Here is a 288,358-nt window from a genome sequence, read left to right on the forward strand (position 1 = left end):
CTCTTCTTCAAACATATTCTTTAATGTTATTTTTTCATTATCCCGATCATAGCATTAACTCTACTAGAAGTATGCATACTACTAAATCTATTAGATACATCTCAATTCCAATTCTATAACATTGTCTTTCAAATGTAAGTAATTATGTAGTTTAATAGTTTATCTTCACATTTTTTGAAGAGATATAAAGCACTTATGTAAGATCTAATTCATCAAAATCATTCCCCTCTAAATTTACCTAACAAATGACTATTCTCATACCCAATTTCAGCTTCTACTTTGGAAGTTACAAATCTATATAACCCTTTCTCCTCATGGATATTTCGTTAAGACCTTAACCTATAAACTACATTTTCCCCAAATTTCCATGCAATTCAACTACACATTTTGTGAATTACAGAAATTGTGGCTTTGCATGCTTTAATAAGAATTTAATTTTGAAATTTGATCCATGATTCAAACAATTTCCCTTTATTAACTCTAAGATTTTCTTCCAAACACTTTTCAAAGCACATTGAATTTTCTTCATATACAAGAAGCTAAGCAAATAATAACCTACATAGATCCATTTTTATGACCAATACCAATAATACCATATTGTAATGTACCCAATACCCTTATGCTTTATTAAAAATATGGCTTGTATACTTTCAAATACCAAAATTCATATTTCCTTTTACCTTTATCCCATATCTCATTGTTTTATCATTAAATAATTACACTAGGTAATAATGATGATACAAATATATGAAACATCACTAAATTATTCAATTATCAATAAGGTCATAATTTATAAGTGAAAGATAATTCATTAAATAATAACTAAACAAATTAGAAATTAGTTTGATACATGACATAAGTTATAATAATTTGTTATTAATGCAAAAGTAATTCATAGAAACATTCATGAACATTTAGTTGTCTTCTCACTAACTTGTTGTAGAAAAGGGACATTCCATTTAACCAACTACTCATTGATGCACAAATTTGTTGTACAATAAGACCACCCCTAGTTGAAGCTATGAATTCACAAGGGAAATTTCATTCTATCACTGACTCTAATTATCTTCTCATATTGCAGTTTCCATATTCATAATTGATATTCATTCTTACGAATAAAAACTCCATTCCACAATCTATTTTTGCGATAAGACTACACAACCTAATGAATGAAATCCCCTTCTCCAAACAATAATCTCTCACATTATTATTGTTCCCTCCAAGACTTGAAACAGAAATGAGTTATGGAAAATTTTTAATAGAATTTTGGTAGTTATCAAATATAGTAAATTGCTACAATGAAAATAATTATCGTTATGCACATTCTCAACTAATTCATAATTTATGAGTGTAACTTGACATAATTAACCAACCTAGATCCATCTTAACTCTGGATCTATTGAGCCCCGAGAGGGATGAAATATCTCGACGTGAAAACCTCTTTTTTGAGTGAAAAACTTGAGGAAATATTTGCACCTAGAGAGATTTGATCCCTCTTGGTGCTTGATAGATCTAGAGTCAAGATGGATCTAGGCCAGTTTCAGTCGTGCATGGCCAAGGAAGATCTATCAAAGATATGATTAATTTTATGAATAATATTTAGATACATCTAATATTAATATAATCATTTTAAATATGCTAAATATGTCTAAGATTAATGTGGTCATTTTAATTTAAAATTTTCTTAGTTACCTCAGTTTGTTGAGATGATAAATAATGTTAATAACTTTAATGATGAAAAATTATGAAGTAAAAATTTTGAATGCAAAGTTACAATGTGATAGTTTATAATGATAGAAAATGTGAATAATAATAATTTAGCCAATTATAAATAGTCTTCATTGTGATCAATCTCAAACGATTTTCTTCTACTATTCTTATTGTCATTCTTGTTAGTTTTGTCATCTTTTCATATCAATTATATGAAAAACACAGTTGCAATCATAAAACATTTAAATATTTACCTTCAGCTATTGTAGTAAACATCATACCTTGTCTCTCTTGCTCTCCAATATTAATAAGTTGAATTACTATAACACAAAAATCAATGTACATTACCAATATTTTTTTGTGCTTACACTGAAATGAAGGACATTGTTAATCCAATCACTATAAAATTAATGTACCATCATAAATCCAGTTACATCAAATCAAAAATCAACATCTACACTCAAATCAATGCATATTGTGCAAGTAAGAAAATAGGATTAGAAACCAACATCTACACTTAAATCAATGCATTTAGTGCAAGCAATCAAATAGGATTAGAAATCACCATTTACACTAAAATAAATGTATTTAGTGCAAGCAATCAAATAGGATTAGAAATCACCATCTACACTGAAATCAGTGCATTTAGTGCAAGCAATCAAATAGGATTAAAAATAATTTACATTGAAATCTATGCATCTAATGCATGCAATCAAATAGGACTAGAAATTATCATCTACACTTAAATCAATGCATCTAGTGCAAGCAATCAAATAGGATTAGAAATCGCCATCTACATTGAAATCAATGCATATAGTGCAAGAAATTTTCTTCCCTCTCTCCCACCTCCATATTTATCTATATCTCCCTCCATTTCTCCTTCTTTATCTCTCTATCTCACGGCCCCAAACACGCACAGTTTCTCACTCCATATTTATCAATCTCTTTGTCCCTCCCTTCCTCTCTCCATCTCTATCTTCATCCCTCTCTTCACCTTCCATCAATATCTCTATCTCCCTTTGTCTCTTTATATCAATCCCAAATTATAAACTATATTTTTATAATCTATCTATCTATCCCTCCCTCTCTCCCTCTCTCTTCCCCTTCTCTCCCTCCCCCTCCTACTTCTCTCTGTTTCCTCTTGATATCCTCTCTCCCTCTCTCGATCTTACTTTTCACTCCCTCTCTCTCTCTCTCTCTCCAGCTTTATCTCTTTATGTCTTTCTTCTTACCTTCCTCTCTCTCCCCATCCAACTTCATCGCTCTTTCCCTCCCTCTCTCCACCTTTCTCTCCCATCTCTCTCTATCTCTCTCTTCACCCTCCAACTCTATTACTATATCCCTCCCTATATTCTTCTCTCTCCTCCTCTCCCCCATTCTCTCCACCTCTCCTTCGTTGTCTCTTTATCTCACCCTTAGACATACACACTCTCTCTCCACCTCTCCCATTTTACTCCCTCCCTCTCTTCACTGCTCACTCTCTATGTCTTTTTTCTTCCCTTCCTCTCCCCCTACAACTCCATCTCTCTATCCATCCCTCTCCCCTCCTATATCTCTCCCTCTCTTCTCCTCTCTATCAATTCCTCTCTCTTTCCTCATGTTGTCCTATCTCCCTCTCTCTCCATTTTCCTTATCACTCCCTCTTTCTCTATCCACCTTTCGCTCTCTATGTCTTTCTTATTACATTTGTCTCTCTTCCCCTCCAATTTCTTCTCTCTTTCCCTCCCTCTCTCCATTGTCTCATCTTGTTTCTCTTCCTTCCTCTCTCTCCCTTTCTCTCCCATATCTCTCTCTTCACCCTCCAACTCTGTTACTATATCCATCCCTCTCCCCTTCTCTCTCCTTCTCTCCTCCCTTCTCTCCATCACTCCTTCTTTGTCTCTTTATCTCATCCCCAAACATACACACTCTCTCTCCATCTCTCACTTGTCACTCCCTCTATCTCTCCACTTCTCACTCTCTATGTCTTTCTTCTTCCTTCCCTAGCTCCCCCTACAACTCCATATCCCTATTCCTCCCTCTCCCCTCCTCTATCACTCCCTCTCTCCTCTCTCTCAAGTCCTCTCTCTCGTCCTTCCTCTCTCTTCCTTTCTCTCCTACATCCCTCTCTCTTCCCCATCACTCTCCTCCTCTCTCTCATGTGCTCTCTCTCATCCTTCTTCTCTCTCCCTTTCTCTCCTACCTCCCTCTCTCTTCCCCCATCTCTCTCTCTCTCTCTCTCTCTCTCTCTCTCTCTCTCTATGTTACTATATCCCTCCCTCTCTCGTTTTCTCTCATTCCCTCCCCCTTCTCTCCATCTCTCCTTCTTTGTCTCTTTATCTCACCCATAAACATACACACTCTCTCTCCACTTCTTACTCTCTATGTATTTCTTCTTCCCTACCTCTCTCCCTCTCCAACTCGATCTCTCCCTCTCTCTTTATTCATTCCTCCTCTCCTCTCTCCTTTAGTTTATCTCCATGTCTCCCTTGTCACTCCTCATATCTCTCCACCTCTATCACTCTATGTCTTTGTTCTTCCCTCCCATATATATCTAGAGTTAATATATATCATGATATATTATTATATATTATAATATAACAAATTTATTATTGTATTAATTCAAAGTTATTAAATTTAATAATATTATCATTCAAATATTTAAATATGAATATTAGATTTAATAATATTATTAATATTAATCTTTAATATTAATATTAGGGTTAATAATGTTTTTTCTACATGATATTAATAATAATTTGGCCCACCATATTTAGTCCATGGTATTAAGATGGTATTGGTAGCTTCACTTAAATAAAATGTATTTTTTTGAGTTTAGTAAATAAAACCTCTTTTTTGAATTTTACTAAATATAAAGAGGTTTATGGAGTAAATATAAAAATAGGTTTTATTTATTTTCAATACCTTTAGTTTATTTATATTTTTATTTATTTACCATACCTCTGGAGTAAGTAGGTTTTATTTATTTACCATACCTCAAGTTTATTTATATTTTTATCTATTTACCATACAAATTTTGGGCCTCTCTCTCCAATTATGTTACTATATCCCTCTCTCTCTCCTTCCCTCCTAAATCCTTTGTCATAAATATTATTTCACACTTCACTTGCAGAAATGCTTGCTCACAAATAGAATTTCTAGACTTTATTTTTGGGGCTAAATTTATATAGATATAGAAAAACTATGTTACTATATCCCTCTCTCTCTCCTTATCTCTTAAATCCTTCCTCATAAATATTATTTCACACTTCTCTTGCCGTAATGCTTGCTCACAAATAGAATTTCCAAACTTTATTTTTGGGGTTAAATTTATATAGATATAGAGAGACATGATTTTTTATTAGGGCCTACATTATTTTAAATTAAATTATTTTTTAGTAAATGTTAAATATTAAACATTAAATGTTTACATTTACGTTTACATTTACATTTTTACATGACATATACCCCATAAACAATAGTTTAGTTTATGCTTACATTACATTTACATTTACATCTACCCTCATACATGTTTATGTTAAACATTTTTACTTAAAATATACCCATACATATTTACATTTAAGTTTAAGTTTAAGATTTTACTTCATATCTACCCATAATGACCTATAGAGCACCTTCAAGAAAATTACGTAATATCATGCTAATTTAATATGACTTAACCAAATGTTAGTTAGTTAAAAGAAACTCACCTAATTTTCCTAACCAAGGGATACTTCTCCAACCCAATGATCATTTGTTAAAAAGAAAAACTCACCGCATTTTCCCAACCAAATGATACTTCCCATGATTGTTCAAACTCTTGGCAATTCAATCTCTAGATTAATTCAAATGGCACCCAAATACATTTCGATTTCTTTGGGAATTCAATGCATGGCTGAAAGGTATAGCATAGATTTTCGTGGCATCAAGGGGCGAAGTATCCTTCACCGAGATACCCATTTTATGCACGAACCCCCGTTGCTTAGTAAAATAGAAATAAATTAAAAACAAAGCGCAATTAAAGTGTTAACGACTTTGTGTTAATTTATTTCCCTTTAACCTAATTAAATCCCCCAATCTTTTTGCTCTTACGAACTCATAACCCTACATTCTTTCTTGCTTTCTTTTATAGGTTATAATATGTTTTTATTATCCTTCAATAAACAATTATACATACTGTATCATTAAATTTTATTAAGCCCCGGTTCTTTTATTAGGCCAGCTTTTGTGTTCGACCAGCCCCGTAGCTAGCTTGATTTCTTTGTCAAGATACTTCCCATGATTGTTCAAGCAATTCAATCTCTAGATTAATTCAAATGGCCCCCAAATACATTTCGATTCCTTTCGGAATTCAGTGCATGGCTAAAAGGTATAGCATAGATTTTCGTGGTATCAAGGGGCCAAGTATCCTTCACGGTACCGAGATACCTATTTTATGCACGAACCCCCATTGCTTACTAAAATAGAAATAAATTAAAAACAAAAGCGCAATTAAAGTGTTAACGACTTTGGCTTAAGTTTATTTCGCTTTAACCTAATTAAATCCCCTAATCTTTTTCCTGTTACGAACTCATAACCCTACATTCTTTGTTGCTTTCTTTTATAGCTTACAATATGTTTTTATTATCCTTCAATAAACAATTATACATACTATATCATTATATTTTTAAGTCTACACAATATTGATCACCAAATCAAAGACCAGAACGTTACATTATACTGCCGATTATTGTTCTGCTTATACGATTCTTCAATGTAATTCCATGTTAAGTCACATAAACAAAATTCACATATAACTTTAAAGAAAAATGAAACAAAGCAAAGCATATATTTGGATGGTAACCAAGTCGGTCTCTACATAATCACAAATGTAATCGTAACCAAGGTAGCCTATAATGTTATTGTTATGGTTATGCACAAACAAATTTCGATTTTTTAAATTACTTCTAAAATGAAAATGGAGCATCTCAATACCGCACATTTCATTTATTCATTCTTGGAAAGGAAGAATTTAAAATACGAATATGTGATCATCGAAAAGTAGCAAAACTGTTCTTGGGACATTGGTGCCTTAGCTTCGCGATCTATTGTGTTCATCCTTTTTAAGATAGTCCAAGAAGAAGTTTGGTTTAGGAGATCTTCTTTGTTGTATAATCCAATATAGGGAGATGGCGCATAGAGAAAAAATTGTAATTTATATAATTTGTGTTAATTTTTTTATTAAAATAATAAAATACTCCACTGACCCAAAATACTATTATTGAATTCAAAAAAAATATAGTTTAAATTTTTAATTGAACAAATAGATACATACAATAATATTATTGAATTCAAAAGAAATTTCAGTTTAAATTTTAAAGTGAACACATAGATACATACATAGATTATGAGTGATTATGTTTTAGAATTGTTTTTTGAGCTGAAATTTATGTTCCTTATAAGATAATGGCTTAAGATACATTGGCAAATGATAGGAGTGAAAATTTACCCTTTTAAAGACTACTAACTAGTAATTTGAGATAGTCTGATTTTCTTAGAATAATAATGATGAATTAACTTGCATTTACTTAGTAGCCAGTAATAATTGTCCTACTATTTGACAACTAAATTATAATAAAAAAAATTAATTTAATAGAAAAAAATAATTTGAGTTATTTCTCATCGTATAGTTTAATTCATCCTATAGTTTAATTGAAGAACCCAATCATCGTTGTTGGGTACGGTTGGACCCAATATCAATATTTAGTCAATTCATTAATTTGTTTCTTTACTTTTTCCCGACCACTATATGCTTCGAAATGGGAGTTTCATCACATCATCGATCCTGGATGACTTCACCATGTTACCACAGTCAAACCTTAGAAAAATAGATAGCCGCATTGTGCTCGTCCTTTAAATCATGTATTCAGTCTTAAGCTTCATGATGGTAATTCAACACACAACCATAAATTTAATATTTAATATAAAATAATGGAATTGTTTTTAGTATATTTTTGGACTTTTCTGTAAGATTGAAAATTTTGAATTGAAATTTTGTTTTTTGTAAAAAAAATTGGGTTTTTATCGCATATATAGATTTAGCATTTTAATTAACTTTTAAAGTCTTTTGATTGTGTAGAGTTATCTATTAAATTTGTGATTTCAATAAATTCTTGCACAAATTATTCTTGAAAAAACCACAAAAAACTTCCAAAAAATCTCACTAAAAACAACTAATAAAATAATAATTTACCTACATTAAAAATAAATAAATACCAATATTCACTATTCATATATTCACAAAAATCGAAGAGTGTGCATGTAGTATTAAAGTATTTAATATTCTATACCTTGAGATATGTACCGCGGAACTTCAGAAGTTGAATCCTTTAAATCGAAAAATATTTCAAACCCATCGGTACACAGACGCAGAGCATTACACATGCACAGAAAAAAACACTCACTACTGATTAGGTCGTGGACCGTGGGCCTCGTTAAAGCATGGATTCGATCTAAGCTTCTAGATGTTAATTTAATCAAATAACTATTCCATGATTGGTCCGCTATTATATAAATTATCAAAGTGCACACATCAAAAAAAAAGAGTACTTAAAGCATGGGTTCGATCTAAGCGTCTAGATGGTAATTTAGTCAAATAACTATTCCGTGATTGGTTTACTATATTCCATAAATTATCAAGGTGGACACCTTGAAAAAAAATAATGATTCTTCCTTAAAGTGATGTGTGTCCACCGCTTAACTTTTTGTAGCCAACCCTTTCCGTAAATAAAAATACAAAAGCTCGGTAAAGGTCTTATGTAGGCATAAAGATCAGCAATCGGAACTGTGTCTGCTATCAAACAAAGCACTCCGAGGACCGGCTGGACAGTGCCAACGTCATAGACGTGACCTGAGAGCGAAGGACATTTTGCAGTGCACTTCGTCAGAACAAGTATAATCAGAAATGACGCTTACAATACAACTACTATAAACGATAATGATCTATTTATTTAATTTATAAATACTTTATTCGGAAATGGTTGTTAATATAATTTTTGTTGTTGTATTGTTTTTTCAAATAATTGGAAGACTTATTATAATTGAGTGGTTAAATTAGAACAGCCATATGTGACTGTGATTCGAGAATGTAAGGTGGCAAGCTAATTCATCAACATTATTCAAGAAAAATCATGCGGCCTAAAATGATCTATTAGTAATCCATAAAAATTGGTTGTTCATAAAAGAGCAGGCTTGCCCTCCTCCCCTCCTCCAATAAATGCCTCACTATCTTGCACTATTAATATATTTCCTTAGTGTTAATTATTGTTTTTTTAAGAAACTGTATTCATTATTGGAAAAATTACTTATTATTTAAAATTATTTATTAATAATTTATAAAATAATAATTTTCTTTTTTTAATTATAAATAATACCAAGAACCAAAACTTTTTTAAATAACATTTAAAAATAAAAAACTATTTTCAACACAAACAGTAAGAGGTAAAAACAATTTGCTTCATAATTCTTATGGATTTACTACCATTAATAGTATATCTTTTCAATAACATTCAACTTAAATTTATATTTATATTTATAAATAAACATCCTCATAATTCTTATGAATTTACTATCATTAATATACATCCTTCTCTATAACATCCAATTTAATCATTGATAAATTAAATACCAATCTTACATAAAACTCAGTTTTATGTAAGTTTAAATTTGCATACATACAACAAAATACCAATGCTGATTACAATTAAAACATTTACATTAGAAATAACGTAAAAGGATAAAGGAAGTTTTGTTAGTTGCAAACTTTCTCCCACTTCTTGCAAGTAAATCTTAGCGGTTTTGTCGTCTACGGGCCCCCTCCCAACAGCTATTTCCATGAACAGCCTTAATGAAGTGGGTGATGCTCCCTTATACAGTCGGATATTGTGATATCCCTTTGTTTTTGCAATAATTAGTATTGTCTATTTTTAAAACAATTAGTATTGATTATTATTATTTTTCCAAATTAAATTATGATTGGTTTGACTTTGATTCCATCACTTATGTAAATGAACAAGATACAAGTCATTATGGAAATAAATATTTCACTTATATATGTTGAGAAGAGAATTAGTTGAAATGAGGCATTTGAGTATTATTTGAAATGATGCACTTGAGTAGGGAGATAATTGTTGAAATGAGGCATTTGAGTATTATTTGAAATGATGCACTTGAGTAGGGAGATAATTGCCAATCTCAATTGTAGATAAAATTGATATAAATATTTTGTGGGAAACAAATGTTTCAAAAAATACAAAATCTAATGGATGGGAGATATAGATTCATTAGATCTATTAGTTGGAGAAAAATGCTAGTATATGGAAGGATAAAGCACTACTGAATAGAAAAGTAGGCTTTAATAGCAAAAAGCCTTCCACAAAAAAGAGACGCTACTAATGGAAAAAAGATTATGGAAGAAAAGGTAGTAAATACATAGACAAGAGATGAAAGAGTTGATGAGCTATGAGGGATATCATTGGAAATTAGTATCAGTTGAGGGGAACTAGTGGTCAGTTCAGGGTCGGGTAGACATTGTACTCATTCAGTGATTTTTCTGCTTCTCTAGTTAGAAATTTTGTGTTATTAATTCTGTTGGAAAATAAGTTTTTGTATATTGTATATTGAAAGAAAGGATTGAATTAGAATGATAGATTTTGTATGATTAAATTAAACTAGAATATTTTATGTGGTATCATAATTTACTATTGTACATAGTAAAGGTAGGGTATAAATTTCTCTATGGTAAATGAACATATTATTGTACCAATGGTGTAGACAAAGTATTGACATGGATAATGAATTGTAGTATATGAGCTAATAAATTCTGTGTAGGAGTAAGGGTAATAAGTTTTATCATTACTCTATAGGACGAACAAGTTTGAAGGGTTAGTCTCAATGTCATTGATAACTATCGTTGATATGAAGGTAGGAATTTCTGATAATAATATGTTTATTTCCTAGGTTGTTAAGCTCGTTATGTTTTCACTCAGTTCAATTATTCCTATTTCATATAGTCTAATGCTTATTATGTCCATGCTATGGTAAAAGATGTATCCAAGGAATAAGAAATAATGATTGAAGTATGGGTGATGTAGTGCACTTAGAGAACTCTGGTCATATGCGAAAACGTAACATATATGAAATCAAATAAGCACAATAGTATGTGAAGAGAACTCATGACATAAATTCGTGATTAAATCAACTGAACTTATGAATTTGGATATAATAAGGAAGTGATGGAAATATTATGAAATAGAAGAGGTTAATTATTTTCCAATAATATTAGTATGTTCAAACCCAATAGCAAATAATAGACATTAAACTGGCATCTAATTTTCTACCATATAAAAATGATGAAACTAGACTCATTTGTGATAACAGTATGAACTAGGCTAAATCATAGTGGATTCTCAAAACTAACTTTTAATATAGAGACAATATGAAATAAACAGAGAATATAGATCCACTGTAAAAAAAATATATTAATATGACAATAAGCATTTATAAATTGAGGAAATACCTTATGAAGTAGCAAGAAAACATATCTGTAAAAGCTATCATGAAATCATAAAGCAAAACAAAATTATATAGCATGTGTAAACAATCCATAACAAACAAGCTATCATGAAATCATAAAACAAAACAAAATTATATAGCATGTGTAAACAATCCATAACAAGCATTGAAGGGAAAAGAGAGTAAACAAAATTATATAGCATGTGTAAACAATCCATAACAAACATTGAAGGGAAAAGAGAGTAATTGTCCACGCCAGGTCAATCTTATTCAAATTACAGTAATACATAGTCTTTAATTCTAAGCGTGAGAGTTCGGCTGGTGAGCCATGGACCACAACCATTAAGGAAATGACATCTATTAAGTCACAAATGGATTGTGCCTAATTTTCAGAAGAGGAATTATGAAGAGGTTCGAGCTATAAATCCTAAATTAATCAATGGAAAAAAAAAAAAAAAAAAATCTATCAGCCCAGATTTCAGAACTACTAAACAAAGGAGAACAAATCCTAGTCAAAGCAATGAAAATTTCCTGCAAACTGAGTACTTGAACAACTCATGTGATGGAAGGTGCAACATGAAAGGAGGAAATAGATTCACCTACCTGGTAGCCTGGTGAAAGGTCAGTTGTAGGTGACTCCATAACCACCACAAATTGAAAATAGAGTAAGTGAGAAGCGTGTATACCTGCAAGACAATGTCGAGAGTCAATAATTGAGAGTGAGGTGGAAATAATACATCATGCGTACCAGTATATAAACAATTAAATCTTAGAATTCATTACCTATGTATGTGCCCTTGGAGCTGGTTTACTCCATCATGTAATTGGAAATGAAAATGTAAAATTAGCGCCAAGGGAGAAAAATTATACCAAAAGGGAATCAGAAATGGAAAAAATGCATAAATATTTATATACAAGAGGACTAACCACCATCATACCTGGAAAAGTAATTTAGGTAAGAGGTTGACCCATCTGTGTGGTGTTTGCGCTAGTTGGTCACCGAGACCCCTTGTAGTCACAGATAAAATAACTATGAGGGCAGTGACCGAGTTCCACGGAACTTTCCCTAGGTATAGACCAAATGTTGAGACCTGTAGAGGTGGGAGGTAGTGGAAAGAAATTTATGAAGCAGGGTAGCCGTAATCCTTTCACTAATAATACACAAATGAAAGAAAGAGGGAAGAGACATTTCAGTCACCTACAATAGCCATGGCGCCGAGAGATGCAGTGACGAACTCCATGATACCTTGTGACTCTTCGTAATTGTAATATCATGCTAAGAAGAAACGTTGGTCAATCGAAGGAAGTATTTCAGAAGGAGAATAACATTCTAAGTAAGAAATGACCAGCCGGACGACAAAGACCATGAGACTACATAGTGAAAGTACTCAACGAAACCGTAAACATACATAATAACGAAAAATAGAGCTATAAATAAGCACAATGTTAAGAAAGGTAGCTAGACTCCATAGGTAGTACATAGTCTCTAGAGATTAGCATAGAGGAAACCTCAGTGGAATTGGGACTGGTAACAACTGTCGAGCAAGGGGAAGTCTTACCAGAGTGACGACATTCCTAACCACACCAGGCGAAAATTCTGAATTTCACAGAGAAGATGTATATGCAAGGTTACGGTTTTCAGTGGAAATATCAACACTGTCTGATGGGCACAACAAATCACCACCTTTCACCTTGCAAATTGTACCTCACCCTGTGGATTTCATGTGAAATCTCAGTGTTTCACCATTGTATTTGTTAAAAGGGCGATGGACACATGGGGCGTACTAGAGGTAACCCATGGGTTAGGTGGTAGGTCACAATTACGCCATTTATGCGATTAAAAATTATGTACAAGAGCCACTAAATTAACATAACACCTTGGAGAATGGACAAAGACATATAGAGATCGCATAGTTAGGTTAATGCAAGGTTAATGCACCATGTGGAGAGGTTGCCTTAGTTACCAATTATAAGTTAAATGAAAATCAATCTTACAATACAAGTGCCATTATGTCACCAAGATAAAAGGAAAAGTGATCCAAAATGAATGTTATGAAAAGGCCATAAGGATCATAGAAGTAATAAACTACTCCAAAAATGTTTGCAGATATTAGTTGAACTAATAAGGAAATAAAAAATAAATAAATAAAATTGTTGTGCTATAAGACGAATAGGTGTCACAAATGTTATCAGAGCCCCAAGGTTCAAAAACTGGGCTTAATGGAACCAATACAATAATAATTAAGTAGAGAATATAGTTATACTGTGTGAAATGAGTAATGTGTAGTTAGTCTAATTTGTAGTTGTAATATGTTGTATATTGTATCACGTAAGGCTAGTAACAATAAATAGTAGAGGACCCTCCTCCAGCTATAATGAAAAGAGAGAGATTATATGTTGAGTTAGGAAATGGAAAAGAACCACAAAACTCCCAGATGTTGGATATTATCAAGAATTTACAACAATAACTGGGTTATCTTAGGTCTAGCAACGAACATTTGTTAAAGGCCAGTGAAGAGCAAGAGAGAATGATTAGAGGATTGACATAAAAGTGTAGTCAGAAAATGGTGGAACCTATTACGGAAAAAGAATGCAAAAAGTGTAAAGAATCAGAAAAATATGAGAGTGGAGAGGAGTCTGATAGAACATTTCCTCAAAGACAGAAGATAAAGAAACAAACTGAGTTACAAGGGGAATTTTGGAAAATCAAGCCCCTTACTTTTGATGGGGAAAAGGAGGAGGATGCAGAGGCTTGGTTACTTAATATGACTAAATACTTTTAGGTATATAATTATGAGAGAAAATTAAAGGCTAGATTGGCTATTTACTAGCTGCAAGGTAAGGCTACCCTCTGGTGGGAAGAGGCCAATAGTGTGCATTTTCTTAAAGAAAAGATAGTATCTTGGGAAGAGTTCCAGAAGCAGTTCAAAAATTGATATTTGAGTGAATGCTATTATGATGATCATGCCAAGGATTTCGATGAACTATGGTTGCGACAACTCTCGATGGATGAGTTTGTGGCAAATTTTGCCAATTTTTTGTGGTATGTACCTTACATCAAGGAAGAAAAATATAAGGTACAACGATTTGTGAATTGTTTTCCTATGGTGTATAAGGAGTGGATTGAGTTTGAAAATATGACGATGATGGATGAAGCGATAAGGAAGGCTAGGTTGTGTTATAAAGATTTGAATAATAAGGGTGAAGGCTCTAAATTTTGGCCATAAAAGGATAGAACGAAATCTACAGTGGGAGTTAAGCGATAGAAAACTTGATATCTTAAGAAATTTGGCAAGGATCACCAAAGGTAAATGGTCAATAAGTTAAATGTAAATCAACTGGCACGCTTTCAAGTAGGTTAAAAACCTACGCACCCGAATGTTAAAAGGAGTAATGGGGACAAAGATAAATAAACATTGAAATGTTGGGGATGTGGTGAATCCCATTTCCTAAGGGATTATCAACATAATCCCATATATATGTACAACATATACAAGCTTTCCATGAAGCTACTATAGTGAATGATCTCGCTAGGAATATTCCCAGAATAAGCACATCCTTGGAAGATAGACAAGCGGAGCATCAATAAAAAATGATTGAAATAGAAGGTATTATTTTCAAACAACCTGTTTATGTTTTAATAGATCTCGGGGCTAGTTTAAGTTATATTGGACCACAAATAGTGGAAAAGTGTAAACTTAAAACTGAAAAATATAAAACTGCCTGGTTGTTACATCTAGCAATTGGTACCAAGAGAAGAGTAGTCAGTCAAGTAAAAAAACCTAGTCAAGGTGAGACCATATGCATTTGGACATCCTTGGATATGCCTTTTGATTAATAGAAAATTCTTGACTTACAAAAAATTATTAATATGTTAAGGGATAATTAATATTAAAAAAACCATTTCAATTCCTGCAAGCACAACTGGTTGAGAAAAGGCCTCGTTTGCAATGCAACCCTGAATCAAACCTCACTAGGGGTGGTTGTGCTTTGTGCTAGGGGCAAGAAACATGCTAAAAAATCTAGTCAGCTTAGGGTTGGTGTGGCCTAGACTAGGTGCGATCCTCAAGTGACTTTGATGGATTAGATGCCCCTTGGTTGTGACTCCTCAAACCATAGGTCACGTGTGGAGGATAACATACAACTTGAAAAACAAACAAAAAATTATTAAAAAAACCATTAATATTTAACCTAACCTTATTAATTTTAATTTTAATATTGATTTTTAATATTAATATTAATGTTATTGTCTATTAATATTAATTAAACATAAATACTAAACTTTCTATAAAGTTAGCACCAATAAATTAAAAATAATGAATTGAATCCAAAAAATAATTAAAATATATAATTTATACAGCTTAACACAAAATATAATTAATACCATCTATCTATTGAATTTATCAAAATTAAATATATTTATAAATCTATTGCATAAAAATCTATTTAAGTCTATTTATATAAATATATTGCATTAAAATCTATGAAGCACATAAAAAACTAAAATAAAAGAAATATTTGCGAACTAACTAAAATAAAGTTTATTGAATAAAATTATACAATGCTTACAGTATAATAAATATAATACATTCAGTACATTGAATCTAATAAATCTATTGAATTAAAGTGAAACAATACAAATTAAATCCAAATTAACTAAGTTTTAGTGTATAAATCTTTTATATTAAATTAAAATGAACCAAATGTATTACATAAATCTATTACATAAAATAGATTTTATATTTAATATATTACATTCCATAGATTAGAAATGAACCAAAATAAACCAATAGAAATAAAATCTAAATGAATCAAAACATATTATATAAATTTATTAGTAGATTCTACATAATCAGTAAATTCAATTCAATACATATCTATTAAAAAATCATTCTATATACAATTTATTCAAGTTCATTATTTAACCATAGGTTTTATTCAAGTTCATTATTCAATATAAATATATGTTTGGTGTGCATTTATTCTTGTAGGTTTATTGAATAAATTCAACACATTTTCTTCAATTTATTTAAGTTATACAATTTAATACATACAATAGATCTTATATGGAATACAATAAATTCAATTAACAAGAAATTTTAGCATATTTTATTATCAACATTTTTTTACATGGATACTCAATATTTGTATTTAAATATAACTTAACTAAATTTTAGTATATAAATATTTTATATAAACTCAAAATGAATCAAATGTATTATATAAATTTATTACATAAAATACAATTTATATCGAATAACAAAATAAACTAAAATGAACCAAAATAAAAATAAAATTTAAATAAATCAAAATATACTATACAAATTTATTAATATATTATACACAATCAATAAATTCATTTCAATACATGTCTATTAAAAATAGATTATATATACCATTTATTCAATTTCATTATTAAGATCCAAGTGGATTATTTATTATTCAATTTGAATATATGTTTTGTGCGCATATATTCTTAAAGTTTCATGGAATGTTCAATACGTTTAATTCAATCTATACACTTTAAACAATTTCATACATTCAATGAATTTTCGATTGAATACAATTGATGCCAGCCTAAACCGACAATACCCACATCATGCAAATAAAATTGCATGTCACTGGTCCCAAGCCTTAATCACCTGATCCATGGTGAAAACCTTCTTAAACCAAGGTTTAATGTTCTTAATTAAGTTTTATGTAGAAACATTACTTTTGACCATCCAAGTATGACCCTCAATTAACCTTTGAGTGGTACTTTACTCAACCTTCAATAAACTTTAGTTAATCTATACCCTGCACATATTAACCAAACCTGCCTCTTTAACTTTGGTTATATTCAACTTAACCCATAAAACCTTTATCCGCTTTATTTCTATTATAATTCTTATATAATAGAAATACTCCACAAATCACACGTAAACCTTATCTTTCTGCCAATCCATGACCTTGGCACATTTTCCGACGCTCACCTTTATCGGTTCAATCCTCCACCATTGATTTCACTCCGCCAAATCAACGGGTGTCGCTTGATCTCCACTCATCCTCTGGAACTCAAATAAATTTAACTCACGTCCATAAACTTCTCAGGTCTTCTCTTTCCCAAGCCTTATCATCTTCAATCTTCATCGTAGATCTTACCATTCAATCCAACGGTTGTTGTGTTCCCCGATCCACAAAACTAATCGGTTATCCTGCACTATTGATCAAAGCACAGTTGATCCAATGGTTAACAACGATATCGGGTGAGCCACTTAGACGAGGATTACCCGCCTGATAAAGCAGTTTCCTCTTTCCTCCGATGTGCTACGTGTTGACTGCTAAATGGAATCAGGTGACCACCCCGAATTACCACTGACCACTTTTTCTCCACCCGATAACGTGCTTTCGCTTATAAAACTGCCTTTCTTCCTTGACTACTACCCAAGCTTATTGGTGCCTGATGACCATAGATCTTTGTCCATCAGATGGCTGTGGCGGCTCCTCCGAATTCCTCTTCCACTAACATTTAAGCTAATATCTGTCATTCATTTCTTTTACTCCATTATACGCGACTTAATCCTGGTCACTTACTGCAAACAATCTCATCTATTGATCTTATAGATTAAACAACTCCTATGCATCGAAACATCACTTCTTTATTCTTCCCTTTACTTTGTTTTTATGTCATTTCTTCAATTTTCTTTTGTGGTTTCGGGTTCCTCCAAGGTTCTGGGCTTTAGTTGTTCTGCATCACAACTTCCTCCTGAGCTTAACTCCACTCGCGCCCCTATGCTTCCTTCACCTTCACTGTAACATTAAAGGCTTCCTCTTGTACTGTCGGTGCGTATAAAGCCATAACACCTCTCTGTTACTCGTCTTTGTATTTTGCCTTTGATTCTACACCTGCAACCTATGTTACGCAGAATAACTCAAGATCATACACAATCTATATCTCAATTACTCAACACACACACATGAACTCAAAATCGAGTTGTTTGTATTAATAAACATATATTTACATAGGAACTCTCTCCTTGGCCTAATATTCTATATCAGTGGCCTCTATTTTCCTACCTTCCCATAGGCTTACAATCAAACCTATCTAACTCTCAACTCTAACTACTAACCAACGAACTATCTAACTTGACTATGCCTTTTAGGCTTACATTTATACAAAAGGATTATACAACCAATTCCTAGTTTAGATCCATAACCTTCTCAACAAAATCCTAAAATCTCTTCCTTATCTTTAAGGATCCTCTCTAATCCACAAAATCATGAACTAACTCCTAATCTAAGATTTACAACTGATTCTCAATTCTCTCAATTTCTCAACTATCATAAATCTCTCATGTTATTTTACATTCAAGAACATTTACAAATATGCCTCATAATACTTAATTAAATCCCTATTCTATCTTCTCTCATTAAAATCACTCAAAACCTTAATAATTACATTAATTCAACACTTAGGAAACCAACTTCCTTAAAACACAAGACCCCCGTATGTCTACTAAAATACAATGATTCTTCTGAGCTGAATGCTCCTGCATCAGACTCCCAAAGTAGAAAACATTCATTATCTCTTGATCATGTCTCTTCATATGTTGATAGAAAACCTCCAAGGTCCCAAACTTTAGTTTGTAGTTATCTGAATGCTCCGCACCTTTGTTGTTGTTGTATGTCTATTGTCTTCTATTTCATCTTCCTCTCCTTGTCAATCAGGTTCAAGTTCTGATTGATCATCCTTCCTACTGTCATTTTCCTCATTCTGGACTGTTTCATCATCAACTACCATAATTCTTCAATTTCCATCTCCAGCACATCCTTGGGTTGGTACATATTCTACCACTTACTGTTACCACTTTCTCTTTGTTTCAGGTTGTTGTTGTTTTTCACTAACTCTTCAAACTGTTGTTCTTCTCTTTGAAGTTGTCAAATCCTTATTCTTTCTTTTTCTTTCATGATTATCTATTTCTGCATTGAATCCTAACTTTCCAGCATTCTCTCTAGCAATTGAACATATTTGTTCCATGGATTAAATTCTTCCACAAAATCCTCTTCTACTGTATTTACTTGGCTGCTCATCTGTGCCAAATTTCCTCCAGCATCTACAACTAAACCTGCACTCACAAAACAATTATTAAAATAGAAAACATAAGGCCTCAATGCCTCTTATTCTTTTGGCAACACTTCAGTATGCTGCTCTGATTTCTCCTCTTCTATCAGCACGTCAATTTGATGATTCAACCTCTGTAAAGAATTCTCTAAAGAACTCTCAAGACTATCAGTTAGTCTCCCCTCCACATCATCTTCTCTAATGATGTCTTTCTGCTCTTGTCCACTGTAGTGAACTCCTTCCTCTACAATCACACTGTCATACTCTGAATTTTCTAGCAAATACTCCAACAATTCAATTTCTCTATGACACTTCATAAGTACTTCATCATTACTTATGATTCCTGCATTTATACACAAATTATCAATTTGAAAATTACAAGGTTCAACAGTCTCAACTATTGCTTCACATATCAGTTCTTCAGACTGAATTTCATCTCCTTTCACAAGAAATTTTTCCTGTGTTGTCACAGCTTCAAACATCAATGTATTACTAAATTCTTTCTACTGCAATAATTCACTGCTTTTCTCATTCAAGAGACATTCTCCATCATTCTTTACTTCAGAGTTTTTATCTTATGAAAGATACTCTTCCATACTTTTGACAGCTTCAAAAGATTTCTCATCCTCTGCAAAACCTGACATCATATCAAAATTATTATTTTCAACAATATAAGGTTTTACATTCTCCTATTGGTCTGCAATTGTCCAACAGTTCACGAAATCATCAATAATTCCTTCTTCTTCACTGAGAACTTCACCTTACTTTGGTTCACAAATAGAAACTTCCATTTCCAACTCAGATTCTCTGATTTTTTCCAACAACCACTTTACTTGCCTCTGCTGTAGCCTTCTCTGTAACTTAGACCACTTCATTGGTTTCTTCTTTAACACCCAACCTAGTCTTTGTTTTCCTCAAGTATCATCATTAATACATTGAGTTGTTCTTTCATCTTAGCAATCTCTTTTTCAATTTCCTCTTGACTCATTCTCTTCCCATTTGCCTTGGCATCCTCCTTCTTCACTTTTCTTCTACTGTGGTTTTCCTCAAAACCTCTACTATGACTATTATTAGTCATCTTCTCGTTCTCTATCTTCATGATCTCCTTAATCACTTACTATGAGATGCATTGAAGCCTCTGCAACAACAAATCCTCCATGCTACCTCTTACTTCACCAAGCTTTCGTCTGTACTTAGTCTTTTGGCAAGCACTTGGTTCTCTATCTCTGGAACCTCTTTTGAGAACTTCTATCTGCTCCTTCTAGGCTTCAACTCATCTGCATCTTCTAAGAACACAACTGTCCTCTTTTATTTCAATCACTAATGAAATACTAGGTTCTGACCACCTCTTCTTTCACTTAGAAACTCTTACAAGCTTCCTTCATTACTTATCAATTCTCCCCACATCCTCTGTGGAATTTCCTTTGTGAGCTACAACAGAACCCCTGCAGTAACAAATCTCCTTCTTGCTACATATGCCTCATTAAGATTCTCTCCTCTGAGCTTAGTCTGTTATCATTTCTATGGTTCTTTCCTCTAGAACCAATTGAGCACTCCTTACTCTAGGTTGCTACAATCTTATCACCTTCTTATGATGCTACCTGTGTATTAATATAAATACCACAAATTCTCCAATCTTCAAATAAAATTAAAACAAAACATATCATCTCAACTTCAAGACCTCTGCATGATCTTTTTCTACCATTCACCTGCACTTTGAATGGATTTTCCTATGTTCCCTTGCATCTACAAGTTCTGCTACACATTATCTCTATGTGCCTACTACTTGTTAGATTAGAATCTGATCTCCTCTTGCTTGCATACACATATTAAAACATAACTCTTTTCTAAATTTCTCAAAGACCTTTAACACAGAATTTCTTTGTGCTCCTTTGATACCAAATGTTTCAACTACAATTTTGCTCTGATACCAAAATGATGCCAGCCTAAGCCGACAATACCCACATTATGCAAATAAAATTGCATGTCACTGGTCCCAAGCCTTAATCACCTGATCCATGGTGAAAACCTTCTTAAACCAAGGTTTCATGTTCTTCATTAAGTTTTATGCGGAAATGTTACTTTCGAAAATCCAACTCTGACCCTCAACTAACCTTTGAGTGGTACTTTACTCAACCGTCAATAAACTTTAATTAATCTATACCCCGCACATATTAACCAAACCCCACTCTTTAACTTTGGTTATATTCAACTTAACCCATAAAACCTTTATCCGCTTTATTTCTATTATAATTCTTATATAATAGAAATACTCCACAAAGCACACATAAACCTTACCTTTCCACCAATCCATGACCTTGGCACATTTTCCGATGCTCACCTTTATCTGTTCAATCCTCCACCGTTGATTTCACTCCACCAGATCAATGGCTGTCGCCTGATCTCCACTCATCCTCTCGAACTCAAATAACTTTAACTCACATCCATAAACTTCTGGGGTCCACTCATTCCCAAGCCTTATCGGCTTCAATCTGCGTCGTCGATTTTACCATTCAATCCAATGGTTGTTGTCTCCCCCGATCAATAAAACTAATCAGTTATCCTGCACCATTGATCAAAGCGCACTTGATCCAACCGTTAACAACGATATCGGGTGAGCCACTTGCACAATGATTACCCGCCCGATAAATCAGTTTCCTCTCTCCTCCAACATGCTACGTGTCGACTGCTAAATGGAATCGAGTGACCACCCCGAATTATCACTTACAACTTTTTCTCCACCCAATAACCCGCTTTCACTTATAAACCCACCTTTCTTCCTTGACTAACACTCGAGCTTATTGGCGTCCAATGACTGGAGCTCTTCGTCCATCAGACGGTTGCAAAGGATCCTTCGGGTTCTTCTTCTGCTAACACTTAAGTTAATCTTCGCCATTCATTTCTTTTACTCCACTCTATGCGACTTAATCCTGGCCACTTATCGCAAACAATCTCGTTCGTTGATCTTATAGATCCAACGGCTCCTATGCATCGACACCCCACTTCTTCATTCTTCCCTTTACTTCGTTTTTATGCTATTTCTTAAGTGTTCTTCTGTGGTTTCGGGTTCCTCCAAGGTTCTGGTATTTAGTTGTTCTGCATCACAACTTCCTCCTGAGCTTAACTTCGCTCGCACCTTTATGCTTCCTTCACCGTCACTGTAACATTAAAGGCTTCCTCCTGTACTATCGATGTGTGTGAATCCATAACGCCTCTCTGTTACTCTTCTCTATATTTGACCTTTGATTTTGCATCTGCAACCGATGTTATGCAGAATAACTCAAGATCATACACAATCTATATCTCAATTATTCAACACACACACATGAACTCAAAATCGAGTTGTTTGTATTAATAAATAGATATTTACATAGGAACTCTCTCCTTGGCCTAATCTTTTGTATTAGTGGCCTCTGTTTTCCTACCTGCCCATAGGCTTACAATCAAACCTATTTAACTCTCAACTCTAACTACTAACTAGCTAAAAATCTAACTTGACAATGCCTTTTAGGCTTACATTTAAAGGATTCTACAGCCAATTCTTGGTTTAGATCCATAACCTTCCAACAAAATCCTAAAATCTCTTTCTTATCTCTAAGGATCCTCTCTAATCCACAAAATCATGAACTAACTCCTAATCTAAGATTTACAATTGATTCTCAATTCTCTCAATCTCTCAACTATCATAAATCTCTCATGTTCTTCTACATTCGAGAACATTTACAAATATGCCTCACAATACTTAATTAAATCCCTATTCTAGCTTCTCTAACTAAAATCACTCAAAACCTTAATAATTACATTAATTCAACACTTAGGAAACCAACTTCCTTAAAACACAAGACCCCACTATGTCTACTAAAAGAAAATGATTCTTCTTAGCTGAATACTCCTCCATCAACAATAAATTTAATTAATAATAAATTTCATAATGTTTTATTATTAACAAATTTTTACCTAGATTTTTAATATTTATATTTAAATTTAAATGAACTAAATTTTAGTGTATAAATATTTTATATCAAATCAAAATTAACCAAATAAATGTATTATATAAATTTATTAAATCAAATAGATTTTATGTTGAACACATACAATTCAATCAATAAGAAATTTTAGAATGTTTTATTATTAAGACAATTTTTACATCTTTTCTAATATTTGTATTTAAATCTAAATAAATTAAATTATAGTATATAAATATTTTATATTAAATCAAAATGACTTAAATGTATTAGATAAATTTATTATGTAAAATAGATTTTATATTGAATACATTAATACATGTATAAAAAAGATATTCTAAACATAATTTATTGAAGTTCATTATTCATTATTCAATCTCAAAATGTGTTTTGTTTACATATATTGTTCAAGCTCATTCAATAATTTCAATATATTTTATTCAATCTATTTAATTTAGACAATTTAATATACTCACCAGATTTTATATTGAATACAATAAAGTCAATTAATAAAATATTTTAGAATATTTTATTATTAACAAAAAATTTTTTACATGAATTCTTGATATTTGTTTTTAAATATAAATAAACTAAATTTAATAAATAGAACTTTTATATCAAATCAAAATGAACCAAATATACTATATAAATCTATTACATAAAATAAAGTTTATATTAAACACACTAAATTCGACATTAAAAATTAACCCGAATAAACCAAAAAAATAAAATCAAAATAAATTAAAATATATTATATAAATTTATTAATATATTTTAACGAATAAATTTAATTCAGTATACATCTATTAAAAAAAAACTATATAAAATCTATTCAAGTTCAATATTGACATTCGGGTTCTGTTCAAGTTCAAAATTAAAATTAAATATATTTACAAATTATTATAAATCCGTTATTAATATATTTATGTAATTATAAATTCAGGTTCATAGTTCATTATTCATTGTTCAATTTTAATATATGCTTTGTGCGCATATATTTGTGAAGGTTCCTTGAATAAGTTTTATATATTTTATTTACAATTTAATATATTCAATAGATTTCAATAAATAACAAATTTTAGAATATTTTATTATTAGTAAATTTATGCGTTGATTTTCCATATTTAATTTAAATTTAAATGAACTAAATTTTAATATATAAATATTTCATTTTAAATCAAAATGGAAAAAATATATTATCTAAATTTATTATATAAAATAAATTTTATAATATATATATATATATATAACATTCTAAATGCAATCTATTCAAATTCATGTTAATTTCATGTTTCATTAAAACAAGTAATAGAAAAAATGAACAACCAGTAAAAAATTCCCATCTATAAATAGAATCGACATAAAAAAAAAAATAATGAAGTTCATTAAGAGAAGTATTAGAAAAAATGAACAACCAAAAAGTATTTCCAATCTATAAATAGAATCGACGTAAAAAAAAAATAGATAGTTTATAATAGATAAATTCACGCTTTATTAATGAAGTTCATTAAAATGAGTAATAGAAAAAAATGAATGAAGATCATTAAAATGAGTAATAGAAAAAAATGAACAGCCAGTAAGGATTTCACATCTATAAATAGAATCCACATAAAAAATAATTGGTTATGTTTATAATATTTTTACAATATATATGGTAGATACCATTTTGGGATTTAACTACTTTAAGTCATTCACGTATGACCATTTCCATGAGAGGTAGTCGTAATTGACTAATTTCTCATGATTTTTGAATACTTAAATAATAATAGTATCAATATTGTCTTAAAGGACCACTGAATTGGTAATCAAAGTTGTGAAATATGTGAAAAGTGACAGATCCAAGGATCAAATCCCTGATACACACAATATGATACACACAATGTGTAGACCCCGTGATACAAAAAATAAAAAATAAACAATAGTATCAATATTATTATTAGTAATATCAACAACATTTATGTATTCTTAATATTAATATTAATATGATTATTATTATTTGTTCACTTGGGGTAGCTCAATTGGCAACAGCTGTGGAAATGAGTCTCACTAAATCTGAAGACTTGTGTTAAAATCTTGTGCTATCCCATTGGGGTGAGAAACTAAACATGATGAAGATATAGTCCTACAAAGCTTACAAAAAAAATATGATTATTATTATTATTTATATATTACTTTTAAGTTTAACGTTTTCATTCAACCCACCATTCCATCTATTATAACTATTTGTACTTACATTTTTTTGTGCTTCTTATTTTTTTCAGCTATTATACTTAAAAAAAAAGACTCTTTTAAATTCTAAATAATTTTTTTTTAACAAGAACGGTTAATGTATTTATTGCCAAAAGTGGAGCAAGCTCCTATTACAATCGACAGTAACTTTTAAAAACTGAGCAATGAGAATGAGCTAATGGTAGTCCCTTCTCCTAAGCTTAAATTCAAAAGTTCTGTGAGTTCTTTGGCTATTCTTGTTTTCTGTCTTACATTTTATCTCTGGGAGAGCAAATTCTGCGGCCTTTTCCTTATGTTTTTCTTTTTGATGTTCCTTGAGTTTGTCATTCCTTCTGCTATTGTTCGTTTTGCTTGTTGTTCCTTTGGCCTGTTGTTCCTTCGTTTGTTGTTCCTTCGGCCTGCTGTTCCTTCAGATGTTGTTCCTTCGACCTGTTGTTCCTTCGAACGTTGTTCTTTCTATCTATTGTTCCTTCGGCATGCTGTTCCTTCGGCCTGCTGTTCCTTTGAATGTTGTTCCTTCTGCTTGTTGTTTCTTCAGGTGCTGTTCGTTCTCCTGCTATTTCTTCTGCTTGCTATTCCTTCTGATGTTGAACCTTCTACTGTTATTCCTTCTGATTATTGTTCTTTCTGCTACCGCTCCTTGATCTGTTTGTTGTTCCTTCTGCTTCTGCTGTTCCTTTGGCCTGTTGCTCCTTCAGATGTTGTTCCTTCTTCTGCTTTTCCTTTTGCTTGTTGTTCCTTCTGGTGCTGTTCCTTACTCTGTTGTTCATTCTGGTTGTTTTTCCTTCTGCGACTATTCCTTCTACCATCAGCTACTGTACATTCTGGTATTGTTTCTTCTGGTTGATAGTCCTTATGCTTGTTATTCCATCTGCTTGTTGCTTAATGATCCTGAATGTGACTTTCAAGGTGCCAAATACCACTCTCCCTCTGAGAAGCAGTTCTACCTTCTGAAGATTGTCTAAGGCAAAGGATGAATCGAGCAGGGTCCTTCATTGAGGCTGAGATTACCTTGCGACAACAGGCAGCCTTTATTTGCCAGCGAGTCTGCTTGTTTGTTTAAATCCCGTAGAGTCGACAGTGTCAAAGTCTTTCAAAATGTTTCGAATTCTCTACAAGGTTTTGTTTAAAGCTGGGTTACTAAAATCATCTTCGAAGTTTAAGAGCTTTATCAGGAGCTCCGAGTCTCTGAATATTTGGATTGTTTTGTAATCTAACTCCTTCGCAATCCGGCAAGCTTTTAGGAGGCTGTAACTTTTTGCTTGATTGTTCGAGCTTATGCCTAAGCCCTAGCTGAAACTGGTTTTTTTCAATCTGTCTGGGGAAAGAATTAATCCCCCTGTGCCTGCAGTGCCTGGGTTCCCCTTAGACGCTCCATAAAAGAAATTCTAAAGGGCCCATGGAAGCCTCTTTTATTCAGATTCTCTCCTATTAGTGCCTTTTTATGCATTAGTAACCAAGTGAAGAAATTCACCTTTGGAAGGCAAAAGGGAGACCAAACGGATTTCCAGAGCTTCGGTGTTAGCAAAGATGCGTGTGTGGCTTGTAATGAGGAGAAACCTTGAGCTGCTGTATAATTTCTGGTTCTTCCCCACCCCCATTTATCTTTGGATGTACGGTGGACAGGGGCAAGGCCAGAAAGTGCTACACAGAGCAAGTTTTTTTGTGTTTCCAGAGGGTCAGGAACCCCTGGAAAAGTCCATCCTGCCCAATTCCCTTTGTTGTCCCAAGACCATATGTCTGCCAGCCGGAGTAGCCCTTTGTTCACTAGACAGATCTTTAAATCGTTACAGGAATTGAGGGTGGCCAATAGGGCATTCCCTTGTATGGTGTCCTCCTAGAGTAATGTTCTCTACCCATTTCTCGGTATCCTGTATAATTGCTACTATATATGGTTGATGCTTCTTCTGAGTAAATTCCAAATTGTTGTTCCTGTCGGCATAGAAGCAGTAGTGAGGTTTCTCAGGGAGCCTCCCTTTAGGTATCTCTTCCAGAAGATTTTGCTGACAGGATGATTTTTGTCTGCATACATTTGCCATATGATTTTTCCACCAAGAGCCAAATTTGCTAAGCCTGGATCTCGTATCTGTAACTCACCTTGCTGGAGTGGTCTATTAAGTATATCCCATCTTACCAATGTAACTTGCTCTGATTGCCCTTGCCCCCATTCCATAAGAAGTCCCAAAGGAGTTTGGAGATCTATTATGTGATAGACATACGAGCTAGTAGAAGGGAAGACTAGAAGATGGGAAGGGTGGAGAGGGCTGCCTTTATCAAAATCAACTTCCTAGCCTTTGTTAACCATTGGCCTCCCCAATATGCTATTTTTGCTTTTATCTTGCTTATTATTTCAGTCCATAGGGAGGGAGGACTTGGTCCCAAGGTTAAGGGAAGGCCTAGATATTTTATCTTTTCCCACTTGTCATACCTAGGGAATCCCAATATGCAGGCAATTCGAAGGATAGTTGGGTGTTCTACATTCCAACCATACACATCACTTTTTCTTTTATTAACCAAGGCTCCTGTGATTAAACATAAGTGTTGGAGAATTTCTTTGAAAGCCTTTCATATCTTAATCGAGGCCCCTCCCAAAAGGAGAAAGTCATCTGCAAAGAGGGCGTCATTTATAGGGTCCACCCCCCTTGCTGCCTTGATACCTTGAATAGTGCCTATTTCCATTTCCGTTGTCAGCTTTCTGCTTAGGGATTTTGCCATCAAGATATAAAGAAAGGGGGACAAAGGGCATCCTTGGCAGAGCACTCTAGAAGCTTAGAAGAAGTTAGAAGGTCTGCCATTGACTAGGGGAGCTATCCAAGGTCTGTGTGTGCAGGCATTTGTAAAGTTGACAAAATCAGCACTAAAACCGAAGGAGAGGAGGATTTTATAGAGAAATGGGAGTCTAACTCGGTCAAAAGCATTTGACATATTCAACTTGATGAGCATACCTTTTTCCTTCTGAGAGTGGCTAGCGTGGAGGGCTTCTTGCACTTGGATCACATTGTCTATGAGGTGCCTTCCTTTGACGAAAGAACCCTGTAGAGGGGAGATCAGGTACCCTAACAGAGGCTTGAGTCTATTGGCTAAGAGTTTGGCAAGGATCTTGTAGGAGGCATTGCATAGAGAGATTGGCCGGAATCTGTCGAAAGACTCAGGGATAACTTCTTTCAGAATAAGGGCAAGGAAGGTGGAGTTGGTGCACCCTCCCACTTTGGCTTTCTTTTGAAAGGATTTTACCATTATGAGAAGATCGAGTTTTATTACATTCCAGCAAGCTCTGTAGAAATGTATTGTGAAGCCATCCGACTCAGGTGCTTTATCTGGTTGCATTGACCAAATGACATCAACTATCTCTTTTTCAGAAAAAGGCTTTATTAACCTAGCATTTACATCTGCAGTGACAAGAGAGGGGATGCTTGACAGAAAGTCGGTAGCCAAGTCATTATCGAGTGAATCATCCTCTTGGAACAGAACCTGAAAGTGTATTGTGGCTCCCTGATTTATGAGATACTTTCCTTTGATAACTTCCCCCTCCCTATTGGATATTTTGAAAATGTGATTCTGAGAGAGTCGGGCTCTACATTGTTTGTGAAAAAAAGCTGTGTTTCTGTCCCCAGCTTGGAGCCAGAGGTTGCGAGACTTAAGGCACCAGTATTCCTCTTCTCGACGAAAGGAAAGAAAGGAGTTGAACTAGGAATTTTGTTCTGTGAGCAGCTGATCTTTGGTGATTTCAGATCCTTCCATGCCTAGTTGAATCTCAGCTAGAGCCTGTACTGTCTTTTGTCTATGACTCGTAGGAGTGAAAAAGGGTTTTCTTTTTTGCCCAGGTTTTTAATGCAGACTTAGTGTGTTTGAGTTTATGTTCCCACATGAAACTGGGGGACCCTTCAACTAGTTGCACCCAAACGTCGGCCACTATGTCCATAAAGCCCTCTCTCGATACCCAAAGAGGATTGAATCTAAAGGGAATAGGGCCGAGGTCCTCCTCTTTCTTTATTAGCAGCGAGATGGGGTTATGATCAGATGTTATTTGGGCAAAATTTTTGAAGAGATTAAATGCTTCCCTTCGAGAAGAGTACTTTGGACAAGAAACCGGTTTAAATGGGTAGCAATCTTGGCTTTACCAACTCTATTGTTGGTCCAGGTATAATGACCTTTCTTAGGTTTATGGTCCAGAAGGTCCCATTCGAGAATCAGAGACTCCACAGAGGCATGGACGGGATCTTTACCCCTTACTCCACCTTTTTTCTCCCGTGGGTCTAAAGTGATGTTGAAATCCCCTGCCAGAATGATGTTTTTGTGGGAATAGATTTCTAGGAAGTCTGAGAGAGAATTCCAATGGTCCTTCTTTTCCAAAAAATTAACAGGAACATAAAGATTGAAGAGAGGTAGAGAAATCTTACTTGGGAGGTGAAGAAGATCTGTATATATCCAGTGTTGGGTTGCAAAAGAGCTTTCAAGCTGGAACATATCCTCCGACCATAGGGTTTCTGGGCCCCCTGAAGTACCTCTGGTGCTGACCGCTTTCCCTAAGTTCTTTTTCCATTTGGTTCGACTTAGAGATAAAAGAGCTTCTTCTTCTATCTTTGTCTCTTGGAGCAGGAGAATGTCTGAGGTTTCCATTTTTAATAGGTCTTTTATTGCTTCAGCTTTTAGAGGGTTTCCTAGACCCCTGCAATTCCAAGAGACAATTTGCATTATTTACTAGAGGGGGGTGGTGCAGACCCACCCCTTGGGGGTCTGGTCCTTGTGTTCCTGCCTAGTGACATTTCGATTGTGGACTGGATGCCCTTCATCTTTAATCGCTCTGCCTCTTCTTCTCTACTCTCCTTGCGAGACTTCCTTCCTGCGTTTTTGTTGCATTGCTCAAGAGGTTCATATTCGGAAGAACCAGGACTTTCTATCAGTTTTTTCTTTTTGGTCATTTCTGCATAAGAGGGTGGGGAAGTGGCGCCTACTAGAGGGCCTTGATTTTCTTATTGGATTGCATTGATACAAGGAGTTTCTTAAATGGCTTCTACAGTCTGTTCCTGAGATCCTGAGTTTAGTTCTGCGTCTGATGTCTGTTCCATATTCTGTTGCACCTCTCCCTCTTCAAGTTCTAGTTGGTCTTCTGGAGGGTTTAGAGCAGCAAAAGGGTTTGTTGATATGGTGGAATTTGCAGTGGCTTGATCTTCAGTTAAACTCTTCCCAGTTGAGGGTTTTCCGGTCTCTAAATTCCCTCCTTTCCTTTTCGCTCTGATGGTCTGTTTAGTAGTGGTGATTTTTAGACTTTTTTAGATTGGTTGTACTCATTTTTTTAGACTTTGATATCACAATGACTCCACGAATCACATTAATATCGATATCAATATATAATTTATTGGTAAACCTAGTATCTAGGCCCCCAAGTATATCTACATACTCATGCAACACTCAAAAGTTCTTGAGGTATGGGCTTATCCACTTTCCTATATTTTCCACGCTAGTTGCAAATAAACTACCACACTGCCTAAACAAAATGTCTAGTTATAAGGATAAAATCTCCCATATATAAATGGGTCTGTGAACGACTTTCACTATCCTTTACTTTGTGAATGACTTTCATTATCCTTTACTTTCCTTTTTTAATGGGACAAGTCAAATATTATTCTCATAATCTCAAAAAACATGATGCACATCCAACGAGTCCATTCCAATAAGAAGAACATTATTATGTGTTTACAATAATGTTGACACGATCTATATCTAATGGAAAACCTTTGTTGATCTCATCAATTTTACTATTATTTCCAATAGAACTAGTTGAACCAACCGTCACTTCTCATGCTTTCTTATTTTTGAATGTAATATTTTAGTGAAGTTTGGTGTGCTATAACTATCACTCATTCCTAAATCATTTAAATTTAAAATGATTAATGGTCTATTTGTGAAATTTTAAAGAAAACATATATCCTTCGGATGTTCTTGCTCACTTTTTTGGTTGTACTTACCTTTTATATATATTGTATATATCCATGGAATTACATTTCAAAATATGTTTACAAATGAATTCCTTCAAATTCCCAAAAATTAATTTGTTGATAGTTCTTTTCTCCTATTTTTTTTTATAATATTATATCTTCTTCATGCTAGTTACCCTCGTTGATAATAATTATGACTATTTTTAAAGAAAAGGGGCTAAAATCCCATCTTCCTTTACTTTTTCTCATCTCTCTAAGACCTTAAAAGTCTCCCTTTACTCTATTATAGTCATAAAAGAATAATTTCTTTCATAATGTTCTCTTTCAAACAATTAGGTTCATCCAACTGAATTTTATCTTCCAAAATGTACAAAACCCACTTGAAAACCTTTGTATATTTTCCTCCTCATCTCTAATATAGTTATATACCTTAAGAAGTCAAAAAGCATCTTCTCATATATAGCTATCATACCTTACGAAGTCAAAAAAACATCTTCTCATATTAAGATGAGTTCAAAAAAATCTTACATATTATTTTCATAGTAATGCTCTAGAAAAGACTAATACTTCAAATATTTTGTTAAAATAGTAATGATCTACAAAAGAATAATACTTTAATATTTTTTTTGAAATTATTTTAGAGAATCCTTATCTCTCTCATTTGATTACCTTGGATAAAAAAGTTGCACAAAATATAAAACTTCCCTATGGGTTGTATGTGGCAATTTTGGCTTTTAGGTTTCATAAATAATTATATAACAAGGAATGCTTCCTTACCCCAATAAGAAAGTTTGAACATTTTCCATCCAAACATTTTTTAATATAAAAGGTGTGTGGCTTGATCTTCGTAATCTCTCCTTACTACTAGTTTTTCTGAAACATTATCTTTTGATTTTTGAATGGAGAAAATTCTTAGCTAGTTTATGATTTCTCATATGTGTATAATATCCCTATTGAATGTGCTATAATGTAAGGATGTTAACATGATTTTAATGACTAGATTTCCCATGCATTTCTCACCTTGAAATGACTCTACCTCCTTCCTCATGCCTTGATCCTAATTCATTCTCAATCTTCCCTTGCAATTGATTTAGGGTCATTAGTAGTTGAGTGTGTGGTTTCTTTTTCTCTTCTTGAACTTTCAATGACCTCTCATTTTCAAATATATTTCTCTCCATATCCATAGTCAAACTCCTTATTGCTCCTAGAGGTGCTCTACAACCTAGCACAAGGGAGATGTGTAGGTGTGATATAAGGAAGTATGTAAACAATTTTACATGTTGGCCCAGTATGTTGAATTCATATCAATATGTTGAATTCATAATATGTAAAATATTTGTAAACATTTACATGTGGGTTCCATTCAATAATAATAAAATGATAAAATTAATATAGAGCCAACTATGGGGGAGATGCTATAGAGTTTGAAAAAAATTTAAAAGTAATAAAAAATATAAAATTCAATTTGTTATATTGTAATTTTGTTTTTATTAATAAAATTATTAAAAACTTTTTGGATAAGAGAAAATCATAATATACATATCACATTAAAATATATAACGTATAAATAGTATTTGTAAGTTAATATCCATATATATTATGAACTTGTAAATAGAATTTGTTGCAATATGAGGGGTCCATATCTTGGTTCATCAATAACACATGCTCAAAAATCCAAAAATAGTCTCTCATTTCACAATCAAAATCTATTTTATATATATATATATATATATATATATATATATATATATATATATATATATATATATATATATTAAAGTTTAATTCTATTACATTTTCGTAGCACTCTCCTTCCTAGTCTTGAAAATATTTTGCAATTTTCTATTTTTTTTTTTAAGTGTGGTTCACGGGCACCGGAGTGGCCGCTACGTACACATAGAGAAGCGGGGCAGCTCCACCCGAAGGGATCTGCCGGTCGACCATATCAGGCCTAACCCCGAGGGCGTCGAGGAGATTTGACCCCGTGACCTCCCAAACCGGGAGAGTACTTCCAACGGGAACTCGACCATTTGAGCTATCCCTCGGGGCTTGCAATGTCCTATTATGTTACATTACCTAAACATTTTTAATTGCTAAAATTACATTAAAATAAATAAATAAATAAATTATTAATTACAATTATTATTTAAAATATTATGACTTAATGAAATTAGATAAAAATAAAAATTAAATTAAAAAAATTAAAATTATTAAGTATCAACAATGAACCTATCCTATATCCATCTTAACTTTGGATGTATGATGGATCAAGTAGCTCGAGCTGCAAACTTTTTCTCAAGTTTTGCACTTAAAAAAGAGGTTCTAGTAATTTATGCCAAATATAATGATTATATTCTCTACTCTTGTTAGACTCTTATAGCTATTATTTTAATATGTGGGCATGTGTGAGGTATTTATTCATATTCCATGTCTCTTCTTCAATCATATTCTTTAATATTATTTTTTAATTATCCCCATCATAGCATTAACTCTACTAGAAGTATGCATACCACTAAATCTATTAGATACATCTCAATTCCAATTCTATAATATTGTCTTTCAAATGTAAGTGATTATGCACTTTAATAATTTATGTTCACATTTTTTGAAGAGATATAAAGCACTTATGTAAGATCTAATTCATCAAAATCATTCCCCTCTAAATTGACCTAAAAAATGACTATTCTCATACCCAATTTCAGCTTCTACTTTGGAAGTTACAACTCTATATAACCCTTTCTCCTCATAGATATTTCGTTAAGACCTTAATCTATAAACTACATTTTCCCCAAATTTCCATGCAATTCAACTACACATTTTGTGAATTACAGAAATTGTGGCTTTGCATGCTTTAATAAGAATTTAATTTTGAAATTTGATCCATGATTCAAACAATTTCTCTCTACAAGGATACTTGCCTAATTATTAGCTCTAAGATATTCTTCGAAACACTTTTCAAAGCACATTGAGTTTTCTTCATATACAAGCAGTTAAGCAAATAATAACCTATATAGGTCCATTTTTATGACCAGTACCATTAATACCGTATTGTAATGTACCCAATACCCTTTATGCTTTATTAAAAATATGGCTTATATACTTTCAAATACCAAAATTCATATTTCCTTTTACCTTTATCCCATATCTCATTGTTTTATCATTAAATAATTACAATATGTATGAATGATGATACAAATATATGAAACATCATTAAATTATTCAATTATCCATAAGGTCATAATTTATAAGTGAAAGATAATACATTAAATAATAACAAAACAAATTAGAAATTAGTTCAATACATGAAATAAGTTATAATAATTTAGTATTAATGCAAAAATAATTCATAGAAACATTTATGAACATTTAGTTGTCTTCTCACTAATTTGTTGTAGAAAAGGGACATTCCATTTAACCAACTACTCATTGATGCACAAATATGTTGTACAATAAGACCACCCCTAGTTGAAGCTATGAATTCACAAGGGAAATTTCTTCCTATCATTGACTCTAATTATCTTCTCATATCGCAAATTTCCATATTCATAATTAATATTCATTCTTACGAATAAAAACTCCATTCAACAATTTATTTTTGTGATAAGACTACACAACCTAATGAATGAAATCCCCTTCTCCAAACAATAATCTCACATTATTATTGTTCCCTCCAAGGCTTGAAACATAAATGAGTTATGGAAAATCGTTACTAGAATTTTGGTAGTTATCATATATAGTAAATTACTACAATGAAAACAATTATCGTTACGCACATTCACAATTAATTCATAATTTATGAGTGTAACTTGACATAATTAACCAACGTAGATCCATCTTAACTCTGGATCTATCAAGCGCCGAGAGGGATGAAATATATCAATGTGCAAACCTCTTTTTTGAGTGCAAAACTTGAGGAAATATTTGCACCTCGAGAGATTTGATCCCTCTTGTTGCTTGATAGATCGAGAGTCAATATGGATCTAGGCTGGTTTCAGTCATGTGCAGCGAAGGAGATCTATCAAAGATATGATTAATTATATGAATAATATTTAAATACATCTAATATTAATATAATCATTTTAAATATGCTAAATGTCTAAGATTAATCTGGTCATTTTTATTTAAAATTTTCTTAGTTACCTTAGTTTGTTGAGATGATAAATAACGTTAATAACTTTAATGATGAAAAACTATGAAATAATATTTTTGAATGCAAAATCACATTGTGATAGTTTTTAGTGCTAGAAAATGTGAATAATAATAATTTAGCCAATTATAAATAGTCTTCATTGTGATCAATCTCAAACAATTTTCTTCTACTATTGTTATTGTCACCCTTGTTAGTTTTTTCATCTTTTCATATCAATTATATGAAAAACACAATTGCAATTGTAAAACATTTAAATATTTAGCTTGAGCTATTGTAGTAAACATCATACCTTGTCTCTCTTGCTCTCCAATATTAATAAGTTGAATTACTATAACACAAAAATCAATGTACATTACCAATAATTTTTTGTGCTTACACTGAATTGAAGCACATTGTTAATCCAATCACTTTAAAATTAATGTACCATCATAAATTCAATTACATTAAATAAAAAAATCAACATCTACACTCAAATCAATGCATCTTGTGCAAGCAAGAAAATAGGATTAGAAACCAACATCTACACTTAAATCAATGCATTTAGTGCAAGCAATCAAATAGGATTAGAAATCACCATTTAGACTGAAATAAATGTATTTAGTGCAAGCAATAAAATAGGATTAGAAATCACCATCTACACTGAAATCAATGCATTTAGTGAAAGTAATCAAATAGGATTAGAAATTATCATCTGCACTTAAATCAATGCATCTAGTGCAAGCAATCAAATAGGATTAGAAATCACCATCTACATTGAAATCAATGCATATAGTGCAAGAAATTTTCTTCCCTCTCTCCCATATATATATATATATATATATATATATATATATATCCCTCCATTTCTCCTTATTTATCTCTCTATCTCACGGCCCCAAACACGGACACTTTCTCACTCCATATTTATCAATTTCTTTGTCCCTCCCTCCCTCTCTTCACCTTCCATCAATATATCTATCTCCCTTTGTCTCTTTATATCAATCCTAAATTATACACTCTATTTTTATAATCTATCTATCTATCCCTCCCTCCTCCTCTCCCTCCCTCTCTCTCTCTCTCTCTTCCCCTTCTCTCCCTCCCCCCCCCCCACTTCAGAGACCCCCACTTCTCTCTGTTTCCTCTTGATATCCTCTCTCCCTCTCTCGATCTTACTTGTCACTCCCTCTCTCTCTCTCTCTCTCTCCACCTTTATCTCGTTATGTCTTTCTTCTTACCTTCCTCTCTCTCCCCCCCCAACTTCATCGCTCTTTCGCTCCCTCTCTCCCCCTTTCTCTCCCATCTCTCTCTATCTCTCTCTTCACCCTCCAACTCTATTACTATATCCCTCCCTATATTCTTCTCTCTCCTTCTCTCTCCCATTCTCTCCATCTTTCCTTCGTTGTCTCTTTATCTCACCCTTAGACATACACACTCTCTCTCCATCTCTCCCATTTTACTCCCTCCCTCTCTTCACTGCTCACTCTCTATGTCTTTTTTCTTCCCTTCCTCTCCCCCCTACAACTCCATCTCTCTATCCATCCCTCTCCCCTCCTATATCTCTCCCTCCCTTCTGCTCTCTATCAATTCCTCTCTCTTATCTCATGTTGTCCTCTCTCCCTCTCTCTCCATTTTCCTTATCACTCCCTCTTTCTCTATCCACCTTTCTCTCCCTATGTCTTTCTTATTACCTCTGTCTCTCTTCCCCTGCAATTTCTTCTCTCTTTCCCTCCCTCTCTCCATTGTCTCATCTCATTTCTCTTCCTTCCTCTCTCTCCCTTTCTCTCCCATCTCTCTCTCTTCACCCTCTAACTCTGTTACTATATCCATCCCTCTCCCCTTCTCTCTCCTTCTCTCCTCCCTTCTCTCCATCACTCCTTCTTTGTCTCTTTATCTCACCCCCAAACATACACTCTCTCTCTCCATCTCTCACTTGTCACTCCCAATATCTCTCAACTTCTCACTCACTATGTCTTTCTTCTTCCCTCCCTATCTCCCCCTACAACTCCATATCTCTATTCCTCCCTCTCCCCTCCTCTATCGTTCCCTCTCTCCTCGCTCTCAAGTCATATCTCTCGTCCTTCCTCCCTCTCTCTTCCCTCATCACTCTCCTCCTCTCTCTCATGTGCTCTCTCTCATCCTTCTTCTCTCTCCCTTTCTCTCCTACCTCCCTCTCTCTTCCCCCATCTCTCTCTCTCTCTCTCTCTCTCTCTCTCTCTCTCTCTCTCTCTCCAACTATGCTACTATATCCCTCCCTCTCTCGTTTTCTCTCATTCCCTCCCCCCTTCTCTCCATCTCTCCTTTTTTGTCTCTTTTTCTCACCCCTAAACATACACACTCTCTCTCCACTTCTTACTCTCTATGTATTTGTTCTTCCCTACCTCTTTCCTCCTCCAACTCGATCTCTCCCTCTCTCTCTACCCTCCAATCATCTCACTATCTCCCTCCCTCTCTCCTTCTCTCTCTTCCCTATCCATCTTTGTGTCTCCTTTTCCCTCTCTTACCCTTCTATACCTCTCTCACTCCTCTCCCTCTCTCTTTATTCATTCCTCCTCTCCCCTCTCCTTTAGTTTATCTCCATGTCTCCCTTGTCACTCCCCATATCTGTCCACCTCTATCACTCTATGTCTTTGTTCTTCCCTCCCATATATATCTAGAGTTCATAAATATCATGATATATAAATATATATTATAATATAACAAATTTATTATTGTATTAATTCAAAGTTATTAAATTTAATAATAATAATATTTTAATATATTAATATGAATGTTAGATTTAATAATATTATTAATATTAATCTTTTAATATTAATATTAGGGTTAATAATGTTTTTTTGCATGGTATTAATAATAATTTGGCCCACTATGTTTAGCCCATGGTATTAAAATGGTATTGGCTGCTTCACTTAAATAAAACATCTTTTTTAAGTTTAGTAAATAAAACCTCTTTTTGAGTTTTAGTAAATATAAAGAGGTTTATGGAGTAAATATAAAAATAGGTTTTAATTATTTTCAATACCTTTAGTTTATTTATATTTTTATTTATTTACCATACCTCTCGAGTAAGTAGGTTTTATTTATTTACCATACGTCAAGTTTATTTATATTTTTATCTATTTACCATACAAATTTTGTGCCTCTCTCCAATTATGTTACTATATCCCTCTCTCTCCTTCCCTCCTAAATGCTTGCTCACAAATAGAATTTCACACTTCACTTGCCTAAATGCTTGCTCACAAATAGAATTTCCACACTTTATTTTTCGGGTTAAATTTATATAGATATAGAGAGACATGTTTTTCATTAAGACCTACATTAGTTTAGATTAAATTAATTTTTTAGTAAATGTTAAATATTTTAAATATTAAACATTAAATGTTTACATTTACATATTTACATTTTTACGTGACATCTACTAAAATGATTAAATGATACTATCCCGTGATTCTTCAAACTCTTCGCGATTCAATCTCCAGATTAATTCAAATGGCACCCAAATACATTTTGATTCCTTTCGGAATTCTAGATTTTCGTGGCATGAAGGGGCCAAGTATCCTTCACGGTACCGAGATACCTATTTTATGGACGAACCCCCATTGCTTAGTAAAATAGAAATACATTAAAAACAAAAGCGCAATTAAAGTGTTAACGACTTTGTGTTAAGTTTATCTCGCTTTAACCTAATTAAATCCCCTAATCTTTTTGCTCTTACGAACTCATAACCCGACATTCTTTCTTGCTTTCTTTTATAGATTATAATATCTTTTTATTATCCTTCAATAAACAATTGTACATACTATATCATTAAATTTTATTAAGCCCCGGTTCTTTTATTAGGCCAGCTTTTGTGTTCGACCAGCCCCCCTAGCTAGCTTGATTTCTTTGCCAACATACTTACCATGATGGTTCAAACACTAGGCAATTCAATCTCTAGATTAATTCAAATGGCGCCCAAATACATTTCGATTCCTTTCGGAATTCAGTGCATGGCTAAAAGGTATAGCATAGATTTTCGTGGCATGAAGGGGCCAAGTATCCTTCACGGTACCGAGATACCTATTTTATGCACGAACCCCCATTGCTTACTAAAATAGAAATAAATTAAAAACAAAAGCGCAATTAAAGTGTTAAGGACTTTGTGTTAAGTTTATTTCGCTTTAACCTAATTAAATCCCCTAATCTTTTTGCTGTTACGAACTCATAACCCTACATTCTTTGTTGCTTTCTTTCATAGCTTACAATATGTTTTTATTATCCTTCAATAAACAATTATACATACTATATCATTAAATTTTTAACTCTACCCAATATTGATCACCAAATCAAAGACCAGAACGTTACATTATACTGTCGATTATTGTTCTGCTTATACGATTCTTCAATGTAATTCCATGTTCAGTCACATAAACAAAATTCACATATAACTTTAAAGAAAAATGAAACAAAACAAAGCATATATTTGGATGGTAACCAAGTATGAAACAAAACAAAGCATATATTTGGATGGTAACCAAGTCGGTCTCTACATAATTACAAATGTCGATGACTCAATCGTAACCAACATAATTACAAATGTCGATGACTCAATCGTAACCAACGTAGCCTATAATGTTATTGTCATGGTTATGCACAAACAAATTTTGATTTTTTAAATTACTTCTAAAATGAAAGTGGAGCATCTCAATACCGCACATTTCACTTATTCATTCTTTGAAAGGAAGAATTTAAAATACGAATATGTGATCACCGAAAGTAACAAAACTGTTACTGCAGGTCGATGGAAATCCATTTTATTATAATCCAATATATAAGGGAGATGGGCTCCCTCAATATACTCATTTGAACTAATGAAATTTAAGAAGAGTAAGTTTCACGCATTTTGAAAAAATTGTAATTTATATAATTTGTGTTAAATTTTTTATTAAAATAATAGAATTCAACAATGACCCAGAATAATATTATTGAATTAAAAATTATATAGTTTAAATTTTTAATTGAACAAATAGATACATACAATAATATTATTGAATTCAAAACATACAATATAATATTATTGAATTTAAAAGAAATTTCAGTTTAAATTTTTAATTGAACAAATAGATACATAGATTATGAGTGATTATCTTTTAGAATTGTTTTTTGGATTGAAATTTATTTAAGGAAATAAGTTAATGGTTTAAGATATATTGGCATATGACAAGAGTGAAAATTTGCTCTTTTAAAGACTATTAATTAATAATTTCAGATAGCCTAATTTTTTTAGAATAATAATAATGAATTAACTTACATTTACTTAGCAGCTAATAATAATTGTCCCATTATTTATTTGATAACTAAATTATAATAAATTTTATACATTAATTTTTTTTAATAAAAAAAAATGATTTAAGTTGTTTCTCATCCTCTAATTTTTAAATACCATTAGTTTTTAAATACCATTGAAGAACCCAATCATCGTTGTAGGGTATAGTTGGACCCAATATCAATATTTATTCCATTAATTAATTTGTTGCTTTACTTTTTCCCGGCCACTATACGCTTGGAATGGGAGTTTCATCACATCATTGATCCTGGATGGCTTCACCATGTTACCACAATCGAAACCTTAGAAAAATAGATAGCCGCATTGTGCTCGTCCTTTAAATCATGTATTCAGTCTTAAAATTCAGGAGGGTAATTCACCACATAACCATAAATTTAATATTTAATATGATATAATGGAAGGTAATTCACCACATAACCATAAATTTAATATTTAATATGAAATAATGGAATTGTTTTTATTATAATTTTTTAGATTTTTTGATAAGATAGAAAATTTTGAATTGAAATTTTGATTTTTGTGATTTAAATTGGTTTTTCACTGTATATATAGATTTAGCAATTTAATTAATTTTTAAAGTTTTTGTGCAAAATTATCTATTAAATTTGTGATTTCAATAATTTTTTTGCAGAAATTAACCCTGAAAAAGCCAAAAAAAACTTCCAAAAAATCTCACTAAAAACAACTAATAAAATAAAAATTTACCTACGTTAAAAATAAATAAATAAATACCAATATTCACATTACCCGTATTCATATATTCACAAAAATCGAAGAGTGTGATTGTACTATTAAAGTATTTAATATTCTATACCTTGAGATGTATACCGCGGAACTTCAAAAGTTGAATCCTTTAAATCGAAAAATATTTCAAACCCATCGGTACACAGACGCAAAGCATTACACATGCACAGAAATAAACACTCACTACTGATTAGGTCGTGGACCGTGGGTCTCGTTAAAGCATGGATTCGATCTAAGCTTCTAGATGTTAATTTAATCAAATAACTATTCCATGATTTGGTCCGCTATTATATAAATTATCAACGTGCACACATTAAAAAACAAGAGTCCATGGATTCGACCTAAGCGTCTAGACGGTAATTTAGTCAAATAACTATTCCGTGATTGGTTTACCATATTCCATAAATTTGAAAAAAAATAATGATTCTCTTTAAAGTGCTGTGAATCCACCGCTTAACACCCTGTCCGTAAATAAAAATACAAAAGCTCGCTAAAGGTCATATGTAGGCATAAAGATCGCAATCGGAACTGTCTGCCATCAAACAAAGCGCTCCGAGGGCCGGCTGGACAGTGCCAACGTCATAGACGTGACCTGAGAGGGAAGGACATTTTGCAGTACCCTTCGCCAGAACAATTATAATCAGAAATTACGCTTACAATACAACTACAATAAACGATAATGATCTATTTATTTTAATTTATAAATACTTTATTCTGAAATGGTTGTTAATATAAATTTTGTTGTTATATTGTTTTTTCAAATAATTAGAAAATCTATTATAATTCAGTTGTTAAGTTAATTGTGAGGACAGTATGTGATTGTGATTCGAGAATGTAAGGTGACAAGCTGATTTATCAGTATTATTTAAGAGAAACCATGCCACCTGAAATGACCCTAAGTAGTCCATAAAAATTAGTTGTTTGTAAAAAAGCAAGCTTGCCCTCCTCCCCTCTTCCAAGAAGTGCCTCTCTGAGTCTTACACTATTAATATATTTCCTTAATATTAATTATTGTTTTTTAAAAAAGTGCATTTATTATTGGAAAAATTACTTATTATTTAAAATGATTTATTAATAATTTATAAAATAATAAATTTTAAATTTTACCTCTTCTTTTAATTATAAATAATACCAAGAATCAAAACTTTTTTAAATAACATTTAAAAATAAAAAACTATTTTCAACACAAACAATAAGAGGTAAAAACAATTTCCTTCATAATTCTTATGAATTTACGACCATCAATGTTATACCTTTTCAATAACATCCAACTTAAATTTATATTTATAGATAAACATCCTTATAATTCTTAGGAATTTACTATAATTAATACACATCCTTCTCTATAACATCTAATTTAATCATTCATAAATTAAATACCAATCTTAAGTAAAATCTAAACTTTATGTAAGTTTAAATTTGCATACATACAACAAAATACCAACGCTGATTACAATTAAACCATTTGCATTAGAAATAACGTAAAAGTACGAAGGAAGTTTTGTTAGTTGCAAACTTTCTCCCACTTCTTGCAACTAAATATTAGCGGTTTTGTCCTCTATGGCCCCCTCCCAACAACTCTTTCCATGAATAGCATTAACGAAGTGAGTGATGGTCTCTTATACAGTCGGATATTGTGATATCCCTTTGTTTTTCCAATAATTAGTATTGTCTATTTTTAAAACAATTAGTATTGATTATTATTTTTTCCCTACAAGTGACTATGAAAATAAATATTTCACTTATATATATTGGAGAAGAGAATTAGTTGAAATGATGCACTTGAGTAGGGAGATAATTGCCAATCTTAATTGTAGATAAAATTAAGATAAATTTTTTATGGGAAACAAATGTTTCCAAAAATATAAATTCTAACGGATGGGAGATGCAGATTCATTAGATCTATTAGTTGGACAAAAATGCTCGTATATGGAAGGATAAAGCACTACTGAAGAGAAAAGTAGGCTTTAATAGCAAAACGCCCCCCATAAAAACGAGACGCTGCCAATGGAAAAAAATTATGAAAGAAAAGGTAGTAAATACATAGACAGAAGATGAAAGAGTTGATGGGCTATGAGGGATATCATTGGAAATTAGTACCGGTTGGGGGTAACTAGTGGTCAATTCATGGTTGGGTAGACATTGTACTCATTTAGTGATTTTTCTGCTTCTCTAGTTAGAAATTTTGTGTTATTAATTCTGTTGGAAAATATTTTTTTGTATACTGTATATTGAAAGAAAGGATTGAATTAGAAACATAGATTTTGTATGATTAAATTAAACTAGAATATGTTATGTGGTATCATAGTTTACTATGTACATAGTAAATATAGGGTATAAATTTCTCTATGGTAACCGAATATATTACTGTACCAATGATGCAGAAAAAGTACTGACATGGACAATGAATTGTATTATATGAGCTAAAAAATTATGTGTAGGAGTAAGGGTAATAATTGTTATCATTACTCTATAGGATGAACAAGTTTGAAGGGTTAGTCTCAATGTCATTGATAACTGTCGTTGATGTGAAGGTAGGAATTTCTGATAATGCTATGTTTATTTCCTAGGTTGTTAACCTTGTTATGTTTTCACTCAGTTCAATTATCCCTATTTCATATAGTGTAATCCTTATTATGTCCATGCTATGGTAAAATATGTATCCAAGGAATAGGAAATACTGATTGAAGTATGGGTGAAGTAGTGCACTTAGAGAACTCTGGTCATATGAAAAAACGTGGCGTATATGAAATCAAATAACCACAGTAGTACGTGAAGAGAAATCATGACAGAAATTCCTAATTAAATCAACCGAACTTATGAATTTGGCTATAATAAGGAAGTGATGGAAATATTATGAAATAGAAGAGGTTAATGATTTTCCAATAATTTCAGTATGTTCAAACCCAATAGAAAATAATAGACATTAAACTGTCATCTAATTTTATACCATTTAAAAATGATGAAACTAGACTCATTCGTGATAACAGTATGAACTAGGCTAAATCATAGTGGATTCTCAAAACTGAATTTTAATTTAGAGACAATATGAAATAAATAGAGAATATAGATCCACTGTATAAAAATATGAATGTGACAATACGCATTTATAAATTGAGGAAATACCTTATGAAGTAGCAAGAATGCATATCTGTAAAAGCTATCATGAAATCATAAAACAAAACAAAATTATATAGCATGTGTAAACAATCCATAGCAAACATTGAAGGGAAAAGAGAGTAATTGTGCAGGTCAGGTCAATATTATTCAAAATACAGTAATACATAGTCTTTTTAACTCTAAGCGTGAGAGTTCAGTTGGTGAGCCATGGACCACAACCCTTAAGGAAATGACATCTATTAAGTCACAAATGGATTGTGCCTAATTTTCAGAACAAGAATTATGAAGAGGTTTGAGCTATAAATCCTCAATTAACCAATGAAAAAAAAAACTATCGGCCCAGATTTCAGAACTACTGAACAAAGGAGAACAAATCCTATTCAAAGAAATGGAAATTTCCTCCAAACTGAATACTTGAACAACTCGTGTGATGGAAGGTGCAACATGAAAGGAGGAAATAGATTCACCAACCTGGTAGCCTGGTGAAAGGTCAGTTGTAGGTGAGTCCATAACCACCACGATTTGAAAATAGAGTAAGTGAGAAGTGTGTATACCTGCAAGACAATGTCCAGAGTCAATACTCGAGAGCGAGGTGGAAATAATACACCATGCACACTAGTATATAAAGAATTAAATCTTATAATTCATTACCTATGTATGTGCCCTTGGAGCTGGGTTAATCCATCATGTAACTGGAAAAGAAAATGTAAAATTAGCGCCAAGGGAGAAAAATTATACCAAAAAGGAATCAGAAATGGAAAACATGCATAAACATTTATATACAGGAGGACGAACCACCATCGTACCTAGAAAAGTAAATTAGATAAGAGCTTGACCCCTCTGTGTGGCGTTTGGGCTAGTTGGTCACTGAGACCCCTTGTAGTCGTAGCTAAAATAACTATCAGGGTGGTGACCGAGTTCCATGGAACTTTCCCTAAGTATTGACCAAACCTTGAGACCTGTAGAGGTGGGAGGTAGTGGAAAGAAAATTATGAAGCAGGGTAGCCATAATCCTTTCACTAATAATACACAAATGAAAGAAAGAGGGAAAATACATTTTAGTCACCTGCAGTAGCCATGGTGCCGAGAGATGCAGTGATGAACTCCATGACACCTTGTGACTCTTCATAACTATATTATCATGCCAAGAAGAAATGCTAGTCAATCGAAGGAATTATTTCAGAAGGAGAATAAGATTCTAAGTAAGAAATGACAACCCAGACGATAAAGACCATGAGACTACATAGTGAAAGTACTCAACGAAACCATAAACATACATAATAACGAAAAATAGAGCTATAAATAAACACAATGTTAAGAAGGGTAGCTAGACTCCATAGGTAGTACATAGTCTCTAACGATTATCATACAGGAAATCTCGGTGGAATTGGGACTGGTAATAACTGTCGAGCAAGGGGAAGTCTTACCAGAGTGACGATGTTCCTAACCACAACACACAAAATTTCTGAATTTCACATAGAATATGCGTATACAAGTTTAGGGTTTTTAGTGGTAATATTAACACTGTCTGATGGGCACAACAAATCACCACCTTTCGCCCTGCATATTGTACCTCACCCTGTGGATTTCATGTGAAATCTCAGTGTTTTCACAATTGTATTCGTTAAAAGGGCGATGGACACATGGGGCGTACTAGAGGTAACACATGGGCTAGGTGGCATGCCATAATTATCACATTTATGTGATTAAACATTATGTGCAAGAGCCACTAAATTAACATAACACCTTGGAGAATGGACAAAGACATATAGAGATCGCATAGTTAGGTTAATGCACCATGTGGAGAGGCTGCCTTAGCTACCAATTAAAAGTTAAATGAAAATCAATCTTACAATACGAGTCCCATTATGTCACCAAGATGTAAGGACAAGTGATCCAAAATGAATGTTATGAAAAGGCCATAAGGATCATAGAAACAATAAACTACTCCAAAAATCTTTGTAGATATTAGTTGAACTAATAAGGAAATAAAAAATAAACAAACAAAATTGTTGTGCTATAAGACGAAGAGGTGTCACAAATGGTATCAAAGCCCTGATGTTTAAAAACTAGGCTTAATGGAACTGATACAGTAATAATTAAGTAGAGAAGATAGTTATACTATGTGAAATGAGTAATGGTTAGTTAATCTAATTTGTATTTGTAATATATTGTATATCGTAGCACGTAAGGCTAGTAACAATAAATAACAGATGACCCTCCTCCAGCTATAACAAAATGCGAGAGATTATATGTTGAGTTAGGAAATGGAAAAGAACCACAAAACTCCCAGTTGTTGGATATTATCAAGAGTTTACAACAATAACTAGGTTATCTTAGGTCTAACAACGAACATTTGTTAAAGGCTAGTGAAAAACAAGAGAGAATGATTAGAGGATTGACATAAAAGTGTAATCAGAAAATGGTGGAACCTATTATGGAAAAAGAAGGCAAAAAGAGTAAAGAATCGGAAAAATATGAGAGTGGAGAGGAGTCTGATAGAACATTTCCTCGAAGACAGAAGATAAAGAAGCAAACTAAGTTACAAGGGGAGTTCTGGAAAATCAAGCCCCTTACTTTTGATGGGGAAAACGAGGAGGATGTAGAGGCTTGGTTACTTAATATGACTAAATACTTTTAGGTATATGATTATGAGAGAAAATTAAAGACTAGATTAGTTATTTACTAGCTATAAGGTAAAGCTGCCCTATAGTGGGAAGAGGCTAAGAGTGTGCATTTTCTTAAAGAAAAGAAAATATCTTGGGTGGAGTTCTAGAAGCGGTTCAAAAAATTGATATTTGAGTGAACGTTATTATGATGATCATGCCAAGGATTTCCATGAACTATGGTTGGGACAACTCTCGATGGATGAGTTTGTGGCAAATTTTACCAATTTTCTATGGTATGTACCTTCCATCATGGAAGAAGAATATAAGGTACAACAATTTGTGAACTGTTTTCCTATGGTGTATAAGGAGTGGATTGAGTTCGAAAATCTAACAATGATGGATGAAGCAATAAGGAAGGCCAGGTTGTGTTATAAACAGTTGAAAAATAAGGGTGAAGGCTCTAAATTTTGGCCAGAAAAGGATAGAACGAAATCTACAGTGGGATTTAAGTGATAGAAAACTGGATATCTTAAGAAATTTGGCAAGGATCACCAAAGGAAAAAGTTTAGTAAGTTGAATGTAAATCAACTGGCACACTCTCAAGTAGGTTCAAAACCTATGCACCCAAATGTTAAAAGGAGTAATGGGGACAAAGATAAAGAAATGTTGAAATGTTGGGGATGTGGTGAATCCCATTTTCTAAGGGATTGTCAACATAATCCTAGATATGTACAATATATACAAGATTTCCATGAAGCTACTATAGTGAATGATCTTGCTACAAATATTCCCAAAATAAGCACATCGTTGGAAGATAGACAAGTGGAGCATCAATAAAAAGTGATTGAAATAGAGGGTATTATTTTCAAACAACCTGTTTATGTTTTAATATATCTCGAGGCTAGTTTACGTTATATTGGACCACAGATAGTGGAAAAGTGTAAACTTAAAACTGAAAAATATAAAACTGCCTGGTTGTTACAACTAGCAACTGGTACCAAGAGAAGAGTAGTCAGTCAAGTAAAGCAGTGTCATCTTGATTTAAATGTTTACTTGACAACAATGAAATTGAATGTACTTCCATTAGGATCATATGATGTACTAATAAGTATGGACTGGCTGGAAAAATAGGAAGCCATTATAAACAGTTTAACAAAAACAATGACTTGTGTGAATCAGGAAGGGCAGACTCAAGCAATTCAGGGCGTGCCAAAACCCATATGAGTTAGACAAATCTCAAATGTACAAATGAAAAAGAGTGCTAAAAAAGGGTGCCAATTATTTATGGTTGAGGTATAAGTGGCGAACAACAAGGTGAGAAATCAAATTTACTACCCTACCAATTATTAAGGAATACCGACATGTTTTTCCAAAAGAGATTCCTAGATTACCACCTCACAAATATATAGAATTTTCCATTGATTTAGTACCTGGTTCAGGTCTAGTGTCTAGAGCACCATACTAGATGAGTCCACGTGAATTATTTGAACTGAAGATGCAGATACAAGAGTTGGTGGCAAAGGTTATATTAGGCCTAGTGTTTCACCATGGGGGGCACCAATGTTATTTGTTAAAAAGAAAGATGGAACATTCAGCATGTGCATTGATTATCGAAATCTAAATATGTTAACCATCAAGAATAACTATCAATTTCCCTGCATTGGTGACTTGTTTGATGAAGTACGGGGGGAAACCATATTTTCAAAAATTCACTTAAGAACATGATATCATCAATTAAGGATCAAAAGTGATGGTATTCATAAAAAAGCCTTTAGTACCCGATATGGGCACTCCGAGTTCATAGTATTACCATTCAACCGTACTAATGCTCCAAAAACCTTCATTTGCTTGATGAACAACATACTCAACAGATATTTAGACAAAATTGTGCTGGTATTTATTGACGATATCCTGGCATATTCCAAAAATGAAGAAGAACATAAAGAACACTTAAAATTGGTGTTGCGAGCTTTAAGGCAAAATCACTTGTATGCAAAATTCAACAAATATGAATTTTACAAAACTAGAATATAATACTTGGGTCACTTCATTTTTAAGGAAGGATTAGCGGCTGATCCTAAAAAGGTTAAAGCCATGATTAATTGGCCCATACCAAAGGATGTGTCTGTTGTTTGATCATTTATGGGAGTAGGAGGGTATTACCATGGGTTTATAGAGGGATTTTCCAGAATAGCATATCCTATCATGTCATTATAGAAAAAAAAGGAGAAAATTTGAATGGATTCCTGAATGTCAAAATAGTTTTGAAAAGCTAAAAAAAATTACTCATAATGGCTCCCATTTTAAAACATGTAGATCCTAACAAGGAGTTCACAGTTTGCACTGATGCTTGTATGGAGGCATTTGGGGGACTTTTATTGCAAGAAAATTCTGTTATAGCTTATGAGTCCATAAAGTTGAAAATCCATGAAAGAAACTATGGTGTATATGATTTAGAGTTAGTTGCTTTCATACATGCCTTGAAAATGTGGAGGCATTATTTGTTAGGAAAAAAAATCTTTTTATTAACTCACCATATCAGCTGAAAATATCTCTTTAGTCAACCATATATCAACTCAAGACAAACTAGATGGATGGAATTCCTTAGTGAATTTGAATTCGACATAAAACATATAAAGGGAAAAGAAAACAAGATAGTAGATGCTTTGAGAAGACATACTTACAATCTCGTGGAAGTGGAAGTTAGCATTACTGCGACAGATTTCATAGAGAAAATTCGAAACTCTATATTTAATGGCCTAAAATATCTAGAAATACAACAGAAATTACAACAAATTCACATCCCTGATTATATAGAAAGCTCTGAAAATTTGTTGTTATACAGGAAGAGATTGTATGTCCCCAATATATCTTCTTTGAAACATATGATACTTGATGAGGATCATAAGAAACCGTACGCAAGACATCCTGGGTACTAGAATATGATCATGAGATTAAGGAAAATCTTCTTTTGGCCTGGTATGAAGAAAGAAGTGGTAGCATACCTGTCAAAATGTTTAGAGTGTCAACAGGTAAAAGTAGAACATCAACACCCTGCTGGGTTGTTGAATCCACTACCTATTCTAGAATGGAAGTGGGAGATAATCTCCCTAGATTTTATCACTGGATTACCAAGAACTAAAAGACAACACAAATCCGTTATGGTAGTGGTATATACATTAAGAAAGGAAAATCATTTCATAGTAGTGCAAAGTACTTAGGGTACATTAGAGGTTGCCAATATTTTTATGAAGGAAATTTTCCGGTTGCACGGGGTACCTAAAATGATAGTGTCAGATAGAGATTCCAAATTCACCTCAAATTTTTGGAAGTCATTTTTTGGGGGCATGGGTACTAAATTAAATTTTAGTACAACATACCATCCTCAAACAGATGGAAAAACTGAAAGAACCAATCAAATTTTAGAAGACATGCTCTGAATGTATGTTATGGACAAGCCTACAAAATGGGAAGATTTTCTATATTTAGCTGAATTCTCTTACAATGATAGTTACCAAACATATATAAAAATGGTCCCTTTCAAATCCTTGTATGGAATAAAATAACATACACCCCTTAGTTGGATTCAACTAGAGGATAGATAGATTTTAGGGTCGTATGCATTGCAAGAAACTGAGCAAAGAGTGTGAAAAATTCAAAAGAATATTAAAACATCACAAGATCAACAAAGGAGTTATGAAGAAAAGAAAAGAACATAAAGAGAATTCAAAGTTGGGGATCATATGTATTTGAGGGTAAAACCAAGGAAAAGTACACTGAGGACGGGAACCTGTCCAAAATTAGCACCACAACATTGTGGACCATTTGAATATTTGGATCGTGTTGGACCAATAACTTATCAATTAGAATTACCCAGTGCCATTAAAGTTCATAATGTATTTCATTTTTCTTTACTTAAGAAATATATACATGATAGTTCTCACATTATTGATTGGAAAATGCTATAAGTGGAACCCGAAGACGACTTCTTGGTAGAACCTCTATGTATTCTAGATAGGAAAGAGATCTGGCTCTCGAATCGAACCGTTGTTTGGGTTAAAGTGCAATGGAATCACTTTACTCCCGAAGTGGCTACATGAGAGTGAGAAGACGAGATGCAAAAGAACTATCTAGCATTGTTCCATAAAGAAGAAAGTGGGAATTAGACACCGAGGATGGTGTAGGTAAAAGGGGGGGATGATGTGATATCCCTTTGGCTTTTGCAATAATTAGTATTATCTTTTTTTTTTAAATTAGTACTCATCATTATTTTTTTTCCAAATTAAACTGTTATTGGTTGAATGGTGATTCCATCACTTATGTATATGAAAAAGATATAAGTGGCTATGAAAATAGATATTTTAGTTATATATATATATTGGAACAAAGAATTACTTGAAATGAGACACTTGAGTAAAGAGATAATTTCCAATCTCAATTGTAGATAAAATTGAGATAAATCTTTCATGGGAAACACATGTTTCAAAAAATATAAAATCTAATGGGTGGGAGATAAGGATCCATTAGATCTACTAGCTAAAGAAAAATGCTAGAATACAGAAGGATAAAGCATTGCCGAAGAGAAAAGCAGGCTTTAATAGCAAAAAGTATTCCACAAAAGTGGGATGCCGCAAATGGAAAAATTATATGGAAGGAAAGGTAGTAGATACCTAGACAGAATATGAAAGAGCTTATGAGAGCTAAGGGATCTGACTGGAAATTAGTCTTGGATTTGGGTGGAAATAATGGTAAGTTCATGGTTGGGTGGACAATGTACTCATTCAATGATTCTTCTACTTCTCTGGTTAGAGATCATGTTTTATTATTTCTATTGGAAAATAAGTTTTTGTATACTGTATATTGAAATAAAGGATTGAATTATAATCATAGATTGCTATTGTATCAGAATTTACTATTGTACATAGTAAAGGTAGGGTAGAAATTTTTGTATGGTAACCGAATATATTATTGTACCAATGACGCAGACAAAATAATCGCATGGATAATGAATTGTAGTATCTGAGCTAACAAATTTTGTGTAGGAGTAGGGGTAATAATTTTTATGATTACTCTATACGATGAATATGAGTTAAGGGTTAGTCTTAATGTCATTAATAACTATCGTTGATATGAAGATAGGACTTTTCTATAATACTATGTTTATTTCCTAGGCTGTTAACCTTGTTGTGTTTTCACTCAGTTCAGTTATTCATGTTTCGTATAGTGTAATCCTTATTATGTCCATGCTGCGGTAAAATATGTATCCAAGAAATAGGAAATAATTACTGAAGTATGGGTAAAGTAGTGCACTTAGAGCACTCTGGTCATATGTGAATACATATTTTATATGAAATTGAATAAGAACAGTAGTGCGTGCAGGGTACTCATGACATAAATTCGTAACTAAATCAGTCGAAGATTAATCTGGCTGTAATAAGGAAGTGATGGAAATATTATGAAATAGAAAATGTTAATTATTTTCCAAGAATATCCATATGTTCAAACCCAACAACAAACAATTGACATTAAACTGACAACTAATTTTCTACCATATAAAAACGATGAACCTAGACTCATTTTTGGTAAGTGTATGAGCTAGGGTAAATCATAGTGGATTCTCAAAATTTAACTTTAGTATAGAGAGAGTATGAAATAAACAGATAATATAGATCCATTGTACAAAACATATGAAAATCACAATCTGGATTTCTAAATTGAGGAAATACCCTATTAAGTAGCAAGAATATGTATCTGTAAAAACTACCATGAAACCAAAAAAAAAACAAACTTATATAACATGTGTAAATACTCCAAACCAGGAAAAAAAAACTTATATAGCATGTTTAAATAGTCCATAGCAAACACTGAAGGGAAAAGAGAGTAATTATGCAGGCCACATCAATATTATTCAAATTGCAGTAATTTATATTCTTTTTAATTCTGAATGCGAGAGTCTAGCTGGTGAGACATGGACCACAAGCCTGAAGGAATCTATTAAGTCACAAATGGACTGTGTCTAGTTTTCATAATAGGTCTTCTTAAGAGGTTCGATATATAAATCCTAAATTAACCAATGCCAAAAAAAAAGCTATCGGCCTAGATTTCAGAACTACTGAACAAAGGAGAAAAAATATCAGTCAAAGCCATACAGATTAACTCCAAAATGAGTACTTGAACAACTCATGTGCTGGAAGGTGCAACTCAAAAGGAGGAAATATATTCGTCGACCTAGAAACCAGGCAAAATTTCAGCTGTAGGTGAGTTTATAAACTTGACAATTTAAAAATAGAGTAAGTGAGAAGCGTATATACTTGCAAGACAATGTTGAGAGTCAATAACTGAGAGCGAGGTGGAAAGAGGACATCATTCATACTAGTATATAAAAAATTAAATCTTAGAATTCATTACTTGTGTATGTTCCCCTGCAGCTGGGGTACTCCAATATATAACTGGAAATGAAAATGTAAAATTAGCACTAAAGGAGAAAAATTATATCAAAAAGCAATATGGAATGGAAAACAGGCATACAAATTTATATACAGGAGGATGAGCCACCATTGTACCTGGAAAATTAAATTAGATAATAAATTGATGCCTCTGTGTGGTGTTTGGGCTCGTTGGTCACTGAGACCCCCTGTATTCACAAATAAAATAGCTATCATGGTGGTGACCGAGTTCCATGGAACATTCCCTAGGCACAGAGAAAATTGTGGCACCTGTAGGGGTGGGAGGTAGCTGAAAGAAAATTCTGAAGAAGGGTAGTCATAATCCTTCCACAAATAATACAAAAATAAAATAAAGAGGGAAAATGTGTTTTGGTCACTTGTAGTAGCCATGGTGTCGAGAGATGCATCGACGAACTCCATGATACCCTGTGACTCTTCATAATTGTAATCTTGTTTCAAGAAGAAAGATTGTTCAATTGAAGGAAGTATTTCAAAAGGAGAATAATATTCTAAGTAAGGAGTCACCAGCATAATGACAAAGACCATGAGTCTACATAGTGAAAGTACTCAACGAAACTGTAAACATACATAATAACGAAAAGCAAATCTATAAATAAACACAGTGTTAAATAGTGTACCTAGAGTCCATATGTCATGCATAGTCTCTAGCGATTAGCACAGAGGAATCCTCAATGGAATTTGGAATGGTAACAGATTCCGAGGAAGGGGAAGTCTTACCAGAGAAATGACATTCCTAACCACACTAGGCAAAAATACTGAAGTTTGCGGAGAAAAAGCATATACAGGGTTGGGGTTTTCGGTGGAAATATCATCACTGTCCGATGGGCACAAAAAATCACCACCATTAACGTTGCATATTGTACCTCACCCTGTGGATTCCAAGCAAAAACTCTATGTTGTCGCCATTGTATTAGGTGAGAGGGTGATGGACGCTTGGGCATACTAGATGTAACATATGGGACAAGTTGCGGGTCATAATTACAAGATTTATACAATTAAACATTATGTACTGGAGCCATTAAATGAACATAACACCTTTGATAATGGGCAATGACATATAGAGAACGATAGTTAGGTTAACGTAAGGTTGATGCACCATGTGGAGAAGATGCCTTCGTTACCAAATATAAGTTAAATGAAAACCAATCTTACAATACAAGTCCCGTTATGTCACCAAGGTACAAGGAGAAGTTATTAAGAATGAATGTTATGAAAAGGTCATAAGAATCATAGAAACAATAAACTACTCCACAAAATCTATGCAAATATTAGTTGAACTAATAAGGAAATAAAAAAAAAATTGATAAGTAAAAATTTTGGTGAGCTATAAGAAGAAGAGGTGTGACAGATACATTCACATTGAGCAACTTTTTTCCTCCAACCCCAATCTTTTTGTCCAACACCCCAACTTGAGTCATCAACATGGTCTACTGGATCATACTTTTTAAAGAAAATATACACTAGGAAATTGCCTCCAAAAGAGCAACAATGGATCCCAATTCAAACTTCAGTCTAGCCACATTGAAGAATACATTCAATATATGGGAGATCATGTTGTGATGGTTAAATTTTTGGGCATTTTTCCCTCGGATAAGGAACTCTCTGATTGGATCCAATGAAAATGAAAACCTAAAGGGAAAATAAAATCGAACAGGAAGCTAAATTATTCTTTACCATAATATTTTCCAGTATTGAAATAGAACTTAAGAATTTGAAAATGGACCATACTTCAACATATCCAAGACATACCTTTTCTTCTGGGTTGAAATATTGGTCCTTGATAAGGAATACTTCATAGCTACACCAATTTGGATTTGAATCTACTCATTCCCACGAGAGTTCTGGGATGAGCAGACCTTCAATAACATTTGTAATGTCGTCATACACTTTGTAAAAACTTTGGAAGAAACTAAATAAGTTGGGTATATCTACTATTCCCTCATCTTTGTTTACATGAATATTTTATAATTACTCCCAAATTCCATCATATTTACTATCGTGATGAGCTCTAGAAGTAAACCTTATATCATAACCACGTCCCCTTCCAATGTAGAAGGTGCCATGAGCATGACCACCTCTACAGAAATTTTCCTAATTTTCTAGCTAACAACAGCCCTAACTTTATTCCTTCCCCTTATTCGGATGTCTTTTAAAATCTAGTAGGCAAGCACAAGGGTCCCAAAAATAACTCCCCTGTAGGCAACTCTTTTAGGGAAGTAGTCACCTACCAATAACCATTTCGATCCTCTCTCCGCTTCAGATAGCCTAAACACCTCCTCAACCAATCTAAGCTAGAAATTTGATATGCCCAATTGCAATCCTCGACCAAACCCATTAACCAATATATTCTCCTCCTTTCTATCATCGAACGTCTCTCCCTAGATTAGCTTGACCTATATTTTCGCCCTGATCGCTCCATAGATACCAATGATTACATTAACCTAGACATACCTAATTTCTGAGAAATAACAATTGAATGGAAAGGAAAGGACTCAAACTCTGTTTCAAGAACACCAAGTTAAGCTCCTAGGTGGATAATTCTCATGTCCTGCTAGAAAGCTTCCAAATTCTCACGTAATCATCCCTTTATGGGACCAATGGGAGTCCAATCCTAGCTAATGAAGGAGTTTTCACAACCCCATAGGGGTGAAAATAAAAAGGGTAGAAAAAGAAATCAATAAATCATGGAAAACGTATGAGGTATCATGGTCAAGTTGAGTGAATAAAACTGATATTGGAGGTCTACCCCACCACCAAAACACCCCAAACATGAATATCATCTCTTGTAATATCAAAGGAATACAAAGTAAAATAGAGGCTTCTCAAGAAAAAAATGGTATTTTGAACAACCTACCTTTGTGATGATTTAAGACATAAAATATTCAGGTGATGTAATTAGTGAAATAACTAGTAAATGGGGTAAAGATTGTAAATCAAAAATAGTTGATGCCTAGGGACAATATTTTAGCTAAGACATCATACAAAATGGACAAGAAGTTCTTAATATAAATATTTTTGATACTTTCAAAAATTTCACTATTTAATTCCAGCTTATTGGCTTAACTGGAACATGTTACCTTTCAAACGTCTATGAACCTCCCTTGGCCAAAGAGAAACCTCTTTTTTCTCCATTATGATACCCTTACTAGAAATTTTCCCTCTGCATCCCCCAAAATTATACATGGTGACTTTAATGTAATTAAATCCTGAGATGGGAAAAAAAGGAGGTATAAGAAGACTTGAAACTGACTCTATATAGTTTTAGGAAATAATGTCAACGTCTAACCTGGTTGTCCTAGCTACCATAAATGGCACTTTTGGCTTAAACAATCAATATGACGACTGCCAACAAGTGGCTTCTACGCTAGATAGATTGCTTTATCTAAAAAAAAATTGAAACTGATATATCTATCTAGAAGCATTTATCCTCCCTAACCATGGCTCAAACACTACAACAAAACCAGCGATTAGCGTCCCTTTTTACTTCTTTTTTTGCATCTAGAGCCCATTTTTGGTGCTATTTGCATCCATTTATCAAATATGGTGCAAAACTTGACACAAAATTTGCATCAAGTTTTGCACCAAATCTTACACCAAGTTTAGCACCAGGTATTGCAATAGATTTTGCACCACGTTTTGCACCTACACTTGCATCAACTTTTGCATCCTTTTTTAAATCATTTTTTGCATCCTTTTTTAAATCATTTTTTGCATCCATTTTTTCATCCATTTGTGCATCACTTTTGCGCCACGTTTTACATCGAGTTTTGTGTCTAGTTTGCATATAATTTTGCATCTACTTTTGTTGCATCCACTTTTCCATCTTGTTTGGAATCCATATTTACATCCTCTTTTGCATCTATTATTGTACCCACTATTGCATCTAATATTTTTGTGCCACAATTGGCGCCTAGTTTGGCACCTCCTTTTGCACCCACTTTTGATTATAGTTTTGCATCCACGTTTGCATCCTCATTTGCATCTAGGTTTTCATCAACTACTACATCTATTTTTGCATCCCTTTTTGTATCCAATTTTGGACCAGGATTTGCATCGGGTTTTGTGTCTCGTTTTGCATCTACTTTTGCATCGACTTCTATTGCATCCACTTTTGCATACAATTTTGCATCCACTGTTACACCCATTTTAAATTTCACTTTTTGCATCCCTTTTTACATCTTCATTTGCATCATACCTTGATTCTTTTTTTTCATCTATCATTACATCCACTTTTGTTATGCCATAATTTGCACCATGTTTTGCACTCACTATTGTATCCACGTTTGCTTCCAATTTTGCATCCATGTTCACATCCTCTTTTGCATCAAATATTGCATCTATTTTTGCATCCACTTTTGTGTCAAGTTTATGCATTGGGTTTTGCATCTCGTTTTGTATCTACTTTTGCATCTACTTCCATTGTATCCATTTTTTTCATCCAATTTTGTTTTGCCTGTTGCATCAATGTTTGCTTCCACTTTTACAACCATTTTTGCATCTTATTTTGCATATTTTTTGTCTATTGTTACATCCACTTTTGTTGCACCATATCTTGCGCCTACCATTGCAACCACATTTGCTTCCATGTTTGCATCCACATTTGCATCCTCTTTTGTTTTCAAGTTTGCATCAGATATTGTGTATGTTTTTGCATCCCCTATTGTATCCACTTTTGTTTCATCCATTTTTGCATCTACTTTTTTGTCCGTTGTTGCATCCACATTTGTTTCACCACAGTTTGTGCCAAGTTTTACACCTACCATTGGACCCATGTTTGCTTCCACTTTTGCCTTCATGTTGCATCCAAGTTTGCATTGACAACTGCATCTACTTTTGCATCCACTTTTGTGTTAGGTTTTTCATGTTGTTGTGCATCTACTTATGTTGTATCCACTTTTCATCCAATTTTACTTCTATTGTTGCCCCCATTTCTATGTTCGCTTTTGCATCCCTTTTCCAACACTCATCATATTTTCTGCATTGATGATATTCCTTATGGCATTGAAAATTATGAACAATTGATGACAATGTCAATAATATTGACAATGATGAAAATGAAGATGATGGCGATGACATGAACTGTGATTATGATGATAAAGATGATAGTGGTTACAATGACATTAATGATGATGATGGCAATGATTATGATGACGACGACGCTAATGACCTTGGCGAATCTTCCCAATTTTAGATGTTGTCATTGTCATAATCATAAGCATTATCTTTAGTGTCATCATCATCATTTTCATCTAGGTCATCATCAAAAACAATAATGGGATGAATGATGATGATGATTACAACAATGTTGATAGAAATTACATTAATGATGATGATGGGGATGATAAAAATGACAATGACGATGATAATGGTGGTGATGATGATGATCATCGATCATCTCTCAAAAATAGAGTTGTTATTTCTCTTACGTATATCAATGTGTCCTAAACAACCCTTTTCTAGCACTGATCACATTTTTTGGGTTGATGATATTTCTTACAACGTCTATAATTATAAACAATTGCAAAAAATGTCCATAATGATGATGATGATGGAGCTGATGATGATGGCATGAATGGTGATTATGATGATAATGTAATGATGGCAATAACGATGACAAGGATGATGGTGATGATGATGACAATGATTATGATAATGAGAATGAACAATTACTAGTTTCACTACCATCTTTTGGATACATATTACTATCATACTTTTTAAATTTTCTGTCTCTCTTGAGGTATCTTACTATAATGGTGTTGTCAACACTAGAAAGATATCTTGTTGTAATGGTGGTTCTAATGTTAGCACTAGCAAAGTTTTTGTTAAATTTTGGTTAAAAAAAATCGATTTATGCAATTATTTTGACGATCTATGTAAAAAAGTAAATAACATCCAATTATTTTGACTGTAGTCCCATTGATTATCATGAATTCACCAGTCTGAAGACCATCTTCTACATACATATTATTATTAAAATTTTTGCATTATATCCCTCTTATATCTTGTTGTAATGACAGTATTAGCACTAAAGAAATATCTTGTTGTAATGGTGATGTTAGTATTAGCACTAAATTTTGGTAAAAAAAAGTTTATCATTTATTTATTTTTAATTTGGGAAATTTTTGTTTTTATTTTTTTGGTTTTTAATTCTATTTTTATGCAGTAATATTTTTTTTGGTTGAATTTTGGTAGTAACTAGTTTTTGGTCGAATCATATGTATTAACCATGTTCTTTATGCTACAAGTCTAATTGTTGGGACAAAATTGCTCTTTCAAATAAGTTGCAAAAGCTATTTTACATCCATTGTTGCACCCATGTTTACACCCACTTTTACATCCCTTTTTGCATCCTATTTTTCATCTTCATTTGCTTCTTTTTTTGCATCTATCATTACATCTACTTTTGTTGTGACAAAATTTGTTCCATGTTTTGCACATACTGTTGTACCCACGTTTGCTTCCAATTTTGCATCCATATTCACATCCTCTTTTGCATAAAATATTTCATCTATTTTTGCATGCACTTTTGTGTTGGTTTTTGCATCTCATTTTGTATCTTCTTTTGCATGTACTTCCATTTCATCCATATTTTGCATCCAATTTTGTTTCTCATGTTGCACCCGTGTTTGCATCCACTTTTACATCCCTTATAGCATCTTGTCTTGCATCTAAGTTTGCATATTTTTTTGTGTCTATTATTACATCCACCTTTTTTGTGCTATTATTTGTGCCATATCTTATGCCTATCATTGCAACCCACATTTTCTTCCACTATTGCATCCATATTTGCATCCTCTTTTGTGTCCAAGTTTGCATCAAGTATTGTTTATGTTTTTTGCATCCCATTTCGAATTTACTTTTACATCCACTTTTGATTCGTCTAGTTTTGCAACTAATTTTATGTTCACTATTGCACCCATGCTTGGCCCATGTTTACATCCCTTTTTTCATCCAAGTTTTCCTCCTTTTTGCATTCAAGTTTTTGTCCCTTTTTTTTTACATTCATTGGAGTATCCACATTTGTTTCACCACAATTCATGCTAAGTTTTATGCCTACTATTGTGCCCATGTTTTCTTGCACTTTTTCATCCATGTTTGAGTCCTATTTTGTGTTCAAGTTTGTATGAACTATTGCATCTAATTTTCATCCACTTTTGTTCAATTTTTCTGTCTTGTTCTGCATCTGCTTATGTTGTGTCCACTCTTCATCCAAATTTACGTCTATTTTTACCCCCATTTTTTTGTTTACTTTTGCATCCATTTTCCAACACACATCATATCTTTTGCATTGATTATATTTCTTATGACATTGAAAATTATGAACAACTGATGACAATGTCAATAATTATAACGATGATGATAATGAAGATGATGACGATGACATGAATTGCGATTGTTATGATAATGACAATGATGATAAAGACGATGGGAGTTACAATGACAATGATGATGATGCTAATGACCTTGGCCATTCCTCCCAATTTTTGAATGTTACCATGGTAAAAATCATAATAATTATCTTTGGCGTCATCTTCCAAGTCATCATCATCTGATCATCATTATCATTATTTTCATCTTGGTCATAATCAAGAACAATAATGGCATGAATGATGATTATGATGTTCATGATGAAGATGACAAAAATTATGATAAAACTTATATTAAGTTAGAGAAAGATTTCGGCGAAAATCACATGGAATGTCATTTGTCGACGCGTTTCGAACCAACCAGTGTGGTTCATCGTCAGGACAAGTTGTCCTGACGATGAACCACACTGGTTGGTTCGAAACGCGTCGACAAATGACATTCCATGTGATTTTCGCCGAAATCTTTCTCTAACTTGATATGGATCACAGAAGCCTAAACTCTAAAACTTATATTAGTTATGATGATGGGGATGATGACAATTATAATGACGATGATAATGGTAATGATGTTGATGATCATCAATCATTTCTAAAAAATAAAGTGGTTATTTTTCTTTCATATATCATGTGTCCTAAGGTTGGTGATATTTCTTATGATACCTATAATTATGAACAATTGACAACAATATACAAAATCATGATGATGATCATGATCATGAAGAAGACATGAATGGTGATTATGATGATAATGAAATGATGACAATAATGATCACATTGATGGTGGTGATGATGGCAATAATGAAGATGATGACCCTCCCTCTAAACTAGCGAGGTACTCATAATGAGACAAAAAAGTACTCTCAAGCTGAAATATTCATATAAGAAGGGATCTAGATTGATAAGCATCAATGATGATTTACATCATCATAGCCAAAATTTTCAAAATAGTAAGGCCTTGACTAACAAGTTTATCTCTCCATTAGATCAGAGCAAAATGTTGGGAGGCATAAATTTGGACACCACTGCCTTTCAAGGCACTTACCCCACCAAGATGTTTACCAGGTATGTCCTCAAATGATCATTTCCTAATCCACTATCATAATATTTGACACCAGAAAATGTCAATCCTCATGACTATTCTTATCTTGGATTAATGTACTTGACTTATGGCGATTAGTCCTAGTCAATGTTCAAATTCTCAAAGAATATTGGTCCCAGATGTTTATCCAATCCACCATTATCCCTACTAGTGCCTTTACTAGGCTTACGATTGTTAATCCTAGCCATAGTACATGACACATGGATAACATGGTGTCTACCCTCACTCCCTCTCAACCAGGGAGGAAACATCCACAAGCATAAGATTTTCTCAAGAATACCCATCATTTTCGTAGAGAATAACATCATTAATTTGTTTTCATCACATGATGACTTTATGATCAAGCATTCATAGATTTGTGGCAAAATATTTCCCCTTTTTTATTTGTGATGAAATACAATAAAAAAGTGAAAGCCAAAATCATTAAACATACACTATATTGATTTATCTAAGTCTAAACTCTAAGGTTGAAGTGAAAATTCATGTAAATCTTATATCTATGAGTTGTGCCAAACTTATGAAAACCTTATTCCCTAAGTCCTATATATAAGAAAATGAAAAAGAAAGAAAAATAAGGGCCAATAAATGGTAACTCATGTATTCACTCCCTCTTTGGAAAATATATGAATATATACACTCCTAGTCACACTTGATCACATGTATGTGATGGTTAAATCATGAATTCTTCTTTTCTCCTTGCATTTTCACTTCATCATTTAAGCACCTAATTGAGGATCTAAGGAATGTTTGTTTCCTAAGGCTTTCATGTCTACTCTTGGTTTACTTATGTCACACTACTATCAATTTATGTGACAGAGTGAAATACATAAGTTTGTGGAGTTATTATAGAGGTGTATTGAGTTCGTAACCACACACACATGTATTACATCTCATTGATCCACATGTGTGGGTTGGAGACTCATTTCTTGACAAATTTAATGGAGGCTACTTTGTGGCTTTAATGGTATAGCTTACAAAATATATTGTTAAACATTTCGATTCATTCTTTCTTTTCCTCGAGACACTTATAATATTGAAGTCACTCCCAACAATCCATGGAGATGGGGAGTATAAATTACTTGTGCTAGAAATAGAACTGAGAAATAGAGGTTTTCCATTCGCGATATTGGAGTCATAGACATTGGATACATGGTAGTAGTCCTCAATGTCAATTAACTAAAATTGTATTGTCATAATGCGAAAAGAGGTAAACATATTGGTAACCTTGATGTCTTAATCATTTCAAATAATAACCATTCCACCCAAGAATCTCTAAGCATCAATCACTACTACTTGGAAATTCCTCCCCCATTTTCTAATTATATGAGGTTGAACCTCACTTAATATTTTTGCTTCTTATATCAACATTGTTTATGGGTGCTTTGCATACCATTTTTCTTTTACGAGTTTGTTTTCCCTTACTATTGACGCCCCTCATGTTCCAAGACTATTTTCATCAAAAATTTACATAGAAAGAAAGTATAAAGTGACTAAAAAGAAACATGTCTCAAGATTTAAGTGCTTGGACAATTCCACTTCATGACTCCTATATTTCCTTAACCTGGGACCAAATGGTGAACTTGATGGCCTTAAGGGAAATTGATCAATGAAAATCTAAAAAAGAGGTGATTTTTGACTTTATCACATACAATTTAATATACTAAAAAAGATATCCATAACAATTTCATCAATCAATGAATCATTAAAAGAAATATCCAAAACAATTTCATCAAGCAAAGAATCATTGCATTATAAAATACAATCTATAAACATTTTGGGAAAGTTTTGCTAAAACATGCTTAAAAATCAGCATATTTAATATTAATATTTAACAATAATATGGACAATAACACATTTTAATAAATTAAATAACATATTATCAAGCCTAAAAAATGTCACTAACTGAAAACTACAAAGCATGCAACTAATGGAAGTGACCACTCAAGGCCACCACAAGACAATTAATCTATTAAGACCAAGATTAATGGGGACAAAGATCTATAAAGGACAAAGGAAAACCTATTTTAACTTTATTGTTTTATTAGCCTGGTTCAAGATGAACATTTCAAGATATCATGAAGAACATAATTAGTTTTATTGCATTAAGAAAACCTAAGCACATTCTATAACTTAGCAAGAAAGAGATGTATAACACCCATCTCAGCAACACGACACATGACATTAAGTTACTTTACTATATATAATTTAAACTCCTATCATAAAATCACAAATTTAGCATGAATGGAATGTTTAAAATCCATTTTTAAAAAAACAAAATATAATTTTTCTTATAGAAAAATATACCAAAAACTAAATATATTTTTCTAGAAAAAAAAAAAAATACTAAAACTAAATATATATTTAAAAAAAAACTAAAACATAAGCAAACTAGAATTTGAATTTGACATTCTTGGTCACTTTCGGAAACATATGGTGGAATGTAATCTCTTTATCCTCATCTTTAGCTTTTTCCTAAAAAATAAAAGCATACAAAAGCGGGAAAGAACCATAAAGCATGGGGAAGCTTTTTCCTAAGCACAAAAGCATCTAAAAAGTGGAAAATTCCTTTTTTATATGCGGAAACATTATTCACCCAAAAGATTTTTCCCAAATTGAACCAATGAGGAATTTTGGAAATCTTCATAGCCTCCACTTTCCTATATATTAGAGGCTTGGCCATTGAAAAAATGATGGGAATTTTGTATTGTCACGCTCTTGAGATCTGTCTTGAGAGGGAGAGTTTTGGAGCTATGAGTTGGGGGAGGTGATGTTGCAACTATATCTGATTGTTGTAACTTTCCTCCAACTCCTTTATTCATATAGATCAGTTGTTCTTCCTTCCATATGTTTCTATTCATTCTTTACTTCTTCTATTTAACTAATGTATGCATGGGTTTTTGGTTTATATTTATTTATTCAATAATATTTATATGTTTTTTATAGTTTTGATTATTGAGATATTATGTTGTGAAGGTTGCTTTATTCTCTCTCTTATGTGTAGGACCAAGATTTGGAGCTAGATAGGAGCGCTTCTTGGCTATACGAAAAACTCCAAGAAGACCTGCATGCGAGGACTCACAAGAATTCATTCTCTTTTTCTTAATCTATACTCTACATCTTGATCTACTAAGAATCCTAAGCCTTAGAACAACCTTTTTCTTAATTGGTTTGTCCTAGGTTTCTGAGATAAACTGAGAGGGTTTTGTTTTCATCTAACCATGCATTAAATCCTACAGCAAAATGATATTTAGAAAATTTAATATATTTCACTATGTAAATGAACTTAGTAAAATGAACCCATAGAGGTGGTCATAAATGGAAATAAAAGTAAAACTCTAAACAAGAAGCCAAAATTGGATTTAACCATGGATGAAAAATTGGGAGTAGAATTGGATGTTAAACTAGCCATCAAAACAATATGCAAACAATGACACAAAAAGGTTTTTAAAGTAAAATTTAAAAAGGGTGCAACACTAGACACAAAGAAGGGAACAAAATAGGGCATATGAAAGGATACTGAATTGGGTGCAAACAAGGATGCAAAAATGGACACCAAAATGAGGATGCAAAGAATGGTGTAAAATTAGGATGCAAAAAGGATGTAAGAAAAGACACAAAACAAGATGCAAAATGGGACTAAAAAATGGTGAAACCAAGGATGTCAAAGATGATGCATAACTAGATGAAAATTCCAACTAAAATCTAGGTGCAAAATGAGATGCAAATGTGGACACAAAATGTGGCAGAAAAAAGGATGCAAATTTGGAAGCCAAAAAGGATGAAAAACTAGATACCAAAAAGGATGCAAATTTGGACATAAAAAATGGTGCAAAATTGGACACAAAAGAAGAAAAAATGGTGCAAAAATGGGCATAAAAATGGCTCAATTTTGGATGCAAATTGAGATGCAACATTGGATGTAAAATGATGCAACAAATCATTCAAAACATGGTGCAAAAACAAATGCAAAAGTAGACGAAAAAATGGCTCAAAAGTGAACGTAACAATAGACACAAAATGGGATGCAAAGGTGGATGCAATATATGGTTCAACATAGGATGCAAATTTAGATGCTCAAAAGGATGAAAAATTGGATGCAAGAAATGGTGTTAAAAATGATGCTAAATTGGATGCAACAAATGATGCAAAATTAAATGCAAAATATGGTGCAAAATAGGATGCAAAAAAGGGAGATAAATAAAATGCAAAAAATGGTGCAAAAATGCATGTAAAATTTGGCACTAAATCAGATTCAACATGTGGTGCAAAATTGGATGGAAAAGATGGTGTAAAAAAAGGCAGAAAAATTGGCACAAAAATAGATGTAAAAATAAGTACAAAATTAGAAGCAAAAGATGGCATAAGACCAGATGCAAAAATTGGCACAAATTGGATGTAAAAAAAGGCGCTAAATAAGATGTCAAAGATGGTGTAAAAATCGTTGCAAATTATGACACAAAAATAGAAGCAAAGAATTCCACAAAAGAGGAAGCAAAAAATGATGCAAAAATAGATGCAAAAAAAGGCACAAAACTAGAAGCAAAACTTGTTGTAAAACCAAACGAAAATCTTGGTGCAAAATATGATGCAGAAAATGATGGAAAATTTGGCGTAAAAAAGATGCAAAATTTGGTGCAAAAAAGGACGCTTTAAAAATTTTACAATAGAGCCAGATTTAGCGCCAAGTTGCTCATCCCAATTGAGAAAAAAATGCACTAGAATCTGGTGCTAAATCTGGCGCAAATTGCCTGTTTTGTTGTAGTGAAATAACTAGCCTATATGTCAAAACATCGATATTAAAGGTTGTCCCAAGGATAGACCTTTCTATCTAGAAAAAGATTGGTTCCAGCAACCCAAATTCCTTTCCATCATAAGTGTAATATGCCTCCTATATATATATATCTATATATATATATATATATATATAAATTCCATTCTTCCATGACAACAATAAAAGAACATATTTGTTTATTTACAACCAAGGAGATATCAAAAAATTATACTCAATTTTTGTCTGAAGAAAATTCCATGGAATACTAAACATTTTTATCCATTATCCATTAGAATTGCAATCGGAATATGGCTACACATTTAGTTTTATTCCCACTATTTCTATGAATTTCAAGTCATACTCTTGCTCATGGAATTTATTATTTAAGTACATTGGCATTTATAGCATATTATGTTTTATTTTTTCTTTTGAATATATATATATATATATACACTTGGAAAAGGTGATGGTTTAACATTTGGCTATAATATTTCTACGAGGAGATTACTATAAAAACCCTTCTTCCCAATAACACACACACACACATATATATACATGATGATCACTCATCACATACCACTGTCCATAACTTAGAGTATAAGGTTTATTCAATGCCCCAAAGGAATTTATCTTCTAATTATAAGTTTCTCCATCACACTAATCCAGGAAATCATAAAAGAATACATATTCATAACCTTTTCCTTGCAAGGAAATTATATAGTATCAAGGTATCACACCATCGCATAGTTAGAGTTTGATATATACATATATAACACATTGAAGCTTACCTTCACAACACATTTGGTAGCTTAACTATTTATTATCCAAAGTTTCTAGACCTCATAGCTATAATGCATTGTGGTTTTCCAAACATGGCATCAAACTGGAATGATTTTCATTATATGTTGTGTTGGTGACTTGTCAAAATCTCAACGGTACACAGTAGTAGATCTTTGATCGATGCCTATGAGTGTCTAGGGTTATTTTTGGTTTAACTACCCTCACCCTCACCATCACACAAGTCTCATTTTGTCCATTCCTCGATAGGTTAGGAGCTCTTCAACATCAATGCATTTGACACCTTCTTGAACTTGTTTTTCACTTACGACTTTCATTTCTTTTCTTTTCCTTGAGTTTTCTAGGCTCCCAAGACTTCTATTGTAAGCATCAAATGGTGATCGCGCTAGTAAAAAATCTCTAGGCAGGGTTTTATTCCCTGTCTCCACTATAATCTACATAGTGTCTACATAATAGCAACTTTTTGTGTTTAGAATGTCGTCCCTTCAAACGATTACTATGTGTATGATTTTTTTTTTGGGAATATTGTTTTTCCATATGTTCCTCTCCTAGTTTATTGCACTAGTCAACATATACTTCATAGTGTTGGTTTCCTTGTTTCAAAGTTGTGCAAGAATTAATTTTCGCCATATAAATTCCAGTTAATGATTCCCAATGTTGACCCTATGCTAACTCTTCTTCTGGATTCTAAAGTTTTAACATATCTTGTTAATTTTCTTAACTTACTATGGTCCCAAGAGCACAAGGGGAAGGTTCATTTCTACTAGAACTAAATAGAACAAGATAAATCAATTGGATCAATTGATCATAAAGTTGGGGGAAGACCCTATGAATCAGGGTTATCTTAAATGGTTGGGAAGAATCGCTATTATCCTCTCCCCCTAAATTCAAATCCTTAATAGTGACATTATGAGGTATAATGTATTAATAAATATATTTGTAATGGATTTGTGCCTATGAAAATTTTGTATTAGGATTGATCCTTGTAACACTTAAGTGGTCATATTTCTGGATTGTCCTCATAACAACAACCTCACTCTAGTCTTCAAGCTTAGAGGGAGGGTTTTTTCATTCCTTGGGAAGAAGTTTGGGGAAGAACCAAAAGAGACAACCTCAATATAAGCATTGATTAAATGAATAATACATATATCCAATTATTGAGAAACATATTGAAAATTCCCAACATAAAGCATTTGAAAATACTTGAATGGGAGGTTATGCAGAAAGAAGAAGAACAAATATTGGCAGTAACTAATGAGCCAAAGAAGAATGTAAAAGGTCATGAGAATCAAATTGAAATATTATCAAAATAAATAAGTGAACATATTTTTCCATCATCCTGTTGAGCACCATCAGCCCATATAGAACCATTTGAAAAATTAGTTGCAATAATGGCTTCCTTGAGCTTGGAAGATGTAGAGATTGAAAGTATTAGAAGAATAATTAGAGTAAAAAATGAGGCAATCAATATTTATGAAGAACAAAAAGTTGACATGAATGGAACTATAAATATTTGACAATATTTAAAAGCAACACTCTAGTAAGAGAAGCAAAAATTTCATAATCAATTAGTAGGTATAAGATCCTTCTTTGAAAAAGGGTAATTATATGAGATAAAATTGCTACTAAAAATTAGAGCATGTGGAATTATTTTAGACTAATGGGAGATGAATCAAATTTTATTTATACTACAAATAAATATATCTAGTAGTCCAATAATTAATTTGGAAACAAACAACAAAGAGCTAACTGGATTGTTAAATTCCTCAATTCTACGACATGGGAATAGCTACCTACTCTAGGAGTTCAAGATAGAACTTCAATTGTAATGGAAAATAACGAAGTATTGACTAAAATGAAGCTTATTCAACATGTACAAGATGAAGGAAAATTATTAAAAAATAATGTATATGCATTTACAAGTCAATTTAATGTTCTGGTGGAAATAGGATTTTCTATCCTGCTAGGACATGAATGACAGTTTGATATCATTAGATCCATAAAGAGAAATGTTTTTGAGGGAAATGAATAAAGTGAATAAATTTTCACACGTCATAGGAACACTGAAAGGGAAAATTATTGTGGACAACATGGTTGATGATTTTTACGTCTTCTATCAAGTGAAAAATATTTTTCGATTTGTTCCCAATTACCATAAATCTATTAGGTTGGATGTCGCCTATAGGAAGTTTTCATCATCTATTTGGATGAGAGTGGGATAGGTTTTCCAAGTTTTCTCCATGAATCTTCCAAGATTACATCAACATAATATAGTTGAATTGAGGCCTTGGTTTCACGTAATTACTTTAAGTTCTTGAAACTATTTTCTCATTTCATAGAGTAGTTCCTAAAAGGTTGCATCTGTAATAGATATCTATTGTAATAATTTTCTATAAATGTAACAAAAAGATTATTAACAAATATTAGATTTTGGAGAGACAAAATAGTATTATATTTATCTATAGGAATTTTTTTATTATCAATCATAATATATTTCACTTTCAGCTATTTGTGGTTTGTATTTTTGTTCCATATTAATATATTTTTTATTAATCATATTATTTAAATATCTAATATATTTAAAATTTATATGAGTTACTCTTTGAGAGGTTAATATGGAGTATCAAGTCTCCCTCAAGGCAATTGCAACATCTCAATATGTACATAGATTTATGTTATATTCAACTTGTCTCTATCATACATCTCTTAGCGAAATTATATGTTGGTTATTTCATGTAATTATTGCATATTATAGTGTATTATTATTGGAATATTATTATAGTGGATCTCTTTTGTTGAAATTTTTAAACATTAGTTTAACATTTTTTGTCACCACTACAACACCCTCCAAAATTTTGCTATGTTCTAATTTTGGACCCTACATTCTAGCATGTGAAGTGTCGCTCTTGGTTTTATAGTGTCATTTTATGTTTCTACACATGTTATAAGTGTCCATGTTCCTTTCTAATTTCATCAGATCATCAAGAATAGATATGGCACACTTTGCAGCCACAATACACTTTCTAGCCACAAAATGACACTTAGATATCGCAATTCCACATACTTTTTTTGTCACACTCGAAGAATGTTTGTGAACTAGAATTTTGATGCATATGTCATACTATTGGGTTCTGTCCAAGATCTATTCAATAGTCGAGACGTTTTATGCTCGATTACACCCCTAACTCGTTGTGCTTTTCCATGTCATCCTTCCATACTTAGACATTTTTCTAACTTTGTGAGCCTAGCCTCTATACTAGGAATTGCACACTATGAACTTCTAAGACCTAGTGGAGACCATCCTTGTAAGTTATAACTATTCCCTCTGCCACATTGATCTCTACTTCTCTATCCTTCACACTATACAATTCTAGTCAACAGAACTTCCTTCTTTATGTTTGTAATCCCTCACTGCACCAACCTTGCTTCTACTTCCTAGTGTCAAACACTATGCACTTCTAGTGTGAAATGATACCTTCCCCTATGCCTTGAAATCTCTGTGGCCCTAACCTTCCTTCCTAGTGCATGGTGCAATTTTAGTATACAGTGTTGTTTCCTTGCCTCTTGCAACTGCACCTTGCACCCACCATGCCTCCTCCTCCTTTGGATCTATACATGGTGCAGTCTTAGTGAGTAGAAAAGTCCTCCTCTATCTCCTACAAGTGCACCTTGTGCTGAGAAGGTATCTCTCTTCCCCCAGTGCATGTTTGATTTTCAGTTAGTAAATTTTCATGAAGCATCATAGAATATGAGATTTCTGGCCTAATGTTTGATTGCAATGAGTGATCTATACCTGCAGGTGTTGAATAAAGCATGGAAAAGATGTGTGAGGAGATATGTCAAGAAAGGCTACCAAATGAATCATTTTGAAGACAAAACGAGCAAAGGTACCATGTTGCAATAGTTGAAAGAACAATGGATTCTAATGATTAAAGTGATCCATGAAGACTCCATAATCTCAAGAGACCCTTTGAAAATTAGAATGAAATCACAATGCAAGGTGTGTTACAAGTATTGATGACATAGTGGTAGTGGCATCACTTCTCAAAAAATCTCTATGTACAAGTCACCATGGGTCCAGGTCATCAATGTAAATGACTTGTCATGTTGTCGTGACATGATGATGTAATTTTGGGGATTATTGTAAATGTAAATATGTGGGAGTTCAAGAGTCACGTATGGACAAAAGAGTCACATGGAAAAGTCAAAAAGTCTTATATGATTCCAAAGTTCATATTAGAAGTCGAAGAGTCATGAGGGTAGTTGAAGAGTGATGGGGATGTGAAAGGTCATCCCTCTTTCTATAAAAGAAGCCTCATTACTCAAAGAAGGTACTTTTCACCTTAGCTTCTCCAACTAGGCATTATAGAGGAAGATAGTTCTTTTGGAGAGAGGGTAATGGCTTAAAATTCTAATATTGGAGCTAGTGTCGTTTCATTGTATCAATGTATCTTGGAACTTTCACTTAATATTTGAAGCTCATTGAGCCAATGCACTTTTAGGTGTATATAGTAAATGTTGTAAGACTATTATTTGGATGTTTTTGGTATATGTTTGTGTTCTCGTGTCCTAAAGAAACTGATCTATTTCATTGTATTTGGTATTCATCTTATTGGATTTGTTTTGTAATTGTTTTAATGATCATTACTTATATGTGAACTGCTTTTCTAGTTGGTTAAAAATTATTTCATATGTATGTGTCTGTGTCTTTATTAGAATAGTAATATTACTTTTTTCCTAAAGACTCAGTTTTGCTTCTTTCCGATGAAAGAAACTTGACACATTTTTCAATTACACATTTCACAAGGCATACTTACCTACTCATTCAAAAGTACATGTGTCTTGGTCTCTTATGTTAATCACTTTAGCCAAGGAAAATATTTAAGTACATGGCATCCACGCTAGATTTCCAGATGGGGCTCCTATATCAAACAATGTGAAATCTAATTGGGAATCCATATTGGGAAGACCCCCTATATTTTGGTAGGATCCAACACCATCAACATTATGGCGCTAGAAGGAGGGAAACCTTTATATGGTTGAAAATTCACCACATCCAAATAAAGAAACTTCCATGCAAGGTAGTAACAATATGATTTCAACTTCAACTCATATTCGTGAGATAGGAGAGTCCTCTCTTTCAAGTTTGAAACAAGATTTCAAAGTCACTTAAAATCAATTCGAGACAATATCACCTATTACTCGTCAATTTTAAAGGGTTATTGGTTTGCTTCTTGTCACTGTTATTCTTCCTCATAAGCCGATAAAGAAAGAAACAAATCATCATGGTGTATTTTTTTCTTCGGTGGAAGATTCGGTGATTACAATCCTTGAAGAGTTAGTTGATCCTACTAAAAGAACACATCAACAAGGGGACCTTCCACCTATTGAGGAGGAATTGGAAGGATACGAGGAGGATTTTCAATTGTCTAATAAAGAACAAGTGATACAAGAAGAAGAGCCCGATTATAAGGAAGACTTGAACGATGAAGGAGAATACTCTTCATAATTAGAGGGTGAAGAGGAGGAGGAATAAGTCTTGGCCAATGAACAATTGTATTTGATGCACCAAGGGTTACCTACTCTTCTGGATAATGTTCACCATATGCCTAAGCATTCATAAAAGATGATTTCAAAGTTTTATCCAGATAAGAAGACAAAAGTTGCAAACCATATTGATGACTTCTACATGAAGTTGTGAATTCTTGTTGTATGTTTTGATGATGTTTCTTGTAGAATTTTTTCATACACTCTATAATGTAGAGAATCAGTTTGATACCACAATTTTCTGCCTAATTAAATCTACAATTTGAGGGAGTTCAAGAATTTATTTTTAGATAATTTTTCTAATGAAAAAGCTATCACCATGTTGCTGAAATAAATCAGGAATCTTAATATGGGGGAAAAGGAAAAAGTAAAGGATTTTAATCAAAGATTTACCATTTTATTGAATAAGTTCCCCACAAAGTTTCAACCACATGATTCTATCACCAAGGGTTATTACACAAATTCCTTTTCTACTAATATCTCTGTGTTTGTTAAAAGAGATGCAAAGGATACACTGGAATTGAACTTTGTAGAAGCAATTGTTGTTGATAAAGACTCAATTTCTATTTGGGCCATTGATGATCATGAAGACTCTAAAGACACTAGTAAGAAAACTCAATCCTCTTCTACTAAAGCCAAAGATAAATATTCATTTGATACGGAAAGCTTGGCCAAATGTCTGAAGATGCTTACTAATAAAGTATTTGACTTAAAGGAAGGTCAAGTGAGGCAACCACCAGCGGTAAGTATTTCACGCTACATTTATTTAAGAATAATAACAATAATGAACTGGAATGTTCTCCTCAGAGTTCCAAAGGTGTGTTTATTATTCAAAATTGGTGGTGTTGTAACCCTGAAGACAACCCCTGGCTGTAGGAGGTCAGTTCTGAGGACATCCACAAAACTAATAAATATTAAATATTTGCCTGAAGACCAAACACCTTTGAATTTAATGTTAGCTTGAACGCAGAGTCAAAAATAATTGACCAGGGTGGTCTTTACTTTAATGATTGCATATTTCAAATTCATAAATGAAAGAATAAATAGTTGGAAATAAAGTTTCCCGTATTGGGACAAAAGGAATTCGATGCTTACACCTCGAGAAGAAAATGATGAGTGAAACATCGCAAGCAAAGGAAATGGGATTTTTGAGGCCATGGAGCGCCCTTTAAGGCTTTCTCCAAATAAACCCAGATATTGTCTACTATAAACTATAACATAAGTAAATCATTGAATGCTCAAGAAAGACCAACTACATCATACATCAACCTCACATGAAGCAAAAGAAAATGTACAAGTAATACATAATAAGTAAACATGAAATACTACAATGCATTAAGTAGTTGGAATCACGTTGATCCTTTCATTAATATGCCAGGAAATTTCGCATTACAATTTTCTAGAATTACTTTATCTCCAAACCCCTTACAATCACTGATTTCTCCCTTTTATTTTCTTCTCAGGCCTAACTAACTAATTGTCAAGACAAAATCAATTTTGGAAATGAGTCGTCGTCTTAGTAAACACACTTTCTTAAACAATTATAAAAAACTTTTTCTTTTTAAATTTTTTTAAATAAAATTTACAAATTATAAAACAGTACACATATGATATTTCATAAAGGCCCTTTGATAAATTATATAACCTTCGACCTAATTTTGATTCTCGAAACTCATTGAAAATATGCATGTCGATGTGGGTCCATTTGTTGTCACATACTCGTCAGTAAAACATTGTTTGGTTTCTTAAAACCAAAAAATGCCTCCAGGATCACCCTTAGAAGTTTTTGGAAGAGAGAGGAGGTGATGCTGGAATGATTTATAGTCATCGATCATTTGATGAATGGTTTTGAAAAATATACTTTAGAGATCACTTTCTTCATTAAAATTCATGCATATTTTGGCATCGGGACTCCGTTGGATCTCGACATAACTTCTATGGGCCATCTATTGAAAATGAGAAACTTGTAATCATTTAACTACCTCTAAAGATCGTACTATTGTAGAAAATGTTGACTAGAAAGAAATCATTGAGCCTTTTTCATGAACAAAACCATTTTAGGATGAAGAAATTCATCAAATCATCATTCAAAGAATCTTTATCATTAACGCTTGGTGATTTTTGTCAATGTTAAAGTTGTCTCCACTATGAGAATCAGACAGTGCGACACTTGGAATATACTTTTAGAAATCATCGATTCTTGCACATTTGTGGCCGATAAAGCTGAATCAACATTTATTTCTTGAAAATGTCACCAAGATGAGGCATGCCATCATATTAGTTACAATATTTTATAAAAGTTATATTTTTTCATATTTATTAGCATTTTCTACTAGTGCCAACTTCTCTCTTTCCAACCTTGACGTGTGTTTCACAAGAGCACTCCCTAAATCAAAATTAAAAGAAACAACATTTTCTGCCTCTAAGCATGAAACAGGTTTAACTAGTATATCTTCAAGACTATTACCATTGATGTTGGAATTTCCCTCCACATTATGTTTTTTGAGTAGAGAACTCAAGTCACGGGTAGAAACTATTTGTCTGGAATGTAAGTTCCTTGGTACTTAGGAATTTCATCCTCTCCAATATTAACTGGATGATATCATCAAAAACATCCCGAGGTGATGGAAGCTCTTTCGATATATTTTTTTTTAATTTTGTTTGCGAGTTTCCATAGATTCTTTTACTGTTACTTTTTCCATCATCATCATTTTAATCATTTCCCTATCAGAGAAACCATGGACCAAAATATAAGCTTCTAGCAGATTTAACCATTTATATATGACATCCTAATCTATCTGACCTTATAATATAAGGATATTGAAGATAACTTGTAAAATGAAGGGGATGAGACCTTCGAAGTGACTACTAGATGAATATGTGTCACCTCTTGGAATCTTCCAAAGAATTTGGGCAAAGTTTCCATCATCTAGTTCGTTTATCGCTCGAGAGCTTCTTCGAGAAATAATTTGGTAGGATCTCCTACTCCGTCTTCTTTCTTTTCTTCCACCATGGGAGGTCTTCAGTGTCTAAGCGGATGGTCTTGCAAGAGCTCAGCTAGTTCAAGTCCCAACTCCTTATACCTCAACCTCGTTGGGGAAATGCACAAAAAAATAGAGAAAGGGAATACTCCTCTGATACCCTTAATCTATATTTATGAAGGAATGAAATTAAATACAAATTTAAACAGAACACAAAGATACAACAAAATAATAGAACTTCAATTAATTAATAGCAGGTACTAAATTTTCTTTGCATGCAAAATGGAACAAACCTGCGCAGGATATAGTACCTTATCTTTGAGAATAGATGTCACGGCTAGATGCCTTCTAGGCTATGTTACAATGAGTCTCAAAGTTATCTCAATTAAAAAACAAGTGTGAAACCCCAACCCTAGGTGCTGAAGTGGAAACGGTTTTAAGCTCCATTGGGGTAAGTTGGATTGCCAACTTTTGAGGTCTGTAACTTTAGCATACTATCATTGTTTTTCTATCATAATACCTTATTTCGAATATCTCCATGAGAAGGAAAAAAGAGAATACGTGAAATAAAATTCAGCATTTTTTCAATCTATTTGTTTTCCAAAAAAAGGTCTTTTAGGACCTCGGAATGACTCCAAACCTTTAGGTTCCAAAAAATTGAAAATAATAGAAGGTTTTGCTGCAATAAAATGAATTGAAAGGAAACAATGTTGGGAGTATAAGTGGAATAGGCAGTTGGTCACCAAGATTCACCTAGATTAGGCCTCCCCCCTTAGGAAGCAATGGTCCCTAATATGTTGTGTACCTCCATGAGGTCGCGAAACTTTTATTGAACTTGGTCCCTAGTGAGACACTTTCCCTTTTATAGGAGTTGGTGGGTTTTGATAACCCAACACAGTTGAATCCTCTATCAGTGAGTGTGTTAATTAGTGTGTCCATGATTTGGTAAGTCATGGCTTGTTCGATGCATTTTGGGTTGACCTCTATTGGTGTTAACTACTGAGAAATGTTTGATGTGTCCAGCAATGGTGGAAAGTATGTCCAAATGTTTTACGCATTGAACACAAGGTGTAGGCCAAGGAATGGGAAAATGTTGAGCACAAAAGCATTGTCACCCATAGCCTTGGTGATGGTTTAAGGCCCATATCAGTTTGAGTGAAGCTTTCAATGGGCTCTAGTAACGAATTCATTCTACAAATGTAACCAAACTTTGTTTCCCACGTAAAACTTATGTGGTACTCGATGTTGATCATGATGTTGGTTTTAATTTTCTTTGGATTTACTAGGATATCATGGATCTATTAGTTTATGGGCTGGATCTATTTAATAAATCTAGTGGCTTTATAAGCTTCATACTGAACATGTGCATGTTATCTCTGTGTAGTCACAAGAGGAATTGTGACATCAATGGGACACAATGGTTGAAATCCCATGCCCACTTGAAGGTGGTTGTGTACATTAGAGTTATCAAGAACTCTATTATAGCCATGTTGCATAGAGGGGAGACTCTCATCCCATGTTCATGGATGCACAAATTCGTACATGTGTATTATGTGCAATATCATCCTATTGAAAACCTCAGTATGTACATCAGTTTATGGATCGACTGTAGTCAAATTTGTGAGATTGGTGTCCAATAATGACCAGAGGTTCGACCATAATTTTCTCAAGAACCCACTATCCAGATCTAATATAATGGTTTTTTGGATACGAAAATGAACCTACACTCATTCGAAGAAGATTTTTTTAGTGTCTTATGTTCCTATGATCTTCTTATATGGAATCAATATAGCCATCTTTGAAAATATATCGATGAGCACAAATACATAGTCATTACAATGCTTGGTAGAAGGGAGAACAAAAATATAGTCCATGTTGGTGGATTCCAAACGTTGGCTAGGGGTAGGAAAAGAAGTGTAAAAACCTAACTTCTTAATGGTTAGCTTGGTGATGGAATATATAGTGTAAGATCTGATTTATTTTCCAACATCTTGCCAGAGTTTTGGCCAATAAAAATATTTCTGCATTATTGCCTCTATCTTCTCGACACTAAAGTGTCCCACAACCCTACTATAATGTGCCTCCCAAACTATCTTGAAACGCTCGCTTGAAGGAATAAAAATATTTCCCAGATAGCGCAACAATCTATCCTTGAGGTGGAAGTCAGGAATGGGATTTCCACCCATAATCATCTTGTAGGTGAGAACAAACTTGAGGTCACTTTAATATAAATATGGCCATCCATAGGTCTCGTGCCTACAGGAGTTGAGAACTATACTTAGTGCCACAATCGGGGGTCGACTAACGTAGCCTGCAACATGACTGGTGCTTCCCTTCTTATAGTTTATGTTCATATGGAATTGTTGCAGGTATGTTGATGATTTCTACTGGAAATTATTCTACAACATCCCCTGAGTCTATGTAAATTGAAGAGGTTGGTGATTTGTGTAAATGAGCATCTCCTTCACTAGAATATAATGCTTTTATTGTCAACAATCCTACACAATAGAGTACATCTCCTTATCATAGGTGTGGTACCTATAAATAGTATGAGAGCGTGTCTCACTGGGATAGGCCACTATGTTCCCTTGTTGAGTGAGGATTGCACCAATAGCATAATTTAAGACATCTGTCTCAATCTCAAATTGTTGTTGTTGGTTGGGTAAGCTAAGGTCTATTGCAGAAAAAATGTTTTGTTTCAGTTCAATGAATTCCTTCTTTTGTGAATCAGACCAAAACAAACTTCACTTCTACTCAACAATTGGTAACATGACTCAAGGGCCAAGTAATATAAGAGAACCCCAACACAAAACTCTGGCAGAAATTAGAAAGTTCCAGGAAACTGTGAATCTATATAATAGTCCTCAGGGTTGGGAAATCCTGAATGACTTGGATATTTTCCAGATCCACATGCACACCTTACTCATAGATTATGTAGCCTAGATATTAGACCTAGTCCATTGAAAAGGAGAACTTATCCAAGTTATAAAATAACTTGTGCTGCCACAACATTTGAATGACTTGACGAATATGTTGCAAGTTCTCTACCCAATTAATGTTGAAGATGAGGATCTCATCCATATATACAACCACAAATGAGTTGGTGAATGTCCATCGTATATCATCCATCAACCTCATAAAATTTGTAGGGTCATTTGTCCAATCAATGGGCATAACCAACCACTCTAAAAGGCCCTCCTTAGATTTGAAGGTGATCATCCATACATCTATGTGCTCTATTAGAACTTGGTGATATCCAGACTTTAAATCAATCTTGTTGAGTAATTGGTCCCCCTTGATCTACTCAAGAAGATAATTAATATGTGGTGTTAAGTACCTATTCCTAAAAGTTATTTTATTCTATGTCCTATAATCAATGTAGAGTCTCCGTGTCCCATCCTTCTTCTATATGAGTACAATTTGAATCACAAAAGGTGGGGAGATTAGTTGTATGTTCCCTTTTTATCAGAGCTCCTATATGTGCCACCTGATTTCCTCATGTTCCATAAGACAATGGAGGTATATTGGCCAATTGGTTAGACGAGCTCTGGAAGTCAAATTGATCGAATGCTTCACATGACAGTGCAAGGGTACTCTTCTGGTTGTGGAGAAGATGTCCATGTATTTTTCCATGGACTTATTAAATTGCTACTACTTCGTTGAGGGACAGTTTCCAGGGGCCATTGTTATAGCAAAAATATTCCACTTACTTTGAGAAGGAATAAGAAAAAAAAACAAATTTCTTGGAATGGGAGATGATCTTATTGCAATACTCAATAGAGACCAAAGAGATGGCAGTTGGTGGGGGTAACTCCAGTATCCTTTATAGTTCCTACCAAAATTAATAATAATAATGTAAGGCCTCGAGTCATACATATCATGACACTTCCCAAAATATGGTTGGCCTAATAGAACATCAAAAACATCAAGAGGAGAAATATCACATAGAAACTCATCCATGAAGGGCTTAATGTTGTAGGGAAGGCGAAACTACTAAATGACACAAAGATCTCATCCTTTGTGGAGTCACCAAATGTTATATGGTTGTGGGTGTGGTGTGGTCGGTGGTCCCAACTCCTTAATGGCCTCTGCCAAGATGAGGTTCTTTTGGCTCCCATTATCGATAATGAACTGCGGTGGAGAACCCTTCACCCACATCTGTGACTGGAAGAGACACTCCCATTCCTTTGGACCTTTGAGCTAAGTCTTCTATATCTTATTGGTGGAAATGGTGGCAATTGTGGCACTTGGTTTTGTATCAATAATCTGCTTCCCTTAGTCGTTCCCCTTGTTGGATTTTGGCTTAAACTCAAAACATGCATCAAACTCTTAAGCTTTTAGCTCAACCGCTAATAATTATTTGGCACGACACTCATTTTTGTTGTGGGTGCCGCTCCTATGGAACTCACACCACTTTTATGTATCCTTATTCATATTTGTGGTTCCATTCTTTGTTTATGGATCTGATGGGTTGACCTGGGTCATTCCACCTTGGCTCTATCCTTTTTTTTGTGGTTTGCAGGTGTTCTTGGCCTGCATTAGATTCACAAATTGAAAGTGTAACTTATTTTATTTAAATTTGTATTCAATATTGTTAGCATACTAGTATGTTGCACCAAGCAAGGATATATCTGGGAACTCCATTTATTCAAAAATGTATTTGTGCAGAAAATAAGGGTACTTGAGCACCAAATTTTGCATAAAGTCCTTGATACACAACTTTTTGCATAAAGTATGAAAATTGTTTATGATCTCATGCATATCATGGTGTTTTTGTTGTCGTAGTGTGATCCATAGTATGCACTTTCCTTCATAGCTCATAGCAGGGTAATATTGTTCCTTAATAGCGTCTCGAAAAGAGTTCCAATACGATGTCACTAGAAATAGAGAGGCTTCCTTAACCCTTTTCTCATTGTAAATTTCCCACTAGTCCTTGACATCGAGGGCATCCTTAAGCAGTGAAAAAGTAATCTTTTCCCCATATGAGAAAATTTGGACCAAAAAATAACCTTCTAGTAGACTTAACCATTTATCTACAACATATGCATCTCTCTGACCTTCAGATAAATGGATATCGAAGTTTACTTGTATCTTGAAGGGAGTGACACCTTTGAAGTGACTGATAGATTAACATCCGTCACCTCTTGGCATCCACCAAAGGATATAGGAAATCTTTTCCATCATCTCATTCCTTTTCCACTTTAGGGCTTCTTTGAGCAATAATTTGATAAGATCTCCTACTCCCTCATATTTATTTTCTTCCACCATGGAAGGTCGTTGATGTTAGCAAGGAAGATATTGCAAGGGCTCAACCTGTTCAATTCCCAACTCCTTATACCCTGACCTCGTTGAGGTAATGCATAGAAAAACATAGAAACAACATATTGCTTTGATATCACTGATCTAAATTTATGAATGAACAAAATAAAATGCAAATTTAAAGAGAACAGCTAGAAACATCAAAAGATAACTTAGATTAGTTAATAGCACGTACTAAAAATTATTTACGTGAAAAATGGAACAAACTAGGTTAAGAGATGGTAGCTTATCCTTAACAAGAAATGTGACAGCTACATGCCTTCTAAATTGTGTTATAATGATGCTCAAAGACATTTTTATCATAAATAAGAATTGTGAAACCCAAACCCTAGGAGATGATGCACCGACAATTTTGGGACATGTTAGGGTAAATTGGACCACCAACCTCTTGGGGTCATAACATTGGCATATGATCTCCATTTGGATATCATGTTACCTCGTTTCGAATATCTCCATGACAAGGAAAAAAATAATGGGTGAGACAAATTTTGGAACTTTTCTAGTCTCTTTGTTTTCCCAGAAAGTCTCTTTTAGGACCTTAAAATAGCTTCGAATGTTAGGGACCCAAAAAACTTCTAAAAATATAAAATTCTTCTATAATTAAGGAAATTGAAAGGAAACAGTGTTGAGGACCAAGTAAAATAGGCGTATGGCCACTTATATCCACCTGGATCTATCCTCACCCCTTAGGAAGCAATGGTCCCCATTAAAATTGGTGCTTCCATGAGATGGGGGAACTTCTGCTAAACTTGGTCCCTGGCATGCCACTTTCCTGAGTGAAAGAGTTGGCCAGATTTGACAACCTAAGAGAGTTAAATCCTTTGTTGGTGAGTGTGTTTAATTTGTGTTTCCATCATCTAGCAAATCATGTTCTATTCAATGCAATTTGGGTTGAGCTATATTGGTGGCAACTGCTCTTCAATGTCTGATGTGTCCAACAATAGTGGAAAATATGGCCAAATTTCGTCCACATTGGACACTAGGTGCAGGCCAAGGAATAGGGGAATATTGAGCTCAAAATCATTGTCACCCACAGCCTTGGTGATGGTGTAAGGCCTATATTGGAGTGGTCAAAGCTTCTGATGTTCTCTAGTCAGGCATTTCTTATACAAATGTAATCAAACTTTGTGGCCCACTTGAAAAATATGTGGCACCAAACCTGATCATGAAGTTGTTTATACATGGCATTGGCTTTATCCATGATATCAGGGACTTGCTGATGGATTTATTGTATGCATTAGATAAATATGGTGGCTTTATAAACTTCAGACGAAACATGTGCATATTCTACATGTGCAGTTAAAGCAGGCATTGTGACATCAATGGGACACAATGTTTGAAATCCCATGCCCACTTAAAAGGGGTTGCAGCCAATCAAGCTATGGAGAGCTCTATTATAGTTGTGTTGCATATAGGAAGACTCTCATCCCATGTTCATGGATGCTTGGAGTTGTACATGTGTAGTATGTGCACTATCATCCTATCGACAACCTTTTTTTGGCCATGAGTCTGCAGATGGAATGCAGTCAACTTGGTGAGATTAGTGTGCAATAACAACTAGAGGCTCAACAAAAATGTGCTTTGGAACCTATTATCCCAATCTGATATAATGGCCCGTGGGATCTAAAATTGAACCCACACTCGTTTGAAGAAGAGTTTGGCAGCTTCTACTTCTGTGATGCTCTTCTTGTAGACCATTAATATAGTCATCTTAGAAAATATATTGATGACCACAAATACATAGTCATTCCCATGCTTGGTAGAAGGGAGACCAAACATACAGTCCATGGAGATGGATTCCTAAGATCGGATAGGAGTAGGCATATTATTACATAGGCCTTGCTTCTTAATGGTTGGCTTGGCGATCACACATGTAGTGCAAGATCCTATATATTTTGTAACATCATGTCGGAGTTTTCGCCAATATTTTTTTATGTAGTACTGACATTGTCTTCTCGACACTAAAGTGTCTTGTCACCCTACTGTAATGCGTCTCCCAAATCAACATGGCACACTTGGCCTGAACAAACAAAACTATTTCATACATATCACAAAAGTCCATCCTGAAGGTGGGAGTTAGAAATTGGCTTTCCATCCATCAACATCTTGTACGTTGCAGAAAAATCTAAGTCCCATTCAAAGAATTTTGGCGATCCATAGGTCTCGCACCCAGAAGAGTAGAGAGATCTACTCAGTGCCACAATCAAGGGTCAATTGAGGTAGTCTATGACTAGATTTGTGCTTCCATTCTTGTACTTTATGTTCAGACATAATTTTTATAGGTATGAACAAAGCAAACTATCAAGCGAGAACTATAAACTCAAAATGATAACTCTAGCAAAAAATCCCCAAAAAACATGAAAAACAACGCGAAAATGAGAAGTGTTGATGTTTAAATAACATTTTTTTTGGGTTAAATTTTCAACATTTTTAAAAAATGTCAGTAAAATACAATAAAAGCCAATTTTTTATGCAAAAAACACCCTGAAAATGAAGAGTGTTCATGTTGGAGAAATGACTTTTTTTTACGGGGTAAAATTTCAACATTTTTTAGAAATGGTGTTAGGGATAAAATATCATGACTCTGAAAAACCTTAAAATTCCAATTATTTTCAGACATGACATTAAAGATAAAATATAACGTCTTTGAAAATCCTTAAAATTCCAACAATTTTCATCCACGGTGTTAAAGATAAAGTACTTATAATCATCTTCAATCATAACATTAAGTATAAAATATCATGGCTTAGAAAAACCTTAAAATTTTGACATTTTTCAACCATGGAATTAAAACTGAGGATCATGACTATAAAAATTCTTATGTTTTCGATATATTTCAACCATGACATTATGGAAAAATTATATGGCTAAAAAAACTTTAAAAATGAACACTTGAATGAAAGAGTCATTAAACCAAGAGTAATTTCTTTTTTTGAATGCTAAATGTAATGCTATTTTAAAATCTTAGACTAAGACAACTTGACTCATTGCAAAAAAAAATATAAAAGTAAACCATCAAAGTGACACGCAATGTAGGTAAACTCAACCCATTATAATGAAAACTTAAAAATCAACCATTAAATTGACACATTCTGGGGGCAAACATGATCTATTATAACGAAAACTTTAGAATCAACTATCAAATTGACACAAAATGGGGTTCGGTTGCTACTCAAGGATGGACATGGACTTTGCAGGAAAAAAAAAAAAAAACAAAAACAAAATAACAAATAAATAAATAAAAATTAAAAATACAAAACAAAACAAAAAATTAAAACATTCAAAAAAATTAAAACTAAAAAGAAGACAAAAAAATAAAAAGTTAAAAAAATAATAACGAGTGAATAAAAAAATTATTAAAACAAAAAAAACAAAATAAAATAAATCCCCAAAGAAAAAATTAGATATTAAAATATATATAAAAAAATACAAAAAAAAATAAAAAAATCAAACACAAAAATGTAAAAGCAAAAAACAAAATTAACTCATAAAAGACAAAAATAAATAAATAAAAAAAGGAAGAAGAAAAAGTAAGAAATATAAAAACTAAATGAAAAAACAAAAAGATATACTTCAAAAATTAACATCCAGAACACAAAACAATTAAACAAATTGGATAACTAAACCCAAAAAAAAAAAACACATTATTTTTTTTTAAACATTAAAGTAAATAATTAAAATTAAGATAAAATAAATAATAATGACAATAAATAAACAAAACAGCGGTAAAATAAAGAACAATAAAAAAAAATAAAAATAAAAAAGAAATTAAAATAATTAAGAAAATGAAATTAAAGGATCAATAAAAATGAAATAAAAAATAGTAAGAATTAAAGATAATAAAAAATAAAAAGATTACAAGTATATATATATATATATATATATATATATATATATATATATATATATATATATATATATATATATATATATATATATATATATATATAAAACATTTCAAATAAAATAAAATTCAAAATATAAAAATAAATAAAACTAAATACGCAGGCCCTGCCCATGGGGGCTCGATGAGTCACGGCCCAGGACGGGCGAGCTTGCACAGGGCTACATGTAAGTCGGGCCGCCCTATGTCGCGAGCCCTCGAACCCTCTCAGTGGGCTTGGACGATTCCCGAAATTGGCCAAGCGTGCCCCTGGTTCACAACCCCACGAGCCACATGGGTAGACTTGGATGATTCCGGAATTGGCCAAGCCCATCCAAGAGGCCCGAGGCATGGTAACCAATGGCATGGTGGCCTATGTCTTTATTTTCTTTTTCTTTTTTAATTTCTTTTTTAACAATTTTTTTATTTTTATTTTTTTTAATTTCATTTTAATTATTTTTTTTAAAAACATTATAATGATTTTTTTAAAATCTTTTTAAGGTTTTTTAATTCTTTTTCAATTTTTTTAATGGTTTTTTTTTCGATTTATCTTAATATTTAATATTTTTATGTTTTTCATTTTTATTTTTAAGGATTTTGTTTTTCTTTGTTTTTTATAATTTTATTCTTTTTTTTTTAATTGTATGTTTTATATTTTTAACAATTTTTTTTATTATTTTTACTTAAAATTTTATTTGAATTATATTTTTCGAGAAAAAGGCATCAAATGTCATCATCTTTAAGTACAAATTCATAAAAATTTCATAAAATTTGTTGTTTTTTAAACTCTTTTTATTCAATTTTTTTCTTAAAAATATTTTATTTAACATGTCATTTTTAACGAAAAGTTCCTCAAATACAAATTTTTTTAATTATACCGAAATGCAAACGTGTATTTTTTGTCGAGTCCTTAAAATTATTATTTTAGTGATAATATTTTTTTTTGCGTTGAAGTATTAATTGATGATATATAAATATATAAAAAATCCTAACCTAAAAATATTAGTTTTATTATTTTTGTAAACTTTGCAAAAAAAGAATTAAAAATTTTATTATAAAAAAAATATTGTGAAGAAAAACAAAAAACACAAGTTTGGAAAACTCTTAAAAAACAAGCATCTTAGGATAAAAAACAAGAAGAGGAATAAGACAACCAAAAAAATGGTTAAATAATCAACATATAAAATAAATTGTGCATACTTAGGATATAAGAAAATTTAAAGTGTAAAAAATATGCCTTAAGAAAAGCAAAATGTTGATGCTTTTAAAAATCTGCATGAAAATCACCAACATTTAAAAAAATTATCCACACATCATACATTAGAAATATTTAAAGTGTCGCAAATAAGCTCTAAAAAGAAGGGGTTGATGTTACATTAACATTTTTGAAAATCATCATGAAAATCTCACTAACATTTAAAAAAAAATGTTCATAGTTGATACATAAGAAAATTTGAAGTGTTAAAAAAATGTCTTAAAAAAATGTTGATGCTTTTCAAAATATGCATGAAAATCACCATCATTTAAAAAAAATTATCCACACTTTATACATTAAAAACATAAAGTGTTAAAAATAATCCCTCTAAAAAAAAGATTGATTTTGCATCAACACTTTTCAAATCAACGTGAAAATCACTAACATTTTTAAAAAAATGTTCAAACCTTATACATAAGAAAATTTAAAGTATCAAAAATATCCTCCAAAATAAAAAGGTTTATTCTCAATCAAGACTTTTTAGAATCAGATCATTTTTTTCTACCTCAAAAAAATGAGTACTCGGTACAATTCATGTTTGATAGTTTACATTGTTTATGTGGACCATTTCTTATGGTGATCGTTCTACAACTTCCATTGTGTCTGCATAAATTACAGAGCTTGGTGATCTGTGTGGATGATTGTCTCCTTCCCCATAGTATAATACTTTCATTACCAGAAGGCCTACATGATAAAGTGCATTTGCTTATCATAGGTAGGGTACCTATGAGCAATATTAGAGAGTCTCCAACTATGATATGTAATAGGGTGCCCTTGCTAAGTGAGGACTGCACCAATAGAATAATCTGAGGCATCTATCTCAATATCAAATGGTTGTTGTAAGTCTTGCAAGCCAAGGAATAGTGAAGAGCAAAGGCAGTGTTTCGGTTCAGCAAATTCCTTCTACTGTTTCTACAACCAAAAAAAAAAAACACTCTTACTCCACCTTGGTAACTTGATTCAAGGGCCAAGTAATATGAGAGAACCCAAAAACGAATATCTACTATAAATTAGCAAGACCCAAGAAGCTGTGAATCTTTGTCATAGTCATTGAGGCTCGGAAATTCCAAATGAATTGGATCTTATTCGGATCCACATAAATTACTTGCCCATAAATTATGTAGGCCAAATATTGGACTTGGTCCATGCAAAAGGAGAAATTTGACACGTTGGAACATAGCTTATGCTACCACAGGGTTTGAAAGACCTATCGAATATGTTGCAACTGCTCTACCAAACTCTTGTTGAAGATGAGGATGTCATCTAGATATACAACCACAAATGAGTTGGTGAAAGGTCGCAATATGTCATCCATTAGCCTCATAAAAGTGACATGGGAATTTGTCAACCTGAAGGGCATGGCCAACCACTCAAAAAGGCGCTCTTCGGTTTGAAGGTGACCTTCCATAAATCTGTGGGCTCTATTGGAACGTTTTGGTATCCAAAATTGAAATCAATCTTGCTAAAGTACCTGACCCACATTAAGCCAGTCAAGAAGGTCATCACTCTGTGGGATTACGTACCTATTCTTGACAATTCCTTTATGCAGTTCCCAATAATCAATAAAAAGAATCTATGTCCCATCCTTCTTATGTACAAGTACAATTGGGCTCCCACAAGGTGAGGAGCTTGGTCCGAGGTGCCCTTCTTGTAGTATATCATGGATGTGCTAGTTGATTTCCTCATTTTATAAAAGAGATGGGAGGTATATTTTCCAATTAGCTAGAGGAGCTCCATGAGTTAGATCGATTGAGTGCTTGACTTGACAGTGCCAAGGTAATCTAGTTAGTGAGGAGAATATTTCCCTATAGTATTCCATGACCTTATGAACTTGCTTGTGCAGCGCAGAGGGACCCTTTCTAGGGGCCATGGATGTGGCCAAAATCTTCCCCCAACTTTCATAAAAAATCATAAATAAAACAAATTTCTCGATCTGGGAGATGATCTTACTGCATTTCTTAGAAGATATTAAAGGGATGGTAGTAGATAGGGCTACCTATGATATCCTATTAGCCTCCTTCCCAAAGTAATAATAATAGTGCAAGTCTTGGACTCATACAAAATGTGACACTTCCCCAAATATTGTTGTCCTAATAAAACGTCACAAACTTCAAGATGAGAAACATCACATAGTACCTCGTCCATGAAATGTCTGATGTTATAGGGAAGGAAACACTGTTGGTTGACACGAAGATCTTGTCCTTGGTCGAGGCACTTAAAGGTCTATAGTTGTGGGTGTGGTGTGCTCAGCAGGCTCAACCTCTTAATGACCTCTGTTGAGTTGAGGATCTTTTGGCTCCCATTGTCGACAATGAACTATAGCAGAGAACTGTTCACCCACATTTGTGAGAGGAAGAGACACTCCCTCTCCTTTATATATTTTAGCTCATTCTTCTAGACCTTGGTGGTGGACATAGTAGAACTAGGTTCCGTATCTATGATATTATTCCCCTTTTCATATTCCGGCTCAAAATCAGAACACGCATCAAATTCTGAAGCTTTTAGCTGAGGCACTAATCACTGTTTGGCACTCATTTATGTTGTGGGCGGGGCTGTTGTGGAACTCACACAAATTGATTTTGTCCATTATCATCTTTGTGGTTCCATTATTTTCTTACGTCTTCAATGCGTTGTCTCGGGTTGTTCCACCTTAGCTTTGTCATTTGTTTTTTGGTTTGGGGGTGCTTTTTCCTTGCTTCAAATTCACATATCCAAATTCTCACTTGTCATGCTTAAATTTTTTTTCAATATTGGCATCATATCAATGTCTTGCACCAAGAGAGGAGATGTCCAGGAAATCCATTTCATCTGGAATATATTTTTGTTACCATCCATAGTACTTGAGCACTACATGTCGCTTAGAGTCTTTGATATCCACCTTTGTGCATAGACTATGAAAACTATTTGTGATCTCATGCATATCTTGGTCTCTTTGTTGTTGTAGTGTGGTCCATGGTATGTACTTGTATTCATAGATCCAAAAATAGTAATATCGTTCCTTGAAATATCTCAAAAAAAGTTCCAAGAGGGTGTGACTATAAACAGAGAGGGTTCGTTAACACTTTTCCCATAGTAAGTTTCCCACTAGTCCTTAACATTGGAGGCAACATTAAGTAGTACAAAAGTAGTATTTTCCCTATCAGAGAAACTATGAACTGATAAATAACCTTCCAATAAGCTTAACCATTTATCTACAAAATTTTCATCTATCTAACCTTTGAATATATGGATATTGAGATTAACTTATACCTTGAAGGGGGTGATGCCTCCATAGTGACTGCCGAATGAAGATGCATCACCTATTGGAATTGCCCGAAGGATCTAGGCAAAGTAGTCCATCATTTCATTCCTTTTTTGCTCGAGGAATTATTCAAGTAATAATTTGACAGGATATCCTACTCCCTCATCTTTCTTTTCTTCTATAATGGGAGGTCGTCAGTGTCGATGGGGATAGTCTTGCAAGGGGTCAACAAGTTCAAGTATCAACTCCTTATACTCTGACCTCATTGGGTAAATGGACAAAAAAATAGAGAAAGAGAAGACCGATCTAATACCACTGATCCATATTCATGAAGGAACGAAATAAAATAAAGATTTAAACAAAACACAAAGGTACAACAAAAAAACAAAACCTCAATTAATTAATAGCAACGCATTGAAATTCTTTTACATGTAGACTGGAGCAAAATAGCTAGAAATGATGGTATCTTATCTCTGAGAGGATATTTTATAGCTACATGCATTCTAAATTGTGCTAAAATGAGTCTTAGAGGCCTTTTTATCATAAAGAAGAAGCATGAAACCCTAACGTTAGGAGATGAAGCTTCAACGGTTTTGGGCGCCATTAGGGTTGGCTTGATCGGAAACTTCACAAGGTCGTAGCTTTGGGAAATAATCTTCATTTTTTATCATAATACCCCATTTTGAATATCTGCATGAGATGGCAAAAAAAATTGTGTGAAGAAAATTTTAGCATGTTTCTCGTCTCCCTGTTTTCTGAGAAAATGTCTTTTGGGACCTCAAAATGACTCCAGAAGTTTAGGAAATGGAAAACTACCAAATATAGAAAGTTGTGCTGGAATTAAGGAAAGTAAAAGGAAGCAATGTTGGGGTTCTAAGTGGAATATGTGGGTGGTAACAAACACCCACATGGATCATCCCTACTAACGACTATCTTTCATTTTCTTGTAGTAAAATCCATATAATCCTTCGAGATTTCACTATGTCCCACAAATAATCCCTTCATGCTAGAAGGATCCAACTTCATCCTCTTCTCATTAAGTACATGTATGTATCCTAGATATCCAAATATACAATAATGGATCACATCTTGTAACACTCCATCGAATTCCTCCACTTGTTGCGTATCTCCCTAAACCCCATCAGAAGTCATGTTCTAAATTTAGATCATCTTATTTAATTCCTCTACCCTAAGAAACGTGATAACGTTATGATCATGAATCATAGCCTTAACATTCTGTATGATAAAATTATTGTTCCTAATTGTAACCTTGTTCTTCTATGGATTATATAATACTATGATCTGCTTCTTTGTCCCTGCACTCTTGAAGAAGTCCTTGAATTGATTGGGGTGAAATATACCCCACTATCTTTTTTGATGACCATGATATTATTTATTTTCTAATTCTCCACAAGCGCTTTAAACTCTTGTAACTCAGTAAGAACTTCATTCATGGCCTTCATGAAATATATCCATCGTTTATAAGAGAAATATTCAATAAAATATACATGATGCATAGCTCCCTATATCGATAGTAATACCATCAACCCACATACATCTAAATGGATCATGTCCAAAATCTCATTTGATATATGCTCACATTTTAGGAAAGTATCTTTTCCATACAATCCAAGCACACACCCTTTGGACATGGCCTACTACTCAATTCTAAAATATGGAACAAAAATCACTATCTCCCTCATAATTAGCAATGCCCAGTAATCGAAGTGTCACACCCTCCTATGAGAGAACTCACACGAGCTATCACTACTGGGAACCAAGTGTTGAGTAGGATCACTGCATAACCTATACACGTTTCCTTATATAAACTCAATCACCTAAGATATATCTATGCTAGATCCCTATAGCTTCACATATACTTCCCCTTTATTCAACTTAATGAAGATACATTCTTCTTAAACCTTGAAACAAACAACATGTCCTTCAAGTCTAAAGATATCCCTGACTGAAGATAAACTGAGTTGGAACCAACTCTACTTACTGAGTACTTTACATCATGACCAATATCCACATCTGCTATTTAGTCCTGTCATGTTAGACATCTCAAAATTTGTAATACTACTTTTATATGACGAGATGCCCTATTATATGACAATTCAACGACTGATGTGAAAAACATGAAATTGAAAAATAATTCCACATCAACATGATTCAAGCAATCACATAACACCATCCTCATAGAAGATTGATTGCAATCTCCTATTCATATCACTAGAAGATAATTGAATGGGCATATTGTAACAAAATAATTATTGGTTACTTTCAGACCATCAGGAATAGAAACATCACCTCTCCTGCAATGATTCAATAAGACTAAATCCACTTAGTGCAGACAACCCTTAATCATCTTAAATACCTTATATGGCCAGTCACCCTAGCTATATGATGTACCATACATTATTACTTAAATATTACAGGAAAATATCATTGGTCATTCATAAAACAAGTATTTACAAAGAAATGATTACTTATTTGATTTATATAAAGATGTTGGCAACTAGAGGAGGGACTTCAACTCTACCCCAAACTGTAGGTTAATTTTCACTACAATATTTCTTGCAGATAACCACCCCCGATGAAGATTCAGAGCCCAAGTAATGAAGTGTTGAAGGGAATATGATCCATCCTGTCAAAAAAACATACAAGAGCCCAAGCATCCCATAGTCATTCCACCTACAACCCCAAAAAGACTTTTCCAACCACCATGGTTCCTTCTCCTCAATAACAACTCATTATTCCTTTCGATTTCAAATCATGCCTTCAACCAATGCCTTCGTCTATGTGTTCTTCTCCTCAATAAATTTTCTTGCTCTCCTTAGTGAAAAATCATTTCCCCTATGCCATATCTTATCTCATTCTCTATCTTCCTTTGTCTATATGTCTCTCTTATGATGTTTGCATGTGCATTTATTTTCTAGTTTCCCCCTACATTTGTTTCCTGTTCTCTCTTGTCCCATATGCCTCCCTTTGCTTGTTGACCATGCCAATGTGTTCCACTCAAGCTTTGAATATGTGTCCTCTCGTTAGCGAGTATTTGTATTAAATTTCCACATTATTTGCATGGATTTACAACCCATAATAATTTCTACTAGAGGGGTGATGAAAGGGTTTGTCACAATATCATTATGTGACTATGTAAGTGTCACACCTAATTTTCTATGTGTCTTCCTTCTAGCGTTCCATTCTTGTATAGTTTAGATTTGATGAAAAAGTCTCCAAAAATTTCATCTTTTGTTGAGATCAGATGTTAAGACTAAACAATAATAAACAATGGTGATTATATCTAAATCACTATCATAATTAAATTATACTTTGTTAGAATTTAACTAACTTAATTAAAGTTAATTACAACAATAAAAATAATTCAAATTACTTTTATCATGTATACATAAAACCTATGGAGAAGTACATGTCTAAGTCTAGGTTACAATTTCAACAACCTACATTAATAAACACTTAAATCTATGTAGAAATTGTCCACTAACTTGTTTCCAAAAAAGGATATTCCACCCAACCAAAATCTAGTGGTTGCATCAATTTTCTCTACAATTAGGTCACTCCATGATCCAAATGGATCCAAAAAAAAACCCTCTAAGTCTTCAAAGTCTTCTAAATATTCAACACTATCACAAAAGAAGAGCCTTTTAAAAAGTCAGATTACACTATCAGGAGGCAAAAACATAGAAAAAATATTGAAAAACAGAGTATCGGAGGCTTAAAACAACTTTGCATGAGAATCGTCGGATCTGGCCGATCAATGGTCCAGATTTGATCAGCATATCGCGATCGGCGGAGGCTATCGGAGGCTACCATAGTCTTATTGTGATAGCAATTAGCGCAGACAATGAGGACCGTCGATCAAGCGTGCAGATCGACGGCCCAAGTTGAATCACGATATCGCAGTTGGCGATTACAAAGGAGCACTCACAAATGGCCCGGGGGTATGTGCAATATGCGATTGCGATCAATCACATCGCAACATCACATTAGAACATTACAATGGAGTGGGGCCGATATAAACATGATTCGCAATAGCCGGACCCGATGGAAATATAGATGGTATTATATATATTTTGACATCTGAAAAACAGGGTTTTCTTTTGTAATTCACATTTTCGTTAAATAAACAAAAAACAAAAGAAAATGCGCCAATGCGATGAATCCAGACCCGAAAGGCTTTATGGATGCAAATATATAATATTTCAAGTCCATATAAAGCCATTTTACAGGGTTTTTCAGTGTTTAATGTACTTTTTAATACAAAGAAAACAAGCGGGATTTTGGGAGGATTGAAGGCGGAAAGAGGTTTTGGCCGAGCTCCGCCAGAGCCGATACATTGGATGCCATGTGTCCAGGCCCTAGAGAGAGAAAACCACTCATTTCAGGCAGTTAAATCCCGTACATATGGGCCGCTCGAAATGAACCACAGTCGTCAGATCTAAATCTTCCAGATCAAAGGTGGAGATGCGATAAGCGATATAAAGGCAAACCCGATAGGAGTTATAAGGTGAAATCTATAGTGTTTCAAATCCGATAAACGGAAGATTGGCGAATTTTCACAGTTTTTAGTGTATTTCTCTATGTAAATAGCGAACGCTAATTTTGGGAATTTCAAAGGCTCGATGGTCCATTCTGTTACAAAACAGCTGGCCACCATACATGAAAGCATTTAGCAATGATTGATAACGCTCAGAGGGGGATTTGAGCGGACAGAGGCCGAGAAGCCAGAGATCCAAAGAAGGAGAAATGAGCAGACAACGCTGATTGGCTTTAAAGCCACAGATTGATAGAGACAAAGGTAGGTAGTGCTGAGACAGAGAGCAAAGAGAGACCGAGAGTCAGTGAGGAGAATCTGTATACTCAAAAAGACTTGGGAGATCCAAGTAAAGCCTTACTGTTTTGTATCTGTTGTGTGAGACTCAAATTGAGCTCACTTTTGTAAAAACTCTACTTCTGAAGACATAACAGAGAGGTCACCACTGAAGGCTGGACTAGGAGACGTAGCCCAAGAGTGTTGGGCGAACTCCTTATTAAACTTGTTGTGTTTATGCGTGTTTGTCTATTATGTTCTTTAACTGCTTCATTGTCTATGTATTTCACAATATTATCGATCCATTGAACCAAGTAACATAGGAAAATCCATGCACATGAGTCTGTAATACCTTAATAATTGTCTAAGATATCATTATCATATCAAGTGGTATCAGAGCTTTAGGTTTGCTAAGGTTAGACAAGCTTATGCTAGAATGTTGAATGCTAACTAGGTCAAAGCTCAAATTAGGAGAAGGAGAGCTGGTTGAAGCTAATCTAGAAATTGGAAGAGTCTATCCCAGGAGGAAAATGGCAGAAGAAATTTCCTTGGAATCAGACTCTCAGTTCATGGACAATTTCATGACCATGAGAGCCATGGTAGAAGAGATGTATCGAGAATTTAAGAAAGGTCGAGGTGAAAGTCCTTCAACCTCCAAACAAGACAAAGGAACATAGGAACCTCTTCTAGATGGCCATTCATAAGGCAAAGGGAAAGGTGAAAGGCCTCCTCCATCAACACCTCCTTCAAGCCCTTTGATTAAATTAGATGTAAAATTTAATTTGCCAACATATGATGGAGAATTAAATGCAAAAAAGCTACATAACTCGATTAGACAGATTGATGTATATTACAGGGTGCAGAACATCAATTCAGAAAGGAGAAAGATTCATCTGGCCAGCCTTGGCCTTGGAGGAACTACCCTAGTGTGGTGGGAAGGCCGGACACAAGCTGATTTGAAGAAGAATGGTAAAATTCTTTCTACCTGGAGTGAATTTGTTTCTGCCATTAAAAAACAATTCTATCCACTAGCTTATATGTAGCAAGAAATGATGAGTTGGCAAACTCTTCGCCAATTAAAGGGGAAAAGTGTACAAAGCTATACCCAAGAATTTAGAAAAAGAGATTTAATCCTAGGCATTACTCTAGACTCACCTGAAACTTTATTGAAGTATATAGGTGGTCTATATAGCTATTTGAGTCACACCATTCTCATGTTTAACCCTACTAGCATACATGAGGTATCAATGCAGGCTACACATCTGGAGGCTAGAGGCAAGAATGCGAACCTAGAGATCGGGGGATCAACAAAACCCACTGCAAACAAGAACAAGGAAAAGAGGAAGTAGAAATGGAAAGAGAGGAAGGCAAATGTTGTACAGAAAGACAAACCTTCATGCACTAATTGCAAGAATGATGGACATGATGATGAACACTGCTGGTCTTTGCATCCGGAGCTGAAACCCAAGAAGTTCGATGGCAAGAAGAAGAAAATTGTTGCTGCTATTCAGAAAGACTTGGGGTCAGACTCAGGTGATGAAACAACAATCACAGCCACAGGTATAAAAGGTAAACATTTTGAAGCATCTACTAGTAATTCTGCACAATCTATTGATAATGAAGAAAATGAGAGGAAAAGACATGCTCTTTTTCATATTAGAGTTATTTCCAAGCATCAAAAGATTGATACTTTATTTGATAGTGGATCACAAGTAAACTTGATTTCTAAAGCAATTGTAAGGAAGTTGGGACTACTAACAACACCTCACAAGAAGCCATATCCATTAGTTTGGGTATGTGATAAAGAAAAGCTACAAGTGACTAGACAATGTAAACTTAGGTTTGCTTTTGGGTCAACTTTTGTAGATGAGGTTGAGTTAGATATATTTCCCTTGGATATATGTGGTATTGTTTTAGGAAGTCCTTACTTGTATGATATAAAAACAATTTTCTATAGAGCTGAAAATAAGTATCAACTCACAAAATATGGAATAGAATATATTGTAAGAGCCCATTAGCTCAAAAATAACTACACTCTCATAAACTCAGGGCAGATGAAAAGAATTGTAAATTCATGCAAGGAATTTTCACTAATGGTTGTAAAGGAAAATGCCCCTGAAAAACTAATGTATTTGAAGGCTCTCATGCTAAACAGAAAGCTGATTTAGAAAAAGTCCTTTCGGAATATGATATCCTATTTCAAGAACCTAAATGTCTGCCACTCAAAAGGGAAATAGTACATGATATTCACTTGTAGCAAGATGATCCATTGCCTAACATCGGAATGTACAGGTTATCCTCTTTAGACAATGCAGAGATCAAGAAGAAGGTATAGGATCTTCTTGATAAAGGGTTCATAAGGCCAAGCACATCACCATGTGGATCTCCAATTGTATTGGTGAGAAAGAAAGATGGTTCGTGGAGGATGTGCATTGATTATAGAGCACTGAATAAAATAACGATCAAGAATCGTTATCCTCTTCCTCGCATTGATGATCTATTAGATCAGCTGAAAGAAGTTGTTTACTTTTCCAAGTTGGACTTGCGTAGTGGCTATCATCAAGTCAGAGTAGCAGAACAAGATGCATGGAGGACTGCTTTCAAGACAAAGTAAGGGCTTTATGAATGGCTAGTTATGACTTTTGGCTTAACTAATGCTCCTGCCACATTCATGAGAGTTATCAATGATGTACTTCGACCTTTTATTGAAGATTTTGTAATTGTATATTTAGATGACATTCTTGTTTTCAGCAAAACATGGGAAGAACATTTGAAGCATGTAAAGCAGACTCTAGATGTTTTGAAAAAAGAAAATCTCTATGTGAAGTTATCAAAATGTGAATTTGGAAAAACATCTTTAAATTATTTGGTTCATATTGTAGGGGGTGGTGAATTGAAGATAGACCCCTCTAAGGTTGAAGTCATTGTGAACTGGCCAAAACCCAAATCTGCTACAGAAGTTAGGAGCTTCCTAGGAGCAGCACAATATTGGAGAAAGTTTATTGCTAACTTTTCCTTGATTGCAACTCCCTTACATGCTTTAACATGATTGAACAAGGTGTTTCAGTGGGGAGACAAACAACAGAAAGCCTTCGACACCTTGAAAGAAAAAAGTAGTACAACACCAGTACTAGCATTGCCAAATCTTCAAAGACCATTCGATATTGAAACAGATGCCAGTGACTATGCCATGGTAGCAGTGTTGATGCAACATGGTAAACCCATATGTTATCACTCTGAGACATTTAATTCTGTAGTAGTTAGTTATCCCACATATGATAAAGAATTGTATGCATTAGTTTAGAGTGTGAAAAAGTGGAAACATTACCTATTGGGCAAAGAAACAATTATACATACAGATCATCAACCACTTCAATATTTGCACTCACAAACTAAAGGTGGATGGGGTTTTTACAACAGTTTCATCTTTTCATCAGATATAAGAATGGCATACACGATAAGGCTGTAGATATGTTATCTAGAAAAATCATAAATGCATCTACTATACTTAAGCATAATTCAGTATTGCATGAAAGCTACATTGAACAATATGCTCAAGATGTAGATTTTAAATATGTATATGCAACTTTACGTCATGGCAAACAAGTAGAAGAATTGGATTATCATGTTAAGGACCAACTCTTGTATGATTTGGGAAATTTATGCATTCCTCAAACTGAAAGAGTTAACATAATCCGAGAAGCACATACTTCTCTATTATCGGGTAATTTTGGTGTAAGTAAAACAGTTGCACATCTACAAAGATTCTGTTATTCACCAAGAATGCATGAAACAATTTCTAGATATATGAAAGGGTGTACCATGTGTGCTAAAAGCAAGCGTAGTAATAGAAAACTAGGCTTGTACACTCCACTTCCAATTCCTTCTCATCCTTGGGAAATTGTTTCCATGGACTTTGTTGGGGGATTGCCAAAATCTAGAAATGGTCATGATTATTTATATGTTATTGTGGACAGGTGCAACAAAATGTGTATTTTAATACCTTGTAACAAGCGGATCACAGCTGAACAAACAACAAAGTTGTTCTTTCAGTATGTATGGGTTCATTTTGGATTACCCACTTCCATTGTATCTGATCGAGATTCCCGATTTGTTGGGAAGTTTTGGTCAAGTCTATGGGAGTTACTGGACACCAGATTGAAGAAGAGCACAACATTTCATCCACAAACAAATGGTGAAACAGAGGTGGTCAACAGGACCGTGATCCAGTTGCTCAAGGGCTATTGCGGCAAGAATCCCAAGCTTTAAGATGAACATTTGTGTTATGTGCAACATGCTTACAACCGTGCTAAACATTCTTCTACACAAAGATCTCCTTTTGAGACTTGTTTTGGTTTTATACCAAGGTCTCCCTTGGATTTTGTCTTTAGTAAAGATATAGCAGTTGATGGACACAGTGATGTCGACAAAGCAACCAAGTTCATTGAACAGATCCAAGAAATTCACCAGGCAGTGCAAGAACAACTGGAAAGAAGCCAAGCCAAGTACAAGGCAAGGCATGATAAGGATTGAATTGAGAATAGCTTCCAAGTTGGTGACCAAGTCTAGTTGTACATCAGCAAAGATAGAATGCAAAGTGAAGGTAAGAAGCTGAAGCCAATAAGGTATAGGCCTTTCAAGATACTTAAGAAAATTGGTGAGAATTATTTTCGCCTTGATTTCCCAGCTTAGACGCACATCTATTCAGTAGTTAATGCAAAGAACTTGAGACTGTTTGAACCTTCATTGATTGAAGATCCCGAAGAGAAAAGTTAGTTTCCCTCTATTGATGATCTATTGCCTGAATATCTCAATGAGTTGCAGGAAGATACAGTTCTAGACAGGAAGGTGAGAACTACGTGGAGAGGGGATGTTGAGTACCTCATAATCAGACTCAAAGGTTCAAAACCAAGTAGTGCAAGATGGATATATATTGGACAAGTGAGGAAGTTATATCCTCACTTTATTGATGCTTAAACCATCTTTTGGTGGTCCAAAATCCTTTTCAGTGGGAATGTGTGATCCAAATGGATACAAAAAAAACCATCTACGTCTTCAAACTCTTCTAAATATTCAAGACTATCGCAAAACAAGAGCCTTTTAAAAAGTCGTATTACACTATTGGGAGGCAAAAACATAGAAAAAATATTGAAAAACAAAGTATCGGAGGCTTAAGACAAATTTGCATGAGAGTGGTCAGATCTGGCGGATCAATGGTCTAGATCTGGCTGATCAATGTTCTAGATCCGATTGGAATATCGCAATCGGTGTAGGCTATCGAAGGCTATCAGAGGCTATCGAAGGCTACCACAGACTTATTGCGATAGCGATTAGCGCGGACAACAAGGACCATTGATCAAGCACAAAGATCGACGGCCCAAGTTGAATCACGATATTGCAATCGGCGATTACAGAGGAGCACTCACAAACGGCCCTTGGGTATGTGCGATATACGATTACGATCAATCACATCGCAGCATCGCATCAAAACATTACAATGGTGCGGGGCCGATATACATATGATTTGCGATAGCCGGACCCGATGGAAATATAGATGGTATTATATATATTTTGAGATCCCGAAAATAGGGTTTTCCTTTGCAAATCGCATTTTCGTTAAATAAATGAAAAAAAAAAGAAAATGTGCTGATGCGTTGAAGCCAGACTCGAAAGGGTTTATGGATGCAAATATATAATATTTCAAGTTTGGCTAAAGCCATTTTATAGGGTTTTTCAGTGTTTAATGTATTTTTGAATACAAAGGAAACAAGCGGGATTTCGAGAGGATCGAAGGCAGAAAGAGATTTTGGTCAGGCTCTGCCCGAGCCCATACATTGGCTGCCACGTGTCTAGGCCCTAGAGAGAGAAAACCACTCTTTTCAGGCGGTTAACTCTCGTATGCATGGGCCGCCCGAAATGAACCACAGTCGCTGGATCTAGATCTTCCATATCAATGGTGGAGATGTGATAAGCGATATAAAGGCAGACCCAATAGGAGTTATAAGGCAGAATCTATAGTCTTTCAAATCTGATAGACGGTAGATTGGCGAATTTTCACAGTTTTTAGTGTATTTCTCTATGTAAATAGAGAATGATAATTTTGGGAATTTCAAAGGCCCGATGGTCCATTCCATTATAGAACAGGTGGCCACCATCCCTGAAAGTGTTTAGGAATGATTGCTAATGCTTAGAGGGGGATCTGAGCGGACAGAGACCGGGAATCCAGAGAACAGAGGCCGGGAATCCAGAGAGCCCGAGAAGGAGAAACGAACAGACATCGTCGATTGGCTTTAAAGCCACAGCCTGATAGAGACAGAGGCAAGAAGTGATGAGACAGAGAGCAAATAGAGACCGAGAGTCAGTGAGGAGAGTCTGTGTACCCAGAAAGACTTGGGGGATCCAAGTAAAGCCTTATTTTTTTCTATCTGTTGTGTGAGACTAAAATTGAGCTCACTTTTGTGAAAAATCTGCATATGAAGACATAATAGAGAGGTCACCACTGAAGGTTGGACCAAGAGACGTAGCCCAGGAGTGTTGGGTGAACTCCTTATTAAACGTGTTGTGTTTATGTGTGTTTTTATATTATGTTCTTTAAATGCTTCATTGTTTATGTATTTCGCAATCTTATCGATCCATTTCACAAAGTAACATAGGCAAATCTATGCACATGAGTCTGTAATACCTTAATAATTGTCTAGGATCTCATTATCAAATCACTCCAAAGTGGAGACTATGAATTCACAAGTGAAAAACCTCCTATGGCTAGTTCTTATCATCTTCTCATACCCCAATTCCAAGCTTCATAGACAATATTTATTTCTACAACAACTTCATTCCATAGACTGCTTTCTTTGTCAGCTTACAAAACCTAAGGACTATGATTCCCTCTCTACTTCCACATGCTATTATTCTCCAACATGTTACCGAGGGAAAGTGATTACTGGAAATTAACAATTATAATGAATTTCTTTAATGACAAGGATTATCATTATGTAAAATCACAACTCCTTTGTAATTTGTTGTTATACCTTGAAATAATTTTATTATAATAATCTCATAACAATTGCCTCATAATTTATTCAATTAAATAATAGTTCATTTAAAAGCCATTAACCATATTTCTACTAACCAAATAATAATGTTCATGATTATTCAAATTCCTAACATATCAATCTTTCCATTACTTCAAATAAAACCTAATAACATTTTAACTTAGTAATTCCTTTTTCAATTTAATTAATTATAAAACCTAATAACATTTTAACTTAGTAATTCCTTTTTCAATTTAATTAATTATAAATATATATAACATAAATTTTCATTGCATCAAAAAGAAATATATTTTTGTACAAACCCATACACCTACCTAATTCACTAATACCCAAAATTTAATAAAATAAAAATTAATTACAAATAAACAACATAATTAAAACCTCACATTTATGATATTTCTACTTATCTTAGCGAGTTCCCCTTTGATTTTCCATTTAATTCACATATAACCCACCGTCCTTTATCTTTCTTTCTAAATTTTGTAATGTATTTTTATTATCTTTCAATATATAATTTTACATATTATACCCTTAATATAACCCACCTTCGTTTACCTTCTTTTCTTAAAATCTGTAATGTATTTTATTATCCTTCCAGGTATAATTTTAGATATTTTACCATTAAAATTTTAATCTTTAATTATATATTGCACAATGGTGATCTTGAAATCAAAACTGAACGTTACAATATACTCAACTTCCTTTGCTGTAAGTCACATAACTTTATTGAATGTGTAAAGAAACTAAAGGAAACTCACAAATAACTTTAAATAAAAATACACTTAAACATATAACGTCGTTGACTCAATCGTATCCAAGGTGGAACATTTTTTTTAACTTGCAATATGTATCCGACGAGCGAAACTAGTAAACCTATTAATCCAAGTTACAGAATTCCATTTTATGATCTTGGAGCTAGGCCTTCTCAATATGCTTATTTGAATTCGGTAAAAATAAAATAGTATAGATTTATTATAGCTATTGAGTTATTGTAATTATTTATTTATCCAAAGTATTGTCTTATTTATAAATAAAAATTTAAAAAAAATCAAGTTAATAAATTTAATCTTTTTTAAAAGTTGATAAATCCATAATTAAATTTATAGTGATTTTATATTTCTCTATAAATTATGTGTAATTTTTCATTATTTAAATTGTATTTTTAATAATATATTATTATTATTATTTTATATTAAAAATTGAGTGTTACACATCTTCTTCTTTTAAAAAATAACTAAATTATTTTACCTTTAATTACTTATTCTTTTTTAGTATTAAATATTTCACACACATATATATATATATACACTTTATTTTAGTTTTATAATGGAAATTTTATAAGATAAATAATTTTTTTTACAAATATCTATTATTTATGTTTGTAAAGTTATATAAAATTATATTATTTAGGATAGACATAAAAATATTTTATTTATTATTTGAAAAGTAAAAGTGAAATATTAAACAATTAAATAAACATAATGAGAATATGATTCGTAATGTTTTATAATGATTTTTAATAAAAAAATTCCAGACGAACTTCCCTAGAGCTTTTTTTTATACGGCAGGGCAAAACGGTATATGTGCTTGAGGTATGTTCATTTCCATGAATGAAGATCAAAATTTTTCCATTAACTAGAATGGTGGGGAAGGCACAAACAACAAAGCTGAAGCAATGGCACTATCAGGGCTCCTACATTTCAGCACCTTCCTAAACATTCCATCTCTTCAGATCTATGGTGATTCTAAAATTATAATTGATCATGTTACTGGCAAACTTTCCATAAAAAATCATTTGCTAACAGGATGGATGAACAGGATTGATTTTTTCTAGAAAAAGGAAAAGGATTATTCTATAAAATATGTGGACAGATCACAAAATACTCATACAGACAGTTTGTTAAGAAAGGGCTTCTAATTCAGCAGGCAAATGGAAAATGGATATTCTCTTGGGTGATTCCACATACCATATTGAGGGTTTGTCAAAGAAAGGGCTTCTAATTCAGCCAGGCAAATGGAAAATGGATATTCTCTTGGGTGATTCCACATACCAGATTGAGGATTTTTCCCTTCCTGGAACATAATCTGTTTGTTGTTTCTCTCTTCCCTCTGTTCTTTGAGTCCTGGCAAATGGTTCCTTCACAATGCATGCTTTACATCTCTACAGGTGATGTTCATACAATAGGGTTTTATCTATCTCTTGCCAAACTTTTGGTCATCTTTTCTAATTTCATACATTGTGCAATGTTTAGTCACATATCTCTGCTTCTCTTCCCTCCGTGCATGCTTTCAGGAGATAAAGTTTATGATGAGGATTGCTTATAGACTTCTGAGTCTATGTTTTAAGTTCATTTTTCAGACAGACTATATGTAGTATGTAACTCATCCGATATTAATACAAAATCTTGCTTTTTTCGTACTGAAAAAAAAAATAAAATAAAATAAAAATAAAATAAAATAAAATAAAAAATGATTTTAATTAAAACTCATCAAATATGTATAAGAATTTGTGTTTTTATTACAGTGAATAATATTTTTAAAGGTACAAATGTCACTTCCAAATTAACCATTAACCTCATACTAAATTGTAAAACAAGTCTTTCCCCTTAATAAAACAGAAAACAAATTTTTCCCTGCATAGAAATGTAATGTCACTGCCCTCATACAGCCATCACTTAGTCATCTCAAAGTGAATGAATCAACAGAACAAGACAGTGTCAGCTCTTCTGCTTGAGAAACATAACATCACCACCCCCTTCTCTACGATAATTATCCTCTATTCTCTATCTATGTATTTATATATCTCCAATATTCATTTAAATCTCTTTTGAGGAAAAAAAACGTAATTAATTGATTAAATTTAATTTTAGATTTCAAAACATACTTTAAATGATAAAATATTGTAATCCTACGGGGAATAATATCACCGAATTTAGAAAGGGACAAAAATCATCGTTTATATCTCTATGTTAACCCTTTTCCTGGACAAAATAGGCATGTCGTATGTTTATAAACTAAAAACCACCGTGTATTCTACTTTTCCATTTTTCTAAACACTATAGAGTAGTACTGTACTTCTGTCGAGTAAAGATAGCTGGGTGATTTGACTTGTACTCACAATGCTATATCTTTTTAGAGACCTCTCAGTTCATGGACAATTTCATGACCATGAGAGCCATGGTAGAAGAGATGTATCGAGAATTTAAGAAAGGTCGAGGTGAAAGTCCTTCAACCTCCAAACAAGACAAAGGAATAGAGGAACCTCCTCTAGATGGCCATTCAGAAGGCAAAGTGAAAGGTGAAAAGCCTCCTCCATCAACACCTCCTTCAAGCCCTTTGATTAAATTAGATGTAAAATTTAATTTGCCAACATATGATGGAGAATTAAATGCAGAAAAGCTACATAACTGGATTAGACAGATTGATGTATATTACAGGGTGTAGAACATCAATTCAAAAAGGAGAAAGATTCAGTTGGCCAGCCTTCGCCTTGGAGGAACTGCCCTAGTGTGGTGGAAAGGCCGGACACAAGCTGATTTGAAGAAGCGTGGTAAAATTCTTTCTACCTGGAGTGAATTTGTTTCTGCCATTAAAAAACAATACTATGCACTAGCTTGTATGTAGCAAGAAATGATGAGTTGGCAAACTCTTCGCCAATTAAAGGGGAAAAGTGTACAAAGCTATACCCAGGAATTTAGAAAAAGAGCTGTAATCCTAGGCATTTCTCTAGACTCACCTGAAACTTTATTGAAGTATATAGGTGGTCTATATAGCTATTTCAGTCACACCATTCTCATGTTTAACCCTACTAGCATACATGAGGTATCAATGCAGGCTACACATCTGGAGGCTAGAGGCAAGAATGTGAACCCAGAGATCGGGGGATCAACAAAACCCACTGCAAACAAGAACAAGGAAAAGAGGAAGCAGAAATGGAAAGAGAGGAAGGCAAATGTTGTACAGAAAGACAAACTTTCATGCACTAATTGCAATAATGATGGACATGATGATGAACACTGCTGGTCTTTGCATCCGGAGCTGAAACCCAAGAAGTTCGATGGCAAGAAGAAGAAAATTGTTGCTGCTATTCAAAAAGACTTGGGGTCAGACTCAGGTGATGAAACAACAATCACAACCACAGGTATAAAAGGTAAAAATTCTGAAGCATCTACTAGTAATTCTGCACAATCTATTGATAATGAAGAAAATGAGAGGAAAAGACATGCTCTTTTTCATATTAGAGTTATTTCCAAGCATCCAAAGTTTGATACTTTATTTGATAGTGGATCACAAGTAAACTTGATTTCTAAAGCAATTGTAAGGAAGTTGGGACTACTAACAACGCCTCACAAGAAGCCATATCCATTAGTTTGGGTATGTGATAAAGAAAAGCTACAAGTGACTAGACAATGTAAACTTAGGTTTGCTTTTGGGTCAACTTTTGTAGATGAGGTTGAGTTAGATATATTTCCCTTGGATATATGTGGTATTGTTTTAGGAAGTCCTTACTTGTATGATATAAAAACCATTTTCTATAGAACTGAAAATAAGTATCAACTCACAAAATATGGAATAGAATATATTGTAAGAGCCCATTAGCTTGAAAATAACTACACTCTCATAAACTCAAGGCAGATGAAAGGAATTGTAAATTCATGCAAGCAATTTTTAATAATGGTTGTAAAGGAAAATAACCCTGAAAAACTAATGTATTTGAAGGTTGTGATGCTAAACAAAAAGTTGATTTAGAAAAAGTCATTTCGGAATATGATATCCTATTTCAAGAACCTAAATGTCTGCCACTCAAAAGGGAAATAGTACATGATATTCATTTGTAGGAAGATGATCCATTGCCTAACATCGGAATGTACAGGTTTTCCGCTTTAGACAATGCAGAGATCAAGAAGAAGGTATAGGATCCTCTCGATAAAGGGTTCATAAGGCCAAGCACATCACCATGTGGATCTCCAATTGTATTGGTGACAAAGAAAGATGGTTCGTGGAGGATGTGCATTGATTATAGAGCACTGAATAAAATAATGATCAAGAATCGTTATCCTCTTCCTCGCATTGATGATCTATTAGATCAGCTGAAAGAAGTTGTTTACTTTTCCAAGTTGGACTTGCATAGTGGTTATCATCAAGTCAGAGTAGCAGAACAAGATGCATGGAGGACTACTTTCAAGACAAAGCAAGGGCTGTATGAATGGCTAGTTATGCCTTTTGGCTTAACTAATGCTCCTGCCACATTCATGAGAGTTATCAATGATGTACTTCGACCTTTTATTGAAGATTTTGTAATTGTATATTTAGATGACATTCTTGTTTTCAGTAAAACATGGGAAGAACATTTGAAGCATGTAAAGCAGACTCTAGATGTTTTGAAAAAAGAAAATCTCTATGTGAAGTTATCAAAATGTGAATTTGGAAAAACATCTTTAAATTATTTGGGTCATATTGTAGGGGGTGGTGAATTGAAGATAGATCCCTCTAAGGTTGAAGTCATTGTGAACTGGCCTAAACCCAAATCTGCTACAGAAGTTAGGAGCTTCCTAGGAGCAACACAATATTGGAGAAAGTTTATTGCTAACTTTTCCTTGATTGCAACTCCCTTACATGCTTTAACAGGATTGAACAAGGTGTTTCAGTGGGGAGGCAAACAACAGAAAGCCTTCGACACCTTGAAAGAAAAAATTAGTACAACACCAGTACTAGCATTGCCAAATCTTCAAAGACCATTCGAGATTGAAATAGATGCCAGTGACTATGCCATGGGAGCAGTGTTGATGCAACATGGTAAACCCATATGTTATCACTCTGAGACATTTAATTCTGCAGTAGTTAGTTATCCCACATAAGATAAAGAATTGTATGCATTAGTTTAGAGTGTGAAATGGTGGAAACATTACCTATTGGGCAAAGAAACAATTATACATACAGATCATCAACCACTTCAATATTTGCACTCACAAACTAAATTGCAGCAATCAAGACACTATAGGTGGATGGGGTTTTTACAACAGTTTCATCTTGTCATCAGATATAAGAATGGCATACACAATAAGGCTGCAGATATGTTATCTAGACCAATCACAAATGCATCTACTATACTTAAGAATAATTTAGTATTGCATGGAAGCTACATTGAACAATATGCTCAAGATGTAGATTTTAAAGATGTATATGCAACTTCAAGTCATGGCAAACAAGTAGAAGAATTGGATTATCATGTTAAGGACCAACTCTTGTATGATTTGGGAAATTTATGCATTCCTCAAATTGAAAGAGTTAACATAATCAGAGAAGCACATACTTCTCTATTATCGGGTAATTTTGGTGTAAGTAAAACAGTTGCACATCTACAAAGATTCTGTTATTCGCCAAGAATGCATGAAACAATTTCTAGATATATGAAAGGGTGTACCATGTGTGCTAAAAGCAAGCCCAGTAATAGAAAACTAGGCTTGCACACTCCACTTCCAATTCCTTCTCATCCTTGGGAAATTGTTTCCATGGACTTTGTTGGGGGATTGCCAAAATCTAGAAAAGGTCATGATTATTTATATGTTATTGTGGACAGGTTCAACAAAATGTGTATTTTAATACCTTGTAACAAGTGGATCACAGCTGAACAAACAACAAAGTTGTTCTTTCAGCATGTATGGGTTCATTTTGGATTACCCACTTCCATTGTATCTGATCGAGATTCCCGATTTGTTGGGGAGTTTTGGTCAAGTCTATGGGAGTTACGGGACACCAGATTGAAGAAGAGCACAACATTTCATCCACAAACAAATGGTGAAACAGAGGTGGTCAACAGGACCGTGATCCAGTTGCTCAGGGGCTATTGCGGCAAGCATCCCAAGCTTTAAGATGAACATTTGTGTTATGTGCAACATGCTTACAACCGTGCTAAACATTCTTCTACACAAAGATATCCTTTTGAGACTTGTTTTGGTTTTATACCAAGGTCTCCCTTGGATTTTGTCTTTAGTAAAGACATAGCAGTTGATGGACACAGTGATGTCGACAAAGCAACCAAGTTCATTGAACAGATCCAAGAAATTCACCAGGCAGTGCAGGAACAGCTGGAAAGAAGCCAAGCCAAGTATAAGACAAGGCATGATAAGGATTGAATTGAGAATAGCTTCCAAGTTGGTGACCAAGTCTAGTTGTACATCAACAAAGATAGAATGCAAAGTGAAGGTAAGAAGCTGAAGCCAATAAGGTATAGGCCTTTCAAGATACTTAAGAAAATTGGTGAGAATTCTTTTCACCTTGATTTCCCAGCTTAGATGCACATCTATTCAGTAGTTAATGCAAAGAACTTGAGACTGTTTGAACCTTCATTGATTGAAGATCCCGAAGAGCAAAGTTAGTTTCCTTCTATTGATGATCTATTGCCTGAATATCTCAATGAGTTGCAGGAAGATACAGTTCTAGACAGGAAGGTGAGAACTACGTGGAGAGGGGATGTTGAGTAACTCAGAATTGGACTCAAAGGTTCAAAACCAAGTAGTGGAAGATGGATAGAGATTGGACGAGTGAGGAAGCTATATCCTCACTTTATTTATGCTTAAACTAACTTTTGGTGGTCCAAAAGCCTTTTCAGTGGGAATGTGTGATCCAAATGGATCCAAGAAAAACCATCTAAGTCATCAAACTCCTCTAAATATTCAAGAATATCGCAAAAGAATAGCCTTTTAAAAAGTCGGATTACACTATTGGGAGGCAAAAACATAGAAAAAAATATTGAAAAACAAAGTATCGGAGGCCTAAGACAAATTTGCATGAGAGCCGTCAGATCTGGCGGATCAATGGTATAGATCCGGCCGATCAATGGTCTAGATCCGATTGGCATATCGCAATCGGCGGAGGCTATCGGAGGCTATCAGAGGCTATCGAAGGCTACCACAGACTTATTGCGATAGCGATTAGCGCGGACAACGAGGACCATCGATCAAGCGCACAGATCGACGGCCCAAGTTGAATCGCGATATTGCAATCGGCAATTACAGAGGAGCACTCACAAACGGCCCTTGGGTATGTGCGATATACGATTACGATCAATCACATCGCAGCATCGCATCAGAACATTACAATGGAGCGGGGCTGATATACATATGATTTGCGATAGCCGGACCCGATGGAAATATAGATGGTATTATATATATTTTGAGATCCGGAAAATAGGGTTTTCCTTTGCAAATCGCATTTTCGTTAAATAAATGAAAAACAAAAGAAAATGTGCTGATGCGATTAAGCCGGACTCGAAAGGGTTTATGGATGCAAATATATAATATTTCAAGTTCGTCTAAAGCCATTTTATAGGGTTTTTCAGTGTTTAATGTATTTTTTAATATAAAGGAAACAAGCGGGATTTCGAGAGGACCGAAGGCAGAAAGAGATTTTGGTCAGGCTTCGCCTGAGCCCATACATTGGCTGCCACGTGTCGAGGCCCTAAAGAGAGAAAACCACTCTTTTCAAGTAGTTAACTCCCGTACGCATGGGCTGCCCGAAATGAACCACAGCCGTTGGATCTAGATCTTCCAGATCAATGGTGGAGATGCGATAAGCGATATAAAGGCAGACCCAATAGGAGTTATAAGGCAGAATCTATAGTGTTTCAAATCTGATAATTGTAGATTGGTGAATTTTCACAGTTTTTAGTGTATTTCTCTATGTAAATAGAGAACGCTAATTTTGGGGATTTCAAAGGCCCGATGGTCCATTCCATTACAGAACAGGTGGCCACCATCCCTGAAAGCGTTTAGCAATGATTGCTAATGCTCAGAGGGGGATCTGAGCGGACAGAGACCGGGAATCCAGAGAACATAGGCCGGGAATCCAGAGAGCCCGAGAAGGAGAAACGAACAGACATCGTCGATTGGCTTTAAAGCCATAGCCTAATAGAGACAGAGGCAAGAAGTGATGAGACAGAGAGCAAATAGAGACCGAGAGTCAGTGAGGAGAGTCTGTGTACTCAAAAAGACTTGGGGGATCCAAGTAAAGCCTTATTGTTTTCTATCTGTTGTGTGAGACTGAAATTGAGCTCACTTTTGTGAAAAATCTGCATATGAAGACATAATAGAGAGGTCACCACTGAAGGTTGGACCAAGAGACGTAGCCCAGGAGTGTTGAGTGAACTCCTTATTAAACTTGTTGTGTTTATGTGTGTTTTTCTATTATGTTCTTTAAATGCTTCATTGTTTATGTATTTCGCAATCTTATCGATCCATTTCACAAAGTAACATAGGCAAATCCATGCACATGAGTCTGTAATACCTTAATAATTGTCTAAGATCTCATTATCAAATCACTCCAAAGTGGAAACTATGAATTCACAAGTGCAAAAACTTCCTATGGCTAGTTCTTATTATCTTCTCATACCCCAATTCCAAGCTTCATAGACAATATTTATTTCTACAATAACTTCATTCCATAGACTGCTTTCTTTGTCAACTTACAAAACCTAAGGACTATGATTCCCTCTCTACTTCCTCATGCTATTATTCTCCAACATGTTACCGAGGGAAAGTGATTACTGGAAATTAACAATTATAATGAATTTCTTTAATGACAAGGATTATCATTATGTAAAATCACAACTCCTTTGTAATTTGTTGTTATACCTTGAAATAATTTTATTATAATAATCTCATAACAATTGCCTCATAATTTATTCAATCAAACAATAGTTCATTTAAAAGCCATTAACCATATTTCTACTAACCAAATAATAATGTTCATGATTATTCAAATTCCTAACATATCAATCTTTCCATTACTTCAAATAAAACCTAATAACATTTTAACTTAGTAATTCCTTTTACTATTTAATTAATTATAAATAAATATAACATAAATTTTCATTGCATCAAAAAGAAATATATTTTTGTACAAACCCATACACCTACCTAATTCACTAATACCCAAAATTTAATAAAATAAAAATTAATTACAAATAAACAACATAATTAAAACCTCACATTTATGATATTTCTACTTATCTTAGTGAGTTCCCCTTTGATTTTCCATTTAATTCACATATAACCCACGGTCCTTTATCTTTCTTTCTAAAACTTGTAATGTATTTTTATTATCTTTCAATATATAATTAAGTATTTTTATTATCTTTCAATATATAATTTTACATATTATATCCTTAATATAACCCACCTTCCTTTACCTTCTTTTCTTAAAATTTGTAATGTACTTTTATTATCCTTCCAGGTATAATTTTAGATATTTTACCATTAAAATTTTAATCTTTCATTATATATTACACAATGGTGATCTTGAAATCAAAACTGAACGTTACAATATACACAACTTCCTTTGCTGTAAGTCACATAACTTTATTGAATGTGTAAAGAAACTAAAGGAAACTCACAAATAACTTTAAATAAAAATACACTTAAACATATAACGTCGTTGACTCAATCGTATCCAAGGTGGAACAATTTTTTTTAACTTGCAATATGTATCCGATGAGCGAAACTAGTAAACCTATTAATCCAAGTTACAGAATTCCACTTTATGATCTCCGAGCTAGGCCTTCTCAATATGCTTATTTGAATTTGGTAAAAATAAAATAGTATATATTTATTATATCTATTGAGTTATTGTAATTATTTATTTATCGAAAGTATTGTCTTATTTATAAATAAAAATTTAAAAAAATCAAGTTAATAAATTTAATTTTTTTTAAAAGTTGATAAATTTATAATTAAATTTATAGTGATTTTATATTTCTCTATGTGTAATTTTTTATTATTTAAATTGTATTTTTAATAATATATTATTATTATTATTTTATATTAAAAATTGAGTGTTACACATCTTCTCCTTTTAAAAAATAACTAAATTATTTTACCTTTAATTACTTATTCTTTTTTAGTATTAAATATTTCTCTCTCTCACACACACATATATATATATACACTTTATTTTAGTTTTATATTGAAAATTTTATAAGATAAATAATTTTTTTTACAAATATTTATTATTTATGTTTGTAAAGTTATATAAAATTATATTATTTAGGATAGACATAAAAATATTTTATTTATTATTTGAAAAGTAAAAGTGAAATATTAAACAATTAAATAAACATAATGAGAATATGATTCTTAATGTTTTATAATGTTTTTTAATAAAAAAATTCCAGATGAGCTTCCCTAGAGCTTTTTTTGATGGGGCAGCGCAAAATGGTATATGTGCTTGCGGTATCTTCATTTCCATGAATGAAGATCAGAATTTTTCCATTCACTGGAATGGTGGGAAAGGCACAAACAACAAAGCTGAAGCAATGGCACTATCAGGGCTCCTACATTTCAGCACCTTCCTAAACATTCCATCTCTTCAAATCTATGGTGATTCTAAAATTATAATTGATCATGTTACTAGCAAACTTTCCATAAAAAATCATTCGCTAACAGGATGGATGAACAGGATTGATTTTTTCTGGAAAAAGGAAAATGATTATTCTATACAACATGTGGACAGATCACAAAATACTCATGCAGACAGTTTGTCAAAGAAAGGGCTTCTAATTCAGCAGGCAAATGGAAAATGGATATTCTCTTGGGTGATTCCACATACCATATTGAGGGTTTGTCAAAGAAAGGGCTTCTAATTCAGCCAGGCAAATGGAAAATGGATATTCTCTTGGGTGATTCCACATACCAGATTGAGGATTTTTCCCTTCCTGGAACATAATCTGTTTGTTGTTTCTCTCTTCCCTCTGTTCTTTGAGTCCTGGCAAATGGTTCCTTCACAATGCATGCTTTACATCTCTACAGGTGATGTTCATACAATAGGGTTTTATCTATCTCTTGCCAAACTTTTGGTCATCTTTTCTGATTTCATACATTGTGCAATGTTTAGTCACATATCTCTGCTTCTCTTCCCTCCGTGCATGCTTTCAGGAAATAAAGTTTATGATGAGCATTGCTTATAGACTTCTGAGTCTATGTTTTAAGTTCATTTTTCAGATAGACAGACTCTATGTAGTATGTAACTCATTTGATATTAATACAAAATCTTGCTTTTCTCATACTGAAAAGGAAAAAAAAAAAAAAAAAATGATTTTAGTTAAAACTCATCAAATATGTATAAGCATTTGTATTTTTATTACAGTGAATAATATTTTTAAAGGTACAAATGTCACTTCCAAATTAACCATTAACCTCATACTAAATTGTAAAACAAGTCTTTCCCCTCAATAAAACAGAAAACAAATTTTCCCCTGCATAGAAATGTAATGTCACTGCCCTCGTACACCCATCACTTAGTCATCTCAAAGTGAATGAATCAACAGAACAAGACAGTGTCACCTCTTCTGCTCGAGAAACATAGCATCGCCACCCCCTTCTCTACGATAATTATCCTCTATTCTCTATCTATGTATTTATATATTTCCAATATTCATTTAAATCTCTTTTATTTAATAGATTTTGTTTGAATTATGTTAAAAAAAGAAAAAAACGTAATTAATTGATTAAATTTAATTTTAGATTTCAAAACATACTTTAAATGATAAAATATTGTAATCCTACGGGGAATAATATCACCGAATTCAGAAAGGGACACAAATCTCCGTTTATATCTCTATGTTAACCCTTCTCCTGGACCAAATAGGCATGTCGTATGTTTATAAACTAAAAACCACCGTGTATTCTACTTTTCCATTTTTCTAAACACTATAGAGTAGTACTGTACTTCTGTGGAGTAAAGCTAGCTGGGTGATTTGACTTGTACTCACAATGCTATATTTTTTTTAGAGACCGTTGAAGCGAATCGCACCTTTGTACGGTATGAATGTAATCCAATTTCAATATTTAATTTTCTCCTCCACCGTATGCTTCTAGATGGTAGTTTCATGTAGTTTCATCACATAATTGTATGCTTCTGGATAACTTCACCATGTTACCACCGTCCTGCAAACGTTCCAAAAAATAGAGATTGGGACTGCGCTCGTCCTTAAAGCATGGATTCGGTCTAAGCTTCTAGATGGCAATTTCATCGCCCAGTGGTTCCACGGTGAATTCACTATATTATATAGAATGACAACGTACATGCATTAAAAATAAATGAATAAATCGCATGATTCATATACTAATCAAAATCGAACAGTGTGTAAATTGTATTCAAGTATTTAATATTCCAGTTCGTGAGGTGTAACCTTCTGAACCTAAAAAGCGTTCTCCTTTATATCTAAAAATATTTCAATTACAACTATATAGAGATCGACAACATTAAACATGGAGATGCACAGAAATAAACATTGACTTGTGATTAGATTGTGGACTGTGGGCGTCCTTAAAGTATGGATTCGATCTAAGCTTCTAGATGGTAATTTAATCAAATAGCGACACAATCATAGCTTTATGAACGTCGACACCTTAAAAAATGGATATTCTTCTTTATGGCGATGTGAGTCCACCATTTCACTTTACGTAGGCAACCTCTTGTGTAAATAAAAATGAGGTAGGTTGCAAAAGGTCTTACGAAGGCCAGCTATGCATAATGATCCGAAATGGCAAGCCTGTTTACGACCAAACAAACCACTGAGGGCGGCGACCGTCAGACACGATAAGCGACACTTTATTTATACTCATTTATTAAATATTAATTTATTTTAATTTACGTAAATTGGTGGGTGAATATTAATAAATATGAATTTATATAAAAATAAAAATTGAATTTTACAAATTGTGTAATAATTAACTAAATTATAATTTTATTTAAATTAATATTATTATTAATTAGAACAAATATTTTTTTAATTAATTAATTTGAGATAAATTAAGTGAAAGAATATAACTAACATTTTCCTAAATCTTAATCTTTAATATGTGTATATTCCAAAGCAGTTAAACTTTCATGAAAATTTTGGAAGACCTATTTTGAAATATAATGCCTATTGACATAATATGTAATAGTTATATAATTTTTAAATTTTCTAGCTATTATATTATATAATTAGTTAACATGTAATATAATTGTTGTCTTAAATTAACATAATTGGCAATTGCACCAAATGTTGGAAAGGAACCACGATAAGGCCGGAGCATAAAAAAGAGTAGCATAAAAGAAAGATGTAAAAAATTTGTGCAAGTTTGTTTTTTACTGGTGTTTGTGTGAGAAAAATTTCAAAAATCATTTATTTTCCCATCAAACAAAGAGAAACAGTCAAATTTGGTAGTGAGAAGAATGGTAGCAACTTTTAAATGTAAGAACTCCCTTTCTGGTGATAGTACATTTTGGTTTTGAAAGGAAATTATTTTCCTGATCTTTTAAATAACAAATTCCTCTCCAACAGACCCTTCAAAAATACCCTTTTTATTCAACTAATTGAAATAGGTAAGTGTCTTTTGTCTAGTGCTTTCTGAGTTATTGAACTTAAGGGCACATGTAAAGAGATTGCTAGACAAAAAAGAGCAGAGTGACTGAATGTCAAATGGAAATCACATTGAGGAATCTCTTCAGATTTTCTCATGTGGGCCTTCTTCAACTGATGAGGTAGTAGGAACTTTCTCGGCTCCAACTCCTCCAGAATAAGGGGTGGAGAATTATGTTTAGTGAACTACTAGACCTCAAATCAAAATATCCATCTTGGTGATTTTTGTGGAACAACTTCTTTGTTATTGATTGCATATAAGTTGCGCTTTTTCATAATGGATGAGATAGTTAGGCTAAATTACTGAGGACTTCTTTATGAGGAAATTTACATGCTTATTTTTTTTCTACATGAAATATGCACTTGCTTTTTAGGACTAGGTTGGGCAAACTTCACCCTTCAAGGAAATTATTTCCTTCTATCACATTACCAACGTTGAATCCCTCTGATACTAGTGATGGAACTATGACTCGGCCTTATACCTAGAATGTTTTTCTTCCGAGAGCTCTCTCTCGGGCTACAATTATGGCTTTAAACAAACAAAGTCAACAATTCCCTTTAAAACATCTATTGCCGAAACATTTTCACAATTCCTGGTATTAACACTTATGAATCTAAATATAGGAATGCTAAACATTAAAATCCCAAGAGGCATGGATAGAACTTGAAGTGGTATTATCCTAGTCTGCATTACATGTATTAAGCAACAAAGCAACATCATCATGGACAAAAAATCAGTAAATAATTACAATACCCCTCTATTATCACATTCCTTACCAGTGCAGTGGAATGACATGCTCAACTTGCACTCATGCAATTGTTAGTAGCTGTAAGAATGGTATTGAATGTATTACATCTATTAGGAAGCACAACATTATCATAATTGGCAGAAATTTAATAAATGATTGCATGTCCCTTTCTATCTTCACAATCCTTACCTAGTGTTGTAGAACAAAGTGCTCAACATTCAGTTATGCAATAGTTAGAAGCCATTAAATTTGTACTGATAAAACATGTATGCTATTAATGGTTTAAACAGTCATTTTACAAACTTATCCTTCATGATTATGTATACTAATCCTTTCCAACATTGTTTCAAGTTTCAATTTCATATGAGGTTTTCAAAAATCCTTCCACATAGTTCAACCTCAATCTAAACATGATACATGATATGAAAACACAAGATTCTCCTAACCAAAGACAAGACATTGAGAAATAAGCTCATCAAACTAACAGATTTATAAAATAAATTCACTTCCATAAATAAAAATATCTAAAATCTAAGGCCATTTATGGTTTTTGGAAAATCCCTTCAAAGCATATTAGCCTTAAGAGCATCACAAGAGACTGATATTGCAGTTCAGAAAAAAAATATGCACACATTGGAGTGTCTCAAAATTCTTTTCCACCTAATCAATAAAGTGAACCTACACGGCAAAACAATTGATTTCCATCCTTAATCTTTTTTCAAAATGTACATGCCACTACTTTGGCAAAGCCTACCAAATATATCAACTAGAAAATCATCTTGCAAAATCAAATTCTACAGACTCAAAAAATTCTATAGCAGGTGCACACCATCTACAGACTCGAAAGATTCTCAAGCTGCATCTCTTCAATCTAGGCACCCAAAACTGAATGGTCAACATTTTCTATTTTCCCCTTGTGTGGTGTTTCCCCAAAACAACGGTTTCCCACTACCTTGTAATCCAGGTAAAAGAATCACATCGAGAACCAAGGATTATTTTCCATAACATTGTTATCTCGTTACTTGTGTGTAGGCTACCAATATATTGGAGCCTGCTAATCTTTTGGAGCAGCGGTTGTGTGGATAATAGGCTTTGCAACCATCAGAAGAACATATAATCTTATACGAAACAGAGGACAAAGGCCTAGTAGCCTTTCCAAAGATAGGGTGCATTGTACAAGTCTTAGAACATAGTTAAAAATGATTTTTGTGAAGGATCTGTGTTGGTAAGGCAAGAGAGGTATAAGTCCCCTGTTTATGGATCAGTGTTGGTAAATAAAGTTGATGTTTGCCTTGGGGTTGCATCTTCCTTTCTTCTCATCTTTCATTTCAAAGTGAGACAACCTAAATGGGCTCAACTTTTGTTCGAAATAACTATTGTTTGAAATTTAATCTGATTTTGCAACAAGTAACTACTATTCAAAATTGAGGAATCCTCTTTCGATGATGCCATTATCCATATTTCTTGAAGTCTCATCTCCTCTCATGATCAAATGTCAATGACAAAGGAGAAAACAAATGGATGAAGGGAATTTTCATATTTTATTTTGTTATCATGAAAGGCAGAGGAACTTTTGAAATATTTCTATGAGGATATTTTCATATTGTTGGGTAAAATGGGAGTTGTACGTTTAACTCATGCAAACAATGGAACTAATAAGAATGGACATAGCGTTTGCAAGTATGAAAAATATTCTTGCAATAACATCATAGATGCAAGTGTAAAATGAAGTAGATAAAGAGAAATGTTAAGATGAAAACTATTTGCAAGCTTCCAACTTACCAAGGTTGCTCGTCAAGTACAATATAGTCAGACAATGAAGAAATATAGGTAAATGTTTTAGTAAACATAAAACACAGAAATTGTTGCACAAGAGAGACTGGATAGTAAAATTTGTGTTAACCAAGAATTCTTGTCTTTAGCTTGTTCCCATAATAGTGCTCTTATTATGGAACTAAAAGATATATTCTAAAATTAATAGGATGTCATTTTGAATACAAACTTGTTGTAGCTGAGTAATTGTTCCAAACTACTTTTCAATTGATTGGAAATACTTGAACAACATCTCTTTTTTCACATATTCAACACACAACATGAGTAAAACTGAAGCACAATCCAACCAATAAAGAAAAATATATGAAGTGGATCAATTGATCATCTAAGTATGAGAACTTGATTTCTCATTGCAATATTAGATCATTTATGTTCAAAATGATAAGGTATATCAATGATTTTCAAACCTTAAAATTTCAATGATTTTTAGACATGACATTAAAGATAAAATATCAGGTCTCTGAAAACCCTTAAAATTCCAACAATTTTCAGCGACGGTGTTAAAGATAAAATACTTATAATTGTTTTCAACCATAACATTAAATAGAAAATATCATGGCTCAGAAAAACCTTTGGATTTTCACATTTTTCAACCATGGAATTAAAACAGAAGGTCATGACTATAAAAAACTAAAGTTTTCAACATATTTCAACCTTGACATTATGGATAAATTCTATGGCTCTTTTTTTTAAATGACACCTGAATGAAATACTCAATATACCAAGAGTAATTATTTTTTTAATTCTAAAAGTAAAGCTATTTTAAAATAGTCTAAGGAAACTTGACATATTGCAACAAAATATAAAAATAAACCATCAAATTGACAAGTAATGTAGGCGAACTTGACTCATTACAATGAAAATTTAAAAATCAACCAAAAAATTGACACATTGTGGGGGCGGACTTTATCGATTATAACGAAATTTTTTCAAATAAACTATCAAATTGACACAAATTAGGGTATGATTGTTAGATGAGGATCATCTTGGACCTTGCAGAATAGAATAAAATAAAACAAAATAATAAATAAATATATAAATAAATAAATAAAGATAAAAAAATACAATACAAAACAAAAATTAAAACATTAAAAAAATTAAAACTAAAAACCAGAAAAAAAACAAGAAGTTTAAAAAATTAATAACCAAATAAAAAAATGTATTAAAAAAATTAAAAAATATATATATATATATATAAAACAAACATAAAAATGTAAAAACAAAAAACAAAATTAATATATTTATGAAATATAGAAAATATATATATATATATATATATATTCAAGAAAAAATTTAAAAAATTAAGAAAAAGGAAAAAACAGTAAGAAAACAAATTGAATAATTAAAACAAAATAAAAACATTAATTTTTTTAAACATTAAAACAAATAAATAAAATTTAAATTAAAAATAAAATCATTAAAAGAATGAAAAAATATATATTATTAAAATAAAAAGTAATAATAAAAAAAATCAAAATAATTAAAAAAACGAAAATAAAAGGATGTATACTTTTTTTTTTAAAATAGTGATATTTACACATGATAATAATAATAAAATTACAAAAAAATTACATTAGAAATTTTTAAAAGTATATATTAAAAAGCTTAAATATAAAAAAAAGACGTTTAAAATAAATTAACATTAAAAATAAAATAAAAAATATAAGTTAAAAAATATGCAAGCCCCACCCATGTGGACCTTAGGGGTTGTTGGCCTGCACAGGGTTGCATGCTAGCCCTCTCGTGTAGTGTCGCGACCCGGCAGGCCCGGATGATTCCCAAAATTGGAAAGCCCAAAAATGGTGCTTGTAGGACTGCGGGTCGAGGTGGGCAAGACTACACGCAAAAACCCTCACTATCGGTCACAACCGCTCAAGCCCCTTATGAAGGCTTGGAATATTCTGGGAATCATCCAAGTCCATCAAGGGGGCCGAGTGGATGCGGCCTAGGCAGGCCGGCCTATGTCTTTCTTTTTTTTTAAGTTTATCTTTTTTTAATGATTTTTTATTTTTGTTTTTTGAATTTTATTTTAATTATTTAAAAAAGAAAATTAATTTTTTTTTAATGTTTCTTTTTTGTTAAAAAAAATATTAATGTTTTTTTTTTTTTTTTTTTTTTTTTTAATTTATTTATTTTTTCTATGATTTTTTATTTGTAAGGATTTTGTTTTTTCTTTTTGTTTTTTGTTTTTTTTTTAAATTGAATTCTATTTATTTTAAATTGTATGTTTTACTTTTTTAACATTTGTTTTTATTATTTTTACTTAAAATTTTATCCTAATCATTATATTTGAAAAAAAAAATTGAATGTCATCATCTTTGCATATAAAATTCATAAAAGATTAATAAAGTTTGTCACTTTTCCAATTATTTTTATTCAATTCTTTCATAAAATTATGTTGTTTAACATGTCATTTTTAGCGAAAAGGTCCTCAATTACATATTTTTGTAATTATATCTATATGTGAAATGTGTATTCTTTGTTCAGTGTGTAAAATTATTAATTTTTTAGTGAAAATTATTTTTTTTGTATTGAAGTATTAATTAATGATATATAAATATATATAAAAAAATCCTAACTTAAAAATATTAATGCTATTATTTTTTCAAAACTTTGCGAAAAAATTAAAATTTACATTATAAAAAATATTGTTAAGAAAAGCAAAAAACCTGAGTTTGGAAACTCTTAGAAAACAAATATCTTATAACAAAAAACAAGAACATAAATAAGACAACTTGAAAAATGTTTAAATAATCAACATAAGAAAACAAATTGTGCATACTTAGGACATAAGAAAATTTAAAGTGTAAGAAATATACCTTAAAAAAGCAAATGTTGATGCCTTTAAAAGTGTGCATGAAAATCACCAACATTTAAAAAAAATTATCCATGCTTCATACATTAAAAACTAAAGTGTCAAAAATAAGCTCTGAAAAAAAAGGCGTTGATGCTACATCAACATTTGTCAAAATCATCATGAATATCACTAACATTTAAAAAAAAAAAAATCATACTTGATACATAAGAAAATTTAAAGTGTCAAAAATGTGTTAAGAAAATGTTGATTCTTTTCAAAATATGCATGAAAATCACCATTATTTAAAAAAGTTATCCATACTTAATATGCTAAAAAAACTAAAGTGTCAAAAATAAGCCCTCTAAGAAAAGGGGTTGGTGTTGCATCAACACTTTATAAAATTAGCAATGAAAATCGATAATATTTAAAAAAAATGTTCATACTTGATACATAAGAATATTTAAAGTGTCAAAAATATGTTGCAAAAAAAATGTGTATTCTAAATCAACACTTTTCAAAATCGGATGATTTTTTGCTGCCTAAAAAAAACAGGTACTCTGTACACTTCCCTTATGATAGTTTACACTGTTTATGTGGACCGTTTCTTATAACAAGTCTCCTTCTTGAATTCTACCCACATCCTCTTTGGAATTGCCTTTGTGAGCTGCAACAAAACCCCTGCAATAACAAGTCTCCTTCTTGCTACACATGCCTCACTAAGATTCTCTCCTCTGAGCTTAGTCTGTTAGCATTTCTCTTGTTCTTTCCTCTGGAACCAATTGAGCACTCCTTTCTCTAGGTTGCTACAATCTTATCACCTTCTTATGATGCTACCTGTGTATCAATATAAAGACAGCAAATACTCCAATCTTCAAATCAAATTAAAACAAAACATATCATATCAACTTCAAGACCTCTGCATGATCTTTTTCTACCATTCACCTGCACTTTGAATGGATTGTCCTATGTTCCCTTGCATCTACAAGTTCTGCTACACATCATCTCTATGTGCCTACTGCTTGTTAGATTAGAATATGATCTCCTCTTGCCTGCATACACATCTTAAGACATAACTCTGTTCTAAATTTCTCAAAGACCTTTTACACATAATTTCTTTGTGCTCCTCTGATACCAAATGTTTCAACCACAATTCCGCTCTGATACCAAAATGATGCCAGCCTAAGCTGACAATACCCACATTATACAAATAAAATTGTGTGTCACTGGTCCCAAGCTTTAATCACCTGATCCATGGTGAAAACCTTCTTAAACCAAGGTTTAATGTTCTTCATTAAGTTTTATGCGGAAACATTACTTTCGACAATCCAAGTCTGACCCTCAATTAACCTTTGAGTGGTACTTTACTCAACTTTCAATAAACTTTAGTTAATCTATACCCCTCACATATTAAGCAAACCCCACTCTTTAACTTTCGTTATATTCAACTTAACCCATAAAACCTTTATCCGCTTTATTTCTATTATAATTCTTATATAATAGAAATAATCCACAAAGCACACATAAACCTTACATTTCTGCCAATCCATGACCTTGGCACATTTTCCGATGCTCACCTTTATGGGTTCAATCCTCCACCGTTGATTTCACTCCACCAGATCAACGGCTTTCGCCTGATCTCCACTCATCCTCTGGAACTCAAATAACTTTAACTCACGTCCATAAACTTCTCGGGTCCGCACTTTCCCAAGCCTTATCGGCTTCAATCTCCACCACCGATCTTATCATTCAATCCAATGGTTGTTGTCTTCCCCGATCAACAAAACTAATCGGTGATCCTGCACCGCTGATCAAAGCGCACTTGATCCAACGGTTAACAACGATATCGGGTGAGCCACTTGCACGAGGATTACCCGGCCGATAAAGTGGTTTCATCTCTCCTCCGACGTGCTATGTGTTGACTGCTAAATGGAATCGAGTGACCACCCTGAATTACCACTTACAACTTTTTCTCCACCCGATAACCCACTTTCACTTATAAACCCACCTTTGTTCCTTGAATAATGCACGAGCTTATTGGCGTCCGATGATTGGAGATCTCCATCCATTAGACGGCTGCGACGGCTCCTCCAAGTTTCTCTTCCGCTAACACTTAAGTTAATCTCTGTTGTTCATTTATTTTACTCCATTCTACGTGACTTAATCCTGGCCGCTTATCGCAAACAATCTCATCCATTGATCTTATAGATCCAACGGCTCTTATGCATCGACACCTCACTTCTTCGTTCTTTCCTTTAATTCGTTTTTATGCTGTTTCTTTAGTGTTCTTTTGTGGTTTCCGGTTCCTCCAAGGTTTTGGTCTTTAGTTGTTCTGCATCACAACTTCCTCCTGAGCTTAACTCTGCTCGTACCTTTATGCTTCCTTCACCTTCACTGTAACATTAAAGGCTTCCTCCTGTACTGTCGATGTGTGTGAATCCATAACACCTCTCTGTTACTCTTCTCTGTATTTCACCTTTGATTTTTCATCTGCAACCTATGTTATGCGGAATAACTCAAGATCATACGCAATCTATATCTCAATTACTCAACACACACACATCAACTCAAAATCAAGTTGTTTGTATTAATGAAAATATATTTACATAGGAAATCTCTCCTTGGCCTGATCTTCTATATCAGTGGCCTTTGTTTTCCTACCTGCCCGTAGGCTTACAATCAAACCTATCTAACTCTCAACTCTAACTACTAACTAGCTAACTATCTAAATTTACTATGCCTTTTAGGCTTACATTTATACAAAGGGATTCTACAACAAATTCCTAGTTTAGATCCATAACCTTCTCAACAAAATCCTAAAATCTCTTCCTTATCTCTAAGGATCATCTCTAATCCACAAAATCATAAACTAACTCCTAATCTAAGATTTACAACTGATTCTCAATACTCTCAATCTCTCAACTATCCTAAATCTATCATGTTCTTCTACATTCGAGAACATTTACAAATATGCCTCACAATACTTAATTAAATACCTATTCTACCTTCTCTCATTAAAATCACTCAAAACCTTAATAATTACATTAATTCAACACTTAGGAAATCAACTTCCTTAAAACACAAGACCCCCCTATGTCTACTAAAATACAATGATTCTTCTGAGCTGAATACTCCTGCATCAACAATAAATTCAATTAATAATAAATTTCATAATGTTTTATTATTAATGAATTTTTAGATGGATTTTTAATATTTATATTTAAATTTAAATGAACTAAATTTTAGTGTATAAATATTTTATATCAAATTAAAATTAACCAAATAAATGTATTATATAAATTTATTAAATCAAATAGATTTTATATTGAACACATACAATTCAATCAATAAAAAATTTTAGAATGTTTTATTATTATGACAATTTTTACATCTCTTCTAATATTTGTATTTAAATCTAAATAAATTAAATTATAGTATATAAATATTTTATATTAAATCAAAATGAATTAAATGTATCAGATAAATCTATTATGTAAAATAGATTTTATATTGAATAGATTAATACATGTATAAAAAGATATTCTAAACATAATTTATTGAAGTTCATTATTCATTATTCAATCTCAAAATGTGTTTTGTGTACATATATTCTTCAAGGTTCATTCAATAATTTCAATCTATTTTATTCAATCTATTTAACTTAGACAATTTAATACACTCACCAGATTTTATATTGAATACAATAAATTCAATTAATAAAATATTTTAGAATGTTTTATTATTAACAAAAAAATTACCTAAATTCTTGATATTTGTATTTAAATATAAATGAACTAAATTTAATAAATAAATTTTTTATATAAATCAAAATGAACTAAATAGGCTATATAAATCTATAACATAAAATAAAGTTTAAATTAAATACACTAAATTCAACATTAAAAATTAACCAAAATAAACCAATAAAAATAAAATCAAAATGAATCAAAATATATTATATAAATTTATTAATATATTTGAACGAATAAATTCAATTCAGTATACATCTATTAAAAAAACACTATATAAAATCTATTCAAGTTCAATATTGACATTCGAGTTCTATTCAAGTTCAAAATTAAAATTAAATATATTTACCAATTATTATAAATCCATTATTAATATATTTATGTAATTATAAATTCAGGTTCATAGTTCATTATTCATTGTTCAATTTTAATATATGCTTTATGTGCATATATTTTTAAGGTTCATTCAATAAGTTTTATATATTTTATTTAATTTATTTAGATTAGACAATTTAATACATTTAATAGATTACAATAAATTCAATCAATAACAAATTTTAGAATATTTTATTATTAGTTCAATTTAAATGTTGATTTTTAATATTTAATTTAAATTTAAATAAACTAAATTCTAATATATAAATATTTCATTTTAAATCAAAATGAAACAAATATATTATCTAAATTTATTATATAAAATACTATATATATATATATATATATATATATATATATATATATATATATATATATATATAATCCATTCAAATTCATGTTAATTTCATGTTTCATTAAAACAAGTAATAGAAAAAATGAACAGCCAATAAAAATTTCCCATCTATAAATAGAATCGACATAAAAAAAATTAATGAAGTTCATTAAGAAAATTAATAGAAAAAATTAACAACCACTAAATATTTCCCATTTATAAATAAAATCGACATAAAAAAAAAATAGATAGTTTATAATAGATAAATTCACGCTTTATTAATGAAGTTCATTAAAACGAGTAATAGAAAAAAATGAACAGCCAGTAAGGATTTTCTATCTATAAATGGAAAGAATCAACATAAAAAAATAATTGGTTATGTTTATAATATTTTTACAATATATATGGTAGATATTATTTTTGGATTTAACTGTTTTAAGCCATTCACGTATGATCATTTTCATGAAAAGTAGTCGTAACTGACTAATTTCTTATAATTTTTGAATAGTTAAATAATAATAGTATCAATATTGTCTTAAGGGACAGCTAAATTGGTAATCAAAGTTGTGAAACATGTGAAAAGTGAGAGATCCAAGGATCAAATCCCCCATACACATATTGTGTAGACCCCATGATACAAAAAAATAAAAAATAAACAATAGTATCAATATTATTATTAGTAATATCAACAACATTTATGTATTCTTAATATTAATATTAATATGATTATTATTATTTGTTCACTTGGTGTAACTCATTTGGCAACTGCGGTGGAAATGAAGTCTCACTGACTTTGAAGACTTCGGTTCAAATCTTGTGCTATCCCATTGGGGTGAGAAATTAAACATGATGAAGATATAGTCCTAAAAAGGTTAAAAAAAAAATATGATTATTATTATTATTTATATATTACTTTTAAGTTTAAGGTTTTCATTTAATCCACCATTCCATGTATTATAACTATTTGTATTGCTTCTTATTTTTTTCAGCTATTATACTTAAAAAAAGTTTCTTTTAGATTCTAAATATTAACAACATTAAATTATTTTTAAAAAATATTCTCCTTTAAATTCTAAATATTAACAACATTATAATATTATTGTGGTAAATCTGAACTCTTTATCAAAAAAATCAGAAACACTTAAAATCTACAATTTATATAGGTCTATTCACCTATCCAAAATCAATGTTATACGAAAAAATTCCAACCTTTTCCTTTGCAAAAAATATTGGTCCACTCCAAGGATAGACACTTACGTATATATCTCTAGTCTCTTTAACAATTATTATAATTAAATTTTCAGTTCCTTCAAATTGGTTGTACTCATTTTCTTTTAGACTTTTATATCACAGTGACTCCACGAATCACATTAATATCGATATCAATATATAATTTATTGGTAAACCTAGTATCTAGGCCCCCAAGTATATCTACATACTCATGCAACACTCAAAAGTTCTTGAGGTATGGGCTTATCCACTTTCCTATATTTTCCACGCTAGTTGCAAATAAACTACCACACTGCCTAAAGAAAATGTCTAGTTATAAAGATAAAATCTCCCATATATAAATGGGTTTGTGAACGACTTTCACTATCCTTTACTTTGTGAACGACTTTCATTATCCTTTACTTTCCTTCTTTAATGGGACAAGTCAAATATTATTCTCATAATCTCAAAACACATGATGCACATCCAACGAGTTCATTCCAATAAGAAGAACATTATTATGTTTAAGTTTACAATAATGTTGACACGATCTATATCTAATGGAAAATCTTTTTTGATCTCATCAATTTTACTATTATTTCCAGTAGAACTAGTTGAACCAACCGTCACTTCTCATGCTTTCTTATTTTTGAATGAAATATTTTAGTGAAGTTAGGTGTGCTATAACTATCACTCATTCCTAAATCATTTAAATTTACAACGATTAATGGTCTATTTGTGAAATTTTAAAGAAAACATATATCTATCACTCATTCCTAAATCATTTAAATTTACAATGATTAATGGTCTATTTGTGAAATTTTAAAGAAAACATATATCCTCCGGATGTTCTTGCTCACTTTTTCCATTGTACTTACCTTTTGTATATTGTATATATGCATGGAATTACATTTCAAAATATGTGTACAAATGAATTCCTTCAAATTCACAAAAATTTATTTGTTGATATTTCTTTTCTCCTATTTTTTTATAATATTATATCTTTTTCATGCTAGTTACCCTAGTTGATAATTATTATGACTATTTTTAAAGAAAAGTGCTAAAATCCCATCTTCCTTTACTTTTTCTCATCTCTCTAAGAACTCTCAAAATCTCCCTTTACTCTATTATAGTCATAAAAGAATAATTTATTTCCTAATGGTCTCTTCCAAACATTTAGGTTCATCCATCTTCCAAACATTTAGGTTCATCCAACTAAATTTTATCGTCCAAAATGTAGAAAACCCACTTGAAAACCTTTGTATATTTTCCTTCTCATCTCTAATATAGTTATCATACCTTAGGAAGTCAAGAAACATCTTCTCATATATAGCTATCATACCTTACGAAGTAAAAAAAAACACCTCCTCATATTAACATGAGTTCAAAAAAATCTTACATCTTATTTTCATAGTAATGCTCTAGAAAAGACTAATACTTCAAATATTTTTTTAAAATAGTAATGCTCTACAAAAGAATAATACTTTAATATTTTTTTGAAATTATTTTAGAGAATCTTTGTCTTTCTGATTTGATTATCTTGCATAAAAAAATCCCACAAAATAGAAGACTTCCCCTATGAGTTATATGTGGCAATTTTAGCGTTTAGGTTTCATAAATAATTATATAACAAAGAGTGCTTCCTTATCTCAATAAAAAATTTTGAACATTTTCCATCCCATCATTTTTTAATTTCAAAGGTGGGTGGCTTGATCTTCCTAATCTCTCTTTACTCCTATTTTTTCTTAAACATTATCCTTTGATTTTTGAATGGAGAAAATTCTTAGCTAGTTTATGATTTCTAATATGCATATAATATCCCTATTGAGTGTGCTACAATGTAAGGATGTTAACATGACTTTAATGACTAGATTTCCCATGGATTTCTCACCTCAAAATGACTCTACCTCCTTCCTCATGCCTTTGATCCTAATGCATTCTCAATCTTCCCTTGCAATTGATTTAGGGTCATTAATAGTTGTGTGTGGTTTCTTTTTCTCTTCTTGAACTTTCAACGGCCTCTCATTGTCAAATATATTTCTCTCCATATCCATATTCAAACTCCTTATTGCTCCTAGAGGTGCTCTACAACCCAGCACAAGGGAGATGTGTAGGTGTGATATAAGAAAGTATGTAAACAATTTTACGTGTTGGCCCAATATGTTGAATTCATATCAATATGTTGAATCTATAATATGTAAAAGATTTGTAAACATTTACATGTGGGTTCCATTCAATAATAATAAAATGATAAAATTAATATAGAGCTGACTATGGGGGAGATGCTATAGAGTTTGAAAAAAAGTTAAAAGTAATAAAAAAATGCAAAATTCAATTTTTTATATTGTAATTTTGTTTTTATTAATAAAATTATTAAAAACTTTTTGGATAAGAGAAAATCATAATATACATATCACATTGAAATATATAACATATAAATAGTATCTATAAGTTAATCTCCATATATATTATGAACTTGTAGATAAAATTTGTTGCAATACAAGGGGTCCATATCTTGGTTCATCAATAACGCATGCTCAAAAATCCAAATCCAAAAATAGTCATTTCACAATAAAAAAAATTATAACTACGTTTGAAATATATTTAAACCCTCTATCACAGTAAAATATGTAAGATATATATAGTAGCTATAAAGTAAGATAAATTTTGTCATACAAATTAAAATAATAATTTTGTAAGCATATTTATATTTCATTAATAATCACATAAAAAATGAATACTCACAATATAACAAGATTTTTAATCATGGATATTTAACCCTACTTTACCATGGAAATTACTAACTTGTAAATACGCTTTGTCACAATACCATGAGCCAATATCATGGCTCATCAATACCACATGCCAAAAAGCCATCTCTCATCTCACAATCAATATATATATATATATATATATATATATATATATATATATATATATATATATATATATATAAGTTTAATTCTATTACATCTTCGTAGCACTCTCCATCCTAGTCTTGAAAATATTTTGCAATGTCTTATTATATTACATTACCTAAACATTTTTAATTGGTCAAATTACAAGAAAAAAAAAATATATATTAATTACAATTATTATTTAAAATATTATGACTTCCTGAAATTACATAAAAATTAAAATTGAATTAAAAAATTAAAATTATTAAGTATTAACAATGAAACTATCCTATATCCATCTTAACTTTGGATGTATGATGGATCAAATAGCTTGAGGTGCAAACTTATTCTCAAGTTTTGCACTTAAGAAAGAGGTTCTAGTAATTTATGCCAAATATAATGATTATATTCTCTACTCTTGTTAGACTCTTATAGCGATTATTTTAATATGTGGACATTTGTGAGGTAATTATTCATATTCCATGTCTCTTCTTCAATCATATTCTTTAATGTTATTTTTTCATTATCCCCATCATAGCATTAACTCTACTAGAAGTATGCATACTACTAAATCTATTAGATACATCTCAATTCCAATTCTATAACATTGTCTTTCAAATGTAAGTAATCATGTAGTTTAATAGTTTATCTTCACATTTTTTGAAGAGATATAAAGCACTTATGTAAGATCTAATTGATCAAAATCATTCCCCTCTAAATTGACCTAACACATGACTATTCTCATACCCAATTTCAGCTTCTATTTTGGAAGTTACAACTCTATATAACCCTTTCTCCTCATGGATATTTCGTTAAGACCTTAACCTATAAACTACATTTTCCCCAAATTTCCATGCAATTCAACTACACATTTTGTGAATTACAAAAATTGTGGCTTTGCAAGCTTTAATAAGAATTTAATTTTGAAATTTGATCCATGATTCAAACAATTTCCTCTGTAAGGATACTTCCCTAATTATTAGCTTTAAGATATGTTTCCAAACACTTTTTAGCACACATTGAATTTTATTCCTATACAAGAAGCCAAGCAAATAATAACCTATATAGATCCATTTTTATGACCAATGCCATTAATACCATATTGTAATGTACCCAATACCCTTTATGCTTTATGAAAAATATGGCGTGTATTCTTTCAAATACTAAAATTCATATTTCCTTTTACCTTTATCCCATATCTCATTGTTTTATCATTAAATAATTACAATATGTATGTAAGAATGATGATACAAATATATGAAACATCATTAAATTATTCAATTATCCATAAGGTCATAATTTATAAGCGAAAGATAATGCATTAAATAATAACTAAAAAAATTAGAAATTAGTTCAATATCTGACATAATTTATAATAATTTAGTATTAATGCAAAACTAATTCATAGAAACATTCGTGAACATTTAGTTGTCTTGTCACTAACTTTCGCAGAAAAGGGACATTCCATTTAACCAACTACTCATTGATGCACAAATTTGTTGTACAATAATACCACCCCTAGTTGAAGCTATGAATTCACAAGGGAAATTTCTTCTTATCATTGACTCTAATTATCTTCTCATATCACAATTTCCATATTCATAATTAATATTCATTATTACGAATTAAAACTCCATTCTAAAATCTATTTTTGCGATAAGACTACACAACCTAATGAATGAAATCCTCTTCTCCAAAGAATAATCTCTCACATTATTATTGTTCCCTCCAAGACTTGAAACATAAATGAGTTATGGAAAATCTTTACTATAATTTTGGTAGTTATCAAATATAGTAAATTACTACAATGAAAACAATTATCGTTACGCACATTCACAATTAATTCATAGTTTATGAGTGTAACTTGACATAATTAACCAACTTAGATCCATCTTAGTTCTGGATCAATCAAGCGCTGAGAGGGATGAAATATCTCGATGTGCAAACCTCTTTTTTTAGTGCAAAACTTGAGGAAATATTTGCACCTCGAGAGATTTGATCCCTCTCAGTGCTTGATAGATCCTGAGTCAAGATGGATCTAGGCTGGTTTCAGTCGTGTGCGGCCAAGGAAGATCTATCAAATATATGATTAATTTTATGAATAATATTCAAATACATCTAATATTAATATAATCATTTTAAATATGCTAAATATGTCTAAGATTAATCTGGTCATTTTAATTTAAAATTTTCTTAGTTACCTCAGTTTGTTGAGATGATAAATAATGTTAATAACTTTAATGATGAAAAATTATGAAATAAAAATTTTGAATGCAAAGTGACAATGTGATAGTTTTTAATGATTGAAAATGTGAATAATAATAATTTAGCCAATTATAAATAGTCTTCATTGTGCTCAATCTCAAACAATTTTCGTCTACTATTCTTATTGTCACCCTTGTTAGTTTTGTCATCTTTACATATCAATTATATGAAAAACACAGTTGCAATCGTAGAACATTTAAATATTTAGTTTGAGCTATTGTAGTAAACATCATACCTTGTCTCTCTTGCTCTCCAATATTAATAAGTTGAATTACTATAACACAAAAATCAATGTACAACACCAATAATTTTTTGTGCTTACACTGAAATGAAGCACATTGTTAATCCAATCACTTTAAAATTAATGTACCATCATAAATCCAATTACATCAAATAAAAAATCAACATCTACACTGAAATCAATGCATCTAATGCGAGCAATCAAATAAGATTAGAAAACAACTTCTACATTAAAATCATTGCATCTAATGCAAACAACCAAATAGGTTTATAAATCAACATCTACACTCAAATCAATGCATCTTCTGCAAGTAAGAAAATAGGATTAGAAACCAACATCTACACTTAAATCAATGCATTTAGTGCACGCAATCAAATAGGATTAGAAATCACCATTTACACTTAAATAAATGTATTTAGTGCAAGCAATCAAATAGGATTAGAAATCACCATCTACACTGAAATCAATGCATTTAGTGCAAGGAATCAAATAGGATTAAAAATAATTTACATTGAAATCAATCCATCTAATGCAAGCAATCAAATAGGATTAGAAATTATCATCTACACTTAAATCAATGCATCTAGTGCAAGCAATCAAATAGGATTAGAAATCACCATCTACATTGAAATCAATGCATATAGTGCAAGAAATTTTCTTCCCTCTCTCCCACCTCCATATATATCTATATCTACGTCCATTTTTGCTTCTTTATCTCTCTATCTCACAGCCCCAAACATGCACACTTTCTCACTCCATATTTATCAGTCTCTTTGTCCCTCCCTCCCTCTCTCCATCTCTATATTCATCCCTCTCTTCACCTTCCATAAATATCTTTATCTCCCTTTGTCTCTTTATATCAATCCCAAATTAAACACTCTATTTTTATAATCTATCTATCTATCCCTCCCTCCTCCTCTCCCTCCCTCTTTTTCTTCCCCTTCTCTCCCTCCCTTCTCTCACTTGTCACTCCCTCTATCTCTCCATTTCTCACTCTCTATGTCTTTCTTCTTCCCTCCCTATCTCCCCCTACAACTCCATATATCTATTCCTCCCTCTCCCCTTCTCTATTGCTCCCTCTCTCCTCTTTGTCAAGTCCTCTCTCTCCCTTTATCTCCTACATCCCTATCTCTTCCCCCATCACTCTCCTGCTCTCTCTCATGTGCTCTCTCTCATCCTTCTTTTCTCTCCCTTTCTCTCCTACCTCCCTCTCTCTTCCCCCATCTCTCTCTCTCTCTCTCTCTCTCTCTCTCTCTCTCTCTCTCTCTCTCTCTCTGCCCTCCAATCCTCTCTCTTCCCCCATCACTCTCTCTCTCTCTCTCTCCAACTATGTTACTATATCCTTCCCTCTCTCGTTTTCCCTCATTACCTCCCCCTTCTCTTCATCTCTCCTTTTCTGTCTCTTTATCTCACCCCTAAACATACACACTCTCTCTCCACTTTTTACTCTCTATGTATTTCTTCTTCCCTACCTCTCTCCCCCTGCAACTTGATCTCTCCCTCTGTCTCTCTACCCTCCAATCATCTCACTATCTCCCTCCCTCTCCCCTGTTGGGTGTGGAGCCTGATTATCTTCTATATTCAAAGGTATCGCCACATAGGACCCCAGTTCGAAATGGGTGCGGCAACGCCACCCGTAAAATTTTCGCTGCAGGGGGGGTCCAGGGGGGGGCGGCTGCGACCTTTGGGAGCCCCCCCCCCCCTGGCGGGGGGTTTTGGGGGCAGCACCTCCGAAGCTAAAAACAGCTGTAAAATTGCCTTGTAAAAGTATAGTAATTTCTAGTCAATCTGGGCCGTTCATTAGGCGGATGATCTGACGGTAGAACTTATGTTTAGTTTAGGGTTTTTTGCCCCAGAAGGCAACCCCTCTCTTTGTATGAGGGTATTGTATTTGAAGCTGTGTGATAGATGTGTATTCTGTGAGTGAGAAACAGAGAGGTGAGACTGTGAGAGAAAACAGAGGATATTACAGCAGATTTGCTGTAGGTTGTGTCTCTTCATTTTGCTGGATAATAAAAAGGAAGGACTGGCTGTTCGGGGTGGACGTAGCCCAAACTAGGTGAACCACGTATATCTGTGTCTCTCTTGTTTTGTTCGTTTTCTGTGTTTATATTTCTGCAATATTTTATGTGTTCCATTGCTCCGTAATATATAATTTTCTAACATCCCCTTCTCTCTCTCCCCCATCCATCTTTGTGTCTCCTTCTCCCTCTCTTACCCTTCTATACCTCTCTCACTCCTCTCCCTCTCTCTTTATTCATTCCTCCTCTCCCCTCTCCTTTAGTTTATCTCCATGTCTCCCTTGTCACTCCCCATATCTCTCCACCTCTGTCACTCTATGTCTTTGTTCTTCCCTCCCATATATATGTAGAGTTAATATATATTAGAATATAACAAATTTATTATTGTATTAATTTAGAAGTTATTAAATTTAATAATATTAATATTTTAATATATTCATATGAATATTAGATTTAATAATATTATTAATATTAATCTTTTAATATTAATATTAGGGTTAATGATGTTTTCTTGCATGGTATTAATAATAATTTGGCCCGCGATATTTAGCCCATGGTATTAAAATGGTATTGGCAGCTTCACTTAAATAAAACATCTTTTTTGAGTTTAGTAAATAAAACCTCTTTTTTGAGTTTTAGTAAATAGAAAAAGATTTATGGAGTAAATATAAAAATAGGTTTTATTTATTTTCAATACCTTTAGTTTATTTATATTTTTATTTATTTACCATGCTTCTGGAGTAAGTAGGTTTTATTCATTTACCATACCTCAAGTTTATTTATATTTTTATCTATTTACCATACAAAGTTTGTGCCGCTCTCTTACTATATCCCTCTCTCTCTCTCCTTCCCTCCTAATTCCCTCCTCATAAATATTATTTTGCACTTCACTTGCCAAGAATTTCCACACTTTATTTTTGGGGTTAAATTTATATAGATATGGAGAAACTATGTTACTATATCTCTCTCTCTCTCCTTATCTCCTAAATCCTTCCCCATAAATATTATTTCACACTTCTCTTGCCGAAATGCTTGCTCACAAATAGAATTTCCACACTTTATTTTTGGGGTTAAATTTATATAGATATAGAGAGACATGATTTTTCATTAGGGCCTATATTGCTTTAGATTAAATTAATTTTTTTAGTAAATGTTAAATATGTTAAATATTAAACATTAAATGTTTACATTTACGTTTATATTTACATTTTTACATGACATCTACCCCATAAACAATAGTTTAGTTTATGCTTACATTTAAGTTTACATTTACCTTTTTACATGACATTTACCCTCATATTTATGTTTACATATACATTTACATTTACATCTACCCTCATACATGTTTATGTTTACGTTTACATGCAGGCTCATACATGTTTATGCTTACATTTGCATTTACATTTACATTTACATTTACGTTTACATTTACATTTACGTTTACGTTTACATCTACCCTTATACATGTTTATGTTTACATGATTTACATTTACATTTACATTTACATATACCCTCATACATGTTTATGTTAAACATTTTCACTTAAGATATACCCCATACATGTTTACATGTAAGTTTACGTTGAAGATTTTATGTCAGATCTACCCATAATGACCTCTAGAACACCTTTCATGACAATTACGTAATATCATGCTAATTTAATATCACTTAACCAAATGTTAGTTAGTTAAAAGAAACTCACCTAATTTTCCTAACCAAGGGATACTTCTCCAACCCAATGATGATTTGTTAAAAAGAAAAACTCACCCCATTTTCCCAACCAAATGATACTTCCCATGATTCTTCAAACTCTTGCAATTCAATCTCTAGATTAATTCAAATGGCACCCACATACATTTCGATTCCTTTGGGAATTCAATGCATGGCTAAAAGGTATAGCATAGATTTTCGTGGCATCAAGGGGCGAAGTATCCTTCGCGGTACCGAGATACCTATTTTATGCACGAACCCCCATTGCTTAGTAAAATAGAAATAAATTAAAAACAAAAGCGCAATTAAAGTGTTAACGACTTTGTGTTAATTTATTTCCCTTTAACCTAATTAAATCCCCTAATCTTTTTGCTCTTACGAACTCATAACCCTACATTCTTTCTTGCTTTCTTTTATAGGTTATAATATGTTTTTATTATCCTTCAATAAACAATTATACATACTATATCATTAAATTTTATTAAACCCCGGTTGTTTTATTAGGCCAGCTTTTGTGTTTGACCAGCTCCGTAGCTAGCTTCATTTCTTTGTCAAGATACTTCCCATGATTGTTCAAACTCTTGGCAATTCAATCTCTAGATTAATTCAAATGGCACCCAAATACATTTCGATTCCTTTCGGAATTCAGTGCATGGCTAAAAGGTATAACATAGATTTTGGTGGCATAAGGGGCCAAGTATCCTTCACGGTACCGAGATACCTATTTTATGCACGAACCCCCATTGCTTAGTAAAATAGAAATAAATTAAAAACAAAAGCGCAATTAAATTGTTAACGACTTTGGGTTAAGTTTATTTCGCTTTAACCTAATTAAATCCCTTAATCTTTTTGCTGTTACGAACTCATAACCCTACATTCTTTGTTGCTTTCTTTTATAGCTTACAATATGTTTTTATTATCCTTCAATAAACAACTATACATACTATTTCATTAAATTTTTAACTCTACACAATATTGATCACCGAATCAAAGACCAGAACGTTACATTATACTGTCGATTATTGTTCTGCTTATACGATTCTTCAATGTAATTCCATGTTAAGTCATATAAACAAAAATCACATATAATTTTAAAGAAAAATGAAACAAAACAAAGCATATATTTGGATGGTAACCAAGTCGGTCTCTACATAATCACAAATGTCGATGACTCAATCGTAACCAAGGTGGCCTGTAACGTTATTATTATGGTTATGCACAAACAAATTTTGATTTTTTAAATTACTTCTAAAATGAAAGTGGAGCATCTCAATACCGCACATTTCATTTACTCATCCTTTGAAAGGAAGAATTTAAAATACGAATATGTGATCACCGAAAGTAACAAAACTGTTACTGCAGGTCGACAGAAATCCATTTTATTATAATCCAAAATAGGGAGATGGGCTCCCTCACTATACTCATTTGAACTAATGAAATTGAAGAAGAGTAAGTTTCACGGATAGAGAAAAATTTGTAATTGATATAATTTGTGTTAATTTTTTTATTAAAATAATAAAATACTCCAATGACCCAGAATAGTATTATTGAATTCAAAAGAAATATAGTTTAAATTTTTAATTGAACAAATAGATACATACAATGATATTATTGAATTCAAAAGAAATTTCAGTTTAAATTTTAATTGAACAAATAGATATATTTTATAATTGTTTTTTGGCTGAAATTCATTTTTTTTTATATTTAAGGAAATAAGTTAATGGCTTAAGATACATTGGCATATGACAAGAGTGAAAATTTGTCCTTTCAAAAACTACTAACTAGTAATTTCAGATAACTTGATTTTCCTGGAATAATAATGATGAACTAACTTACATTTACTTAGCAGCTAGTAATAATTGTCTCACTATTTATTTAACAACTAAATTATAATAAATTTTACACATTAAAAAAAATTATTTGATAAAAAAAATTAATTTAAATGGTTTCTTGTCCTATAGTTTTTAAATACCATTGAAGAACCCCATCATCGTTGTAGGGTATAGTTAGACCCAATATCAATATTTAATCAGTTAATTAATTTGTTGCTTTACTTTTTCCCGACCACTATATGCTTCGAAATGGGAGTTTCATCTCATCATTGATCCTGGATGACTTCACCATGTTACCACGGTCGAAACCTTAGAAAAATAGATAGCCGCATTGTGCTCGTCCTTTAAATCATGTATTCAGTCTTAAGCTTCAGGATGGTACTTCACCACACAACCATAAATTTTAAATTTAATATAAAATAATGAAATTGTTTTTAGTATAAATTTTTGGATTTTTTGGTAAGATAGAAAATTTTGAATTGAATTTTGATTTCTGTTATTTAAATTGGTTTTTCATTGTATATATGGATTCAGTACCTTAATTAACTCTTAAAGCCTTTTTATTATGCAAAATTATTTATTAAATTTGTGATTTTAATAAATTCTTACAGAAATTAATTCTAAAAAAACCACAAAAAAAACTTCTAAAAAATCTCACTAGAAACAACTAATAAAATAACAAATTATTTACCTGCATTAAAAATAAACAGATAAATACCAATATTCACATTACCAGTAATCATATATTCGCAAAAATCGAAGAGTGTGCATGTAGTATTAAAGTATTTAATATTCTATACCTTGAGATGTATACCGCGGAACTTCAAAAGTTGAATCCTTTAAATCGAAAAATATTTCAAACCCATCGGTACACAGACGCAGAGCATTACACATGCACAGAAGGAAACACTCACTACTGATTAGGTCGTGGACCGCGGGTCTCGTTAAAGCATGGATTCGATCTAAGCTTCTAGATGTTAATTTAATCAAATAACTATTCCATGATTTGGTCCGCTATTATATAAATTATCAACGTGCACACTTTAGAAAACAAGAGTCCTTAAAGCATGGATTCGATCTAAGCGTCTAGATGGTAATTTAGTCAAATAACTATTCCGTGATTGGTTTACTATATTCCATAAATTATCAAGGTGCACACCTTGAAAAAAGATAATGATTCTCTTTAAAGTGATGTGAATCCACCGCTTAACATCCTGTCCGTAAATAAAAATACAAAAGCTCGCTAAAGGTCATATGTAGGCCAGCTACCCATAAAGATCGCAATCGGAACTGTCTGCTATGAAACAAAGCGCTCCGAGGGCCGGCTGGAAAAGTGCCAACGTCATAGACGTGACCTGAGAGGGAAGGACATTTTGCAGTACCCTTCGTCAGAACAATTATAATCAGAAATTACGCTTCCAATACAACTACTAATTTATTTTAATTTATAAATACTTTATTCTGTAATGGTTGTTAATATAATTTTTGTTGTTATATTGTCTTTTCATATAATTGGAAGATCTATTATAATTCAGTTGTTAAATTAACGGTAAGGACAATTATATGTGATTGTGATTCGAGAATGTAAGGTGGCAGGCTGACTCATCGGTATTATTTAAGAAAAACCATGCCACCTGAAATAACCGGTTAGTAGTCCATAAAAATTGTTTGTTCGTAAAAAAAACATGGTTGCCCTCCTCCAATAAGTGGCTCTTTGTCTTACACTATTAATATATTTCCTTAATGTTAATTATTGTTTTTTTAAGAAAATACATTCATTATTGGAAAAATTACGTACTATTTAAAATAATTTATTAATAATTTATAAGATAATAAATTTTAAATTTTATTTTTTTTAATTATAAATAATACCAAGAATTAAAAGTTTTGTAAATAACATTTAAAAGTAAAAACCTATTTTCAACAATTTCCTTAGTAATTCTTATGAATTTACGACCATTAATATTATATCTTTTCAATAACATCCAACTTAAATTTATATTTATAGATAAACATCCTCGTAATTCTTAGGAATTACGCTCATTAATACACATCCTTCTCTATAACATTGAATTTAATCATTGATAAATTAAATACCAATCTTAAGTAAAATTTAAACTTTAAATTTGCATACATACAACAAAATACCAACGCTGATTACAATTAAACCATTTACATTAGAAATAACGTAAAAGGATGAAGGAAGTTTTGTTAGTTGCAAACTTTCTCCCACGTCTTCCAACTAAAAGTTTTGTTAGTTGCAAACTTTCTCCCACGTCTTCCAACTAAATCTTAGCGGTTTTGTCCTCTATGGCCCCCTCCCAACAACTCTTTCCATGGATAGCATTAATGAAGTGAGTGATGGTCTCTTATAGAGTCGGATATTCTGATATGGTGCATTTGAGTAGGGAGATAATGGTGCCAATCTCAATTGTAGATAAAATTGAGATAAATTTTTCATGGGAAAACAAATGTTTCCAAAAATATAAAATCTAATGGATGGGAGATACAAATTTATTAGAAAAATGCTAGTATATGGAAGCATAAAGCACCACTGAAGAGAAAAGTAGGCTTTAATAGCAAAAATCCTTCCACAAAAAATGAGACGTTGCTAATGAACAAAAATTATGGAAGAAAAGGTAGTAAACACATAGACAGAAGATGAAAGAGTTGATAGGCTATGAGGGATATCATTGGAAATTAGTATTGGTTGGGGGGAACTAGTGGTCAGTTCATGGTCGGGTAGACATTGTACTCATTTAGTGATTTTCTACTTCTCTAGTTAGAAATTTTGTGTTATTAATTCTGTTGGAAAATAAGTTTTTCTATACTGTATATTGAAAGAAAGAATTGAATTAGAATGATAGATTTTGTATGATTAAATTAAACTAGAATATTCTATGTGGTATCATAATTTACTATTGTACATAGTAAATATAGGGTATAAATTTCTCTATGGTAACCGAATATATTATTGTACCAATGATGCAGACAAACTACTGACATGGATAATGAATTGTATTATATGAGCTAAAAAATTATGTGTAGGAGTAAGGGTAATAATTGTTATCATTACCCCGGATGCGGGTGTCATTAAGCGCATTTAAGTCAGGCTCTTGCATCGACACCTCGGACGAGGCTGCGAGGACAGTTCGGCACGCTCAGGCGACGAAGGAAGGTTTTATGACAATGCTCCTGGCAGGTGAGGGCATGTTAATTCTGCTCATGAGGAACGGCGCATTCAAGCCAAGCGAGGCAGCTCAGGACCCGATGTGCTCAAGGAGGATGGCTCATCGCCCTCTGCCCGCGGTGATCAAGGAGAATTCGCTATTAAATGGGAAAGCCCAGGCCGCTCATGAACAGAGCAAGCCTTTCAGTTCTGGCAATTGGCAAGAGGAGGTTCTGGCGGGCCGAATTAGGGCAGTAGATCAGAGTTTCAAAGACCTTGGGTTAGTAGCCATGCCGCGCGGTAGAGGGGTGCCGCGACGAGGTGGAAGATCAGGAATTCGGATTGCAAATGCTGTGGAAGAGCCGCATCCAATTACTCCTATGGCTGCTGTGCATCCCGCGTCCTCTAGTTCTGAGCAGGAGTTTCTGGTTTTGAGGGATACATACCAGACATTCCGACTCAGAATTCCAAGAAGACTCATTGGGTCAGATGTGATTGTTAATTTCTCGGTCTATCTTTCGGAGGAGGCACCTGAAGATCCCTCCTCGCCTCCCCTGCCTCTGCAAGTATCCAAGGCAGCGACATTCTTCTAGGGGACATGAATGGCCTGGTTTATCGTGCCCCCCGTCCTCAGGAAGCAACAGCGCAGAGTGTCCAGCCTCAGCAAACCTAGCCTCAGCAAGACGCGTCTGTGCAAGAAATTATGCCGCCTATCAAAAATGCTTTGGGCAAAGAAGAAGGCCATGACTCGGATGGACAGCTTCAGAATGGCGAGGAGCTCGTTATCTGGCTCGACTCACCCAGTCCGGAGAATGGGCAGCCACCAGCGTCGCCCAACCATCCAGTTTAAGCCTCCTCGGGTGCTCTTCTCTAGTTTTGCAAAGTTGTTTATGTCTCTGATAGTATCTATTTTAGTTTTTTCTTTCAGTCCTAGTACTCAGCCTTACCATGGCTGCATGTTTCGGGTCAGTTCAGCAAGCTTGTCAAATGTTAAAGTCAATTATGTCAACAGTGTCTGTATTTTTGTATGTCCACACTCAAATTATCTGCTGTCCAAGAAAATCCCAAATGGACAAGGTTTTGTAAATATTTCTCAGCAGATTGATAGTCTATACCAGTTGCTACTGTTAGAGGATTGGCCTCAGCCTCCTCGGATGATGTAAACCATGTAAATATGTTTCTTTCCTTAATATAGAAGTAGACTTTACTGAGAAAAAAAAATAATTGTTATCATTACTCTATAGGATGAACAAGTTTGAAGGGTTAGTCTCAATGTCATTGATAACTGTCATTGATATGAAGGTAGGAATTTCTGATAATGCTATGTTTATTTCCTAGGTTGTTAACCTCGTTATGTTTTCACTCATTTCAATTATTCCTATTTCATATAGTGTAATCCTTGTTATGTCCATGCTATGGTAAAACATGTATCCAAGGAATAGGAAATAATGATTGAAGTATGGGTGAAGTAGTGCACTTAGAGAACTCTGGTCATATGCGAAAATGTAGCGTATATGAAATCAAATAAGCACAATAGTATGTGAAGAGAACTCATGACAGAAATTCGTGATTAAATCGACCGAACTTATGAATTTGGCTATAATAAGGAAGTGATGGAAATATTATGAAATAGAAGAGGTTAATTATTTTCCAATAATATCAGTATGTTCAAACCCAATAGCAAATAATAGACATTAAACTGTCATCTAATTTTCTACAATATAAAAACGATGAAACTAGACTCATTCGTGATAACAGTACGAACTAGGCTAAATCATAGTGGATTCTCAAAACTGAATTTTAATATAGAGACAATATGAAATAAACAGAGAATATTGATCCACTATATAAAAAATATGAATATGACAATACATATTTATAAATTGGGGAAATACCTTATGAAGTAGCAAGAATACGTATCTGTAAAAGCTATCATGAAATCATAAAACAAAACAAAATTATATACCATGTGCAAACAATCCATAGCAAACATTGAAGGGAAAAGAGAGTAATTGTGCAGGCCAGGTCAATATTATTCAAATTATAGTAATACATAGTATTTTTAAATCTAAGTGTGAGAGTTCGGTTGGTGAGCCATGGACCACAACCCTTAAGGAAATGACATCTATTAAGTCACAAATGGATTGTGCCTAATTTTCAGAACAAGAATTATGAAGAGGTTCGAGCTATAAATCCTAAACTAACCAATGAAAAAGAATAGCTATCAGCCCAAATTTCAGAACTACTGAACAAAGGAGAACAAATCCTAGTCAAAGCAACGCAAATTTCCTCCAAACTAAGTACTTGAACAACTCATGTGATGGAAGCTGCAACATGAAAGGAGGAAATAGATTCACCGACCTGGTAGCTCGGTGAAATGTCAGTTGTAGGTGATTCCATAACCACCACAATTTGAAAATAGAGTAAGTGAGAAGCGTGTATACCTGCAAGACAATGTCCAGAGTCAATAATCGAGAGTGAGGTGGAAATAATACATCATGCATACTAGTATATAAAGAATTAAATCTTAGAATTCATTATCTGTGTATGTGCCCTTAGAGCCGGGTTACTCCATCATGTAATTAGAAAAGAAAATGTAAAATTAGCACCAAGGGAGAAAAATTATACCAAAAAGGAATCAAAAATAGAAAACATGCATAAACATTTATATACAGGAGAATGAACCACCATCGTACTTGGAAAAGTAAATTAGATAAGAGCTTGACCCCTCTCTGTGGCATTTGGGCTAATTGGTCACTCAGACCCCTTGTAGTCGCAGCTAAAATAACTATCAGGGCGGTGACCGAGTTCCGCAGAAATTTCCCTAAGTATAGACCAAACCTTGAGACCTGTAGAGGTGGGAGGTAGTGGAAAGAAAATTCTGAACCAGGGTAGCCATAATCCTTTCACTAATAATACACAGATGAAAGAAAGAAGGAAAATACATTTTAGTCACCTGCAATAGCCATGGCACCGAGAGATGTAGTGATGAGCTCTATGACACCTTGTGACTCTTCATAACTGTAATATCATGCCATGAAGAAACGTTGGTCAATCGAAGGAATTATTTCAGAAGGAGAATAAGATTCTAAGTAAGAAATGACTAGCGAGACGATAAAGACCATAGACTACATAGTGAAAGTACTCAACGAAACCATAAACATACATAATAACGAAACATAGAGCTATAAATAAGCACGGTGTTAAGAAGGGTAGCTAGACTCCATAAGTAGTACATAGTCTCGAGCGATTAGCATAGAGGAAATGTTGGTGGAATTGGGACTGGTAGTAACTGTCGAGCAAGAGGAAGTCTTACCAGAGTGATGACGTTCCTAACAACAACACGTAAAATTTCTAAATTTCACAGAGAATATGTGTATACAAGGTTAGGGTTTTCAGTGGTAATATCAGCACTATCTGATGGGCACAACAAATCACCACCTTTCACCCTGTAGATTGTACCTCACCTTGTGGATTTCAAATGAAATCTCAGTGTTTTCGCCATTGTATTCATTAAAAGGGTGATGGATACATGGGGCGTACTAGAGGTAACACATGGGCTAGGTGGCACGCCAAAATTATGCCATTTATGTGATTAAACATTATGTGCAAGAGCCACTAAATTAACATAACACCTTGGAGAATGGACAAAGACATATAGAGATCGCATTGTTAGGTTAATGCAAGGTTAATGTGCCATGTGGAGAGGCTGCCTTAGCTACCAATTATAAGTTAAATGAAAATAAATCTTACAATACAAGTCCCATTATGTCACCAAGATGTAAGGACAAGTGATCCAAAATGAATGATATGAAAAGGCCATAAGGGTCATAGAAACAATAAACTACTCCAAAAATGTTTGCAGATATTAGTTGAACTAATAAGGAAATAAAAAATAAATAAATAAAATTGTTGTGCTATAAGATAAAGAGGTGTCACAAATGGTATCAGAGCCCTGAGGTTCAAAAATTGGGCTTATGGAACTAATACATTAATAATTAAGTAGAGAATATAGTTATACTATGTGAAATGAGTAATGGTTAGTTAATATAATTTGTATTTGTAATATGTTATATATCATAGCACGTAAAGCTAGTAACAATAAATAGTAGAGGACCCTCCTACAGCTATAACAGAAACCGAGAGATTATATGTTGAGTTAGGAAATGGAAAAGAACCACAAAAATCCCAGTTGTTGGATATTATCAAGAGTTTACAACAAAAACTGGGTTATCTTAGGTCTAACAATGAACATTTGTTAAAGGCCAGTGCGGAGCAAGAGAGAATGATTAGAGGATTGACATAAAAGTGTAGTCAGAAAATGGTGGAACCTATTATGGAAAAGAAGGCAAAAAGAATAAAGAATTGGAAAAATATGAGAGTGGAGAGGAGTCTAATAGAACATTTCCTCGAAGACAATAGATAAAGAAGCAAACTCAGTTACAAGGGAAGTTCTGGAAAATAAAGCCCCTTACTTTTGATGGGGAAAATGATGAGGATGCAAAGGCTTGGTTACTTAATATGACTAAATACTTTCAGGTATATGATTATGAGAGAAAATTAAAGGCTAGATTGGTTATTTACTATCTACAAGGTAAGGCTACCCTCCAGTGGGAAGAGGCTAAGAGTGTGCATTTTCTTAAAGAAAAGACAATATCTTGGGAGGAGTTCTGGAAGCAGTTCAAAAATTCATATTTGAGTGAACGTTATTATGATGATCATGCCAAGAATTTCCATGAGCTATGGTTGGGACAACTCTCGATGGATGAGTTTGTGGCAAATTTTACCAATTTTCTGCGGTATGTACCTTCCATCATGGAAGAAGAATATACAATACAACGATTTGTGAACTCTTTTCCTATGGTGTATAAGGAGTGGATTGAATTTGAAAATCTGACAATGATGGATGAAGCGATAAGGAAGGCCAGGTTGTGTTATAAACAGTTGAAAAATAAGGGTGAAGGCTCTAAATTTTGGCCAGAAAAGGATAGAACGAAATCTACAGTGGGATTTAAGCAATAGAAAACTGGATATCTTAAGAAATTTGGCAAGGATCACCAAAGGAAAAAGTTCAGTAAGTTGAATGTAAATCAACTGGCACACTCTCAAGTAGATTCAAAACCTATGCACCCGAATGTTAAAAGGAGTAATGGGGACAAAGATAAAGAAACGTTGAAATGTTGGGGATGTGGTGAATCCCATTTGCTAAGGGATTGTCAACATAATCCCAGATATGTACAACATATACAAGCTTTCCATGAAGCTACTATAGTGAATGATCTTGCTAGGAATATTCCCAGAATAAGCACATCCTTGGAAGATAGACAAGAAGAGCATGAATAAAAAATAATTTAAATAGAAGGTATTATTTTCAAACAACTTGTTTATGTTTTAATAGATCTCGGGGCTAGTTTACGTTATATTGGACCACAGATAGTGGAAAAGTGTAAACTTAAAACCGAAAAATATAAAATTGCCTGGTTGTTACAACTAGCAACTGGTACTAAGAGAAGAGTAGTTAGTCAAGTAAAGTAGTGTCATCTTGATTTAAATTTTTACTTGACAACAATGAAATTGAATGTACTTCCATTGGGATTATATGATGTACTAATAAGTATGGACTGGCTGGAAAAATAGGAAGCCATTATAAATAGTTTAACAAAAACAATGACTTGTGTGAATCAACAAGGACAGACTCAAACAATTCAGGGCATTCCAAAACCCATATGAGTTAGAAAAATCTCAAATGTACAAATGAAAAAGAGTGCTCAGAAAGGGTGCCAATTATTTATGGTTGAGGTATAAGTTGCGAAAAACAAGGTGAGAAACCAAACTTACTACCCTACCAATTATTAAGGACTACCGATATTTTTTTCCAAAAGAGATTCCCAGATTACCACCTCACAAATATATAGAATTTTCCATTGATTTAGTACCTGGTGCAGGTCTAGTGTATAGAGCACCATACTAGATGAGTCCACCTGAATTATTGGAACTGAAGATGCAAATACAAGAGTTGGTGGACAAAGGTTATATTAGGCCCAGTGTTTCACCATGGTGGGCAACAATGTTATTTGTTAAAAAGAAAGATGGAACATTCAGGATGTGCATTGATTATTGAAATCTAAATATGTTAACCATCAAGAATAAGTATCAATTTCCTTGCATTGGTGACCTATTTGACGAAGTACGGGGGGAAACCATATTTTCAAAAATTCACTTAAGAACATGATATCATCAATTAAGGATCAGAAGTGAGGATATTCATAAAAATGCCTTTAGTACATGATATGGGCACTTCGAGTTCATAGTATTACCATTCGGTCGTACTAATGCTCCAAAAACCTTCATTTGCTTTATGAACAACATACACAATAGATATTTAGACAAATTTGTGCTGGTATTTATTGACGATATCCTAGCATATTCCGGAAATGAAGAAGAACATAAAGAACACTTAAAATTGGTGTTGCGAGATTTAAGGGAAAATCACCTGTATGCAAAATTCAACAAATATGAATTTTACAAAACTAGAATATAATACTTGGGTTACGTCATTTCCAAGGAAGGATTAGCAGTTGATCCTAAAAAGGTTAAAGCCATGATTAATTGGCCCATACCAAAGGATGTGTCTGTTGTTCGATTGTTTATGGGAGTAGCAGGGTATTACGACGGGTTTATAGAGGGCTTTTCCAGAATAACATATCCTATCATGTCATTATAGAAAAAAAGGAGAAGATTTGAATGGACTCCTAAATGTCAAAATAGTTTTGAAAATCTAAAAAAAATTACTCACAATGGCTCCCATTTTAAAACATGCAGTTCCTAACAAGGAGTTCACAGTTTGCACTGATGCTTGTATGGAGGGATTAGGGAGAGTTTTACTACAAGATAGTTTTGTTATAGCCTATGAGTCCAGAAAGTTAAAAATCCATGAAAGAAACTATGATGTATATGATTTAGAGTTAGTTTCTGTCATACATGCCTTGAAAATGTGGAGGCATTATTTGTTAGGAAAAAAATTCACTTTAGTAACTAACCATATCATCTTAAAATATCTCTTTAGTCAACCAGATCTCAACGCTAGACAAGCTAGATGGATGGCATTCCTTAGTGAATTTGAATTCGACATAAAACATATAAAGGGAAAAGAAAACAAGATAGCAGATGCCTTGAGTATACATGCTTACAATATCATGGAAGTGGCAGTTAGCAACAGTAAGACAGATTTCATAGAGAAGATTCAAAACTCTATAATTAATGACCCAAAATATCTAGAAATACAACATAAATTACAACAAATTCACATTCCTGGTTATACATAAAGCTCTGAAAAATTGTTGTTATACAGGAAGAGATTGTATGTCCCCAATATATCTTCTTTGAAACATATGATACTTGATGAGTATCATAAGAAACCGTACGCAAGACATCCTGGGTACTAAAATATGATCATGAGATTGAGGAAAATCTTCTTTTGGCCTGGTATGAAGAAAGAAGTGGTAGCATACCTATAAAAATGTTTAGAGTGTCAACAGGTAAAAGTAGAACATCAACACCCTATTGGGTTGTTGATTCCACTACCTATTCCAGAATGGAAATGGGAGATAACCTCCCTAGATTTTATCACTAGATTATCGAGAACTAAAAGACAACACGAATCCATTATGTTAGTTGTAGATACATTAAGAAAGGAAACCCATTTCATAGTAGTGCAATCTACTTACAGTACATCAGAAGTTTCCAATATATTTATGAACGAAATTTTCAAGTTGCATGAGGTACCTAAAATGATAGTTTTAGATATTGATTCCAAATTCACCTCAATTTTTTGTAGGTCAATGTTTAGTGGCATGGGTACTAAATTAAATTTTAGTACATCATACCATCCTCAAACAGATGGACAAACTGAAATAACCAATCTGACTTTAGAATACATGCTCTGAATGTATGTTATGGACAAGCCTACAAAATGGGAAGATTTTCTATGTTTATCTGAATTTGCTTACAATGATAGTTACCAAACATATATAAAAGTGGTCCCTTTCAAATCCTTGTATGGAATAAAATAACATACACCCCTTAGTTGGATTCAACCAGAGGATAGACAGACTTTAGGGTCGTATGCATTGCAAGAAACTAAGAAGGCAGTGTGAAAAATTCAAAAGAATATTAAAACATCACAAGATCAACAAAGGATTTATGAAGAAAAGAAAAGAACATGCAAATAATTCCAAGTTGGATATCATGTGTATTTGAGGGTGAAACCAAGGAAAAGTACATTGAGGATGTGAACCTATCCAAAATTAGCACCACGATTTTGTGGACCATTTGAAATTTTGGATAGGGTTGGACCAGTAGCTTATCAATTAGCATTACCTAGTCACATTAAAGTTCATAATGTCCTTCATGTGTCTTTAATTGAGAAACATATACATGATATTTCTCACATTATTGATTGGAAAATGGTATAGGTGGAACCCGAAGACAACTCCTTGGTAGAACCTCTATGTATTCTAGATAGGAAAGAGATTTGGCTCTGGAATCGAGTCATCATTTGGGTTAAAGTGCAATGGAACCACTTTACTCCCGAAGAGGCTACATGAGAACGGGAAGACGAGATGTAGAAGAACTATCCACTATTGTTCCAGAAAGAAGAAACTGGGAATTAAACACCGAGGACGTTGTAGCTAAAAGGGGGGGAGATGTGATATCCTTTTGGTTTTTGCAATAATTAGTATTGTCTATTTTTTTAAAAATTAGTACTCATCATTATTTTTTTTCCAAATTAAACTATTATTGGTTGAATGGTGATTTCGTCAGTTATGTATATGAAAAGGATAGAAGTGGCTATGAAAATAAATATTTCAGTTATATATATATATTGGAACAAAGAATTACTAGAAATGAGACACTTGAGTAAGGATATAATCGCCGATCTCAATTGTAGCTAAAATTGAGATAAATCTTTCATGGGAAACACATGTTTCAAAAAATATAAAATCTAATGGGTGGGAGATAAAGATCCATTAGATCTACTAGCTGAAGAAAATGCAAGAATATGGAAGGATAAAGCATTGTTGAAGAGAAAAGCAGGCTTTAATAGCAAAAAGTATTCCACAAAAGTGGGATGCCGCAAATGGAAAAATTATATGGAAGGAAAGGTAGTAGATACCTAGATAGAATATGAAATATCATATGAGAGCTGAGGGATCTGACTGGAAATTAGTCTCGGATTTGGGTGGAAATAATGGTAAGTTCATGGTTGGGTGGACAATGTACTCATTCAGTGATTCTTCTACTTCTCTGGTTAGAGATTATGTTTTATTATTTCTATTCGAAAATAAGTTTCTGTATACTGTATATTGAAATAAAGGATTGAATTATAATCATACATTGCTATTGTATCAGAATTTACTATTGTATATAGTAAAGGTAGGGTAGAAATTTTTTTATGGTAACCGAATATATTATTGTACCAATGACACAGACAAAATAGTCGCATGGATAATGAATTGTAGTATCTCAGCTAACGAATTTTGTGTAGGAATATGGGTAATAATTTTTATGATTACTCTATAGGATGAATATGTTTTAAAGGTTAGTATTAATGTCATTAATAACTATCATTGATATGAAGATAGGACTTTTTTATAATACTATGTTTATTTCCTAGGCTGTTAACCTCGTTATGTTTTCACTCAGTTCAATTATTCATGTTTCGTATAGTGTAATCCTTATTATGTCCATGTTATGGTAAAATATGTATCCAAGAAATAGGAAATAACAACTGAAGTATGGGTGAAGTAGTGCGCTTAGAGCACTCTGGTCATATGTGAATACATATTGTATATGAAATTGAATAAGAACAATAGTGCGTGCAGAGTACTCATGACATAAATTCGTAATTAAATCAGTCGAAGATTAATCTGGCTATAATAAGGAAGTGATGGAAATATTATGAAATAGAAAATGTTAATTATTTTCCAAGAATATCCATATGTTCAAACCCAACAACAAATAATTAACATTAAAATGACAACTAGTTTTCTACCATATAAAAATGATGAACCTAGACTCATTTTTGGTAAGTGTATGAGCTAGGGTAAATCATAGTGGATTCTCAAAATTTAATTTCAGTATAGAGAGAGTATGAAATAAATAGATAATATAGATCCATTGTGCAAAACATATGAAAATCACAATCTGGATTTATAAATTGCGGAAATACCCTATTAAGTAGCAAGAATATAAAAGCTACCATGAAACCAAGAAAAAAAAACAAACTGATATAACATGTGTAAATAGTCCAAACCAGGGAAAAAAACTTATATATCATGTTTAAATAGTCCATAGTGAACATTAAAGCGCAAAGAGAGTAATTGTGCAGGCCACGTCAATATTATTCAAATTACAGTAATACATAGTCTTTTTAATTCTGAATGCGAGAGTCTACCTAGTGAGACATGGACCACAAGCCTGAAGGAATCTATTAATTCACAAATGGACTGTGTCTAGTTTTCAGAATAGGTCTTCTGAAGATGTTCGAGCTATAAATCCTAAATTAACCAATGCAAAAAAAAAGCTAACGGCCTAGATTTCAGAACTACTGAACAAAGGAGAAAAAATCTCGGTCAAAGCCATGCATATTTACTCCAAACTGAGTACTTGAACAACTCATGTGCTGGAAGGTGGAACTCGAAAGGAGGAAATATATTCATCAACTTGGAAACCAGGCGAAATTTCAGCTGTAGGTGAGTCCATAAACTCGACAATTTAAAAATAGAGTAAGTGAGAAGTGTGTATACCTGCAAGACAATGTCCAGAGTCGATAATCGAGAGCGAGGTGGAAAGAGGACATCATTCATACTAGTATATAAAAAATTAAATCTTACAATTTGTTACCTGTGTATGTTCCCTTGTAGCTGGATTACTCCAATATATAACTGGAAATGAAAATGTAAAATTAGCACCGAGGGAGAAAAATTATATCAAAAAGGAATATGGAATGGAAAACAGGCATACAAATTTATATACAGGAGGATGAGCAACCATTGTACCTGGAAAATTAAATTAGATAATAACTTGACTCCTCTATGTGGTGTTTGGGCTCGTTGGTCACCGAGATTGAAGGAAGTATTTCAAAAGGAGAATAATATTCTAAGTAAGGAGTCACCAGCATAATGACAAAGACCATGAGACTACATAGTGAAAGTACTCAATGAAACCGTAAACATAAATAACAACAAAAAGTAGAGATATAAATAAACACGGTGTTAAATAGGGTACCTAGAGTCCATAGTTCATGCATAGTCTCTAGCAATTAGTACAGAGGAATCCTCAATGGAATTTGGAATGGTAACAGATTTCGAGGAAGGGGAAGTCTTACCAAAGAAATGACGTTCATAACCACACTAGGCAAAAATACTGAATTTTTCGGAGAAAAAGCATATACAGGGTTGGGGTTTTCGGTGGAAATATCAGCACCATCTGATGGGCACAAAAAATCACCACCATGAACGTTGCATATTGTACCTCACCCTGTGGATTTCATGCAAAAACTCTATGTCGTCACCATTGTATTAGGTGAGAGGGCGATGGACGCATTGGGCATACTAGATGTAACGTATGGGACAGGTTGTGGGTCATAATTACAAGATTTATACGATTAAACATTATGTATTGGAGCCATTAAATTAACATAACACCTTGGAGAATGGGCAATGACATATAGAGAACGCATAGTTAGGTTAACGTAAGGTTGATGCGCCATGTGGAGAGGATGCCTTCGTTACCAAATATAAGTTAAATGAAAATCAATCTTACAATACAAGTCTCATTATGTCACCAAGGTACAAGGAGAAGTGATTAAGAATGAAAGTTATGATAGAAACAATAAACTACTCCACAAAATGTATGCAAATATTAGTTGAACTAATAAGGAGATAAAAAAAAAAAAAAAACTGATAAGTACAAATTTTGGTGTGCTATAAGAAGAAGAGGTGTGACAGATACATTCACACTGAGAAACTTTTTTCCTCCATCCCCAATGTTTTTGGCCAACACCCCAACTTGAATCATCAACATGGTTTGTTGGATCATACTTTTTAAAGAAAATATACACCAGGAAATTGCCTCCAAAAAGCAATAGTGGATCCGAATTCAAACTTCAGCCTAGCCACATTGAAGAATACATTCAATATATGGGAGATCATGTTGTGATGGTTAAATTTTTAGGCATTTGTCCCTCGAATAAGGCACTCTCCGATTGGATCCAATGAAAATGAAAACCTAAAGGGAAAATAAAATCGAACAGGAAGCTAAATGATTCTTTACCATAACATTTTCTAGTATTGAAGATAGAACTTAAGAATTTGAAAATGGACCATACTTAAACATATCCAAGACATACCTTTTCTTTTGGATTGAAATATTGGTCTTTGATAAGGAATACTTCATAGCTACACCAATTTGGATTTGAATCTACTCATTGCCATGAGAGTTCTGGGATGAGCAGACCTTCGGCAACATTTGTAATGTCGTCATACACTTTGTAAAAACTTTGGAAGAAACTAAATAAGTTGGGTATATCTCCTATTCCCTCATCTTTATTTACGTGAATATTTTAGAATTACTCCCAAAGTCCATCACATTTACTATTGTGATGAGCTCTAGAAGTGAACCTTATATTATAGCCACATCCCCTTCCAATGTAGAAGGTGCCATGAGCATGACCACCTCTACAGAAATTGTCCTATTTTTCTACCTAATAACAGCCCTAAATTTATTCCTTCCCCTTATTCGGATGTCTTTTAAAATCCAGTAGGCAAGCCCATGGGTCCCAAAAATAACTCCCTTGCAGGCAACTCTTTTAGGGAAGTAGTCACCTACCAATAACCATTTTAATCCTCTCTCCCGTTCAGATAGCCTAAACACCTCGTCAACCAATCTAAGCTAGAAATTTGAGATGCCCAATTGCAATCCTCGACCAAACCCATTAACCAATCTATTCTCCTCCTTTCTATCATCGAACCTCTCTCCCTAGATCAGCTTGACCTAGATTTTCACCCTAGTCGCTCCATAGATCCCAATGATGACATTAACCTAGACATACCCAATTTCTGAGAAATAACAATTGAATGGAAGGGAAAGGACTCAAACTCCGTTTCAGGAACACCGAGTCAAGCTCCTAGGTGGATAATTCTCATGTCCTGCTAGAAAGATTCCAAATTGTCATGTAGTCAGCCCTTTATGGGACCAATGGGAGTCCAATCCTAGCTAATGAAGGAGTTTTCACAACCCCATAGGGGTGAAAATAAAAAGGGTAGAAAAAGAAATAAGTAAATCATGGAAAACGTATGAGGTATCATGGTCAAGTTGGGTGAATAAAACTGATATTGGAGGTCTACCCCACCACCAACACACCCCAAACATGAATATCATCTCTTGGAATATCAAAGGAATCAATTACAAAGTAAAATAGAGGCTCCTAAAAAAATGGTATTTTGAACAACCTACCCTTGTGATGATTTAAGACATAAAATCTTCGGGTGATGTAATTAGTGAAATAACTAGTAAATGGGGTAAAGATTGTGAATCAACAATAGTTGATGCCTAGGGACAATATTTTAGCTTAGACATCATACAAAATGGACAAGAAGTTCTTAATATAAATATTTTTGATACTTTCAAAAATTTCACTATTTAATTCCAGCTCCTTGGCTTAACTGGAACATGTTACCTTTCAAATGTCTATGAACCTCCCTTACCCAAAGGGAAACCTGTTTTTTCTCCATTATGTTACCCTTACTAGAAATTTTCCCTCCGCATCCCCAAAAATTATACATGGTGACCTTAATGTAATTAAATCCTGAGATGAGAAAAAAAGGAGGTATAAGAAGACTTGAAACTGACTCTATATAGTTTTAGGAAATAATGTCAACCTCTAACCTAGTTGACCTAGCTACCATAAATGGCACTTTTGGCTTAAACAATGAATGTGACGACTGCCAACAAGTGGCTTCTATGCTAGATAGATTGCTTTATCTAAAAAAAATTGAAACTATAAACACCCTTCTTCCCAATAACACACACACACACATATATATACATGATGATCACTCATCACATACAACTATCCATAACTTAGAGTATAAGATTTATTTGATACCCCAAAGGAAATTATCTTCTAATTACAAGTTTCTCCATCACATTAATCCATGAAATCATAAAAGCATACATATTCATAACCTTTTCCTTGCAAGGAAATTATATAGTATCAAGGTCTCACACCATCGCATAGTTAGAGTTTGATATATACATATATAACACATTGAATCTTACCTTCACAACACATTTGGTAGCTTAACTATTTATTATCCAAAGTTTCTAGAACTCATAGCTATAATGCATTGTGGTTTTCCAAACATGGCATCAAATTGGAATGATTTTCATTATATGTTGTGTTTGTGACTTGTAAAAATCTCGACGGTGCATGGTAATAGATCTTTGATCGATGCCTATGAGTGTCTAGGGTTATTTTTGGTTTAACTACCCTCACCCTCACCATCGCACAAGTCTCATTTTGTCCATTCCTCGATAGGTTAGGAGCTCTTCAACATCAGTGCCTTTGACACCTTCTTGAACTTGTTTTTCACTTACGACTTTCATTTCTTTTCTTTTCCTTGAGTTTACCAGGCTCCCAAGACTTCTATTGTAAGCATCAAATGGAAATCGCGCAGGTAAAAAATCTCTAGGTAGGGTTTTATTCCCTCTCTCCGCTATAATTTACATAGTGTCTACATAATAGTAACTTTTTGTGTTTAGAATGTCGTCCCTTCAAACATTTACTATGTGTATGATTTTTTTTGCGAATATTGTTTTTCCATATGTTCCTCTCCTAGTTTATTGCACTAGTCAACATATACTTCATAGTGTTGGTTTCCTCATTTCAAAGTTGTGCAAGTACCAATTTTCGCCATATAAATTCTAGGTAATGATTTCCTATGTTGACCCTATGCCAAATCTTCTTCTGGATTCTAAAGTTTTAACATATCTTGTTAATTTTCTTAACTTACTATGGTCACATGAGCACAAGGGGAAGTATTTATGCCCTTTGAAATCTCATTTCTACCAGAACTAAATAGAACGAGAAAGATCAATTGGATCACTTGATCATAAAGTTGGGGGAAGACCCTATGAATCAGGGTTATCTCAAATGGTTGGGAAGAATGGCTATTATCCTCTCCCCCTAAATTCAAATCCTTAATAATGACATTATGAGCTATAATGTATTAATAAATATATTTGTAATGGATTTGTGCCTATGAAAATTTTGTATTAGGTTTGATCCTTGTAACACTTAAGTGATAACACTTAAGTGATCATATTTCCGGATTGTCCTCATAACAACAACCTAACTCTAGTGTTCAAGCTTAGAGGGAGAGTTTTTTCATTCCTTGGGAAGAAGTTTTGGGAAGAACCAAAAGAGACAACCTCAATATAAGCATTAATTACATCAATAATACATATATCCAATTATTGAGAAGCATATTGAAAATTCCCAACATAAAGCATTTGAAAATACTTGAATTGGAGGTTATGCAGAAAGAAGAAGAACAAATATTGGCAGTAAATAGTGAGTCAAAGAAGAATGTAAAATGTCATGAGAATCAAAGTGAAATATTATCAAAATAAATAAGTGAACGTATTTTTCCATCATCTTGTTGAGCACCATCAGTCCATATAGAACCATTTGAAAAATTAGTTGCAATAATGGCTTCCTTGAGCTTGGAAGATGTAGAGATTGAAAGTATTAGAAGAATAATCAGAGTAAAAAATGAGGCAATCAATATTTATGAGGAACAAAAAGTTGACATGAATGGAACTATAAATACTGGACAATATTTAAACGCAACACTCTAGTAAGAGAAGCAACAATTGGATAATCAATTAGTAGGTATAATATCCTTCTTTTAAAAAGGGCATATTATATGAGATAAAATGGTTACTAAAATTTCAAGCATGTTGAATTATTTTAGACTAATGGGAGATGAATCAAATTTTCTTTATACTACAAATAAATATATCTAGTAGTCCAATAATTAATTTGGAAACAAACAACAAAGAGCTAACTCGATTGTTAAATTCCTCAATTCTATGAAATGGGAATAGCTACCTACTTTAGGAGTTCAAGATAGAACTTCAATTGCAATGGAAAATAACGAAGTATTGACTAAAATGAAGCTTATTCAACATGTACAAGATGAAGGAAAATAAGTAAAAAATAATGTATATGCATTTACAAGTCAATTTAATGTTCTGGTGGAAATAGGATTTTATATCCTGCTAGGACATGAATGACAGTTTGATATCATTAGATCCATATAGAGAAATGTTTTTGAGGGAAATGAATAAAGTGAATAAATTTTCACACATCATAGGAACACTTAAAGGGAAAATTATTGTGGACAACATGGTTGATGATTTTTACCTCTTCTATCAAGTGAAAAATATTTTTCGATTTGTTCCCAATTACCATAAATATATTAGGTTGGATGTCTCCTATAGGAAGTTTTCATCATTTCATCATCTTTTTGGATGAGAGTGGGATAGGTTTGCCAACTTTCCTCCATGAATCTTCCCAGATTACATCAACATAATATAGTTGAATTGAGGCCTTGCTTTCACGTAATTACTTTAAGTTCTTGAAACTACTTTCTCATTTCATAGAGTAGTTCCTAAAAGGTTGCATCTGCAATAAATATCTCTTGTAATAATTTTCTATAAATGTATATAAAAGATTATTAACAAATATTAGATTTTGGAGAGACAAAATTGTATTATATTTATCTATAGGAATTTTTTTTATTATCAATCATAATATATTGCACTTTCAGCTATTTGTGGTTTGTATTTTTTTTCCATATTAATATATTTTTTATCAATCATATTATTTAAATCTCTAATCTATTTAAAATTTATATGAGTTACTCTTTGAGAGGTTAATATGGAGTATCAAGTCTCCCTCAAGGCAATTGCAACATCTCAATATGTACATATATTTATGTTATATTCAACTTGCCTCTATCATACATCTCTTAGTGAAATTGTATGTTGGTTATTTCATATAATTATTGCATATTATAGTGTATTATTATTGGAATATTATTCTAGTGGATCTCTTTTGTTGAAATTTTTAAACATTAGTTTAACATTTTTTGTCACCACTACAACACCCTCGAAAATTTTGCTATGTCCTAATTTTGGACCCTACATTCTAGCATGTGAAGTGTCGCTCTTGGTTGTATAGTGTCATTTTATGTTTCTACACATGTTATAAGTGTCCATGTTCCTTTCTAATTTTCATCATATCAGCAAGAGTAGATATGGCACACTTTGTAGCCATAATACACTTTCTAGCCACAAAATGACACTTAGATATCACAATTCCACATACTTTTTTTGTTGCACTCGAAGAATGTTTGTGAACTAGAATTTTGATGCATATGTCATAGTATTGGGTCCTGTCCAAGATTGGTTCAATAGTCGAGACGTTTTATGCTCGATTACACCCCTAACTCGTTGTGTTTTTCCATGTCATCCTTCCATACTTAGACATTTTTCCAACTTTTTGAGCCTGACCTCTATAATAGGAATTGCACACTGTGAACTTCTAAGACCTAGTGGAGACCATCTTTGTAAGTTATAACTATCCCTCTGCCACATTGATCTCTACTTCTCTATCCTTCACATTGCACAATTCTAGTCAACAGACCTTCCTTCTTTATGTTTGTAATCCCTCATTGCACCAACCTTGCTTCTACTTCCTAGTATCAAACACTATGCACTTCTAGTGTGAAATGATACCTTCCCCTATGCCTTGAAATCTCTGTGGCCCTAACCTTCCTTCCTAGTGCATGGTGCAATTTTAGTATACAATGTTGTTTCCTTAACTCTTGCAACTGCACCTTGCACCCACCATGCCTCCTCCTCCTTCGGATCTATACATGGTGTAGTCTTAGTGAGTAGTCAAGTCCTCCTCTATCTCCTGCAAGTGCACCTTGTGCCGAGAAGATCTCTCTCTTCCCCCAGTGCATTTTTTATCTTCAGTCAGTAAATTTTCATGAAGCATCATAGAATATGAGATTCCTGGGCTAATTCTTGATTGCAATGAGTGATCTATACCTGCAGGTGTTGAATAAAGCATGGAAAAGATGGGTGAGGAAATATGTCAAGAAAGGCTACCCAATGAATCATTTTGAAGACAAAACGAGCAAAGGTACCATGTTGCGACAGTTGAAAGAACAACATATTCTAATGATTAAAGTGATTCATGAAGACTCAATAATCTCAAGAGACCCTTTGAAAATTAGAATGAAATCACAATGCAAGGTGTGTTACAAGTATTGAAGAAATAGTGGTAGTGGCATCACTTCTCAAAAAATCTCTATGTACAAGTCACCATGGGTCCAAGTCATCAATGTAAATGACTTGTCATGTTGTCGTGACATGATGATGTAATTTTGGGGATTATTGTAAATGTAAATATGTGGGAGTTCGAGAGTCACGTATGGACAAAAGAGTCACATGGAAAAGTCCAAAAGTCTTATATGATTCCAAAGGTCATATTAGAAGTCAAAGAGTCATGAGGATAGTTGAAGAGTGATGGGGATGTGAAAGGTCATCCCTCTTGTTATAAAAGAAGCCTCATTACTCAAAGAAGGTACTTTTCACCTTGGCTTCTCCAACTAGGCATTATAGAGGAAGATAGTTCTTTTGGAGAGAGGGTAATGGCTTAAAACTCTAATATTGGAGCTAGTGACGTTTCATTGTGTCAATGTATCTTGGAACTTTCACTTAATATTTGAAGCTCATTGAGCCAATGTACTTTCAAGTGTATATAGTAAATTTTGTAAGACTATTATTTGGATGTTTTTGGTATATGTTTGTGTTCTCGTGTCCTAAAGAAACTGATCTATTTCATTGTATTTGGTATTCATCTTATTGGATGTGTTTTGTAATTATTTTAATGATCATTACTTATATGTGAACTATTTTTCTAGTTGGTTAAATATTATTTCATATGTATGTGTGTGTGTCTTTATTAGAATAGTAATATTACTTTTTTCCTAAAGACTCAGTTTTGCTTCTTTCCGGTGAAAGAAACTTGACACATTTTTCAATTACACATTTCACAAGGCATACTTACTTACTCATTCAAAAGTACATGTGTCTTGCTCTCTTATGTTAATCACTTTAGCCAAGGAAAATCTTTAAGTGCATGGCATCCAGGCTAGATTTCCAAATGGGGCTCCTATATCAAACAATGTGAAATCTAATTGGGAATCCATATTGGGAAGACCCCCTATATTTTGGTAGCATCCAACACCGTCAACATTATGGCACTAGAAGGAGGGAAACCTTTATATGGTTGACAATTCACCACATCCAAATAAAGAAACTTCCATGCAAGGTAGTAACGGTATGATTTCAACTTCAACTCATATTTGTGAGATAGGAGAGTCCTCTCTTTCAAGTTTGAAACAAGATTTCAAAGTCACTTAAAATAAATTAGAGACAATATCACCTATTACTCATCAATTTGCAAGGGTTATTGGTTTTCTTCTTGTCACTATTATTCTTCTTCATAAGCCGATAAAGAAAGAAAGAAACATCATGGTGTATTTTTTTCTTCGGTGGAAGATTCAGTGATTACAATCCTTGAAGAGTTAGTTGATCCTACTAAAAGAACACATCAACAAGGGGACCTTCCACCTATTGAGGAGTACTTGGAAGGATATGAGGAGGTTTTTCAATTGTCGAATAAAGAACAAGTGATACAAGAAGAAGATCCCGATTATAAGAAAGATTTGAATGATGAAGGAGAATATTCTTCATAATTAGAGGGTGAAGAGGAGGAGGAATAAGTCTTTTCCAATGAACAATTGTATTTGATGGACCAAGGGTTTCTTGCTCTTCAGGGTAATGTTCACCATATGCCTAAGCATTTATAAAAGATGATTTCAAAGTTTTATCCAGATAAGAAGACGAAAGTTACAAACCATATTGATGACTTCTACATGAAGTTGTGAATTCTTGTTGTATGTTTTGATGATGTTTCTTGTAGAATTTTTTTGTACACTCTATAATGTAGAGAATCAGTTTGATACCACAATTTTCTTCATAATTAAATCTACAATTTGAGGGAGTTCAAGAATTTGTTTTTAGATAATTTTTCTAATGAAAAAACTATCATCATGTTGCTAAAATAAATCAGGAATCTTAATATGGAGGAAAAGGAAAAATTAAAGGATTTTAATCAAATATTTACCATTTTATTGAATAAGTTCCACACAAACTTTCAACCACATGATTCTATCACCAAGGGTTATTACACAAATTCCTTTGCTACTAATATCTCTGTGTTTGTTAAAAGAGATGCAAAGGATACACTGGCATTGAACTTCGTAGAAGCAATATTTGCTGATAAATACTCGATTTCTATTTGGGCCATTGATGATCATGAAGACTCTAAAGACACTAGTAAGAAAACTCAATCCTCTTCTACTAAAGCCAAAGATAAACATTCATTTGATATGGAAAGCTTGGCCAAATGTCCGAAGACGCTTACTAATAAAGAATTTGACTTAAAGGAAGGTCAAGTGAGGCAACCACGAGCGATAAGTATTTCAAGCTACATTTATTTAAGAATAATAACAATAATGAACTGGCCTACTCTCCTCAGTGTTCCAAAGGTGTGTTTATTATTCAAAATTGGCGGTGTTGTAACCCTGAAGACAACCCCTGGCTATAGGAGGTCAGTGTCAAGGACATCCACAAAACTAATAAATATTAAATATTTGACTGAATACCAAAACACCTTTGAATTTAATATCAGCTTGAACTTAGATTCAAAATTAATTGACCAGGGTGGTCTTTACTTTAATGATTGCATATTTCAAATTCATAAATGAAAGAATAAATAGTTGGAAATAAAGTTTCCCGCATTGGGACAAAAAGAATCTGATTCTTACACCTCGAGAAGAAAATGATGAATGAAAAATTGCAAACAAAGGAAATGGGATTTCTGAGGCCGTGGAGCGCCCTTTAAGGCTTTCTCCAAATAAACCTAGATATTGTCTACTATAAACTATAACATAAATAAATCACTGAATGCTCAGGAAAGGCCAACTACATCATACATCAACCTCACATGAAGTAAAAGAAATGTAAAAATAATACATAATAAGTAAACATGAAATGCTACATTGCATCGAGTTGGAATCATGTTGATCCTTTCATTAATATGCCAGGAAATTTCGCATTACATTTTTCTAGAATTACTTTATCTCCAAACCCTTTACAATCACTGCTTTCTCCCTTTTATTTTCTTCTCTGGTCTAACTGACTAATTGTCGGGACAAAATCAGTTTTGGAAATGAGTCCTCATCCTAGTAAACACACTTTTTTAAACAATTATAAAAAACTTTTTCTTTTTAAAAGTTTTTTTTAAATGAAATTTACAAATTCTAAAACAATACACATATGATATTTCATAAAGGCCCTTTGATAAATTATATAACCTTCGACCTAATTTTGATTCTTGAAACTCATTGAAAATATGCATGTCGATGTGGGTCCATTTGTTGTCACATACTCGTCAATAAAACACTATTTAGTTTCTTAAAACCAAAAAATTCCTCCAGGGTCACCCTTAGAAGTTTTTGGAAGAGAGAGGAGGTGATGTTGGAACGATTTATAGTTGTCGATCATTTGATGAATGGTTTTGAAAAATCTACTTCCGAGATCACTTTCTTCATTAAAATTCATGCATATTTTGGTGTCGGGACTCCGTTGGATCTCGGCATAACTTATATGGCCCATCGATTGAAAATGAAAAACTTGTACTCATTTAACTACCTCTAAAGATCATACTATTTTAGAAAATGTTGACTAGAAAGAAATCATGGAGCATTTTTCACGAACAAAACCATTTTAGCATGAAGAAATTCATCAAATCATCATTCAAAGAATCTTTATCATTAACGCTCGGTGATTTTTGTCAATGTTAAAGTTGTCTCCGCTATGAGAATCACACAGTGCGACACTTGGAATATACTTTTAGAAATCATCGATTCTTTCACATCTGTGGTCGATAAAACTAACTCAACATTTATTTCCTGAAAATGTCACCAAGACAAGGCACGCCATCATATTATTTACAATATTTTATAAAAGTTATCTGTTTTTCATATTTATTAGCATTTTCTACTAGTGCCAACTTCTCTCTTTCCAACCCTGATGTGTGTTTCACAATAGCACTCCCTAAATTAAAATTAAAAGAAACAACCTTTTCTACCCCTAAGCATGAAACAGGTTTAACTAGTACATCTGCAAGACTATTACCATTGATGTTGGAATTTACCTCCACATTATGTTGTTTGAGTAGAGAACTCAAGTCACGGATAGAAACTATTTGTTCTTGCAATGTAAGTTCCTTGGTACTTAAGAATTTCATCATCTCCAGTATTAACTGGATGATATATTAAAAAACATCCTGAGGTGATGGAAGCTCTTTCGATATATTTTTCTTTAATGTTGTTTGCGAGTTTCTATAGATTCTTTTACTGTTACTTTTTCCATCATCATCATTTTAATTGTTTCCCTATCAGAGAAACCATGGACCAAAATATAAGCTTCTAGCAGATTTAACCATTTATATATGACATCCTAATCTATCTGACCTTCTAATATAAGGATATTGAAGATAACTTGTAAATTGAAGGGCATGAAACCTCCAAAGTGACTGCTAGATGAATATGTGTCACCTCTTGGAATCTTCAAAAGGATTTGGGCAAAGTTTCCATCATCTCGTTCATTTATTGCTCAAGAGCTTCTTCGAGAAATAATTTGGTACGATCTCCTACTCCGTCTTCTTTCTTTTCTTCCACCATGGGAGGTCTTCAGTGTCTAAGGGGATGGCCTTGCAAGAGCTCAACTAGTTCAAGTCCCAACTCCTTATACCTCAACCTCGTTGGGGAAATGCACAAGAAAATAGAGAAAGACAAAACTACTCTGATACCCTTAATCTATATTTATGAAAGAATGAAATTAAATACAAATTTAAACAGAACACAAAGATACAACAAAATAATAGAACTTCAATTAATTAATAACAGGTACTAAATTTTATTTGCATGCAGAATGGAACAAACCTACGCAGGCTATAGTACCTTATCTTTGAGAATACATGTCACGGCTAGATGCCTTCTAGGCTATGTTACAATGAGTCTCAAAGTTATCTCTATTAAAAAACAATTGTGAAGCCCTAACCCTAGGTGTTGAAGCGGAAACGGTTTTAAGCTCCATTGGGGTAAGTTGGATTGCCAACTTTTGAGGTCCATAACTTTAGCATACTATCATTTTTTGTCTATCATAATACCTTATTTTGAATATCTCCATGAGAAGGAAAAAAGAGAATGCGTGGAATAAAATTCAGCATTTTTCCAATCTATTTGTTTTCCAAAAAAAAGGTCTTTTAGTACCTCAGAATGACTCCAGACCTTTAGGTCCCAAAAAATTGAAAATAATAGAAAGTTTTGCTACAATAAAATAAATTGAAAGGAAACAATGTTGGGGGTATAAGTGGAATAGGTAGTTGGTCACCAAGATTCACCTAGATTAGGCCTCCCCCCTTAGGAAGCAATGGTCCATAGTATGTTGTGTACCTCCATGGGATCGCGAAACTTTTATTGAACTTGGTCCCTGGTGAAACACTTTCCCTTTTGTAGGAGTTGGTGGGTTTTGATAACCCAATACAGTTGAATCTTATATCAGTGAATGTGTTAATTAGTGTGTGCATGATCTGGTAAGTCATGGCTTGTTCGATGCATTTTGGGTTGACCTCTATTGGTGTTAACTACTGAGAAATGTTTGATGTGTCCAGCAAAGGTGGAAAGTATGTCCAAATGTTTTACGCATTGAACACAATGTGCAGGCCAAGGAATGGGCAAATGTTGAGCATGAAAGCATTGTCACCCATAACCTTGGTGATCGTTTAAGGCCCATATCAGTGTGAGTGAAGCCTTCAATGGGCTCTAGTAAGGAATTCATTCTACAAATGTAACCAAACTTTGTTTCCCACTTAAAACCTATGTGGTACTCGATGTTGATCATGATGTTGGTTTTAATTTTCTTTGGATTTACTAGGATATCATGGATCTATTGGTTTATACACTGGATCTATTTAATAAATCTAGTTGCTTTATAAGCTTCATAATGAGCATGTGCATATTATCTCTTTGTAGTCGCAAGAGGAATTGTGACATCAATGGGACACAATGGTTGAAATCCGATGCCCACTTAAAAGCGATTGTGTACATTTGAGTTATTGACAGCTCTATTATAGCCATGTTGCATAGAGGGGAGACTCTCATCCCATGTTCATGGATGCACAAATTCGTACACGTGTATTATGTGCAATATCATCCTATTGAAAACCTCAGTATGTACATCAGTTTTTGGGTCGACTGTAGTCAACTTGGTGAGATTGGTGTCCAATAATGACCAGAGGTTCGACCATAATTTTCTCAGGAATCCACTATCCCGATATAATATAATGGTTTTTGGGATCCCAAAATGTACCTACACTCATTCGAAGAAGAGTTTGGTAGTGTCCTATGTTCTTATGATCTTCTTATATGGAATCAATATAGCCATCTTCGAAAATCTATCGATGACCACAAATACATATCATTACAATGCTTGGTAGAAGGGAGCACAAACATATAGTCCATGTTGGTGGATTCCCAAGGTTGGCTAGGGGTAGGAAAAGGAGTGTACAAGACTAGCTTCTTAATGGTTAGCTTGGTGATGGAATATATAGTGTAAGATATGATTTATTTTCCAACATCTTGCCAGAGTTTTGGCCAATAAAAATATTTCTGCAATATTGCCTATATCTTCTCGACACTAAAGTGTCCCACAAGCCTACTATAATGTGCCTCACAAATTATCTTGAAACGCTCCCTTGAAGGAACAAAAATATTTCCCACATAGCGCAACCATCTATCCTTGAGGTGGAAGTCGGGAATTGGATTTCCACCCATAAGAATCTTGTAGGTGGCAACAAACTTGAGGTCACTTTAATATAAATATGGTCATCCACAGGTCTCATGCCTACAAGTTTTGAGAACTATACTCAGTGCCACAATCAGGGGTCAACTAAGGTAGCCTGCGACATGACTGGTGCTTCCCTTCTTATAGTTTATGTTCATATGGAATTGTTGCAGCTATGTTGATGATTTCAATGGAAATTATTCTACAACATCCCCTGAGTCTATGTAAATTGAAGAGGTCGGTGATTTGTGTAAATGAGCATCTCCTTCACTAGAATATAATGCTTGCATTGTCAACAATCCTACACAATAGAGTACATATCCTTATCATAGGTGTGGTACCTATAAATAGTATGAGAGTGTGTCTCACTGGGATAGGCCACTATGTTCCCTTGTTGAGTGAGGATTTCACCAATAACATAATTTAAGACATCTGTCTCAATCTCAAATTGTTGTTGTTGGTTGGGTAAGATGAGGTCTATTGCAGAACAAATGTTTTGTTTCAGTTCAATGAATTCCTTATTTTGTGACTCAGACCAAAAAAAACTTCACTTTTACTCAACCCTTGGTAACATGACTCAAGGGCCAAGTAATATAATAGAACCCCAACAAAAATCGCTGGTAGAAATTAGAAAGTTCCAGGAAACTGTGAATCTATGTCATAGTCATTAGGGGTGGGAAATCTTGAATGACTTGGATATTTTCCAGATCCACATGCACACCTTACTCATAGATTATGTAGCCCAGATATTGGACCTAGTCCATGGAAAAGGAGCACTTCTCCAAGTTATAAAATAACTTATGCTGCCACAACATTTGAACGACTTGTCGAATATGTTGCAAGTGCTCTACCCAATTATTGTTGAAGATGAGGATCTCATCCATATATACAACCACAAATGAGTTGGTGAATGGCCATCGTATATCATCCATCAACCTCAGAAAATTTGTAGGGTCATTTGTCCAATCAATGGGCATAACCAACCACTCAAAAAGGCCCTCCTTAGATTTGAAGGTGATCATCCATACATCTATGTGCTCTATTAGAACTTGGTGATATTCAGACTATAAATCAATCTTATTGAATAATTGGTCCCCCTTGATCTACTCAAGAAGATAATCAATATGTGGTATTAAGTACCTGTTCCTAAAAGTTGTTTTATTCTATGTTATATAATCAATGTAGAGTCTCCATGTCCCATCCTTCTTCTATATGAGTACAATTTGAATCACACAAGGTGGGGAGATTAGTTGTATGTTCCCTTTTTATCAGAGCTCCTATATGTGCCACCTGATTTCCTCATGTTCCATAAGAAAATGGAGGTATATTGGCCAATTGGGTAGAGGAGATCTGGGAGTCAAGTCGATCGAATGCTTCACATGACAGTGAAAGGGTACTCTTCTGGTTGAGGAGAAGATGTCCATGTATTTTTCCATGGACTTATTAAATTGCTACTGCTTCACTGAGGGACATTTTCCAGGGGCCATGGTTATAGCCACAATATTCCCCTTACTTTGAGAAGGAATAAGAAAAAAAAAATTTCTCGGTATGGGAGATGATCTTATTGCAGTACTCAACAAAGATCAAAGAGATGGCAGTTGGTGGGGCTAACTCCAACATCCTTTATAGTTGCTACCAAAATTAATAATAATAATGTAAGGCCTCAAGTCATACATATCATGACACTTCCCAAAATATGGTTTGCCTAATAAAACATCAAAAACATCAAGAGGAGAAACATCACATAGAAACTCATCTGTGAAGGGCTTGATGTTGTAGGGAAGGTGACACTACTAAATGACACAAAGATCTCATCCTTTGTGGAGTCATCAAATGCTATATGGTTGTAGGTGTGGCGTGGTCGGTGATCCCAACTCCTTAATGGCCTCTGCTAAGATGAGGTTCTTTTGGCTCATATTATCGACAATGAACTATGGTGGAGAACCCTCCACCCAAATCTGTGAGTGGAAGAGACAGTCCCATTCCTTTGGACCTTTGAGCTAAGTCTTCTATATCTTATTGGTGGCAATGGTGGCACTTAGTTTTGTCTCAATAATCTGCTTCCCTTAGTCGTTCCCCTTGTTGGATTTTCGCTTAAACTCAAAACATGCATCAAACTCTGAAGCTTTTAGCTCAACCGCTAATAATTATTTGGCATGACACTCATTTTTGCTGTGGTTTCCTCTCCTATGGAACTCACACCACTTTTATGTATCCTTATTCATATTTGTGGTGCCATTCTTTGCTTATGGATCCGATGGGTTGACCTGGGTCATTCCACCTTAGCTCTATCCTTTCTTTTCTGGTTTGCGGGTGTTCTTGGCCTGCATTAGATTCAAAAATTGAACGTGTAACTTATTCTGTTTAAATTTGTATTCAATATTGCTAACATACTAGTATGTTGCACCAAGCGAGGAGAAATCTGGGAACTCCATTTATTCCTAAATGTATTTGTGCAAAAAACAAGGGTACTTGAGCACCAAATTTTGCATAAAGTCCTTGATACACAATTTTTTGCATAAAGTATGAAAATTGTTTATGATCTCATTCATATCATGGTATTTTTGTTGTTGTAGTGTGATCCATCGTATGCACTTTCCTTCATAGCTCATAGCAGGGTAATATTGTTCCTTGATAGCATCTCGGAAAGAGTTCCAATACGGTGTCACTGGAAATAGAGAGGATTCCTTGACCCTTTTCTCATAGTAAATTTCCCACTAGTCCTTGACATCGGGGGCATCCTTAACCAGTGAAAAAATAATATTTTCCCCATCTGATAAACTTTGGACCAAAAAATAACCTTCTACAAGACTTAACCATTTATCTACAACATATGCATCTCTCTAACCTTCAGATAAATGGATATCGAAGTTTACTTGTATCTTGAAGGGGGTGACACCTCTGAAGTGACTGATAGATTAACATGGGTCACCTCTTGGCATCCAACAAAGGATATAGGAAATCTTTTCCATCATCTCATTCCCTTTCCACTTGAGGGCTTCTTCAACCAATAATTTGATAAGATCTCCTACTCCATCATCTTTATTTTCTTCCACCATGGAAGGTTGTTGATGTCAACAAGGAAGATATTGCAAGGGCTCAACCTGTTCAAGTCACAACTCCTTATACCTTGACCTCGTTGAGGTAATGCATAGAAAAATAGAGAGACAACAGATTGCTTTGATACCACTAATCCAAATTTATGAAGTAACAAAATAAAATTCAAATTTAAAGAGAACATCTAGATACATCAAAAGATAACTTAAATTAGTTAATAGCACGTACTAAAAATTATTTACATGAAAAATGGAACAAACTAGCTTAGGAGATGATAGCTTATCCCTAACAAGAAATGTGACAGCTACATGCCTTCTAAATTGTGTTATAATGATGCTCAAAGACATTTTTATCATAAATAATAACTGTGAAACCCAAACGCTAGGAGATGAGGCACCGACAATTTTGGGACATGTTAGGGTAAGTTTGACCACCAACCTCTTGGGGTCATAACATTGGCATATGATCTCCATTTGGATATCGTGTTACCTCATTTCGAATATCTCCATGACAAGGAAAAAAATAATGGGTGAGACAAATTTTGGAACTTTTCTAGTCTCTTTGTTTTCCTAGAAAATCTCTTTTAGGACCTTAAAATAACTTCGAATGTTAGGGACCCAAAAAACTTCTAAAAATATAAAATTCTATAATTAAGGAAATTGAAAGGAAAGAGTGTTGATGACCAAGTAAAATAGGTGTATGGCCAATTATATCCACCTGGATCTATCCACGCCCCTTAGGAAGCAATGGTCCCCATTAAAGTTGGTGCTTCCATGAGATGGGGGAACTTCTACTAAACTTGGTCCCTGGCATGCCACTTTCCCCGGTGAAAGAGTTGGCCAGATTTGACAACCTAATAGACTTAAATCCTTTGTTGGTGAGTTTGTTTAATTTTCATTTCCATGATCTAGCAAGTCATGTTCTATTTAATGCAATTTGGGTTGAGCTATATTGGTGGCAACTACTCTTCAATGTCTGATGTGTCCAACAATAGTGGAAAATATGGCCAAATTTGGTCCACATTGGACACTAGGTGTAGGCCAAGGAATAGAGGAATACTGAGCTCAGAATCATTGTCACCCACAGCCTTGGTGATGGTGTAAGGCCTATATTGGAGTGGTCAAAGCTTCTTATGTTCTCCAGTAAGGCATTTCTTATACAAATGTAACCAAACTTTGTGGCCCACTTGAAAAATATGTGGCACCAAACCTGATCATGAAGTTGTTTGTACTTGGCATTGGCTTTATCCATGATATCAGGGACTTGCTGATGGATTTATTATATGCATTAGATAAATATGGTGGCTTTATAAACTTCAGACTAAACATGTGCATATTCTATATGTGTAGTTAAAAGAGGCATTGTGACATCAATGGGACACAATGTTTGAAATCCCATTCCCACTCAAAAGGTGTTGTTGCTAGTCAAGCTATGGAGAACTCTATTATAGTTGTGTTGCATATAGGGAAGACTCTCGTCCCATGTTCATGGATGCTTGGAGTTGTACATGTGTAGTATGTGCACTATCATCCTATTAACAACCTTTTTTTGGCCATGAGTCTGCAGATGGAATGCAGTCAACTTGGTGAGATTAGTGTCCAATAACGACTAGAGGATCGACCAAAATGTGCTTTGGAACCTGTTACCCCAATCTAATGTAATGGCCCATGGGATCTAAAATTGAACCCACACTTGTTTGAAGAAGAGTTTGGCAGCTTCTTCTTCTGTGATGCTCTTCTTGCAGACCATTTTTTTTTCTAAGTAAAGACTAATTCTATTAGAAGGAAAGAAGAATAAAATTACAAAGAGGCATAAGCCTAAGCCGAGAGCAACTGGGTGCCTTCAGGACCCAAAAACTGTCCCGAAATTGGGAAAACCAGTTAAACATCGACATAACCTAAATTACATAGGAGAGAGAATACATCGAGAGAACCAAAATTACAAAGAAGCTATACCCACCAGTAGAAGAAACCACAGACTGCTAATCCACAAAAATTTAACCAGAACGATCAGACCAAGAATAGCCGAATCTGACCAGTGAGCAGTGAACAAAAAACTCTGAGAAGTCGCGGGGGGGGGTCTAAAAAAAAGGATTGATTTTGCATCAACACTTTTTCAAATCAACTTGAAAATCACTAACATTTTAAAAAAAACATTCAATCCTTATACATAAGAAAATTTAAAGTATCAAAAATATGCTCCAAAAAAAGGTTTATTCTCAATCAACACTTTTAGAATCAGATGTTTTTTTTCTACCTCAAAAAAATGAGTACTCGGTACAATTCCTATTTGATAGTTTACATTGCTTATGTGGACCATTTCTTATGGTGATCGTTCTACAACTTCAACTGTGTCTGCATAAATTATAGAGGTTGGTGATCTGTGTGGATGATTGTCTCCTTCCCCATAGTATAATACTTTCATTACCAGAAGGCCGACACGATAAAGTGCATCTCCTTGTCATAGGTAGGGTACCTATGAGCAATATTAGAGAGTCTCCAACTATGATATGCAATTGGGTGCCCTTGCTAAGTGAGGATTGCGCCAAAAGAATAATCTGAAGCATCTATCTCAATATCAAATGGTTGTTGTAAGTCTCGCAAGAATAGTGAAGAGCAAAGGCAGTGTTTCGGTTTAATAAATGCCTTCTACTATTTCTACAACCAAAAAAAAAACACTCTTTCTCCGGCTTGGTAACTTGATTCAAGGGCCAAGTAATATGAGAGAACCCAAAAACGAATATCTACTATAAATTAGCAAGGCCCAAGAAGATGTGAATATTTGTCATAGTCATTGATGTTGGGAAATTCCAAATGAATTGGATCTTATTCGCATCCACATAAATTACTTGCCCATCAATTATGTAGGCCAAATATTGGACCTGGTCCATTCCAAAGGAGAAATTTGATAGGTTGGAACTTAGCTTATGCTACCACAGGGTTTGAAAGACCTATCGAATATGTTGCAATTTCTCTACCAAACTCTTGTTGAAGATGAGGATGTCATCTAGATATACAACCACAAATGAGTTGGTGAAAGGTCGCAATATGTCATCCATCAGCCTCATAAAAGTGGCATGGGAATTTGTCAACCTGAAGGACATGGCCAACCACTCAAAAAGGTGCTCTTGGGTTTGAAAGCGACCTTCCATAAATCTGTGGGCTCTATTGGAACTTTTTTGTATCCAAAATTGAAATCAGTCTTGCTAAAGTACTTGACCCACATTGAGTCGATCGAGAAGGTCATCACAATGTGGGATTACATACCTATTCTTGACAATTCCTTTATGCAGTTACCAATAATCAATAAAAAGACTCTATGTCCCATCCTTCTCATGTACAAGTACAATTGGGCTCCCACAAGGTGAGGAGCTTGGTCCAAGGTGCCCTTCTTGTAGTATATCATGGATCTACCAGTTGATTTCCTCATTTTACAGAAGATATGGGAGGTATATTGTCCAATTAGCTATAGTAGCTCCGAGAGTCAGATCGATTGAGTGCTTGACTTGACAGTGCCAGGGCAATCTAATTAGTGAGGAGAATATTTCCCTATATTATTCCATGACCTTATGAACTTGTGCAGTGCAGTGCAGAGGGACCCTTTCTAGGGGCCATGGATGTGGCCAAAATGTTCCCCTAACTTTCATAACAAATCATAAATAAAACAAATTTCTCGATCTGGGAGATGATCTTACTGCCTTTCTTAGAAGAGATTAAAGGGATGGTAGTAGACAGGGCTACCTTTGATATCCTATTAGCCTCCTTCCCAAATTAATAATAATAGTGCAAGTCTTGGACTCATACACAATGTGACACTTCCCCAAATATTGTTGGCCTAATAAAACATCACAAACTTCAAGATGAGAAACATCACATAGTACCTCGTACATGAAATGTCTGATGCTATAGGGAAGGCAACACTATTGGTTGACACGAAGATCTTGTCCTTGGTGGAGGCACCTAAAGGTTTATAGTTGTGGATGTGTTGTGATCAACAGGCTCAACCGCTTAATGACCTCTGTTGAGTTGAGGATCTTTTGGCTCCCATTGTCGACAATGAACTGCAACAGAGAACCGTTCACCCACATTTGTGAGAGGAAGAGACACTCCCTCTCCTTTAGATATTTTAGCTCATTCTTCTAGACCTTGGTGGTGGACATAGTGGAACTAGGTTCCATGTCAGTAATCTTATTCCCCTTTTCATATTTCGGCTCAAAATCAGAACACACATCAAATTCTGAAGCTTTTAGCTCGGGCACTAATCACTGTTTGGCACTCATTTTCCTTGTGGGCAGGACTGTTGTGGAACTCACACAAATTGATTTTGTCCATTATCGTCTTCATGGTTGCATTATTTTCTTACATCTTCAATGGGTTGTCTCGGGTTGTTCCACCTTAGCTTTGTCATTTGTTTTGTGGTTTGGGGGTGCTTTTTGCTTGCTTCAAATTCACATATCCAAATTCTCACTTGTTTTGCTTAAATTTTTGTTCAATATTGGCATCGTATCAACATCTTGCACCAAGAGACGAGACGTCTAGGAAATCCATTTCTTATTGAATGTATTTGTGTAGCCATCCATAGTACTTGAGCACTACATGTCACTTAGAGTCTTCAACACCCACCTTTGTGCATAGACTATGAAAAATACTTGTGATCTCATGCATATCTTGATCTCTTTATTGTTGTAGTGTGGTCCATGCTATGTACTTGTATTCATAGATCCCAAAATAGTAATATCGTTCCTTGAAATAATGTCAAAAAAATTTCCAAGAGGGTGTGACTATAAACAGAGAGGGTTCGTTGACACTTTTCCCATAGTAAGTTTCCCACTAGTCCTTAACATTGGAGGCAACATTAAGTAGTACAAAAGTAGTATTTTCCCTATCGGAGAAACTATGAACCGATAAATAACCTTCCAATAAGCTTAACCATTTATCTACAAAATTTTCATCTATCTAACCATCGAATACAGGGTTATCGAAATTAACGTATACCTTGAAGGGGGTGATGCCTCCATAGTGACTGCCGAATGAAGATGCATCACCTATTGGAATCCCCCGAAGGATCTAGGCAAAGTTGTCCATCACTTCATTCCTTTTTTGCTTGAGGAATTATTCAAGTAATAATTTGATAGGATATCCTGCTCCCTCATCTTTCTTTTCTTCTATAATGGGAGGTCGTCAGTGTTGATGGGGATAGTCTTGCAAGGGGTCATCCAGTTCAAGTATCAACTCCTTATACCCTGACCTCATTGGGTACATGGACAAAAAAATAGAGAAAGAGAAGACTGATCTAATACCACTGATCCATATTCATGAAGGAACGAAATAAAATAAAGATTTAAACAAAACACAAAGGTACAAAAAAAAACAAAACCCCAATTAATTAATAGCAACATATTGCAATTTTTTTACATGTAGAATGGAGCAAAATAGCTAGAAATGATGGTATCTTATCTCTGAGAGGATATTTGATAGCTACATGAATTCTAAATTGTGCTAAAATGAGTCTTAGAGGCCTTTTTATCATAAAGAAGAGGCATGAAACCCTAACGCTAGGAGATGAAGCGTCAACGGTTTTGGGCCCCATTAGGGTTAGCTTGATCGGCAACTTCACGAGGTCATAACTTTTGGAAACAATCTTCATTTGTTTATCATATTAGCCCATTTCGAATATCTCCATGAGATGGCGAAAAATGATTGTGCGAAGGAAATTTTAGCATGTTTCTCGTCTCCCCGTTTTCCCAGAAAATGTCTTTTGGCACCTCAAAATGACTCCAGAAGTTTAGGAAATGGAAAACTACCAAATATAGAAAGTTGTGTTGGAATTAAGGAAATTAAAGGAAGCAATGTTGGTGTTCTAAATGGAATATGTGGGTGGTAACAAATATCCACATGGATCAGCCCTACTTATGACTATCTTTCATTTTCTTGTAGTAAAATCCATATAATCCTTCGATCTTTCACTATGTCCCACAGATAATCCCTTCATGCTAGAAGGATCCAACTTCATCCTCTTCTCATTAAGTACATGTACGTATACTCCATTGAATTCCTCCACTTGCTACCTATCTCCCTAAACCCCATCAGAAGTCATGTTGTAAATGTAGATCATCTTATTTAATTCCTCTACCATAAGAAACATGATAACAATATGATCATGAATCATAACCTTAACATTCTCTATGATAGAATTATTGTTCCTAATTGTAACCTCGTTCTTCTATGGATTATATAATACTATTATCTACTTCTTTGTCCCCGCATTCTTGAAGAAGTCCTTGAATTCTTTGGGGTGAAATATAGGCCACTATCTTACTTGATGACCATGATATTATTTCTTTTCTAATTCTCCACAAGCGCTTTAAACTCTGGTAGCTCACTAAGCACTTCATTCATGGCCTTCATGAAATATATCCATCATTTATAAGAGAAATATTCAATAAAATATACATGATGCATAGCTCCCTATATCGATAGTAATACCATCAACCCACATACATCTAAATGGATCATGTCCAAAATCTCATTTGATATATGCTCACCTTTTAGGAAAGTATCATTTTCATACAATCCAAGCACACACCCTTTGGACATGGCCTACTACTCAATTCTAAAATATGGAAGAAAAGTCACTATCTCCCTCATAATTAGCAATGCCCAGTAATCGAAGTGTCACACCCTCCTATGAGAGAACTCACACAATCTGTCACTACTGTGAACCAAGTTTTGAGTAGGATCACCCCATAACCTATACATGTTTCCTTATATAAACTCAATCTCCTAAGATATATCTATGCTAGATCCCTATAGCTTCACATATACTTCCCCTTAATTCAACTTAATGAAGATACATTCTTCTTAAACCTTGAAACAAACAACATGTCCTTCAAGTCTAAAGATATCCCTGACTAAAGATAAACTGAGTTGGAACCAACTCTACTTATTGAGTACTTTACATCATGACCAATATCCACATCCGCTATTTAGTCCTGTCATGTTAGACATCTTGAAATTTGTAATACTAATTTTATATGACGAGATGCCCTATTATATGACAATTCAGGGACCGATGTGAAAAACATGCAATTGAAAAAGAATTCCACATCAACATGATTGAAGCAATCATATAACACCATGCTCATATAAGATTGATTCCCATCTCCTATTCATATCAATGGAAGATAATTGAATGGGAATATTGTAACAAAATAATTCTTGGTTACTGTTAGACCATCAGGAATAGAAACATCATCTCTCCTGTAATGATTCAATAAGACTAAGTCCACTTAGCGCAGACAACCCTTAATCATCTTAAATACCTTATATGGCCAGTCACCCTAGCTATATGATGTACCATACATTATTACTTAAATATTACAGGAAAAAATCATTGGTCATTCATAAAGCAAGTATTTACAAAGAAATGAATACTTATTTGATTTATATAAAGATGTTGGCAACTAGAGGAGGGACTTCGACTTTACCCCAAACTGTAGGTTAATTTTCACTGCAATATTTCTTGCAGATAACCACCCCTGACGAAGATTCAGATCCTAAGTAATGAAGTGTTTAAGGGAATATGATCCATCCTATCAAAAAAACATACAAGAGCCGAAGGATCCCATAGTGATTCCACCTACAACCCCAAAAAGACTTTTCCAACCACTATATTCCTTCTCCTCAATAACAACTCATTATTCCTTTCGATTTCAAATTCATGCCTTCAACCAATGCCTTCACCTATGTGTTCTTCTCGTCAATAACTTTTCTTGCTTTCCTTAGTGAAAAATCATTCCCCTATGCCATATCTTATCTCATTCTCTATCTTCCTTTATCTATATGTCTCTATTCTGATGTTTGCATGCACATTTCTTTTCTAGTTTCCCCCTACATTTTTTTTTCTTGTTCTTTTTTGTCCCATATGCCTCCCTTTGCTTGTTGACCATGCCAATGTTTTCCACTCAAGCTTTGAATATGTGTCCTCTCCTTAGCGAGTATTTGTTTTAAATTTCCACATTCTTTGCATGGGTTTACAACCCATAATAATGTCTACTAGAGGGGTGATGAAAGGGTTTGTCACAATCTCGTTATGTGACTATGTAAGTGTCACACCTAATTTTCTATATCTGTCTTCTTTCTAACGTTCCATTCTTCTATAGTTTAGATTTGATGAAAAAGTATCCAAAAATTTCATCTTTTGTTGAGATCAGATGTTAAGACTAAACAATAATAAACAATGGTGATTATATCTAAATCACTATCATAATTAAATTATACTTTGTTAGAATTTAACTAACTTAATTAAAGTTAATTACAACAATAAAAATAATTCAAATTACTTTTAACATGTATACATAAAACCTATGGAGAAGTACATGTCTAATTCTAGGTTACAATTTCAACAACCTACATTAATAAACACTTAAATCTATGTAGAAATTTTCCACTAACTTGTTTCCAAAAAAGGATATTCCACCCAACCAAAATCTAGTGGTTGCATCAATTTTCTCTACAATATAGGTCACTCCATGATCCAAATGGATCCAAAAAAAAACCCTCTAAGTCTTCAAAGTCTTCTAAATATTCAAGACTATCACAAAAGAAGAGCCTTTTAAAAAGTCAGATTACACTATCGGGAGGCAAAAACCTAGAAAAAATATTGAAAAACAGAGTATCGGAGGCTTAAAACAACTTTACATGAGAACCGTCGGGTCTAGCCGATCAACGGTCCAGATCTGATTGGCATATCGCAGTCAGTGGAGGCTATCGGAGGCTATCGGAGGCTACCGCAAGCTTATTGCGTTAGCGATTAGCGAGGACAATGAGGACCGTCGATCAAGTGCGCAGATCGACGAGCCAAGTTGAATCGTGATATCACAATCGGCGATTACAGAGGAGTGCTCACAAACAGCCCGGGGTTATGTGCGATATGCGATTGCGATCAATTGCATCGCAACATTGCGTTGGAACATTACAATGGAGCGGGGCCAATATAAATATGATTCGCGATAGCCAGACCCGATGGAAATATAGATGGTATTATATATATTTTGAGATCCGGAAAATAGGGTTTTCCTTTGTAAATCACATTTTCGTTAAATAAATGAAAAACAAAAGAAAATGCATCGATGCAATGAAACCGGACCCGAAAGGGTTTATGGATGAAAATATATAATATTTCAAGTCCGTCTAAAGCCATTTTACGGGGTTTTTTAGTGTTTAATGTACTTTTTAATACAAAGGAAACAAGCGGGATTTTGGGAGGACCGAAGGAAAAAAGAGGTTTTGGCCAGGCTCTGCCTGAGCCCATACATTGGTTACCACGTGTCCAGGCCCTGGAGAGAGAAAATCACTCTTTTCGGGCAATTAACTCCCGTACACATGGGCCGCCCGAAATGAACCACATCTGTTGGATCTAGATCTTCCAGATCAACGATGGAGATTTGATAAGTGATATAAAGGCAGACCCGATAGGAGTTATAAGGTGGAATCTATAGTGTTTCAAATCCGATAAACGGCATATTGGCAAATTTTCACAGTTTTTAGTGTATTTCTCTGTGTAAACAAAGGATGCTAATTTTTGAAATTTCAAAAGCCCGATGGTCCATTCCGTTACAGAACAGGTGGCCACTATCCCTGAAAGCGTTTAGCAACGATTGCTAACGCTCAGAGGGGGATCTGAGCGGACAGAGGCTGGGAAGCCAGAGAGCCCAAGGAGGAGAAATGAATAGACAATGCCGATTGGCTTTAGAGCTACAGACTAATAGAGACAGAGGCAAGCAGTGCTGAGACAGAGAGCAAAGAGAGACCAAGAGTCAGTGAGGATAGTCTGTGTACTCAAAAAGACTTGGGGGATCCAAGTAAAGCCTTATTGTTTTGTATTTGTTGTGTGAGACTCAAATTGAGCTCACTTTTGCAAAAAATCTACTTCTGAAGACATAATAGAGAGGTCACCATTGAAGGTTGGACCAGGAGACATAGCCCATGAGTGTTGGGCGAACTCCTTATTAAAATTGTTGTGTTTATGTGTGTTTGTCTATTATGTTGTTTAATTGCTTCATTGTCTATGTATTTCGCAATCTTATCAGTCCATTGCACAAAGTAACATAGGCAAATCCATGCACATGAGTCTGTAATACCTTAATAATTTTCTAAGATCTCATTATCAAATCAAGTGGTATCATAGCTTTAGGTTTGCTAAGGTTAGACAAGCTTGTGCTGGATTGTTGAATGCTAACTAGGTCAAAGCTCAAATTAGGAGAAGGAGAACTGGTTGAAGCTAATCCAGAAATTGGAAGAGTCTATCCCAGGAGGAAAATGATAGAAGAAATTTCCTTGGAATCGGACTCTCAGTTCATGGACAGTGTCATGACCATGAGAGCCATGGTAGAAGAGATGTATCGAGAATTTAATAAAGGTTTAGGTGAAAGTCCTTCAACCTCCAAACAAGACAAAGGAACAGAGAAACCTCTTCTAGATGGCCATTCAGAAGGCAAAGGGAAAGGAGAAAAGCCTCCTCCATCAACACCTCCTTCTAGCCCTTTGATTAAATTAGATGTAAAATTTGATTTGCCAATACATGATGGAGAACTAAATGCATAAAAGCTACATAACTAGATTAGACAGATTGATGTATATTACAGGGTGCAGAACATCGATTCAGAAAGGAGAAAGATTCAGCTGGCCAGCCTTCGCCTTGGAGGAACTGCCCTAGTGTGGTGGGAAGGCCAAACACAAGCTGATTTGAAGAAGCATGGTAAAATTATTTCTACCTGGAGTGAATTTGTTTCTGCCATTAAAAAAAAAAATCTATACACTAGCTTATATGTAGCAAACAATTATGAGTTGGCAAACTCTTCGCCAATTAAAGGGGAAAAGTGTACAAATCTATACCCAGGAATTTAGAAAAAGAGCTTTAATCCTAGGCATTTCTCTAGACTCACCTGAAACTTTATTGAAGTATATAGGTGGTCTGCATAGCTATTTGAGGCACACCATTCTCATGTTTAGCCCTACTAGCATAGATGAGGTATGAGTTCAGGATACACATCTGGAGGCTAGAGGCAAGAATGTGAACCCAGAGATTGGGGGATCATCAAAGCCCACTACAAGCAAGAACAAGGAAAAGGGGAAGTAGAAACGGAAAGAGAGGAAGGAAAAAACTGTACAGAAAGACAAACCTTCATGCACTCATTGCAAGAGGATGGCCATGATGATGAACACTGCTGGTCTTTGCATCCGGAGCTGAAACCCAAGAAGTTCGATGGCAAGAAGAAGAAAATTGTTGCTGCTATTCAGAAAGACTTGGGGTCAGACTCAGGTGATGAAACAATAGTCACAGCCACAGGTATAAAAGGTAAAAATTATGAGGAATCTACTAGTAATTCTGCACAATCTATTGATAATGAAGAAAATGAGAGGAAAATACATGAGATTTTTCATATTAGAGTTATCTCCAAGCATCAAAAGATTGATACTTTATTTGATAGTGGATCACAAGTGAACTTGATTTCTAAAGAAATTGTAAAGAAGTTGGGACTACTAACAACACCTCATAAGAAGCCATATCCATTAGTTTGGGTATATGATAAAGTAAAACTACAAGTGACTAGACAATGTAAACTTAGGTTTGCTTTTGGGTCAACTTTTGTAGATGAGGTTGAGTTAGATATAGTTCCCTTGGATATACGTGGTATTGTTTAGGAAGTCCTTATTTGTATGATAGAAAAGCCATTTTCTATAGAACTGAAAATAAGTATCAAATCACAAAAGATGGAATGGAATATATTGTAAGAGCCCATCAGCTCAAAAATAACTACACTCTCATAAACTCAGGGCAGATGAAAAGAATTGTAAATTCATGCAAGCAATTTTTAGTAATGGTTGTAAAGGAAAAGAACCCTGATAAAACCAATGTATTTGAAGGTTGTGGTGCTAAACAGAAATCTGATTTAGAAAATGTTGTTTGAGAATATGATATCCTATTTCAAGAACCTAAAAGTTTGCCACCCAAAAGGGAAATAGTACGTGATATTCATTTTCAGCAAGATGCTCCATTGCCAAACATCGGAATGTACAGGTTATCCGCTTTAGAGAATGCAGAGATCAAGAAGGAGGTATAAGAGCTGCTCGATAAAGGGTTCATAAGGCCAAGCACATCACCATGTGGATCTCCAATTGTGTTGGTGAGAAAGAAAGATGGTTCGTGGAGGATGTGCATTGATTACAAAGCACTGAATAAAATAACAATTAAGAATCGTTATCCTCTTCCTCACATTGATGATCTATTAGATCAGCTGAAAGACGCTATTTACTTTTCCAAGCTAGACTTGCGTAGTGGCTATCATCAGGTCAGAGTAGCAGAAAAAGATGCATGGAAGACCGCTTTCAAGACAAAGCAAGGGTTGTATGAATGGCTGGTTATGCCTTTTGGCTTAACTAATGCTCCTACCACTTTCATGAGAGTTATGAATGATGTAATCTGACCTTTTATTGAAGATTTTGTAATTTTATATTTAGATGACATTCGTGTTTTCAGTAAAACATGGGAAGAACATTTGAAGCATGTAAAGCACACTCTAGATGTTTTGAAAAAGGAAAATCTCTATGTGAAGTTATCAAAATGTGAATTTGGCAAAACATCCTTAAATTATTTGGGTCATATTGTAGGGGGTGGAAAATTGAAGATAGATCCCTCTAAGGTTGAAGTCATTGTGAACTGGCCAAAACCCAAATCTGCTACAAAAGTTAGGAGCTTCCTAGGAGTAGCACAATATTGGAGAAACTTTATTGCTAACTTTTCCTTGATTGCAACTCCCTTACATGCTTTAACAGGATTGAACAAGGTGTTTCACCGGGGAGGCAAATAGCAGAAAGCCTTCTACACCTTGAAAGAAAAAATTAGTACAACACCAGTACTAGCATTGCCAGATCTTCAAAGACCATTCGAGATTGAAACAGATGCCAATGACTATGCCATGGGAGCAGTGTTGATGCAACATGGTAAACCCATATGTTATCACTCTGAGACATTTAATTTTGTAGTAGTTAATTATCCCACATATGATAAAGAATTGTATGCATTAGTGCAGAGTGTGAAAAAGTGGAAACATTACCTATTGGGAAAAGAAACAATTATACATATAGATCATCAACCACTTCAATATTTTCACTCACAAACTAAATTGCAGCAATCGAGACACTATAGGTGGATGGGGTTTCTACAACAATTTCATCTTGTCATCAGATATAAGAAAGGCATACACAATAAGGTTGCAGATATGTTATTCAGGCCAATCATAAATGCATCTACTATACTTAAGCATAATTCAGTGTTGCATGAAAGCTACATTGAATGATATGATCAAGATGTAGATTTTAAAGATGTATATGCAACTTTAAGTCATGGAAAACAAGTAGAAGAATTGGATTATCATGTTAAGGACCAACTCTTGTATCATTTGGGAAAGTTATGCATTCCTCAAACTGAAAGAGTTAACATAATCCGGGAAGCACATACTTCTCTAATATAAGGTCATTTTGGTGTAAGTAAAACAGTTTCACAGCTGCAAAGATTCTATTATTGGCCAAGAATGCATGAAACAGTTTCTAGATATATTAAAGGGTGTACCATGTGTGCTAAAAGCAAGCCCAACAATAGAAAACTAGGCTTGTACACTCCACTTCTAGTTCCTTCTCATCCTTGGGAAAGTGTTTCCATCGACTTTGTTGGGGTATTGCCAAAGTCTAGAAAAGGTCATGATTATTTATATGTTATTGTGGATAGGTTCAGCAAAATGTGTATTTTAATACCTTGTAACAAGTAGATCACAGCTGAACAAACAATAAAGTTGTTCTTTCAGCATGTATGGGTTCATTTTGGATTACACACTTCCATTGTATCTGATCGAGATTACTGATTTGTTGGGAAGTTTTGGTCAAGTCTATGGGAGTTAATGGAAACCAGATTGAAGAAGAGCACAACACTTCATCCACAAACAGATGGTCAAATAGAGGTGGTCAACAAGATAGTGATCCAGTTGCTCAGGGGCTATTGCAGAAAGCATCCCAAGCTTTGGGATGAACATTTGTGCTATGTGCAACAGGCTTACAACCGTGCTAAACATTCTTCTACACAAAGATCTCCTTTTGAGACTTGTTTTGGTTTTATACCAAGGTCTCCCTTAGATTTTGTCTTTAGTAAAGACATAGCAGTTGATGGACACAGTGATATGAACAAAGCAACCAAGTTCATTGAACAGATCCAAGAAATTCACCAGGCAGTGCAGGAACAACTGGAAAGAAGCCAGGCCAAGTACAAGGCAAGGCATGATAAGCATCGAATTGAGCATAGCTTCCAAGTTGGTGACCAAGTCTGGTTGTACATCAGCAAAGAGAGAATTCAAGGTGAAGGTAAGAAGCTGAAGCCAATAAGGTATGGGCCTTTCAAGATACTTGAGAAAATTGGTGGGAATGCTTTTCACCTTGATTTGTCAGCTTACATGCACATCTATTCAGTAGTTAATGCAGAGAACATGAGACTGTTTGAACCTTCATTGATTGAAGATCCCAAAGAGCAATGTTAGTTGCCCTCTATTGATGATTTGTTGCTTGAATATCTCAATGAGATGCAGGAAGATACAGTTCTAGACAGGAAGGTAAGAACTACGTGCAGAGGGGATGTTGAGTACCTCATAATCACACTCAAAGGTTCAAAACCAAGCAGTGCAAGATGGATAGAGATTGGACAAGTGAGGAAGTTGTATCCTCACTTGATTGATGCTTAAAAATGAACTTTTGGTGGTCCAAAAGCCCTTTCAGTGGGAAGGTGTGATCCAAATGGATAAAAAAAAAAACCCTCTAAGTCTTCAAAGTCTTCTAAATATTCAAGATTATCGCAAAAGGAGAGCCTTTTAAAAAGTCGGATTACACTATCGGGAGGCAAAAACATAGAAAAAATATTGAAAAACAAAGTATCGGAGGCTTAAAACAACTTTTAATGATAGCCGACGGATCTGGCCGATCAACGATCCAGATCCAATCAGCATATCGCAATCGGAAGAGGTTATCGGAGGCTATCGAAGGCTACGATAGACTTATTGCGATAGTGATTAGTGCAAACAACGAGGACCATCGATCAAGTGCATAGATCGATGGCCCAAGTTGAATCGCGATATCGCAATCGGCGATTATAGAGGAGCACTCACAAACGGCTCGGGGGTATGTGCGATATGCGATTGCAATCAATCACATCGCAACATCGCATCGGAACATTACAATGGAGCGGGGCCGATATAAATATGATTCGCGATAGCTAGACCCGATGGAAATATAGATGGTATTATATATATTTTGAGATCCGGAAAACAAGGTTTTCCTTTGTAAATCGCATTTTCGTTAAATAAACGAAAAACAAAAGAAAATGCACCGATGCGATGAAACCGGACCCGAAAGGGTTTATGGATGCAAATATATAATATTTCAAGTCCGTCTAAAGCCATTTTACGGGGTTTTTCAGTGTTTAATGTATTTTTTAATACAAAGGAAACAAGCGGGATTTCGGGAGGACCGAAAGCGGAAAAACGTTTTGGCCGGGCGGAGCCCATACATTGGCTGCCATGTGTCCAGGCCCTCGAGAGAGAAAACCATTCTTTTCGGGTGGTTAACTCTTGTACACATGGGCCGCCCGAAATGAACCACATCTGTTGGATCTAGATCTTCGAGATCAATGGTGGAGATGCAATAAGCGATATAAAGGCGGACCCGATAGGAGTTATAAGGCAGAATCTATAGTGTTTCAAATCCGATAAATGACAGATTGGCGAATTTTCACAGTTTTTAGTGTATTTCTCTATGTAAACAGAGAACGCTAATTTTGGGAATTTCAAAAGGCTGATGGTCCATTCTGTTACATAACAGGTGGCCACCATCCCTGAAAGCATTTCGCAATGTTTGTTAACACTCAGAGGGGGATCTGAGCGGACAGAGGCCGGGAAGCGAGAGATTCGAAGAAGGAGAGACGAACAGACAGTGCCGATTGGCTTTAAAGCCACAGACTGACAGAGACAGAGGCAAGCAGTGCTGAGACAGAGAGCAAACAGAGACCAAGAGTCGGTGAGGAGAGTTTGTGTACTCAAAAAGACTTGGGGGATCCAAGTAAAGCCTTATTGTTTTGTATCTGTTGTGTGAGACTCAAATTGAGCTCACTTTTGTAAAAACTCTGCTTCTAAAAACGTAATAGAGAGGTCACCACTGAAGGCTGGACCACGAGACGTAGCCTAGGAGTGATGGGTGAACTCCTTATTAAACTTGTTGTGTTTATGTGTATTTGTCTATTATGTTCTTTAGCTGCTTCATTGTCTATGTATTTCGCAATCTTATCGATCCATTGCATAAAGTAACATAGGCAAATCCATGCACATGAGTCTATAATACCTTAATAATTGTCTAAGATCTCATTATCAGATCACTCCAAAGTGGAATCTATGAATTCACAAGTATAAAAACTTCCTATGGCTAGTTCTTATTATCTTCTCATATTCCAATTCCAAGCTTCATAGACAATATTTATTTATACAACTTCATTCCATAGACTGCTTTCTTTGTCAGCTTATAAAACCTAAGGACTATGATTCCCTCTCTACTTCCTCATGCTATTATTCTCCAACATAAGTTACCGAGGGAAAGTGATTACTAGAAATTAACAATTATAATAGATTTCTTTAATGGCAAGGATTATCATTATGTAAAATCACAACTCCTTCGTAATTTGTTGTTATACCTTGAAATAATTTGATTATAATAATCTCATAACAATTGTCTCATAATTTATTCAATCAAACAATAGTTCATTTAAAAGCCATTAATCATACTTCTACTAACCAAATAATAATTTTCATGATTATTCAAATTCCTAACATATCAATCTTTCCATTACTTCAAATAAAACCTAATAACTTTTGACTTAGTAATTCCTTTTTCAATTTAATTAATTATAAATAAATATAACATAAGTTTTCATGACATGAAAAAGAAATATATTTGTGTACAAACCCATACACCTACCTAATTCACTAATACCCAAAAATTAATAAAATAAAAATTAATTAAAAATAAACAACATAATTAAAACTTCACATTTATGATATTTCTACTTATCTTAGTGAGTTCCCCTTTGATTTTCCCTCTAATTCACATATAACCCACCGTCCTTATCTTTCTTTCTAAAACTTGTAATGTATTTTTATTATCTTTCAATATATAATTTTACATATTATTCCATTAATATAACCCACCTTCCTTTACCTTCTTTTCTAAAATTTGTAATATATTTTTATTATCCTTCCCTGTATAATTTTAGATATTGTACCATTAAAATTTTAATCTTTCATTATATATTACAAAATGGTGATCTTGAAATCAAAACTGAACGTTACAATATACTCAACTTCCTTTGCTGTAAGTCACATAACTTTATTGAATGTGTAAAGAAACTAAAGGAAATTCACAAATAACTTTAAATAAAAATACACTTAAACATATAACGTCGATGACTCAATCGTATCCAAGGTGTGACATTTTTTTTTAACTTGCAATATGTATCTGATGAGCGAAACTAGTAAACCTATTAATCCAAGTTACAGAATTCCATTTTATGATCTTCGAGCTAGGCCTTCTTAATATGCTTATTTGAATTCGGTAAAAATAAAATAGTATAGATTTATTATAACTATTGAGTTATTGTAATTATTGATTAATGGAAAGTCTTGTCTTATTTATAAATAAAAATTAAAAAAAAAAATCAAGTTAATAAATTTAATCTTCCTTAAAAGTTGATAAATCTATAATTAAGATAAATTTATAGCAATTTTATATTTCTCTATAGACTATGTGTAATTTTTCATTATTTAGATTGTATTTTTAATAATTTATTATTATTATTATTTTATATCGAGTGTTACACATTTTTTTTTAAATAACTAAATTATTTTACCTTTAATTAGTTATTTCTTTTTAGTATTAAAATATTTCACTTATCTAAACACACATATATAAATATGTATATACATTATTTTAGTTTTATATTGAAACTTTTATAAGATAAATAATTTTTTTACAAATATTTATTATTTATGTTTGTAAAGTTATATAAAATTATATTATTTAAGATAGAAATGAAAATATTTTATTTATTATTTGAAAAGTAAAAGTAAAATATTAACCAATTAAATAAACATAATGAGAATATGATTCTTAATGTTTTATAATGATTTTAATTAAAACTCATCAAATATATCTAAGCATTTGTACCTTTATTACAGTGAATAATATTTTTAAAGGTACAAATATCACTCCAAATTAGCCATTAACATCATACTAAATTGTAAAACAAATCTTTCCCCTCAATAAAACATAAAACAAATTTTTCCACCATAAAAATGTCACTGCCCTCGTACACCCACCACTTAGTCATCTCAAAGTGAATGAATCAACCGAACAAGACAGTGTCAACTCTTCTGCGCGAGAAACATAGCATCGCCACCCCCTTCTCTACGATAATTATCGTCTATTCTCTATCTATGTATTTATATATTTCCAATATTTTTTTTTTTGTGTAAATTTGACTACTGCTATTATATTATACAAAAATTGTTACAAAGGAGTACAACCGCCATGCTAAGATGGCCGCCACTGAACATTTGAGCGCGCTATGACTGAACAAAAACCTGAAAACTGTGGAGCTAAGGAGCTGTCCACTGACTCTAGACCCGGACACATGACAAACTAGTTACACGCAGATAACAAACTAGTTACATGGAAATTGCTTTCTGTCCCTGCCAAAACGACACGGAACTTCCCAACGATCCAAAGACAAGACACGTAAGAGACATTGAGCTATGCTACCCGCTCCCATTACAGACTCAGAGCTACCATTCATACCCGTCCCAAGACACTTGACCGACATTACATACGATGATAAGTATCATGCAAAAACCATGGAGCCGCCATTCTGGAATTGAAAGCGCAGCCAAGCAGAGGACTTACTCATCCATGGAGGTGGACGGTTGTTCCTCCACCACTCGGCAGGCGTAGGGATCAGAGGCGCTCGTATCCGTGTGGGGAGGTTCATTGCGTGCAGGCTCGCTTGTTCCAGCCGTTGCTCCCGCAGCCGCACCCGAGGCCTCCGCAGGTTGCAGTCGAGAGCTTTGAACAGGCGAGGGTGGTCGTGGCTCCGCTGGAGCTGCTGGTAGGTCGGTGTGCTCGCATTTCTCGAGCCGAACAGTAACATAAAAGGTGGCGTTATCCAGAACACAGGGGAACCGTAACCGCGTGCAAGGGTGAGAGCCGAGCGAGCACATCGCTGTGCCACCCCGCCCTCGTCCTCTGCCGCGGCCCCTCTGAGCACCTGGAGAGTTAATTTCTTCGGAAGGAGAACCAAGTGAGGCTGAGGACCGCGGAGGAGAAGCTCGTCCACGAGCGCCACCTCTTGAGCCTCCCCGTCGGCAAGGTTGCCGCATTCGTTCTCGCGGCATTCTGGTATCGTGCTGCCTGGTGTACAAAGGAGCCTTTCGCCACACAAAAGCCGACCAGGTGAGGAAATATCAATTGAAATGACAGACAGGGAAAAACTAGAGCTTACCACCCCCGAATGCTGACCGAAGTGAATCAGGGCGACGCTGAGAGTATGGCACAGAGCCCAGAAACTTTGGAGCCAACGAGATCGCACAGGTGCCAAATTCTTTTGAAGCAGATAAACCAGAGAGCCAGAGCGAGCCAGGATGAAGACCAAGGCCTTCTGCACAGAGGGCCGAGGTCTAAAGCCTGGCACACTCGGCCAAAACAATCTCATCCACAAGCTGAGCAAGTTGCAGGCTAAACCCCGAGACCAGTTACAGACCATACCCACCATTACCACCCTTGCATAATGCATCGTCGAGCCGATGGAGCCGAATGAAATAGAATGTCGCGTGACCATTCTCCCATGCGGAGTAATGGCTGCATTTAACTGAGCCGGACGAAGGAGGCGGTTTCGAGACGCTTCCGTCCACACGTCTGGAGCGGGCTGCCACTTGCCTTTTAATGAGGCGGCCCGTTCATTTATGGGCAGACTAATCACCCGCAGCCGGGGGTAGAAGGTCCTGATTTGCCAGAGAAAGGCAATCCTGTTGAAGTTGAGTGTCCTTTGATTCATTGAGATGACCTGAGAAGGGTGAGCTATTCAGATTAACTCCTTGGTTGGCCAGGCGATCTGCTACCTTGTTGGCGGATCTCTTAACATGTTGGAAGATAATGCTATTGGGGCTCCTGAGCCTGTCCTCCAGTGCTTCAAGTCTGCTGAGCAATCTCCAACTGGAAGCTACTTTGGCAGCAGGTGATCCTGCCTGAATTCGAATGGCTGCGTTGATGAGGATCAATGAGTCGCCTTCAGCTACCAGCGGATAGTACCCTTGTTGATCGGCTATACAGATGCCTTTCCATAGGCCTTCCAGTTCTGCAACATTGTTGGTGTCATTGCCTATGGAGCCAAAGATAATGTGCTGAATGATACCTTGATCGTTTCGAATGACACCTCCGTATCCAGCTGGTCCTGGATTTCCTTTTGCTGCACCGTCGAAATTAAGTTTGAAGACTGATGATACTGGGGGTGTCCAATGAACAGGGGAGCCAATCTTGGGAGGGGATGAAGAGGGGGCAGAAGGTGGGCAAGCAATGTGGAGATCCCATAATTTCCAGACCTGTAGCTCTTGTGGAGAAGAGGGCCAGTCTGTTTCTTGCCATGTTCTTATCTCCAAAGTTTCTTGGATACTTTGTTTGAATAGTAGCCAAAGGATGTCAGGAGGGCGCTTTTTATTGTTGAATACTCTGTTATTCCGTTCCTTCCATAGGGACCAATAGAGGAATCCTGGGATGAGAGCCCACAAAGAGTTTAACAGCGGACTTTTATACGGCGATTTGTGCCAGGTTCTCAGCAGGTTTGCGATATCTCCCTGACGGTGTGCTCTTCGTTGATTGCATCGTTCTATTTGATTCCAGAGATGGGCTGCGAGGGGGCATGTCTCCATGAGGTGCAGTATGGTTTGCGACTGGAGAGCGCAATTTGGACATATTGATGGCCCAATGAATCCTCTTCTCTGCAAGTTGTCCTAAGTAAGGATGCGTTTTTTGCTCAACAACCATAGGAAGGTTGAAACTTTGGGCCAAAGTTTGGGCTGCCATATATTATTCCATAGCGGATCTCTGTTGTTTTGACTTGAATCATATCGCAGTATATAAGCCTATTTCGTGGTGAAGGTTCCCTTTGTTGTGTTCCCCCATCTCAGCTTATCCTGCTTATTTGACTGCTTGATTTTCCTATGGTTTAATTCTTCCTCAATATCTGCGTGGGTCTCTTCTTGCCATCCCGGTTGCCATGAGCAAGCTGGCTTCCATTGTTGGTAATCATTGTTTGCCTGTTGTTGCCAGAATTGGGAGATGCGAACCAAACTGTGGCTCTGCATGTAAGTCTGCCAAAGTGGTTTGTGGAAAATCGTGGCAAGCTTTGGAAGTTGTTGCCACGAATCTTCCCAGAAACGCGCTGAGTTACCGGAATGAACTTCCCAGAAACTGTACTCCTGTATGAATGCACTGTGTAGCTTAGCCGCATTCCAGATCATGGAGCCAGAGATGCTTGGACTTATTCTGATGAGATCCTCCCATTGACTGCCAGGTGCATACTTGGCTTGCCAGAGTTTTGCCCATGGAATTAGAGGTTTGACCAGCCAGTTCCACCAAACTTTCGCGCCCATGGTATGATTACTTTGCATTGGATCTCGCAGGCCTAATCCTCCTTTTGATTCAAGTTGGCATACTTCTGACCATTTAACAAGGGCCCATTTCCTGTTGAGACCTGTGGATCCCCATAGAAAGTTCCGCTGAAGATTTCGAATGGCTTTGAGTACCCACTTGGGAGCAGCTAATATGGAAAAGAGGTAAAGAGGCATAGCCTGGAGCACGGACTTGATCATTACAAGTCGACTGGCTGTGTTTAGCGATCGGTATGTCCAGGATGAGAGTCTGGCTTCCAGCTTGTCCAGGAGCATGCGCCAGGATGCATGCTTGAGAGCAGAGACCATAAGAGGAGCACCCAAGTATTTGGATGGGAGCACTGCAATGGTGAAGCCAAGGATGCGCGCTATATTCCTTTGAATGGAGACAGGGGTATTGAAAAAGAAGAGCTGAGATTTAGAAGCATTGATGGAGGTCCCTGAGGCTTCAGAGAACAGCTCGAGCAAGGCTTTGAAGGATTTAGCTTCAGAAGAAGAAGGATGGCCAAAGAGTATGGTATCGTCGAAAAACTGTTGATGAGATAAGGGGGATAGGCCATGAAGCGTTATGCCTCTGATTGCTTGAGAGGATATAGCATGGTGTATAAGGCGGCTGAGCCCTTCCGCCATCAGAACGAAAATGAAAGGCGAGAGGGGGTCCCCTTGCCGGATGCCTCGTGAGGAGCGGAAAGGCAAAGATGGGGAGCCATTGAGAAGAACCGAGAAACAGGGAGATGAGAGAAGGCTCATGATCCATCTAGTCCATGTTGCATTAAAGCCAAAGGCTAGCAGCATCTTCTGAATATACTCCCAACTAAGCTTGTCAAAGGCTTTAGATAGATCAAGCTTCATAATCATACCAGGTTTCTTTAGGATTTTTAGGGAGTGGAGCACCTCATTAGAAAGGATGATGCCATCCATGATTTGGCGACCTTCGACATAACCCGTTTGTTCCGGAAGGACAAGAAGCGGCAGGAGGGGTTTGAGCCGATTGGCCACTACCTTGGAGATGAGTTTATAAATAACATTACAGAGGGCTATGGGCCTGAATTTGTCAGGCGTATTGGCTTCTTCCCCCTTGGGAACCAGAGCAATGAACGTGGAGTTGAGAGAGGGGAGGAGCCAGTGCATGGAGCGAGATTCTTCCACTAGTTCCCAGACCTCTGCGTGTATTAGTTCCCAGAAATCATGAAAAAAATTTGCAGTAAAGCCATCAGGTCCAGGAGCCTTACCATCTTTTAACTGCGCCATTGCTTCCTCTACCTCTTGCTTTGTGACTGGTTGCAGCAAATTTTTGTTGTGTTCTTCTGTGATGAGCTTGGGGATGTGCCTAGTGACCTCTTGTATTGCTGCTGTTCTGCTTCTGGTTTGTTCCTTGAGTGCTTCCTGAAAGTAATCCCTTAGCTCTTTTTCCATATCTTCATGCGTTTCTAATTTCTCCCCTTGGTTATTGTTGATGAAGGCAATGTTATTGTGCATTCGCCGTTGAATGGTAGATCGATGAAAGAATTTTGTATTTTTCTCACCTTCTTTTAACCATTTTATTCTGGATTTTTGGCGCCAGAGGATTTCCTCTTGAGATCTCCGAGCTTCTAACGCTGTCCATGTGGCTTGCTCCTTGTCTACCAATTCCTCTGTTCTGCCTTCTAGGATGATTGTTTGCTGTATTGTGCTCATTTCCTGTTCCAGTTTTTGCCTGGATTCCGTGATGTTCCCGAATTGAGTTTTATTCCACACCTTCAATACTTGCTTGAGATGTCGGAGTTTCTGTTGAAATATGAACATCTTTGCGCCTTCTGGAGGAGAGAATGATTTCCATGCCTCTTGGACCACCTCTTTGAATTTGGGATGACTGGCCCAAAAGGCTTCATATTTAAATGGTCGATTGTTGTGTTTACCAGGTCTCGTCCATTGCAGCATGATTGGCCAATGGTCCGATCCCCCCTGAGGTAGGATGGAAGCGTTAAAGTCTCCGCCCAGGTGGATAGCGTTGTCTGAGATGAGAAAGCGGTCAAGTCGCGAGGCAATATTGTGTACTCCCCTGCGCTTGTTCGTCCATGTGAAGGTGCCATTGGAAGTTTGTATGTCTATAAGCTGATTACTTCGAATGAAGTCTTTGAAACCGGCGCTGTCATCTTCTAGCTTCATGCGCCCGCCTTTTTTTTCTCCCAGATGAGTGATAAGATTGAAGTCGCCTCCACTTATCCACAATGGGAATTGTCTGGTTGAGTTTAGATCTGTTAATGCTTCCAGCACATCTAGCTTGTGGTGCATATCTTGCGGGAAGTATGTATTGGTGAGGAGTCCATGAATGTCCGTTCCAATAAGATGAAAATTAGCTTGAATGAAATGGTGGGTTGCATGAAAGTCTTGTAGCTTCAGGATCTGCGGATTCCATGCAATGGAGAGCCCACCCGACGCCCCTACTACGTCCACGGAAACTGATCTACTTCCGCTCCAGGCTTTGCGAAGGATCTTTTCAAGCGCTGTACTAATACTTTTTGTTTCTTGAAGGAATACCACTGCTGGTTTTTCCAACTGTATCATATTCTTCAACATTCTGTGTTTCGAAGGACTGTTGAGCCCACGCATGTTCCAGGAGATAAGCTTCATTGGGAACTTTGGGGGTGGGGCTTGTAAAACGTGGTCAACTTCGGAAATCTTCCAGATTCCATAAGTATTTCTCCTAGAATGATGGTTCTTTGCAAATCGGTTTTGCGTCCTCTTTTCTTGGTTTCTTTTTGGATTTTCTTGCTGTCCCATGGACTACCTGCTTGTACTCCAAGACATTTGTTGTGCTGAGCTTTGGCAAGGACTCCTGCAAGTCTGTCTATTTCCCATGGGGGGATTGAATTATATTCTTTTTGCTTGCAGGCCTCTTCAAGTTTAAGTATATCCAGACCATCTATACTTACTGTTTCTTGATCTTCCTCCATAATAATGGGGATGTTCTGAGGGTCTTCTGTAGCCTCCTCATGCAAACTGAGGGCTAGTGCGGCATCAAGATCCATGGATGAGGGGTGTATATCAGCTTCTATGGTTGGCATTTTGGCATTCGAGTCAAGAGGAGCATTGGCCATTATAGAGGAGGAAGGATCCTAGGGGTTTTTTAGATCCTTGGATGATGATGGCTGCAGAGGCGAGGCAGGGGATACATTTGGCTGTGAGACTGAGGGATCTTGAGGAGCGAGGGCTTGAAATTTGTTTTGGGAGGCTAGCTTTTTGGGGCTTGAGGGAGTAGCAGCCTGTTTTTTAGTATGTCTGCGTCGAGAAGGCACTTTAATGAAACCCTCAGAGTCTTTGCTGGGTTCATTAACAGAAGATTTGAACTGGGAGGTCAGAGGGCAGTCTCGGAACAGATGACCATGTTCATGACATTTACGACAGCGGAATGGAATATGTTCATAATCAAGAGGTTGAGTCCATTCATAGTCATCGTGAAAAAGACTTACCGAGTCTGCAAGGGTCTTCTTGAGATGCATTTGGACGCAGAGCCTGGCATATGAGGTGAATCTTTTGTTCTTGGTTTCCTCAGCAACTTTTATAAAGGTGCCAATGCTATCGCCGATGTCCTTCAGCGTTTCTTCTCTCCAGTACTCCGTGGGGAGACCATACATGCGAATCCACACTGGAGCGTGACTTAGATCTTCTGTGTCTGGATTGAACCTCGGTTTCCAATCTCGCAGGAAGAGACCTGCGGAGTTGAAGAAGTAAGGGCCTCCTTCAAATACTCTTATTTTGTCCTCCAGGCAGGTGAATATAGCAGTGAAGAAGCCTTTAGGGCCTAGTAGCAGCGATACATGCCCTTTGGGTTTCCATTTGGAGGCGATCCATCCATATAAAGCTTTTTCTGTTGGCCAAAACCCGAGAAATTTTCCAATGAGTGCATGATCTTGCATGTATTGGATTTCGCCATTGATTCTATGGCTGGGAAGCTCAACTTTGATTCGTTCTGTTGCCTTGGGGATGCAAGTGGCCGATGTTGCCTTTCGCTGTGACGCCCTTGGAGTATTTGTCTCTTCCCCTTCCGTGTCTGGGTGTTGTACTGAAATGTCAGGCTGTTCGGAACTTTGGCCTTGTTTTGGAAATGAACCAGGTGGAGGCGAGGAGAACACGGGTGCACCGCCATTCCGTTGCTGTTCATTTGAAGGAGGGGGGGCTTGAGATCCCGCCCCTTCCTTCCGAGAGGACATGACGCGATGTCCTATATATTCCAGAACCGTTACTGCAAGCTATTCTGAGTATGATGACGTTCTGAGAAGGTCTGATGGCGCAGGGGCGCAGGATTGCGCATTGGCAGTAGGGTGCAGAGCTCAGAGCTCAGAAGCTAGGGTTTCAACTATATTTCCAATATTCATTTAAACCTCTTTTATTTAATAGATTTTGTTTGAATTATGTTAAAAAAACGAAAAAAACGTAATTAATTGATTAAATTTAATTTTAGATTTCAAAACATACTTTAAATGATAAACCTCTTTTATTTAATAGATTTTGTTTGAATTATGTTAAAAAAAACGAAAAAAACGTAATTAATTGATTAAATTTAATTTTAAATTTCAAAACATACTTTAAATGATAAAATATTGTAATCCTACCGGGAATAATATCACCGAATCCAGAAAGGGACAAAATTCCCCGTTTATATCTCTATGTTAACCCTTTTCCTGGACCAAATAGGCATGTCGTATGTTTATAAACTAAAAACCACCGTGTATTCTACTTTTCCATTTTTCTAAACGCTATAGAGTAGTACTATACTTCTGTCGAGTAAAGCTAGCTGGGTGATTTGACTTGTACTCACAATGCTATATTCTTTAGAGACCGTTGAAGCGAATCGCACCTTTGTAGGGTATGGCTGTAACCCAATTTCAATATTTAACCTTTCTCCTCCACCGTATGCTTCTAGATGGTAGTTTCATGTAGCTTCATCACATAATTATATGCTTCTGGATAAGTTCACCATGTTACCACCGTCGTGCAAACGTTCCAAAAAATAGAGATTGGGACTGCGCTCGTCCTTAAAGCATGGATTCGGTCTAAGCTTCTAGATGGCAATTTCATCGCACAGTGGTTCCACGGTGAATTCACTATATTATATAAAATGACAACGTGCATGCATTAAAAATAAATGAATTAATCGCATGATTCATATATTTATCAAAATCGAACAGTGTGTAAATTGTATTAAAGTATTTAATATTCCAATTCGTGAGGTGTATCCTTCTGAACCTAAAAAGCGTTCTCCTTTATATCTAAAAATATTTCAATTACAACTATATAGAGATCGACAACATTAAACATGGAGATGCACAGAAATAAACACTGACTTGTGATTAGATGGTGGACTGTGGGCGTCCTTAAAGTATGGATTCGACCTAAGCTCCTAGATGGTAATTTAATCAAATAGCGACACAATTATGAACGTCGACACCTAAAAAAAATGGATGTGAGTCCACCATTTCACTTTATGTAGCCAACCTCTTGTGTAAATAAAAATGAGGTAGGTTGCAAAAGGTCTTACGAAGGCCAGCTATGCATAATGATCCGAAATGGCAAGCCTGTTTACGACCAAACAAACCACTCAGGGCGACTGTCAGACACGATAAGCCACACTTTATTTATATTCATTTATTAAATATTAATTTAGTTTAATTTACGTAAATTGGTTGGTAAATATTAATAAATATGAATTTATATAAACATAAAAATAAAAATTGAATTTTACAAATTATGTAATAATTAACTAAATTATAATTTTATTTCAAATTAAGGAGTTGTTTATAATGCGATTTTTTGGAAATTCCGGTGACGGAATCTGGCGGAAAAAATTGAGGTTAAATCTTGATTTGTATTATTTAAAATGGTTTTTTAACTGCGTATTTGGATTCAGCACCCTGAAAAACCCCTGGAACGCTTTGATTGTGCAGAAACTAGCTATCAAACTTGCAATTCCAATAAATTGCTGCCTGATTTTGACCAGAAAAACCCACCATGAAAGCTTCCAAAAAGTCGCATTATAGACCACTGCTTAAATTAATATTATTATTAATTACAACAAATATTTTTTTAATTAATTAATTTGAGATAAATTAAGTGAAAGAATATAACTAACATTTCCTAAATCTTAATCTTTAATATGTGTATATTCCAAAGAAGTTAAACTTTCATGAAAATTTTGGAAGACCTATTTTGAAATATAATGCCTATTGACATAATATGTAATAGTTATATAATTTTTAAATTTTTTAGCTATTATATTATATAATTAGTTAACATGTAAGATAATTGTTGTCTTAAATTAACATAAGGTGGGAGCATAGCAAAGAGTAGCATAAAAGAAAGAAGTAAAAAATTTGTGCAATTTTGTGTTTTTTACTGTCGTTTGTGTGAGAAAAATTTCAAAAATCATTTATTTTCCCATCAAACAAAGAGAAACAGTCAAATTTGCTAGTGAGAAGAATGGTAGCAACTTTTAAATGTAAGAAGTCCATTTTCTAGTGATAGTACATTTTGGTTTTGAAAGGAAATCATTTTCTTGTTCTCTTAAATAACAGATTCCTCTCCAAAAGACCCTTCAAAAATACCCTTTTTATTCAACTAATTGAAATAGGTAAGTGTATTTTGTCTAGTGCTTTATGAGTTATTGAACTTAAGGGCACATGTAAAGAGATTGCTAGACAAAAAAGAGCAGAGTGACTGAATGTCAAATGGAAATCACATTGAGGAATCTCTTCAGATTTTCTCATGTGGGCCTTCTTCAACTGATGAGGTAGTAGGAACTTTCTCGGCTCCAGCTCCTCCAGAATAAGGGGTGGAGAATTATTTTCAGTGAACTACTAGACCTCAAATCAAAATATCCATCTTGGTGATTGTTGTGGAACAACTTCTTTGTTATTGATTGCATGTAAGTTGCGTTTTTTCATAATGGATGAGACAGTTAGGCTAAATTACTGAGGACTTATTTATGAGGAAATTTACATGCTTATTTTTTTTTCTACATGAAATATGCACTTGCTTTTTATGACTAGGTTGGGCAAACTTCACCCTTCAAGGAAATTATTTCCTTCTATCACATTCCCAATGTTGAATCCCTCTGATACTAGTGATGGAACTATGACTCAGCCTTATACCTAGAATGTTTTTCTTCCGAGAGCTCTCTCTCAGACTACAATTATGGCTTTAAACAAAAAAAGTCAACAATTCCCTTTAAAACATCTATTGCCGAAACATTTTCACAATTCCTGGTATTAACACTTATGAATCTAAATATAGGAATGCTAAACATTAAAATCCCAAGAGGCATGGATAGAACTTGAAGTGGTATTATCCTAGTCTACATTACATGTATTAAGCAACAAAGCAACATCATCATGGACAAAAAATTAGTAAATAATCACAATACCCCTCTATTATCACATTCCTTACCAGTGCAGTGGAATGACATGCTCAACTTGCACTCATGCAATTGTTAGTAGCTATAAGAATGGTATTGAATGTATTACATCCATTAGGAAGCACAACATTATCATAATTTGCAGAAATTTAATACGCGATTGCATGTCCCTTCCTATCTTCACAATCCTTACCTAGTGTTGTAGAACACAGTGCTCAACATTTAGTTATGCAATAGTTAGAAGCCATTAAATTGGTACTGATAAAACATGTATGGTATTAATGGTTTAAACAATCATTTTACAAACTTATCCTTCAAGATTATGTATACTAATCCTTTCCAACATTGTTTCAAGTTTCAATTTCATATGAGGTTTTCAAAAAGCCTTCCACACAGTTCAACCTCAATCTAAACATGGTAAATGATATGAAACACAAGATTCTCCTAACCAAAGACAAGACATTGAGAAATAAGCTCATCAAACTAACAGAATTATAAAATAAGTTCACTTCCATAAATAAAAATATCTAAAATCTAAGGCAATTTATGGTTTTTGGAAAATCCCTTCAGAGCATATTAGCCTTAAGAGCATCACAAGAGATTGATATTGTAGTTCAGAAAAAAAATATGCACACATTGGAGTGTCTCAAAATTCTTTTCCACCTAATCAATAAAGTGAACCTACATGGCAAAAAAATTGATTTCCATCCTTAATTTTTTTTCAAAATGTACATGCCACTACTTTGGCAAAGCCTACCAAATATATCAACTAGAAAATCATCATGCAAAATCAAATTCTATGGACTCAAAAAATTCTATAGCAGGTGCACACCATCTACAGACTCGAAAAATTCTCAAGCTGCATCTCTTCAATCTAGGCACCCAAAACTGAATGGTCAACATTTTCTATTTTCCCCTTGTGTGGTGCTTCCCCAAAACAACGGTTTCCCACTACCTTGTAATCCAGGTAAAAGAATCACATCGAGAACCAAGGATTATTTGCCATAACATTGTTATCTGGTTACTTGTGTGCAAGCTACCAATATATTGGAGCTTGCTAATCTTTCGGAGCAGAGGTTGTGTGGATAACAGGCTTTGCAACCATCAGAAGAACATATAATCTTATACGAAACAGAGGACAAAGGCCTAGTAGCCTTTCCAAAGATAGGGTGCATTGTACAAGTCTCAGAACATAGTTAAAAATGATTTTTGTGAAGGATATGTGTTGGTAAAGCAAGTGAGGTATAAGTCCCCTGTTTATGGATGAGTGTTGGTAAAGAAAGTTGATGTTTGCCTTGGGGGCTGCATCTTCCTTTCTTCTCATCTTTCATTTCAAAGTGAGACAACCTAAATGGGCTCAACTTTTGTTCGAAATAACTATTGTTTGAAATTTAATCTGATTTTGCAACAAGTAACTACTATTCAAAATTGAGGAATCCTCTTTCGATGCTGCCATTATCCATATTTCCTGAAGTCTCATCTCCTCTCATGATCAAATGTCAATGACAAAGGAGAAAACAAATGGAAGAAGGGAATTTTCATATTTATTTTGTTATCATGAAAGGAAGAGGAACTTTTGAAATATTTCTATGAGGAGATTTTCATATTGTTGGGTAAAATGGGAGGTGTACATTTAACTCATGCAAACAATGGAACTAATAAGAATGGACATAGCATTTGCAAGTATGAAAAATATTCTTGTAATAACATCATAGATGCAAGTGTAAAATGAAGTAGATAAAGAGCAATATTAAGATGAAAACTATTTGCAAGCTTCCAACTTACCAAGGTTGCTCGTCAAGTACAATATAGTCAGACAATGAAGAAATATAGGTAAATGTTTTAGTAAACATAAAACACAGAAATTGTTGCACAAAAGAGACTGGATAGTAAAATTTGTGTTAACCAAGAATTCCTGTCTTTATCTTGTTCCCATAATAGTGCTCTTATTATGGAACTAAAACATATATTCAAAAATTAATAGGATTTCATTTTGAATACAAACTTGTCGTAGTTGAGTAACTGTTCCAAACTACTTTTCAATTGATTGGAAATACTTGAACGACATCTCTTTTTTCACATATTCAACACACAACATGAGTAAAACTGAAGCACAATCCAACCAATAAAGAAAAATATATGAAGTGGATCAATTGATCATCTAAGTATGAGAACTTGATTTCTCATTGCAATATTAGATCATTTATGTTCAAAATGATAAGGTATATCAATGATTTTCAAACCTTAAAATTTCAATGATTTTTAGACATGACATTAAAGATAAAATATCAGGTCTCTAAAAGCCCTTAAAATTCCAACAAATTTCAGCCACGGTGTTAAAGATAAAATACTTATAATTATTTTCAACCATAACATTAAATAGAAAATATCATGGTTCAGAAAAACCTTTAAATTTTCACATTTTTCAACCATGGAATTAAAACAAAAGGTCATGACTATAAAAAAACTAAAGTTTTCAACATATTTCAACCATGACATTATGGATAAATTCTATGGCTCTTTTTTTTTAAAATGAACACCTGAATGAAATAATCAATATACCAAGAGTAATTATTTTTTTAATTATAAAAGTAAAGCTATTTTAAAATAGTCTAAGGAAACTTGACAAATTGCAACAAAATATAAAAATAAACCATCAAATTGACAAGTAATGTAGGCGAACTTGACTCATTACAATGAAAATTTAAAAATCAACCAAAAAATTGATACATTGTGGGGGCGAACTTGAGCGATTATAACGAAAATTTTTCAAATAAAGTATCAAATTGACACAAATTGGGGTACGGTTGTTAGATGAGGATCATCTTGGACCTTGCAGAATAGAATAAAATAAAACAAAATAATAAATAAATAAATAAAGATAAAAAAATACAATACAAAACAAAAATTAAAACATTAAAAAAATTAAAACAAAAACAAGACAAAAAAACAAGAAGTTTAAAAAATTAATAACCAAATAAAAAAATATATATTAAAAAAAAGGAAAATATAAAAAAAAAAATCAAACATAAAAATTTAAAAACAAAAAACAAAATTAATATATATATATATATATATGAAATATAGAAAATAAATAATATATATATAGTAATTCAAGGAAAAATTAAAAAAAAAAAAAAAAAGAACAAAACAGTAAGAAAACAAATTGAATAATTAAAACAAAATAAAAACATTAACTTTTTTAAACATTAAAACAAATAGATAAAATTTAAATTAAAAATAAAATAATTAAAAGAATGAAAAGATATATATTATTAAAATAAAAATTAATAATAAAAAAATCAAAATATTTAAGAAAATGAAAATAAAGGATGTATAATTTTTTTTTTTTAAATAGTGATATTTACAAATGATAATAATAATAAAATTAAAAAAATACATTAGAAATTTTTAAAAGTATATATTAAAAAGTTTAAATATAAAAAAAAAAACGTTTAAAATAAATTAACATCAAAAATAAAATAAAAAATATAAGTTAAAAAAATATGCAAGCCCCACCCATGTGGACCTTAGGGGTTGTTGGCCGCCTACACAGGGTTGCACGCTAGCCCTCTCGTGCAGTGTCGCGACCCCGCAGGCCCTCTGAATGTGCTTGGATGATTCCCAAAATTGGAAATCCCAACAATGGTGCTTGTGGGACTGCGCGCCGAGGTGGGCGAGACTACAAGCAAAAACCCCCGCCTTGGGTCAAAACCGCTCAAGCCCCCTGTGAAGGCTTGGAATATTCCGGGAATCGTCCAAGTTCATCAAGGGGGCCCGAATGGATGCGGCCTAGGCAGGCAGGTCTATGTCTTTTTTTTTTAAGTTTATATTTTTTTAATGATTTTTTATTTTTGTTTTTTGAATTTTATTTTAATTATTTAAAAAAGAAAATTAAATTGTTTTTAATGTTTCTTTTTTGTTGAAAAAAATATTAATGTTTTTTTTTTTTACTTTTTTAATTTATTTATTTTTTCTATGTTTTTTTATTGGTAAGGATCTTGTTTTTTGACTTTTTTATAATTGAATTCTATTTATTTTAAATTGTATGTTTTATTTTTTTAACATTTCTTTTTATTATTTTTACTTAAAATTTTATCCGAATTATTATATTTGGAAAAAAAATTGAATGTCATCATCTTTGCATATAAAATTCATAAAAAATTGATAAAGTTTGTCGCTTTTCCAACTATTTTATTCAATTTTTTCATAAAATTATGTTATTTAACATGTCATTTTTAGCGAAAATGCCCTAAATTACATATTTTTGTAATTATATCTATATGTGAAATGTGTATTCTTTGTTCAGTGTGTAAAATTATTAATATTTTAGTGACAATTAATTTTTCTGTATTGAAGTATTAATTAATGATATATAAATATATATAAAAAAATCCTAACCTAAATATTAATGTTATTATTTTTTCAAAACTTTGTGAGAATTAAAATTTACATTATAAAAAATATTGTTAAGAAAAGCAAAAAATCTGAGTTTGGAAACTCTTAGAAAACAAATATCTTATAACAAAAAACACGAACATAAATAAGACAACTTGAAAACTGGTTAAATAATAAAAATTAAAAAGCAAATTGTGCATACTTAGGACATAAGAAAACTTAAAGTGTAGCAAATATGCCTTAAAAAAGCAAATGTTGATGCTTTTAAAAGTGTGCATGAAAATCACCAGCATTTAAAAAAAATTATCCACGCTTCATACATTAAAAACTAAAGTGACAAAAATAAGCCCTGAAAATAAAGGCATTGATGCTACATCAACATTTGTTAAAATCATCATGAATATCACTAACATTTAAAAAATAAAAATCATACTTGATACATAAGAAAATTTAAAGTGTCAAAAATGTGTTAAGAAAATGTTGATGCTTTTCAAAATATGCATGAAAATCACCATTATTTAAAAAAGTTATCCATACTTAATATGCTAAAAAAACTAAAGTGTCAAAAATAAGCCCTCTAAGAAAAGGGGTTGGTGCTGCATCAACACTTTATAAAATTAGCATGAAAATCGCTAACATTTAAAAAATAATGTTCATACTTGATACATATGAATATTTAAAGTGTCAAAAATATGTTGCAAAAAAAAGGTGTATTCTAAATCAACACTTTTCAAAATCGGATGATTTTTTGCTGCCTAAAAAAAACAGGTACTCTGTACACTTCCCTTTTCATAGTTACACTGTTTATGTGGACCATTTCTTAAAACAAGTCTCCTTATTGAATTCTACCCACATCCTCTTTGGAATTTCCTTTGTGAGCTGCAACAAAACCCCTGCAGTAACAAGTCTCCTTCTTGCTACATATGTCTCACTAAGCTTCTCTCCTCTGAGCTTAGTTTGTTAGCATTTCTCTAGTTCTTTCCTCTAGAACCAATTGAGCACTCCTTTCTCTAGGTTTCTACAATCTTATCACCTTCTTATGATGCTACCTGTGTATCAATATAAAGACAACAAATTCTCCAATCTTCAAATCAAATTAAAACAAAACATATCATCTCAACTTCAAGGCCTTTGAATGATCTTTTTCTACCATTCACCTGCACTTTGAATGGATTGTCCTATGTTTCCTTGCATCTACAAGTTCTACTACACATCATCTCTATGTGCCTACTGCTTGTCAGATTAGAATATGATCTCCTCTTGCCTGCATACACATCTTAAAACATAACTTTGTTCTAAATTTCTCAAAGACCTTTTACACAGAATTTCTTTGTGCTCCTGTGATACCAAATGTTTCAACCACAATTCTACTATGATACCAAAATGATGCCAGCCTAAGCTGACAATACTCACATTATACAAATAAAATTGCATGTCACTGGTCCCAAGCCTTAATCACCCGATCCATGGTGAAAACCTTCTTAAACCAAGGTTTAATGTTCTTCATTAAGTTTTATGCGGAAACATTACTTTCAACAATCCAAGTCTGACCCTCAATTAACCTTTGAGTGGTACTTTACTCAACCTTCAATAAACTTTAGTTAATCTATACTCCGCACATATTAACCAAACCCCACTCTTTAACTTTGGTTATATTCAACTTAGCCCATAAAACCTTTATCCGCTTTATTTCTATTATAATTCTCATATAATAGAAATACTCCACAAAGCACACATAAACCTTACATTTCTGCCAATCCATGACCTTGGCACATTTTTCGATGCTCACCTTTATTGGTTCAATCCTCCACCGTTGATTTCACTCCACCAGATCAATGAATTTCGCTTGATCTCCACTCATCCTCTGGAACTAAAATAACTTTAACTCGCATCCATAAACTTCTCGGGTCCACTCTTTCCCAAGCCTTATTGGCTTCAATCTCTGCCATCAATCCTATCATTCAATCCAATGGTTGTTGTCTTCCCCGATCAACAAAACTAATCGGTGATCCTGCACCGTTGATCAAAGCGTACTTGATCCAACGGATAACAACGATATCGGGTGAGCCACTTGCACGAGGATTACCTGGTTGATAAAGTGGTTTCATCTCTCAGTCGACATGCTACGTGTCGACTGCTAAATAGAATCAGGTGACCACCCTGAATTACCACTTACAATTTTTTCTCCACCCGATAACCCACTTTCACTTATAAACCCACATTTCTTCCTTGAATAACGCCCGAGCTTATTGGCGTCCGATGACTGGAGATCTCCATCTATTAGACGGCTGCGATGGCTCCTCCAGGTTTCTCTTCTGCTAACACTTAAGTTAATCTCCGTCATTCATTTATTTTACTCCATTCTACGCGACTTAATCCTGACCGCTTATCGCAAACAATCTCGTCCATTGATCTTATAGATCCAATGGCTCCTATGCATCGACACCTCACTCTTCGTTCTTTCCTTTAATTCGTTTTTATGTTGTTTCTTCAGTGTTCTTTTATGGTTTCAGGTTCCTCCAAGGTTTTGGTCTTTAGTTGTTCTACATCACAACTTCCTCCTGAGCTTAACTCCGCTCCTACCTTTATGCTTCCCTCACCTTCACTGTAACATTAAAGGCTTCCTCCTATACTGTCGATGTGTGTGAATCCATAACACCTCTCTATTACTCTTCTCTGTATTTCACCTTTGATTTTGCGTCTGCAACCTATGTTATGCAGAATAACTCAAGATCATACGTAATCTATATCTCAATTACTCAACACACACACATCAACTCAAAATCGAGTTGTTTGTATTAATAAACATATATTTACATAGGAACTCTCTCCTTGGCCTGATCTTCTATATCAGTGGCCTCTGTTTTCCTACCTGCCCGTAGGCTTACAATCAAACCTATCTAACTCTCAACTCTAACTACTAACTAGCTAACTAGCTAACTTGACTATGCCTTTTAGGCTTACATTTATACAAAAGGATTCTACAACAAATTCCTAGTTTAGATACATAACCTTCTCAACAAAATCCTAAAATCTCTTCCTTATCTCTAAGGATCCTCTCTAATCCACAAAATCATGAACTAACTCCTAATCTAAGATTTACAACTGATTCTCAGTTCTCTCAATCTCTCAACTATCCTAAATCTGTCATGCTCTTCTACAATCGAGAACATTTACAATTATGCCTCACAATACTTAATTAAATCCCTATTCTACCTTCTCTCATTAAAATCACTCAAAACCTTAATAATTACATTAATTCAACACTTAGAAAATCAACTTCCTTAAAACACAAGACCCCCCTATGTCTACTAAAATACAATGATTCTTCTGAGCTGAATACTCCTGCATCAACAATAAATTCAATTAATAATAAACTTCATAATGTTTTATTATTAATGAATTTTTAGACGGATTTTTAATATTTATATTTAAATTTAAATGAACTAAATTTTAGTGTATAAATATTTTATATCAAATCAAAATTAACCAAATAAATCTATTATATAAATTTATTAAATCAAATAGATTTTATAATGAACACATACAATTCAATCATTAAAATGTTTTATTATTAAGACAATTTTTAAGTCTCTTCTAATAATTGTATTTAAATCTATATAAATTAAATTATAGTATATAAATATTTTATATTAAATCAAAATGAAGTAAATGTATCAGATAAATCTATTAGGTAAAATAGATTTTATATTGAATACATTAATACATGTATATAAAGATATTCTAAACATAATTTATTGAAGTTCATTATTCATTATTCAATCTCAAAATGTGTTTTATGTACATAGTTCATTCAATAATTTCAATATATTTTATTCAATCTATTTAACTTAGACAATTTAATAGGCTCACGAGATTTTATATTGAATACAATAAATTCAATTAATAAAATATTTTAGAATGTTTTATTATTAACAAAAAATTTACATAAATTTTTGATATTTGTATTTAAAGATAAATGAACTAAATTTAATAAATAGATATTTTATATAAATCAAAATGAACCAAATATATTATATAAATCTATTACATAAAATAAAATTTATATTAAATACAATAATTTCAACATTAAAAATTAACTAGAATAAACCAATAAAAATAAAATCAAAATGAATCAAAATATATTATATAAATATATTAATATATTTGAACGAATAAATTCAATTCAGTATACATCTATTGAAAAAACACTATATAAAATCTATTCAAGTTCAATATTGACATTCCAGATTCCAGTTCTATTCAAGTTCAAAATTAAAATTAAATATATTTACAAATTATTATAAATCCATTATTAATATATTTATGTAATTATAAATTCAGGTTCATAGTTCATTATTCATTGTTCAATTTTAATATATGCTTTATGTGCATATAATAAGGTTCATTCAATAAGTTTTATATATTTTATTATAAATCCATTATTAATATATTTATGTAATTATAAATTCAGGTTCATATTTCATTATTCATTGTTCAATTTTAATATATGCTTTATGTGCATATATTGTTAAGGTTCATTCAATAAGTTTTATATATTTTATTTAATTTATTTAGATTACACAATTTAATACTATTTTATTTAATTTATTTAGATTACACAATTTAATACATTTAGTAGATTACAATAAATTCAATCAATAACAAATTTTTAGAATATTTTATTATTAGTACAATTTATACATTGATTTTTAATATTTAATTTAAACTTAAATAAACTAAATTCTAATATATAAATATTTCATTTTAAATCAAAATGAAACAAACATATTATCTAAATTTATTATATAAAATACATTTTATAATAAATATATTAATATATATATATATATATATATATATATATATATATATATATATATATAATCTATTCAAATTCATGTTAATTTCATGTTTCATTAAAACAAGTAATAGAAAAAATGAACAGCCAGTAAAAATTTCCCATCTATAAATAGAATCGACATAAAAAAAATTAATGAAGTTCATTAAGAAAATTAATCGAAAAAATTAACAACCACTAAGTATTTCCCATTTATAAATAGAATCGACATAAAAAAATAGATAGTTTATAATAAATAAATTCACGCTGTATTAATGAAGTTCATTAAGACGAATAATAGAAAAAAAAATAGATAGTTTATAATAAATAAATTCACGCTGTATTAATGAAGTTCATTAAGACGAATAACAGAAAAAAAATGAACAACCAGTAAGGATTTCCTATCTATAAATAGAATCGACATAAAAAATAATTGGTTATGTTTATAATATTTTTACAATATATATGGTAGATATTATTTTTGGATTTAACTGCTTTAAGTCATTTATGTATGATCATTTTTAAAACATTCACGTATGATCATTTCCATGAGAAGTAGTCGTAACTGACTAATTTCTTATGATTTTTGAATACTTTAATAATAATAGTATCAATATTGTCTTAAGGGACAGCTAAATTGGTAATCAAAGTTGTGAAATATGTGAAAAGTGAGAGATCCAATGATCAAATTCCCCATACACGCATTGTGTAGACCCCATGATATAAAAAAATAAAAAATAAACAATAGTATCAATATTATTATTAGTAATATCAACAACATTTATGTATTCTTAATATTAATATTAATATGATTATTATTATTTGTTCACTTGGTGTAACTCAATTGGCAACGGCTGTGGAAATGAAGTCTCACTGATTTTGAAGACTTCGGTTCAAATCTTGTGCTATCCCATTGGGGTGAGAAATTAAACATGATAAAGATATAATCCTACGAAGGTTACAAAAAAAATATGATTATTATTATTATTTATATATTACTTTTAAATTTAAGGTTTTCATTTAACCCACCATTCCATGTATTATAACTATTTGTACTGCTTCTTATTTTCTTCAACTATTATACCTTAAAAAAAGTTTCTTTTAAATTCTAAATATTAACAACATTAAATTATATTTAAAAAATATTCTCCTTTAAATTCTAAATATTAACAACATTATAGTATTATATTGTGGTAAATCTGAACTCTTTATCAAAAAAAATCAGAAACACTTAAAATCTACAATTTATATAGGTCTATTCACCTATCCAAAATCAATGTCATACGAAAAAATTCCAGCCTTTTCCTTTGCAAAAAATATTGGTCCACTCCAAGGATAGACACTTACGTATATATCTCTCTCTTTAACAATTATTATAATTAAATTTTCAGTTCCTTCAAATTGGTTGTACTCATTTTCTTTTAGACTTTGATATCACAGTGACTCCACGAATCACATTAATATCGATATCAATATATAATTTATTGGTAAACCTAGTATCTAGGCCCCCAAGTATATCTACATACTCATGCAACACACAAAAGTTCTTGAGGTATGGGCTTATCCACTTTCCTATATTTTCCACGCTAGTTGCAAATAAACTACCACACTGCCTAAAGAAAATGTCTAGTTATAAAGATAAAATCTCCCATATATAAATGGGTTTGTGAACGACTTTCACTATCCTTTACTTTTTGAACGACTTTCATTATCCTTTACTTTCCTTCTTTAATGGGACAAGTCAAATATTATTCTCATAATCTCAAAAAACATGATGCACATCCAACGAGTTCATTCCAATAAGAAGAACATTATTATGTTTAAGTTTACAATAATGTTGACACGATCTATATCTAATGGAAAACCTTTGTTGATCTCATCAATTTTTCTATTATTTCCAGTAGAACTAGTTGAACCAACCGTCACTTCTCATGATTTCTTATTTTTGAATGAAATATTTTAGTGAAGTTAGGTGTGCTATAACCATCACTCATTCCTAAATCATTTAAATTGACAATGATTAATGGTCTATTTGTGAAATTTTAAAGAAAACATATATCCTTCGGATGTCCTTACTCACTTTTTCCATTGTACTTACCTTTTGTATATTGTATATATGCATGGAATTACATTTCAAAATATGTGTACAAATGAATTCCTTCAAATTCCCAAAAATTTATTTGTTGATATTTCTTTTCTCCTATTTTTTTATAATATTATATCTTTTTCATGCTAGTTACCCTCGTTGATAATTATTATGACTATTTTTAAAGAAAAGGGCTAAAATCCCATCTTCCTTTATTTTTTCTCATCTCTCTAAGACCTCTAAAAATATCCCTTTACTCTATTATAGTCATAAAAGAATAATTTATTTCCTAATGGTCTCTTCCAAACATTTAGGTTCATCCAACTGAATTTTATCGTCCAAAATGTAGAAAACCCACTTGAAAACCTTTGTATATTTTCCTTCTCATCTCTAATATAGTTATCATACCTTAGGAAGTCAAAAAAAATCTTCTCATATATAGCTATCATACCTTACGAAGTCAAAAAAAACACCTTCTCATATTAACATGAGTTCAAAAAAATCTTACATCTTATTTTCATAGTAATGCTCTAGAAAATACTAATATTTCAAATATTTTGTTAAAATAGTAATGCTCTACAAAAGAATAATACTTTAATATTTTTTTGAAATTATTTTAGAGAATCTTTGTCTCTCTGATTTGATTATCTTGCATAAAAAAATCCCACAAAATAGAAGACTTCCCCTATGAGTTGTATGTGGCAATTTTGGCGTTTAGGTTTCATAAATAATTATATAACGAAGAGTGCTTCCTTATACCAATAAAAAATTTTGAACATTTTCCATCCCATCATTTTTTAATATCAAAGGCGGGTAGCTTGACCTTCCTAATCTCTCTTTACTAGTTTTTCTTAAACATTATCCTTTGATTTTTGAATGGAGAAAATTCTTAGCTAGTTTATGATTTCTAATATGCATATAATATCCCTATTGAATGTGCTAGAATGTAAGGATGTTAACATGAATTTAATGACTAGATTTCCCATGGATTTCTCACCTCGAAATGAGTCTACCTCCTTCCTCATGCCTTGATCCTAATGCATTCTCAATCTTCCCTTGCAATTGATTTAGGGTCATTAATAGTTGTGTGTGGTTTCTTTTTCTCTTCTTGAACTTTCAAAGGAATCTCATTGTCAAATATATTTCTCTCCATATCCATATTCAAACTCCTTATTACTCTTAGAGGTGCTCTACAACCCAGCACAAGGGAGATGTGTAGGTGTGATATAAGAAAGTATGTAAAAAATTTTACGTGTTGGCCCAATATGTTGAATTCATATCAATATGTTGAATCTATAATATGTAGAAGATTTGTAAACATTTACATGTGGGTTCCATTCAATAATAATAAAATGATAAAATTAATATAGAGCCGACTATGGGGGAGATGCTATAGAGTTTGAAAAAAAGTTAAAAGTAATAAAAAGTATAAAATTCAATTTGTTATATTGAAATTTTGTTTTTATTAATAATTACTAAAAACTTTTTAGATAAGAGAAAATCATAATATACATATCACATTGAAATATATAACATATAAATAGTATCTATAAGTTAATCTCCATATATATTATGAACTTGTAAATAGAATTTGTTGCAATACAAGGGGTCCATATCTTGGTTCATCAATAACGCATGCTCAAAAATCCAAAAATAGTCTCTCATTTCACAATAAAAAAAATAATAATTACGTTTGAAATATATTTAAACCCTCTATCACATTAAAATATGTAAGATATATATAACAGCTATAAAGTAAGATAAATTTTGTCATATAAATTAAAATAATAATTTTGTAAGCATATTTATATTTCAATGATAATCACATAAAAAATGAATACTTACAATATAACAAGATTTTTAATCATGGATATTTACCCCTACTTTACCATGGATATTACTAACTTGTAAATAGGCTTTGTCACAATACCATGAGCCAATATCATGGCTCATCAATACCACATGCCAAAAAGCCATCTCCCATCTCACAATCTATATATATATATATATATATATATATATATATATATATATATATATATATATATATATAAGTTTAATTCTATTACATTTTTGTAGCACTCTCCTTCCTAGTCTTGGAAATATTTTGCAATGTCTTATTATATTACATTACCTAAACATTTTTAATTGGTAAAATTACATAAAATAATAATAATAATAATAATAATAATAATAATAATAATAATTATTATTATTATTATTATTATTTAAAATATTATGACTTAATGAAATTACATAAAAATAAAAATAAAATTAAAAAAAATAAAATTATTAAGTATTAACAATGAAACTATCCTATATCCAGTGTAACTTTGGATGTATGATGGATCAAATAGCTTGAGGTGCAAACTTATTCTCAAGTTTTGCACTTAAAAAAGAGGTTCTAGTAATTTATGCCAAATATAATGATTATATTCTCTACTCTTGTTAGACTCTTATAGCTATTATTTTAATATGTGGACATTTGTGAAGTATTTATTCATATTCCATGTCTCTTCTTCAATCATATTCTTTAATGTTATTTTTTCATTATCCCCATCATAGCATTAACTCTACTAGAAGTATGCATACTACTAAATCTATTAGATACATCTCAATTCCAATTCTATAACATTGTTTTTCAAATGTAAGTAATTATGTAGTTTAATAGTTTATCCTCACATTTTTTGAAGAGATATAAAGCACTTATGTAAGATCTAATTCATCAAAATCATTCCCCTCTAAATTGACCTAACACATGACTATTCTCATACCCAATTTTAGCTTCTATTTTGGAAGTTACAACTCTATATAACCCTTTCTCTTCATGGATATTTCGTTAACACCTTAACCTATAAACTACATTTTCCCCAAATTTCCATGCAATTCAACTACACATTTTGTGAATTATAGAAATTGTGGCTTTGCATGCTTTAATAAGAATTTAATTTTGAAATTTGATCCATGATTCAAAAAATTTTCCTCTGCAAGAATACTTCCCTAATTATTAGCTTTAAGATATGTTTCCAAACACTTTAGCTTTAAGATATGTTTCCAAACACTTTTCAAAGCACATTGAATTTTCTTCCTATACAAGAAGCTAAGCAAATAATAACCTATATAGATCCATTTTATTGTAATGTACCCAATACCCCTCATGCTTTATTAAAAATATGGCTTCTATTCTTTCAAATACTAAAATTCATATTTCCTTTTACCTTTATCCCATATCTCATTGTTTTATTATTAAATAATTACAATTTGTAAGAATGATGATACAAATATATGAAACATCATTAAATTATTCAATTATCCATAAGGTCATAATTTATAAGCGAAAGATAATGCATTAAATAATAACTAAACAAATTAGAAATTAGTTCAATACCTGACATAAGTTATAATAATTTAATATTAATGCAAAACTAATTCATAGAAACATTCGTGAACATTTAGTTGTCTTGTCACTAACTTTCGTAGAAAGAAGACATTCCATTTAACCAACTACTCATTGATGCACAAATTTGTTGCACAAATTTGTTGTACAATAATACCACCCCTAGTTGAAGCTATGAATTCACAAGGGAAATTTCTTCTCATCACTGACTCTAATTATCTTCTCCTATCACAATTTCCATATTCATAATTAATATTCATTATTACGAATAAAAACTCCATCCTAAAATCTATTTTTGCGATAAGACTACCCAACCTAATGAATGAAATCCTCTTCTTCAAAGAATAATCTCTCACATTATTATTGTTCCCTCCAAGACTTGAAACAGAAATGAGTTATGGAAAATCGTTACTATAATTTTGGTAGTTATCAAATATAGTAAATTATTACAATGAAAACAATTATCGTTACGCATATTCATAATTAATTCATAATTTATGAGTGTAACTTGACATAATTAACCAACTTAGATCCATCTTAATTTTGGATCGATCAAGCGCCGAGAGGGATGAAATATCTCAATGTGCAAACCTCTTTTTTTAGTGCAAAACTTGAGGAAATATTTGCACCTCGAGAGATTTGATCCCTCTCAGTGCTTGATAGATCCAGAGTCAAGATGGATCTAGGCTGGTTTCGGTCGTGTGCGGCCAAGGAAGATCTATCAAATATATGATTAATTTTATGAATAATATTCAAATACATCTAATATTAATATAATCATTTTAAATATGCTAAATATGTCTAAGATTAATCTGGTCATTTTAATTTAAAATTTTCTTAGTTACCTCAGTTTGTTGAGATGATAAATAATGTTAATAACTTTAATGATGAAAAATTATGAAATAAAAATTTTGAATGCAAAGTGACAATGTGATAGTTTTTAATGATTGAAAATGTGAATAATAATAATTTAGCCAATTATAAATAGTCTTCATTATGCTCAATCTCAAACAATTTTCTTCTACTATTCTTATTGTCACCCTTGTTAGTTTTGTCATCTTTACATATCAATTATATGAAAAACACAATTGCAATCGTAGAACATTTAAATATTTACCTTGAGCTATTGTAGTAAACATCATTCCTTGTCTCTCTTGCTCTCTAATATTAATAAGTTGAATTACTATAACACAAAAATCAATGTACAATACCAATAATTTTTTGTGCTTACACTGAAATGAAGCACATTGTTAATCCAATCACTTTAAAATTAATGTACCATCATAAATCCAATTACATCAAATTAAAAATTAACATCTACACTGAAATCAATGCATCTAATGAAAGCAATCAAATAAGATTAGAAAACAACTTCTACATTAAAATCAATGCATCTAATGCAAACAACCAAATAGGTTTGTAAATCAACATCTACGCTCAAATCAATGCATCTTCTGCAAGTAAGAAAATAGGATTAGAAACCAACATCTACACTTAAATCAATGCATTTAGTGCACGCAATCAAATAAGATTAGAAACCAACATCTACACTTAAATCAATGCATTTAGTGCACGCAATCAAATACGATTAGAAATCACCATTTACACAGAAATAAATGTATTTAGTGCAAGCAATCAAATAGGATTAGAAATCACCATCTACACTGAAATCAATGCATTTAGTGCAAGAAATCAAATAGGATTAAAAATAATTTACATTGAAATCAATCCATTTAATGCAAGCAATCAAATAGGATTAGAAATTATCATCTACACTTAAATCAATGCATCTAGTGCAAGCAATCAAATAGGATTAGAAATCACCATCTACATTGAAATCAATGCATATAGTGCAAGAAATTTTCGTCCCTCTCTCCCACCTCCATATATATCTATATCTACCTCCATTTCTCCTTCTTTATCTCTCTATCTCATGGCCCCAAACATGCACACTTTCTCACTCCATATTTGTCAGTCTCTTTGTCCCTCCCTCCCTCTCTCCATCTCTATCTTCATCCCTCTCTTCACCTTCCATAAATATCTCTATCTCCCTTTGTCTCTTTATATCAATCCCAAATTATACACTCTATTTTTATAATCTATCTATCTATCCCTCCCTCCTCCTCTCCCTCCCTCTCTCTCTTCCCCTTCTCTCCCTCCCCCCCCCCTCTCTCTATTTCCTCTTGATATCCTCTCTCCCTCTCTCGATCTTACTTTTCACTCCCTCTCTCTCTCTCTCTCTCCACCTTTATGTCTTTATTTCTTTCTTCTTACCTTCCTCTCTCTCCCCCTCCAACTTCATCACTCTTTCCCTCCCTCTCTCCCCCTTTCTCTCCCATCTCTCTCTATCTCTTTCTTCACCCTCCAACTATATTACTATATCCCTCTCTATATTCTTCTCTCTCCTTCTCTCCCTGATTCTCTCCATCTCTCCTTCGTTGTCTCTTTATCTCACCCTTAGACATACACACTCTCTCTCCATCTCTCCCATTTTACTCCCTCCCTCTCTTCACTGCTCACTCTCTATGTCTTTTTTCTTCCCTTCCTCTCCCTCCTACAACTCCATCTCTCTATCCATCCCTCTCCCCTTCTATATCTCTCCCTCTTTTCTCCTCTCTATCAATTCCTCTCTCTTTCCTCATGTTGTCCTCTCTCTCTCTCTCCATTTTCCTCTATCTCTCTTCCCCTTCAATTTCTTCTCTCTTTCCCTCTCTCTCTCTCCATTGTCTCATCTTGTTTCTCTTCCTTCCTCTCTCCCCCTTTCTCTCCCATCTCTCTCTTCACCCTCCAACTTTGTTACTATATCCATCCCTCTCCCATTCTCTCTCCTTCTCTCCTCCCTTCTCTCCATCACTCCTTATTTGTCTCTTTGTCTCACCCCCAAAAATGCACACTCTCTCTCCATCTCTCACTTGTCCCTCCTTCTATCTCTCTATTTCTCACTCTCTATGTCTTTCTTCTTCCCTACCTATCTCCCCCTACAACTCCATATCTCTATTCCTCCCTCTCCCCTTCTCTATTGCTCCCTCTCTCCCTTTCTCTCCTACATCCCTATCTCTTCCCCCATCACTCCCCTGCTCTCTCTCATGTGCTCTCTCTCATCCTTCTTTTCTGTCCCTTTCTCTCCTACCTCCCTCTCTCTTCCCCCATCTCTCTCTCTCTCTCTCTCTCTCTCTCTCTCTCTCTGCCCTCCAATCCTCTCTCTTCACCCATCTCTCTCTCTCTCTCGCTCTCTCTCTCTCTCTCCAACTATGTTACTATATCCCTCCCTCTCTCGTTTTCTCTCATTACCTCCCCCCTTCTCTCCATCTCTCATTTTCTGTCTCTTTATCTCACCCCTAAACATACACACACTCTCTCCACTTCTTACTCTCTATGTATTTCTTCTTCCCTACCTCTCTCCCCTCCAACTTGATCTCTCCCTCTCTCTCTACCCTCCAATCATCTCACTATCTCCCTCCCTCTCTCCTTCTCTCTCTCCCCCATCCATCTTTGTGTCTCCTTCTCCCTCTCTTACCCTTCTATACCTCTCTCACTCCTCTCCCTCTCTCTTTATTCATTCCTCCTCTCCCCTCTCCTTTAGTTTATCTCGATGTCTGCCTTGTCGCTCCCCATATCTCTCCACCTCTATCACTCTATGTCTTTGTTCTTCCCTCCCATATATATCTAGAGTTAATATATATTAGAATATAACAAATTTATTATTGTATTAATTCAAAAGTTATTAAATTTAATAATAATAATCTTTTAATATTAATATTAGGGTTAATGATGTTTTTTTGCATGGTATTAATAATAATTTGGCCCGCGATATTTAGCCCATGGTATTAAAATGGTATTGGCGGCTTCACTTAAATAAAACATCTTTTTTGAGTTTTAGTAAATACAAAGAGGTTTATGGAGTAAATATAAAAATAGGTTTTATTTATTTTCAATACCTTTAGTTTATTTATATTTTTATTTATTTACCATACCTCTGGAGTAAGTAGGTTTTATTCATTTACCATGCCTCAAGTTTATTTATATTTTTATCTATTTACCATACAAAGTTTGTGCCTCTCTCTTACTATATCCCTCTCTCTCTCCTTCCCTCCTAAATCCTTCCTCATAAATATTATTTTTCACTTCACTTGCCGAGAATTTCCACACTTTACTTTTGGGGTTAAATTTATATAGATATAGAGAAACTATGTTACTATATATATATCTCTCTCTCCTTATCTCCTAAATCCTTCTCCGTAAATATTATTTCACACTTCTCTTGCCGAAATGCTTGCTCACAAATAGAATTTCCACACTTTATTTTTGGTGTTAAATTTATATAGATATAGAGAGACATGATTTTTCATTAGGGCCTATATTGCCTTAGATTAAATTAATTTTTTAGTAAATGTTAAATTTGTTAAATATTAAACATTAAATGTTTACATTTACGTTTACATTTACATTTTTACATGACATCTACCCAATAAACAATAGTTTAGTTTATGCTTACATTTAAGTTTACATTTACCTTTTTACATGAGATTTACCCTCATATTTATGTTTACATATACATTTACATTTACATCTACCCTCATACATGTTTATGTTTACATTTACATGTACGCTCATAGATGTTTATGCTTACATTTGCATTTGCATTTACATTTACATTTACATTTACATTTACATTTACGTTTACATCTACCCTTATACATGTTTATGTTTACATGATTTACATTTACATTTATATCTACCCTAATACATGTTTATGTTAAACATTTTTACTTGAGATATACCCCATACATGTTTACATATAAGTTTATGTTTAAGATTTTATGTCAGATCTACCCATAATGACCTCTAAAACATCTTTCATGACAATTACGTAAAAGAAACTCACCTAATTTTCCTAAGCAGGGATACTTCTCCAACCCAATGATGATTTGTTAAAAAGAAAAACTCACCCCATTTTCCCAACCAAATGATACTTCCCATGATTCTTCAAACTCTTGCAATTCAATCTCTAGATTAATTCAAATGGCACCCAAATACATTTCGATTCCTTTGGGAATTCAATGCATGGCTAAAAGGTATAGCATAGATTTTCGTGGCATCAAGGGGCGAAGTATCCTTTGCGGTACCGAGATACCTATTTTATGCACGAACCCCCATTGCTTAGTAAAATAGAAATAAATTAAAAACAAAAGCGCAATTAAAGTGTTAACGGCTTTGTGTTAATTTATTTCCCTTTAACCTAATTAAATCCCCTAATCTTTTTGCTCTTACGAACTCATAACCCTACATTCTTTCTTGCTTTCTTTTATAGGTTATAATATGTTTTTATTATCCTTCAATAAACAATTATACATACTATATCATTAAATTTTATTAAGCCCCGGTTGTTTAATTAGGCCAGCTTTTGTGTTCGACCAGCTCCGTAGCTAGCTTCATTTCTTTGTCAAGATACTTCCCATGATTGTTCAAACTCTTGGCAATTCAATCTCTAAGATTAATTCAAATGGCACCCAAATACATTTCGATTCCTTTCGGAATTCAGTGCATGGCTAAAAGGTATAGCATAGATTTTGGTGGCATCAAGGGGCCAAGTATCCTTCACGGTACCGAGATACCTATTTTATGCACGAACCCCATTGCTTAATAAAATAGAAATAAATTAAAAACAAAAGCGCAATTAAATTGTTAACGACTTTGGGTTAAGTTTATTTCGCTTTAACCTAATTAAATCCCCTAATCTTTTTTCTGTTACGAACTCATAACCCTACATTCTTTGTTGCTTTCTTTTATAGCTTACAATATGTTTTTATTATCCTTCAATAAACAATTATACATACTATATCATTAAATTTTTAACTCTACACAATATTGATCACCGAATCAAAGACCAGAACGTTACATTATACTGTCGATTATTGTTCTGCTTATATGATTCTTCAATGTAATTCCATGTTAAGTCATATAAACAAAAAATCACATATAATTTTAAAGAAAAATGAAACAAAACAAAGCATATATTTGGATGGTAACCAAGTCGGTCTCTACATAATCACAAATGTCGATGACTCAATCGTAACCAAGGTGGCCTATAATGTTATTGTTATGGTTATGCACAAACAAATTTTGATTTTTTAAATTACTTCTAAAATGAAAGTGGAGCATCTCAATACCGCACATTTCATTTATTCATTCTTTGAAAGGAAGAATTTAAAATACGAATATGTGATCACCGAAAGTAACAAAACTGTTACTGCAGGTCCACAGAAATCCATTTTATTATAATCCAATATAGGGAGATGGGCTCCCTCACTATACTCATTTGAACTAATGAAATTGAAGAAGAGTAAGTTTCACGCATAGGGAAAAATTTGTAATTGATATAATTTGTGTTAATTTTTTTATTAAAATAATAAAATACTCCAATCACCCAGAATAGTATTACTGAATTCAAAAGAAATATAGTTTAAATTTTTAATTGAACAAATAGATACATACAATGATATTATTGAATTCAAAAGAAATTTCAGTTTCAATTTTTAATTCAATCAATAGATACATTTTATAATTGTTTTTTTGGGCTGAAATTCATTTTCTTTATATTTAAGGAAATAAGTTAATGGCTTAAGATACATTGGCATATGACATGAGTGAAAATTTGTCCCTTCAAAAACTACTAAATAGTAATTTCAGATAACCTGATTTTCCTGGAATAATAGTGATGAATTAACTTACATTTACTTAGCAGCTAGCAGCTAGTAATAATTGTCTTACTATTTATTTAACAACTAAATTGTAATAAATTTTACACATTAAAAAAAAATTGATAAAAAAAATTAATTTAAATTGTTTCTTGTCCTATAGTTTTTAAATACCATTGAAGAACCCAATCATCGTATACCCAATATCAATATTTAATCAGTTAATTAATTTGTTGCTTTACTTTTTCCCGACCACTATATGCTTCGAAATGGGAGTTTCATCACATCATTGATCCTGGATGACTTCACCATGTTACCACAGTGGAACCTTAGAAAAATAGATAGCCGCATTGTGCTCGTCCTTTAAATCATGTATTCAGACTTAAGCTTCAGTATGGTAATTCACTACACAACCATAAATTTTAAATTTAATATAAAATAATGAAATTGTTTTTAGTATAAATTTTTGGATTTTTTGGTAAGATAGAAAATTTTGAATTGAATTTTGATTTCTGTTATTTAAATTGGTTTTTCACTGTATATATGGATTCAGCCTCTTAATTAACTCTTAAAGCCTTTTGATTATGCAAAGTTATTTATTAAACTTGTGATTTCAATAAATTTTTATAGAAATTAATTCTGAGAAAACCACAGAAAAAACTTCTAAAAAATCTCACTAAAAACAACTAATAAAATAACAAATTATTTACTGCATTAAAAATAAATAAATAAATACCAATATTCACATTACCAGTAATCATATATTGTTGGTGTACATGCACTTAGACTAGCTGTGTTGGTGTACATGCACCTAGATTAGCTCCATTTAACTTATTGCTTGCATGTGGCACATGTACACATTAACATAAGATAAAGTACACTTAGCTTTAGTTAGCTTTAGTTATTGCATGTACAACTAAGCTTAAGTTAGTTGCTTTTATGTATTTATTCTAAAACTAATATTGTAGAATCAATTTTTTATTCTTTTCTCAATTCTTGCTCGCTTCCTTCCTTCTCTTGCAAGCTTGTTTATTGTTTTACAGATCTAGATCTGTGTATCTCAAAAATCTTACATGGTATCAGAGCACAGGGATTTGTAATCAGTGCACAAGAAATTTTATTTGCAGGTTCAGAAGATTGAAGCAACAACAAAGAATGGGGTCTAAATTGGAGTTTCCACAATCGGCAATTCTCACTCCATATAATTATTTCGAATGGAAGCCAAAAATTCAACTTCATCTCAGAAGTAGAGGCTTATTTCGAATAACCATGGAAACGGAAGTTGAACCAACATCGGAAATGGAGAAAACAAGATATTTCAATCGCATGGACGAGGCCTTCGGCATCCTATGTTTATCTATTTCTCCGAAACTGCTATTTCATGTTGAATCATGTTCAACTCCAAATGAAGTATGGAAAATTTTGGAAGGATTGTTTGGAAAACAGGATGAAATGCAAGGTCACATTCTCGAAAATGAGTTAAACTCATTAGATCCGAGAAACTTTGAGAACATTCAATATTTTTTCACAAGGTATAAAGCCTTGTTGGTTTAGCTGAAAGGATGCAGGATCGACAAATCCAAGCAAGAAAATCAGCTGATTCTTTCCATTTTATCAAAACTTGGTCCAGAGTATGCAGTATTCATCTCTACATTCCACACAGTCAGATCTGCAACTGGTGCAGCTTGGAAGATGCCCTCACTGGATTCTTTTATCCAGTCTTTGATGCATGAGCAAGATAAGCTCATCAAAATGAGCACACTTAAAAATTCCAAAGTGCATGCACTTACTGTGCATGCAAAAGGAAAGGCAAATTCCAAAGACCATCAGAAAGGAAAAGGGAAGAAGGATCCTGATCCAAGAAAGGGAGGACATCCCAAACCCCCTGATGGATCATCTAGCTCAAAGGAAAGGAAAGGAACGAAAGGGAAATCAATGTGCAATTATTTCCACCGTGGTTTTCATCCTGCATCTGCATGCATGAAGAAGACTATAGATCTTATGGCGCAGACACTCCAGCAACACAATCTTGGAGACCACATTCCTGAGAATGCTAAGAAGAAATCTGGAGAAAAAGCACCAGATCCAAGAGGTAACGGGCATGCTTTGATTGCTCTTCATTCTGCACCACAAGAATGGATCATTGATTCAGGAGCTTCACATCATATGGCTTCTTCAAAGGAATCCTTTTCTTCTCTACATGCATACTCAGGTCCTCCCATTCTCATGGGGGATAATTCTGCAGTTGCAGCAACTGGACAAGGAAGAATGCAATTCGAAGATGGATGTTTTGAAAATGTCTTGCATATTCCAAGGCTTTCTGTGAATCTTCTCTCAGTGTACCAGATGACACACACAGGCAGCGGAAGGAAAGTGGAATTTACCCCAGATTCCGTGAGCATTTATGACATGCAAACCAATTTGAAGATTGCATCTGGCAAGGTAAATGATCAATCTCGTCTGTATACATTTTCTGATTTTGTTCCTCAATCAGATTCTATTTCGCTACTTACGCATGCAAATGAAGAAAGCAGGATTTGGCACGAGAGATTTGGGCACTTGAATTTCAGATATATGCAACAGCTTAGTAAGCAAGGGATGGTCAAAGGATTGCCAACCATTGAATTTTCAGATGGTGTTTGTAATGGATGTGCTCTTGGAAAGCATCCACAAGAAAAATTCGAGAAGGGGCATGCATGGAGAGCCTCTTCACCTTTGGAACTTGTACACAGTGATCTCATGGGTCCATTTCCGATGCTTTCAATGAGCAAAGAAAGATATGTGTTGTCATTTATAGATGATTACACGAGATTCACTTGGGTTTACTTCTTGAAACTCAAGCAGGGAAAATTTTAAGAACCCCCCCTAAATTTATAAATATAATAAATGGGCGAATCTCCATGATATATAGGAAAAATGGAAGGCGATTTTATCAATAATATAATATGTATATATAATTTTTTGGCGAATCTCTTACCAGGCATGGTGAATATTTTACTCAATTATAAAATCTTGTAAGATCTTGGCGAGTCTTTCACTAAATAATAAAACTTTGTAAAGTCCTAGTGAATCTTAGCATAGGCTACATGCTGGTTTAATTCCCCCATTTAAGTAGGCTACATTCCAGGTGAATACCATGGGTCAATACCATGTGCCATTTTGGTGAATACCATGGGTCAATACCATGTGCCAATTTTATTTTTATTAATTCTAATATTAGGGTTAATAATGGTTTTTTGCATGGTATTAATAACAATCTAGTCCATGGTATTTGTCCCATAATATTTTGGCCATAGGTTTCACCTAAATATAACCCATTTTTTGAGTGTTCGTAAATAAAAGGTGACTTATGGAGTAAATATAAAAAAATGTTTTATTTGTTTACCATACCTCTACTTTATTTATATTTTTATTAATTTACCATACCTCTTTTACAAATATGGTATTTGGCCCATAGGATTCACTTAAATAAAACCTCTTTCTTGAGCCTTCATAAATAGAACGAGGGTTATGGACTAAATATAAAAAGAGGTTTTATTTATTTACGATACGTCTAGTTTATTTATATTTTTATTTATTTACCATACCTTTTGAGTAAGTATAAAAAGACGTTTTATTTATTTACCATACTTCCACTTTACTTATATTTTTATTTGTTTACACCCTTACATGTATATAAGGTGACTTATGGAGTAAATATAAAAAATGTTTTATTTATTTACCATACCTCTCATTTATTTATATTTTTATTAATTTACCATACCTCTTTTATAAATATGGTATTTGGCCCATAGGATTCACTTAAATAAAACCTATTCTTGAAAATGGGCGATTGGATTCACTTAAATAAAACCTATTCTTGAAAATGGGCGAATGGAAGGTTGTAAGTCGTAATTTCAAGGGCTAAATTTACCTTTTTTACCCTCTCCCTTAAAATAAGGTGGGCTATTTGAGGTGATTTGTAAAAATGTACTATGATACAAAATATTCGCCCACAAAAAATTTAAAACCCCTTAATTTCGCCAAAGGGCGAACATTCGCCCCTAAAATTATCCTTGAACTCAAGTTTGAAGTTTTTCAACATCTAAAGATTTTCAAAGCGCATGCGGAAAATCAGTTTGGAAAACGCATCAAAATACTCCGCACAGATAATGGGACGGAATATGTCAACAAAGATATCAAGAATCTTTGTGATGAAGCAGGCATACAGTTGCAGCATACAGTGCCTTACACTCCACAGCGAAATGGCGTGGCTGAAAGGAAAAATCGATCTTTGAAAGAGATGGCTAATTGCATGTTGCATGCAAGATCTCTTCCGTCGAAATTGTGGGCCGAAGCTATTAATTGTGACTCATACATCCAGAACAGATCTCCTCATAAATCTGTTACTGGAAAAACACCTTTTGATACTTGGACTGGCATGCAACCTGAAGTTAGTCATTTCTGCATTTTTGGATCTCGAGCATGGGCTCGCATTCCTCCAGAGAAGAGAAAGGCTTTGGAGCCTCAAAGCAAAGCATGCATGTTTGTTGGATATTCTGATGAAGTCAAAGGGTACAAATTGCTTGATATCCACACTGAAGAGCTCTTTATTGAAAGGAGTGTAAAGTTTGACGAAGATATTTCGCATGCACCAGTAGATGAACTTGTTACCAAATTTTCATCACCACTCATTGATGAGTATGCAGATGAAACTTCAGACCAGCATTCTGATGAAGATGAGTCTTTTCCTGTGACCCCTATTAGACCACCAATTGTTGAACATCTAGATCATACTTCTGCATGTAGTTCGGAAGATTCTCGACCACCTTCAACACAAAAATGGCGCAGCATGAGTGATATCCTTGATGATCCTGCCTCTATCCCTCTGTTTGAGGAAGATCCGCAAGCACTCTTAGCTATGGAGCCATCCATGCCCATGCATGCTTATATGATGCATGGATCTGATCCACAAACTTATGCAGAAGCAAATGGGCATCCTGAATGGGAAACCGCCATGGATGAGGAATATAACTCTCTCATTGAGAACCAGACTTGGGATTTGGTTCCGCTACCTTCAAATCGCAAACTTGTGAGATGCAAGTGGGTTTACCGGACCAAGAAAGCATCAAATGGCCAAGTTAGTCGATATAAGGCACGATTGGTAGCAAAAGGTTTTCAGCAAGTACATGGTGTTGACTATGATGAGACTTTTGCTCCAGTGGAAAAAATGGATTCCATTCGGCTAGCTCTCTCCATTGCAGCAACAAGAGGATGGGAGGTGCATCATATGGATGTGAAGAATGCCTTTCTTCATGGTGATCTCGAGGAGGAAATCTACATGGAGCAGCCACCGGGATACATGCAGAATTCATCTCTGGTATGCAAACTAAAGAAGTCTCTCTATGGCCTCAAGCAGGCACCTAGAGCATGGTATGCAAAGATGGATTCTTATTTGTTATCTCAAAATTTTGTACGCTGCAAATCTGATTCCAATGTTTATTTTCTGAAGAAAATTGACTCCTTGTTGATCATAGTACTCTACGTAGATGATCTTTTGATAACGGGTAGTTCAGCTTCTGTCATTACTAACATCAAAACTGCATTGCATAAGCGGTTTTCTATGACAGACATGGGCTTGCTAAATTTCTTCCTTGGACTTGAGATCCATCAGCGTGATTCTGGCATTACCATTTCTCAACCAAAATATGCCAGAGATCTTTTGGCACGATTTCACATGAGTGACTGCAAGCCAGAAGCCACACCTTTCTTATCAGGGATAAAGCTTGAGAATGGCAAAGACACACCATTGGTTGATTGCACATTGTATCGCCAGCTTGTGGGAAGTCTTCTTTATCTCACTCACTCCCGTCCTGATCTCTCCTATGTTGTCGGAGCAGTTTCCAGATACATGCAGGAGCCACATGAGTTACACTGGAATGTTGCAAAGCGCATCCTTCGATATGTCCAGGGGACAATCACCTATGGGATTCCTTATGCAGCCAATTGTTCTTTGAATCTCATCGGGACAGATTCAGACTGGGCTGGCGACACCATTGATCGCAAGTCTACTTCTGGTTATGTACTTAGTTTGGGATCCGGCCCAATTTGTTGGTCAAGTAAGAAGCAGGTTGCCCTTGCTTTATCATCAGCAGAGGTTGAGTATAAAGGAGCAGTGAATGCCACTATTCAGGCAATTTGGCTACAACATTTCCTATCTGAGCTTGGGATTAGTGTCCATCATCCAACTGTCATCTGGTGCGATAATCAAAGTACGCTAAAGTTTTGCAGAGATCCAGTGCAGCGGCAGCGTACTAAACACATCGAGATCCACATGCACTTCATTAGAGAACTCATTCATGATGGGATCATCGATCTTCAGTACTGTCCTAGTTCTGAGCAGATTGCTGACATCTTCACCAAGATTTTCACTGAGCAGAAGTTTCGATTCCTGCGAGATCGTCTCGGGGTGAAGGACACGACTGCCTAGCAGTTGTCTTTTCTCTACTTTTGCATTATATTTTGAGGGGGGGTTTTCTTCCCACTAGGTTTTCCCTCTTTCCTCCTTTTTATGCATTGTATATGGGTACCTAAAATGGCCATGTTGCCGGGACTCATTCATTTTGCATCACACTCACCTAAGTTATGCTTAAGTGGGGGTGTTGGTGTACATGCACTTAGACTAGCTGTGTTGGTGTACATGCACCTAGATTAGCTCCAGTTAACTTATTGCTTGCATGTGGCACATGTACACATTAACATAAGATAAAGCACACTTAGCTTTAGTTAGCTTTAGTTATTGCATGTACAACTAAGCTTAACTTAGTTGCTTTTATGTATTTATTCTAAAACTAATATTGTAGAATCAATTTTTTATTCTTTTCTCAATTCTTGCTCGCTTCCTTCCTTCTCTTGCAAGCTTGTTTATTGTTTTGCAGATCTAAATCTGTATATCTCAAAAATCTTACATATATTCACAAAAATCGAAGAGTGTGCATGTAGTATTAAAGTATTTAATATTCTATACCTTGAGATGTATACCACGGAACTTCAAAAGTTGAATCCTATAAATCCAAAAATATTTCAAACCCATCGGTACACAGACGCAGAGCATTACACATGCACAGAAGTAAACACTCACTACTGATTAGGTCGTGGACCATGGGTCTCGTTAAAGCATGGATTCGATCTAAGCTTCTACATGTTAATTTAATCAAATAACTATTCCATGATTTGGTCGGCTATTATATAAATTATCAGCGTGCACACATTAAAAAACAAGAGTCCTTAAAGCATGGATTCGATCTAAGCGTCTAGATGGTAATTTAGTCAAATAACTATTCCGTGATTGGTTTACTATATTCCATAAATTATCAAGGTGCACACCTTGAAAATCCGACATTTTGCAGTACCCTTCGTCAGAACAATTATAATCCGAAATTACGCTTACAATACAACTACTATAAACGATAATGATCTATTTATTTTAATTTATAAATACTTTATTCTGAAATGGTTGTTAATATAATTTTTGTTGTTATATTGTCTTTTCATATAATTGGAAGATCTATTATAATTATGTTGTTAAATTAATAGTGAGGACAGTTATATGTGATTGTGATTCGAGAATGTAAGGTGGCAGGCTGACTCATCAGTATTATTCAAGAAAAACCATGCCACTTGAAATAACAGCTTAGTAGTCCATAAAAATTGTTTGTTCGTAAAAAAAACATGGTTGCCCTCCTCCCCTCCTCCAATAAGTAGCTCTCTGTCTTACACTATTAATATATTTCCTTGATGTTAATTATTGTTTTTTAAGAAAATACATTCGTTGTTGGAAAAATTACATACTATTTAAAATAATTTATTAAAAATTTATAAAATAATAAATTTTAAATTTTATCTCTTTTTTTTTAATTATAAATAATAACAAGAATCAAAACTTTTTTAAATAACATTTAAAAGTAAAAACCTTTTTTCAACAATTTCCTTATAATTCTTATGAATTTACGACCATTATTATTATATCTCTTCAATAACATCCAGCTTAAATTTATATTTATAGATAAACATCCTCATAATTCTTAGGACTTACGCTCATTAATACACATCCTTCTCTATAACATTGAATTTAATCATTGATAAATTAAATACCAATCTTAAGTAAAATTTAAACTTTATGTAAGTTTAAATTTGCATACATACAAGCAGTCCTTGCATGTATATTGGGGTATGAAACGTTTACTTGCCAAGGCAATGGAACAAGTTGCAGTTGAAATGGTGGAGCTTGCCCAAGGGATGCCTAACCTGAAAAAAGAAATGAAGAATATCCAAATGACTCTCATGATGCAGGACAGGAAGATGGACCAGCTGATCCAGTTGCTCAAAGACAGTGGAATAGTTAAGGCAGAACCTGATATCAAGACTGATGCCATGAAGCAGTAGATTATGGAGGTTATTATATGACTCTTTTTGTAATTTTGATATCTTAGATGGATTAGTATCCAGTCCAGCACAGCATGATTATCTTTACAGCTATGCATAGTATGTTTTTAGGTAGAATAGAGGGTTTCTTAATCAGGTTTGATAAACTGAACATATACTTCTTTTGGATGGGGATTATATACTTTCGAAGGCCACCCGGTTTCCCTTCTGGGCGGGTGGCGCCATGTATATGTACATAGTTTTTCTTTTTTGTATAGTAATAGAATCATGCCTCAGCTTACAAAATAAAAAATTGCATACATACAACAAAATACCAACGAAACCATTTACATTAGAAATAACGTAAAAGGATGAAGGAAGTTTTGTTAGTTGCAAACTTTCTCCCACGTCTTGCAACTAAATCTTAGCGGTTTTGTCCTCTATGGCCCCCTCCCAACAACTCTTTCCATGGATAGCATTAATGAAGTGAGTGATGGTCTCTTATACAGTCGGATATTCTGATATCCCTTTATTTTTGCCATAATTAGTATTGCCTATTTTTAAAACAATTAGTATTGATTATTATTTTTTTTCCAATTAAATTATGATTCGTTGGACTATGATTCCATCACTTATATAAATGAACAAGTGAACAAGATACAAGTCACTATGAAAATAAATATTTCACTTATATATATATATATATATATGGGAGAAGATAATTAGTTGAAATGATGCACTTGAGTATTACTTGAAATGATGCATTTGAGTAGGGAGATAATTGTGCCAATCTCAATTGTAGATAAAATTGAGACAAATTTTCCATGGGAAACAAATGTTTCCAAAAATATAAAATCTAATGGATGGGAGATACAGATTCATTAGATCTACTAGTTGGAGAAAAATGCTAGTATGTGGAAGCATAAAGCACTACTGAAGAGAAAAGTAGGCTTTAATAGAAAAAATCCTTCCACAAAAAATGAGGCATTGCTAATGGAAAAAAAATTATGGAAGAAAAGGTAGTAAATACATAGACAGAAGATGAAAGAGTTGATGAGCTATGAGGGATATCATTGGAAATTAGTATTGGTTGGGGGGAACTAGTAGTCAGTTCATGGTTGGGTAGACATTGTACTCATTTAGTGATTTTTCTACTTCTCTAGTTAGAAATTTTGTGTTATTAATTATGTTGGAAAATAAGTTTTTCTATACTGTATATTGAAAGAAAGAATTGAATTAGAATGATAGATTTTGTATGATTAAATTAAACTAGAATATTTTATGTGGTATCATAATTTACTATTGTACATAGTAAATATAGGGTATAAATTTCTCTATGGTAACTGAATATATTACTGTACCAATGATGCAGACAAACTACTGACATGGATAATGAATTGTATTATATGAGCTAAAAAAATATGTGTAGGAGTAAGGGTAATAATTGTTATCATCAGTCTATAGGATGAACAAGTTTGAAGGGTTAGTCTCAATGTCATTGATAAGTGTCGTTGATATGAAGGTAGGAATTTCTGATAATGCTATGTTTATTTCCTAGGTTGTTAACCTCGTTATGTTTTCACTCATTTCAATTATTCCTATTTCATATAGTGTAATCCTTATTATGTCCCTGCTATGGTAAAAGATGTATCCAAGGAATAGGAAATAATGATTGAAGTATGGGTGAAGTAGTGCACTTAGAGAACTCTAGTCATATGCGAAAATGTAGCGTATATGAAATCAAATAAGCACAGTAGTATGTGAAGAGAACTCATGACAGAAATTCGTGATTAAATCGACCGAACTTATGAATTTGGCTATAATAAGGAAGTGATGGAAATATTATGAAATAGAAGAGGTTAATTATTTTCCAATAATATTAGTATGTTCAAACCCAATAGAAAATAATAGACATTAAACTGTCATCTAATTTTCTACCATATAAAAATGATGAAACTAGACTCATTCGTGATAACAGTATGAACTAGGCTAAATCATAGTGGATTCTCAAAACTGAATTTTAATATAGAGACAATATGAAATAACCAAAGAATATAGATCCACTATATAAAAAATATGAATATGACAATACACATTTATAAATTGGGGAAATACCTTATGAAGTAGCAAGAATACGTATCTGTAAAAGCTATCATGAGACGATAAAACAAAACAAAATTATATAGCATGTGCAAACAATCCATAGCAAACATTGAAGGGAAAAGAGAGTAATTGTGCAGGCCAGGTCAATATTATTCAAATTATAGTAATACATAGTCTTTTTAAATCTAAGTGTGAGAGTTCGGTTGGTGAGCCATGGACCACAACCCTTAAGGAAATGACATCTATTAAGTCACAAATGGATTGTGCCTAATTTTCAGAACAATAATTATGAAGAGGTTCAAGCTATAAATCCTAAACTAACCAATGGAAAAGTAAAGCTATCAGCCCAGATTTCAGAACTGTTGAACAAAGGAGAACAAATCCTAGTCAAAGCAATGCAAATTTCCTCCAAACTGAGTACTTGAACAACTCATGTGATGGAAGCTACAACATGAAAGGAGGAAATAGATTCACCGACCTGGTAGCCCGGTGAAATGTCAGTTGTAGGTGAGTCCATAACCACCACAATTTGAAAATAGAGTAAGTGAGAAGCATGTATACCTGCAAGACAATGTCCAGAGTCAATAATCGAGAGCGAGGTGGAAATGATACATCATGCATACTAGTATATAAAGAATTAAATCTTAGAATTCATTACCTGTGTAGGTGCCCTTGGAGCTGGGCTACTCCATCATGTAATTGGAAAATAAAATGTAAAATTAGCACCAAGGGAGAAAAAATATACCAAAAGTGTCACACCCCCAATTCTTTTTTTGTTAAATTGGCCGGGTGCGGCACCGCCTAAGTCATTAAGATGTTCCATCGTTAACAATCTTTACGGACTACGCCTTAACAATTTTGTCATCAACATGAAATCATATTACCAATGTACGAGAATCCATTAATAATATACAAGAGTAAAATCAACTTGCAAATAATGAACTCTTTCATTATTTTCCAAAATTTACGATGCCGGAGAGAACACACGCCCGTGCAAGAGTGCACGGCGGTCTAGTCAACTCCACCCAATACAATGTTATAATCTGCGCAATCCAACACTCCGTTACAATGCGCACAACCCTTGTATCGTTGGGCGGTTGGGCGCACCCGTGCTCAAACCCACCGCCGATACACACACAATGCGACTATGCAGAAATATGTGGTGGCGACCCCGCGCACCACTCCACCAACTCTGCTACCGGAATGCCCGTCTCGGCGGGCTCATCTACCGTTCGATAATTTTGTTTCTGCGCCCTTCTTACTATGCCCTATCCTTGTGCGTGCTTTTGAAGGCGAGATCCTTGATGCCAAATGAACCGTAGCCTCCTCTTATTTATACGCTTGCCTCCAAGCGTATTTGCTTGAGGCCGACTTCCTAAATTATAATATGAGCGCCCCTCGCCTTTGGTTCATCCACCGTCGGCTCATGGGTATGCTCATTGCCTTCACGCCATCGTATATATACATCCTCCGCACGCTCATTTTACCTCGCATGCCCGAGTGCAATGGCAACCAACACTTAGTCAAATTTGCGAGTCAGAGGTGCGCGCGCCCGGTATGAACCGCAGGGCGTTACATCCTCCCCCACCAGAAGTCATTGTCGTCCCGACAATTCCTGCCTTCCATCTCAATCTTCTGTCATATTTCGCGATCTTGTCCTTCCATCTCCAAAGTGAGTCCTCCGTTTCCCAACTCTCTTCCTCTGGTGCATTCTTCCATCTACAAAGAAATTCCCGTCTCTTGTGGCGACCAATTCTCCTAGTCCTGCGGTTCACAAGCTTCTTCAGTTCTAGTCCTGGTCTGTCCACAATCCCGACTGGTCCTCTCGTTGGTTCAACCCTCTCTGGATGGTCTGAATCAAGTCGACATCTCTTCAGCTTACTCACATGAAAAACAGGGTGCTTCATGTGCATGTGGCGTGGAAGTTCTAGCTCATAAGCAACTTCCCCCACTTTCTTCTTCACTCAAAACGGTCCCTCATACTTCCGTGTCAGTTTGCCTGTAGTCCCCTTAGCTGGCTGAAACTGCTCTCCGGTAATCCTGAGAAACACCATATCTCCCGCACTGAACTGCGCTTCCCGTCTTCCACGATCAGCAAACTTCTTCATCCGCTTAGCAGCATCGTGCAAGCGTAACCGTGCTAACTCCAAGGTCTCCTCCCAAGCCTTCATGAACTTTCTCGCATGAGGACTTCTCAGGAAGCCTCCCGTCACTATGGTATGAGGTGCAACCGGCATCTGTCCATTCACCAACTCAAATGGACTATACCCCGTCGCGGAACTCTTTTGAATATTGTAGCTAAACTGAGCAATATCCAAGAGTTCGGGCCAATTCTTCTGATCAGCCGTCACATAATGTCGCAAGTAGTCCTCCAGCAATGCGTTGATCCTCTCGGTTTGCCCATCTGTCTGAGGATGGTAGCTCGAACTCATCAACAACTCTGTCCCGACTAACTTGAACAATGTGGTCCAAAATCTCCCTGTGAATCGCGGATCTCTATCCGACACAATACTCAACGGCATCCCCCAATACTTCACTATGTTCTTAAAGAATAGCTCCGCAGTCCGCTCGGCTCCACATGGTATCTTTGTAGGAACAAAGACAACATACTTGGAAAAACGATCAACAACGACCATGATTCCACTATACCCATGAACCTGTGGTAACTGAGTGATGAAGTCCATCGAGACACTCATCCATGGCCTCTCTAGAATCGATAAAGGTTGTAACAGTCCTCCTTGTCTCTGAGTATCCGATTTGTCATGCTGACAAATGATGCACGTATGTACATACTCCTCCATATCCTCTCTCATCTTCTCCCAAAAGAATCCTCTCTCCAACAATTCCAAAGAGCGACGCTGCCCTGGGTGGCCAGCCCACGGTGAGTCGTGGCACTCCTTCAAAAGGTGCCTCCTGAGTCCGGATGACTTTGGAACATAGAGTCGGTTTCCAAAGAACAAGAACCCGTCCCGTAGAAAGAACTTTCGTGTCTTCCCCTCCTTTATCTGCTTCACTATATTCTGCGCCAAAGTATCAGTTTCAACACTCTCCTTGATCTTGTTTTGCATCTCTTCTGACATCTGGATTCGACTCCTACTCCTAGCTGCCTGGTCTTCTTCCTCCTCCAATGCTGCTAGTTGTCCCTTCCTACTAAGGGCATCAGCTACCACATTGTGTCTACCCGTTCTATACTCGATAGTCATGTCGAACTCTGCCAAGAAGTCCTGCCAACGAGCTTGCTTTGCGGAAAGCTTCAGTTGTGATGAAAAATAACTTGCTGCAACGTTGTTAGTCTTGACAACAAACAGCTTCCCAATCAGGTAATGCCTCCACACATGAAGACAGTGAATGATTGCAGTCATCTCCTTTTCATGAACCGGATACTTCTATTCCCTATCTTGCAACTTCCGACTCTCGTATGCCACCGGATGCCCATCTTGCATAAGAACTCCTCCTATGGCAAAATCTGAAGCATCAGTGTGCACCTCAAACGGTCTCTCGAAGTCAGGCAACTTCAGTATCGGTGCTGTAACCATCCTCTTCTTCAAGTCATCAAATGCCTTTTGACATTTGTCCGTCCAATTCATCTCTTGTCTTTCTTCAATAGGTCGGTCAGTGCCGATGTCACCTTGGAGTACCCCTCTACAAACTTTCGTTGGTAGTTGGTCATGCCCAAGAAGACCCTCATCTCATGGACATTCTTTGGTTCAACCCAGTCCTCAATCGCCTTCACTCTACTTGGTTCCATCCGTATGCACCCTTGACCAACAATATGTCCAAGGAACGGAATCTCGGTCTAAGCGAACATACACTTAGACTTCTTCAAGAACAACTAATTTGTCCTTAATGCCTCGAATACCATTGCTAAGTGTTTCTTATGATCCTCCATGTTATCACTGAACACCGCTATGTCGTCCAAGTATACTACTACGAACGAATCCAAGTATGGTCGTAGGACATCGTTCATCAAAGTACAAAACGTAGCAGGAGCATTACACAACCCAAATGGCATAACAAGGAACTCGAAACTACCATACCTTGTTACTATCGCGGTCTTCTTCTCGTCTCCTTCAGCTATCCGCACTTGATAATATCCATGCCTCAAGTCCAGCTTGGAAAACACTCGGGCTTTTGCAAGCTTGTCAAAGCAATCCGCAGCAAATGGCAAAGGGTATCTGTTCTTTACTGTCTGCTTGTTTAATGCACGGTAATCACAGCACATCCTTAGCTCATTTGAATCTTTCTTTCGCTGGAATAATACTAGAGCTCCATATGGGGACCTTGAAGGTCTAATGAAACCTGCCTAAGTTAACTCTTTTAACTGGCGTTTCAACTCCTCCAACTCAGGCCCTGACAAACGATAAGGTGCTTTAGCCGGGGGTTGCTTTCCTGGCTCAAGCTCAATGTTGTGGTCTACTGCACGCCTTGGTGGAAGTTTCTTCGGCAACTCATCAGGCATCAAATCCGTATACTCGGTCAGCACCTTAGATATCTCAGCTGGATCAGGCGTCCCCACTCCATTGTCTTCAACATCTTTGAGCATCACCGCATATGTCTCCGTATTTGAATTCTTCATAGCCCTTTCCAGACTTAGTGCAGAAACATGTTGCACCTTAACTTCCGCCTTTTGCCTATGAGTGGGCAAAGTCCAAGTCCGTGTTTGTCCAACCAGCACCACCTCATCACAGAAGGGAACAACAATAGCTTTGTTGCTCTTCAAGAAATCCTGTCCAAGTATCATATCAAAGTCGTTCATCTCCATCACTGTGAAGTCCAACTGACCTTTCCAGTCTTTCATCTGCACAGGTACATCGTGTACCAAACCCGCCACCTTAGCTCTAGAGTTCACTGCCTTGACTTCCATATTCGATGGGGAGATCGTCAGTCCAACCTATTTTGCCAACCGTGTCATCATAAAGTTATGGATAGCACCTGTGTCTATCAGAGCTTGAATGGTCTTGCCACGAACCACCAAGTCTACGAAACCCAGACTGTTCATCCATGCTTTCTTCATAACCTTATCTGCAACAGCTTCACCTGTCATGAGCAACCCTGCTCTATCAGGCATCACCGTTTCACCTTTGTCACGAGCAACCTTTGCTCTGATACCACCTGTCACGCCCCCAATTCTTTTTTTGTTAAATTGGCCAGGTGTGGCACCGCCTAAGTCATTAAGATGTTCCATCGTTAACAATCTTTACGGACTACGCCTTAACAATTTTGTCATCAACATGAAATCATATTACCATTGTACGAGAATCCATTAATAATATACAAGAGTAAAATCAACTTGCAAATAATGAACTCTTTCATTATTCTCCAAAATTTACGATGCCGGAGAGAACACCCGCCCGTGCAAGAGCGCATGGCGGTCTAGTCAAATCCACCCAATACAATGTTATAATCTGCGCAATCCAACACAATATTATAATTTTCACAATCAAATACTCCGTTACAATGCGCACAACCCTTGTATCGTTGGGCGGTTGGGCGCACCCGTGCTCAAACCCACCGCCGATACACACACAACGTGACTATGCAGAAATATGTGGTGGCGACCCCGCGCACCACTCCACCAACTCTGCTACCGGAATGCCCGTCTTGGCGGGCTCATCTACCATTCGATAATTTTGTTTCTGCACCCTTCTTACTACGCCCTATCCTTGTGCGTGCTTTTGAAGGCGAGATCCTTGATGCCAAATGAACCGTAGCCTCCTCTTATTTATATGCTTGCCTCCAAGCATATTTTCTTGAGGCCGACTTCCTAAATTATAATATGAGCGCCCCTCGCCTTTGGTTCATCCACCGTCGGCTCGTGGGTATGCTCATTGCCTTCACGCCATCGTATATATACATCCTCCGCACGCTCATTTTACCTCGCGTGCCCGAGTGCGATGGCAACCAACACTCAGTCAAATTCGCGAGTCGGAGGTGTGCGCGCCCGGTATGAACCGCAGGGCGTTACAAAAAGGGAATCAAAAATAGAAAACATGCATAATCATTTATATACAGGAGGACGAACCACCATCGTACTCGGAAAAGTAAATTAGATAAGAGCTTGACCCCGCTCTGTGGTGTTTGGGCTAGTTAGTCACTGAGACCCCTTGTAGTCGCAGCTAAAATAACTATCAAGGCGGTGACCGAGTTCAACGGAAATTTCCCTAAGTATAGACCAAACCTTGAGACCTGTAGAGGTGGGAGGTAGTGGAAAGAAAATTCTGAACTAGGGTAGCCGTAATCCTTTCACTAATAATACACAGATGAAAGAAAGAGGGAAAATACATTTTAGTCACCTGTAGTAGCCATGGCACCAAGAGATGTAGTGATGAACTCTATGACACCTTGTGACTCTTCATAACTGTAATATCATGCCATGAAGAAACATTGGTCAATCGAAGGAAGTATTTCAGAAGGAGAATAAGATTCTAAGTAAGAAATGACTAGCGAGATGATAAAGACCATGAGACTACATAGTGAAAGTACTCAATGAAACCATAAACATACATAATAACGAAAAATAGAGCTATAAATAAACACAGTGTTAAGAAGGGTAGCCAGACTCCATAAGTAGTACATAGTCTCAAGCGATTAGCATAGAGGAAATCTTGGTGGAATTGGGACTGGTAGCAACTGTCGAGCAAGGGGAAGTCTTACCAGAGTGATGATGTTCCTAACCACAACACGAAAAATTTCTAAATTTCACAGAGAATATGTGTATACAAGGTTAGGGTTTTCAGTGGTAATATCAGCACTGTCTAATGGGCACAACAAATCACCACCTTTCACCCTACATATTGTACCTCACCTTGTGGATTTCAAGTGAAATCTTGGTGTTTTCACGATTGTATTCATTAAAAGGGCGATGGATACATGGGGTGTACTAGAGGTAACACATGGGCTAGGTGGCATGCCAAAATTATGGCATTTATGTGATTAAACATTATGTGCAAGAGCCACTAAATTAACATAACACCTTGGAGAATGGACAAAGACATATAGAGATCACATAGTTAGGTTAATGCAAGGTTAATCTACCATGTGGAGAGGCTGCCTTAGCTACCAATTATAAGTTAAATGAAAATAAATCTTACAATACAAGTCCCATTATGTCACCAAGATGTAAGGACAAGTGATCCAAAATGAATGTTATGAAAAGGCCATAAGGGTCATAGAAACAATAAACTACTCCAAAAATGTTTGCAGATATTAGTTGAACTAATAAGGAAATAAAAAATAAATAAATAAAATTGTTGTGCTATAAGACAAAGAGGTGTCACAAATGGTATCAGAGCCCTCAGGTTCAAAAATTGGGCTTATGGAACCAATACATTAATAATTAAGTAGAGAATATAGTTATACTATGTGAAATGAGTAATGGTTAGTTAATCTAATTTGAATTTGTAATATGTTATATATCGTAGCACGTAAGGCTAGTAACAATAAATAGCAAAGGACCCTCCTCCAGCTATAACGGAAAGCGAGAGATTATATGTTGAGTTAGGAAATGGAAAAGAACCACAAATATCCCAGTTGTTGGATATTATCAAGAGTTTACAGCAATAACTAGGTTATCTTAGGTCTAACAATGAACATTTGTTAAAGGCCAGTGAAGCGCAAGAGAGAATGATTAGAGGATTGACATAAAAGTGTAGTCAGAAAATGGTGGAACCTATTATGGAAAAAGAAGGCAAAAAGAGTAAAGAATTGGAAAAATATGAGAGTAGAGAGGAGTCTAATAGAACATTTCCTCGAAGACAGAAGATAAAGAAGCAAACTGAGTTACAAGGGAAGTTCTGGAAAATAAAGCCCCTTACTTTTGATGGGGAAAATGACGAGGATGCAGAGGCTTGGTTACTTAATATGACTAAATACTTTCAGGTATATGATTATGAGAGAAAATTAAAGGCTAGATTGGTTATTTACTATCTACAAGGTAAGGCTGCCCTCTAGTGGGAAGAGGCTAAGAGTGTGCATTTTCTTAAAGAAAAGAAAATATCTTGGGAGGAGTTCTGGAAGCAATTCAAAAATTGATATTTGAGTGAACATTATTATGATGATCATGCCAAGAATTTCCATGAGCTATGGTTGGGACAACTCTCGATGGATGAGTTTGTGGCAAATTTTACCAATTTTCTACGGTATGTATCTTCCATCATGGAAGAAGAATATAAGGTACAACAATTTGTGAACTATTTTCCTATGGTGTATAAGGAGTGGATTGAGTTTGAAAATCTGACAATGATGGATGAAGCGATAAGGAAGGTGAGGTTGTGTTATAAACAATTGAAAAATAAGGGTGAAGGCTCTAAATTTTGGCCAGAAAAGGATAGAACGATATCTACAGTGGGATTTAAGCGATAGAAAACTGGATATCTTAAGAAATTTGGCAAGGATCACCAAAGGAAAAAGTTGAGTAAGTTGAATGTAAATCAATTGGCACACTCTCAAGTAGGTTCAAAACCTATGCACCTGAATGTTAAAAGGAGTAATGGGGATAAAGATAAAGAAACGTTGAAATGTTGGGGATGTGGTGAATCCCATTTGCTAAGGGATTGTCAACATAATACTAGATATGTACAACATATACAAGCTTTCCATGAAGCTGCTATAGTGAATGATCTTGCTAGGAATATTCCCAGAATAAGCACATCCTTAGAAGATAGACAAGCAGAGCATGAATAAAAAATGATTTAACTAGAAGGTATTATTTTCAAAAAACCTGTTTATGTTTTAATAGATCTCAGGGCTAGTTGACGTTATATTGGACCACAGATAGTGGAAAACTGTAAACTTAAAATTGAAAAATATAAAACTGCCTGGTTGTTACAACTAGCAACTGGTACTAAGAGAAGAGTAGTTAGTCAAGTAAAGTAGTGTCATCTTGATTTAAATGTTTGCTTGACAACAATGAAATTGAATGTACTTCCATTAGGATCATATGATGTACTAATAAGTATGGATTGGATGGAAAAATAGGAAGCCATTATAAATAGTTTAGAAAAAACAATGACTTATGTGAATGAGGAAGGACAGACTCAAACAATTCAGGGCATTCCAAAACCCATATGAATTAGAAAAATCTCAAATGTACAAATGAAAAAGAGTGCTCAGAAAGGGTGCCAATTATTTATGGTTGAGGTATAAGTCGTGAACAACAAGGTGAGAAACCAAATTTACTACCCTACCAATTATTAAGGACTACCGATATTTTTTTCCAAAAGAGATTCCCAGATTACCACCTCACAAATATATAGAATTTTCCATTGATTTAGTACCTGGTGCAGGTCTAGTGTCTAGAGCACCATACTAGATAAGTCCACCTAAATTATTGGAACTGAAGATGCAGATACAAGAGTTGGTGGACAAAGGTTATATTAGGCCCAGTGTTTCACCATCGGGGGCACCAATGTTATTTTATTAAATAGAAAGATGGAACATTCAGGATGTGCATTGATTATCGAAATCTAAATAGGTTAACCATCAAGAATAAGTATCAATTTCCCTGCATTGGTGACCTATTTGACAAAGTACGGGGGAAAACCATATTTTCAAAAATTCAATTAAGAACATGATATCATCAATTAAGGATCAGAAGTGAGGATATTCATAAAAAAGCCTTTAGTACACGATATGGGCACTCCGAGTTCATAGTATTACCATTCGGTCGTACTAATGCTCCAAAAACCTTCATTTGCTTGATGAACAACATACTCAACAAATATTTAGACAAATTTGTGCTGGTGTTTATTGACGATATCCTGGTATATTCTAGAAATGAAGAAGAACATAAAGAACACTTAAAATTGGTATTGCAAGCTTTAAGGGAAAATCAACTGTATGCAAAATTCAACAAATGTGAATTTTACAAAAATAGAATATAATACTTGGGTTACGTCATTTCTAAGGAAGGATTAGCAGTTGATCCTAAAAAGGTTAAATCCATGATTAATTGGCCCATACCAAAGGATGTGTCTGTTGTTCGATTGTTTATGGTAGTAGCAGGGTATTACCACGGGTTTATAGAGGGATTTTCAAGAATAACATATCTTGTCATGTCATTATAGAAAAAAATGAGAAGATTTGAATGGACTCCTGAATTTCAAAATAGTTTTGAAAAGCTAAAAAAATTACTCACAATGGCTCCCATTTTAAAACATGCAGATCCTAACAAGGAGTTCACAATTTGCACTATTGCTTGTATGGAGAGATTTGGGGGAGTTTTACTGCAAGACAATTTTGTTATAGCCTATGAGTCCGTAAAGTTGAAAATCCATGAAAGAAGCTATGGTGTATATGATTTAGAGTTAGTTGCTTTCATACATGCCTTGAAAATGTGGAGGAATTATTTGTTAGGAAAAAAAATCTCTTTATTAACTCACCATATCAGCTTAAATATCTCTTTAGTCAACCATATATCAACTCTAGACAAATTAGATGGATGGAATTACTTAGTGAATTTGAATTCGACATAAAACATATAAAGGGAAAAGAAAACAAGATAGTAGATGCCTTGAGAAGACATGCTTACAATCTCATGGAAGTGGAAGTTAGCATTACTGTGATAGATTTCATAGAGAAGATTCAAAACTCTATAATTAATGACCCAAAATATCTAGAAATACAACAGAAATTACAACAAATTCACATTCCTGGTTATACAGAAAGATCTGAAAAATTGTTGTTATACAGGAAGAGATTGTATGTCCCCAATATATCTTCTTTGAAACATATGATACTTGATGAGTATCATAAGAAACCATACGCAAGACATCCTGGGTACTAAAATATGATCATGAGATTGAGGAAAATCTTCTTTTGGCCCAATACGAAGAAAGAAGTGGTAGCATACCTATCAAATGTTTAGAGTGTCAACAGGTAAAAGTAGAACATCAACACCCTGTTGGGTTGTTTAATCCACTACCTATTCCAGAATGGAAATGGGAGATAATCTCCCTAGAATTTATCATTGGATTATCGAGAAATAAAAGACAACGCGAATCCATTATGGTAGTTGTAGATACATTAAGAAAGGAAACCCATTTCATAGTAGTGCAATCTACTTACAGTACATCAGAAGTTGCCAATATATTTATGAATGAAATTTTTCAGTTGCATGAGGTACCTAAAATGATAGTTTTAGATAGGGATTCCAAATTCACCTCAATTTTTTGTAGGTCAATGTTTAGTGGCATGGGTACTAAATGAAATTTTAGTATGACATCCATCCTCAAACAGATGGAAAAATTGAAAGAACCAATCAAATTTTAGAAGACATGCTTTGAATGTATGTTGTGGACAAGCCTACAAAATGGGAAGATTTTCTACGTTTATCTGAATTTGCTTACAATGATAGTTACCAAACATATATAAAAATGGTCCCTTTAAAATCCTTGTATGGAATAAAATAACATACACCCCTTAGTTGGATTCAACCAGAGGATAGACAGATTTTAGGGTCGTATGCATTGCAAGAAACTGAGAAGACAGTGTGAAAAATTCAAAAGAATATTAAAACATCACAAGCTCAACAAAGGATTTATGAAGAAAAGAAAAGAACATACAAAGAATTCCAAGTTGGAGATCATGTGTATTTGAGGGTGAAACCAAGGAAAAGTACATTGAGGAGGTGAAACTATCCAAAGTTAGCACCACGATTTTGTGGACCATTTGAAATTTTGGATAGGGTTGTACCAGTAGCTTATCAGTTAGCATTACCTAGTCACATTAAAGTTCATAATGTCCTTCATGTGTCTTTAATTGAGAAACATATACATGATATTTCTCACATTATTGATTGGAAAATTGTATAGGTGGAACCCGGAGACAACTCCTTGGTAGAACCTCTATGTATTCTAGATAGGAAAGAGATCTGGCTCTGGAATCGAACGTCATTTGGGTTAAAGTTTGATGGAATCACTTTACTCTCGAAGAGGCTACATGAGAATGGGAAGATGAGATGTAGAAGAACTATCTAGCATTGATCTAGAAAGAAGAAAGTGGGAATTAAACACTGAGGATGATGTAGGTAAAAGGGGGGGAGATGTGATATCACTTTGGTTTATACAATAATTAGTATTGTCTATTTTTTTTAAAATTAGTACTCATCATTATTTTTTTTCCAAATTAAACTATTATTGGTTGAATCGTGATTTCGTTAGTTATGTATATGAAAAGGATACAAGTGGCTATGCAAATAAATATTTCAGTTATATATATATATATATATATATATTGGAACAAAGAATCACTTGAAATGAGACACTTGAGTAAGGATATAATTGTCGATCTCAATTGTATGAGATAAATCTTTCATGGGAAACAAATGTTTCAAAAAATATAAAATCTAATGGGTGGGAGATAAAGATCGATTAGATCTACTAGCTGAAGAAAAATGCAAGAATATGGAAGGATAAAGCACTGCTGAAGAGAAAAGCAGGCTTTAATAGCAAAAAGTATTCCACAAAAGTGGGATGCTGCAAATGGAAAAATTATATGGAAGAAATGGTAGTAGATACCTAGACAGAATATGAAAGAGCTTATGAGAGCTGAGGGATCTAACTGGAAATTAGTATCTGTTTTGGGTGGAAATAATGGTAAGTTCATGGTTGGGTGGACAATGTACTCATCCAGTGATTCTTCTACTTTTCTGGTTAGAGATTATGTTTTATTATTTCTATTGGAAAATAAGTTTTTGTATACTGTATATTTAAATAAAGGATTGAATTATAATCATACATTGCTATTGTATCAGAATTTACTATTGTATATAGTAAAAGTAGGGTATAAATTTTTGTATGGTAACCGAATATATTATTGTACCAATGACACAGAGAAAATAGTCACATGGATAATGAATTGTAGTATCTGAGCTAATGAATTTTGTGTAGGAGTATGGGTAATAATTTTTATGATTACTCTATAGGATGAATATGTTTTAAAGGTTAGTATTAATGTCATTAATAAATATCGTTGATATGAAGGTAGGACTTCTTTATAATACTATGTTTATTTCCTAGGTTGTTAACCTCGTTATGTTTTCACTCAATTCAATTATTCATGTTTCGTATAGTGTAATCCTTATTATGTCCATGTTGTGGTAAAATATGTATCCAAGAAATAGGAAATAACGACTGAAGTATGGGTGAAATAGTGCGCTTACAACACTCTGGTCATATGTGAATACATATTGTATATGAAATTGAATAAGAACAATAGTGCATGTAGAGTACTCATGACATAAATTCGTAATTAAATCGGTCGAAGATTAATGTGGCTATAATAAGGAAGTGATGGAAATATTATGAAATAGAAAATGTTAATTATTTTCTAAGAATATCCATATGTTCAAACCCAACAACAAACAATTGACATTAAAATGACAACTAGTTTTCTACCATATAAAAACAATGAACCTAGACTCATTTTTGGTAAGTGTATGAGCTAGGGTAAATCATAGTGGATTCTCAAAATTTAATTTTAGTATAGAGAGAGTATGAAATAAACAAATAATATAGATCCATTTTACAAAACATATGAAAATCACAATCTGGATTTATAAATTGAGGAAATATCCTATTAAGTAGCAAGAATACGTATATGTAAAAGCTAACATGAAACCGAACAAAAAACAAACTTATATAACATGTGTAAATAGTCCAAACCAGGAAAAAAAAAACTTATATAGCATGTTTAAATAGTCCATAGCAAACATTAAAGGGAAAAGAGAGTAATTATGCAGGCCACATTAATATTATTCAAATTACAATAATACATAGTCTTTTTAATTCTGAATGCGAGAGTCTACCTAGTGAGACATGGACCACAAGCCTGAAGGAATCTACTAATTCACAAATGGACTGTGTCTAGTTTTCAGAATAGGTCTTCTGAAGATGTTCGAGCTATAAATCCCAAATTAACCAATGCAAAAAAAAAAAAAGGCTATCGGCCTAGATTTCAGAACTACTGAACAAAGGAGAAAAAATCTCAGTCAAAGCCATGCATATTTACTCCAAACTGAGTACTTGAACAACTCATGTGCTGGAAGGTGGAACTCAAAAGAAGGAAATAGATTCATCAACTTGGAAACCAGGCAAAATTTCAGCTATAGGTGAGTCCATAAACTCGACAATTTAAAAATAGAGTAAGTGAGAAGCGTGTATACCTGCAAGACAATGTCGAGAGTCAATAATCGAGAGCGAGGTGGAAAGAGGACATCATTCATACTACTATATAAAAAATTAAATCTTAGAATTCATTACCTATGTATGTTCCCTTGTAGCTGGGTTACTCCAATATATAATTGGAAATGAAAATGTAAAATTAGCACCGAGGGAGAAAAATTATATCAAAAAGGAATATGGAATGGAAAACAGGCATACAAATTTATATACAGAAGGATGAGCCACCATTGTACCTGGAAAATTAAATTAGATAATAACTTGATGCCTCTGTGTGGTGTTTGGGCTCGTTGGTCACCGAGACCCCCTATAGTAACAAATAAAATAGCTATCATGGTGGTGACCAAGTTCCACGGAACATTCCCTGGGCATAGAGAAAATTGTGGCACCTGTAGGGGTGGGAGGTAACTGAAAGAAAATTTTGAAGCAAGGTAGGCGTAATCATTCCACTAATAATACACAAATAAAATAAAGAGGGAAAATGTGTTTCGGTCACTTGCAGTAGTCATGGTGTCCAGAGATGCACCGGCGAACTCCATGATACCCTGTGACTCTTCATAATTGTAATCTTGTTTCAAGAAGAAAGATTGTTCAATTGAAGGAAGTATTTCAAAAGGAGAATAATATTCTAAGTAAGGAGTCACCAGCATAATGACAAAGACCATGAGACTACATAGTGAAAGTACTCAATGAAACCATAAACATAAGTAATAATGAAAAGTAGAGCTATAAATAAACACGGTGTTAAATAGGGTACCTAGAGTCCATAGGTCATGCATAGTCTCTAGCAATTAGCACAGAGGAATCCTAAATGGAATTTGGAATGGTAACAGATTTTGAGGAAGGGGAAGTCTTACCAAAGAAATGATGTTCATAACCACACTAGGCAAAAATATTGAATTTTGTGGAGAAAAAGCATATACAGGGTTGGGGTTTTCGGTGGAAATATCAGCACCATTTGATGGGCACAAAAAATCACCACCATGAACGTTGCATATTGTACCTTAGCCTGTGGATTTCATGCAAAACTATATGTTGTCACCATTGTATTAGGTGAGAGGGCGATGGACGCATTGGGCATACTAGATGTAACGTATGGGACAGGTTGTGGGTCATAGTTACAAGATTTATACGATTAAACATTATGTACTGGAGCCACTAAATTAACATAACACCTTGGAGAATGGGCAATGAAATATAGAGAACGCATAGTTAGGTTAACGTAAGGTTGATGCGCCATGTGGAGAGGATGCCTTCATTACCAAATATAAGTTAAATGAAAATCAATCTTACAATACAAGTCTCGTTATGTCACCAAGGTACAAGGAGAAGTGATTAAGAATGAATGTTATGAAAAGGTCATAAGAATCATAGAAACAATAAACTACTCCACAAAATGTATGCAAATATTAATTGAACTAATAAGGAAAAACAAAAAAAAAACTGATAAGTAAAAATTTTGGTGTGCTATAAGAAGAAGAGGTGTGACAAATACATTCACACTGAGAAAAATTTTTCCTCCAACCCCAATGTTTTTGGCCAACACCCCAACTTGAATCATCAACATGGTTTGCTAGATCATACTTTTTAAAGAAAATATACACCAGGAAATTGCCTCCAAAAATCAACAGTGGATCTGAATTCAAACTTCAGTCTAGCCACATTGAAGAATACATTCAATATATGGGAGATCATGTTGTGATGGTTAAATTTTTGGGCATTTTTCCCTCGGATAAGGCACTCTCCGATTGGATCCAATGAAAATAAAAACCTAAAGGGAAAAAAAAATCGAACAAGAAGCTAAATGATTCTTTACCATAATATTTTCCAGTATTGAAGAAAGAACTTAAGAATTTGAAAATGGACCATACTTCAACATATCCAAGACATACCTTTTCTTTTGGATTGAAATTTTGGTCCTTGATAAGGAATACTTCATATCTACGCCAATTTGGATTTGAATCTACTCATTGCCATGAGAGTTCTAGGATGAGCAGACCTTCGGCAACATTTGTAATGTCATCATACACTTTGTAAGAACTTTGGAAGAAACTAAATAAGTTGGGTATATCTCCTATTCCCTCATCTTTATTTACGTGAATATTTTAGAATTACTCCCAAAGTCCATCACATTTACTATTGTGATGAGCTCTAGAAGTAAACCTTATATTATAACCACATCCCCTTCCAATGTAGAAGGTGCCATGAGCATGACCACCTCTACAGAAATTGTCCTATTTTTCTACCTAACAATAGCCCTAAATTTATTCCTTCCCCTTATTTGGATGTCTTTTAAAATCTAGTAGGCAAGCCCATGGGTCCCAAAAATAACTTCCCTGCAGGCAACTCTTTTAGGGAAGTAATCACCTACCAATAACCATTTCGATCCTCTCTCCCGTTCAGATAGCCTAAACACCTCCTCAACCAATCTAAGCTAGAAATTTGAGATGCCCAATTGAAATCCTCGACCAAACCCATTAACCAATCTATTCTCCTCCTTTCTATCATCGAACCTCTCTCCCTAGATCAGCTTGACCTAGATTTTCGCCTTGGTCGCTCCATAGATCCCAATGATGACATTAACCTAGACATACCCAATTTCTGAGAAATAACAATTGAATGGAAAGGAAAGGACTCAAACTCCGTTTCAGGAACACCGAGTCAAGCTCCTAGGTGGATAATTCTCATGTCCTGCTAGAAAGATTCCAAATTCTCATGTAGTCAGCCCTTTATGGGACCAATGGGAGTCCAATCCTAGCTAATGAAGGAGTTTTCACAACCCCATAGGGGTGAAAATAAAAAGGGTAGAAAAAGAAATCAGTAAATCATGGAAAACGTATGAGGTATCATGGTCAAGTTGAGTGAATAAAACTGATATTGGAGGTCTACCCCACCACCAGCACACCCCAAACATGAATATCATCTCTTGGAATAAAGGAATCAATTACAAAGTAAAATATAGGCTCCTAAAAAAAATGGTATTTTGAGCAGCCTACCTTTGTGATGATTTAAGACATAAAATCTTCAGGCGATGTAATTAGTGAAATAACTAGTAAATGGGGTAAAGATTGTAAATCAACAATAGTTGATGCCTAGGGACAATATTTTAGCGTAGACATCATACAAAATGGACAAGAAGTTCTTAATATAAATATTTTTGATACTTTCAAAAATTTCACTATTTAATTCCAGCTCCTTGGCTTAACTGGAACATGTTACCTTTCAAATGTCTATGAACCTCCCTTACCTAAAGGTAAACCTCTTTTTTCTCCATTATGTTACCCTTACTAGAAATTTTCCCTCCGCATCCCCCAAAATTATACATGGTGACCTTAATGTAATGAAATCCTGAGATGAGAAAAAAAGGAGGTATAAGAAGACTTGCAACTGACTCTATATAGTTTTAGGAAATAATGTCAACCTCTAACCTAGTTGACCTAGCTACCATAAATGGCACTTTTGGCTTAAACAATGAATGTGACGACTGCCAACAAGTGTCTTCTATGCTAGATAGATTGTTGTATCTAAAAAAAATGAAACTGATATATCTATCTAGAAGCATTTATCCTCCCTAACCATGGCTCAAATCACTAGCCTATATGTCGAAACATTGATATTAAAGGTTGTCCCAAGAATAGACCTTTCTATCTAGAATAAGATTGGTTCCATCAACTCAAGTTCCTTTCCATCATAAGTGTAACATGCCTCCTAGAATATATATATATATATATATATATATATCACTTCCATTCTTCCATGACAACAATAAAAGAACATATTTATTTATTTACAACCAAGGAGATCTCAAAACATTATACTCAATTTTTGTCTGAAGAAAATTCCATGGAATGCTAACAATTTTTATCCATTATCCATTAGAATTACAATCAGAATATGGCTACACATTTAGTTTTATTCCCACTATTTCTATGAATTTCAAGTCATACTCTTGCTCATGGAATTTACTATTTAAGTACATTGGCATTTATAGCATATTATGTTTTATTTTTTTCTTTTGAATATATATAGATAGATAGATAGATAGATATCTATATCTATATCTATGTATATATATATATATATATATATATATATATATATATATATATATCTACGAGGAGATTACTATAAACACCCTTCTTCCCAATAACACACACACACATATATATACATGATGATCACTCATTACATACAACTATCCATAACTTAGAGTGTAAGATTTATTTGATACCCCAAAGGAATTTATCTTCTAATTCTAAGTTTCTCCATCACATTAATCCATTAAATCATAAAAGCATACATATTCATAACCTTTTCCTTGCAAGGAAATTATATAGTATCAAGGTCTCACACCATCGCATAGTTAGAGTTTGATATATAAATATATAACACATTGAATCTTACCTTCACAACACATTTGGTAGCTTAACTATTTATTATCCAAAGTTTCTAGACCTCATAGCTATAATGCATTGTGGTTTTCCAAACATGGCATCAAACTAGAATGATTTTCATTATATGTTGTGTTTGTGACTTGTCAAAATCTCGACGGTGCACGGTAATAGATCTTTGATCGATGCCTATGAGTGTCTACGGTTATTTTTGGTTTAACTACCCTCACCCTCACCATCGAACAAGTCTCATTTTGTCCATTCCTCGATAGGTTAGGAGCTCTTCAACATCAGTGCCTTTGACACCTTCTTGAACTTGTTTTTCACTTACGACTTTCATTTCTTTTCTTTTCCTTGAGTTTACCAGGCTCCCAAGACTTCTATTGTAAGCATCAAATGGTGATCGCGCAAGTAAAAAATATCTAGGTAGGGTTTTATTCCCTCTCTCCGCTATAATTTACATAGTGTCTACATAATAGTAACTTTTTGTGTTTAGAATGTCGTCCCTTTAAACGATTACTATGTGTATGATTTTTTTTTTTGGGAATATTGTTTTTCCATATGTTCCTCTCCTAGTTTATTGCACTAGTCAACATATACTTCATAGTGTTGGTTTCCTCATTTCAAAGTTGTGCAAGTACCAATTTTCGCCATATCAATTCCAGGTCATGATTTCCTATGTTGACCCTATGCCGAATCTTCTTCTGAATTCTAAAGTTTTAACATATCTTGTTAATTTTCTTAACTTACTATGGTCCCAAGAGCACAAGGGCAAGTATTTATACCCTTTGAAATCTCATTTCTACCAGAACTAAATAGAACGAGATAGATCAATTGGATCAATGATTCAATTGATCATAAAGTTGGGGGAAAGCCCTATGAATCAGGGTTATCTCAAATGGTTGGGAAGAAAGGCTATTATCCTCTCCCCCTAAATTCAAATCCTTAATAACGACATTATGAGCTATAATGTATTAATAAATATATTTGTAATGGATTTGTGCCTATGAAAATTTTGTATTAGGTTTGATCCTTGTAACACTTAAGTGATCATATTTCCGGATTGTCCCCATAACAATAACCTCACTCTAATGTTCAAGCCCAGAGGGAGGTTTCTTTCATTCCTTGGGAAGATGTTTTGGGAAGAACCAAAAGACACAACCTCAATATAAGCATTAATTAAATCAATAATACATATATCCAATTATTGAGAAGCATATTGAAAATTCCCAACATAAAGCATTTGAAAATACTTGAATTGGAGGTTATGCAGAAAGAAGAAGAACAAATATTGGCAGTAAATAGTGAGTCAAAGAAGAATGTAAAAGGTCATGAGAATCGAAGTGAAATATTATCAAAATAAACAAGTGAACGTATTTTTCCATCATCATGTTGAGCACCATCAGCCCATATAGAACCATTTGAAAAATTAGTTGCAATAATGGCTTCCTTGAGCTTGGAAGATGTAGAGATTGAAAGTATTAGAAGAATAATTAGAGTAAAAAATGAGGCAATCAATATTTATGACGAACAAAAAGTTGACATGAATGGAACTATAAATATTGGACAATATTTAAAAGTAACACTCTAGTAAGAGAAGCAACAATTTGATAATCAATTAGTAGGTATAATATCCTTCTTTGAAAAAGGGCATATTATATGAGATAAAATTGTTACTAAAATTTCAAACATGTGGAATTATTTTAGACTAATGGGAGATGAATCAAATTTTCTTTATACTACAAATAAATATATCTAGTAGTCCAATAATTAATTTGGAAACAAACAACAAAGAGCTAACTGGATTGTTAAATTCCTCAATTCCATGGCATGGGAATAGCTACCTACTTTGGGAGTTCAAGATAGAACTTCAATTGTAATGGAAAATAACGAAGCATTGACTAAAATGAAGCTTATTCAACATGTACAAGATGAAGAAAAATTAGTAAAAAATAATGTATACGCATTTACAAGTCAATTTAATGTTCTGGTGGAAATAGGATTTTATATCCTGCTAGGACATGAATGACAGTTTGATATCATTAGATCCATATAGAGAAATGTTTTTGAGGGAAATGAATAAAGTGAATAAATTTTCACACATAATAGGAACACTGAAAGGGAATATTATTGTGGACAACATGGTTGATGATTTTTACCTCTTCTATCAAGTGAAAAATATTTTTCGATTTGTTCCCAATTACCATAACTATATTATGTTGGATGTCTCCTATAGGAAGTTTTCATCATTTCATCATCTATTTGGATGAGAGTGGGATAGGTTTTCCAACTTTTCTCCATGAGTCTTCCTAGATTACATCAACATAATATAGTTGAATTGAGGCCTTGCTTTCACGTAATTACTTTAAGTTCTTGAAACTACTTTCTCATTTCATAGAGTAGTTCCTAAAAGGTTGCATCTGCAATAAATATCTCTTGTAATAATTTTCTATAAATGTAACAAAAAGATTATTAACAAATATTAGATTTTGGAGAGACAAAATTGTATTATATTTATCTATAGGAATTTTTTTTATTATCAATCATAATATATTGCACTTTCAGCTATTTGTGGTTTGTATTTTTGTTCCATATTAATATATTCTTTTATCAATCATATTATTTAAATCTGTAATATATTTAAAATTTATATGAGTTACTCTTTGAGAGGTTAATATGGAGTATCAAGTCTCCCTCAAGGCAATTGCAACATCTCAATATGTACATATATTTATGTTATATTCAACTTGTCTCTATCATACATCTCTTAGTGAAATTGTATGTTGGTTATTTCATATAATTATTGCATATTATAGTGTATTATTATTGGAATATTATTCTAGTGGATCACTTTTGTTGAAATTTTTAAACATTAGTTTAACATTTTTTGTCACCACTACAACATCCTCGAAAATTTTGCTATGTTCTAATTTTGGACCCTACATTCTAGCATGTGAAGTGTCGCTCTTGGTTGTATAGTGTCATTTTATGTTTCTACACATGTTATAAGTGTCCATGTTCCTTTCTAATTTTCATCATATCAGCAAGACTAGATATGGCACACTTTGTAGCCATAATACACTTTCTAGCGACAAAATGACACTAAGATATCGCAATTCCACATACTTTTTTTGTTGCACTCGAAGAATGTTTGTGAACTAGAATTTCGATGCATATGTCATAGTATTGGGTCCTGTCCAAGATTGGTTCAATAGTCGAGACGTTTTATGCTCGATTACACCCCTAACTTGTTGTGTTTTTCCATGTCATCCTTCTATACTTAGACATTTTTCTAACTTTGTGAGCCTGTCCTCTATACTAGGAATTGCACACTGTGAACTTCTAAGACCTAGTGGAGACCATCCTTGAAAGTTATAACTATTCCCTCTGCCACATTGATCTCTACTTCTCTATCCTTCACATTGCACAATTCTAGTCAACAGACCTTCCCTCTTTATGTTTGTAATCCCTCATTGCACCAACCTTGCTTCTACTTCCTAGTATCAAACACTATGCACTTCTAGTGTGAAATGATACTTTCCCCTATTCCTTGAAATCTTTGTGGCCCTAACCTTCCTTCCTAGTGCATGGTGCAATTTTAGTATACAATGTTGTTTCCTTGCCTCTTGCAACTGCACCTTGCACCCACCATGCCTCCTCCTCCTTCGGATCTATACATGGTGTTGTCTTAGTGAGTAGTCAAGTCCTCCTCTATCTCCTGCAAGTGCACCTTGTGCCGAGAAGATCTCTCTCTTCCCCCAGTGCATTTTTTATCTTCAGTCAGTAAATTTTCATGAAGCATCATAGAATATGATATTCCTGGGCTAATGTTTGATTGCAATGAGTGATCTATACCTGCAGGTGTTGAATAAAGCATGGAAAAGATGTGTGAGGAGATATGTCAAGAAAGGCTACCCAATGAATCATTTTGAAGACAAAACGAGAAAAGGTACCATGTTGCGACAGTTGAAAGAACAATGGATTCTAATGATTAAAGTTATTCATGAAGACTCAATAATCTCAAGAGACCCTTTGAAAATTAGAATGAAATCACAGGTGTGTTACAAGTATTGAAGAAATAGTGGTAGTGGCATCACTTCTCAAAAAATCTCTATGTACAAGTCACCATGGGTCCAAGTCATCAATGTAAATGAATTGTCATGTTGTCGTGACATGATGATGTAATTTTAGGGATTATTGTAAATGCAAATATGTGGGAGTTCGAGAGTCACGTATGGACAAAAGAGTCACATGGAAAAGTCCAAAAGTCTTATATGATTCCAAAGGTCATATTAGAAGTCAAAGAGTCATGAGGGTAGTTGAAGAGTGATGGGGATGTGAAAGGTCATCCCTCTTGTTATAAAAGAAGCCTCATTACTCAAAGAAGGTACTTTTCACCTTGGCTTCTCCAACTAGGCATTATAGAGGAAGATAGTTCTTTTGGAGAGAGGGTAATGGCTTAAAACTCTAATATTGGAGCTAGTGATGTTTCATTGTGTCAATGTATCTTGGAACTTTCACTTAATATTTGAAGCTCATTGAGCCAATGTACTTTCAAGTGTATATAGTAAATGTTGTAAGACTATTATTTGGATGTTTTTGGTATATGTTTGTGTTCTCGTGTCCTAAAGAAACTGATCTATTTCATTGTATTTGGTATTCATCTTATTGGATGTGTTTTGTAATTGTTTTAATGATCATTACTTATATGTGAACTGTTTTTCTAGTTGGTTAAATATTATTTCATATGTATGTGTGTGTGTCTTTATTAGAATAGTAATATTACTTTTTTCCTAAAGACTCACTTTTGCTTCTTTCCGGTGAAAGAAACTTGACACATTTTTCAATTACACATTTCACAAGGCATACTTACTTACTCATTCAAAAGTACATGTGTCTTGGTCTCTTATGTTAATCACTTTAGCCAAGGAAAATCTTTAAGTGCATGGCATCCAGGCTAGATTTCCAAATGGGGCTCATATATCAAACAGTGTGAAATCTAATTGGGAATCCATATTGGGAAGACCCCCTATATTTTGGTAGCATCCAACACCTTCAACATTATGGCGCTAGAAGGAGGGAAACCTTTATATGGTTGACAATTCACCACATCCAAATAAAGAAACTTCCATGCAAGGTAGTAACGGTATGATTTCAACTTCAACTCATATTTGTGAGAGTCCTCTCTTTCAAGTTTGAAACAATATTTCAAAGTCGCTTAAAATAAATTCGAGACAATATCACCTATTACTCATTAATTTGCAAGGGTTATTGGTTTGCTTCTTGTCACTATTATTCTTCTTCATAAACTGATAAAGAAAGAAACAAATCATCATGGTGTATTTTTTTCTTCGGTGGAAGATTCGGTGATTACAATCCTTGAAGAGTTAGTTGATCCTACTAAAAGAACACATCAACAAGGGGACCTTCCACCTATTGAGGAGGACTTGGAAGGATACGAGGAGGATTTTCAATTGTCTAATAAAGAACAAGTGATACAAGAAGAGAAGCCCGATTATAAGAAAGATTTGAATGATGAAGGAGAATATTCTTCATAAATAGAGGGTGAAGAGGAGGAGGAATAAGTCTTGTCCAATGAACAATTGTATTTGATGGACCAAGGGTTGCTTGCTCTTCTAGGTAATGTTCACCATATGCCTACACATTCATAAAAGATGATTTCAAAGTTTTATCCAGATAAGAAGACGAAAGTTGCAAACCATATTGATGACTTCTACATGAAGTTGTGAATTCTTGCTGTATGTTTTGATTATGTTTCTTGTAGAATTATTTCGTACACTCTATAATGTAGAGAATCAGTTTGATACCACAATTTTCTTTATAATTAAATCTACAATTTGAGGGAGTTCAAGAATTTGTTTTTAGATAATTTTTCTAATGAAAAAACTATCCCCATGTTGCTAAAATAAATCAGGAATCTTAATATGGAGGAAAATGAAAAATTAAAGGATTTTAATCAAATATTTACCATTTTATTGAATAAGTTCCACACAAACTTTCAACCACATGATTCTATCACCAAGGGTTATTACACAAATTCCTTTGCTACTAATATCTCTATGTTTGTTAAAAGAGATGCAAAGGATACACTGGCATTGAACTTCGTAGAAGCAATTGTTGTTGATAAATAGTCGATTTCTATTTGGGCCATTGATGATCATGAAGACTCTAAAGACACTAGTAAGAAAACTCAATCCTCTTCTACTAAAGCCAAAGATAAATATATATTTGATACGGAAAGCTTGGCCAAATGTCTGAAGATTCTTACTAATAAAGTATTTGACTTAAAGGAAGGTCAAGTGAGGCAACCACCAGCGGTAAGTATTTCAAGCTACATTTATTTAAGAATAATAACAATAATGAACTCGCCTATTCTCCTCAAAGTTCCAAAGGTGTGTTTATTATTCAAAATTGGCGGTGTTGTAACCCTGAAGACAACCCCTGGCTATAGGAGGTCAGTGTCGAGGACATCCAAAAAACTAATAAATATTAAATATTTGATTGAATACCAAACACCTTTGAATTTAATATCAGCTTGAACTTAGAGTTAAAATTAATTGACCAGGGTGGTCTTTACTTTAATGATTGCATATTTCATATTCATAAATGAAAGAATAAATAGTTGGAAATAAAGTTTCCCGCATTGGGACAAAAGGAATCCAATTCTTACACCTCGAGAAGAAAATGATGAATGAAACATTGCAAACAAAGGAAATGGGATTTCTGAGGCCATGGAGCGCCCTTTAAGGCTTTCTCCAAATAAACCTAGATATTGTCTACTATAAACTATAACATAAATAAATCACTGAATGCTCAAGAAAGGCCAACTACATCATACATCAACCTCACATGAAGCAAAAGAAATGTAAAAATAATACATAATAAGTAAACATGAAATACTACAATGCATCGAGTTGGAATCATGTTGATCCTTTCATTAATATGCTAGGAAATTTCGCATTACATTTTTCTAGAATTACTTTATCTCCAAACCCTTTACAATCACTGATTTCTCCCTTTTATTTTCTTGTCTGGCCTAACTGACTAATTGTCGGGACAAAATCAGTTTTGGAAATGAGTCCTCATCCTAGTAAACACACTTTTTTAAAAAATTATATATAAAAAAAAAATTCTTTTTAAAAGTTTTTTTTAAATGAAATTTACAAATTATAAAACAATACACATATGATATTTCATAAGGGCCCTTTGATAAATTAATAACCTTCGACCTAATTTTGATTCTTGAAACTCATTGACAATATGCATGTTGATGTGGGTCCATTGTTGTCACATACTCGTCAGTAAAACACTATTTGGTTTCTTAAAACCAAAAAATTCCTCCAGGGTCACCCTTAGAAGTTTTCGGAAGAGAGAGGAGGTGATGTTGGAATGATTTATAGTCGTCGATCATTTGATGAATGATTTTGAAAAATCTACTTCCGAGATCACTTTCTTCATTAAAATTCATGCATATTTTGGTGTCGGGACTCCATTGGATCTCGGCATAACTTCTATGGCCCATCGATTGAAAATGAAAAACTTGTAATCATTTAACTACCTCTAAAGATCATACTATTTTAGAAAATGTTGACTAGAAAGAAATCATGGAGCATTTTTTCACGAACAAAACCATTTTAGCATGAAGAAATTCATCAAATCATCATTCAAAGAATCTTTATCATTAATGCTCGGTGATTTTTGTCAATGTTAAAGTTGTCTCCACTATGAGAATCACACAGTGCGACACTTGGAATATACTTTTAGAAATCATCGATTATTTCACATCTTTGGTCGATAAAACTAACTCAACATTTATTTCCTGAAAATGTCACCAAGACAAGGCACTCCATCATATTATTTACAATATTTTATAAAAGTTATCTGTTTTTAATATTTATTAGCATTTTCTACTAGTGCCAACTTCTCTCTTTCCGACCCTGATGTGTGTTTCACAAGAGCACTCCCTAAATTAAAATTAAAAGAAACAACCTTTTCTACCCCTAAGCATGAAACATTGATGTTGGAATTTACCTACACATTATGTTGTTTGAGTAGAGAACTAAAGTCACGGATAGTAACTATTTGTTCCTGCAATGTAAGTTCCTTAGTACTTAAGAATTTCATCCTCTCCAGTATTAATTGGATGATATACTCAAAAACATCCTAAGGTGATGGAAGCTCTTTCGATATATTTTTTTTTAATGTTGTTTGCGAGTTTCTATAGATTCTTTTACTGTTACTTTTTCCATCATCATCATTTTAATTGTTTCCCTATCAGAGAAACCATGGACCAAAATATAAGCTTCTAGCAGATTTAACCATTTATATATGACATCCTAATCTATCTGACCTTCTAATATAAGGATATTGAAGATAACTTGTAAATTGAAGGGGATGAGACCTCCGAAGTGACTACTAGATGAATATGTGTCACCTCTTGGAATCTTCCAAAGGATTTGGGCAAAGTTTCCATCATCTCGTTCATTTATCACTCAAGAGCTTCTTCGAGAAATAATTTGGTATGATCTCCTACTCCATCTTCTTTCTTTTCTTCCACCATGGGAGGTCTTCAGTGTCTAAGGGGATGGTCTTGCAAGAGCTCAACTAGTTCAAGTCCCAACTCCTTATACCTCAACCTCGTTGGGGAAATGCACAAGAAAATAGAGAAAGAAAATACTACTCTGATACCCTTAATCTATATTTATGAAAGAATGAAATTAAATACAAATTTAAACAAAACACAAAGATACAACAAAATAATAGAACTTCAATTAATTAATAACATGTACTAAATTTTATTTGCATGCAGAATGGAACAAACCTACGCAGGCTATAGTACCTTATCTTTGAGAATAGATGTCATGGCTAGATGCCTTCTAGGCTATGTTACAATGAGTCTCAAAGTTATCTCTATTAAAAAACAATTGTGAAGCCCTAACCCTAGGTGTTGAAGTGGAAATGGTTTTAAGCTCCATTGGGGTAAGTTGGATTGCCAACTTTTGAGGTCCATAACTTTAGCATACTATCATTGTTTGTCTATCATAATACCTTATTTTGAATATCTCCATGAGAAGGAAATATGAGAATGCGTGGAATAAAATTACGCATTTTTCCAATCTATTTGTTTTCCAAAAAAAAAGGTCTTTTAGGACCTCTGAATGACTCCAGACCTTTAGGTCCCAAAAAATTGAAAATAATAGAAATTTTTGCTGCAATAAAATAAATTGAAAGGAAACAATGTTGGGGGTATAAGTGGAATAGGTAGTTGGTCACCAAGATTCACCTAGATTAGGCCTCCCCCCTTAGGAAGCAATGGTCCCTAGTATGTTGTGTACCTCCATGAGATCGCGAAACTTTTATTGAACTTGGTCCCTGGTGAAACACTTTCCCTTTTGTAGGAGTTTGTGGGTTTTGATAACCCAATACAGTTGAATCCTATATCAGTGAATGTGTTAATTAGTGTGTGCATGATCTGGTAAGTCATGGCTTGTTCGATGCATTTTGGGTTGACCCCTATTGGTGTTAACTACTGACAAATGTTTTATGTGTCCAGCAAAGGTGGAAAGTATGTCCAAATGTTTTACGCATTGAACACAAGGTGCAGGCCAAGGAATGGGCAAATGTTGAGCATGAAAGCATTGTCACCCATAAACTTGGTGATGGTTTAAGGCCCATATCAGTGTGAGTGAAGCTTTCAATGGGCTCCAGTATGGAATTCATTCTACAAATGTAACCAAACTTTGTTTCCCACTTAAAGCTTATGTGGTACTCGATGTTGATCATGATGTTGGTTTTAATTTTCTTTGGATTTACTAGGATATCATGGATCTATTGGTTTATACGCTAGACCTATTTAATAAATCTAGTGGCTTTATAAGCTTCATAATGAACATGTGCATATTATCTCTTTGTAGTCGCAAGAGGAATTGTGACATCAATGGGACACAATGGTTGAAATCCCATGCCCACTTGAAAGTGATTGTGCACATTTGAGTTATCGAGAGCTCTATTATAGACATGTTGCATAGAGGGGAGACTCTCATCCCATGTTCATGGATGCACAAATTCGTACATGTGTATTATGTGCAATATCATCCTATTGAAAACCTCAGTATGTACATCAGTTTGTGGATCGACTGTAGTCAACTTGGTGAGATTGGTGTCCAATAATGACCAGAGGTTCGACCATAATTTTCTCAGGAATCCACTATCTCGATACAATATAACGGTTTTTGGGATCCCAAAATGAACCTACACTCATTCGAAGAAGAGTTTGGTAGTGTCTTATGTTCTTATGATCTTCTTATATGGAATCAATATAGCCATCTTTGAAAATCTATCGATGACCACAAATACATATCATTACAATGCTTGGTAGAAGGGAGTACAAACATATAGTCCATGTTGGTGGATTCCTAAGGTTGGCTAGGGATAGGAAAAGGAGTGTACAAGACTAGCTTCTTAATGGTTAGCTTGGTGATGGAATATATAGTGTAAGATCTGATTTATTTTCCAAAATCTTGCCAGAGTTTTGGCCAATAAAAATATTTCTGCAATATTGCCTCTATCTTCTTGACACTAAAGTGTCCCACAAGCCTACTATAATGTGCCTCACAAATTATCTTGAAAAGCTCGCTTGAAGGAACAAAAATATTTCCCACATAGCGCAACAATCTATCCTTGAGGTGGAAGTCGGGAATTGGATTTCCACCCATAAGAATCTTGTAGGTGACAACAAACTTGAGGTCACTTTAATATAAATATGGCCATCCACAGTCTCATGCCTACAAGTTTTGAGAACTATACTCAGTGCCACAATCGGGGGTCGACTAAGGTAGCCTACGACATGACTGGTGCTTCCCTTCTTATAGTCTATGTTCATATGGAATTGTTGCAGCTATGCTGATGATTTCTAATGGAAATTATTCTACAACATCCCCTGAGTCTATGTAAATTAAAGAGGTCGGTGATTTGTGTAAATGAGCATCTCCTTCACTAGAATATAATGCTTGCATTGTCAACAATCATACACAATAGAGTACATATCCTTATCATAGGTGTGGTACCTATAAATAGTATGAGAATGTGTCTCACTAGGATAGGCCACTATGTTCCCTTGTTGAGTGAGGATTGCACCAATAACATAATTTAAGACATCTGTCTCAATCTCAAATTGTTGTTGTTGGTTGGGTAAGCTGAGGTCTATTGCAGAACAAATGTTTTGTTTCAGTTCAATGAATTCCTTCTTTTGTGAATCAGACCAAAACAAACTTCACTTTTACTCAACCCTTGGTAACATGACTCAAGGGCCAAGTAATATAAGAGAACCCCAACACAAATCTCTGGTAGAAATTAGAAAGTTCCAAGAAACTGTGAATCTATGTCATAGTCATCAAGGGTGGGAATTCCTGAATGACTTGGATATTTTCCAGATCCACATGCACACCTTACTCATAGATTATGTAGCCTAGATATTGGACCTAATCCATGGAAAAGGGGCACTTCTCCAAGTTATAAAATAAATTGTGCTGCCACAACATTTGAATGACTTTTCGAATATGTTGCAAGTGCTCTACCCAATTATTGTTGAAGATGAGGATCTCATCCATATATACAACCACAAATGAGTTGGTGAATGGCCATCGTATATCATTCCTCAACCTCATAAAATTTGTAGGGTCATTTGTCCAATCAATGGTCATAACCAACCACTCAAAAAGGCCCTCCTTAGATTTGAAGGTGATCATCCATACATCTATGTGCTCTATTAGAACTTGGTGATATCCAGACTTTAAATCAATCTTACTGAGTAATTGGTCCCCCTTGATCTACTCAAGAAGATAATCAATATGTGGTATTAAGTACCTATTCCTAAAAGTTGTTTTATTTTATGTTATATAATCAATGTAGAGTCTCCATGTCCAATCCTTCTTATATATGAGTACAATTTGAATCACACAAGGTGGGGAGATTAGTTGTATGTTCCCTTTTTATCAGAGCTCCTATATGTGCCACCTGATTTCCTCATGTTCCATAAGACAATGGAGGTATATTGGCCAATTGGGTAGAGGAGCTCTGGGAGTCAAATCGATCGAATGCTTCACATGACAGTGAAAGGGTACTCTTCTGGTTGAGGAGAAGATGTCCATGTATCTTTCCATGGACTTATTAAATTGCTACTGCTTCGTTGAGGGACATTTTCCAGGGGCCATGGTTATAGCCACAATATTCCCCTTACTTTGAGAAGGAATAAGAAAAAAAAAAATCTCGGTATGGGAGATGATATTATTGCATTACTCAATAGAGATCAAAGAGATGGCAGTTGGTGGGGCTAACTCCAACATCCTTTATAGTTCCTACCAAAATTAATAATAATAATGTAAGGCCTCGAGTCATACATATCATGACACTTCCCAAAACATGGTTGGCCTAATAAAACATCAAGAGGAGAAACATCACATAGAAACTCATCCGTGAAGTGCTTGATGTTGTAGGGAAGGTGACACTACTAAATGACACAAAGATCTCATCCTTTGTGGAGTCATTAGATGCTATATGGTTGCAGGTGTGGTGTGGTCGGTGATCCCAACTCCTTAATGGCCTCTGCCAAGATGAGGTTCTTTTGGCTCCCATTATCGACAATGAACTGTGGTGGAGAACCCTTCACCCACATCTGTGAGTGGAAGAGACATTCCCATTCCTTTGGACCTTTGAGCTAAGTCTTCTAAATCTTATTGGTGGCAATGGTTGCAATGGTGGCACTTAGTTTTGTCTCAATAATCTGCTTCCCTTAGTCGTTCCCCTTGTTGGATTCTGGCTTAAACTCAAAACATGCATCAAACTCTGAAGCTTTTAGCTCAACCGCTAATAATTATTTGGCACGACACTCATTTTTGCTGTGGGTGCCGCTCCTGTGGAACTCACACCACTTTTCTGTATCCTTATTCATATTTGTGGTGCCATTCTTTGCTTATGGATCTGATGGGTTGACCTGGGTCATTCCACCTTCACTCTATCCTTTCTTTTGTGGTTTTCGGGTGTTCTTGGCTTGCATTAGATTCAAAAATTGAAAGTGTAATTTATTTTGTTTAAATTTTTATTGAATATTGCTAACATACTAGTATGTTGCACCAAGCGAGGAGACATCTGGGAACTCCATTTATTCCTAAATGTATTTGTGCAAAAAAAAAGGGTACTTGAGCACCAAATTTTGCATAAAGTCCTTGATACACAAATTTTTGCATAAAGTATGAAAATTGTTTATGATCTCATTCATATCATGGTATTTTTGTTGTCGTATTGTGATCCATAGTATGCACTTTCCTTCATAGCTCATAGCAGGGTAATATTGTTCGTTGATAGCATCTCGAAAAGAGTTCCAATACGGTGTCACTGGAAATAGAGAGGATTCCTTGACCCTTTTCTCATAGTAAATTTCCCACTAGTCCTTGACATCGGGGGCATCCTTAAGCAGTGAAAAAATAATATTTTCCCCATATGAGAAACTTTGGACCAAAAAATAACCTTCTACTAGACTTAACCATTTATCTACAACATATGCATCTCTCTAACCTTCAGATAAATGGATATCGAAGTTTACTTGTATCTTGAAGGGGGTGACACCTCTGAAGTGACTGATAGATTAACATGGGTCACCTCTTGGCATCCACCAAAGGATATAGGAAATCTTTTCCATCATCTCATTCCCTTTCCACTCGAGGGCTTCTTCGACCAATAATTTGATAAGATCTCCTACTCCCTCATCTTTATTTTCTTACACCATGGAAGGTCATTGATGTCAACAAGGAAGATATTGCAAGGGCTCACCCTGTTCAAGTCCCAACTCCTTATACCCTGACCTCGTTGAGGTAATGCATAGAAAAATAGAGAGACAACAGATTTCTTTGATACCACTAATCCAAATTTATGAAGTAGCAAAATAAAATGCAAATTTAAAGAGAACATCTAGATACATCAAAAGATAACTTAAATTAGTTAATAGCACGTACTAAAAATTATTTACATGAAAAATGGAACAAACTAGCTTAGGAGATGGTAGCTTATCCCAAACAAGAAATGTGACAGCTACATGCCTTCTAAATTATGTTATAATGATGCTCAAAGACATTTTTATCATAAATAAGAACTGTGAAACCCAACCCCTAGGAGATGAGGCACCGACAATTTTGGGACATGTTAGGGTAAGTTGGACCGCCAACCTCTTGGGGTCATAACATTGGCATATGATCTCCATTTGGATATCGTGTTACCTCATTTTGAATATCTCCATGACAAGGAAAAAAATAATGGGTGAGACAAATTTTGGAACTTTTCTAGTCTCTTTGTTTTCCCAGAAAATCTCTTTTAGGACCTTAAAATAACTTCGAATGTTAGGGACCCAAAAAACTTCTAAAAATATAAAATTCTTCTATAATTAAGGAAATTGAAAGGAAACAGTGTTGAGGACCAAGTAAAATAGGCATATGGCCACTTATATCCACCTGGATCTATCCACACCCCTTAGGAAGCAATGGTCCCCATTAAAGTTGGTGCTTCCATGAGATGGGGGAACTTCTACTAAACTTGGTCCCTGGCATGCCACATTCCCCGGTGAAAGAGTTGGCCATATTTGGCAACCTAATAGAGTTAAATCCTTTGTTGGTGAGTTTGTTTTATTTGTGTTTCCATGATCTAGCAAGTCATTTTTTATTTAATGCAATTTGGGTTGAGCTATATTGGTGGAAACTGCTCTTCAATGTCTGATGTGTCCAACAATAGTGGAAAATATTGCCAAATTTGGTCCACATTGGACACTAGGTGCAGGCCAAGGAATAGGGGAATACTGAGCTCGGAATCATTGTCACCCACAGCCTTGGTGATGGTGTAAGGCCTATATTGGAGTGGTCAAAGCTTCTTATGTTCTCTAGTAAGGCATTTCTTATACAAATGTAACCAAACTTTGTGGCCCACTTGAAAAATATGTGGCACCAAACCTGATCATGAAGTTGCTTGTACCTGGCATTGGCTTTATCCATGATATCAGGGACTTGCTGATGGATTTATTATATGCATTAGATAAATATGGTGGCCTTATAAAATTCAGACTAAACATGTGCATATTCTACATGTGTAGTTAAAAGAGGCATTGTGACATCAATGGGACACAATGTTTGAAATCCCATTCCCACTCAAAAGGTGTTGTTGCTAGTCAAGCTATGGAGCGCTCTATTATAGTTGTGTTGCATATAGGGAAGACTTTCATCCCATGTTCATGGATGCTTGGAGTTTTACATGTGTAGTATGTGCACTATCATCCTATTGACAACCTTTTTTTGGCCATGAGTCTGCAGATGGAATGCAGTCAACTTGGTGAGATTAGTGTCCAATAATGACTAGAGGCTCGACCAAAATGTGCTTTGGAACCTGTTACCCCAATCTGATATAATGGCCCATGGGATCTGAAATTGAACCCACACTCGTTTGAAGAAGAGTTTGGCAACTTCTTCTTCTGTGATTCTCTTCTTGCAAACCATTTTTCTTTTCTAAGTAAAGACTAATTCTATTAGAAGGAAAGAAGAATAAAATTACAAAGAGGCAGAAGCCTCAGCCGAGAGCAACTGGGTGCCTTCAGGACACCAAAATTGTCCCAAAATTGGGAAAACCAGTTAAACATCGACATAACCAAAATTACATAGGAGAGAGAATACATCGACAGAACCAAAATTACAGAGAAGCTGTACACACCAGCAGAAGAAACCACAGACTGCCAATCCACAAAAATTTAACCAGAACCATCAGACCAAGAACAAAATCTAACCAGCGAGCAGTGAACAAAACACTCTGAGAAGTCGTGAGGGGGTCCAAAAAAAGGATTGATTTTGCTTCAACACTTTTTCAAATCAACTTGAAAATCACTAACATTTTAAAAAAAACATTCAATCCTTATACATAAGAAAATTTAAAGTATCAAAAATATGCTCCAAAAAAAAGGTTTATTCTCAATCAACACTTTTTAGAATCAGATCTTTTTTTTCTACCTCAAAAAAATGAGTACTCGGTACAATTCCTATTTGATAGTTTACATTGCTTATGTGGACCATTTATTATGGTGATTGTTCTACAACTTCAACTGTCTATGCATAAATTACAGAGGTTGGTGATCTGTGCGGATGATTGTCTCCTTCCCCATAGTATAATACTTTCATTACCAAAACGCCTACACGATAAAGTGCATCTCCTTATCGTAGGTAGGGTATCAGTGAGCAATATTAGAGAGTCTCCAACTATGATATGCAATTGAGTGCCCTTGCTAAGTGAGGATTGCACCAATAGAATAATTTGAAGCGTCTATCTCAATATCAAATGGTTGTTGTAAGTCTCGCAAGCCAAGGAATAGTGAAGAGCAAAGGCAGTGTTTCAGTTCAATAAATGCCTTCTACTATTTCTACAACCAAAAAAAAAAAAAAAACACTCTTTCTCCACCTTGGTAACTTGATTCAAGGGCCAAGTAATATGAGAGAACCCAGAAACTAATATCTACTATAAATTAGCAAGGCCCAAGAAGCTGTGAATATTTGTCATAGTCATCGATGCTGGGCAATTCCAAATGAATTGGATCTTATTCGGATCCACATAAATTACTTGCCCATCAATTATGTAGGCCAAATATTGGACCTGGTCCATGCCAAAGGAGAAATTTGATAGGTTGGAACATAGCTTATGCTACCACAGGGTTTGAAAGACCTATCGAATATGTTGCAATTTCTCTACCAAACTCTTGCTGAAGATGAGGAAGTCATCTAGATATACAACCACAAATGAGTTGGTGAAAGGTCGCAATATGTCATCCATCAGCCTCATAAAAGTGGCATGGGAATTTTTCAACCTGAAGGGCATGGCCTACCACTCGAAATGGCACTCTTGGGTTTGAAGGTGACCTTCCATAAATCTGTGGGCTCTATTGGAACTTTTTTGTATCCAAAATTGAAATTAGTCTTGCTAAAGTACTTGACCCACATTGAGTCGGTCGAGAAGGTCATCACAATGTGGGATTACGTACCTATTCTTGACAATTCCTTTATGCAGTTCCCAATATTCAATAAAAAGACTCTATGTCCCATCCTTCTTATGTACAAGTACAATTGGGCTCCCACAAGGTGAGGAGCTTGGTCCAAGGTGCCATTCTTGTAGTATATCATGGATATACCAGTTGATTTCCTCATTTTATAGAAGATATGGGAGGTATATTGTCCAATTAGCTAGAGGAGCTACGAGAGTCAGATCGATTGAGTGCTTAACTTGACAGTGCCAGGGTAATCTAGTTAGTGAGGAGAATATTTCCCTATAGTATTCCATGACCTTATGAACTTGCTTGTGCAGCGCAGAGGGACCCTTTTTAGGGGCCATGGATGTGGCCAAAATTTTCCCCTAACTTTCATAACAAATCATAAATGAAACAAATTTCTCGATCTGGGAGATGATCTTACTGCATTTCATAGAAGAGATTAAAGGGATGGTAGTAGACAGGGCTACCTTTGATACTCTATTAGCCTCCTTCCCAAAGTAATAATAATAGTGCAAGTCTTGGACTCATACACAACGTGACACTTCCCCAAATATTGTTGGCCTAATAAAACATCACAAACTTCAAGATGAGAAACATCACATAGTACCTCATCCATGAAATGTCTGATGCTATAGGGAAGGCAACACTGTTGGTTGACACGAAGATCTTGTCCTTGGTAGAGGCACCTAAAGGTTTATAGTTGTGTATGTGTTGTGATCAACAGGCTCAACCGCTTAATGACCTCTGTTGAGTTGAGGATCTTTTGGCTCCCATTGTCGACAATGAACTGTAGCAGAGAACCGTTCACCCACATTTGTGAGAGGAAGAGACACTCCCTCTCATTTAGATATTTTAGCTCATTCTTCTAGACCTTGGTGGTGGACATAGTGGAACTGGGTTCCATGTCAGTAATCTTATTCCCCTTTTGATATTTCAGCTCAAAATCAGAACACGCATCAAATTCTGAAGCTTTTATCTCAGGCACTAATCACTGTTTGGCACTCATTTGCGTTGTGGGTGGGGCTGTTGTGGAACTCACACAAATTGATTTTGTCCATTATCGTCTTCATGGTTCCATTATTTTCTTACATCTTCAATCGGTTGTCTCGGGTTGTTCCACCTTAGCTTTGTCATTTGTTTTGTGGTTTGGGGGTGATTTTTTCTTGCTTCAAATTCACATATCCAAATTCTCACTTGTTTTGCTTAATTTTTTGTTCAATATTGGCATCGTATCAATATCTTGCACCAAGAGATGAGACGTCTAGGAAATCCATTTCTTCTTGAATGTATTTGTGTAGCCATACATAGTACTTGAGCACTACATGTCACTTAGACTCTTCGACACCCAACTTTGTGCATAGACTATGAAAAATATTTGTGATCTCATGCATATCTTGGTCTCTTTGTTGTTGTAATGTGGTCCATGCTATGTACTTGTATTCATATATCCCAAAATAGTAATATCGTTCCTTGAAATAATGTCAAAATAATTTCCAAGAGGGTGTGACTATAAACAGAGAGGGTTCGTTAACACATTTCCCATAGTAAGTTTCCCACTAGTCCTTAACATTGGAGGCAACATTAAGTAGTACAAAAGTAGTATTTTCCCTATCGGAGAAACTATGAACCGATAAATAACCTTCCAATAAGCTTAACCATTTATCTACAAAATTTTCATCTATCTAACCATCGAATACAGGGTTATCGAAATTAACGTATACCTTGAAGGGGGTGATGCCTCCATAGTGACTGCCGAATGAAGATGCATCACCTATTGGAATCCCCCGAAGGATCTGGGCAAAGTTGTCCATCATTTCATTCCTTTTTTGCTCGAGGAATTATTCAAGTAATAATTTGATAGGATATCCTACTCCCTCATCTTTCTTTTCTTCTACAATGGGAGGTCGTCAGTGTTGATGGGGATAGTCTTGCAAGGGGTCAACAAGTTCAAGTATCAACTCCTTATACCCTGACCTCATTGGGTAAATGGACAAAAAAATAGAGAAAGAGAAGACTGATCTAATACCACTGCTCCATATTCATGAAGGAACGAAATAAAATAAAGATTTAAACAAAACACAAACGCTAGGAGATGAAGCGTCAACGGTTTTGGGCCCCATTAGGGTTAGCTTATCAGAAACTTCACGAGGTCATAACTTTTGGAAATAATCTTCATTTGTTTATCATAATACCCCATTTCGAATATCTCCATGAGATGGCGAAAAATGATTGTGCAAAGGAAAGTTTAGCATGTTTCCCGTCTCCCTGTTTTCCGAGAAAATGTCTTTTGGCACCTCAAAATGACTCCAGAAGTTTAGGAAATGGAAAACTACCAAACATAGAAAGTTGTGCTGGAATTAAGGAAAGTAAAAGGAAGCAATGTTGGGGTTCTAAATGGAATATGTGGGTGGCAACAAATATCCACATGGATCATCCCTACTTACAACTATCTTTCATTTTCTTATAGTAAAATCCATATAATCCTTCGAGATTTCACTATGTCCCACAAATAATCCCTTCATGCTAGAAGGATCCAACTTCATCCTCTTCTCATTAAGTACATGTACGTATACTCCATTGAATTCCTCCACTTGCTGCCTATCTCCCTAAACCCCATCAGAAGTCATGTTGTAAATTTAGATCATCTGATTTAATTCCTCTAACCTAAGAAACATGATAACATTATGATCATGAATCATAGCCTTAACATTCCCTATGATAAAATTATTGTTCCTAATTGTAACCGCGTTCTTCTATAGATTATATAATACTATGATCTACTTCTTTGTCCCCGCATTCTTGAAGAAGTCCTTGAATTGTTTGGGGTGAAATATAGCCCACTATCTTACTTGATGACCATGATATTATTTCTTTTATAATTCTCCACAAGCACTTTAAACTCTTGTAGCTCACTAAGCACTTCATTCATGGCCTTCATGAAATATATCCATCATTTATATGAGAAATATTCAATAAAATATACATGATGCATAGCTCCCTATATCGATAGTAATACCATCAACCCACATACATCTAAATGGATCATGTCCAAAATCTCATTTAATATATGCTCACCTTTTAGGAAAGTATCATTTTCATAAAATCCAAGCACACACCCTTTGGACATGGCCTACTACTCAATTCTAAAATATGGAAGAAAAGTCACTATCTCCCTCATAATTAGCAATGCCCAGTAATCAAAGTGTCACACCCTCCTATGAGATAACTCACACAATCTGTCACTATTGTGAACCAAGTGTTGAGTAGGATCACCCCATAACCTATACACGTTTCCTTATATAAACTCAATCACCTAAGATATATCTATGCTAGATCCCTATAGCTTCACATATACTTCCCCTTAATTCAACTTAATGAAGATACATTCTTCTTAAACCTTGAAACAAACAAAATGTCCTTCAAGTCTAAAGATATCCCTGACTGAAGATAAACTGAGTTGGAACCAACTCTACTTATTGAGTACTTTACATCATGACCAATATCCACATCTGCTATTTAGTGCTGTCATGTTATACATCTTGAAATTTGTAATACTAATTTTATATGACGAGATGCCCTATTATATGACAATTCAGGGACTGATGTGAAAAACATGCAATTTAAAAGGAATTCCACATCAACATGATTGAAGCAATCACATAACACCATGCTCATATAAGATTGGTTCCCATCTCCTATTCATATCAATGGAAGATAATTGAATGGGCATATTGTAACAAAATAATTCTTGGTTACTGTTAGACCATCAGGAATAGAAACATCATCTCTCCTGTAATGATTCAATAAGACTAAGTCCACTTAGTGCAGACAACCCTTAATCATCTTAAATACCTTATATGGCCAGTCACCCTAGCTATATGATGTACCATACATTATTACTTAAATATTATAGGAAAAAATCATTGGTCATTCATAAAACAAGTATTTGCAAAGAAATGAATACTTATTTTATTTATATAAAGATGTTGGAAACTAGAGGAGGGACTTCGACTCTACCCCAAACTGTAGGTTAATTTTCACTGCAATATTTCTTGCAGATAACCACCCATGACAAAGATTTAGATCCTAAGTAATGAGAATATGATCCATCCTATCAAAAAAACATACAGGAGCTGAAGGATCCCATATTGATTCCACCTACAACCCACAAAAGACTTTTCCAACCACTATGGTTCCTTCTCCTCAATAACAACTCATTATTCCTTTCGATTTCAAATTCATGCCTTCAACCAATGCCTTCACCTATGTGTTATTCTTGTCAATAACGTTTCTTACTCTCCTTAGTAAAAAATCATTCCCCTATGCCATATCTTATCGCATATCTTCCTTTATCTATATGTCTCTATTCTGATGTTTGCATGCACATTTCTTTTCCAGTTTTCCCCTACATTTTTTTTCTTGTTCTCTTTTGTCCCATATGCCTCCCTTTGCTTGTTGACCATGCCAATGTGTTCCACTCAAGCTTTAAATATGTGTCCTCTCCTTAGCGAGTATTTGTATTAAATTTCCACATTATTTGCATGGGTTTACAACCCATAATAATGTCTACTAGAGGGGTGATGAAAGGGTTTGTCACAATCTCGTTATGTGACTATGTAAGTGTCACACCTAATTTTCTATATGTGTCTTCCTTCTAACATTCCATTCTTCTATAGTTTAGATTTGATGAAAAAGTATCCAAAAATTTCATCTTTTGTTGAGATCAGATGTTAAGACTAAACAATAATAAACAATGGTGATTATATCTAAATCACTATCATAATTAAATTATACTTTGTTAGAATTTAACTAACTTAATTAAAGTTAATTACAACAATAAAAATAATTCAAATTACTTTTAACATGTATACATAAAACCTATGGAGAAGTACATGTCTAGTTCTAGGTTACAATTTCAACAACCTACATTAATAAACACTTAAATCTATGTAGAAATTGTCCACTAACTTGTTTCCAAAAAAGGATATTCCACCCAACCAAAATCTAGTGGTTGCATCAATTTTCTCTACGATATAGGTCACTCCATGATCCAAATGGATCCAAAAAAAACCCCTCTAAGTCTTTAAATTCTTCTAAATATTCAAGACTATCACAAAAGAAGAGCCTTTTAAAAAGTCAGATTACACTATCGGGAGGCAAAAACATAGAAAAAATATTGAAAAACAGAGTATCGGAGGCTTAAAACAACTTTACATGAGAACCATCGGATTTGGCCGATCAACGGTCTAGATTTGATTGGCATATCGCAATTGGTGGAGGCTATCGGAGGCTACCACAAACTTATTGTGTTAGAGATTAGAGAGGACAACGAGGACCGTCGATCAAGTGTGCAGATCGACGGCCCAAGTTGAATCGCGATATCACAATCGGCGATTACAGAGGAGCGCTCACAAACAGCCCAGGGGTATGTGCAATATGCGATTGCGATCAATCGCATCGCAACATTGCATCGGAACATTACAATGGAGTGGGGCCAATATAAATATGATTCGCGATAGCCGGACCCGATGGAAATATAGATGGTATTATATATATTTTGAGATCCAGAAAACAGGGTTTTCCTTTGTAAATCACATTTTCGTTAAATAAACGAAAAACAAAAGAAAATGCATCGATGCGATGAAGCCGGACCCGAAAGGGTTTATGGATGAAAATATATAATATTTCAAGTCCATCTAAAGCCATTTTTCCGGGTTTTTTAGTGTTTAATTTACTTTTTAATACAAAGGAAACAAGCGGGATTTTGGGAGGACCGAAGGTAGAAAGAGGTTTTGGCTGGGCTCTGCCCGAGACCATACATTGGTTACCACGTGTCCAGGCCCAAGAGAGAGAAAATCACTCTTTTCGGGCAGTTAAATCCCGTACACATGGGCCGCCCGAAATGAACCACAACTATTGGTTCTAGATCTTCCAAATCAACGATGGAGATTTGATAAGCGATATAAAGGCAGACCCGATAGGAGTTATAAGGTGGGATCTATAGTGTTTCAAATCCGATAAACGACAGATTGGAAAATTTTCACAGTTTTTAGTGTATTTCTCTGTGTAAACAAAGAACGCTAATTTTCGAAATTTCAAAAGCTCGATGGTCCATTCCGTTACAGAACAGGTGGCCACTATCCCTTAAAGCATTTAGCAATGATTGCTAACGCTCAGAGGGGGATCTGAGCGGACAGAGGTTGGGAAGCCAGAGAGCCCGAGAAGGAGAAACGAACAGACAATGCTGATTGGCTTTAAAGCTACAGACTAATAGAGACAGAGGCAAGCAGTGCTGAGACAGAGAGCAAAGAGAGACCGAGAGTCATTGAGGATAGTCTGTGTACTCAGAAAGACTTGGGCGATCCAAGTAAAGCCTTATTGTTTTGTATTTGTTGTGTGAGACTCAAATTGAGCTCACTTTTGTAAAAAATCTGCCTCTGAAGACATAACAAAGAGGTCACCATTGAAGGTTGGACCAGGAGACATAGTCCAAGAGTGTTGGGCGAACTCCTTATTAAAATTGCTGTGTTTATGTGTGTTTGTCTATTATGTTCTTTAATTGCTTCATTGTCTATGTATTTTGCAATCTTATCGGTCCATTGCACAAAGTAACATAGGCAAATCCATGCACATGAGTCTGTAATACCTTAATAATTTTCTAAGATCTCATTATCAAATCAAGTGGTATCATAGCTTTAGGTTTGCTAAGGTTAGACAAGCTTGTGCTGGATTGTTGAATGCTAACTAGGTCAAAGCTCAAATTAGGAGAAGGAGAAGTGGTTGAAGCTAATCCAGAAATTGGAAGAGTCTTTCCCAAGAGGAAAATGATAGAAGAAATTTCTTTGGAATTAGACTCTCAGTTCATGGACAGTTTCATGACCATGAGAGCCATGGTAGAAGAGATTTATCGAGAATTTAATAAAGGTTGAGGTGAAAGTCCTTCAACCTCCAAACAAGAAAAAGGAACAGAGGAACCTCTTCTAGATGGCCATTCAAAAGGCAAAGGGAAAGGAGAAAAGCCTCCTCCATCAACACCTCCTTCTAGCCCTTTGATTAAATTAGATGTAAAATTTGATTTTCCAATACATGATGGAGAATTAAATTCATAAAAGCTACATAACTAGATTAGACATATTGATGTATATTATAGGGTGCAGAACATCGATTCAGAAAGGAGAAAGATTCAGCTGGCCAGCCTTCGCCTTGGAGGAACTGCCCTAGTGTGGTGGGAAGGCCGAACACAAGCTGATTTGAAGAAGCATGGTAAAATTATTTCTACCTGGAGTGAATTTGTTTCTGCCATTAAAAAAAAATTCTATACACTAGCTTATATGTAGCAAGCAATGATGAGTTGGCAAACTCTTCGCCAATTAAAGGGGAAAATTGTACAAATCTATACCCAGGAATTTAGAAAAAGAGATTTAATCCTAGGCATTTCTCTAGACTCACCTGAAACTTTATTGAAGTATATAGGTGGTCTGCATAGCTATTTGAGGCACACCATTCTCATGTTTAACCCTACTAGCATAGATGAGGTATGAGTTCAGGATACACATCTGGAGGCTAGAGGCAAGAATTTGAACCCAGAGATTGGGGGATCATCAAAACCCACTACAAGCAAGAACAAGGAAAAGGGGAAGCAGAAATGGAAAGAGAGGAAGGCAAACACTGTACAGAAAGACAAACCTTCATGCACTCATTGCAAGACGGATGGCCATGATGATGAACACTGCTGGTCTTTGCATCCGGAGCTGAAACACAAGAAGTTCGATGGCAAGAGGAAGAAAACTGTTGCTGCTATTTAGAAAGACTTGGGGTCAGACTCAAGTGATGAAACAACAGTCATAGCCACAGGTATAAAAGGTAAAAATTCTGAGGCATCTACCAGTAATTCTGCACAATCTATTGATAATGAAGAAAATAAGAGGAAAAGACATGAAATTTTTCATATTAGAGTTATCTCCAAGCATCAAAAGATTGATACTTTATTTGATAGTGGATCACAAGTGAACTTGATTTCTGAAGTAATTGTAAAGAAGTTGGGACTACTAACAACACCTCACAAGAAGCCATATCCATTAGGTTGGGTATATGATAAAGTAAAGCTACAAGTGACTAGACAATGTAAACTTAGGTTTGCTTTTGGGTCAACTTTTGTAGATGAGGTTGAGTTAGATATAGTTCCCTTGGATATACGTGGTATTGTTTAGGAAGTCCTTATTTGTATGATAGAAAAGCCATTTTCTATAGAACTGAAAATAAGTATCAACTCACAAAAGATGGAATAGAATATATTGTAAGAGCCCATCAGCTCAAAAATAACTACACTCTCATAAACTCAGGGCAGATGAAAAGAATTGTAAATTCATGCAAGCAATTTTTAGTAATGGTTGTAAAGGAAAAGAACCCTGATAAAACCAATGTATTTGAAGGCTGTGATGCTAAACAGAAAGCTGATTTAGAAAAAGTTCTTTTAGAATATGATATCCTATTTCAAGAACCTAAAGGTCTGCCACCCAAAAGGGAAATAGTACGTGATATTCATTTTCAGCAAGATGCTCCATTGCCAAACATCGGAATGTACAAGCTATCCGCTTTAGAGAATGCAGAGATCAAGAAGCAGGTATAGGAGCTGCTCGATAAAGGGTTCATAAGGCCAAGCACATCACCATGTGGATCTCCAATTGTGTTGGTGAGAAAGAAAGATTGTTCGTGGAGGATGTGCATTGATTACAAAGCACTGAATAAAATAACAATCAAGAATCGTTATCCTCTTCCTCGCATTGATGATCTATTAGATCAGCTGAAAGATGCTGTTTACTTTTCCAAGTTGGACTTGCGTAGTGGCTATCATCAGGTCAGAGTAGCAGAAAAAGATGCATGGAAGACTGCTTTCAAGACAAAGCAAGGGCTGTATGAATGGCTGGTTATGCCTTTTGGCTTAACTAATGCTCCTACCACTTTCATGAGAGTTATGAATGATGTACTCCGACCTTTTATTGAAGATTTTGTAATTGTATATTTAGATGACATTCGTGTTTTTAGTAAAACATGGGAAGAACATTTGAAGCATGTAAATCACACTCTAGATGTTTTGAAAAAAGAAAATCTCTATGTGAAGTTATCAAAATGTGAATTTGGCAAAACATCCTTAAATTATTTGGGTCATATTGTAGGGGGTGGTGAATTGAAGATAGATCCCTCTAAGGTTCAAGTCATTGTGAACTGGCCAAAACCCAAATCTGCTATAGAAGTTAGGAGCTTCCTAGCAGTAGCACAATATTGGAAAAAGTTTATTGCTAACTTTTCCTTGATTGCAACTCCCTTACATGCTTTAACAGGATTGAACAAGGTGTTTCACCGGGGAGGCAAATAGAAGAAAGCCTTCTACACCTTGAAAGAAAAAATTAGTACAACACCAGTACTAGCATTGCCAGATCTTCAAAGACCATTCGAGATTGAAACAGATGCCAATGACTATGCCATGGGAGCAGTGTTGATGCAACATGGTAAACCCATATGTTATCACTCTGAGACATTTAAATTTGTAGTAGTTAATTATCCCACATACGATAAAGAATTGTATGCATTAGTGCAGAGTGTGAAAAAGTGGAAACATTACCTATTGGGAAAAGAAACAATTATACATATAGATCATCAACCACTTCAATATTTTCACTCACAAACTAAATTGCAGCAATCGAGACACTATAGGTGGATGGGGTTTCTACAACAGTTTCATCTTGTCATCAGATATAAGAAAGGCATACACAATAAGGTTACAGATATGTTATCCAGGCCAATCATAAATGCATCTAGTATACTTAAGCATAATTTAGTATTGCATGAAAGCTACATTGAACGATATGCTCAAGATGTAGATTTTAAAGATGTATATGCAACTTTAAGTCATGGCAAACAAGTAGAAGAATTGGATTATCATGTTAAGGACCAACTCTTGTATCATTTGGGAAAGTTATGCATTCCTCAAACTGAAAGAGTTAACATAATCCGAGAAGCACATACTTCTCTAATATCATGTCATTTTGGTGTAAGTAAAATAGTTGCACAGCTGCAAAGATTCTATTATTAGCCAAGAATTCATGAAACCGTTTCTAGATATATTAAAGGGTGTACCATGTGTGCTAAAAGCAAGCCCAGCAATAGAAAACTAGGCTTGTACACTCCACTTCCAGTTCCTTCTCATCCTTGGGAAAGTGTTTCCATCGACTTTGTTGGGGGATTGCCAAAGTCTAGAAAAGGTCATGATTATTTATATGTTATTGTGGATAGGTTAAGCAAAATGTGTATTTTAATACCTTGTAACAAGTAGATCACAACTGAACAAACAACAAAGTTGTTCTTTCAGCATGTATGGGTTCATTTTGGATTACACACTTCCATTGTATTTGATTGAGATTCCTGATTTGTTGGGAAGTTTTGGTCAAGTCTATGGGAGTTAATGGACACCAGATTGAAGAAGAGAACAACATTTCATCCATAAACAGATGGTCAAACAGAGGTGGTCAACAGGATAGTGATCCAGTTGCTCAAGGGCTATTGCAGAAAGCATCCCAAGCTTTGGGATTAACATTTGTGCTATGTGCAACAGGCTTACAACCATGCTAAACATTCTTCTACACAAAGATCTTCTTTTGAGACTTGTTTTGGTTTTATACCAAGGTCTCCCTTAGATTTTGTCTTTAGTAAAGACATAGCAGTTGATGGACACAGTGATGTGGACAAAGCAACCAAGTTCATTGAACAGATCCAAGAAATCACCAGGCAGTGCAGGAATAGCTGGAAAGAAGCCAGGCCAAGTACAAGGCAAGGCATGATAAGCATCAAATTGAGCATAGCTTCCAACTTGGTGACCAAGTCTGGTTGTACATCAGCAAAGATAGAATTTAAGGTGAAGGTAAGAAGCTGAAGCCAATAAGGTATGGGCCTTTCAAGATACTTGAGAAAATTGGTGGGAATGCTTTTCACCTTGATTTGTCAGCTTACATGCACATCTATTCAGTAGTTAATGCAGAGAACTTGAGACTGTTTGAACCTTCATTGATTGAAGATCCCGAAGAGCAATGTTAGTTGCCCTCTATTGATGATCTGTTGCCTGAATATCTCAATGAGTTGCAGGAAGATACAGTTCTAGACAGGAAGGTAAGAACTACGTGCAGAGGGGATGTTGAGTACCTCATAATCACACTCAAAGGTTCAAAACCAAGCAGTGCAAGATGGATAGAGATTGGACAAGTGAGGAAGTTGTATCCTCACTTGATTGATGCTTAAAAACGAACTTTTGGTGGTCCAAAAGCCTTTTCAGTGGGAAGGTGTGATCCAAATGGATAAAAAAAAAAAACCCTCTAAGTCTTCAAAGTCTTCTAAATATTCAAGACTATCGCAAAAGGAGAGCCTTTTAAAACGTTGGATTACACTATCGGGAGGCAAAAACATAGAAAAAATATTGAAAAACAAAGTATCGGAGGCTTAAAATAACTTTTAATGAGAGCCGTCGGATCTGGCCGATCAACGGTCCAGATCCAATCAGCATATCACAATCGACAGAGGCTATCGGAGGCTATCGAAGGCTACCACAGGCTTATTGCAATAGTGATTAGTGCAAACAACGAGGACCATCGATCAAGTGCATAGATCAACGGCCCAAGTTGAATCGCGATATCGCAATCGGCAATTACTGAGGAGCGCTCACAAACGACTCTGGGGTATGTGCGATATGTGATTACAATCAATCACATCGTAACATCGCATCGGAGCATTACAATGGAGCGGGGCCGATATAAATATGATTCACGATAGTTGGACCTGATGGAAATATAGGTGGTATTATATATATTTTGAGATCCGGAAAACAAGGTTTTCCTTTGTAAATCGCATTTTCGTTAAATAAATGAAAAACAAAAGAAAATGCGTCGATGTGATGAAGCCCGACCCGAAAGGGTTTATGGATGCAAAGATATAATATTTCAAGTCCGTCTAAAGCCATTTTATGGCGTTTTTCAATGTTTAATGTATTTTTTAACACAAAGGAAACAAGCGGGATTTCGGGACGACCGAAAGTGGAAAAAGGTTTTGGCCGGGCTCCACCCGAGCCCATACATTGGCTACCACGTGTCTAGGCCCTGGAGAGAGAAAACCATTCTTTTCGAGTGATTAACTCTCGTACACATGGGCCACCCGAAATGAACCACATATGTTGGATCTAGATCTTCCAAATCAATGATGGAGATGCGATAAGCGATATAAAGGTGGACCTGATAGGAGTTATAAGGCGGAATCTATAGTGTTTCAAATCCGATAAATGACAGATTGGTGAATTTTCACAGTTTTTACTGTATTTCTCTGTCTAAACATAGAACGCTAATTTTGGGAATTTTAAAGGGCCGATGGTCCATTCTGTTACATAACAGGTGGTCACTATCCCTGGAAGCGTTTAGCAATGTTTGTTAATGCTCAAAGGGGGATCTGAGCGGACAGAGGCCGGGAAGCCAGGGATTCGGAGAAGGAGAAATGAACAGACAGCGCCGATTAGATTTAAAGCCACAGACTAACAAAGACAGAGGCAAGCAGTGCTGAGACAGAGAGCAAACAGAGGCCAAGAGTCGGTGAGGAGAGTCTATGTACTCAAAAAGACTTGGCGGATACAAGTAAAGCCTTATTGTTTTGTATCTGTTGTGTGAGACTCAAATTGAGCTCACTTTTGTAAAAACTCTACTTCTGAAAACATAATAGAGAGGTCACCATTGAAGGCTGGACCAAGAGACGTAGCCCAGGAGTGTTGGGTGAACTCCTTATTAAACTTGTTGTGTTTATTTGTATTTGTCTATTATGTTCTTTAGCTGCTTCATTGTCTATTTATTTCGCAATCTTATTGATCCATTGCATAAAGTAACATAGGCAAATCCATGCACATGAGTCTGTAATACCTTAATAATTGTCTAAGATCTCATTATCAGATCACTCCAAAGTGGAATCTATGAATTCACAAGTGCAAAAACTTCCTATGGCTAGTTCTTATTATCTTCTCATATTCCAATTCCAAGCTTCATAGACAATATTTATTTATACAACAACTTCATTCCATAGACTGCTTTCTTTGTCAGCTTACAAAACCTAAGGACTATGATTCCCTCTCTACTTCCTCATGCTATTGTTCTCCAACATAAGTTACCGAGGGAAAGTGATTACTGGAAATTAACAATTATAATTAATTTCTTTAATGACAAGAATTATCATTATGTAAAATCACAACTCCTTCGTAATTTGTTGTTATACCTTGAAATAATTTGATTATAATAATCTCATAACAATTTCTCATAATTTATTCAATCAAACAATAGTTCATTTAAAAGCCATTAATCATATTTCTACTAACCAAATAATAATTTTCATGATTATTCAAATTCCTAACATATCAATCTTTCCATTACTTCAAATAAAACCTAATAACTTTTGACTTAGTAATTCCTTTTTCAATTTAATTAATTATAAATAAATATAACATAAATTTTCTTGGCATGAAAAAGAAATATATTTGTGTACAAACCCATACACCTACCTAATTCACTAATACCCAAAAATTAATAAAATAAAAATTAATTAAAAATAAACAACATAATTAAAACCTCACATTTATGATATTTCTACTTATCTTAGTGAGTTGCCCTTTCATTTTCCCTCTAATTCGCATATAACCCACCGTCCTTTATCTTTCTTTCTAAAACTTGTAATGTATTTTTATTATCTTTCCATATATAATTTTACATATTATACCATTAATATAACCCACCTTCCTTTACCTTCTTTTCTTAAATTTTGTAATGTATTTTTATTATCCTTCCATGTATAATTTTAGATATTATACCATTAAAATTTTAATCTTTCGTTATATATTACACAATGGTGATCTTGAAATCAAAACTGAACGTTACAATATACTCAACTTCCTTTGTTGTAAGTCACATAACTTTATTGAATGTGTAAAGAAACTAAAGGAAATTCACAAATAACTTTAAATAAATATACACTTAAACATATAACGTTGATGACTCAATCGTATCCCAGGTGGGACATTTTTTTTTAACTTGCAATATGTATCCGATGAGCGAAACTAGTAAACCTATTAACCCAAGTTACAGAATTCCATTTTATGATCTTGGAGCTAGGCCTTCTCAACATGCTTATTTGAATTCGGTGAAAATAAAATAGTATAGATTTATTATAACTATTGAGTTATTGTAATTATTGATTTATCGTAAGTAGGGTCTTCTTTATAAATAAAAATTAAAAAAAAAACAAGTTAATATTTTTTTTAAGTTGATAAATCTATAATTAAGATAAATTTATAATGATTTTGTATTTCTATATAAACTAGGTGTAATTTTTCATTATTTAAATTGTATTTTTAATAAATTATTATTATTATTATTTTATATTAAAAAATTGAATGTTACACATTTTTTTTAATAACTAAATTATTTTACCTTTAATTACTTATTCCTTTTTAGTATTAAAATATTTCACTTATCTAAACATATATATATATACTTACTTTATTTTAGTTTTATATTGAAAATTTTATAAGATAAATAATTTTTTTTACAAATATTTTTTAGATTTCAAAACATACTTTAAATGATAAAATATTGTAATCACCGAATTCAGAAAGGGACAAAAATACCTGTTTATATCTCTATGTTAACCCTTTTCCTGGACCAAATAGGCATGTCGTATGTTTATAAACTAAAAACCACCGTGTATTCTACTTTTCCATTTTTCTAAACACTATAGAGTAGTACTATACTTCTGTCGAGTAAAGCTAGCTGGGTGATTTGACTTGTACTCCCAATGCTATAATTTTTAGAGACCGTTGAAGCGAATCGCACCTTTGTAGGGTATAGCTGTAACCCAATTTCAATATTTAATTTTTCTCCTCCACCGTATGCTTCTAGATGGTAGTTTCATGACATAATTGTATGCTTCTGGATAACTTCACCATGTTACCACCGTCGTGCAAACGTTCCAAAAAAATAGAGATTGGGACTGCGCTCGTCCTTGAAGCATGGATTCGGTCTAAGCTTCTAGATGGCAATTTCATCGCACAGTGGTTCCACGGTGACAACGTGCATGCATTAAAAATAAATGAATAAAATCGAACAGTGTGTAAATTGTATTAAAGTATTTAATATTCCAATTCGTGAGGTGTATCCTTCTTGAACCTAAAAAGCGTTCTCCTTTATATCTAAAAATATTTCAATTACAACTATATAGATATCGACAACATTAAACATGGAGATGCACAGAAATAAACACAGACTTGTGATTAGATGGTGGACTGTGGGTGTCGTATGGATTCGATCTAAGCTTCTAGATGGTAATTTAATCAATGATAGCTTTATGAACGTCGACACCTTAAAATATGGATATTCTTCTTTATGGCGATGTGAGTCCACCATTTCACTTTACGTAGGCAACCTCTTGCGTAAATAAAAATGAGGTAGGTTGCAAAAGGTCTTACGAAGGCCAGCTATGCATAATGATCCGAAATGGCAAGCCTGTTTACGACCAAACAAACCACTCAGGGCGACTGTCAGACACGATAAGCCACACTTTATTTATGCTCATTTATTAAATATTAATTTATTTTAATTTAGGTAAATTGGTCGGTAAATATTAATAAATATGAATTTATATAAAAATAAAAATTGAATTTTACAAATGATATAAGAATTAACTAAATTATAATTTTATTTTAAATTAATATTAATTAATTAATTTGAGATAAATTAAGTGAAAAAATATAACTAATTTTTTCCTAAATCATAATCTTTAATATGTATATATTCCAAAGAAGTTAAACCTTCATGAAAATTTTGGAAGACCTATTTTGAAATATACATGCCTATTAACATAATATGTAATAGTTATATAATTTTTTATTTTTCTAGCTATTATATTATATAATTAGTTAACATGTAAGATAATTGTTGTCTTAAATTAACATAACTGGCAATTGCACCAAATGTTGGAAAGGAACCATGATAAGTCGGGAGCATAGCGAAGAGTAGCATAGAAGAAAAAAGTAAAAAAATTGTGCAATTTTGTTTTTTTTTTTACTGACGTTTGTGTGAGAAAAATTCCAAAATCATTTATTTTCCCATCAAACAAAGAGAAGCAGTAAAATTTCCTAGTGAGAAGAATGGTAGCAACTTTTAAATGTAAGAAGTCCATTTTCTGGTGATAGTACATTTTGCTTTTGAAAGGAAATTATTTTGTGATCTCTTAAATAACAGATTCCTCTCCAAAAGACCCTTCAAAAATACCCTTTTTATTCAACTAATTGAAATAGGTAAGTGTCTTTTGTCTAGTGCTTTATGAGTTATTGAACTTAAGGGCACATGTAAAGAGATTGTTAGACAAAAAAGAGCAGAGTAACTGAATGTCAAATGGAAATCACATTGAGGAATGTCTTCAGATTTTCTCATGTGGGCCTTCTTCAAATGATGAGGTAGTAGGAGCTTTCTCAGCTCCATCTCCTCCAAAATAAGGGGTGGAGAATTATGTTGAGTGAACTACTAGACCTCAAATGAAAATATCCATCTTGGTGATTGTCGTGGAACAACTTCTTTGTTATTGATTGCATGTAAGTTTCACTTTTTCATAATGGATGAGATAGTTAGGCTAAATTACTGAGGACCTATTTATGAGGAAATTTTCATGCTTATTTTTTTTCGACATGAATTATGCACTTGCTTTTTATTACTAGGTTGGGCAAATTTCACCCTTCAAGGAAATTATTTCATTCTATCACATTCCCCACGTTGAATTCCTCTGATACTAGGGATGGAATTATGACTCAGCCTTATACCTAGAATGTTTTTCTTCCGAGAGCTCTCTCTCAGGCTACAATTATGGCTTTAAACAAACAAAGTCAACAATTCCCTTCAAAACATCTATTGCCCAAACATTTTCACGATTCCTGGTATTAACACTTATTAATCTAAATATAGGGATGCTAAACATTAAAATCCCGAGAGGCATTGATAGACCTTGAAGTGGTATTATCCTAGTCTGCATTACACCTATTAAGCAGCAAAGCAACATCATCATGGACAAAAAATCTGTAAACAATCACAATACCCCTTTATTATCACATTCCTTACCAATGCAATGGAATGACATGCTCAACTTGCACTCATGCAATAGTTAGTAGTTGTAAGAATGGTATTGAATGTATTACATCCATTAGGAAGCACAACATTATGATAATTGGCAGAAATTTAATAAACGATTGCATGTCCCTTTCTATCTTCACAATCCTTACCTAGTGTTGTATAACACAGTGCTCAACATTCAATTATGCAATAGTTAGAAGACATTAAATTGGTACTGATAAAACATGTATGGTATTAATGATTTAAACAGTCATTTTACAAACTTATCCTTCAAGATTATGTATACTAATCCTTTCCAACATTGTTTCAAGTTTCAATTTCATATGAGGTTTTGAAAAAGCCTTCCACATAGTTCAACCTCAATCTAAACATGATACATGATATGAAAACACAAGATTCTCCCAACCAAAGTCAAGACAATGAAAAATAAGCTCATCAAACTAACAAAATTATCAAATAAATTCACTTCCATAAATAAAAATATCTAAAATCTAAGGCCATTTATGGTTTTTGGAAAATCCCCTTAGAGCATATTAGCCTTAAGAACATCACAAGAGACTGATATTGCAGTTTAGAACCAAAATATGCACGCATTGGAGTGTCTCGGAATTCTTTTCCACCTAATCAATAAAGTGAACCTACATGGCAAAACAATTGATTTCCATCCTTAAATTTTTTGCAAAATGTACATGCCACTACTTTGGCAAAGCCTAACAAATATATCAACTAGAAAATCATCCTGAAAAATCAATTTCTACAGACTCAAAAAATTCTATACCAGGTGCACGCCATCTACAGACTCGAAAAATTCTCAAGCTGCTTCTCTTCAATCTAGGCACCCAAAACTGAATGGTCAATATTTTCTATTTTCCCCTTGTGTGGTGTTTCCCCAAAACAACGGTTTCCCACTGTCTTGTAATCCAGGTAAAAGAATCACATTGAGAACCAAGGATTATTTGCCATAACATTGTTATCTTGTTACTTGTGTGCAGGCTACCAATATATTGGAGCCTGCTAATCTTTCGGAGTAGAGTTTGTGTGGATAACAGGCTTTGCAGCCATCAGAAGAACAAATAATCTTATAGGAAACAGAGGACAAAGGCCTAGTAGCCTTTTCGAAGATAGGGCGCATTGTACAAGTCTCAGAACATAGTTAAAAATGATTTTTGTGAAGGATCTGTGTTGGTAAAGCAAGTGAGGAATAAGTCCCCTGTTTATGGATCAGTGTTGGTAATGAAAGTTGATGTTTGCCTTGGGGGTTGCATCTTCCTTTATTTTCATCTTTCATTTCAAAGTGAGACAACCTAAATGGGCTCAACTTTTGTTTGAAACAACTATTCTTTGAAATTTAATCTGATTTTGCAACAAGTAACTACTATTCAAAATTGAGGAATCCTCTTTCGATGCTACCTTTATGCATATTTCCTAAAGTCTCATCTCCTCTCATGATCAAATGTCAATGACAAAGGAAAAAACAAATGGAAGAAGGGAATTTTCATATTTATTTTGTTATCATGAAAGGTAGAGGAACGTTTGAAATATTTCTATGAGGAGATTTTCATATTGTTGGGTAAAATGGGAGGTGTACGTTTAACTCATGCAAACAATGGAAATAATAAGAATTGACATAGAGTTTGCAAGTATGAAAAATATTCTTGCAATAACATCATAGATGCAAGTGTAAAATGAAGTAGATAAAGAGAAATAGTGATATGAAAACTATTTGCAGGATTCCAACTTACCAAGGTTGCTCGTCAAGTACAATATAGTCAAACAACGAAGAAATATAGGTAACCGTTTTAGTAAACATAAAACACAGAAATTGTTGCACAAAAGAGATTGGATAGTAAAATTTGTGTTAACCAAGAATTCTAGTCTTTAGCTTGTTCCCATAATAGTGCTCTTATTATGGAACTGAAAGATATATTCAAAAATTAATAGGATGTCATTTTGAATACAACCTTGTTGTAGCTATGTAACTGTTCCAAACTACTTTTCAGTTCACTGGAAATACTTGAACGCCATCTCTTTTTTCACATATTCAACACAAAACATGAGTAAAACTGAAGCGCAATCCAACCAATAAAGAAAAATATATGAAGTGGATCGATTGATCACCTAAATATGAGAACTTGATTTCTCATTGCAATATTAGATCATTTATGGTCGAAATGATATGGTATATCAATGATTTTCAAACCTTAAAATTTCAATGATTTTCAGACATGACATTAAGGATAAAATATCAGGTCTCTGAAAACCCTTAAAATTCCAACAATTTTCAGGCACGGTGTTAAAGATAAAATACATATAATTGTTTTCAACCATAACATTAAATAGAAAATATCATGTCTTAGAAAAACCTTTAAATTTTCACATTTTTCAACCATGGAATTAAAACATAAGGTCATGACTATAAAAAAACTAAAGTTTTCAACATATTTCAACCATGACATTATGGATAAATTCTATGGCTATTTTTTTTAAATGAACACCTGAATGAAATACTCAATATACCAAGAGTAATTATTTTTTTAATTCTAAAAGTAAAGCTATTTTAAAATAGTCTAAGGAAGCTTGACATATTGCAACAAAATCTAAAAATAAACCATCAAATTGACAAGCAATGTAGGCGAACTTGACTCATTACAATGAAAATTTAAAAATCAACCAAAAAAATTGATACATTGTGGGGGCAGACTTGATCGATTATAATGAAAATTTTCAAATAAACTATCAAATTGACACAAATTGGGGTACGATTGTTAGATAGGGATCATCTTGGACATTGCAGAATAGAATAAAATAAGGCAAAATAATAAATAAATATATAAATAAATAAATAAATATAAAAAATACAAAACAAAACAAAAATTAAAACATTAAAAAAAATTAAAACTAAAAACAAGACAAAAAACAAGAAGTTTAAAAAATTAATAACCAAATAAAAAATATATATTAAAAAAAAATTATCCAAAAAATACCAAATATAGAAAAAAAAATAAAAATAAAAAATCAAACATAAAAATTTAAAGACAAGAAACAGAATTAATATATATATATATATATATATATAAAACAAGAAAATACTTAAAAAAATTAATGGGAGGAAAAATTTTAAAAATTAAGAAAAAAGGAACAAAACAGTGAGAAAACAAATTGGATAATTAAAAATAAATAAAAACATTAAAACAAATAAATTTAAATTTAAATTAAAAATAAAACCATTAAAAGAATGAAAAAATACATATTATTAAAATAAAAATTAATAATAAAAAAAATCAAAATAATTAAGAAATTGAAAATAAAGATATAATTTTTTAAAAAAATAGTGATATTTACCAATAATAATAATAATAAAATTACAGAAAAATACATTAGAAATTTTTAAAACTATATATTAAAAAGCTTAAATATAAAAAAAAAACAAAAAACGTTTAAAATAAATTAACATTAGAAAATAAAATAAAAAGAATAAGTTAAAAAAATACGCAAGCCCCACCCATGGGGACCTTAGGGGTTGTCGCCCTACACAATGTTGCACGCTAGCCCTCTCGCATAGTGTCGCGACCCCGCAGGCCCTTTGGGTGTGCTTGGACAATTCCCAAAATTGGAAAGCCCAACAATGGTGTTTGTGGGATTGCGGGCCGAGGTGGGCGAGACTACACGTAAAAACCCCCACCTTCGGTCACAACCACTCGAGCCTCCTGGGAAGGCTTGGAATATTCTGGGAATCATCCAAGTCCATCAAGGGGGCCCGAGTGGATGCGGTCTAGGCAGGTGGGCCTATGTCTTCTTTTTTATAAGTTTATCTTTTTTTTATGATTTTTTGTTTTTGTTTTTTGAATTTTATTTTAATTATTTAAAAAAGAAAATTAAATTGTTTTTAATGTTTTTTTGGTTAAAAAAAATATTAACGTTTTTTTTTAATTCTTTTTTATTTTTTTTAATGTTTTTTATTTTTTATTTTTATTTTTTCTATGTTTTCTTTTATTTGTAAGGACTTTGTTTTTTTTTTTTATAATTGAATTCTATTTATTTTAAATTGTATGTTTATTTTTTTAACATTTTTTTATTATTTTTACTTAAAATTTTATCCAAATCATTATTTTTGGAAAAAAATTGAATGTCATCATCTTTGCATATAAAATTCATAAAAAATCAATAAAGTTCGTTGATTCTCCAACTGTTTTTATTCAATTTTTTCATAAAATTATGTTATTTAACATGTCATTTTTAGCGAAAGGTCCTCAATTAGATATTTTTTTAATTATATCTATATGTGAAATGTGTATTCTTTGTTCAGTGTTTAAAATTATTGACAATTATTTTTTCTGTATTGAAGTATTAATTAATGATATATAAATATATAAAAGAATCCTAACCTAAAATTATTAATGTTATTATTTTTTCAAAACTTTACAAAAAAAATAAAATTTACATTATGAAAAATATTGTTAAGTAAAGCAAAAAACCCGAGTCTGGAAACTCTTAGAAAACAAATATCTTATAACAAAAAACAAGAACATAAATAAGACAACTTGAAAAATGGTTAAATAATCAACATTAAAAAATAAATTGTGCATACTTAAAGTGTAACAAATATGCCTTAAAAAA

The sequence above is a fragment of the Pinus tabuliformis genome, chromosome X (assembly GCF_031772625.1).
Source record: "Pinus tabuliformis cultivar Carrire ecotype Pingquan chromosome X, CPIR1, whole genome shotgun sequence".
NCBI lineage: Eukaryota > Viridiplantae > Streptophyta > Pinopsida > Pinales > Pinaceae > Pinus > Pinus tabuliformis.